Source organism: Arvicola amphibius, chromosome X (assembly GCF_903992535.2).
Source record: "Arvicola amphibius chromosome X, mArvAmp1.2, whole genome shotgun sequence".
NCBI lineage: Eukaryota > Metazoa > Chordata > Mammalia > Rodentia > Cricetidae > Arvicola > Arvicola amphibius.
In genome coordinates, this window is record NC_052065.1 from 17,739,159 (window position 1) to 18,027,516 (window position 288,358).

Consider the following 288,358-nt stretch of genomic DNA (forward strand, 5'->3'; position numbering starts at 1 on the left):
TAGGATGGAAGCTTCATGAGAATGGAGACGTCTAGCTTTCCCACTTTTAAGTGTGTGAACAGATCATACCACACCCTTCCCTTCATGTCATGTACAAATAACAAAACAAGCTGAGCCAACTGTCAGTGTCTATGTTCAAAACTACAATTTTCAAAAATTCATAGGGCAGTTTTAAAGCTTGAATGAGGACCTTTTTAAAAAGTGAATGTTCGGATATGTAAAGGTGGGTGAGAATATGTGACATGGGGGACGGGACTCCACATCAGAAGATGGGCTTGGAGAGTAGAGGCTTTCACACAACTCCCCTCAAATTGGCGCCTGAGCAGACAGCATGCAAAGTAGGCGTCATTTCCCTTCTATTCAGAACGGGGCATTTTCTTCTGTCTGTATGCAGTCATCTTACAAGTGGTCTGGAATTAACTCCAGGATGGGGAATGTTGATAATAGCAGGATTGTTTATCAGAATTTCTCCTTTCTGTAAGAAACCCCTTCACCTGGAGATATTTTATCTGCAAGTCCAAGGGAACTCTTTGTGTTGAGTGCAGAGCAGGGTGAGGGAAGGAAATCAGGGTCTGTAGAAGCTTTATGATATATCTAGGAATGAATTCTATGATAATCAGTTTGTAAATGGGAGTGAAACTGATGGAAATGAGGAATATTTTCTATAAAACTTACTAGGACCTTGTACCTTGTGACTAACAACGTTAGAGCATATGATTCAATAGCTTGTTAGTACGTTCAAAGAGTCATACAATCACGATGATATTCTAATTTTAAAATGTTTCCATTGTCCTCCAAAGCAATATTATGCTCCTTATCAATCATTCCTCATCCCCCCTGGTCCTTTAGGGCATGCCAATCACTAACGTGTCCTTTGCCAAATAGATTCATCTATTTGAGATATTTTGAATAAACTGAATCACAGAATATGGTCCTTTGCTTTGGGCTCCTTTTCACTTAGTACAAAAAATGTTGAAGGTTCATCCCTGTTGTAGAATTTATCAGTACACAATCATATTTCCCATTCCTCATCCAACTCTCCTTGTATCTGCACCTCCCCAACATATTCCTTCCCAACTTCATTCTTCCTCCCCTTCTCCTCCTCCGTTTCTTCATAACCTGCTAGGTTCAGTTAGTGCTGGCCAGGAACTTCCTGTGCTCCAGAATAGAAGAAACCAATGTTTGTTGTTCAATGTACTTAGTTAATGGTATTAAATTACAGAAATTCAAGCAGATTAAGGCATACATATTTTTTGGAGCAATGTCTTTTTTCCAAGGTCATATTTTCTATGTAGGTATCTAGCTACATCAACACTAGTTATAGAAAAATAATTGTCTGGATTTTATGTATGTGGTCTATGCATGCATATGTGCATGTGTGTGGGAGCCTGCAGAAGCCAGAGGTCAACTCATGATTATATTTCCTCTATTGTTCTGCACATTGTGTTCTGAGACAGTCTCTTCAGTGGACCTAAATAAAGCTCACTGATTTGGCTAGAGGCAGGCTGACCAGTAACCACCAAAGATCTGCATGTCTTCAACTCTCAGCACTGGGGATAAAGACATATCCCATCACACCCTGACGGTGGGATCTGAACTTAGGTCCTCACGCTTGCAAGCACATTACCTACTGAGCCACATCCTCTTTCCCTCCTTTTTTGACTCAGTGCCCTCATTGAAAATGACTATAATTTTGAAGGTTTATTTTTAATTCTCGATTTCATTTGTTTGTATGTCACTATGCTTATAAATATCTCCTTTACTGTTAATTTGTAATAGATTTTGAAATTGAAATTGAAAATCTAAGTCCTATACTTTTTTAGAGCTAGTTTTGGCTGTTTTGAGTCCTGGTAGATTCTATATGAATTTTAGGATGATAATGTAATTTAGGCAAAGAAATCAGTATGAATTTTCATAAGAATTATGTTGAATTTGTAAATCAGTTTGAGGTATATAATCATCTTAGTGATATTATGTCTTATAACCCATGAATATGGGTATTTTCTTGTTTAGAGTTTTCCCAATCTTCTTTAATCAATATTGTATTGTTCTTAATGGGAAAGTATTGCATTTTTGTAAATATATTTCTGATTATTTTGTTCTTTTCTACAGTTAATCAAATTATTTCCCCCTTTAACCCATTAGTTTTGTATTTAGAATCCATTCACAGGAATTGTACTTGGGAATATGACATGACATTTCTATATACTAGCAGTGTATAAATCAGATGAGGTAATTGGTATAACCATCACCTCAAACATTTATCTGTATCTTTGTAATAGCAACAGTCGGGAATTATTTAATTTCCTTTTCAGATTGCTCCTTTGATTCTGTGTATTGCTATAGTTTGAATGTGTCTCCAAAAAGTATGTTTTGAAAACTTAATTCTAACAGTGATATGAGCCTAGTGGGAGGTACTTAGGCCACAAGGCCTCCGCCCTCAAGACTCTATTGCTGCAGATTGTAAAAGGTAAGTTCTGAGTTTGATCTCTTGTTTCCTCTCACCTTCCTCTGTAATGAAGTACAGAAAAAAGGCTCTCAGGAGGCGTTGCATCCTTGCTCTTGGACTTCTAAGCCTCTAGAACTATAAGCTAGTACATTTTAATTTACTATAAATTATTCAGTCTTGCGTACATTGTTATAGCAGCTCAAAATGAGCTAAGAGATATATCAACCTTGGATCTGAAAACTGTATTTGGACAGCTGTGATCAATATGAGAAGAGCGAAGATATATTTAGGATAAACATAGAATCAAGACTGTAAAATAGTTACTTTTCCTGGGTATGTTTGTGATGTATTAGTGCTTCCAAACTTTAATATTAAACACATGAATCTCCCAAGAATTTAATTAAAAGTCAGACTGTTGTCATGGGCCTTGGGATGGGGCCTGGAATTCTGCCTTTCTAGCAATGCCTCAGTGTATGCCTTGGAGCTTTTATTTATTATTTGCAAATAAAATTTATTCCAAATTATAATACCTACAGTATATTATTTTCCCATTTGACAGATAAGATGGGAGGGCAGGGTAGCGGAGGGAAGGCTATGATGCTTGTGCCACTATTGTACCAGGTGGATTGTTTTGGCAGGCCAGGTGTTACTGTGGCCCGCAGGATTCACAGCTGGGTAAGACTGGTGGTTATTTTTATCCTTCAGTAGTAGTAGGAGGAGGAGGTGTCTAAAAGCTAGTCCCCTAAGAAGGCTATGGCAGACACTGCTGTTTTACTGGGAATAATGAACGGTGCAGCATTAATACCATCCCTAGGGTGTCAGGCTATAAGTTTGAGACTATGGATAAGGTTCTGGCCATATCGCTGTGTAGGGAAAACTATTGATAAGTAACCACATTTTTCTACTAGTTTTCATCAGAATATTAGATAATTGATATTCCATAAGCAGACCATAAGAGCCAGTCTCTGTTGTCCTTAGCACCTTTTATTGAAGTATGACCCTTGATGACAATATGGCAGGCATATCAATGTCAGCCAAGAGGGGAATGGTGGAGGACACAAACACGCAAACAGTAAGAGTCAGAAAAATAATAGCATTACATGGGATCGACAACGCCCCGAAATTGTACAGCAAACACCGATTCTTTCTCTATATACACTGCCCCATGCCCCACCCCTTCTAAGAATTTAATCTTCAGATAATACCATATTCTGCCACAGAATTATTATTGGCAATGAGAGGGAGTTGCCAAGTTCCACGTGGGTAGAAGTAGCCAGAAGTATACCCAACTTCTTCCATTTGAGGTTTGCTACTAGAAAAGCAGCACCCTCAGGGAAGGCTAGAGTTGAGGATGTAGTTCTGGTACCCCTTACACATCTTTTTTGGCACGTGAAGTTAAGTGGCAAACAGAAATATGAGCCCAGTCTCGAAAGAGGCATTTTATGTTTTTACTCTGTTTCCTGTCCTGTGCATCCAAACTGCTCCCTTTTTAGGGCCTTAATTCCAGTATATCTGTCTCATTCTCTTAAGATTCTACTTGGGTATTTGCTTTATATCTTGACTGAGTCTTCAATCATTTGACTTGAGGAACATCTATTATCTAGAGCCAGGGGATGGGGGGAGGATGGGGGAATGACAGTGATCTTGCACTGGCTCTCTTCTCTCCACCACCCTGCTCTCCCGTGATCCAGTGAGGTGTACGTAAGTTGTTTGAAGGGAAAGAGCAAAAGACCAGTAACCTTTGGGTGGGGGTTGCCAATCTTTTGACCTAACTTTCATGCCGCTATCTCTTCAGGGGCCTTGGAGGATGGCTGATCCTAGAAACCAAGACCACAGAGAGCTATCCCATGCCAAGTAGCACTGGCACTTTTCAGCGATGTTCCTCACTGTGGAATGCCACAGCCGAAGAGGAGGGCATGCCCGTGTCAGTCGATTGAGCTTTGCTACTCAGCTTATTTTTGAGGTTATCTTTCAAAGACATTGGAAACTTAGCCTTGTATTATGAATCTGACTCTACAAACTCTTTGGAGGTGGGACGAAGGACAAAGATGAAAGTTAAGGCTTTGGCTGAAGTCCAGTGATATAGCACTTGCCCAGTATACATAAGGCCTTGGATCCCACTTCCACCAATGCTAAAACAACAAACACACACAAACCACAGTTAATAGTATTTTTGGTATCATATACTTAAGGTATAATAAACATAACAAAGGCTACAAATACCCAGCCTATGGCCATGATATCCAGCACAGTGACTGCTCCTTGTTCTGCTATAGCCAAACAATCTTCAAAAGATAAAACACATAACTCTCATACATCTTCGAATGATACAACACATAACTCTCACCATCCTACTATAAGACATCTGAACTGTTTTATCGATTGTCCTAGGGCCCATTATTAAAAGAAGGTAAGGCAAGTGTGGCCTCTACTCAAAGCATCTCCTCACCTCTCCCAATTTCCCTTTGGGTAAGTACTCAGCCATCCTGAATAGAACAGGCTAGAACAGCACAGCACTGCACCACATAGCACTTCACTCACACCACAGCACTGCAGAGGACAGCACTTCACAGCACTGCACAGTGCTTCACATCATACTACAGTACTGCATAGAACAGCACTGCACAGCACTGTATAGCACTTCACATCACAGCACTGCACAGCACTTCACATCATACTACAACACTGCATAGTACAGCACTGCACAGCACTGCACAGCACTTCACATCACAGCACTGTACAACACTGCACACTACAGCACTGCACAGCACTGTATAGCCCTTCACATCATACTACAGCACTGCATAGCACTGCACATCATACTGTAGCACTGTATACTACACACTGCACATCACTTCACATCATACCACCCCACTGCACATCACAGCACTGCACACCACTTCACATCATACCACCCCACTGCACATCACAGCACTGCACTCCACAGTGCAGCACTGCACAGCATTGTACAGCACTTCACTCCACAGTGCAGCACTGCACAGCATTGTATAGCACTTCACATCACACCACAGCACAGAGCTGCACGGCATAGCACAGAATAGCGGCTACAGAGCTTCATGCTCTGTATAGATTTGGGGGTTATACTTAAAACAGTTTGTAATCTTTCACTCGAGGGGAGAATGGCAGTACTGATATAGCAACAGTGGTTATTGTAGAGGCAGCAGTACTAAAAAACAAAAGTATACCCGGCGAACCACAGAAAAGGTTGCCACCCCTTAGAATACCCTGCAGGCCAAGATTCTCCCAAAGCTATTAGACACAGTGTGGAGATAATGGAAGAAGTGGCCAGTATTTGTAGCAGCAGTGAAGTTCCTTGGCAAATTCTTTGGTTGAACGAGGTAACACTGCAGCTACAATGAACCTCCGAGGACCCTGAGGAACTCAGCAGTAACATGTGGTGATGCCCGGGCTTGGTAGTTTTGGGCTTCTGTTGTATTGTTTAGGGATAACATCAAGGACTGTACCCAGTTAGTAAGGAACAGAAGACTGAGCTAAATAAAAAGGCAGTTTGGTGGTAATTCCCCTCTTGCTATTGTTCTCCTGAATGCCTTTCCAGGACAGAGGCTGGCTACCAATGTCAGGTCTTGGCAAAAGCAACAGTTTCAGTTCTTTGTACATTAATCTGTGGTTTTACCTTCCATTCTTTCGGTTTTCATGATCAACCACGGTTTGATGATATTAAATGTAATATCATAGAGTTAAACTGATTAGTTTGAAATTGTGTGCCATTCTGAGTAGTGTGATAGGATTTTGCTCCATTCTACATGGATCATGAATCATCTATTTATCCAGTGTATCCATGCTATATAGGCTACCCCTCTTCAGTCACTTAGTCCTCTCAGTGACGAGATTAACAATTGTGGTAAATACAGGGTTTGGAACTAGCCAAGATTTCAGGCGTCCACCAGAGAGGATGCTTTAGCACATAGGCCCAGAAGATAAGGAGGGATACTGTATGTCTAGATCCTGGATGGATCATAATTTTCTCTGGAGCCTGGCCCTGGCTGAAAACTCTCATAGATTTGCTTGCATGAGGCTAGCCACTGAGAAAGCAGTTGTTGGAAGGGTGCTGTCCACACTTACTCTCACGCACTCATGCATCCTGCATTGTTCAGTCTTAGGAGAGTACTCTGGCTTCAAAAGGCAGTTAGGGGGAGCTGGGAGGACCTTGGACTTAACATAGTGAAGGGAACCCTGATGGCTCTTTGGCTTGGAGAGGGGCGGAGTGGGGGTATGGGTGGAACGGAGGGGAGGGAAGGGGGAGGAGGAGGGGAGGAGATGGAAATTTTTGATAAAAAAAAGGAAAAAAAGGCAGTTAGAAAACATTGAACGAACTCTGTTCAGGAATGCTATGGCCATCTAGACCTCAAGTAAGCACACAGCCAAGCTATGGTAGGGAAGCTGTGAGTTCAAGGGGAGAACTTTCTTAGATACTTGAAGCTATGGTCGGACGAATTCAATGTCTTGACACTTGATTACTTAGCCAGGGTGGACTCAGGCTTATCTACAGGGAAGGTTTTCCTTCTGGTTAACTTCCCCCTCTCTAACATATTTCTTCTTGCCTTGTGAAAGAGGAAAAAAGATAACATAAAAATAAATAAAATCAAAGACCATTTGAAATATGATAAGAGCCCTCTTCCTCAATACTGAAGCTCTATCCAGAAGTCAGTTGCAATAGAAATATCAGAGGAGGAGAGAGTCAAGTCCTGGCACACGACTCCTGGAGATATCAGGGCAAGAAACAAAGTAGCAGGAAGGCCATAGCAACAACACTGTCAACTAGCTGTTGGGGAGGGTAGACATGGAAGTACTTTGTTTAAACCTGGGTTTTACTGGAAGGGAGGATGAATACATGGGTATACCCAACATCTGCTCTGCTTCTATGCAATCTCTCCTTCTGTGCCTCCTGCTGCCAATTCTGGGTGAGGGCCTGAAGCTGGTGTCAGGTGAATGCATTCAACTCAAGCAAATCTGTGGACAATGGCTAAGCGAGGTCACTAGCCCTAGGGAAGGGGGACACTGCAAGGCAGTTTTGCACTGACCATGAAGAGGGTATGTGGCAAGGGAGAGGACTGAGTCTGTGATGTCTTTGGTGTCCTAGTACAGAGATGAAGGCACTTTAATGGTTCGATGGGCAGCGAAGGGCTCCCACTCACTGGGAAAGAGCATGGTAGTACAACCACCCCTTGCTGCAGCCCTGCAAGGTAGAAGCTCGGGGCCATCCCAGGCTCTCTTTGGGAGATGGCTGAAACCATCTGCTAAGTACTTTCTATATACTTGGCTAGTGCCCCTGCTACTGGAGACTGAAAGCACTTTCCACTGCAGATGGGCAGGGGTGCAGGGGCACCCGCAGACTTAGAAATTGTTGGGCCCCAAGTTCAGGCTCTCTTTGAGGCATTTAAGTTGCTCTTCCCCCAGTTTAATCTTCTCCTCCAGCTCTCTCTGTTCAATGATGAGTGCAGATTTCATCTTCACAAAGTGCTGGTAATCTTGGAGCTGGTCCTGAGGCAGGTATCTGGAGACCATGCTGAACACCAGCTTCTCCCGGCGGTCCACGTGCTCCTTCAGCTCCTTGGCATCCACCAGCTGGCTTGTCAGCTGCTGCTTCTTCTCTATCAGCACCAACTGGGGAAGCAGAGGACCAATTAAATGCTATCCCAGTCCCCAGGCATCTGCACGGCAGTCAGTCTTTCACCAAGGAAGCACCTATACATTTTGCTAACTAACCAGCCCTAGATTTCCGGTTCTGTAAGCATTTAACATACAAAGCTCCCTTGCCTATAGCTCGAGAAGGGCAAGCATGACAGCACGTTGGGATGGGGGTGTGTGCAATCACATCTTTCCGTCTCTAAGGCTGTCTTTAAAGCATGGGTCACCACTTGGTTTGGTACTGAGGAAGCCCCTCTCCAAGTTGAACTGAGTCCCTTCCATTTGCTGAACAACACCACTGTGGTGACGCTTTCTGTATGATGTCTCTGTGTGAGCGGACGTGAGTGGGGGGGTATATTCGAGGGTGTGTGCACGTGTACGGGCCTCTTACCCTGGATCAAAGCTACTTGTATAGGTGAAGGTAATGGAGTTTAATTCAATAATAACAGAATGAAATAACCTATAAAATGGAGGGCCCCTTTGCAATTCTAAGGGGACCAGAGGCAAATTTACTGCTGCGGCTGCGGCTGTTTCTGCTTCTGCTACCACCCCCACCCTTATCATTACCATCACCATGAATCACCACCACTAACAGCTAGCACTGATTCCATATGGACTCTGTTTTGGACACTATTTTATGCAATTAACTTGGATTATCTCAACCATCACATAAAACACATGAAGCAGGCTGCATGCTTATTTCATTCTATCAATGAAGCAACTAAGACAGAACAAGGCTAAGTAAGCTGCTTATAGGCACACAGCTAACATGTAGAACATCTCGTGGTAGTAAAAAGCCACTGCCAACACTCTTAATGCTGTTTCCTGGCTCCCTTAAAAGCTAAAGAGGCGTTTCTTTCAGCTACAGCCTCGGGAACAACATCTGTACCTTCTCCTGGTTGGTCTCTGAATCGATGCTGTTGAGAGCATTCTCTACCCGGGCCAGTCGTCCAGAGAGTGACAGCAACAGGTTGACCACTTTGTCCAGGTCCCCAATAAACAAATGATACTTTTCAAACTCATTGGATTTGCAGACAGCTTTTAAGTTGGCCTCTACCTCTTCTCCAAGGGCAGAATTGGCATTGATATCATCCTGGAGCCCTCGTTGGGCCTCCCTCAGGACAGAAAGTTTCCGGCCAATGCTTTCAATGAGCTGAATCTAAAAGAGTTAAACAGAAGACAAAAGGATGAACTTGGACTTCAACAGAAACAGATTTGGGCTCAGCAGAGCACACACCTGTATCCTGCACATGGATGGTGAAGGCAAGAATATTTCAACCTGGCCTACATACTGAGAGCTTGTCTAAATGATCCAACTAAAAATGGAAGGGGGAGGAGCGGAGGGATAGGGAAGGAAAGACGGAGTGGAGAATGAAGACATGGAGTGAAACCTGGCAACTGAAAAGCAATTCCAGGTTTCTGAGTTAGGTACCTTCCCTCCCTGTTTGGTGGGAATTTCCATGTTACCACCAAAGCTCTTGGTGTCAGATAAGCAGTACCCATGGACCAAGCCACACTGCAAAATGCAACTGAGACTATAATAAATGGGAAGTAGAGAGCTTCTAAGGCCCCAGATTGGAAAGAATTGTCATCAGATATTTGTTAATCACTTTATATGTTTTCTTCTGGTGCGCATTACAGTGTGCTAGGTCCTTGGCCCCTGGGATGACTTTTGAGGCCTTTGGGTGAGAATGAACATTCTGCGGTCACAATGACTGTCTTTGACCTCTAGATTTGCCAATTTCTATCTGAAGGACCTGAATGATTTGACTTAATTGAGCTTCACTTTCTCTCTTTGCAGAAGGACGGTAGGTAAGTGCTGTGTTCATTACACTGAGTGGTAATGATTCAATAATAATTCATATGACTTAGCACAGAAAGTGTTCAGTAAAAGGTAGGTCATTGTTATTATTATTGTCCAATATGACCCATTACCTCCACTCTCCAGAACCATCAGGTTTAGCTCTCCACTTCACGATATTCACAACCCCCATTCTGAACTTTCTGAATCGATTCTGTAGCTCCATTTGCTCCATTTCTCTGCAGTGGGGCTATTCCTGTTCTATCTCCAAGGCCCAGCTTTGCTTCCACCCTTTCTAGGGAAAAACCCCTTCTAGAAATCATCTTTGAGTGGCCTCTTTCTTTTTGGGGCTTTGAAGTATTTTACCCCTAGGGGTATAGTTCAGTCATACAGTTCCTAACACACAGAAGATACTGACCTCCATACCTAGAACTGCAAACAAGCAAACAGAAACCCCCAAAGTTAAACAAAACTTCTAGAATCAGACTTTACAGTGTGTGATGGTTTGAATAGAAATGGCCCCCACAGGCTCAAATATTTGAATGCTTGCTCATTAGGGAGTGGTACTACTTGAGAGGGATTAGAAGGCCTGGGCTTGTTGGAGTAGGGTGGCCTTGTTGGAGGAAATGTGTCACTGGGGGTGGGCTTTGAGGTTTCAAAAGCTCAAGCCAGGCCCAGTGTGTCTCTCTTCCTATGGATCTTCCTATGGATGTCTATGCCTATGGATCCAGATGTAAAACTGTCAGCGGTAACATCTGCCTGTCTTGCTGCCATGATGATAATGGACTAAACCTCTAAAACAATAAGCAAGTCCCAATTAAATGCTTCTCTTTATAAGAGTGGCTGTGGTCCTAGTGTCTCTTCACAGCAATAGAATAGTGACTAAGACTCAGTGTAATTTTAATTTGTTATAATTCTATTTCATGAGTGCAAGGCCAATCTCTTACTGTTTATTATGTTTCTCCAGGGAAGCACCTCCTATGTGCTAAGTTTTGTTGTATGTTTTGTGTGATGAAATGCCCATGCAAAACAGCTTAAAGGAATAAGAGAAGAACGGTGTACTTTGGCTCGCGGTCTCAGAAGTTTCAGTTCATTGTGGCAGCAAGGAGCACAGAGAGTGAGAGCCTATACTATAGGTTTGCCTGCCCTCACCCCTTTATTACATCTGGGTCCCCAGCCTATCGGATGGTGGCATCTCCACATTCTGGGCATGTGTTCACTCACCCTTTGCTAATCCTCTGTGGAAATGCCTCCCAGAACTCCCAGAGGCATGCTTTGCAGTCTCTAGGCACCTATCGATCTAATCAACTCGACAAAATTAAGCACCACAGCCTAATCCTCTAATTTCTAGCAGTAATCAGTTGTGTGACTGCACTCACCAGAAGGCAATGGAGTGGAATTTGAGCCATATAAACCGCTAGATACCAATCATGCCTTCTACAAACTCAGAAACTTTGGAAACAAAGAAGTTTGCTTTTTCATCTATTAACTAGAGCAGTCTACCTTTGTCCAGGGTGCTGTGACAATTTGATAGTAAATATGATCGCAGAAGCAAACTATTCACTGCTGTGTCTGAGACAGTAAATGCCAAGTGCACATTTATTTGTGCTATTGTTATCATAAACATTATCATTACCATTAGTATAAGGAACTCAGGGGCTGGAGAGATGCATCAATTGTTGAAGTGTTTGCATGCAAGTATGAGGATCATAAGAAACCAGGCACAGCAGAATGTATCTGTAACTGACACTGGGGGATGATGGAAAAAGAGGGATTCACAGAGTTCATTGATGAGCTAGTCTAGCCAATCACTAAGCTCTAAGTTTAGTGAGCGCAACTTTCTTAAAAAGAATAAGGTAAGGAACAATGGAATGGGAAACCCAGTGTTGACCTCCAGGCTACACATGCACATGTACACAAACATATATGTGTGCACACATAACATCCTGGTGCAGATAAATACCAGAACGAGTAAGAGTGAGCTAGGTAGGAAGCAAGAGGGAGTGAGAGCAAGCAGGTGAGCGGAGAGGGAGGGAGGGAGGAAGAGAGGGAGGGAGAGAGAAAGGGAGGGAGGAGAGGGAGAGAAGACCTTGTTTAACTAAGAGGTTCTGAATGGCATGATGCTATCTATCCTGGTTGCCTACAGCTTTTGCAGCCAGTATTGCATTGTGGTTAAGATCATAGACTCTAGCAACGGATTGTTTTGAATATCACAAAGTAGTGGTCTGACCTGTAATACATTACTCAACCTCTGTGGGCTTCAACTTCTCTACAGGAAAAAAAAAGTAGGATAACAATAACACCCATATCACAGAGTGGTTATAAAAATTAAATGAACTAGTACATGTTGAGGAGAGTATCGTGTACACAGGAAGTAAGCTCCATTCAGTGTTTGATTTATGATTACTCTAGCTTAAGCTTCTGGGATGAGTAGGTTTGGAGCGTTCCTTTCTAACAGTTCATTTGGAAATGTTGAAGGTGCTCAAGACTAAGAGGTTCCAAAGCCTGTTGTCAAGAGAAGTCAGGGGATCATCATGATTGTGCTTGGAAGTGTGGGAAAGCGCAGCAAACCTGCCAGGAACTGGGAGCCCAGGGATAGGAATGAGGAAACATACCTAGGTTTGAAAACATCCTCGAATATTTTGTCGCCTCCCATCCTCTCATACAGAAGTCAGTGTCAGTGTCAAAGGAGGTCCTACTTGGAGTGTCACTTACTGGGGATGCCAACCCTCTGGGGACTGAGGAAAGACTGAAGACGGAGGGAGGGGGCTCTTTGCTTTTCAGTACCTGGGTTCTGTAGCCTGAACGTTAGCCTGGGGAAGGTGTATTGTATGCACTGGAGGAAGCTGGCCAGTCATTACAGGCTCGGCCAGAGCTGAGCTGTTTTCCTGGAACACTGCAAACTGATGACCTTCCTCTCCTTTCTTCCTTACACACAAACACTGCCCTGCCCCACCTGCAGCCATTGCAAATCACTCTGCTATTCTGTCCTTTGCCATTTCCAGTCACCTCTCTTCCCTTTCATGATGGTTGTCCCTGGAAAGGCCAGGCCTTGAATAAACCAGGAGCAGCTCTGCCATGTTCAAGAAACACAGACTCCAAGGAAGAGCATTGGGATCAATAAAATTTGATACTTCCATGGTCCAATTATTTCCCTGACATTTTCCTTCAGATGGGAAAATGGAAGGAGGGCTTCTGAAAATGGCCTTATGTTTTCCTACAGGTCATGTCCTGAAAGAGAAATATGGGCAGAAGAGCAATTTACATTGAGTTCACATGTCCACAAAATGGTAAATTGGGCCTTTGAGGTTGCTATGACAACTCTATTTGCTTATGAAATAAAATAGGTAAGTGCAAGGGGGGTAAAATGATTCCAGGAACTTGATTAAAAAACTAGGCTACTGGTACTTAGAGGAAGAAAGGGAGACTTGGAACAGCAACAACAACATCCCCATTTACCTATTTTGTATTTTCAAGAGATAATTGACCATCATTGCAAATAAATAATAGTCTTCCAGCCTATAATTTCTCCTTAGTCAGTCTGTTCTCTCTCCCAGAAACTTACAGAGAATACGAATTAATGGCACTACCATTGGCCAGAGCTCTGATGTGCCTTAGGCAGTGACTTAGATTGTTGAATTCAAAAGGACAGTATGGGAGAGCAGAAATCCAGTCCTGCCTTTGAGTGCAGGACTCATTTAGTATGTAACCTTGGAAAAGGTAGTCCCTTTAACTGGTTAAAAAACAGTGGGGGCGATAGTAATACTTGCAGGGCTAGGGCTGTAACTCAGCAGCTGGAAAACACTGGCCTGGCAAGTGCAAGGCTCTGGGTTCAGCCCTAGCACTACAAAAGAAAGTAAGTATGGGAGGAGGGAGGTAGGGAAGAAGGGGAGGCGGAGGGAGGTAAGGAAGGAAGGAGGAAGGGAGGTTGACTGGAGATGCAGCTCAGTGCAAAGCGCTTTCCTAACACATGCTAGGCCCCAGTGTTGGTCCCAAATACTTCAAAAATCTCCACGGAGACTCTTTCAGGTTGAGCATTTAGATCAGCAGCAGAACACCAGTGCAGACCACATAAGGTCCTGGGTTTGATCCCCAGTGACAGACAGACAGACAATCAGAGAGACAAATATACACACACACACACACACACACACACACACACACCTCCCACGCCCCTGTAGCAGGGTGGTTCTAAGGACTAGGGAGATAAACAATTAATGCTGCCTACTGTTGATCAGAGTATAGACTGCGGGAAGGCTGTCTGATTTCCAGACTGAAACACAGGCATGAAAGACGTGCTAGAAGGTGTGGAAGGGCTAGTTGTCCTTCAGATACTTAGCTAAATGCTGGAAATACCTCGGATATATGAAAAGCTTACCTTTTTTTGAGCCAGTTCATAGTCAACTCCCTCCTCTTCCAGGCCTGCCTCTGCTATCTCGGGTTGCTCTTTTAATTTATTCAGCAGCTCTGCCTTGGCCACAGAGATATTATAATATGCCGAGTAAGAGGTAGGGATTCCTGGGCCCCCCGGAGGAGGTGAGAAGTGCTGAAACTCTTGTCTGTGGAAACAAAAGGTAACCATTTGAGCACTTTTGTTCAGAGACCACTGATGTTTCTCCTTTCTCGGTTTTCTCTACCTGTAACATTTGACACCACTTTCCCTAGCTATTATAAAATGGACCAGAAGGCACTGTTCAAACATGAACAGGTCACATGGAGGCTATCTAAAAGCCAAGCAATGGCAAACTTGTAGAAAGTCTATTTCCATATCCTTCTATGTGCCTGCCCTTAGTAGCTCAAAAGACATTTTTATCATTTGCCTCAGTCATGAACACACCATTAAAACAAAGAACATAAAAGACCTCCAAGATTAGTTCACAACCTTCAGGGAGGGACTGGGCAGCGGATGAATAAATGTGTTCCTTTATGTCTAGGAACCTCTCCTCTGCCTAAGTGCAGCCCCTACTCAGCCCAGCTCTACCTGATCTGCTTGATTACAAAGGTACCCTGTGGCTTTCCTCATACTCATTTCTTTTATCCTGTTGCTACTCCTGCTTGAAATGGTCACCCCACCATAGATTTCCCATAGCAAAGAGGTCACCTGTGACCTCAGCCACGGCCACCATTTGGAAGACAGGGATTAGCATCCCTGCCAAAAACTTCTCAGGGTTCATCCCATCTCTCACAGGCTCTTCGGAAGCTGCCTCTTGTAGGGCAGCCCTTTGGCCTGAGAAGGGGCAGCATTCCTCCACTTCCAGAATATTCTTACTGGCCCAAGCCTCCTGCATGGTTGCAGAGTCAAATGGGGGAGAATGAAGCCGGTGATACCAGGGGCTTGAAAAGTATAGCAGCAGAGCCTATTGCCTTGGGGTCACTGAAGCATGAGGGTACACAGTGGGGCTTCACCAAGCCCCAGCCAGAGAAAGAGAATTTCTCCTTAGGAAAGAAGTAGTTCTGGCTCCACCCTGGCTTGGAGTTAGACTCTTCTGATAATAAGCCTTCTTGTCTAGTGGGAAAAGTGGGAAAGTGAAGGCTATAATGTCAGATTTCAGTAACGAAGGCTGAACAGTTCTGCCCAGGGTTTATGCAAGGGAAAAGTCTACGCTCACTAGAGTGCTGTGTGTACGTTTGTAAGTATGTATGCCCATACGTATGTATATATGCATATATACACACATACAGCAATATACATATGTGCATATACATATGTATGTACACACATATTCCCTTTGCCTAGCAGCTTCTCCTACCATCCACCTGTCTGCGTCACTAGCCCTTTCTAACCTCTAGCTGTTTGAAAGGGAAAGTAAGAGAACTCATTAGTCATTTTTGCAGCTATTTGTAGCTCTTAGATAAAGGTCAAATATAATAGCTAAAAAGGCTCCACAGCTATTTACTGATTCATGCTATGCTGTCTCTTAATTCATCACACAAAGGCAACCTGGGCATGCCAATAATCCTCACTCTGGAGACACTTAACACAGAGGGTTTCAAGCTTAGAACTATTATATTAATACACACACACACACACATACACGCACACACACACACACAACTACAGTGCTTGCTATACCCCAGAAACTGTCCCAAGACAGGTAACACACATGTGCACAGCACACACATGTGCACATATGGACACTCACAACTGAATGCTCATCGTAACCACTTTTCAGACAGGAAACATGAAGAACCAAGAGAGAAACTTATATTCCCTAGGTGAGCAGCCAGTAAACTGCACACCAATGATTTCCCCTTCGGCCACCTGACTGCACATCTGTGTGTTTATCCTCTATTTTCTGTGATGGCGACAAATGAACAACTCGATACTCTACAAACCCCTATTTGTAAGGAAATTTTGAGCTGGACTGTGCCTCTGATATCAGAGAAGAGAGAATATTATGGAGGGATTACAAAGAAATGAGCTTTGAGTACTCCTGTTTTTAAGAATTTATGGAACACATTAATTTCCTGAGTCCGAAATGTAAAAATCCAAACTCAGGTGCTACATGGAAAGTCAGTTTGTTGGCCGGAACAGCCCTGCACAACGTTACAGTAGATTGTATGAAGCACTGTGCTCCGGGGTTCTTGTCCTCATTACCCTCATGAATAGGGAAGGCATTGTAAGAAATCTATAAGAACCTAATCTGAATTTGAAAGTAAACATTAACTATAAGATCAAAACTTTCCACTGAGCACCAAGAGAACGTTCTTGGAGTTTGCAAGGCAAACCAGATCTACACTGGCATCAGCTATTAGCCTGGGGCAACGACTGATAATTTCCACCACTTCCTCCCAGATATGCTGCAGAATTTGTAACTAAACATTAAATCTGTGGTAATGATACTGTGGCTTAGCATGGCTGAAATTTGGACATCTTTATATGCTTTTCACATTAAACCTTAAACATCTACTGGCCTCGACACTATCTATATTATATATTTCTAGAGTCTGAAGAGAACCGCCAGGACCGACGGTACTGAAATGATGCTGTGGGCTATGGGTTGGACTGCCTGAGATCTTGTGAGAAAGTTAGTTTCTCTCTTAACTTCACTTTTCTCATCTGAAAGGTAGAGGGGAGTAGTTATAACTCTCCACTAGGTTCGTTAGGGGAGACTAAATCAATGCCCAAATAAACCCATCCTAAATGAAAACTACTTATTCTACACCTAACCTTCCAAAGCCTCCAACTTAGCACAGCGCATTGTAGAGCGGCAGTCCTTTCTCTGGTCATTTGCTGTCTGCTTCTGTTGCTCCCTAGTACCACTAAAGGTTGCTGTAAGACTCTTACTAGCTTAGGAAAAGTCCAACACTCCCCCACCTTCAAATGCCACATCTACTGAGTGCATGTTGCTTTTACATCACTGTAAACCCTAAGAACGAGCACATCACATGTCAGGAATGATCTGTTCATGAAAATACTTAAAATCGGGCTCACTGCACAGTAAACAGGTGAAGAAACTTCACCTAGGGTGGAAATGATGCTCTTCCTTAAATTTTTTTTAGCACCAGAAGAAACATTTAGAATTGATTTTTGCAGCTAGGAGGCAAGGTTGGGTGCAAATGAATGCATTCCCTTGCGTCCTATAATTTGTTACAAACAAATCACTGGAGCAGGTTATACGATGTTTAGAAACAGTGATTTCTTTCTCAGTGGCCCAGATGTCAGGACAATAAAGAGTCATAGAGGAGAAAAGTCCATGGCCTAGAACTGCTACTTCTGGTATACATTACCCTGTAAGAGAGAAGATAATGCTGTCAAGTTCCCACCCAACTGGAAGAACAAGCTCTTTCTGAGAGAGGCTGCACAATGTGATGGAGAAGGAGAAGAGGAGGAGGAAGCAGGGAGGGGGAGGAGGACGATGAGGAGGAGGACGTGGACGACGAGGACAAGGATGCTGCAGCAGCTGCAGCTGCCTGGATTTAGAGGCAGATAGATCTGGATTTGAGTCTTCGCTGCACAATACTGAATTAATTAGTCCCTTATTTTGCTCAACTTCAGCTACCTCATTTGTCAAATGAGGATGATAATGGCCAACAGAGATGTTGGGAAGAATAACTTAAATAATGTACATTAAATGTCAGGCAGTGTCTGGCACATAGTAAGTGCTTAATTGAAAACTTATTTGATTATCTATTTAGCCTTTGAAACATTAGTTCAGTGCCTACTATCTGCCAGGTAACCTTTCAATCTTCCAGCTGCAATACATAACAAGCACAACGCAGCTAGTTTCTGCAACATATTTTCCAGTTGAGCAGGAGCCACACGTGGTCTGCTAAGGGCTTCTCACAGAGCCCAGGAGCTGGGATTTATAAATGCTTTCCTTATGGCACCTCAGAGAACTGCTCCATCAGCGCCAGATAACCAAGTAACAAGATTAGCCTGTCCATAAGTCACATAAACAAGGTATTTCTAATAGCAACCACTCTCAGGCAAGATCCTGCTATAAAAGGATTTAAAGAAAACAATTAGGGGACACCTGCCTGCCCATCCCCAGTGGAGCTCTGCAAGTGGGAACGGAGAGCTAACAGGCCAAACACGGAGCAATGGAGATCATGAACACACACACACACACACACACACACACACACACACACAGAGTGATGCACAGACGAGAACTCACATAGAAGTCAATGGCAGCCCACAATCCTGGTTTGATCTCTCAGCCCAGCTGGCTAGCCCTGTCAACTGCTGCCTGTTGTCTGGCAAAGCAAATGTGAAGAAGCAGGAGAACAAGAGGGAGGAGAAAGTGGAAGGGACAAAGAATGCCCTTGGCTGTTTAAAGAACCATCAGAGCATCTAGTTCAGCAACATCTTTCTTCTGGGACTGGGGGAATGATTCAGAGGCCCAGGCTACTTTGCTAGAGCAGATAGGAGCCAGGCTTTAGAAAAGGCCAAGGACAAGCCAAGAATGTCTTATGCTTTCGTGATTGGGAGTCAGATATTGGTGTATACCTTAAAGATCCATTGAGAAACAATAGCATATTTTCTTAATGATAGAGATAAAACCTTGAACTTCATTTCCCGAGCACCTACTGTGCACCAAGTATCTGTTTATGTCCTTTACATGCAATATGTTAATAGTGAGAACCTGGCAGAACAGGTACATTATCTATCACACCTGTGTCCCAGGTAAGCCGATCAGTGTTATACAGCTGCTAACTAACAGAGGTGAAATCTAATTCATGTTGCTGGCTGCCTTTTCTGGGACCCATTGTCTTTTCCGAACACTTACTTTGGGGTCACAGTGGCTTCCTGCTCAGTTGTCCTCCACAATCCATGAGCGCCATAATAGCAAGGAGGTTGAGCTTTCTCAGGCTGAGCTCCAGTGTGGCCCCTTACAGGAGGCACAAAATCACTGGGATGACGAGCAAAGACCTCTTGCTCTGGGAGACTCTGTGAGGCCTGCCTTGAGGCCTCCAGGTGGCCCACCTTCAGGGGTTGTGGCTGTTCCAGGCCCTCATCTGGATTAGGGGCATGGGAACCAGTAGTTTCTGAACTAAAATATTGGGGTGGTAGGTCCTCTTTCCGTCCCTCCTCTTCCTGCTCTTCCTCCTTCTTCTCCTCTACTTCCTCGTCTTCCTCATCACACCTCTGTTGCTGCTGTTGCTGCTGCTGCTGCTGCTGCTGCTGCTGCTGCTGCTGCTGCTGCTGCTTCTGCTGCTGCTGCTGCTGCTGCTGCTGCTTCTGCTGCTGCTGGGCTGCACGGAAAAGCCTGTATTTTTCCCAGTTGGGAGGAGGAGGGCGAGGGGGAGGGAAAGCCTTCTTTCGGGCCCCAAGGAGTTCTGGCTGAGTCTCACTGCCTTTAGTAAATGGCTCCCTCTGAGGCATCCCCCAGGCCCGGGGGTTTGGAGGCTCCAAGCTGATGTGACTCTCTGAGAAGGCTCGGTTTCGCAGTGGGCGGGGCATGGAGGCAACAGAACTCGCATCTTCATAAACTGAAGATTCCTCTGCTTTGTTCAAGGTGAGTTTGAAGTCTCCAAGGAGGTCAAGAGATGAGATTGCTCGGTAGTTTGACAAGTCCAGTGCTGAGTTTTCAAGGCAAGGGTGGAAGGGAGTAGACCATGAAAAGCTGGCCTTAGAATGAGCCATTTCCCTGCAAAACAGCAGACAAGCATTGAGCAAGAGAAGCATGTGGTGGATAGGCCCGTATTTTGGATGACATCATTTCCGCAAAGTTAATATGACTACAAAACTCTAATCGATGTAGTAAGTGTAATGGCCATGGTGATAAGAATATAATTATGACGACAACAAACACATTTTGTGCATAAACTAAGTACTGAAGACTAGTGCAGTGGTTCCCAACCTTCCAAATGCTGTGGCCCTTTAATACAGACCCCTTAATACATGTTGCGCTGACCCCCCCCATCATTAAAACTATTTTGTTGCTATTTCATAACTGTAATTTTGCCACTGTTATGAATTGTAATGTAAATATCTGATATGTAGGATGCTAGTGTATACTTTCAGTGCTTTCCATGTTCAAACTTATTTGCTCAGTACAAGAAACCCAGGAGGTTGTTCTTACAGTTTGGATTTTAGAGTTTAGGAAAATGAGACATAGTTAGGATAAGTAACTTGTCCAGGGTTATAAAGGTTATGAGGTAGAGCTGGGATTTGAACTTGAACTGTTTTAGCCAAAGTCAAAAATAAACACATAGCTCCCCCGTCTATTTATGGCACTCAGCCTGGAAATGCAATACTCTAGGACTTAGAATCGTGGTGTTCTTGCTTTATTTGATGATTATCTCTCTTGTTTTACTATGCAGGTTTCTAGTGCTTTGAAATATACAGTGATTTCCATAATGAATGCCCGTGGCACCGCTTACTACCCAGAATCAGCACAATTTGCTACTTTACTATGAAAAGTGCACGAGGTTTTCTTATATCTCACTCCCCACTTCCATTCTCCTACTGCCTATTTGATGCAAGATAGGTTAGAAATGGACTCCATATAACTTCCCTGTTCTTACCTGTGTGCTAAGAGTACTAAATAAGCTATTCACAAGGATCTACCACTTTTGCTTAAAAATATTTCCTTCTGATCACATCACAATCTGAAATTTCAAAAAGAACCATTAAATTATAGACTTTTCTGAAAACTAACTTTCAAAAGTGGACAAATTATTCTGTTACCCAAAAATTGAAGATGGGATAAAGATGAACTAATAACATGAGCAAATACGAACTCATAGAGGCTGAGGCAGCAAGCACAGGGCCTGGACAGGTCTGTACCAGGTCCTTCCTGTGTGTGTGTGTGTGTGTGTGCACGCACGCGCACACACACACACACACACACACACACACACACGGCTTCCAGATTAGTGTTTTTATGAGATTCCTGAGTGTGAGAATGACTCTGTGCCTTCTATTGGACTCTTTTCCTTCCGTTTGTCTTATCCAACTTTGATATGAGTGTTTATAGTATTTTATTTTGTTATATTAAAATGAGTGAGTGAATGTAAATCTAAACACCACTGTAAAGGCTAACAACTGAACTGTCACTTATTCCTACTGGAAGAGAGAAAGGCTTCTCCATAGGGTGGCACTCACCAGGTGTGTCAACCACTCTAGGGCCGGCATCATGGTCAGGGGCAGTTGACCAACATGTAATGGACTCCACAGTTTTGTTGTGTGATTTCATTTGGCTATAGTTTGTTTTTGGGGGGTGCATGTGTGGTAGCATGGTTTTATTTTTTCTTGGTTTTGTTGTTATATTGGTTTTTTGTTTGTTCTTTTAAAAAATTTAAAGTTGGGTGGGTAGGGAGGAGGAGAGGGTCTTGAAGAACTTGGGAGAGGGGAAGAATATGACCAAAATATATTCAAAATTAATATATATACATATATATATAAAGTTTTAGCATATTATAAAACAACTGTAAGTAAAAGTATGTTATTAATTAACAGAACCAACCAGTAAATTTAAAAATAAACTAATCAAGCATGGTGACACACACCTTTAACCCCAGCACTCAAGAGGCAGAAGCAGATGGATCTCTATGAGTTTGAAGCCAACTTGGTTTACATAGTAAATTTCAGGACAGTCAGAGCTATATATACTACAGATTTCCCATCTCAAACACAAGAAATAAGGTAGACTATAAAAACATCATCTATATAAAACATTATAAACAAGGAGACAAAAATTATTCAGTAAATCTTTTGAGACAACTTTTGATCAGTGCTATACATGTGTATAAATACTAAATATTTTACGTTATGTATTCATATAAGAAAAATTTTGAAATTTAAAATATAATCTCTTGTATGGAAAAATACATAATCTTAAATAATTAATAAATAATCTTAAAAGACTATCTTTTAAGTTATAAAAGATAATCTCAAAGGACAAAGTCCAGTTTTATTTGAATATTTATAGAATGTCAAACTTGTATATGGTAAGATTTGTCAAAATGAAATGACTCTCTTCAGCTGATTATAAAGAGGTAAGCTCTTTAGACTTATGATCTGCTTTGCTATGGTAGCCTGCGAGCAATCAACATCATGCTGCGTCCTGCCTACTGCCAGGAAATTCCAAGGGTTCAATTATCAGCAGAGAGACTATGCATTCAACAGACATGACGATGGCTGAGAATATTTCTTTAAAAGTAACAGTATACATAATGCTAACCAAGCTGAGCTAAAATGGGAACAAACCATCATTCCCCTCATCACTAGTTCCCACATGGATCAAAAGTTCATGCCCACATATCTTCACTCTGCAGGTGCCTACCTAGAGACTCCTCATGCACAAATTATCCAACCTAGCATATCCTCTCCAGGAATAAAAAGAAAAGAAAAAGTAGTGAATGGACAGCAAAAGGATGAGCAATATATATCAATAGAGAGGCCCTTGCTGATTATTATTATCTATTATTCTTAATTACCCTGATTCTAGTTTGCATTCATTCCTTTCCCAAAGGAACACCACCACAGTGCTAACAACTGGAATATATGATAAAGATCTACTTATATGAATTCTTTCCCTTTCTCCCTCTTTTCTCTTTAGGTATGAGCGCATGCATATATGTATATGCCCCCCCCCACTGTATGTGAGAGAGAGAGAGAGGGAGGGAGGGAGGAAGGGAGGGAGAGAGGGAGGAAGGGAGGGAGGGAGGGAGGGGGGAGAGACAGACAGACAGACAGACAGACTTGTTATATAGTCTAGGCTGGCTTTGAACTTGAAATCCTCCTTTGTCTGCCACATAAGAACAACATTAAAGGCATATCTTATTATACCCACAAGTCCTGAATCTTTATGTGAAAAAAAAACCCACAATCAAACATCATAAGCAAACTGTAGACAATGTAAAGGCAAACAAAGTCAGAAACAAATGTAAGACTGTTTCAACTTATAAATTAAATTAAGAGAAAACACTAACAAAGACTACGCTTTCTCGTCAGGACCCCAGTGAATATTTTTTAATTGCCTATATATTGAACCAGAGGCAGTACAAATCACATTGTCAAATCATAATTGAGTAATACTGGAAATTGATTCCAAACCTGAAATATGAAAATGTATAGTATATAGAAGACAAGCAGGAAAACTTTTGCACTTTAGCTAAAGAAGAAATCTGGAACTGAGAATATCTAGAAATCATCCGAAGCCAGAGGATATGCTTCACTAAAGTGGTAGCTCAAGGAAAGTTCGCAGCTCTCAACACTTACGTTGTAAGATGACCTGGGAACACACAGCTCTAAATGGGATGTCTCCATCAAATCCCTCCCCTCAGATGTCAGGGAATCTCGTGGAAGAGGAGGCAGAAGGAGTGTAAAAGCCAGAAGGGATGGAGGACAGCAGGAGAACACGGTCCACTAAATAAACCTGATCAAGGCTCATATGAACTCACAGAGACTGAAGCAGCAACCCCAGGGCCTGCATGAGTCTACACCAGGGCCTCTGTGTATGTATTATGGCTTTCAGTTAGTTTAGTGTTTTTATGGGACTCCTGGCTTCTTCTGACTCTTGTGCCTTCTCTTGGGCTTTTTCCTTCTGTTGGTTTGTCTTGTTCAACTTCTATGTGATCGTTTTTGTTTTATCTCAGTATATTTTATTTTGTCATGTTTTGCTGTTATCGCTTAGATTCCTGTTCTCTTCCAATGACAGACAGAAAAGGAATGGATCCAGAGGGGAGGAGAAGTGGGGAGGAGCCTGGAGGAGCAGAGGGAAGGGAAGCTATAATCAGGATCTATCGTGTGAGAGAAGAACCTATTTTCAATAAAAGGAAAAAAGATAACACCAAAGTAAAATAAGTGAATTAAGTACTCAATCAACAAATTCTTTTAAGAAAGATCCAAAATTAATCCAAAGCAGAAAAGTATTTTTTAAAAATAGCAGAAATAAATAGAGTAGAAAATAAATTCTATAACTAATAATGAAAAATAAAAACGGAGGGGTTTATGGAAGGGTTTGGAAGGAGGAAAAGGAAGGGGAAATTATATAAGCATATTGAAATCTCAAAAACAAAAGGAATTAAATTTTGAAAAGAAAAATGAAAGAGTAAAATTGACAAATAATTTACTAATCAGATAAAATACTCCCGATTGTTTTATATTGCTAACAGACGAGATAAACATTTCTCATACTTACGTCATGAATATGTAAATTACAGAATTCAAATGGAGAAATAAGTATAGATACACAATAAACGAAAACAGTAAGGAAACCTTTTGATATAACAATCTGGAAACTTCGGAAAATTTCCGGAGAAACCACCAACTGCCAACATTGACTGATTGGAAAAGAAACTATAGTTATCATAGGGAAAAACTCAAAGTAATTAACCAAAAGCACACAAATCACACAGTTTTGTGTTGTTATGCCAACCTTTAACAAACATACAACACTAATAAAATATACACTTTCAAGGCTCTGAAATCTAGGGAAAATAGAAGGGATTCAATTCCAACGAATAGGAAATATAGAAATAAACAGTAGAGATAAGTCTTTTCTAAGAATGTATATACAAAAACTTAAAGTGTTAATGAAGAGAATCCAGGAGGATGTTAAAAAAAACAAAACAAAACAAAAATACTACACCATAAACATGCAAGCTCATCTTAGAAATTAAACTTTCATTTAGTATTAGAAACTCTATTCATATAATTGACAATACTAATAAATCAAAAGATAAATGTTATAAAACGGCTTCCTTGACCTAAAACATATTTGATCACAATTATCAAACTTTTCTAGACTTAAAAAGCAACTAACAGGAAAAATGTAGCTAGCTCTGTAAAGTTATCATTGTTGTTATACCCAGGGCTTCATACATGTCAGGCAAATGCTCTGCACGGAGCTCAGCAAAACAGTAAAGACATTCCTATGGAAATTGAAAAAAAGAGAAACTGCCTACTTTCCCAACTAGTACTTAATATTAGTCTGAAAATGCTATATATGAGATTTGACATGATGGATGGATATGTCAACAGTGGAAGATGGTATTATGCATAGATGATATAATTTATCTGAAAATTCATGATAATTGAAAATGAAATACTAACAGTAAGAAAATTCAGTTAAGTATCAAGGTATAAAAGGAATATATAAAAACCACCAATTTTCTTATGCCTGCAAATATCAGAAAATATAATGGAGGGTAAGATCATGTTTGGCACAGCAATTAAAAAGATAAAATATCTACGAATAAACCTAAACAAGAAATATCTATGACCTATATGTAGAAAACTTTAAAAGCTCTAATGAGGGACGTTAAACAATATGTACATAAATGAAAACCCATATACTTTCCTAGAAAGGATAACTCTACACTGTAAAGACATTAAGTCTACCCAAATTAATATAGAAATTTAATTTGAGTCCAATAAAATTGCCAGCAGATGGGATTTTTGATTATTCTAAATATCATCTTAGAAAATAAAATTGTGGTGATTACCATGAACAGTAAGTAGCAAGGAGTTGTGAGGCAGAAGGAGTGTTACCAACTGTGGAATCTGCTCTGAAGTTACAGTGAATAAGGTAGTCTCACAGTGAATAAGGTATCTTATTATATCTATCTTTCTCACAGATAGAAAGGTGAACTCATGGCCTAAAATAAAGAATATTTGCAGCCAGTGCAGAACCTGTAATCCCGCACTTGGGATGGAGGCCGAGGCAGGTCAACGTCCACGAGTCCAAGGCCAACCTGGGTTGGACAGCAAGACTCTGTCTCTAAATATTTAATCAGGCAATAAAAATGTCAAAACATATAGAATGCTAAACCGGTAGATTCAAAAACATGTGAAGTTAGTTCAGTATAACCTAAGCTAGGAAAGATAACTCATTTGCCCAGAGTTTTAGAACAACTAAGATAAGCGATAAGGTTAAACCTTCATGTCACGGTTTCCAATAAAGTTCATATGCAAATGTGAAAAAGACATTATAATTAAATTCTAGAGGAAACAAGGAAAAACTTTAATCCTAAGATTAAATTCTAATGTAAGTCACTAAATATAGATTTAATCAAACAAAGGTGATATTTAATTTTAATTTCCCCCAATTAAAAATTCATGATAAGAAAATATCAGAAACAGAACTAAAAGGTGATGATATAATGAGAAAATCTGTTTTAAGTGCAACTAAGAGTAAGTGCCTTTGCTATGCGAAGCACACTTACCAAGCCACAATAGAAACCAGCAACACAATGGAAGAAAAGAGTATGCAGTTCATTGCAAACTGAGGATGTCTTATCAACATAACAGAAAAGGTTCAACCACATGAAAACTTTGAAATTGGATATACAAGTGATAATGAACCATTTTAAAATAAAAACTAAAGAGTTGAAAGGATCTAACACACTGTTGGTGGAAGCATAATTTCTTCAAAGGCCATTTGTAAAGAAAACAGGGTCAGCGCTGATTATCCTTTGAGCTAGCAATTCAATTTCTAAGGATTTTACACATTTACATATTATGTACATATAAATATATATTATTTTTAAATTGTTTTTGTTGCTCTCTATATTTTTTCTGTTCCCCTCCTTTCCTCGTCTCTCCCCTCATCCCCTTTCCCATTGTTCCCATGCTCCCAATTTATTCAGGAGATCTTGTCTTTTTCTACTTCTCAATGAACATATATATTCTATGTTTGCATTTCAACATGAACTCACTTGGATATACATAAAGATAGTCATTATAACTGTATGTGTAATCACAAGGATGAAAATATTCTAAATGCCTTTCTATAGGAATTAAAGTAAAATAGGAAGAGCTAAATATGAAATGCTGTATTATAGCTGTTTAAAGTAATGCAATAGACCTGGATGCAAGTTACACACAAATCTATAGAACTAAAACAAAATAAAAATATAGATAAGATATAGAACCAAGTGTACATCATAAATACACACTAGTTTTTTGGGTACATAAGAACTATCTAAGTGTTTGGTGAGGATCTGTACTGATGGATCAAAGTATGGTCCTTCTAATGTATGTGGGCATGGAATACGCATGAACAAATATATGATAGTCTTGGAAGTTACTTTATTAAATCCATTTCTATGTACAATCAATATACATCTAGAAAAAGTGAACATAGAAATCCCAAATAATTAGCAATATTCAAGGTGAACATAAAGCACAAAATTAACTTGATATACTTCCTCCCTGGAGCTTAAAATATTCAGAAAACAAACCCCTTGCTGGGTTTTATAAGGGTCCTTAAGGATCCTGATATTCGCCGGGCGGTGGTGGCGCACGCCTTTAATCCCAGCACTCGGGAGGCAGAGGCAGGTGGATCTCTGTGAGTTCGAGGCCAGCCTGGTCTACAAGAGCTAGTTCCAGGACAGGCTCTAAAAAAGCTGCAGAGAAACCCTGTCTCAAAAAACAAAAAAAAAAAAAAAAAAAAAAAGAAAAAAAAAAGGAAAAAAAGGAAGATCCTGATATTCCCACCCTTTCTATATTCCTTGCCTGCATATATTCTGTTCCCTTTGTATCTCATTGTCTTTCCTTTCTTTCTGTGACTTGTCAAATTCATGTTTAATTCTCACTTTCCCAAGGAAGTATTTTTGATTCTCCACCCCTCAAGTATGGAGCAAGTAGGCAGTCTCAAAATACATCAACCTTCCTAATATAATAATGCTTAGTTGCCTATCCCTTATGAAGTGAAAACCATGTCATGTTCACTACTACATATCACCAGTATCCAGCATGGTGTCTATGCACAGCAGGTACTTGGTAATTTCTTTATGACTACGGTAAAATAAAAGCTCATCTATTGTCCTCTAGCCGCAAGGGCAAAGCCATTAAGCAAAGGGAACAGTAAATAACAGTAAACCAGGGAGTAGCTTCCAACTTCTCTGTAATCGAATTGAGGTTTGTGCTTGTGTGAGTGGGCGGGTGGGAGTAGTATTTAGTTTGGGGCTGTGTTTGCACAGCAAGCACACTAAATTCCACAGGTTTTGAGTGGTGTAGGCTAGTATAAATTGTGAATTCTATCACTCACATAATGCTTTCTAACTTTGTTGCTGGGCTGATGTCTGCTATGACACTTCTTGTGAGGTAGTTGGAGCATCTCTGCTGCAATGAACCCTTAAGACTGACGAAGCCCTTCCTTAACTACACATCTCAGAAAATAAGGTGCTTCCATAAGAGCTACTTCCTACTTGCTATGGTATGGATCTGAAACAGGCCCCAGAAGCTCACATGTTCCAGGCTTGTTTACAAGCTTGGTGGTATAAGAAGCTGGTGAAAATATTTAGAGATGGTAAATAGTGAGAAGGCTCAGGTCCTTGGGCATGTTCCTTTAGAGGAAACGGCAGGACTCTTCGACTTAGTATTACACCCAAACATGACATGAACAGGCTTTCTCCACTATGATTAAGCCATATCTCAAAAAAATGCTCAGCATTCCTAGGAATTACAGAAATGCAAATAAAAACAACTTTGAAATTTTATCTTACCCCAGCTAGAGTGGCAAAGAACAACGAAACAACTCACAACAAATACTGGAGGAGAATTGAGAAAAGGGGAATACTAATTCATTGTTCCTGATACTGCGAACTGGTTAAGCTACTAGGAAAATCAGGGTGGAGAATTCTCAAAAAGCTAAAAATAAATCTACCATGACCCAGCTATACCATTCTTTGGCATATACCCCAAATATTGAATACTCTACATTAGAGATACTTGCTTAGCTATGTTCGTTAGCACTCTACTCACAATAGAGAGGAAATGGAAACCGAAATGTCCTTCCACCGGTGAATGAATAACGGAAATATGGTACATACACACTGTGCAATTCTACTCAGTTGAAAAGAAAAATGAAATTTGTAGGTAAAGGATGGTAAATGAATAAGGTAACCAAGACCAAAAAAAAAAAAAAAGACAAATGCTACATATTTTCTCTTATTGGCATTTCCTAGCTCTAGATCCTCAGATGTGAGTGTACAATGAGAAGTAAACATAGAAACCAGGAAAGTATAAGTGCATCACAGGTGGGAGAGGGGCTTGGGAACTTACTAGCAGGAAGAGGATGATAGAAAATCATAAATGAAATAACTGGGGGAGCTCCAAATGGGGAGAAGGGAAAGAGATCAATCTGGAAAGGGGAGAAAGGATGTGGAATATACAGCACCTAGTTTGTGTGATAAAGGCTCAAGTAATCATATTATTGCATATGTACCTAAAATTAGATTGTGTGTGTGTGTGTGCGTGCATGTATGCGTGTGTGTGTGTGTGTGTGTGTGTGTGTGTGTGTGTGTGTGTTAAAGGAAGTTAAGCCAGTGGGGCAGAATCACAGACTAACAGAAACTGCAGCACCAAACATGAGAAACTTCCTTTGAATGGTTGTCTAGAGTAGTTCAAGTGACACCCAAAACAATACAGATTATCAGTGTAGACCTTGGTTATCTATCATGACTTAAGGGTCGGACACTATTGCTGAGAATTTCACACACTTAGGACACGGGACTTGGATGTTTAAGCTGCATATGACCTCAAAGTCTTTGTTCTATAGTCTAGCTAGATCAGCATAACTCCATCTAAATCTTATCCATATACCCACAAATAAGCATAGCTACCACTTCTTATCAAAGAAGTCTTTTTACAGCAAGTGAAGACCATCACAGAAAACCACAACTGGATACAATGCAGAGATCAAAAGATCGTGAGAAACCTAGCCCCAACAGATATGCCTAATCACAGCTCCTGCATCTATGGCTCAGCAAACATCTCAGAAGAGGGAAGAAAAGACTGTGAGCCAGATTATGTTGGGGGAGAATTGTCTGTATTCTGTCAATCATGTTTTAAATAAACGCGGATTGGCCAGGCAGGAAGTATAGGTGGGTCAACCAGACAGGAAGTAGAGGCAGAGCAATGAGAAGAGGAGAATTCTGGGAAGGAGGAAGCCCATTCTTCCCATTCCTGCCCAGATCATCAAAGCAGGATGTGATCTGCCCCGCTGAAAAAGGTACTGAGCCATGTGGCTAACATAGATAAGAATAATGGGTGAATATAAGTTATAAGAGCTAATAAGAAGTCTGAGCTAATGGGCTAATCAGTTTATCATTAATACAGACTCTCTGTGTGATTTTCTTTGGGGTTTACCAGCTGGGGTACCAGGAGGGACAGAAACCCCAACGAGCAGGCCTGACATATTACAAGATTACCAGGGAGTCTACTGCTGATTATATTCATCCCTTCCCCCATTCTTTCTAGATAGACACCCCATTTTCTTCCCACTCAACTTTGTGTCATTAAACTAAAAATTAAGCCACTGTGTGCAGCTCAAATATATTTGGTATGTGGTCCTCCACAGGAGTATGGTGGACTTATTAGTGGCTAATTTGCTTTTTACCATGTCTTCCTTTTTAATGGATAAAAAGTGAGTGAATGAGTCTATAGTTAAAGTCCTTGGCAAAGTAGGACCTCCTGGCTATGCAATCATCGGGCTGAGCTGGGAGCCTAGTTCTAGTTTCTTTACCGTTGAGCAAGGTTGAACAGTAAATAGCAGATAACACTGCCTACCTTCCTTGGTAGAAACCAGGAACAGAGCTGAAGATCACAGCTGTGACAGACTTGTACTGTGCACTTCGCCCAACTATATGCTGGATTCCACTCTAATGAAGATAATTTGCATCTACTGGGAGTCTGCCTGTGTATCCCAAAGCATTTCTGTGCTTTTTAATAAGGTTAACCTTAAGGAAGGCTTTGTAAGGCAAAGAGGGGTTACATATCTTGTTTAGAGCCATGCACTCTTTTGACTTATATCCTAGATTTTCAAAGTCTTCTAGAATTGAAACCCCAGTTTTTCTTCCAATACTTTCTGCACTGCTTTCCTGCCTTCCTGGGTATGGCTAGAGAAAGGAGTAGGATGGTAAATTTGATGAGCATCACAGAGCAGGGTTCTTCTCGGTGTGGCTGCAGCACAGTGGTCTAACAGTCTTTCACTGAATTATATCAGGGATATTGACATGTAGAGGTATTAATTTTTTTAAAAAAAGGTTCAGGCCTTATAACATATAGAAATCTGTAACTGTGCTTTGGGACCAAGTAAGGATTTTCTGCCTGGAAGGCAGGTGTCTTCATTGACAGGCAGAACTATAGTTTCTTGCTTCTCAGTATATACTAGGCACTGTTTTAGGCATGTGCATGTATGTATTTTAATGAATTTTTCCAATAACCAATAAAGCAAGCATGCTGCATTATCCAGTCTGTAGCTGGGAATCCTTAGGCTAAAAAGGACAAACTATTTTGTTATCAATTAAGAAAGAGCGTCTAGACTAGAGTGTATCTTATCCTGCTCCTGGGAGCAGTTCCACTGAAGCAAGAGTTGCTAGGTAGAGCATCATATTTTCTCCAGGTATCTATGAAGACTTTAGCTCCTCACTGTGGGAAGGGAAGAAACATAAAAATTAAGATGACACCAGCAAGGAGGCTATATGGCTATATCTCAAAAACAACAAGCAAATTGCCTGCCAAAGCTTGGGCTGTTCTCTTTTCTTAGCATAGCTTGCCCTTTCTTCTGACAAATACATTTTCCTCCTTGTTAAAAATGTTAGGGGGATCTAAACAAAAACGATGAGCAGTACTGTCAGAGACAGAAAAAATTTCCTCCTGCCTCTTCCTTCAGTCTTTTGAAGTTTCCTTGTTTGGAAATTTTATTTTTAAACTTACCACAATAGCTTGGCATTCCAGGATCATAGTAGCAAAAGCACACAGGGCCAGTTCATCTTGCCTTTCCCTTCCCTACACAGCCAAGAGATAAGACTGCTCCAAGAGAAACAGCCACTCCCAGGTTATTACTAGAGGAAACATTTTCAAGATCCAGGAAACAAGACCCAAGGAGTCTATGAAGGAGAAAAGACCCAGGCAGCTTGCTGCTGTCATCTCTCCCTTCCCCTGAGCTCACAGAAACTTGCGGTTGATAACAACAAATAACAGCCAAGTGCCAGGACTTACTCCAGGTCTTCTCTCAGTCCCCAAGAGGTGAACACAAACCGGTGTTCAAAGAGATAGAGAACCCCTTGCTTTGCTGGAGCTGTCACCAGTAAAGCTTAATTTCCCACGCCCTCCCCAAATGACTCAGCTTCACTTGTCAAGGCACCACACACAGAGAAGTTAGGTTGGTAGACAGCTCTTTTCACTTCTCAATAGGATGTTGAGGAAAGGAAAATAATGAAAAAGTCCTTAAGAAAATGATGAGGATGAATCAGAAACTATGATATTTATATGTGTGTATGGGGGGAGCTATGTCATGGTAGTGGCGACATTATGTGGAGGTTCATGAAGGTCTGATACATTTAGATGTTAAAGTTCTCACGGATTTAAATAAGCAGAAGTGCTGACTGGTGGAGAATTCTAGCAAACCAAATTATAGCCAGAAGTGCAGTCAAGCATGCCTGGTGAGAACCAGTCTGTCACTGATACAGCGATTTTTCTAAAGCCTTTGATCTCAGACTTCCCAGAGAGAAATAAAACCGATGTGGTTTGTTACTTCTTCAGATTTTCTTTTTTTTTATTATAAATTCCAACATTTTGACACATGCCCAAAGAACACTATGTGCTTTCAAGTCAAGCTAGTTATATTTGATCAGATTCTTTCCTGAATTTTCTTTCAAATTCAACATGTGATTTAGTGTTAAGCTTTCTGGGGTTAATAGCATTACAAATCCCCACTTCTTTGAGAAATTCAGTATGCGCATATCTGTCATTGTTAGTGGCTGTTGTTTTTATTCTAGTTCCATCATTGATGATATAATACATTGCTAAGCCTTTTCAATGCTCACAAGTAGCCAATAGTAAGACTATTTTTCAAGAAATTAATTTTATCTTTTAGATTATTGCCTTAGAGGATATATTGGGCCAGAGTATGACGAGTAATGTATTCTTGTCACACGTTTCCAGATTGTCCTCTAGGATAACTGAGCCATTGTATAGTGCTTCTAGAAAAAAATACTGTTTGCCCACGCCTTGCCTAGGCAGGATTCTATAATTTCACTTATCATTTTTGTAAATTGTTGATAGTTTAATAAAAAGGCTATCATTCCTTGAAATTGATTTTTTACTTATATTCATTTAATTGCCACAGAGGTTATAATTTTCCATGGAATTTCTTTCCTTATGTGTAAATTAAATGCCTGCTTATTTTTTGTCCATTTAGAAAGCTAAATCTTCAAACTAACCTTATCTGTCTGTATCCATTCTTCATATAGTTTAGACAGGCAAATGTTATCAATAAATTTGTTCCTGGACACTTCCCTCATTCCGAGGCTTAGCTTTTTATTACATTTTGTGTACAAAGTTTTTTTTCCTAACTTTTTTTATATTTCAACCCATCCATCTTGTCTCCAGTGACATCTTCAACTTAACAGATTAATCTTGCATCCTCAGTCAGAATAAATAAGCTGTTCCGTTGATTTACCTTCTGGCTAGGATATGCTATGGATTTAAGTAAGGTATATCTGTAAGTTGACATTCCTTCATGCAGATACCTGAAATTGCTCACATTAGCTTGTGTGTTCAAAGAATCCATTTTTCAACTTTGTTGAACATTTAAAATCAACTATCATGTATCTGATAATTGTCATTTTAAGACAGGGCTCGAAGTCTAGCTAATGTCTTCTGGGTTCATTTTACTATGGATTTGACAAGTTCTACAAACCACCCCACGAGATTCCCAGTTGTAGTATATTACAGATGTATATTAATTTTTGGAGATTTGTATAGTCTTTGCAAGCTGAAGCAGATTACAGATATGCATTTATTTCTCTCATTAGGATGTTATGATTTTCTTTGATTGAGTATTGTGCACCCAATGTTGCATTATTATCCATATTTCAACACTTTAAATATTTACTTTGTCACACTGCTAACAAGTCCTATATGCTTCTAAAGGTTTCAATCTTAACTGGAAGGCCTTTCTGGAAAATGTACTATTTCTTATGTAATCAGATCCCACTATCCATTTTCTTCTACTCACTCATTCAGAAAATAGGAAGCATGTCTCCCACACCCAGCTCGAGCCGGACTAAGTCAGATAACAGATGAGAGCCTTCAGCAGAGACTTGAAACAACTGCACAGAGCTCCAATTTTGTCAAATACAATAGAACCCTAGATGTCATGGGCTCTGGAATAAGATGCCTGCTTGACCTTGGGAGGTGACTTTAATCTTCTTGTGAGTCAGTGTTTTATTGGCAAACAATGTCATGAATAGTAACAGTAACAGAGGATCATTATAATTGATAACATAATTTATGTAAAATGGGTCTGAAATAGTAAGCACCCAATAAATGTTAGCTACCATGCCTTTGCCTTGTCATTATAGTATAATGATCTCTTTCCTTAGTTTTAATTTCTTCCTGAGTATTAAGTTCCTTGAGAATTAATTGGGAAAAATAAAGCATGCAATGCTGTTGGGGTTCACTATGGCTGTGTATATAATAAATACATATTCTGAAGTTACATGCAAAGGGGAAAAAGGGAAGGATCAAAAGTAGGCAATTACAAGTACAGAAATCCAAGCGAGATAATCCAGAAAAGAATGTCTGTTGGCTTTTAATTTTCTACAATTATGAAACTTTTTCTCCCACTAGATCTATTCATAATTTCTCCCTCCCACTAATATCAAAATGAGTTTGCATTTTCTCTGCATGTAAACCAAATAACAACTGAGCTAGACAACTAAGAATGTAACTACACAGACTTATCTGCTTTGCTTCTAAGCAGAGAGACTAGCTGAAGATTAGACTTTTGATTTTCCCACCTACACCCATCACTCCAGTTGTGACAGAAATGATATAATAAATATGAATGTGTATGTGTGCGTTACTAAGACAGAGTGGGGGAATGCCCTTTCCTCACTGGATCTTTTCCAGTATTTCTTATCATACCTGGAAAAAAATTCCCTTTCTTGTATCTTTAATTTTTAAAGTTAGCATATAAAATAATATGTTTCATTATGGCATTTCTACAGGTATATAACTGTAGTCTCCTCATAACTATCCTCTGTTGCTACAGTTTTCCTAGTCCCTCACACGAGTCTCCCTCATGCTCCATCTCCAGCTCTTTCGGCTCTTTCACATTTATATACTGTTAACTGTAAACACCTCATATGAGAGGAAATGCAGTAGTTTGTTTTTCTCTTCCCCTTGTCCTCTCATCTCCCCTTACCCATCCATTTAATGTCTTCTCTCTGCACAGTATCCTGGTTTCATGTCATATATAGGTACATACATGAACACATATGTATGTTCAACATGGGATAAAACATGTTGTCTTTCTGAATCTGACTTACTTCATTTAACACTATGATCTGCTGTTCCGTTTACTTTTCTACAAATGGCATAACCCTTTCCTTTTTTCCCTTATTGGTGAGTAAAACTCGCTTCCCCCCCCTCTCTCTCGTGTTTGTGCATGTGCACATTTTCTTTTTCTATTTACCTGCTGATGGACGTGGGCATCTAGGTTGATTCCCTGTCTTTATGTGTGCAAACATCTCTGTAGCATGCTGAGTCCTTCAGGCATATAACAAGTTGTGGTATAGCTGGGCCATAGGGTAATTATGCCTGTGAGTTTTTGATGAATATCCAGACTGGTTTAAATAGTTGCCTGAGATCTTAACTATGATCTCCTTTCACTCTCAGTATTCACACTGAGATTCTTTTCCTTTCTGTTCATCTCTCCTTTCTATTTCAAACTTAATCTAGTTTCTGAGATCTTAACCAAACCATCACTTTAACAAATGGCTTTCAAAACTTAGAAGGCATCAAGATTGCATGGAAGGCTCAAGAAAACAAAGACTGCTGGCCATTTCCTAATTCATTAGGTCTGTGTAGGACCTTGGATGACACTGAGGTTTCTGGACCTGTGACCATGCTTGGAGAACCACTAAATTAAAGTGTCTTTAAGTTTTCTTCTTTTCCTCCGCTAGTTTCTTTTAAAACATTACAGTGTTAAAATCCTTCTAGATATTTTAACCAAACAGTAAAATAATGATAATAATTAGAAACTAGTGAAAAAGTGGCCCTCTCCCATGCTGCTGATAGAAACCAGCAAACAAAAAAAACCAGTGCAGCCATTTTGAAAAACAGGCAATTCTTCCAAAAGTTCAATACAAAGTTACCATATATATCAGAAATTCTACTCCTAAGTATATGTTAAGGAGAACTGAAAACATATCTACCTAGTAATTTATATATGAATGTTTATAAAAATAATATTTATAATAAAAAGTCGAACCAATTCAAATGTCTGTTAGTAGGCTGTTGTGGAATATTGGTTGAAGATGTGTTACATTTGTCTATGCTGTGGAACATTTGTTTAATGATGCAAAGACGTGTTTATGTGTTTATGCAAATTTTATGTTTCATTTGTTTAACTCTGTGAAGCTGTTACTTTGCCTGTTTAAAACACTTTATTGGGCTAATAAAAAGCTGAATGGCCAATAGCTAGGCAGAAGAAAAGATTGGTGAGGTTTGCAGGCAGAAAGAATTCATAGGAGGAGAAATCTGGGAAGAGAAGATGGAGGAGTGAGAAAAGAAGGAGGGGAGTGGCCATCAGTGGCCATCCATCCATCTACACAGCAAGCCACAGAGAAGGAAGCAAAGAAAGGTTGAGAGAATAGGGCAAGATAACATCCAGAAACAAAAGGTAGATGGGATAATTAAAGTTAGAAAATCTGGCTAGAAAGAAGCCAAACTAAGCTGTGTATTCATAGAAAAAAGACTCCAAGTATTTATTTGGGAGCAGGGTGGCGGGCCCCCAAAAGAGCAAAAGAGAAAAAAACCAACTTCCGTAGATGACTGGGTAAAGAAATGTCATCTGATCATGTTATTTGGCAATAAAGAAAAATGAAGCACTGAAATATGCTACTTGTAGATGAATGACTAAAATATCTTCCTAATTAAAAGACACAAAAGCACATGTTCAATGAGTAAAACTTAAAGATGCAAATCTATGAATATAGGAAACAAATTAGTGATTACCTGAGGTTAAAAATGGAAATGGTAAGTGACTGCTTAAACAGACCTGAGAAATTGTTGCAGGACGGCAGGAATATTCTAAAACTAGATTGTGGTAAAGATTATACATTACCTACTAAACATACCTAAACTATACACTTGGAATATGTAAATTCATAATGAGAAAAGCTGTTTTCATTTCTTCTTTGTAGAACTCCCTTACAAGCAATCATGCTATCTATTTCCTATACCCTATATTTTGCTAAACTTGCTTTCCTGAAGGACACATATGATTGAAAATTGTCAAAGCCATTAATGCCATCTTCCATGATGGCAGTACCCTGACGGATTGTTTGTTCTAGCTAGCACTTTGGCCACTTGAACCTGCTTTATCACTGTCTTCTCCTCATTTTTCCCTGTCTGAGTGCTTGGCATCCTCTAAAGCATCTGCGTGTAAACCTCATTGACTTCATCTCCATTATATCCCAGTTCTAGGCTATCTATCATCTTCTCCTCTAAACCATAGACTGTCCCATCTATGTCAGTAACTCCTCAGGTCATCAGGCTTCGGCTAGTCTTCATTCTTTCCTTTGCTCCAAAGTTCGAGAAACATTTTTCCTACTTGTCCTTCAAAAGATGTCTTATAGTTTTGAAACAAATAATATGAACAGACTTCACAGGAGACACAGCAAAGGAATTAAATAAACACATGGAAAATGTTCACAATAGAACAATCAGGTAAGCAAAGGAAGATGACAGCATGTATTAACTGTTGTGTTAGAAAAAGAAAAAATTTCAATGATGGCAAAATTTGGTACAAAGAACTGTTCTAGTATGTTGCAGATGGGTACTAAGGAAGTCATTTTTAATCTGTGAAGGACTGTAAGGATGTTCTTGTACTGTGAAGTAGTAACCCAAACTCCAGATAGTAGCTTCTTCAATAAGTGTTTCAGATAATTGTTTTCATGAGCTAATTCAAAATGAGAAAAAAATTCTATAGATATTCAAAATGTTCTAGATAATTATTTTATAATAACAAGACATTGAAAACAACCTGATTATTCAACAATTTAGGATTGATTACACAAATTAGTATACAATAAACAGATGAAATATTATATAGCCATTAAAATTAGAATTACTGAGGAAGCCTGCATGAAAATTATTTATCAAATAATGCTTAGTGTATCAAGGTACAAAAGCTCATTGCATAGTTATTATAACCATGCCAGAAATAATCTCTACACCTATATAAAAAGCCAACAGGAAATTGGAGCAATAAGGTGGTAGAAACAAGCCTATTTCTCTTGGGTTTAATTTCTGTAATATTGTTTTCACAATAAACAATTATTTTTTCTCCCAAAACATCACATGCATTTATCTACCTTTTATATTGTATTTTGATTGCGCCTCCACAGCCACCTCTCTAGTTCAAACACACATTTTAATTTCTGGATGACTGCCTCACTTGGTTACTTTCCAACTCATCTAGCTTTCAAATGCTGCCAAGTTGCTTAAAATGCCACATTTATCAAGTCACTTACCTGATTGTTAATAATTTTTAATTTGAATTTATTTTTTGTTTGAAAGTTTCATATGTTTATAATGAATTTTAGTCATTTTTAAGCCTCATTCTCCTCTTTTATACCCCATCTGAATTTATTCTTAATTGATATATAAGTACAACTTTACAATTACATGCATGTATAATGTATTTATATCAATTCAAGTAAATTATATGTATAAAATATGTTATCTATACATATAATCCTCAAGTTATACTTATAAGTGGGGCATCAGATATTGACTGATACATGAAGACAATGACTAGTGGTCAACCCAAGTAAACACCTCTCTCTCTAATACTGATCATTTTGTTTACAGCAAAGTGTTCAAAACCCCCTTCTGGCCTTTTTCAAGTGCACAGTTTATCACTGTGATCTGTGGTCACCACATCGTGCACCACGCATCAGAGCTTCGTGTTACTGTCTAACTGGAACTTAGTACTCCCTGGTGACAGGTGACCATGATTTTGCTCCCATGTTTGTCACCCATTCTCATTTTCCAGGCCTACGCATCCTGGACTAAATTATCATTAGTTATACTTCTCTATCCTGACTGCTGAGCGTGCTCCATGTCTTCTCCTCAGCACCACATCTAACGCTTACAGTGTTCAGTTGTGCTTGCAAGGGTTCCTCTCCATTACTCATTTGATTCTCACAAGAATTTGCTGGTGCTGCTCTAACCCTCTCTTACAAATAAGAAGAGATAAAGACAGGTGCAGAGATAAGAGATGAGAAGGAAGCGTTAGTAAAGGAGAGAGGGAAGGTGAGGAAGCACACAAACAGGGATCTTGACTGAGGTAGTATTAACTCCAAGGCCTTAGTTAGTAACAGGATTGATTACTCTAAGACATCTTGCTGAGTTTCTTCTCCTTCCACTTTCAGCCTGCAGTTTTCTTATCCTTCCGTGAACTTATCCAAATGCAATAAATACTGATCATGTGGTGGGGCCTGGTTTAAGTGGTCCTTGTTAAAGCTTCATGTTCTTTTGGAAACTTTCGTAAGAAAAAGCTGGCTTAAAAGCTGAGCCCTTACTAGCCAGGAGACCTTGAGTGGAGAACTCGCCCTCTTTAATTTCATATCCTTTCTCCGAGTTAGCAGTTCTTAATGTGTGGTCCCAGGACCAGATGTGCCAGCATCATCCAAGGGAGCCACTTAGAAATCTATGCTGATTTTGAGCCCTACTTCGCACCTATGAAATTCGATCTGGAGGGGCAGAGTCCAGCAGACTCTCGTGTTTCAACAAGTTCTCCAGGTGTTTCGGTTGCATACGCATATCTGAGATTCCATACCCTGGGTTAATGCCTACACGCTGGAACTCTTAGGAAGTTCTGCCTAAGTTGTGCAACTCAACTCATAGCACATAGGTTGTTTTGCAAGTATAATGTGTTATTACTGCTGCTGAACTCGGTGTGGGCTACTATTTTCTGCTCAAGCTGTGGGCAGACACTGCTTCTCGCTGATCTCTTACTAGAATCTCCTACCTTGCTAAGCAAAAGGCAGTGCACACGCTAAGCTTTTAGTAAGACTCTCTTACTTCACTGATGAGTGAGTAGGAGAAGCACTTTGGAGCCTGGTGAGGTGTACAATACTGTTTGTGAAGCAAGACTTTTTGGGGCTAATTAACTCACCAGCTGAGAGGCTTTAGGCAAATGAATGTGTTTGTGTGGACCCTCAATTGCTTCTCGGTATTAAACAGAGAAGAAACTACACCTACGCTGATTATACCTACTCTACAACCTCACAGTGATAAATACAGGCTTATAAAAATGCATCCCATGGTGGCTACAACATATAACTGAGTTATTTACTGCCTCGGGGTATTGCGCTGTGGTGAAGCACTTGCGTAATGTGCAAAGACCATAGATTCCTTCCCTAGTGTTGAAGAAAATAAAAAAAAAAGATAAAAAAACCCAGAAAATTGTTAGCATTATTGTTTTCATGTCTTTGTTACTCATGCAGTGGTGAACAGATTCTATCTCTCTTTTGGCAAACAGATTGACAAATACCACTTGAAAGGCCTCTCTGTGTAAGCACATAGAATAAGGCGATGCTCAAGGCTTGGTATCTTTTTTAACGGTCTCAATCTAATAAACATATGAAACGTGACAACGTCATTAGATTAAATAATATCCCAAAGGACATAGTATAAAGCAGCCCAGAGCTTGTGGTGGGAGATGGAGAGGGGATCAAGTCTAGCCATGGAATCCTGCAGAATCTCTGCTAGGACTTAGACTTCTGAAACACTAATGTTGAGGGATCTATTTGCAGACTGTCCTTTATGAATTCCATGGAAGCGGGTGAAATGGGGGATGTGGGAAGGTGCAGGAACTTTGGGGTCAGGTTGTCTGAAACCCAACACAACCATTTGTTGTGACCTAGCTGAATTATATAACGTCTCTGGACCTCACCTATAAACTAGGCAGCACACGAGAACTACTCTGGAGAGTAAATGCAATTTTGAATGTAGAATCCTGGTGATGGATAATTAGAGATGATTAATAAATATTGGGCATCATCCCCTTTTCCATTGCAGGGTGGATATGAGTAATTTTTCCATACTTTGGGCTCAAAGAAAAGCCAAAATAATTCCTAACTATACTATCAAACCATGGGGCTAGTATTTAGAAAACAGTAGGGAATTATGCCAGTCAAACAGAAATGGCTTTTTCTCTAAGTAGTAGTTTTTAGTTTTCTGTAAGTAGTAGGTCTTCCTCTAAGACCGACAACTGGGTAGTTGACTAGGTTTCCAGTATGAGGTCTGATTTCCCTCTTGTTGAGTTGGCCTTAGGTCCAATGAGACAGCTGTTGGTTATGACCACAGCTAACTGTATCTCTTATCCCTCATCAAAGAAGCTTCTAATCAGTGTACTCCAGAGAGGAACCCCTAATTGGTTATCCAATTCAAAGTAGTCATGCCTAAAGTAACATACATGCAAGCAACACTAAATGGAGTCAGCAAGTTGCATTTATACACTTATGTGTACATACACATAAAAGTATATGTGTGTGTATGTGTGTGACAATAACAATCAAAGAAAAATGGGCCATAAATTTGAGAGAGACATGTGTATGTGTGTGTGTGTGTGTGAGAGAGAGAAGAGAGAGAGAGAGAGAGAGAGAGAGAGAGAGAGAAGAGAGAGAATAATAAAGAAAATAAGCCAATAAATTTGAGAGATGACAAGTAGAGGGCCTGGGAGGAGGCTGGGGGGGAGGGGACATGGGAGAGCTGGAGGAAAGGGAAGGGAAAGGTGAAATGACCTACTTATATTTGAATTAAAAATAATGGAGCATAATGTAGACCACCCTAAAAGAACTCTGGGACTTAATTTAAGCCTTTCTGTCTTCTGCTTTATTCTGGAGATGGTAATGGGCTTCAAAATCATTGAGAACCCTCTTTCTTATATGGCTGATGACAGCATATCAAAATGTACAAAAAGAGATCCAACTAGGCAAGCAGCAACCCAGAAGAAGTGACCAGCCATACATACCTCTGGTTCACGTTAAGAGTACACCATTTAGGGCAACCATCGATCTCTAGGGAACATTGAGTGCCAGGTACTGTGATCCACGATTAAAGGAGCTCAGGGTTCCACCCCCTGAGCAAAAGCAGTACTTTTAGTTTATTCCAAGCTGTATGTGCCTTTCTCCAGCAGTTGTATCGCCATGAGCGTGTTTTCATGCTCATAAGTTCTCAACGAGTCCTACTAAAAGCGTGGTGGCAGAACCCAAGAAGCAGGTGCACTCCCAACAACCTTGGACAAGAGAACAGACCACCTCCTCTCTGTTGACTCCAACTGCTCATGGCCACAGTTTTGTGCCTTCTCGCTCAGTTCAGCAAGTCTCATTCTCTGTGGCCTTGGTATACCTAGACAGGGTATAACTGCCTCCCTCAAGACAGACATCACCTCCAAACACTATTTTAAATGTTCTCAGCATCTATCGCCTTTATATTCAGATGGTGGCATAGGGAGGTCATTGGATTATAATTATAAAACAAGTTCCTTGGTGTGAATAGAAAACCAGTTCTCTTAAATAAAAAAAAAAATCAAGCAAACCAAAAGCCATAGCCCATTTCTAAAGAAGTTTTCTGAGGCACCGCAATTACTCGCCCTCCCCCCGCTGGAGCTATCACGTACCTCCCTGAATGGCTAGCTTTCCTGTTGCCAGTTTAATTGGCTTCCACTTGTCCCCAGGAAAATCCTGCAAAAGAAAATCTGGTAAGTTAGGTAACTTTGAACGTCCAGGCTTTCAGGTAGTTTCCCAAACAGCAGCCTGGCCCAGATTCCTTGGTAGTGTGGACACCCCAGACAGTCTACCAGCCTTGTGCACTTGGAGGCTGCTGAGCCATGGTGGCTCATACAGATATTCGGAAAGCGCTCAGGGACCTGGACACTGTGGGCTAAGAATATTCAATTTCCCGCTTGCTCCACACCCCTCCCAAACCACGCCAAAAAACTAGTTTAGCATGTTAGCTGTTTGCTCTAGCTCTTGCTTGCACTGAGGGTTGGAGCTCTTTTGTTTATCCTAACCGGATGAACCTGGCCACCGTTCCTGCTTTTTCAAATTTAGAAAGCATCTTCTTGGAAGCACTGACTTCTAGGGGGTTTGGAGGTCCTGTTGCAGAATCTCTCTCCCAGGGTGGGAAAAGGTGGAGCAGAGCTGCCAGCTACCCTCATCGTGCCATTTGTTTCTTACGCCTCTGCCCACATATTCAGACAAGGGTTGACATGAGCTCACCTTAGCGAGATGGAGTAATTGGGTGCCCTGGTTCATACATTATACAGTAAGATTGTCTCTCTTGGATGTAGTTTCCTGAGTTGCTCAGCCATATATGCCTTTTGTAAAACTTTCCCTTTCTTACTAGAGCCTGAGCCTGAATGCATGCTTGCTTTTCAGATTCTCCTGCTTTTGCTTTTAGCACCCTCTACCTGGAGACTCAGCCCAAGAGAAGGCATTTTTTCCTAAGCCACACTGATCTTCTAAGTTCACTTTGTTCCAATACTGCTATTATTAGTCTTTCCCAAGGGTTATAGTCCTTAGCCCTAGCAGGCCTCTCTTTGGGGGCCCAACACCTGGTGAAGCGGAATGACACAGGTCTCTGGTGTCAGTTATACTGGCTAAGACATTCATTATCTGTGCTACGTGAGGGACATTCTGTCAAATCCCTTCGAACCTCAGTTTGCTATCTGGCAAATAAAGATAGTCAGTGAGATCAAACAGATGGGTAGAGAATGCCCGGCCCCGTGCATGTAGCTAGAAGGTTCTGTGGTCACCAGTACTTGGGAGTCTGTTGCAGTAAGACCACTCGAGTGGACAAGCTCAGCCTGAATACCACAGGATCCGCTTCTTAGGGTGTTACCAAGGAAAAAGTGTGGAGTACTATATCGGATTCCAGCTTTTACAAAACTAGAGAGCAGTCTCTGTTTGGGATACAGCAGAGCAAAATTGAACAATCTGTATTTCAGACTCTGTCTGCCTTGACATGTTTGTGAGATGTCACTGTCCACAAAGGCACCATAACATGTTGAGCTACAGCGTGAGCCAGGATGCCCTGTCCATGAGATGTCTAGACCCATGGAAGAGCTTAGAAAACAGCAGAGGGTAAACCAGGCCGAGCTCTCCACCCACTCCCACAGACCGTTTGAGAGGCTCAGTATTACTCTCTTCTTTTGCCTGAGCCACTTAGTATCCTAAAACTGTTCTGTGCTCTTTGAACCTAAGGAGCAATACTCACAGTGGGCAGAGCAGTTGAAGATGATAGGAGAACTGGCTGTCTTGGTGAAAGTGATATTGTTCGCAGCCATCCTGTCTGTTACATGGGAGACGGCCTAGGCTTTGCAATCTAACTTATGGAGAGGAAAGTAAGCACACACTCTAGAACACAGCTACAGCTAGAAATAGAGCTTCGGTTTCCACATCTACCCTTCAGCAAGTGGATGGCCCACACTCCCTTTTAACATCTGTTTAGTATAAACACACACACACACACACACACATATGTCACACAGCAATAACATAAGATGCTAATACATATGTGCAATATGTTATACATTGATACTACATGTTATACCCATATATATTACATTTTTAAACATTATACCATAAATATATGGTAACTTGCTATAAGGTAGCATATTTATGACCTGGGTACCTATTTCTTGATTGCTAGAAGACTAAGGCATCGTTACATTTAAAGCAGCTAGAACTAGTGGACAGCCATATACAAGTTATTTCATGGTGGTCAGATCCTGGCTCTGCACCTTGTGACCTGTGTGACCTCTCTGAGGACTCAGTTTCCTCACCGGTTTCATGTAAGTGTTAAGTGAAATCATCTGCAATATATGTAAAACTAACTGGCCTAACCACATGTGCTTGTAAGTAGATGCTGATTTCACTTGTCTAGATATCACTGATCCAGAGCTAGTTAGTTCCCCAACCTTCTTCATGGCAGAAAAGAGCTGGCAGGCTCCCAGCCTTCTTCAGACAGAGGCAACCACAGCAACTACCTTAGTTGCCAGAGCTAGAGTGTCTAAACCTATGTTATACATCTCACAGGGTCAAAAATACAGGATTCGGGTAACAAGGGTAGAAACGGCATCCACGTATATATTGTCTTCCACGTACCTGAAAGTCTAGTGTCTAAGCAGATACACTTAGTCAGTCTATCAGGCATTAGGAACCCAATGTGTCCCTCCAAGTACAAAAGGAGAGGGATGACATAGGCACAGCTTGCCTATATTGCTACAGCCAACGGTTGCTACCTGTCAAATGAACTTCCTTCTCTTCCGGAGATTCTGGTCCAGAGATGACAGCCCTGTACTCATCCTCTCCCTTCTTTCCATTCACCTTCAACCCCCTTTCCTTATGACTTGCTATGAGTACTTCTTTCAGCCAAGATTCTCAAGCTAAGCCAAATTTCCCTTCATCTTAAAAATAGCTTACTTATAAGATGATTACTGCCTGGCAGTCACTGTTATAAAGGCCTTGCGCACGTTTGCCATTTAATCCACCTTAACGAAGCAGGTGCTGTCATTACCTTCACTTTTCAGACGGGAAAGATTAGGCAGTATAAATTCCGGGGAAAATTTAAAGCCAGTTAGTCTAGTTTCAGCTTCACTGCCTTTTGAGCATTACCTATGTTTTCTTTTCTCTTTTTTCAGTACTGTGAATATTTCCAAACATACCAAAAAGATGGAAGCAGTTTACCGTGAGCATCCAGTGGATCCTGTCAAGATGCTACAATTGTTATTTTGCTACATTCACCTTATCATGTACCTGTTTCCCCTCCTCTACTCATCACCAGTACAGTCTTAAAATTCTGACATACCTTCAGAGTAGCTCCCAACAATTTTATCTGCATAAATGTAAAAATGTAAATGACATAGAGAAATTCCTTAAAAGCCACAATCTACCAAAGCTCACTCAAGAAGAAACAGATAATCTCCATAACTCTGTTTCTATCAGGGAAATTAATGTGCAGTTTCAAAACACTTTCACAAAAAAAATTCAGGTCCAATGATTTTAGTATTTTTTTTTATCATTTTGGTTTTTCGAGACAGGGTTTCTCTCTAGTACTGGAGCTTATCCTGAAACTAGCTCTCATAGACTAGGCTGGCCTCAAACTCACAGAGATCCTCCTGCCTCTGCCTCCTGAGTACTGGGATTAAAAGCATGCACCCACCACCTGGCTCAGTGAGTAAATTTTACCACATGCTTAAAGAAGAAAAAAACAAGCAGTGCTATAACAAATTCTTCCTGCAAAATAGAAGAGCAGGGACTGCTTCCCACCTCATTTAAGCTAGCATTTCCTAGTTAGAAAAAAAAACAAAGATTAAATTTGTATTAAATGGTAGATTCAAAGGGCCTTAACAATGTTAATAAGTCAGATCTAGCAACATAAAAAGTTACTACATTATGATCAAGTGGGGGTTTATCCTGGAAATGCTAGGTGGATCCTTATTTCAAAATCCAATCAGTATAACTCACTATAATTTAGACAAAATTAAAACTATGTGGGCACCTTAATAGAATAAGAAACATTTGAAAGAATCCAAAGTCCTTCTTGAATTTAAACAAAGAGCTCCTTTGAAGCTAAGACTAAAAGGGGCATTTCTCGCCGAGATTAAGAACAACTTCAAAACAACAATCACTAGAAGATAGTAGCTACCAAACTTCACAGGAAAGTCCTGAAAAACCAAGTAAACACTGTTGCTCTCAGCATTCCTTCTGAACAGGGTATTTGGGGGCCCAGGCAAGAAAGGAGCATACAGAACATGAAAAAGATACAAAACTCCTCTGTTCCAAGATGATGCAACCCTCCTATGTCCAAAATCTTTGAGTAATCTACCAACGAGGTACTAGAATTCATCAGCGAGTTTGGCAATGCTCTAGGATATGAAGCCAATACACAAAGTTCAGCTGTATATGGAGAAGTAGCAATGGACTCTCAAGTTAATATTCAGAAAACAATATTGTTTGCTATAGCTTCCAAGCCTATTGAAGCTGTAGGCATATGTAATCCCAAATATGTGTAGATGCATAGGTGGGAAATGACAATAATTTGCACACGTGAGTATACTTTCAAGAACACTTCCAGCACGCATATTAAAGTTGACCATTTACTTATACTATACAATTTTAGGCAAAATGCGTTTCCTATGACATGTATAAATATTAATGTATATTTGTTGGTTGTTAATATACTCATGTAAATGTAATCCATATCAAGCGCTTAATGTGCTTTCGTGCCCTGTTCCCTTCAACTTCCGTGCAAATACACACTGGAAAATACTGTTCTCCACCTTTGCTTCCAACAGAAGAGCCATGCTCTCCATTCATCTGATGATGGACAGACATCTAGGCTGGTTCTAGCCCTCAACTGTTGTAAGTATGGTAATTATAACAACGGGTATGCAAGTGTATCTGTGGAAGGACTTGGAGTCCTCTGGATACTAAACATACTATAATTTTATTTGTTCATAAAGAAAAGAATAAATCATGACATTCGCAGAAAATGGGTACAACTAAAATTATTACATTAAGCAAAATAAGCCAGATGCTAGAAGACAATTAGTACTTTTTATCTTTTATGTGGATCTTACCTTTTAATTTTTATTAGTACTAGCTGTTTTATAAGTGAATATATTTTTCCCTTTAAAAATGACTAACTTCACATTATAATCAGTTCATGGTTTACTTAAGGTCACTCACGATAGTAATTTAAAGTTAGAACAAAGTTCCAGTCTTGTTCATTTTAAGGAGCAAAATTTACTTTTCCCAACCTCTAAAGCTGCATCAGGTATACTGCAATCTTGGTGGCTGAGTGTGGAGACGGGGCTAGACATCAGTGCAATGCACTGTGCTACATTTTAAAATAATGACTCTCCACTCCCCCACGAACCAAGTCCTCACCTGTATTGCTGACTTCCTGGATTTCCAAGCACTGCCAGGTGCCAGGCTGCTGTCCTCAAGGGCACCATGCTGAGGATTATGATAGCAAGCTGTACACCGAATGCATTGGTGGTGGTGACACCTACAGTTTGAGGCAATGTTGGCAACAGATTTCTCTTTAGCAATGCAGGGCAGATTTCTCCGAACAATAAATGCAAGGATCATGCATTACAGTTCCCTGAGCACTGCAGGAATAGGAACAGGTCCTGTGGTAATCGAGAATCCCCACAGTGCAGTGGCTTACAGCACAGGGAATTTTCTAGGCCCTTTGGTAGGCAAGCATTCTGGGTAAGTGGGAGTTTCTGACTGAAGTGGTGACATGGAATGTATGATTGGTCTGTGGCATGGTATGGTTTGGTCTGTGGAATGATATGATTGGTCCAGGGGATGGCATCCTCAATTCCCTATAGTTCACTGACTGGAAGTTTTGGGTCCATAGGCTTTGGTCTCTGGGTAAAGGCTTGTTGGCTATGAGTGGTTAAGCCTGGCAAATGAGATGTAGACAAGGATTTACTGCTCTCTTCAAAGAACTTTCTTCTGTCTGCAAACGGCAAGAGAATGGCTTTCCCCAGCTTGAGCAGTAGAGTGTCTTCAGTTCCTTGCTGTCATCTGGGCTGGAAGGACCTTCTGTGGATAGCGGCACATGTGGCTGTGGGTTATATTCTGGCGACCATCTCCATTGACCTCCACAGACCCCAGGGGGAGCATTTGCTTTGTCAGTGTCTAAGGAGGGTGAGTCAGATGCCTTCCACCAGGTGTTCAGGCTCAAAGAAGACTGGCCAGACCTCTGGCCCGGGCTTAGCCTTCCCTCTAAACCTACTCTAGCTTTGGAGCTCTCTGAGGCTTGCTGAGGCATTCTGAAGACCTAGCCCTGAGAATCAATGCTTTTATTGAAGAGCTTGTCTCTCCGGGCTAGGGACTTCTTTATATGAAGATAGGAGAGCCGAGTTAGAAGCAGGGAGTGGGGGGCTTTTCTGGAGGCTCTTGGATCTCTTGAACTGGCTCCTTAGTGTCACACAGCTGTGACAATGGACCCTTACTTTTCTGGAGCTGGGCTTTCCTCCTCTGAATTTCATTACGAAGATTGGTAGCAAACCTCTCGCTCTTCCGCCGGTTTGGATGGAGCGGCCCCGGGGTCCTCACTCCTTCTGCCACCTAATCGGCCACCTTCCTTGGGTTCACTGTCCCCTTCTTCAGTTGCTTCTGCGTGATCAGCTACTTTAGAAGTTGAAAAGACGTCTCTGGCTTGTTGAATAGGGGAGCAAGTGACAGAGGGCTGCTGGCTAGCCAAGTCACTGCCTGCTCTGCTTGCTCCGTTTGGGTCTAAGTAAGTTCGTTCTGGCAGGGGTCCATCGACCTCTCCAAGTGGGAAACCACTTTGGCTCTGGTTACACCAGACCCATCACCTTATCATCTATTGGCCTGGCCTTCCTTTCTTTGATAGGCTGGTCCTGAGGGTCTCCTGTAGGGAGACCTGGACTTTTCTTTCCTTAGGGTTGTTTGTGCAAAGGGGACACCGTCCACTGGTGCCCATCCTGCCCGGCTGGCAACTCCATCCCCTTGCCGCCTCTGGAGTCCACGCGCATCCGCTGCAAACTGGGACGCCAGCAGCTGTTCTGGGAGCACTATGGCGATGCTCTGTGCTTCCTCGGAGGTGTGGGATGGCACCAAAGGACAAAGGGTTGGCCAAATCTGCTGAAGCTCCTTGAGCAGGCCTGAACTCTCTGCTAGAAGAACCCTTGTCATGGGTTTTTGGGGAATCAAGCGCTTTGGAGGAGCCCGTCTATCAGTAGATGCTCAGAGACCTCCTGGCTGGATTCAGAAGGATGGCTGAGCTCACAGTTCTGGAGGCCCTCGCCTGTCACTTGGTCTTGCCCCACTTGTGCAACAGAATTGGTTAGGGCTCCTTGGCGGCGGCACTGTCTCTAAGCCTTGTTTCTCCTTCTGTTGCAAGGAGTCCATAGGTTCAGATGCACGGCGCTGCTCTCCATTGAGGAGCTGAGCTCTAGAGGCCCGAAGGCCTGTCCCGCCTCACAGGAGGCTCTGGTGGACCTTGTGCCATCTTGGCAGGTCCTGAGTGTTGACCCTCCTCTGGGCAGGATGACTCTTGGGAAGTAGAGGTCCCACGGTCCCCACTGGTACTGTGCTACTTTCTGAGGTCTCACATACATTAGATCTTGCCATCGGTGGCTTTAGTTGGCCCTGGGCCTGGCATGACACAGTCTGTGGAGGGTGTTCCTCTGGCCTAAGGGAAAGGGCACAGTCAGAGGCATTTGAGCTAGCTGAGAAGGAGCTGTAGGCTGAGTCACGCTGACTGGGGTACATGTTCTGGTCGATAGGCAAGAGGTTGACCCTCGTAAGTAGCTTGGCCTGGCTGTTTCTAGGCTCTCCATGCTGCCGATCGAGCTGCTTTTCTCAGTGCTGCAGTGCCGGGAGAGGGGGCACCACTGCACACACACGTCACTGTAAGACACAAGGCATCTGCATGAGTTAGCCAAAAAATTAGACCCTTTTCCCACCTTGGCCCATCCACCATGGAAAAGGGCAAGTCAAGTCAGAGCCACCCACGTTACAAGTGAAAGGATAATATGAGGCAAAGGGAGAAACAGAGGAAATGGGTGAGGAGGCTGGCTGAGGGGTTGCACAGAAACAGGACGGAATGAGAGACAGGATTGCACAGAGAGGAAGAATGAGCACATATCTCCAAGCCTGGGGCAATGTCATGGGGATTAGGCACAATGTCCCCGCTAACAGCAAGTCTGAAGCTGCTTCTGAGGAGTCTCTGTTGGGTCAGCATATGGTTCTCTGCCAGCAGAGACAGTTCAAAGCATCAGCATTAGAGAGGAGCCCTATGGGACTTGATTTGACTTCAGCCGGAGCATTTCCTAGAGCAGTGATTCTCAGAGTGCCACCACCACTCACCTGGAGGGCTCCTTATAACAGGCCAATGGGCCTCGCTGCGCTTGGGAAAACCACTCGTGTCAGTAAAACAAAAGCTCCAGAGAGGGAAGTGACTTTGAGAAGACAATTTTTTTTTTTTTACCACTCTAACTAGTGGCGCAGTCAGGGGTGGAGTTGAAATGTTCCTTTGGTCTGGAGATTCCCCTAGCACTTTATTTGTAGGGCTGGTGGTGGGACTGAAGACCTGCAACATGCTAGGGAAGGGCTCTGCTATGGGGCTACAGTCCTCAGAACTGGCGATTTTTTCTTGATAATAGAAATTTTGATTATTTACTGAGGCCTTTTACAGTCTTCCATCTGCAGCCCAAATGAGATGACTTTCTTCACTTTCTAAAGCAAACTGATGATTTCAGGAATCTGTGGAAGAAGCTGAACTGCAATTGGAAGCCAGGACTCTCTCCACCCAAAGTCTTACCTCCTCTCTGGATAACACTTCCAAATGGGGAAAAATAAACTCTCTACCAGAGTGTTGCTGTGGAGATGAAATCAGATAAGAAACAAAGGGCCCTTGTCAGAGCCCAGGCATCTAAGGCAGGATCTGCTCTCGGCTGTCATTGTTATCAATGTCCTTTCTACTACTAGCCATGATCTATGAGTGGGCTATGCTTGCCCATACTTCCCTTATCTACTAACAGCCAAAGCCCGCCAGGAAGATCAAGGAAAAGACATCATTTTGAATGTTAAGTGCCATTTCCCAAACACGTAGCTAGACTGAGCCAAGAAATGCCATTAGCTTTCCTTGACTAGAAGCTTCCAGGTTGCAGGTTTGCTCTCAGAAGCCAAGCCACAGCTGAGCTGTGACAGCAGCCCACGGGAGCTGCTGAACAGCTTCCTTTTGTCTTGCTCATGCACGGCTTTTAACCACTTTGCTCAGTTGGTTTTGAGCTAGCAATACATTAATTTCTTGTTGTCAAGGGAACCTGCTATTCACCTCACTTTCTGCTGGAACACACACACACACACACACACACACACACACACACACGCACGTCCACATCATGTGCACACACACACTCAGGCAGGAGCCAGAGCTAGAATATCTCTCTGTGCATTCTTCTAAAACAAAACTGCCTCTGCCACGAGTCCCTGGATTCTAAAACCAAATAAAATGACCAATCTAGGAAAAACTCACCCCTTAGCTTCCTTGAGCCCCCACCCCGAACAAAAAGTCCACTCTTGGAGGGGAGATATGATTATTGAAGGGAAAATACAACTGAGCACTGTACTTGGGCTGGTTTTGCGACTGGGGGAAAAAACAAACAAGTGATTCATCCCTTGAGCAGTTGTTTCGAAAAAAATGGACAACACCAAGCTCCTATCATGGAGCTGGACTTGGGGCGGTCCCTGCTTTGGAGATTTCTGCTCTGTGAGAGAATCAACAGACACTAGAGGAAGTTCCTAGTGAGGGACTAGAGATAGAGAAGAGCGCCTCTGACAGGAATCAAGAAAAGAATCTGAAGAAGAATCAGTCGTGAGATAGAATGAGAATCAGGGCAGAGTGGTTATTTTTGTGGTTCAAATGAGGTACTTCAAGGAAACATTATCAAGAAGTAAAAATGCAGACTCAAAGTCACAATGCTGGCCTGTTAGTCATATAATTAGATAAGAGCCCAGGGACTCTAGATGGCCGTGCTATTTTCTGCTATACCCATTTAGCTCTAAAACATCAAGCAGGGACAAGATCAAAGGATACGAGTGACCAGGCTGCCCATCCTCTAGCCCACCTTGAAGCTGGCCATCCTGCAGACTCACCTTGTGTTGCAACCAGAATGCCAAGACAAGCTGAAGGCTTCAGAAGGGAAATGCATGGTGGTAGCCGCTTCAGGGCAGCCCTCCAATAGCTTGGCCACATGCCATGAGTGCGGCCTACTGACGGGGATGTTTCTCCTACAACAAGAAAGAGCCAGGAAGTCAGTGCTGAAATCACTTCCCAAGCGACTTCCGTCCCTACCCCCTCTTTCCATTCAATGAGCTAGATTATCTTCCAAGGAGTTAGTGTAGACATCTAAGTGTTCCCCTTAGCTTCATTACTCAAATTTCCTTCATCCAAGGGATGATTCCTGGAGACATAAAATGCCAGTTTCAGTGGAAATGTTTTGTTCATAAACATATCCAAGTATCGCTGGGCAATGGTGGTGCACGCCTTTAACCCCGGGACTCAGGAGGCAGAGGCGGGTGGATCTCTGTGAATTTGAGGACTAGCCTGGTCTACAGAGGGAATTCCAGGTCAGCCAGGACTACATAGAGAAACCGTGTCTTAAAAAAAAAAAAAAAACAAACCAAACCAAAGCATACTCAAGGATGTATACTAATTCTAAACACACAGGAGATGCTCAGTAATATTTGTGGATTGCAAAAAAGCTGCTGACCAATGAATAGGAAGCCCACCTGCACTTGTCTTTAAGGGAAAATATCAATATGACCAATCTTCCCATTTTTCTCTGCAAAAGGAGGTGAGTGGTTGAGATGCTTTAACAAGTCAGCAGTGGAGTGTGAATTGTTCAAATGTTCTTCATTAATTCGGTTAAGTATTTATTATACGTTTACTATGTGTCTTCTAAAATACATATAGTTCTGGGGATATTGCCATGAGTCAAAAACAGTCTATACTCCTGAGAGCTTGCTGATTCATGAATGAGACAGAACTAATTGAAACAAAGTACCATCAAATTGCCCTAGAGACTGAAGGTTAAGATGGACACAGGCACACATAAGGGAGATACTTGAACTTGAAGGCAAGGTCATGACAAAGAGTCCACCTCTTGTGAGAAGAACAAGGACAAAGTAGTGAACAGGCTAGGGTGACAGAAGAGATTGGCTGTTTAGCATGGTGGGGGCAAATAACTGGAAACAGGTCTGCGGTCAATGCCCTCAATATAACCAGAGGTTCTGTCTGGGGCCAAAGCCTACAACTGCAACTCTTACAGTGACTTGCTTATATAAGGCCCATCCATGGCCACTGTCACACTTCATCTGATGACATGCCACTCTTACAAATGGGAAAGCTAAGCCAGGACATGGTAGAACTAGGGAAGAAAGAGATGGCTGATGGGAGGGGGAATAGAAGCAGGGAGAAGAAAGACATATAGATGAGAGAGCAGGAGAAGAAGTAGGGAAAGGGAGAGGGCACAGGAGGACCAGTCAACGCAAGAGACAAAGAGAGAAGACAGAGGGAAAACAAATGTCAGAAGGGAAGAAACTGAGAAAGTTTATAGGAATATATAGTGGCTGCCGGGCAGATGAATGATGCTGAGGGACCAAAGATATCTAGATGATATATTATTTAATAATTTATTCATGGGCCCCTTATTGGGCACTGGTGGTACAGATAAGGACTCCTGTTGTCAGTTTGCTAGCCAGTGGGATAGATAAATCTTCTAACTCCCATGAGCAGGCAGAGCCAAGAAGGAGGCCTTGCAGCCTCGCTGGAAATGCAAAAATTCTGAAGACTCAGACAGCACAAAGCCAAAGCCTAAAAAGGTAGTCCTGAGGAGCAGGCCTTGCTGGAGGCAAAAGACACAAACAAGGAAATATATGGGAAAAAGGGCAGAGAAAGTTACCTGTCAAACATCAGGACCATAGATCAGCAGTAGTGGCTAAAATTTATGGTGAGGTCCCATCCTCATAATCACATTGTCCTATGATGGAACATTAAATACACAGCAGGAAGACTGAAGGTCCCAGAAGGCACTTGCTCTATGCTTGGTTGGAATATCATACCCAAAGCTGTGGTATTGGGAGAACCCTGCTGTTACTCTCATCCAGCAGTCATGTAGTCAAAGAGTCACGTGGTCAAGCGTCTCCCAGTTGGAGGAATGTTTACTATTAGGTCTGTATACATCTATTATTATGTCTGGTGCTTCTAAACACTGAGACTGCAGTTATAAAATAGGGAACCTATACTATTTGGGGTTTTTCTTCCATATCGAGGATTTCTGAGTTTCTTCTGAGTCTAAAACATGAACTAGTAAGCATTGATTTTCCTGACTGCTTAATTTACTATTTGCTCTGTTAAATCTTCTTTTATAAAGTATCTTTGGCTTGTCTGGCCGTTCCATCTATCTACCCCGCTTTCCCCCTTCTCTCTCTCTTTCCTTCCTCTCTCAATTTTGGTACCGTTATAGAACTACAATTATCCTTCCAGAATCCACTGCTACTACCTTTCAATTCTAGTTATGCCCTCAATATTGTGTTCAAAGTATTATGTCCACCTGCCAAAGAATATACTTCCACCTGTGGCTTTTAGATCCTACCAGGTTAAACAACAACTCAATTGGAGGGGCATTCTCTACCACTGAATTCCAATGTCTTACCCTGTCCTGCTTTAAATACAAACTGGATCAGGTTTTAAAGTCTCCATAAGCTGTATCATACTATAGCTTCATCTTCTTGCTCTGATCACAATTTGTAGCTAGCTCTGGTTTTTCCCAACTCTCCTTTATTGTCATTCATTTTTTTAGTAGAATTTATCCCAGTAATTGGACTGCTTTGATTTGAATCCCAACTCTATCACTTACTAATTTCTGTTGCTGTCAACAAGTGACAGCTTCTCAGAATTATCATTTCCATAGCAGTAAAAAGGGGATATTCCCAATGGTCATTAACTTGCGCATCTTTGTGGACATGAGGCACTAAACAGTATACAAATTAAAGTAAATAAATATGTACTGCCGGTGTCATCTCCTCTGGGGAGTCTATCCCAAGTAATGTAGTCCTCATAATTTAGCCCATCATATCATGTATTTTGTATTGCTTATCAACATTTTGTGTATATTAGCTTTGTCCTATCAACTATATTAAATTAGTAAGTTATGAGAAGCAAAACTCTATCATTTTATATGCTACTGTTTTCTTGAGAAATGGAAGAGTAACTGGCTAGGTTATTCTAGGAATTAGAAGCAGCATCCTCACCTGCCAATGTTATTGTGGGTATTAGAAGAAGCCTTCTCAAGGAATCCTATAAATAGTCTAGTGCTTTACCAAGTGGTCAGTAAATCCCATGGAGTACAATATTGGCTATTAGCTCAAAGTTGTCCTTTTAAATGGCTCAGGGCACTTCCAACCAAGTGTGCCCAGAAACTTCTGTCAAGGTTCCGCTTCACTACTCCCCTGCCACACTTAAAACACTAGCTGAAACAGGCCCAGCAGTCTCTAGGGTTTCTCCAGTAGAAAATAATCCCAGAGGAGACAGAGGAAGGGAGGGAGGGCTCTGGAGACACTAGAAAAAAAAAAAAAAGAAAGACTGGGAGGAAGGAAATCTCAGCAGAGAGCCAGATCAAGTTCCCACTTAACCCTCGTTTAAGGAAGGGAAGAAACAGCCTGCAAGCCCAGTACCTGGCCTAGTATCATTTGTGAACTGTCCTAGACTCAGCAATACTTGTGTTCAAACCTTAGTTGTGTAACCTTGCCCAAGGATTTTCTGAGGTGTTGATTTTTTTAACTTGGGGCAAGCGGGCTGGGCTGGAACCTAGAATCGTGTATGCTAGGCAAGTAGTCTATACCACCAGAGCTTGGGTTGTCTAGTTTATAGTCTTTATATGGAAAATAGGATGATAACTATCTATTTCTCTTGAGCGATGGTCTGATATAAACGATGCAATCCCATGTGTGGAATCGATTGGCATAGTGCTTGATACGGACATTTTATAAATGTATGAAAAAATAAAACAGGGTCCTCTACTGAACACTGAAGCTATGTCAGGTACTAAGTACCTCATATGCATTAGCTGATTTAATCCTCCCTTCCAGGTCATGCTAAGACCTATTATTACCCCCGCTTTATCAATAAAGAAAGAGAGATGCAGAAAACTTAAATTAGCTTTCAGAAACACATAGCTAGCAACAAGATCTATGGTTAGAATTAGGATCAAAACTCCGATCTGGGACTAGCAGGGTGGTTCAGGAGGTAAAGCATTTGTCCCACAAGCCAGAACCCACAGAAAGGTACACAGGAAGAGCCAAAGACACAGAGTTGTCTTCTGGTACACAAACGCTCACACACAAATAATAAATTTGAAGGAAAAACATGCTCAAAGCGCTCTGCCTCATAAAATTTATATATCTAAGGCTTGGCATAACCATACCTCAAGAAGCAGTAAGAAAAAGGAGGTCGCGGTGGTTCTAGACTTAAAACTATCTCCTCCAGTGGAGAAGGGGGAGGATCAGCAACAAGTAGTATAAGAGAAGCCCAAGCATCAGTTAGACACCCTGACCCCAATATAGGGACGACTAGGACCCTCATCCTTTTTCCTAAAGCTGGGGTAGGCACTAGGACTGAACATATTCTATAACTCCGTATCCTCAAATGCCTGTCTTAGGAAGAAAACCAAGACACCAAAGGAAGACAGCCGGAGGAGGCAAAAGTTGGAAACTGTGGTTGTACCTACCATGGAAGTTGCTCAGAGAGGAGAGGTGGCTTATGACAGATTGGAGTATGCAGCTACTTCAGTCTCAACCACTCCAGTGTCTTCTCTTAGTTGGGGACCATCAGCCCACTACTTAAGACTTCCCTGGGTGTGAGGCAGGCAGCCCAAGATCCTAAATGCCATCCAAGGAGTTCGAGTGGACAGCAAGCGACAGCTATCAGCCTGCTTGGGTTTTTCTGTGGCCACAGCCTTAGGGAACGTCAGCCAGTGTCAAGGGCTGGATAAGAGTAAAGACCCTGCTCCAGGAACCAGCCAGCGCCCTAGTGGCAAGGCAAAGGAGGAAAGGCAGTTCGAGCAGCAACCCTCCCTTCCCCCCTACCCCCACCCCATTCCTGACTCCTACCTCTTCTGTGCCCTGGCCCATCCCATCCCCAGCTCAGAGACCAATAAGGAAGCTGGGCCCCTGGCCACTGCTAGAACTCAGGAAAGGAGCAAGGAAATGATGTTTGGGAAAGATAAAGCGGGTGTCTAAAAAGAATTTTTAAAAATACACGTAAGTGAGAGAGAAAAACACCCCAGACGCATACACTTAAAAGAATTCCTGCACTTCCTGGACCGAGTTGACCCCACCCAGCCATCTCCGCAGGTCCTCAGGGCCCCAAGAAAGAAGAACCAGCCTGGCTTAGCAGCCTCCAGGTCCAGAGAAATGGTACTATTTTTTATAAAGTATTCATTTTTATAAAGCTAGGGACCACTGACTTAAACATTTTTCAAGGTAAGCATCCTTCTGAGATACAAGAGTTTACAAATATTCTAGTATTTTACTTTGAAGAAGCAAGTGAGCATCTGTTTCTTGCCAAAGAAAACTTAATCTCACACTAAACACTCCAATTCCAGAAAAAGAGCTGATGAGCAATGTTAGAATAGTGGCACTTGGGAGCATCCCTAGATCCGCTATCAGTTCACGCGGAACTCTGACAATCATACCTTCTATGGGCTTCGATTTCTTCTCTGAAAAATAAACTAGGAACTCAGTTGTCGGGGTGATCTTTGCACCTATGGCATAGTGTATTGTAGTGGTGGCACATGCAAGTCTGAGGTGCACAGTAATACCCTTACTGACTCTGGGCTGGCCAGAACCCAGAACATTCCATTACAAATTTGTTATATTTCTAAGCCCCGGCCCAGGTATCAGAACTTAAGTTTTCTTAGGGATGTCAAGTAAGGGCTTTCCCGTCATAATTAACTTGATCCCTACTCCAATTTCCCTTGGCCTCTGGCTTCAATTTTGGTAATTTATGGTTCCCATGAGAGCTTATGCAAGCTCCCTCAAGACAGAAAGTATGCTAGGGCTTTCCTCTCAGGGGAAGTTAGCCCCATCCTCTTGCATTCCTCTGTACCTCACATAAGTTTATCAATTTATAAAAGTACCATTGCAGGGCTAAATTTATAGGGAATATGGAGCTGACTTGAAATCTCGACTTCCCTTAAGTGAACTTTCTTGGCCTACTGACTGTCACAGAATTTTAAATTCCTCATGTATGGAGCACAGTTGGCATGTAACAGGCACTTGATAAACAGTATACGTATGTTATTCATACTAAGCTTAAGCAAAGTGTACAATGAACTCAGTGCTATTAGTAGCAAGAAAATCGGTTTCTTCAATCCACACAGGGATAGATGAGAAAGGTTCAGCTAAAAGGAGGCTCAAAGCCAGATTGAGTGCTCTCAATCAGCACTTGTCAAACTTCACTGGGCATATGGGTCATGGGGCAGCAGACTCTGACTTAGTGGATTTAGAATGAGCCTGCTCCTGTGATAATCACATAAGTACCAACATACTGGCAAATAATGCCTGCTACAAAAAAAAAACTACAAGGAAAAAAGTCTATTCTCACTTTAATACTCAGGCTTGGGTACCTAGTCTTTTGCTGCCTCCGGTTGCCAAATATCTTCCTCTTTTCATCCAGCAAGGTTGGTTCATGCAAGTGTTTATCTGATGAGGTTTGTTGAGCCCCAGGTCTGAGCAAAATAAAGAGCAACTATTTTGACAACAGTCAGAGGCCATGGCAGGCCAGCTGAAGCTGAGCCAACAATGAGTAGAGGTCGAAGGATATTCTTGGCATTGGTTAAGGTAGGGAAGCAGCGAGGACAGGGAGGTCGGATAGTCCCCCGATGAGGTGATTAGCAGGTGGGCACACAGGCAGAGAAATCCTCGGACAAGGAAAAGTAAGATAAGAACTCGAGTAATAGTTGGCCAGTTTGGAATTTTCTAGAGGTTAGAAACTATGGGGGCGTGATAATGGTTGCTTAGCAGAGCGGCGTGGCAGATAATGTGATAGAATCTCCTGTGCTTGGAGCAAGGCACTTCTTTCGGAAGACCTGAGAAGACAAGCACTTAGTCTGGGGTGGGAGGACAGTAGATACATGCAGCAAGAAGCGGCAGATCATTTCAGAAGCTGTCTCCCAGAAGACTCCTTCTAAAGACTGTTGTGAGGGGGGAGGGAAACATAATTCTGGAAGGAGCTAATCTCCAGCTACCCTAGTCGGCGGTGGTGTCAATATATTTTTGCAGCACCTCTTGTCTTTGTTCTTGGTTCAGTAAACCCCTTTCAAGTCAGTGGATGGGAGATGACAATCAAAAAGTGAAACCATCGCTCTTTCCCACCCAGGAAAAGAAGAAATGTGACCCTTATTATTTGGGACTGTGGTCTGGGCTGTAATGCAATATGGACTCTTTCTTCTTCTGCAAGTGTTTGGATAAGAAGAAGCATAAAAGAGTGTCCTTGATTAGCCCTGTTTACTTTCTGGGGCTCTTTTAGCCACCCCACAAACAGTAGGTTCCACCTTCTACACACGAAGAAGCCCAAGCATATCCTGGCCCACTAGGCAGGAAGAGAAGCCTACCGATCAGGGGAGGGGGGTCAGGGCAGTGCAGAATATACGTGGCTTGTTTATCTGGCAGAGAAGGGAAAAGCTTGGTCATAATGGAGGGACAGAGAACTCTGAATGCCTTTCCTTACTAGACAGCTGGCTAGGGGACACTGAAGCCTAGTGATCCAGATACCCTTCTTTATCAAAGACTCAATCAAATGGGGAAAATAAGAGTGAGTGTGAGTGTGTGTAACTTAATTTTTTAAATTTCTTTTTTATTGCTTCACAATATCCTACATGTATATAATATGCTGTGATCATCTACAACCCCCCCATTCCCTCCCCTTCAATTCCTGCCCCTTCAACCCACCATTATTCCCTCTCAATTTCATGGGCTTTCTTTTTCTAAAACCCACTGAGCCCACTTGGTGCTGCCCATATGAAGGTAGGAGCACCTACTGGAGCATGATCTCAGGGGCTACGTCCCTGAAGAAAATGGATTCTCTCTTAGCAACCATCATTTGCAAATAGCTCTTCAGCTAGAGCTGGACATCGGTGACCTCCTTGCACATTCACGCTGTGATTGTGTTTGCTTTGATCTTGCACAGGTCTTGTGCTCCTGTGAACTCATGTGTGTGACTGCCCTGACATGTCTGGACAAGACTGTTTAGCTATTGTCATGAAGTTTTTGTTTGGATTCCCTCAGATTTTTTTTAAAAAGTTCTCATACACAATACACCCTAACTGCAGGTTCCCCTACAAACTTTCTGCTTAGGACTATCTTCATTGTATCCTGTAGATTTAGGAGTGTTGTATTTACATTTTCATTAAACTCTAGTAAATTTTAAGCTTCTTTGTTATTTCTTCAATTATCCATTCATTATTCAGTAGGGTGTTCTTCAATATCCACGACAATGTGTTTTTTGTGATTTCTATTGCTGTCTTACAACTAGGCTTGTTCCACTGTGATCAGACATAATCCACACACTTATGGACACTTGATTTTTGACAAAATAGTCAAAATTGTACAGTGGTAAAAAGAAAGCATCTTCAGCAAATGGTGCTGGCATAACTGGATGTCAGCACGTAGAAGAATGTAAATAGATCTATACCTATCACCCTGCACAAAACTCAAGTCCAAGTGGATCAAAGACTGAACCTAATAGAAGAGTGGGGAACAGCCGTGAATGCGCTGGCACAGGAGTCAATTTCCGGAATAAAACCCCAGTACCACAAACACGAAGATTGACAATGGATAAATGGGACCTCATGAAACTGAAAAGCTTCTGTAAAGCAAAGGACACTGTCAAGAGGACAAAGTGACAGCCTACAGAATGGAAAAAAATCTTCACCAGCCCTCCATCTGACAGAGGTCTGATCTCCAAAATACACAAAGAACTCAAGAAACTAGACATCAAAATATTAAACAATCCAATTTTAAAAAAATGGGGCACAACTCTAAACAGAGAATTCTCAGAAAAAAAAACCTCAAATGGCAGAAAAGCACTTAAAGAAATATTCATCATCTTTAGCCATCAGGAGAATGCAAATCAAAATGACTCTGAGATAGCATCTTACACCTGTCAGAATAACTAAGATAAAAATACAAATGACAGCTTATGTTAGAGAGGATGTAGAGCAAGAACACTCCTCCATTGCTGGTGGGAGTGTAAACTTGTACAGCCACTTTGGAAATCAACACAGCGTTTTCTCAGAAAATTGAGACTCGAGCTATCTCAAAATTCAGCTATACCAGTCTTGGGCATATACCCAAAGGATATTCAATCATACAAGGACACTTGTTCACCTATGTTTATAACAGCTTTATTTGTAATAGTCAGAACCTGGAAACAAACTAGATGCCCCTCAACTGAAGAATGGTTATAGAAAACATACTGCATTTACGTAATGGAGTATTACTCAGCTGATAAAAACAAAGACATTATGAAATTTTCAGACAAATGGATGGAACCAGTAAAAATCATCTTGAGTGAGGTAACCCAGACACAGAAAGGCAAACATGGTCTGTACTCACTCATAAGTGGATATTAGTTGTAAAGTTAAAGGATAACCATTCTATAATCTACAGACCCAGGGAGGCTAGGTAACAAGAAGGGCCCAAAGGGATACACAGACCTCCCTGGGAAGGGGAAATAGAGGAGATCTCTTGAGTGGACTGGGGCTGATTGAGCATGGGAACTTGAGGGATCAGACTCAAGGCGTGTGTGGAGGAGGGAATGCTGAGGAAGATGACTGGAAAGTGGGGCTTTATGGGGTTTGGTAGAAACCTGATACAAGGCAGACTCCTACAAGTCTACCAGGATGACCCCAGCTAAGACTCCTAGCAATCGTGGGTATATACTCTGAACTGACCATCACCTGTGATCAGATTGGTGACTCCCATGGTTGTCAGCAGAGAGCCTTTATCTAGTGACTGACGGAGGCAGATTCAGAGACCCATGGTCAAACACTGAGCTGAGCTCTGGGAGTCCTGCTGAGGAGAGGGAGGAGGCATTGTAGGAGCCAGGGGCGTCAGGGACATCACAAGAAACACTCAGAAACAGATAGCTTGACTCCTGGGAACTCAGAGTCTGAAGCAACAACAAGGGAGCCTTCATGGGAAGGACCTAGGCCCTCTGCATATATGTGACAGTTGTGCAGCTTGGTCTACTTGTGGGACTCCTAGCAATGGGACAAGGGGCTGTCCCTAGTGCTCTGACTATTTTTGAGGGAACCTATTCTTCATGCTGTATTGCTTTGCCAAGTCTGAATACAGGGGGCAGCTTGATACACCATGGCTTTGCCGATGCCCCTTTCTGAGTGGATATGGAGAGGGGTGGATTTGGGGGATGAAGAGTGGGGGGAGAGGTTGAGGAAGGGAGTAGAAAGAGAGGAGGGAGGAGAGGCTGTGGTCAGGATATAAAATAATTAAATTAATAAAGTAAATAAAGTACCATTTTATCTTTCACTTTTAAATTATTCTCCAATCTTCTAGATGACATACACATAACTTTATGAATAACAAGAAATTCCTAAGGAAAAATGACTGGGTTTTACAGGAATCCATAACTTACCCAGGCAACTATACAGCTGCCCCACACATTCCTACTAAGGGTCTCTAGTTGAACATGTGACTATTAAACTATTTCAGACATCTGGATTTTGTCCTCAGAGTATCAGCCTAGCAAAATGCCTTTCCAAATACTTTTCCACTGCTTGGTATTAAATAACTTCACTTCTCTAATTAAAAAAGATTCTATGTGACAGGTTCATTTTATTTGGGGGGTTAGGTAATTGGAAATGAAATCTAGGGCCTCAGACATGCAGATCCCTGACCCTATTATTCAGTTCCATCATCTGACAAGTTGTTACTCATGGTACTAGTGCTGAGAAATGGTAGTGGCTGTAAGATCAGATCATGGCTGGAAGAAGAGGAAGAAATTTTTTAGGGAGGCATAGCAACAGAACATTGGGGAATTCAATTGAGGTCACTATCAAGGGTTGAAGAATGGATCCATGAAGTATGCAACAAGTAGCAGGTTGAAGAACGGATACATGAAGTATGCATGGTGCCAAGCCATCCAGCAGCTAACCCTGTGTATGGCATTGTAGTCAATAAGTACCTTCCACACACAGGAGCCCACTAAGCCCTTGTAATGACCGCATAACTACTCCTATGGAAAAAGAGATGAGAACATTTAAGTTCTAACTTAGGCCTCCATGATGGCACACACTTTGGCAGGACTTTTGCAAGCTTCAGACCAACTAGGCATACATTGTGAGATCCTGTCCAAAAAAGAAAAAGTCTACTTTTTTATAGAATCTCAAATAACAACAAAAATCCCCAGGACTGTGCAGATACACTGCTGCTATTTTGTATTCCTTGAACTTTGAAAAGATTTTTTTTCTTTCTCATGGTTTATTTTTTTTTTATATTTAAAAATTTCCATCTCCTTCCCTCCTCCTCCCCCTCCCTCCGCTTCTCCTCCCCCTTCCCGCCCCTCCTTCTCCCACTTCCCTCCCCTTCCCTCCACCCATACCTCCCCTCCCTCCCTCTCAAGGCCAAGGAGCCATCAGGGTTCCCCACTCTATGCTAAGTCCAAGGTCCTCCCAACTCCCCCCAGGTCCAGGAAGGTGATCGACCAAGCTGAGAAGGCTCCCACAGAGCCTGTCCATGCAGAAGAATCAGAGCCCAGCCGTGAGGGAACCTCCAGCTGGCGACAGATGGGGAAGGTGACTGAGCCCCACATTGGAGCACTGATGAGGACCCAAGGTCCTGATGAGGAGCAGAAGGAGCGAGAACATGAGGGAGAAAGTCAGGAACGTGAGGGGTGCGTTCACTCATGGAGACGGTGGGACAGAACTAATGGGAGATCACCAACTCCAGTTGGAATGGGACTGATGGATCATGCGACCAAACCCGTCTCTCTGAATGTGGCCAACAGCGGGGGCTGACTGAGAAAAGATTTTTTTTTTATTTTTGATATTTTAATTACATCTTTCTCTTCTCTCCTCTCTCCAAATTCTCCTTGTACACCCCTTGTTCTATTCAGATTCTACAAATTTTTAAGGAATACTAACGGTTTCACAAAACAGAGAGGGAAGAAACACTATCGACATTATTCTATGAAGACAGCAGTCTCCTGGGCTAGTAGAACATGACAGCAAAAAGAAAGCTACAGACCATGTTCCCTTATGAATACAGACACAAAACTTCTCAGTAAATAGTTGAAAACTAAATAAATGACACTTTAAAAACATTATAGGTCATAGCTCAGGTTGGTTATATTCCAGGGATATAAGGATAACGTAACACTCATAAATAAATGTAATAGCAAATAAATATGGAGAGAAGTGAGATGTTTATTCAAAAGATACAAAAGAAGGTTTCTAATAATGTCTAACATTCCTTCATGATAACAGTCCTAAAGAAGCTAGAAATAGAAGAAACAGAACTCAACACATTAAGGATAGATAAAAATAAACTGACAGACACCACCACAGTAAGTGAGGGAAACCAGAAATCATCTCTAGGAGACGGACAGACAGACAGATGAACAGTCAGCCAGTCAGTCAGACAGACAGACAGACAGACAGACGGTGGCTGCCCACTCTCTCCAGTCTTTTTCTGTACAGATGTTTGAAATGTTACAGCAAAATGGGCAAGAGAAAGAAATTAATGGAATAGAAATAAGAAAGGAAGAAGTCAGATTATCCCTGCTTGCAAATCAAATTATACTATATGTATAAGACCTTGAAGATGCTATAAGAGAAATCTAAGATAAGATAAATAATTTCAGCAAAGTATCAGAAAAAAAGCTAAAATACAAACTAGTAGATTTTCTATAAGTCAACAACAACAACAACAACAAAAAATCCCCCGAGAAAGAAATCAAAGGGAAAAACTCCAATTTACATAGTCTCAGAAAGATCAGAGGAATTGTGAAAATGGCTATATTACCCAAACTTGTCTAGGGTTTAATGTAATTCCCTTTGAAAGTCTAATGACATTCTTCACACAACGAGAAAAAAAACAAAAAAAAAACAAAAAAAAAAAAAAACAAAACCTAAACTCCACATAGAAGCATAAAGATTCCAACCACTCTGAGCAGGCCAGAGTAGAAAGGGCAATGCTGAAGATATTAAAATACCTGGTGGAAGTCACACTGCCGAGATATAGTAATGCAAACAGCAAAAGCGCTGCACAGAACCAGATAAACAGACTAACATAATGAAACAGAGGCTGCAGAAGTCGACCCATGCAGCTATATCCACTTGAGATTTGAAAAAGGTGCCAAAAGCAAACATGGAGGAAAAGACAGCCTCATCATGAGAAAGGGTACAGGGAAAACTGGATACCAAGAGAATAAAAATGTATTGTGGGGAAATGGATATAACTTGAGACCACTATGATAAGTAAATAAACCATATTCAGAAAGGCAAATATCACATTTTCAAATGTGGAATCTAGACTCACACACACACACACACACACACACACACACACACACGCATGCATACACACATAGGGAGACTATTTGGGGGTGGGAAAGACTAATAGAAAGGGAGAGAAAATAACCAGAATGAGTAAACCAAAAAGGAATGAAAGACAAATATCACACAGTTTTTCTCATATGTAGGGCCTAGATTTGATGGTAGATCTATACTTTGTATACAACAAAAAGCCATAAAACACATAGAGGAGAATTAATGTGAGCAATCATAGGTTTTATTGTAATAGCTTCTTATCATTTCCTGTAAGATCATGTTTGTCCATCACCTAAGGACCAAGTATTCCCTCCCAACATGACTTCACCCCTGCCCGCTGTTCTGAGTACCCCCCACTAGTTAGTATCACCCACTTCTGCTGTGACCCCAGGCTCTGCCACTTATGACCCACCTGTAGAGAAGCACGTGACCCTTCTACAGATTACTGAGGACCTTCAGTGAGAGCCTTCTGACTCCTTAGGAGGTTTACTGTGATACCACGCACAAGATCTGCACAAATTCAAGCTAGAAAAATGCCAGAAAAGGAAGTAGGCATAAAGTCCCACCCCTAACCAAGAAGCTTTTTTTTAATTGGTAACTGCTCAGTTGGTTGAGAGCATTGCTGCTCTCTCAGAGGACCAGAGTTCTGATCCCAACACCCACATCAAATGCTTCACAACCCCCTGTAACTCCAGCTCCAGGGGATATTGTATCCTATTCTGAACTCTGTGGGCACCCGCCCTCCCCCATATGCAAATAAAAACAAAATATTACTTTTAAAAATCTGAATTTGGCACTGAATCCTCCAATTAATATTTTGTTGCTATTTGGAGGTAGGGCCTTTCCAAGGATGTTTGGCTTAATTACAGGCATAGAGAGCCACAATGATTTCAACAGTCTATTTATAAAACTATGGATCTGAACTCCAAGGCTTGCTCTATTTTGCGTTGTAATGATCAATACCCTACAGAGTACCTACCATGAAGACCTTATTTAATCTGAGGCAGTCCCTTAATAGAAGCAATCTCAACCCTGAGAACTACAAAAAAATCCATTTATTTTCTTTGTCAACAATTCCACATATGATATTTATTATAGCAAAAGAAATAGAAAAGAAATCGATTACAATAGTACATAGACGGAAGGATAAAGAAGAAGAAAACCCAAAATGAGTATTAGACTTCTTAGTATTCAACTTGTCACCAGGATCAGCAAAGAAACTGTGGTTTCAGATCAGTTGGTTTGCAAAATATTCTAATTTTTAAAAGCAATACTTACAGAAGGTAAATCATCCAAATTGTAAGAAGATTCATATACTCAAAAAGAGCCTCCCATACTCCTTTAAAAACTGTATTCACCAAAGAAGCAATATGATTCAAGATTAAGAGCATAATTTCAGGTAGACATGGTGGCACACACTAGTACAAGCAAGCCATTTGGGAAGCTAAGGAAGGAGGATGGTAAATTCACAGCCAGACTTGGTAATCTCCTCACTCCCACTAAAAACCAGAACTTCTAGAACCAGAGTGTCTAGAGTTAAATCCCCCATCTTTAACTATGTGGCCTTGGCTCCACTGTTTACCAGCTCCTCTTCACTTAGACTACCTCTAAAATGAGAATTATAAAAACGCAACGCAGACAGTATATTATAATACTGCTTGAAATCTTACTGTTTGTATTTGATAGTATATCTTAGAGATAATTTCGTATATTAAAATACCTTTTCAAAAATTTTAATAGCTGTAGCATTTCATTGAAATTTCCAGAACACACAAGTAATGAATATTGAGGTAATTTTTAACCTTTTGCTAATAGAAACAATGCTGCAATGAATATCTTTGTATTGCTTCAAACATGTATCTGATTGGAACATTTTGGACAAAGGTCTGCACATGGAACTCTGTATCTTATGTGACTGAGGAAAGAAAAGTCCATCCATTCAAACCGAAAGACGCCTTCCCCTTGCCCCTTGCCACTGGTGGCAGGTTGGAGAGCTGAACCTGTTCCCCCCCACGCACACACCCCATCAACTATAGCACTCGCTCAGGAAAGTGGGCCCTGCACCCTGCCTGGGCAGCGCAGTGGAGCTGCCCCTGACCACAGGGGTGTGGGTGATTGGCCCCACCCCTCATCTGCCATATGCCGGTGTGAAGGAAAGAAAGATGCTCCCCTCCACCCCTCCCAGCCTGTGGCAGGTGGGAGAATGGCCCCTGGTCAGGAGAACGGAAGAGCCAGTCCTGTTCCTCATCAGGGGCAGCCTTGGGAGAGTAGGCCCTGTACCTCTCTTGGGCAGCACAGCAGAGCTGACCCTGCCGGCAGGGGCAAGGGTGACCTGCCCCTGATCAGGGTCCTGAGAGTAGGAGAGTCGGCCCCCGCACCCCTCATCTGCCATGCGGTGGCAAGGGTGAGGGAGAGGAGCCCTTTACCCCACCCCCATGCCACCTGTGGCAACTGGAAATGCTCACCCTGAGGTCACAAGCGCAAAAGAGCGGGCCCTGCCTCTCACCAGCTGTAGCACTCAGGAGAGAGGCCCCTGCACCTGGCCTGGGCAATCCAGTAGAGCTGGTCCCGGTGGTGTAGGTGGTGGTGAGCTATGAAAGCAGAACAGAACAGAACCGGCCCGTCCCCTGCTGCTTATTGCATAGGGTGAGCTAGTTAGGATGGTGCTGGGGAGCTCACCCTAGTGTTGAGGATGAGGGGGAGCTCCTTGGCTGACCAACCTAGGAAGCACCCACTCAGGCACAGAACTACAGTTATGAGTGGGGGCATCCCAACATTCACCCTATATATAATCTGCTGGAGCATTTGAAGGGGCCAGTCCTGCTGACCCAAAGCTACAAGACCTCCATGACACAGGGCAACAAAAGGATATCTAAGAGGAGTCTCAGAGAGGACCTGGTATCGAGATAGTGTAGCAGAAACAAAAGGCCTTGAATTAAAACAATGACTCCCTGTAATCAACAATTTCAGATGAGGATGTATGGACTAAAGGGTATGTACTGTGTTTTCCACTTGTCACAATACAGCTTCCTCAAGGAGAGGTGTTTTCCTTTAAATTTTGTCTTGTGGGGGAAAGTTGTAAGGGCGGAGGGCAGATGTGAAAAAATGGGGAGAGGAGTGGGATCAAAATGCGTGATGTGAAGTCCACAAAGAATCAGTAAAAAGTTAAATTAGGAAAAAAAAAACCTCCAAAGCGCTTATGCAATTTGCACTTCCACCAACAGTTTGTTAGCTCCATGCCGCCCTTTAAGCCCTCGAGTGCATCATCTAAGGACCTCTTTAAAATGCAGATTCTGGATGAGGAGGCTCTTCTAAGAAGTTCTCATTTGATGTAGATGTTGCTGGTCTAAGACCCACACTTTGAATAGCAAAGTATTAGAGTGTATGTTTCTTGGCATTCTTGCTAAAACTGCATATTAAATTCTCAGAATTTTGCCACTCTGATACATGAAAGTTCTATCTTGTTCCTTAAATTAATCTATATTTCTTTAATTATAATGACTTCCAGGAAAGCCTACACTGCAGTGTGATATCTTGTCTTAAAAAATTATGTGTGGCAGAATATCTGTCTATTTATATTTATAAGCAAATTTTCTTTTGATTTGAACTGCCTCCTCTACTGTTTTTTTCCTCTGTAAGTCACTTTTATTTTCAAGAGTTCTTCATGTTTAAAGAGAACAGCTCCTTGATAAATACTTTGTGGAAAATGCAAAATCTTTTCCTCATTTCTAAAATATTTGATCTTTACTTATTATATATTTTATAGTGCTTTAAAATTTAATATTGCATAGTCAAATATAAACTATTCTCCCTTATGACTCCCAAGGTTTGTATTTTGCTTTAAAATGTCCTTAGTATTACAAAATAAATTCATATACTAAAAAGTCATATACACTTGTCCCCCAATATTTGTGAAAAATTAGTTCCAGGATACCAAAAGCCATAGGTGTTCGAGTCTTCTGCATAAAATAGTATAGTATTTCCATGTAACCTATACACATCTTACCAGATATTTAAATCATCTCTGGATTACTAGTATCCAATGTAGTGTGAAATGCAAATAGTTGTTTGGCAATGTTATTAGGAGAATCATGGCAAAGAAAGAAAAGTCTGTTCAGTGTAGATGTAACCTTTTTCCTGAATATTTTTGATCTATGATTGGTTGAACTTATAATTGTGGAAACTTTAGACACAGAAAGATGACTATGCTAAATGATGTTTCTCAATGAATTTCCAGATTTAATTATGACCTATTAATCTGTTTATTCACATACCAGTGTCAAAGTATTTTAATTATTATACTTTTAGAGTATATTTTAACAAGTCCTGATCTCTATTATCATTATTATTTCTTTTCTCTCCTGATAAATCTCATATACATACTTTAGAATCAGCTAGGGCATGCTTGGCTGTGATGTGCCTTGGAGCCAAGATGAGGTTGAAAGTCATAATTTGGACATACAATTCTGAGAGTCATCAGTGGCATGAGTTTATAGATTAAAACTGGGTCTGCGATGAAGCCCCAAATAGTTTTTAAGGTTCTGTTCTCAGATCAGCAACATTACCATTGCCTGAGGACCTACTGAGCCTCTATGAATCAGAAATTCTGTAGAGAAGAGAGTGGCAAAATGCATTTCAGAATCCTATGGTGGAATCAAATGTGCACTTAAGATTTAGGGTCATTACTTTGGGGCACTCAGTGGCTTAGAAACTAATTAAAGGGGGGGTTCGGGGTAAATAGAAGGAGGGAAACAAGGAGAAAGAATTCTCAAACTAATTGAATGGAAGAAATCTCCAGGAAGTGTTCAAAAGAATCCATTGTTGCAATGAAGAAACTAATAATCAAGTACTGTTTCTAAATGGTTTATATGAAGTGTGTCATTTGTTGTATAATTCTATAAACTAAATCATCCTCATTTTATAGATAAGTTGTGATTAAGTAACTTGCTGAAGTTCATCCAATTGACAGATGACGATCACAGTTCTAATATATACAAGTGGTAAAGTTCCATCCCCTACTTTAACATACTAATGAAAAACTATTCATTGGAAAACAAAGATAATCTTGATGTTTTTTATCAATCTGGTAGACACTCATTCGTCTTGGACCTAACTATACAGAGAAGATTCATAGAAGAGGGCTGTATATAAAAGTGTGATCAGGGGTAATGAGAAAATGGGAAGTGAAAAAAAATGAGACAATGAACTGAAGAACATTTTTTAAGAGTTCAATCTGTTTCATTGTGAAGGAAAAGATATTATTAGTAGCTGGAAGAATGTGAAATTTTAAGAGAAGATTGTGTTTTAAGAAAAAAAGAGACCTTCTACACACGTAAGAGAGATTCAGACCAGCTTATCTTGGTAATAGCAATCTGTTGGTGGAGGAGACTCATTCTTTCCAGTCTCACCAAAACATCACACCACTGCTATTTATTTCTCAATGTTTATTGCTCTTTTTCTTTAGCATTTATACTGAATTAGTCACCAGGTGGTGGTTTTAAGGCATTGTCCCTTATTAATTCATCTTCCCTACTACAAGTTTCACTATTCCTTTCTCTGTATAAGCAACCCATGACCAGCCCAGATCCAATCAAACACATTTCAATATTCTACAACTTCTACCAGTGCCAATCACCCTTACTCACCAACTCTGTTAGAGTGGCTTGCCACTGCCACCTGGAACAAGTTCTGTGAGGCTCCTATAGATTGTTCATGTTTACTTGTTGCCTCTCCCTAATTTTACATGGGCTTGAGCTCCTTAATATCCCCTCAAATCTAGATTACTCTCTGGCTTGTCTTTACCCATTCACATAAACCTTCAAGCCAATATCCTTGCTTTTTTTTTCCTTCTGCAAATGTAGAAGAGTTTTCTTCCTCAAATCTTCGAAACACTTGAAACAGGTATTATTCATCTCAATAATCACCAACTCCTTTGCTCAGCTATTTTATTTTCTATTGTTCTTTGAAATTTTCTTTTTGTCTTGTATGTGTACATGCAAACATGCATATGTATGTATATGTTTGTATGTCTATGAATGCTAGTGTCTGGTTGTCTGACAAGGTGAGAGATATTATATCCTTTGCAACTGCAGTTAAATGTTGCTATGAGCCACCCAACGTAAAAGCTGGGGCCGGAACCTAGGTCCTCTGGACTGTTTCTAAATCCTCTAAGCAGTAAGTGCACTTAGAAACTAAACTGTCTTTCAAGCACGTGTTATTTGATATATTATCAGATTCATTCAGATTATTTTAAGATCCATAATATAATGAACTTATTATATTATTCATTATGTAATGAATAATATTGGTAATAAATATAAGTCAATCAGATTATTCTCTCCCACTACCCTCTCTTATTTATCTCCCATTTGTATCAGCTATATATATCTCTTTTAACTAGAACATAGGGCTAGGACATTCTCTCCCCACCTATTTCCTACCACACTGTTTAAAATACATGGTAAGTACTCAAAAATGGCTTTTAAATAGAAATCACATGATGAGAACTCGATAAACAGATCTTTTGTGAACTAGTTTTGGAAAACATTTATTTCATTTTTAATCACAAATGAAATATTATATATATATATATATATTCATGGTATATAAGAACAGTATCAGGAACTGGTTTAGCACTTTTTCATAAAGTGCTAATTTATTGCTTGCCACTTAACTGTCAGGTGAGAAGCATTGCTTTTAACTACCATAAAAGCAAGAGACATACACGGATCTAATCTATATGGGTAGTAGAAAAAGACAAGATCTTCTGAGTAAATTGGGAGCATGGCAGTGACAGGAGAAGGTAGAAGGGTAGCAGAGAAAAATGTATAGCACAATAAGAAACAATAAAAAAGAAAAAAAGCTAGAGTAAGTGATGTTTAAACACTTCCACGACATTTCTATTTGCATTTAGTATCTATAACCTGTATTTAAAACACAAGTCCACTGCTCTAGTCCACAAAACATAGGTTCCTTTCATTCATTTTTACTTTTAAAGTCAGATCCCCATTATTATTAATTAAATTATAAATATTATTTTTATACATTTTATATAAAAATCAAATTAAGAAAATACAGTACCAATGAACATATTTCTATCTTAAGTTTAGTGTATAAGCACAGTTACTATGAATATAAAGAAAAAGTTCATTTGTGCTCCTGAAATAAACAAAGGGAGATGAGATGCTGTTGGTTACTGTATTAACACTCATAATTATGAATCTTGAAAATGAATTGCTGTTTGACATCCATGGAAAATGATAATAAGAAGAATTATGACAAAAGTACGTAAGGTTAATCAACATGTAATTGGCTCTCAAATATGCACAATTTAGATGTCCCTTTATTGGTAGTTTTTATTTAGAAATTCTGCAAACCAATCCACCTGAATACATTTTCCTATTAAAGGTACCTGAAATTAAAAAACATGCACTTATAATGTGAATTAACATTTTATGATACATATTAGATATATCATTTAAGAGAGATTTTGTTCCAACGACACAATAACCCACAAAATATGAGATATCAATTTTTCCAATGATAGCTGGTCTAAAATATACACATGTACATAAGCACATTCCTTGGAGGCAATCTAATCTACTGGGAGAAAAAGACTATATTAAAAAGCATGTTTTCAGTATCTGCTAATGCATACATTATTAAACATAACATACCCCAAAGATACAACAGGAGTGCAGAATATAAGAAATAATATTTTGCTACTGACTGAGACTGACTTAGCCTCTGCTAAGAAAAAGAAAATGCCTTCACCCAAAAGGTGTCTCATAATGTAAGCACCAGCAATCATACGGGTTCAGTTCTTAAGTATTCTCTTGCCTAGAACCTCAACTCTCACCCATCCAAAAGACAATTAACTCGGTTCAGTCTTCTGTGGAGAAGAGCACTTCAGGTCAAGGCAAAGCTAAAGCCTGAGTAACAGGCAAGGAATCAATTATTACCTCAGGCTATTTTACACTTTCCCTCTGGGATCATACAAGGCCGCTAAGGATAACCTTCGCGGAGCGAGGAAGCGATGATGCGTGCATAGCCTAAGGATGTGTAAATTGATGCAAGAATTCTGAAGAACTCACTTAAATACTCAAGTTCAAGTTTTTGAAAATATTACTGAGACAGAAGTAGGTAAGTATCAACTGACGTGGCTACAGAGAACATACTAGATATGAAGCCAGAGACATTGGGCTGTAAGGGAGTGGACATGTTGCCTCATCCACGTCTTTAGAACTAATCTTGCCTGTGAAGCAGGGAGGCATTCGGCCCTATCACTCAAAAGACAGGCATGGCAATTAAATAACAAGATGCACTTGAGATATATTAGCATTGTAACTGATCCATAGTTAAGTAGGGAATAGAGGGACAGAATTGACATTTATGGGGATCCTATTAAATTTAAAGTGATCTTAGTTCTGGTCAATCTTCCTTAACATTACATGGGAAAGTTCCTTGGGAAAAACCTTTTATTCTACATTCAACTGTTTAAGGACAAAGTTCTCAACATCTTTAAACCAACTGTTTAGACTGATACAGCATAATTTCAATGAGTTACAGAATTAGGATAGTCTTGGTAACTGAAACTTCAGCAATGTCTATATGGGGGGGAAGAGATGGGCACACACACAGGTAATGGATTTGAATCTTAGCTCTAACAGTTATTAGCTGTATGGCCTTACACAAGAGACATCAATTCTGAGCCTTGGTTAAGCTTTCATTATTGTGTTCTATGATCTTACAAGGTCTCTGACAAAGCAAACATTTCCTGTCCTTGGATATAATACATAGGTAATGCAAAGCTACTTCTCAGTCCAGCTGTGACAAACTAATGGCCAGTATCAGTGTTTATGTGATACAGAAATTTTTATGATAAAGGTTTTCTTGGGATTCTCATAATTCTTCCCATCTAGAAGATTCATTTTAATGGCCCTTCTGACTCATATATAAAATATCAATCACTCTCCTCATCACTTCATGAATATGTTCTCTTGTTCTTTCCTAAACTTTCCTTTATTAAGCCTTCAACCATTCCAGAAAAGACAAGGTAACAAAGAATCGCATATACACAGAAAATGAGGGGGTGGAGGCAGTGTGCTGGCTAGTTTTGTGTTAACTTGACAAAAGCTATAGTCACTAGAGAAAGGGAAGTCTCGACTGAGAAAATGCCTCTATAAAATTGGGTTGTAGGCAAATCGGTCAGGCATTTTCTTAATTAGTGATTGATGTGAGAGGGCTCAGCCCATTGTGTGCGGGGCCACTCCTGGGCTGCTGGTCCTGGGTTCTGTGAGAAAGCAGGCTAAGCAAGCCATGGTGAACAAACCAGTAAGCAGCTCCTCTCCATGGCCTCTGCATCTGCTCCTGCCTCCAGGTTCCTGCCCTGTTTGAGTTCCTGTCTTGACTTCTGACTACAATGTGGAAGTGTAAGCCAAATAAGCCCTCTCCTCCCCAACTTGCTTTTGGGTATGGTGTTTCATCACAGCAATAGCAAACTTAAGCAGAACAGGCAGGATTAGGGAGATGGAGGGAGAGAGGAAGGGACGGATGAACGGACAAGACAAACACACAGAGATTACTAATGAAAATGTTCTAATCTCCTATAATATTTATGTAAAAAAACTAGCCTATAAAATTGTTTTCAAATGAAGTGTTTCATTCTCTCCAACAATCTGAGGGATCTTAGGAAGACTCTTTTTGAAGCACAGAGGGACAATCTCATATAAAGAACCCCTGCTATATGCAAACCACTGACATATAGAAACTGCTATATATGAACCACTCATATGACGGAGATAATGAGAAGGGAGGTTGATTTTTCTGTTCTTTCCCTAGGGGAGGGGGAAATCAACTTATCCTATGTAACTTCTCAAAGACCATTCAAAGATATACATTAACTTTATACTTAGGAAAATTGAAAAATATTCTGCATCCTCATTACAGGAAAAAGGGGAAAGAATATATTAAGAATATATTGCTGCATTAGGAGCCAGAGACATAATCATTTTTAGCTGCATAGAGATGCCAGAACAGCCAACTAATGCTTTCCCTTTGATTAGCTGGAAAGCAATCAATGCACTCTTGAGAGATTGGAGCTTTCACTCAAAATAGAAACTGGCCTGTAGACCAAAAGCTGGTAGCTCAGAGACAAATTCCCCAAAGGGATCTTGACACTTGCTCTAAGATCCAGAGTTGGCAAGCTCATCAGGACCCAAGTTTAAGGATTGGGCTTCAAGAAGTTGTTAAATTATACAATTTCTTTCTTCAAAGATTTCAAGTTCTTGTCATACAAGTTTATATGTCTTGCTCCATAAGATACATCAACAATTTTTAAAGAATTCACATCATACATAAGAACATTTTTCTACAACAATGAAATCCAATTATATATTAGCAACAGAAACAACAGAAGACTAAGCAACATATCATAAGAAACATATTAAGTAAAAGCAGAACTTTCTCAAGTAATCACATATCACATTAACAAAATGAAAATAATAGTACAGCAGATTAAAACTTGTAAGGCACATTTGAAAAATACTTTCAGGAAATTTATTGTCAAACATTATTGTGCTAGGGAAAATGCTAAACGCAAGCAGAAGGATGAAAAGAAAACAAAAAAAATGTAAGAGTAGCAATCAATAAAACTGAAACCAAAAATTCCAATAGGCAGAGACAGGAGAATCAGGAATTTGAGGCCAGTCTGGGCTATGTAGCAAGTTCCAGGTTATCTTGTACTATATATTAAGACTTTATCTTCAACGAAAATAAAAACCAGATAGAAAGAATATGAATCATCTAAGAAAATTTTTACCCAGTTATATATAAAATCCTCCTAAAAATTGAACCAAAAACTCTTCCCAATTCACTTTAGACAAGACAATTTATGACATGAGACTAGACACAAAACACTAACCCTGGACTTCATGAATAATGAATGACACAAACATCCTTAGGAAAATATTATAGACTAGCATTCTTTAAGGTACAAAGAGAATTATATGTGATCAAGAAAAACTTATTCCTGTGATGCAAAACCAGTTATGTGCTTAAAAACCAGTGACTATGTTACGCTGCGTCAAACAGACTGAAGATAACTCAAAGGATCTGCTCGAGTCATGAGCTGACATGCATATGACAAATTCAACATCCTTTTCCAACAACCTTCAGCAAATGTGGAATAAAGCAGAAATTTAAAGGGCTCATGAGCAGGACAAAAGGGGGCTTTAAGGAAGAAGAGTGGAGAGGTTTATATAATGCATGTAACATGATTATTGGAGCAGGATGATGGGTAGACAGGTATAAGCGGGTCAGGGGATGAAGATGAGGGAGGGGGAGACAAAATCCAAACTAAGTATATTCAAAAATGCCATAAGAAGCTAACTACAAGTAACATTATGCAGACTGATCAGTACTTATGTATTTAGGAATATATATTTATATTAATTAGTGAAAAAGGCCATGAATTTGAAAGAGAGCAAGGAGAGTTTAGAGGGAGGAAAGCAAAGGCGGGGGGGGAGATAATATTATTACATAATCTCAAAATAAAACTAATTAAAAATAGTAACGCTAAAAAATAAAAGATGAAGTTTCGTTATATACTGAAGAATATCTAAGTAAACTCTGCCTTTAACATCATACTTTATAAAAGGTTGACTGCTTTGCCCTTAAGACCAGAAGCCAGGGACGAGATTCAACCCACTCTCACTCAATACTGCGGGAATGTATAAAAGCACAATAGGATCATGCAAAAACTGATGAAACGCGCTCAAAGGAGACAGGAAAAATACTTTTCCCGTTTAAAGAGGATGTGTTAAAAAATCTCAAGGAATCTAAAATAAATATAGAAAACTCAGAGAACAAATAAATTCAACAGGTTGAAGTATACATTTTTTTTAAACTAATGATATTTTGAGCACCAACACCAGATATGTAAAAACAAATTAAAAATCTACTTACTCTTGCTGCCCCAAATAAGATGCTTAGGTATAAATCTAACAGAAATGTATAGGATGTGTATACTGAAAACTACAAAATACTGTTTGAAAAAAATCAACACAGATCCAAATAAATAGAGAGACACTGTACTGTGCTCCTGGCTTAGAAGTTTCAATGTAGTAAGGAAAAACGGGCAATTTTCCTCAAATTCTGTACACATTTAATGAAACTTGTATTGAAATTTCATCAGCAGTTTTATAGAATCCATCTACCAAATTTTAAGGATTATATTTCATTAATCAAGGCTGAGTCTTATTGGTGGAGACTTATATACTCTTCCACAAATGGAACCAGTAGAAATACCATAAGCAGACCCCTTAGATATATTAAACTTATTTCTGAAAGTTTCAAAATCAATTCAAAAGGGGATGGAGAAACGGTTCTTGCTGCCCTTTCAGAGGACCCAAGCTCAATTTCCAGTAGCATTACCAGATAGCTCCCAACTGTCTACATAGCTGCAGCTCCAGGGTATCCCATACCCTCTTCTGGCCTCCAATATGTATTGGCATTGACACAGTATAATGTGCATGTGTGTACATGTATAAATATTAATAATAATAAATTTAAAAATCTAAACATTTCAATGGATGAAAGGTAGCCTTTTTAGGAAATGGTACTGTAACAATTATACAACTACACACCTAAAAACTAATATCAAGATTCATACTTAATGCACATGCACACACATATCACATAGACACATGCATATTCAAATTGGAGCAAAGATTCATGTAGGTGTGAAACTATAAACTTTTTTAAAAAATAAGACAAAATAGTCTTTAGACTTGAAACCAACTATCAAGATTCATTAAAGGAATTGACAAACTTGAATTTTAAATTACATAATTCATTATTTTACTACTATTTACCATAGACTATGATGTGTTAGGTACCGGGATTTCAAAGATGAGGAAAGTGCATTCCCTGCTTCCAAGGAGCTCTTAGTTTGGCAGGGTAGAAGGATGCCCAAATTGGTAGCTATGCAGTAAGAACACAAAGGAGAATCTTTTTGTGTCCTGTGGGAATGATGGCTATTGACAGAGCAGGGATTTTACTCATTAAAGGAGAGGCAGGAGAACATTCTAAGCCAAGAGAATGGCATCTGTAAAGGCAGAGTGCTGAGAAGACAGCTCTGGGTGCATGGGTAACATGTTGGAAGAGGTTAGGAGAACGGCATTTAGGAGAAAACACATTAGAGGTAGTCTTAACAGGAGTATGTCATTGCCATGATGGAGATGAACGTAGTTGAGAGAAGGGTGAAGTTCAAATGCTTCATGATATCCTACTTTCTGGGGACAGACCACTGGAGATGATCAAGACCATGAAAGGAAGAGAGAAGGGAAATTGCTGTATTTGAGGTTCCTATGTAAAAATACTGTAAGAAAACTAGAACTATATTGCTATATTGTTAGTATTTAGAAAAGAGCTTGGGGCGAGAGATGTAAATGCATTAGCATTTAAGTAGTTGAAGTTATGGTAGTGAATTGTGTTTTATTGTGTTTTACACTCAAAGATGAAAATGTATGATAGCATACTCCCTGCCCCCTCCTCCCTCTCCCTCCCTCCCTCCCTCCCTCTCCCTCTCTCCCTCTCCCTCTCCCCCTTCCCCTCCCCCTCCCCCCCTCTCTCTCAGAAAACAATTGATCAATTGATAGAAAAAAGTTCAGGGTTCCTTTCTGACTGCTTTCCAGTTAGCCTTCACAAAAGTAGCTTCAATACATCAACATTTAGAGAACTCTGGCTTAAATAAGAGATGAAAAGGTTGTAGTTAATTCATTTCTCTGTCACTGCTGCCAACTCCCTTCTCTTCTGTCTCAGTAAGCCTTCCCTGGGGAGAAAATAAATTGCTGAAGTCAGTAAAGAAAATTCCATAGCTTTCCTTAGTGCATTATCACTGACTACAGAAAGTGACTTAGAAGTCCCGCAGATCTGGCTAAAATCTCTGCTGGTATAAATGTTGCTATTTCTTCCATCTTTAACAGAAAAGGAAGACAAAAATTCTCTTGTATACATCACCAAAGTGTGTTTCTGGTGTTGATTTCAAGGGAAAGATTTGTAGAGAATAAAGTGGCTGGTGGGGGGCCTTAGGGTTGATGAGGAAAAATGGGGGAATAGAGGACACCATAGGAATCAATTTCTGGCCTTCTAAAGACGCATACTTTTTTTCTAGAGAATATTTTCAGTACTTAAAAGCAGCTCATAAATCACTTCTTCCTGTCTTACAAAGCAAATATGTAAAGAACAAATTGAGCAGGGTGTCGCAACTATAATCCTAGCACTCAGATAAGAAGAAAGAAAGCTGTGAGTTTAAGAGGAGCCTCGACTACACAGTGAGACAGTTTTGTAAAAGAAAGCAGAGAGCTGGCTTATCTATTTTGTAAGACAAACCTACCTGTGGTTAGAACATGTAGTAGGTGAGATTTTTTTGCTTTGTGTTTGCTAAACCATTTGAGCGAGTGTCTACCTTTTCTAAGGCTCCGAAAACATTATCTCTTCAGGTTGAATAATCTTGATTCATTTACAAAGCTTTCATTTGAATGGCTTTTCTCTCCATTGATAGTTTTATAGTGCTTTCATGATTGCTCACCAAATTTTCTGCACCCATCTTTATAGTTGTGATAGGACCACTTACCTCTCTGATAAAAAAAACTGTTCAACTGTTTTTTGAAACATTCTGTTCTGTGCAAGGGATATGAGCCTCTGGGAAAATAAAACATTTCAGAGGAAACAAATGTGTTGGACACTGTTGTTAAAGGAAATGAGTGGGTCTGGGATATTAATTAAGTCCGGTTATTGTATCTAAATTAAAGTGGTGTCTCCTATCCATAGCTTTAAAAGCTCCAAAGTGGAAGGAAGAGAAGACATGCAAAAGGGAAAAAAAAAAAGCTGAAAACGTCTCTTGTTTAAGGAAAGAAAGAAAATTGAAGTTTTTGTACTTTGGGCTGTCACTTCCTTAATGAAGTTATTCTTTCCTTTCTTTGTTTTCTCGAAGTTCTGTCTACTTGGTGAGGACAAAAATAACAGGAGGAGGAAATTTGAGAGCGAGGCAGTCAAACAGGTAAATTTGGACTTCCCACTGATTAGTGTCAACAGCTATGGCTAGTGGAACCGCTAACTTATCAGCTGTGGCCAACATGGTAGGAAGGATGGTTACTCACTAAAAGAGGCAGACTTGAATAGTTGAAATATTGAATAAATACCAAGAATAAAAATATGCTGCCAGGAGAATACTGTCATTTTATCTTAACTTTGACTTGTGGCACATTGATAAAAATGAGCTGAAATACTACCATTCCTGGTAGTGGCTATATACATATATGTATGCATGTAGCAGCAGTAATGAAAAAAGACACCAGGAATTTGAAAGAGAGCAGGGAAGGGTAGTAGAAGGATTTGGGAAGGAAAGGGAAGGGAGAATGGTGTAATTACATTATAATCTCAAAAAATAAAAGAAATATTTTAAAATTACTCTAAAATTGATTGCAGTTATTGGTTAATGTTAAGCTAAGCTGATTTTAATATCAATATCTGTGACTTTTAAGAGAAAAGTATAATTTTCTTTCTTTTCAGTGTGATAAAGCAAACAGAAACTTTGACTTACGTAGGGGGATGGATTAGAAAAAATAAGAGGTAAAAAAGCTAATCCATCTTAAGATGCTGGATTCCAAGTACATTATCTGAATTCTTTAATTTCATCTTCAAAAGAAATAATTAAAAATGAAACCAGAAGGTGATTCAGAGAGATAACATGGCTGACCTATCAGTTTATTGCCATTTTATATTGATTTTCCTAGGTGTTCTCTCCCAGGGTACCATTCATTAATTCAGTCAATCATCAAATGCTGTCATCCAGGCCCTGGTGCCATCGCTTGGAGTTGGATGGTGAATAATTCAAGATTCTAACTAATTTTTCAACTTTTGGGGAGTTTTCTCTTTCAGTCTACTGGACTCCTATTATGCATTCTGTTATCTTCCTCTCAATGGGGATTCTTTCTATATATGCCTGTGGTCAAGTGTGAGTCATTCAACAGAAGAAAAACAAAATGATCAACCTGTTTTTTTTTTCTTTCTCTGACACAATCAGCCAAATTAGTGTAGGAAAAAGCTATTAGGTCACATCCAGTCTACCCCTCTGGGAACAGGGCAAAACCACTCCTTGTATTATGCTACATTATTTTCAATGACATTGTCCTGTCTAATTGTTAATAATTAAAATGACTCAGTGGCAGAGTTCCAGGTTTTCTTTTCAAAGTTTAACCCACAATGCAGTATTTTTTGCTGTCAAGATTCAGTTTCTCTGAGAGTTAGCTAGAATAACCTTTGTCTTGATTTCATCTAGTTGCGATCTCATCTACCCTGATCTCATTCCATGCATTTCCTATTTGTTGATGAATGTATGTTCTTAAAATACAGCTAACGTCTACTATAGACACTTCCCTCTCCTCTCTACTATGGCTGCTAAGCTACCCTCAAAGGAAACTAATTTAATACAACTTCTGGGTACCAATATTTCCTATTCTGCGCAGAGCAGTGCCAACTCATTTCTGGCAGTTCTTGGGTCAGCCTTTGCAGATGTCTATCCTCTCTAGAGGCCCCAGGTTGTATCTGAACCACCTCTTGGCTCTTCCACTGTTTTGCTCTTTAGCATGTCTTTAGAGATCTTTTTCTACGCACTTATATGGAAGGAGGCACAACAGTTTTCTCAAAGGTCCCAGTAGGAGATTCAGTTGATTCTATGTGGGCATAGAATTTGTGAATTCAGTTATTCACTCTTATACTCAACCTTTGTTGGAAACCGGCAGTGCCATTTCTTGGACAGCATAGTATAGAAAGCCCATATGACTCTGGTACGCCACTCTTCCTCAGGAAACTCACAGTCTAATAGACATATAAGTAGATTCGTTTCAGCACTTACCTCTTGACACTTCCCACTTCTAAAAGGACTGATGAGCTGGGATACAGCTCAGTGGTACAGTGTTCCCCAATCATGCCAAATACTTCACACCTCCATAGCACAAACACTGTCTACATGTACAACTCCTCACTCTCAGTTCACCGGGTTTTGTGGAGAGGGTGCTAGAGATGGAACCGACAGTTTTGTGGATATTAGGGAAGTGCTAGCCCAAGCTGCACGTTCAGCCCACTGTCGCTGCGTTCATTCATGGAACCTGCTCCTAATGTGTTAATGAAAGCTTTTCTGCCAGCGCCAACTAATAACCTCTGAATTATGCAACTCAGTAGTCTATTTTTCAGCGTTCATCTAACTGACTGCAATATTTGATGTGACAGTCGTGATTGATGGGCTGCTCCTTCCTCCTCCCTTGGTTAACATGACACCACTCTCTTCTACTTCTCTTCGTACATCTCTAATTACTTTTTCTCTATCATTTTAAACCTCCTTTCTCCCTCTAGGCTGATGGTAACAGCCTATTTGGTTAACAACTAGAAGCAATGAATAGAGAAGCCTCTCTCTCTCTCATGTCACCAATTTACCCTTCCTTGCCTCCTCATGCACTTGATAAATTCCGCTTACTTTTACCAAAGTTTTTTAGACTTCTGTTCTAATATTCCTAAAGATCTTACTGCCATAATTATTTCTTCCTTTCTAGAACATCAATTTATCTGTCTCTACTAAATCAGCCTCATTAGCAGTTAGATACTTTATGTTTGGGATTTAAAAGTTATTCAAGCCTAAACTAAGGAAATTTCAATTCCTTACTTATTCATTCTCTGCCACAACCCCGTCCAACTCATACTCACCCACTGGCAAGTCCACTGAAACGAATCTTAAATCCTACTATTTTTAACATTTATATGAGTAAAATTTAAGTCAACCCATCACCGTCTCCTACCGAATCACTGCAGTTCTTCCCTCTCCTACTATAGCCTCTTTCCATACAGTAGCCAGGATGACCGTCTCTAGGTAGAAAACCAATCTTATCACTATCTTGTTTGGAATCCTTTAACAATGTCCCCCCCTCCAATTACAACACATTTAGAATTCTTCTTTAAAGAGTTATTTACCTATGTATACAAGTGTTCTATTTGCATGTGTGTCTGCATGACAAAAGAGGGCATCAGATCTCATTACAGATGGTTGTGAGACACCACGTGGGTGCTGGGAATTGAACTCAGGACACACACACACCACGTGCAGAAGGATCATCCCTGACCTGGTTAAAGTCCCTTCTTTCCCTGTTGCCTCTAGCACATCTCTATCTTACCCATTTCCGTGCTCTTACACTTCTTCATTTTCCTTCACAGCCCCTATAACTAACTGGGAGTATATATTTGCTTCTCTGTGAGAATTGTTTATCCATCCCCATTAGAAGGTCAGATGAAAGGTTTGTTTCTTAGTGCTGTATTCTCCGTTCCCACAATAGTACCTGGCACAGACAGAGTATATATCTAGTAATTATTCTCATATTAATTAATGAAAGGATCTTCTCCCTCTGTTTAGCTAATAAATATGTATCACTAAAAAACAAGTGCCTAGACATCTTACATTTATCTATCTATCTATCTATCTATCTATCTATCTATCTATCTATCTATCTGTCTGTCTGTCTATTTATTTTTGCTTCTGTTTCTGGAAAATCCCATCCATCTCAGTGGCTTGAACTACCATGTATTCTAATAACTTCCCATATAATTACTAAGTACAAACCTTTTTTCTACATCCTAGAACCATAGTTACAAGTGCCTATCATAAAAGTCTTATAAGGTTCAAGCTCTACATTTTCTAAATTAAATTATTTTCCTTCATTTTAATTTAACAGACATAAAGAGTCAAGTGCAAATCTCACTACTGAATAAATTCAGCTTCCTGTAACTATGTTTGAAATTAATGTCTTATAACTCAATCTAGCCTGTTAGGAAAATTTGGACTTATCTTTGATTCATATATTGTTCCTTTACTGAATTCCCAACATCAACTTTCAAGTATTTGGATGCCTATCAAACCAACACCCCTGATATTCTTGGCTTCTACTTTTCACAACAGTGGCTCTCATTGTCCTTGCTTGGCCACATATGTTCAACTCACTTACTTATACAGTGGGTACTCAGCACGTAATCCTGCTAGACACTAGGACGGCATGTGGAAGATAGAAAAATGATCATTTTATAGATTGTGCCCATCTTATAGATTTTGTGACAAGCACACATGTTGTCACAACCCTGGATAGAGGAAGCCAGAGGTGTTGTGTTTGTGAGAAAACATAATACATTTCAAGGCTGCACTGGCTAAGGAAAGCTCAGAATTGCTAAAGCTTGGATCAGTTCTGAAGTGTTGAGTAAAAGCAAGCAAAGCAAAGTTTAAAAGGGAATGGTCAAGATTCTGAGCAGAAGGAGCAAGATGTGAAAAGGCAAAGAAATATGAGAAATGACGTTATAGTTGGAGTACAATCAGTTGAAAGTGGCTGTAACTTTGACTTGAAAGTATTTGCACAGCCAGTGGACATATAGAGAATTCTATCTTAAGAGGCCTGTTCAACCATGGTAGAGAGTTAGGATTTTATTCTGAATCAATGGGCAACTTTGAGTGATTTTGACAAGTAATGGGTTTGTCACTAGAGCTACATTTTCAAAGATGACTCTGATTGTAGCAAAGAGACTACATTCAGGTGGTAGAGAGAACAATAAGACTGAAAACAGGTACTAAGTTAAGATGCTATGGCAGTGTACAAATGAGAAAAAGGAAATAGAAATTTTCAGGAGATAAAAATGATCCGGACAAGTTAAAGACCTGTATGACAAGAACTTTAAGTCTTTGAAGAAAGAAACTGAAGAAGCTATCAAAAATGGAAAGACCTCCCATGCTCTTGGGGAGGTAGGATCAACATAGTAAAAATGGCAATCATACCAATCTACAGATGCAATGCAATCCTCATCAAAATCTCAACACAATTCTTCACAGAGTTTGAAAAATCAATACTCGACTTCACATAGAAAAACAAAAAACCCAGGAGAGCTAAAACATTCCTGCACAATAAAGGAACTTCTAGAGGCATCACTATCCCTGACTTCAAGCTCTACTATAGAGCTATATAGTAAGAAAAACAACTTGGTATTGGCATAAAAACAGACACGTGGATTAATGGAATTGAATAGAAGACACTGACATTAATTCACACACCTATGAGCACCTGATTTTTGACAGAGAAGTCAAACTATACAATGGATAGAAGAAAGTATCTTCAACAAATAGTGCTGGCATAACTGGATGTCAACATGTAGAAAATTGCAAATATATCCATATCTATCGCTGTGCACAAAACTCTAGTACAAGTGGATCAAAGGCCTCAACATAAAACCAGCCACACTGAACCTGATAAGAGAAAATGGGAAGTATCCTTGAATGCACTGGCACAGGAGGCCACTTCCTAAATATAACCCCAGCAGCACAAGTACTGAGAGCAACAATAAATACATGGAACCTCCTGAAACTAAAAAGCTTCTGTAAAGCAAAGGACACGGTCAACAAGACAAAACAGTAGCCTACAGAATGGTAAAAAATCTCCACCAACCCCATGTCTGACAGAGGGCTGATCTCCAAAATATATAAAGAACTCAGAAAACTAGACATCAAAATACTAAGTAATCCAATTAAAACACAGTGTACAGATCTAAACAGAGAATTCTCAACAGAAGGATATGAAATGGCAGAAAGACAGTTAAGGAATTGCTCTACATCCTTAGGCATCAGGGAAATGCAAATCAAAATGGCTCTGAGATACCATCTTACACCTGTCAGAATGGCTAAAATCAAAAACACAAATGACAGCTTATGTTGGAGAGGATGTGAAGTAAGGGGAACACTCCTTCACTGCCGGTGGGAGAGCAAACTTGTACAACCATTTTGGAAATCAGCATGGTGATTTCTCACAAAATTGGGAATCAATCTGCCTCAAGACCCAGTGATACTAGTCTTTGGCATACACCCAAAGGATGATCTATTATACCACAAGGACACTTACTTAACTATGTTCATAGCACCACAAGGACACTTACTTAACTATGTTCATAGCAGCATTATTCATAATAGCCCCAGAACTTGAAAACAATCTAGATAACCTTCAACTGAAGAATGGATAAAGAAAAGGTGGTACATTTATATAATAGAGTTATTATTCAGCTGTTCAAAACAAGGACATCTGGAAATTTGAAGGCAAATGATGGAACCAGAAAAAAATCATCCTGAGTGAGGTAACCCAGGGACAGAAAGACAAACACAGTATAGCCTCACTCGTAAGAGGATATTGGATGTAAAGCAAATGATAACCAGACTAAAATCCATAGCTCCAGAGTACGTAGGTAATAAAAAGGATCCTAACAGGGATGCATGAATCGCCCTGAGAAGGGAAAATAGGTAAGATCTCCTAGGTAAACTGGGGGCAGGGTGGGAGCAGTGGTATAGGAGAGGGGATGGGGAATGAGAACCTGAGAGAAGGGGATGGTCAAGTTGGGGGACGGACAGAGTGGGCGAGCATTAGGGAGAAACCTGATGTTAGGGAAATTCTCAGGAATCCACAAGGATGACTCCAGCAAAGACTCCTAGCAATAGTGGAGAGTGTACCGGAACTGGCCTTCCCTCCTTTTAATCGGATTGGTGAGTACCCTAACTGTCATTATGGAACCTTCATCCAGTAACTGATGGAAGCAGACGCAGAGATCCACAGCCGAGCACTAGCCTGAGCTCTGGGAGTCCTGTCAAAGAGAGGGAGGAAGAATTATTATGAGCAAAGGGGGTGTCAAGATCATGATGGGAAAATCTACAGAGACAGTTGAACCAAGATAGTAGGAACTCATGAACTCTAGACTGAGAGCTTTAGATACTGCATAGGACCGAACTAGGCCTTCTGCATGTAGGCGACAGCTGTGTAGCTTGGTCTGTTTTTTGGGGGGGATCCCGGCAGTGGGACCAGGATCTGTCCCTAGTGCATGAGCTGGCTTTTTGGAGCCCATTCACTTTGGTGGGATGCCTTGCTCAGCTTTGATGCAGGAGGGATGAGCTTGGTCCTGCCTCAACTTAATGTGCCAGGCTTTGTTGACTCTCTATGGGAGGCCTTATTCTTTGGGAGCAGTAGATGGGGGATGGATTGGGGTAAGTGAGGGGGGAGCAGGAGGAGAAGTGGGAGGGGGAACTATGGTGGTACTTAAAATGAATAAAAAAATTAAAAAATAAATAATTAAATAAAAATGATCAGGACTTGACCAACTAAACATAAAAATCACAGTGGAGAAAACAGCTTCACTGTGAACTATCTATGTTTATGGAGACTCACAAACACATGGATTTTATTAGGGTTTGGGGGCAAAATTTAATCAGTTTAATACATTCAAAAGTGAACATATATTTTCAAAATGGGAGGAGTCCATGCAAGTTTGTATAATTAGGAGAAAAAGAAACAAGACAACAAAAGATGACAAGTTGACAGTATCTGAATAATGGAGAGTAGGAATTAAAGAAGTTATTTCCAAGCAGAGGACAATAAAAGCCACAGCCCAGGGAAAAGACTGTGCAAAGGACAGTCATACTCTTTGGATTTCAGGAAGATAAGATAGAAAAAAGTCATGTAGATCCAGCTATGGAGGGTCATAAAATCTAGGACAGAGTACTTGTATTATTTCTGGAGACAATTGGGGCACATTTGAGAAAGGGAATTACATGACCCAGGCTGGCACAATAGAACTCTTATAACTCATGAGGTTTACCCGAAGCACAATTATTGCTGATTGAAATAAATACTGAGATGTACTTTAGGAAGATTAATTTGGCAGAAGTGCAAAGAATGGGTTGGAGGGCATCCAGATAAGAGGTAATGAGTCCCAGGCAGTAGTAGGAAGAAGGCAAAGGAGATGGATGACATGGATATTAGAAACACTGCAGAGAGCTCAAAAAGGACTTGGAGGATAAAGAAGAAATTAAAGAGATTCTATACTTGTGAGTTTGATGTATAGAGATAGGAATGATGCCATAGACAAAAAAATAATGAGCTATCAGGACAGAGGCAATGTGCATCTTGGAATGGAAATCTGGAGCTCAGAAAGACGGAAAGGCTGGGGAGAAGGATCTGGCACTCTTCTATGTCCAGAAGTAGACCATTTCATAAGGGAAGAACTACAAAAGACAAGTCAAGCAAGGTAACAGATTGAATCCCAACCTTATTTTAGGTACAGGAAGGAGTTGTCTCTCTAGCAGAAAGGCTCCCTAGAGGAGGTAGCAAATGTGAAAAACTCCAGAAACATTAGAAAGAAAGCCAGATTGGTAGCAGAAACTGCAGCATTTAGTACTACTTCATTATTTTGAGTTTCCTGGCTGTAGGAAAGCCCTTCTGCACTGTAAGCCTCAATAGAGTTTTGGAGGACAATACAGTAGACTTATGGAAAATAGTGTTGGCAGGTATTTCTAACAACATAGTCCCTTTGATTAGAACTCCATTCTGGTGTATTACTTGTCTTTGGTTTAGCAAAGAAAGGTAGAAAACTCTCTAGGTTGAGGAACAACAGAGCAAAGAAATGATGGGAGAGTTGAGGTCCTGTTGCTCAGTGGCATTGACTGCCTGCCATGCATAAAATCCTTGCATTTTTTAACAATTATATGGAGTCTCAGTCTTTTTCTGAAAATGGTTTGTCAGAGACCAGCAAATTTACTTATATAGGGCCAGGTATGAAATATTTATATAAGTATAAATAAAATACTTTATATTCATGTTCTAAAGTATGATATTTTATTAATTCTTTGAGGATTTCATACATACATATAATGTTTGATCCTGTTATTCCTGCTCCTCCCCCAATTTCTCCCAGATCCACCCTCCATCCCATTGAAATCTTATCTTCTTTAGTTATAACCCATTGAATCCAATTTTGTACTGCTCATATTCTTTTGGGTACGGTATCATCATGGTCAATCTATCCAGGGCCACACCCTTAAAGAAAACTGACTCTACCTTCCCCAGAAGCCATGAACTGTTAATAGCTCCTCAGCTAGTGCTGGGACCTAATGATCCCCTCCCTATTCCATACTGGAAAATGGATTGACTTGACTCTGGGCAGCAACTGGGCAAGCAAACACAGCTGCTGTGAGTTCTTGAAGACAGAGGTTCTGTCATGTACAGAGATACTGTATTGCTCTGCTCATGTCCAACCTGACCTCTGGTTTACAAACTTTCTGCCTTCCACAATGGTCCTTGAGCCTTTGGAACAGGGGTGTGATATACATATCCATTTCTATATTTAAGTTTTATAAACTAAGGTAGATTGAAAAATTATTATCTACATCCTGCTATAGAAAAGTAGGAAAGATTCAGAGATTTATAAATATTAAAATATAATATATGTGTGTATTTATATACACAAATGTGCACATGCACAGATGCGCATGTGCACACACACATATTTGTGGTGGCTTGAAAGAAAATGGCTCCCAAAGTGGGTGGCACTATTAGGAGGTGTGGCCTTGTTGGAGTAGGTGTGGTCTTATTGGAAGAAGTATATCACTATGGAGGTGGGCTTTGAGGTCTCATATATGCTCAAGCCATGCCCAGTGAGGCAGACCACTTCCTGTTGCCTGTGCAAGATGTACAACTGTCAGCTACCTCTCCAGCATCATGTCTGCCTGTTCACTGCCATGTCACTCCATGATGATAATGGACTGAACCTCTGACCTGTAAGCCACCCCAATTAAATGTTTCCTTTTATAAGAGTTGCCATGGTCATGGTGTCTCTTCACACCAATAGAAACCCTAAGAAAATGTTGTACACAGCCTGATATAGGGAAGTGGCTATGGCACTACATCATAAAGACACAACAATGAATAAAGACTGTCCTCACCACTTCATGGTTCTTAAAGTCGGGGTGAGAAAATTTATGAACCACATGGGTTATACTTGCCTATGATTTATTGGTCAAGGAGATCCCAGAGGCACTCCAAACAATATAAGCTATTACCATTTGCTTTAAGTTACCCTCTATAACTAGATAGTAACAGCATATTGCTGAAGGCATCACATACTTCTGTTGCAGGACACAGAACATCAGTCTTGAACTAACAAGGAAACTCTCTCTTTCTGTTGACTGACTTCCATAGTTCTGTAAGATTCTATGCAGGCTGCAGGATAAAAGACAGTGATTTTATACAGCCTTGGACCCTGCTTGCTACAATACTGACCTACCAGGCAAGATCTGTACACTGGTGTCATAGTTGCAAGACTCTCTTGATTAGACTTTTGACCTACCCCGCAGGAGGGAATTCATACCTAGTAATGTATACATGGTGAAAACCCATGTCTAGGGAGGGAAGTCATAGGCCCTTGGGCAGAACCTATTGATACTGTTTTTCTGAATGGTCATGTTATGAAACTACCTTTTAAATATGTATTTCTATAGATGTGTGTTGCTTTTAACCTTGGTCAGAGAAGTTTCTTATTGCATGGGTCATAGTTCATGCAGAGATTCATTACTATTGAAAATGCTGAGTAAAAAAGACCTGTGTATGCTCAACCATAAGACAGAATACTGGTGTGGGAAGTTCTTCTATATATATGTTGCTTTTATTGGTTAATAAAGAAGCTGCTTTGGACCTATAGCAGAGCAGAACAGAGCTAGGTAGGGAAAACTAAACTGAATTCTGGGAGAAAGAAGGTAGAGTCAGGGAGAAGCCATGTAACCCCGCAGGAGATAGACATTAGGGACTGGATGTTGCCTCATAAGCCACAGCCACAAGATGATACAAAGATTAATGGAGATTGGTTAGTTTAGGATACAAGAGCTAGCTAAAAATATGCTCAAGCTATTAGACAAACAGTATTGCAAATAATATAGTTTCTGTGCAATTATTTCAAGTCAAGGTGGTCAAGAAACAAACTAGTGGCCTCCCCCAACACCTGAGGATCAGGAAACATTGCAGAAGGGGGGGCAGAGAGAATATAAGAGTCAGAAAATACGTAGATATGTGGTGAAATACTGGCCTCTGGATATGATATAGCAGTTGCACAGATGAACTCACAGCAGATGTGGCTATCTACACAAGGTCAAGCAAGTTAAAAAATCCAGTGCAGAAGCGGAAGGGACTGCAGAGGCACCACCCCAAGCTTAGGGGACCTGTTAGCAGCAGATGATGCTAAGTGATGGAGAGTCACTCTTCTTTGGTGGGGGGGCTGAAGGTGTAGCCACTGGTAGGCAGGTTCCTCATGCCCTAGTATATGATGTCATACCCATGTGCATACAGAAAGCACTAACTCAACTCTGAGTTAAAATACAGAAAGGAACATATGAAATTTGGAGGAAGATAGGACGATGAGGTTCTGGGCAGGCAGTTGGAGGGAAAAGTGAGGGTTGGTTATGATCAAGATACATTATATACATGTATAAAATATTTAAAGAATAAAAATAACAAATAACACTCAGTAGGACATGTTAAATAAGTGGTAGGTTAGACTGGCTTGACAAACCCTGATATAATCACATGGGAAACACATTAGCAGATCTTCCCAATGCATTGAGATAATGGCTATAATACTAGAATTCCATAGAAGCAGAAAAGGGCTACTTGAATCACCCCAGAGTGTCAAAAAAATATCCTTAAAATGGGTATCCCTGGGCTCTAATTTCAAGCTTGTGAATGCTCCTGTGAAAGAGTCCCGAGGAAGAAATGGAAATAACCAGTTCTGGTAAGAAATAGAAAACGACGACTCATAGAGTTGATAATCAGCATGACATTCTTGGAAACTTCATTGCTCCAGAATAAATCAGCAACAAGGTATAATAGATGAAGCTGCAGGTGTGAGCAGAGATAGGAATACATAGCTCACTCTTCTTACTGCCCCCTGGGCAAGGGAGGTCACTGGGAAGTTTTTGGCAGGGGAGGAAATAGAATTGAATCTGTATTCTAGATTTGCCTCTGTGCTAGCACCACCTTGGCAGACAGATTTGAGACAGTGAAAAAGCTTATGAAATAGTTCAAGGAAGAGATGAGGAGGGACTGAACTGAGGTAGTCACAGAGAAAATGCAAAGAAGAGTAAAGATTCTGGGGCAATCTAAAGGGCAAACTCTCAGTGACAGACTTTGATGAGTCAAGAAGGACCACTGGGTTGCCAGTTGGATGTCTGGACCATGGTACTATCAACTACTACTGGCAGTGGGGGAGTATAAGGACTAGAAAAAAAGTTCAGATTTTTACATACTACACTGGAATTTCCTGTTGGATTTTTCCTGCAGTGACTTTATTGGTGTTCTGAATTTTGGGGGAGATCAGACGTAGAAATATACTCCTTAGCACTGAGGTGGTAGTTGGAACAAATGAGTGAACGGAATAGCACAGGTTGAATGAGTAGAGTCAGCAAAGTATGAGCCACGGAGGTCAAGAGAAGGAAAACAGAATAGGAGAAAACAGAATTGATGCCTTGGTAATGTAGAAGAACAGGCGGGAAAAGAATGGAGCATGAGAAAGCTAGATGGAGAAGAAGTTGTTACTGCAGAGTTGAAGTTACTTTTCCTCTGCCGATTCTGGAGAATTGAGCCTAATGACTTCCACGTAGTGGTTCTCAAACTGCTGGCTTTTAATTTAGAAATCCTAGTAAAATTCATAACTGGAATAGCTCCCTCTACTCAAGAGTTTTTGATTAGTAGACCTAATGTGACATCCAATAAAATATATTTGTAACAAGTTTCTAAGTAATAGTCATTAATGAGCACCAGCTCTAAAACATCTATTGTATAATTAATTAATTTCTAATGGATCTATGTATCTTCCTTAGAAAAACTGAAATAATAGTTACAAATTACATTCTGTATTCAGTGACGGAGTCAAGAAAGACTGTAGGTGTTCACAATTGAATTCAGACTGCAGAAAAAGCCTGACATTCAATAAATAATTGCTGACTCAAATGCTTGCAAAAGCATGGTGCTGCATGCCTATAATTCCACACTCTTGAAGGCTGAGACAGGATGATCATGAGTTCAAGACCACCCTGGATAAGACCCTATCTCAAACGTGGGAGAGAGGGGCCAAGGTCAATTGCACAATCAGAAGAGCGAGTTGTTGATACAGAAGTGTTTATTCCTCAAAATTCAGAATGCCCAAGGCTCTAAAGTATGTGGCCATCTGAAAGGACAACAAAAATTTTCAGTCTGACATTCTGAATTGTGATAGAAAAGATGACTAGGATTCAGGTGCAAACGTGGGAAATACAAATGAGAAAATGATCTGGAGACCAACTGATAACATTTATAAGGAAACTAGAGGATATCACAACAGCATAGAGGAGTAACTAATTTAGGGCAAGCAAAAATACTGTTCATTAAATTACTTCTTAGTTTTTGTTTTGCTTTTTTGGAGACAGGGTCTCTCTCATGTAGCCCAGGCTGGTCTTGACGTCATTATATACCTAACGCTGGTCTTGAACTCCTGATCCTCCTGTCTCCCACCACCCAGAAGTACCACAACCACAGGTACTGGGCCTATAGACATATGTCACCACAGCTAGAACAAACAAACAAACAAACAAACAAAAACCCTATCACTACCTTTTATTTTTTTATCCATTACTTTTTCTTCCTTCCCCCTCTAAATTTTATTGCAGTAGACTTTTTTTTCCTTCTGAGCATGGAGCCAAGGGCCTTGTGCTAAGTAGGCACTCTACCACTGACTTTTTGCTTTGCTCTGCTCTGCTCTGCTTTGCTTTGCGGTACTGGGAATGGAAAATTGAACCTGGGGCTCCACAGATGCTAGGCAAGTGCTCTACCACTGAGATATCAGCTATTAAAAAAATCCCCTTATGCAATATCTTTCAGCTATTCATATAATCAAAACTATTTGTGTACATTTTTTCGTGGAAAGTTTATTTTGAAATTTCATCCATATATGTCCTTTATATGTTATGCATATTTCTTCTTAAGGGTACTCCTGGATTTTTATGTGTTTAGCTGATAGTGAATAAGTGACAGTTCTTACGTTGTACAGCTTCCAACTGGTTATTGCGGACTACTGTTAACTTTACAAGAAATTTGTTCTTCTTTGACTTTTCCTTTAAACTGATTTCAATACTTTTCATTTTGGTCATCAGAGTTAAATAAAGTCCAACATACGTTAATTTCTAAGTCTGTATTAGACTTAAGATTTTACCTTTCTTCAAAAAAATCTTTTAGCATTTAAAATAAATTTTTATCATCCTATATTTCTAAATTACATTTAATAGGCTTGCATTTAGGAACTTTGCATCTAAACTCAATAATTAGAGTATCCTGATTCTGGCTTCAAAAACAACCTCAATAAATCTGCAACATTTTCAGATCTATAGCATTGTAATAGAGTCTAGGTTATTTCAAAACCTTTGAAGGCACTCACTGATTGAAACTATATGAACCTAAAATATTTCTGGGAATTCCCATTTGATTATTATTGTTTTCAGTGTTTCAGATCATTTTATTATACCGCTTTTCAATAATTTCGGCATTTAAAACTGAAGTAGATATGTTAAATTTCCCTGTGATTTCAAGATTTCCTAAAGTAAAATTATAGTAATCTGTAGTTAATTCAAGAAACTACTTCTATGATGTTATTTGTCATTTGTCATTTAAATTTTATTTATATTTCATTTTTGTTTACTTGATTAAATTTGCTAGAGGCTTATCTATTTAATCCATCTTCCCAGTCCTCCAAATCAAGCTCTTGGCATCACTATTATATTGGATTCTTAGATATGTAATTGCATTCCTCATTTTTAATAAAATGTTATAAATTTGCTTTCAGAATACTAATTTCAAAGTTTTGACAAGTCATGCTCTCAACTTTATTATTTTTATGACTTTGCTACTTTTTCTTTGGTTTGATATTTGCATATATAAGTGTTCTGCTATATTAAAGTTGCTAAAGATTTTTGTTTAAATTTGGGAAATTTGTACATTATCATCAGAAATAAAGCCAATGTCACTTCTGCTGCTAAGAATTTGCATATATTTTCTGCAGTATAACATGCAATCATTTTTAAATTTTCCATGAATATTTGAAAACAATGAATTACTACCTATAAAATATTTTAAAATTTTATTAATTATAATGAATAACTTAGGCTTTCAAATTTTCCAAGTACTTACATTTCAGTGTTTTTTGTTTTCATGCTTAAGTTATGTCAAAGTCTTCAACGCAGACATTTTTATCAATTCTTTTTCTACTGCTAAAAGGTTTTTCTTTAGATATTTAGATATCGTTATTATTAGTTAAAAATGGTACTTAGTCATAAAGTTCTAGCCCTTGCTAAGGAGCCAGTAGTAAATGACAGCTTGCAGGGAAGGGAAAGTTAGTTTTCATGAAGGGTATGTCCCCTGGTAGATCAAAAATGGTCTAGTGGATGACCGCACACTCACAAACATATAGGCAGGACCATTTGGATCGATTTTTTTTAAATGCATGACGATACAATGTTGTGTGGTTATGGAATTGGAGGCTGGGAATAAATGGGGAAGAGGATGAATATAATCAAATTACAATGCACGAAACTCTTCCATAATTAACAAAATATTCGAAGTTGCTTATGAATATGTCTTTAATATGGTTAAACATTCTATCCATTTAAACCTTTTGAAAATAGCACGGTTCTATAGCTCTTATTTTTAATTTTTTTTTCAAGTAGAAAAGTGACCTGCTCAGATGCTTTTTTTGAAGCATGGATTGATTGGAAAGAGATAAAGCTGAATGCTGAGAAGCCAGTGGGAAGGCTCTCAAAATAGTACAGGTGAGAAATCAAGAGTGATTGAATTGAGACAAACTAACAGAGATTTAGGGCAGGTTAGACTTGTCAAGGCTTGAAATTACTTGGACTTGGGGGTGAGGCAAAAGGTGGCTTGACAATGACACCTTGATTTCTGACTTAGTTACCACCCATCATTTAAAGGGCAATCAATATACCGCTGGGGATGTGCTTCAGAGGTAAAGTGCTTCCCTAGAATGTACAAGGCTCTGGGTTTGATCCCTGGAAGTGAGCACCTGCACACATGCATGGGTCCGTGAGCGCTCACACACATAGATACAGAGAGAGAGAGAGAGAGAGAGAGAGAGAGAGAGAGAGAGAGAGAGAGAGAGAGAGAGAGAGAGAGAGAGAGAGAGAGAGAGAGAGAGAGAGAGGCTGGATTGGGTTTTCAGAATAAGCCATTTTCTAGGGTCTCTTTGTATGTCCATCTTCAAAGGACTTAAGTCAAGACCTAAAGTCCAGCATTGGAACTTTGTCAGTGATTTACTTAAACCAAGGTCCTTTCACTTGTGTCTAAGAAAATAGGATGAACACTTATAAACTATAAGCATATCACACTTCGTTTATGTGTTCATTTATGAAGAACAGAGACCGTTTTCATAAGCTGGAGGAAAAATTGGGACTAAGCATGAAAGAACTAACTTCCTATACTCCATCCCCAGTAGTCCACAGGGAAGGTTAAGCTTTCCACAAGAGGGCAGCATCATCTCATAAATTATGCATGGAATGCCTCAAGTAATAAGGGCTGAAGTGGGGGGTGCTGAAAAGGTAGAAAATGTAGGTCCTGGGAGCCATAGATCCTTTTACCCCATAAAAACCAAAGGTCCCTGCTATCTCCAAGACTGTAGTTAGAGCCATTCCTAAGTGATGTTTTGTAATAGCAGTATTGCTATAGTAGAGAAAGAAGAGAGGGTGAGTGGTTAAAACCCCAGCATCTTCACATCCCTTTGTGGAACTAAACTCAGAAACTTCTCTGACAGTATTCACACTCGAAAGTGCCTCTGTCTTTCTACAATCAGAATTTCACCAAGAGCCATGTCTTCTGTTCAGATATTTGCCACCCCCATTTGGTTTGCCCACAAATCATATTCCGCAGACTAGGGTACAATGCACATTACAGTTCTAATGCACTTCCCTTCTGACAGTGTTCGGCTACTCCAGTTATGCTTCGTCTATACCTCAGAGAAGGGAATGGACTGAAACTCCCCAATACAGCATTATGCACCGTGACCTTGGAAGCCAAGCACGATCAGGTCTGGCTAGTACTTGTAAAGAGGAATTTTATGTAAATTAAATCATTTGATCCCCATAATAATAACGCTATTCAAGGAATTGCCATTTCTATGCGATAGATCCAAGGAGTAGCATTCATGATACTAAACATGAAGTCTTACTTAGAATATAAATCATAACAGTTCAAAGTGGTGGGGATGGAGATCAATGGCAGAGTACTTGACTAGCGTACTCAGGGCCTTGGAGTCCATCCCTAGCGTAGGAAAGCAACCCTTCATATAAACTGAAATCAGTGACGATATAGCTGTTATATAGTACAAGGCACTACTTACCATGATGCCCAGATCTGGAAAGGCATGGCTTAATACTAGGTACCAGAAGATCATGCAATAAACTAATGGAATTCTATATAACCTGCCCTATGTAATTCCAAACTGTTATGTTTTAGGGAAAGAGTGTTTGGATAAATTGAATGTTACATGAGATCAATAGAAGAATTTATGTTAGCTCTCCTGGCTTGGTTGCTGGAGTGTCATCAAGATAGGAAGCTTTGGTGAAGAATAAATGTGTTAGGCTTGGAACATCATACTGTACTTGAAAAGCTATGGGCATATCTAACTATAAATGTCCAAGAGGAAATTGGCTATATGGTCTGGGACAGAAGAGACAGAATCATCCATATAGAGATAGAGACTGAAACAAGAAGAGCCAGTGGTATTGTCCATATTATAATTTCTGTATTATGATAATATCAGAAAAGGTAGAACTTCTGAAAATGAAATGTTTAAGGCACGGTCAAAGTGATAATCAAGTACGAAAGGAGACTGGTTAAAACATGGGCAAAAAGGAAGAAGACACAGAAGTAAACAGAGCTCAAAAGTGAGGACACTTACTTAGCTAGCATCAGGAGGCCCTGCTATCCATCCCCAGGACCATGATAAAAAATGTGTGTGTCTGTCTGTCTGTCTGTCTTCATAAATACATAACCACAACCTGTCAAGTCCATATAATGTTATTTGCATGTCTATCTTTTCGGGACTGACCATTAGATATTGGATAGCCGATTAGTGTGCTATTCCTGGGGAAGACTGTTTCTCCTGCCCTCAGTGACAACAACTAAAGAAAAAGAGACCATGAATTTGAAAGCAAACAAGGGGAGAAGGTTTAGAGGGAGGAGAAAGAAGACAAAAGTGATGAAATTACATTATAATCTCAAAAAACAAAGAAAAAATTTCAAAAGGGTAGCATTGGCATGACTATACCCAATGGTGTCCCTGCCCTTCCTTTTGCTTGTGTAATTCCATTTAACCAAAATTTATGTCTGATGGTTGATTTTTCTAATTCTACCTATTCTTTAGCTCAATTTTTACCTCCTGTTTTTAATGTAACTCTATTAAATCCTCTTTGTCCTCTTTAATTATCTATTTCTGTCTAAGCAATCTATTTAACGACCGCAAGGAACTCTGGGAAACCTTTCGTTGCTTCTTTATATTATTAATTTTTATCGACACATACACGCTTTTTTCACTTGTGAAACCATACAAGGGTAACATTTCTGACTTGGAGTTTGCCATAGCCTCCAAAGAGCCTACCATGGCTGGCAGTCGGATTCTTTTACATCTCTGTTGGTATGTGATGATTGAAGAATGACTCTGTTACGACAGAGGAGATGGAAAGAAAAGAAACCTTGGGTTATACAGACCTTTACATGTGTTTAGTCATCGAGTCCGCAGAATAGCGAGTAAACTGAGTTCTGAAGAAGCATTTATCTGAAGGGGTGGGCATACTGAGTTTATGACAGTGTCAAAATACGAACCAACAGCCCTTTGACCATTCTGCTTTAGCTGTCTGCACAATTCTGTTCCCATGAACTACCTCTCTTGTTGATGATCATGACAGAGATGGCACTTTATGGAGGCTTTATTAGCAATCAAGCACTTTTCAATGGCCGAGGCACCGGTACCTTACCTCCTGACAATCAGCTTGAGGATCCTGAAGGAGCCTTTGATAAGGATGAGGGCCTCTTGGCGGGAGCCATACAGTGGAGTGCCATTGATATTCACCAGCTCATCACCAGTCCGCATCTTCTGGGACAAGGCTGCCTTGCCTCCATCTTCAATCTGTGTTGCAGAGAACAAAACAGAAAGCGGGTCGTGAGGGGACTTCTGCCCTACAATTTTCTTTTCTGACTTCTCCCAACCTTGTAGTCACAAGTAGGAGTAGGAAACTGTTCCATGCAGCTTCAAGAGTAGCTGAGGAGTTGATCACAGGCCATGGTCACTGAAGGCAGAGCTTGAACAAGCTCTTGAGAAAGGAGGCAACAAGAAATAAGGCAACTTCTCCCTAAAGATAGCACGTCTATAAAAGAAAGTGATGCTTAAAAGAAAGTCTATTGTGTAGCTGAAGAAGCCCCATGGCACTGCAAACTGTGCACACAAATTAGAGCCAGAAGAGCGCCATCAAAAGTGGGCAAATCGCCATCAAAAGTAGGCAAATCTTTCCCTACTTTTGGGCAGGCTTTGGAGTCTGACAAAGCTGGGTTTGGATTTTGACTCTGCTACTTTCTAGCTGGGAGATCCTGAGAAATATACCTGACGCTTTAGAACTAAATTGTCTTTCATGCAAACTGTGGCTAACAAAAGCACCCACCTCACAGGATAGCTAGGTCACCTGTTTGGGAGCTCTGAGTCCTTAGCTCAGTATGAGTTCTGATTATTATAACAAGGAGGCTGGTATTGAAAACTTTGATGGTGACTTCCAGTTCAGAATTCTGTAGTCAGAATCCCCAATTCTAAACAGATGAAGTCAGTACAAAGTTATTGCTTCTACACCACATTCTTAGCATAGTACTTGCCAATGGACATTCAGAAAAAGCTGGGGATGTGTTACTAATCCACCACAATCTAAACATTCTCAATGACCCGGGTAATCTTGGCAAAAATGTTTTCAGGCTGCGGTACTCTGAAAACAAAAGTACAAGCAATAGGCACTGGGATGGATAAAAGTCAAGCAGAATGGCCCCAAAGATCCAAGTTTAGAGGTAATTTTGTACATAATATTCCACTTAACACAAAAGTGAATTCTACCTGTTAGAATATTTATTCTAGCTAGAGTGATGGGGTCATCTCATCCATCATTAACCTATTCCCCAAGTACTTAATGTATTTTAGCATGCACAAAACAACAAACCCACTAAGTGGTAGACATACACAAATAAACAAAGCTCTTAGATCCTAGCCCCAGAAGGGAAATACTATCTAAATTTTATATGCCCACTGAGACGATCATGTTAAATAAAAATCCAGCCCACCCACATTAAGTGTGTTGGGTAATATGTGAAGTAAGAATGATCAGATCATCCAATTCTCAGGGGAAGGAAGCTTCTAAGTGAGTTATCACTGAGGGCTGCCCCTTACCGAGGCTATGCTTAGACTACTTTTCTTTCTGCTCTCTCAGTCTCTTAGCACACTCCCTGAAGCCCACACCATCAAAGTCAGAATACTGCTCAGAATACTGCTTTGGGGATAGGTAGGGTCTTTTCAGTTCAAAGAAAAATATATCAATTCAGGAGTTTTAAACACCATTAAATAAAGTGAAATTCTGGATAAATTACAGATTTATCAAGTATATTGCTGCTAACCCAACATTTAAAAAAATAACCTCTAAGAAATCACAGGCTAGCCAGTTGACATTCTATCTTCTCTCTCTCTCTCTCTCTCTCTCTCTCTCTCTCTCTCTCTCTCTCTCTCTCTCTCTCTCTCTCACACACACACACACACACACACACACACACACACACACTTTTTTCAGTGTCTGGGCACCCATTCAAAATAAAACAACCTAATAATGGCAAATGGGGAATAACTCTCAGCAAATTAATTAGGATTATACTCTTGTTTCCATCGTCATTAGCATTACTGCCTCATAGACACTACTGCCTGCCTTAAAAAATTATCTACTTAGCCACATGCAATGATGACGCATACAAGTGAAGGGAAGACAGAAGAACCAGGAGTTCAAAGTCACTCTGGGCTATGTGAGATGCTCTTTCAAAAACTACAGCACCAGCAACAATAATATTAATGGGAAAATCGAAGTAAAGTACTATAGTTGCATTTCAGAAAATCAGTTTGAATGACTCATTCTTCTGGCTTGCATGAGAGGCCCTTAGCTTTCTGACAGTTAACAAGTAACCATAAAGAGGACTAATTAATGAATGCTGATCGGTTTTTTCCACTGATGCACATTAGTCTTAATTAACCCTACACATTTTGTATCCATACAGCTCAATTATCCATATTACTGCTACCCATTGAAAGCGGTCTCTTCCACATATATTGATGTTAAGTAGAATCTCTGGTTAAGTATTCAGTTATATCAAAAGATGCTTCTTCATTCCAGGCCACAAGATAAACAACAACAAAAACCTTTTAAACTAAAATGCTTAATTAATGCTACAACCAAATCCTTCACAGTTCTACTTTAGCTGCCATTTTTTTTTGCATTTATGTAGAGACTATTTGTTTTTGAACTATAGCTGCAGGTCAATTGCCCCTTTTTGTAGTCCAAATCTTTTGAGTCACCAGCAGATTAGTCCTCAGAACAGATGTGTTGACTGTAGTAAGGCCACTCTAGTAAAAGTATGAAGATGCTCAGATAAGAACAAGTGATTTTTTACTTAGCGCAATCCAGAACCCAAATATATTCAGATAAGGAAATACGGTTCCATTTGATTGATGATCCATTGAAGTAAATGTCAAACTAACGACTCTGAAGAGGCAGGCTATTTATTGGACTGTATAACTCCTTACCCATCAGGACTTTTTGGGTTGTTTTGTATTAATGTTCCTCCCCTCTACTCTATCTCCTTCCCGCTCCATATCCAATTCTTCCATTTATTATTTGGCCTTTTGACAGCTAGACTTACAGGTCAGTAGCTAAAATGCACATTTGTTTATAAAAACACTTGCTAATGTTCTTCGTAAGGGAAAGAAAGAATAAAGAGGAAGACTAGAGAAGAAAGTCAGCAACATAGAGGAAAAATTCATCAACTTATTTGAAAAAGTCAGCAAGGAAATTGATATTTTAGGTGAAAAAAATAGAAACATTTAAAATAAAAAGCTCAAGCAACCAAATAAAAGAACACAGTAGAAAGCAGCATTGACAGACTCAATAAGGCTGAAGAAAGAATATCAGGGGTAAAGTACAAGGTCAAAGCAATACTACACTCAAGCACCAGTGAGGAGAAAAAGAGATCAAAATGATCACAATAATCCAGAAATCGAGGACATAATCAAAATACCAAGCCTATGAATCCATGGAATTGATCTGGAACTAACCTGGAAGCCCCTTTCTGAAGGCTACCTCTCCATTTACCCAAAGATGCTATGCAAGCTGCCAAGGGGGAAAACCAGTCAATATTCCCTACACAGCTGTAAAGCCCAGGAACCACAACAATGACCAATGTCAAGATGTCCCTAGGGGTGCAGTAGTGCCATTTATATTTTGGGAATAATCAACGACTATTTAATTGGACTAATGGTTTGATCCACAGGAGAGAATTTACGCCTGGCATTGTAAACTTCTAATTACCCATGGTTAGTGAGGTTATGGACCATGGAGGAGAACTTACTACTACAAATTTCTTAAACCAGTATAATTTATAACTGTATTCTAAACACTTATCCGTGTGTGTGTGTGTGTGTGTGTGTGTGTGTGTGTGTGTGTGTGTGCTTGTAGCTCTCACCCAAAATTAATGAAGCTTTTCTTTTTGCAGCAGATGGAGGGAGACTAGTACAATAACTTACAATTGGTCAAAATTTAGAGAGCAGCTGACTGTGGAGTGCCCATCCCAAACTGATACATCTAAAACGCACAACCCCTATCCCTAAGGCTCAGAGATCACAGTTGAAGGAAACTTTAAAATTGTAAGAGCCAGGGGATGAGATAATGTCTTCTACACACGACAGGGAAGCTGTACACATGAAACCTTGGCAATAAAGTCACATACACCAGACTTGCATTATGACACCACCACTGGGCATGCCAACTTAGATGGCGGAAAGCTCACAAGCCCTCACCCCTAGATGAAGAGCTCTAGACAATGAAAGATTGCTGAGCAAAGGAGAATCAGTGCTCTCCAGGGATGAGCTTCCTAATGTGTTAGCCAATCCTTAGTGATCAACCAGAAACACATGTACATATGAGCAGTGCTAAATAGACTCAGCAGTACCTGAAGATAGATAGAGATAGATAGATAGATAGATAGATAGATAGATAGATAGATAGATAGATAGACAGACCGACAGATAGATGATAAATAGGAAAGGATGGATTTAGATTTTATATTCATATAGCAATAATAATGTAAAAAGATGTCAATAATTAGAGAGGGAGTAGGGGAACATGGGAGGGTTAAGAAGGGGAGAAGAATGGAAAGGATGTATATATAGTACTCATGTTTGAAATTCTCAAAATTAAATAAAAATAGCCACACTGATGAATATCTTGAATATCACCACAGAATCTTCATCTGGTGATGAATGGAGATAGAGACAGAGACCCACAATGGAGCACTGGACTGAGCTCCCAAGGTCCAGATGAAGAGCAGAAGGAGGGAGAACATGAGCAAGGAAGTCAGGACCGTGAGGGGTTGATCCACCCACTGAGACAGTGTGCCTAAGCTAATGGAAGCTCAACAAATCCAGCTGGACCAGGACCGATGGAGCATGTGATCAAAGCAGACTCTCTGAATGTGGCTGACTATGAGGGTGGACTGAGAAGCCAATGATAATGGTGCTGGGTTTTGATTCTACTTCATGTACTGGCTTTGTGGGAGCCTAGTCTGTTTAGATGCTCACCTTCCTAGACCTGGGTGGAGAGGGGAGGGCCTTGGACATCCCACAGGGCAGGGTACCCTGAGTCCTCTTAGGACTGGAGAGGGAGGGGGGAGTGGGAGGGAAATGGGAGGAGGTGGAAAATTTTAATAAATAAAAAAATAAAATGCGTTAGTGCAAAACATAAAAAATTTAAATAAAAATAAAATAAAATCTCTTAAAACTTAGAAAGCAAATAAACAATATTAAAAGCTACATGAGGGGCTGGAGAGATGGCTCAGAGGTTAAGAGCATTGCCTGCTCTTCCAAAGGTCCTGAGTTCAATTCCCAGCAACCACATGGTGGCTCACAACCATCTGTAATGAGGCCTGGTGCCCTCTTCTGGCCTGCAGGCATACACACAGACAGAATATTGTATACATAATAAATAAATATTTTTTAAAAAAGCTACATGAGGGGAAAGGATAACTCTACAACAAAAGCAGAGTAGCAGAATAACATCAGCTCTCTTGTCAGTTATGCCTAAAGCTGAAAAAGCAGGAGATGACATATTCCAAGTACTGAGAGCAACTAACAACTAAGAATGTTATATACAGCAAATTTCTCATTCAAAATTGATGGAAAAATAAGGACACCAAGACAATCACAAGCCAAGGCTGTTTATGACAACCATGGTAGTGCTTCAAAAGGTACCAAAAGAAATATTAAACACAGGGAAAGAATTAGTTTCATGAGAGGGATAAACAAACAAACAAAAAAAGGTGAGCTAGGTAAGACTCTATCACATCCAACACAGTAAATCAGCAAAACCTTAACACTAATGCATGAGAAAGTAAAGAGAAAATAATAATCCAGGCAACCAGAAATGTAATCATCAAAATAATAGGAATTAGTACATGTCTCAGTAATAGCCTTAATTATGAATGCTCTTCAATCAGCAACAAGGAGACACAGACAGGCTCATTGGACTTACAAACAAAACTAGACAGAACCAGCTCTTGTCTCTAAGAAAAACATCAGAAGTAAAGACACCCATAGACTGAGAATCAAAGGATGGAAGTCAATCTATCATATGACTGGAAGCTGAAACAAGCTGGGGCATCTATTCTGCTATTTGATAAAGTCGACTTCAAAATTAGAAGAGATAAAAGACCATTACATATTAATAAAGGGAACAAGAGTTCATTAAGAGGTAGTAATTATAAATGTGATGTGACTATGATAACCTCTGCTTTCTATTTTTAAAATATGGGTAATTTTAGGTGTCAAATGAAACTTTCTTAGTCAGTTCTGCAAGATTCTGGCCAAATAATCAGACCATAATCCTTACTCCACCAGTTTGTTCACCTTTTTAAGAAGGTAAAAATGCCTGTTAGTTGATACAATGTTTCTGCAAACAAACAGAAACGATTAATATATATATTACACATATCTCATATATATGTATATATATCATATATAAAGATAAATACAATATAAAGATACATATCTTTCAAAGATGCTAAGCCGTTATTTACAGGATATCTCATCTTTGAAAGACATTCAAGTTTTTAATAACACTCAAACACATGTTCAGCACTCTGTTCTGTTTTGGCAGATCAGTACAATGAAGTGTAGCGATGAGGATATGCTGGCTTTGGCAAGTTCAACTATTAAGAAATATGCTCACCAAAGACAGATAAAGTCCTTGCTCCTTCTAAAATTTAGTGTGAAATCATAAGCAAACTCAGACTGTGAACTGTTTCTGATCTTCTTCCTCTTCGCTGATGCTATCTGTTAAGATCTCTTCATGCCAGGAGAAATTAATCAGGGTGCCCTGAAAAAAGCAGATGTGGGCTTTGAAACCTCTGCAATCTCTTTGCCACGGCTTTCAACACTTTGATTCTAGTTTATAGACACTGTCTACCTTAGCTTGTCTCTCATATGCCTCTCAATCATCAAATAAAACAGCCTAGGGGAAAAAGTTCTTTTGTACCTAATTTCATCGTCCACGTTATCCCATAAAGATAAATAAAAAATAAATCTGTCTTTTTTTTTTCTGTGTGGTAAAATTTTAATTTTAAAAATCAAACAATTATTTTACATCTAGACACACTATATGCAAATTAAACAACAGAACACACAGAAAATATACAGATAAAAATGTCTTTTACATACATGTTAATTCAAAAACAATAGCCAGTTAAAATATGTAAGAAGTACTATTGCAAAGCAATAATCCATATATTCCTCTGAAGTGAGGAAACAGATACCAGGGGAGAAGTCATTCTTGCCCTTTGCCAGCTAAGAAGCAGGTAATCAAATCCTACAAGGAGCTGCCCTGTGGATCTGGCCCAATGACTCCCCTGATCCTTAGTCAATGGAATTCTGATGTGGCCAGTGGTGTCATCTATCCCTAAGGACAACACCATCCTCCCCAACTGCTTAATCACCACCTAGTTTACAAAGCCTTACAACAAAGGACTTCAAAGTTCTGAAACATTACATCTCCCCAGAGATTAGCCCAAGTCAAATTCCCAGCATCTTTGCCAAAACCTCTGTCAGCCCAGAGCCAAGATCAGCTCTAGGAATTAGGTGATAAGAATGGGGCAAGGCATTTAAAAGCAGTGACCCTACATCAGCAACCAAAAGTGAGAATGTTTTTGTTCCTGCCAGTGCAGATGGTCTTACTCTCTCCATGGGCCAGGTAAGATAAGACAAACATGACTGCACTAGGATGCATTTAGGGTCTCTTCCATTATTCGCAGGCATGCTCACTGGGGTCTTTTTGCACTTTATTAACTCAAGCCTTTTACTTAGGTAAAGTCTTTTGCTGATATTAATGTTATTGAATATGCATTATATTATCCATAAATAAAATCATTTATATTGGGATTGTAAGCTGAAAATAATTTTACAGATAAAAACACTTACTAAAAATATAGACCATAGAGAGTTTTTAAAAATGAATCTTGTAGAGGAATACGTAGGACTATATTTTGTGACCTTGAAGTGGGAAGAGGCTTCTTGGTCAGGATGTAAAAGTCAAACACCACGAAAGAAACCAAAAATTGTATTTCATCAAAGGTGACATTGAGTGAAGTAAAATGACCACAGCTGGAAAAATATTCATAACATGTATCTGACAAAGGAGTAGTAGAAAGTATCTGGGAAAAATTGGGAGGTAGGGAAAATATGGCCAACACACATTGCCTGAAAATTTCAAATAAAAAGGCTAGAATATATTATATATTTAGAATACTGAAAACTGCAACAAACAGCCAACTAACTGGCAAAATATCTGAGCAGGCTCTGAGCAAGCACTCTACTAAATGAGAGAGCCAGATGCCAAAAAAGCAGAGGAAAATGTGTTCACTATGACGTTTGATCTTGGAAATGTAATCTTAAATCACAGAAAAATATCACCACATATTCTCTAGGATGGCAAAAAAAATTAAAAGACTGAAAATACTAGCCACTGAAAAGAATAAGAAGCAATTTGAACTCTCAATAATGCTTGCAGGAATCCACAATTAAACAACTACTCTAGAAACTCCTCTGTCCAATACATACCTAGAAATACCTGAGGGAAAAATGTATGACTCATAAAAATTTGCCTATTCGCAACAGAGGAAAACGAGGAACAACCTAGAAGTGCATTAGTACATATATTTATACAAAACAGCAATAAAACACGTGCATCTCAGGAACATCATACTGCATTAAGTTAAAGAGACAATTCTGTTGCATGATTCCACATGACAGTCAGGAAACAGTAAAAGCTAATCAATGGGGCCTGGAGAGATGGACCAGTGGTTAAGAGTGCTTACTGCTCTTAGAGAAGATGCAAGTTTGGTTCCCAGTACCCACTTCAGGTGGGTCACAACTACCTGGAACTCCAGCTCCAGGGGATCCAATGCTTTTGTCTGCCTTTTACAGGTAATTGTACCCACACGCATATACACATACTCACACAAAGACACACATAATTAAAACTAAAAAAACAATTAATAATGATAACTTTGAAAATTAACTATGTGAAGGGAGTGTTAGAAATGCTATACATAACCATCTAACTGTTGATTATACGAAGATATATATATTCTTTTTTTGTTTGGTTGGTTTTTTTTTTTGTTTTTTGTTTTTTGAGACAGAGTTTCGCTGTGGCTTTGGAGCCTGTCCTGGAACTATCTCTTGTAGACCAGGCTGGCCTCGAACTCACAGAGATCCGCCTGCCTCTGCCTCCCGAGTGCTGGGATTAAAGGCGTGCGCCACCACCGCCCAGCAAGATATATATATTCTTAACATTTACTGAGCTTGTGTGTTTTACTGTATATAAATCAGTCCTTAATTTTTCAGAAAAAAAAACAAATATTTCTAAAGTAAGCAGCTTATATTGCTGCAAGGCAAACCATTTCGTATGAATGGTCAGCTTCCATAATAGGGCTTTACTATATGAATTGACACATTCCATAATTCTGTTTTGAGAGAGTTTTCATCCACATTTGCCCCCAGGGTTGATACTTTCAGTAGGAAATAAAAACAAGGATCAACACTTCATTTCCTTTACCTGCCTACTGGCAAAGGTCAAAGGCTTTGTTTGGTTTTACAGCTCCTGTCACCTTCTATTGGCATATCCTAGACATGGGACCAGTCCTCACTGACTGTCAGAGTCAGTGTCTGCTATTCTCTCTTCTTGTCTATTCCAGATATGCCTTTCTTATGGTCCAGGATTACTAACACCCACCCCTAGAAGTGTAACCTTATCAGGACAAGACACACAGCTAACTAAGTCTTCCCAGGCATCAATACTGGCCTATCACTGGATTGCCCATGATTCTTGGCTATTCAGTATGATTGGAACTAAAGCAGTAGCCTCCTGTCTTCTAGAAGAAGTTGTTAGCATTAGAGTTCACTCTACACGTACATGATCAGCTCCTCTCTATAAGGCTAAAACTGTCTGGGATAAACCAGGAACTCTAAATGCCCTCCAATATGAAGAGAGCATGAGGATAAGCCTATGAGACCAAAGGACCAGCATTATTTTACACAGAATTCAGCATACAAACTGTGGGGGCTTGGTATATAGCACAATGGAAGAGCAATTGTGTGACATACGTATGGCTCCAAGTACCAGCCCCAGGATCATAAAAAAAAAAAAACAGCAACAAGTCTATCCTGACATATCAACTCACTGGCGTTTATGAATTCTACATAACTACCAAATGAAAACAAGAATATGTGTTGAAGTCTAACAGACTACTTAGAGATGGTAATAACTCTGCTTGGATTAATATAATATAATCTTTATTTCTACACTACCAACCTATTGTTAATATGAAAACTCTTAATTGATTTGATCAAAGCCTATTTTAAAATGGCTCTCGGGATGCGAACAAAGGGAAATGGCCTTCTGATCTAAAAGGATATGATTAACTATTTGGAATCTGAATTCTCTAGAAGCCAAGCTCACTGAATAGCTCAATGTTAGTTCTCTGAAGCCATTACTCATAACCTATTATGCAAAAAAAAGCCAAATGCAGTTTCTAAAGAGTGCACAAACCCAGCATTAGTCATTTCTGACTGAAAAAAAAAAGACTAATACATTAAACAGTCTTCAGGGGAGAGATTAAAGGCTGTCCATGGAAACCACTAGCCTGCTCTGCTAAGTGGGAACCACGTGATCACTTTACTAGGTACCTGAGCTTCTTCCCCAGATGTGGAAGGGGTAAAACGGAGCTTATTTTCTATTTTTCAGAGCTGGGCATCTGTATTCCATGCCCAGACCATTGTTTACTCCCATCTGGGCTCTCTTTCCTTTCCTTAGCAATGATTTGAATCTCTGGTCTACCTGTATCCCTCTGGTCCCTGGGGAAAAGAATCACCTGACTTCCTCACATCCCCTGCTGGGCTACCAAAGCAAAAGGCTCTCCGAAAAACCGAGCCGTGCCAGGCCTCTGTGTACAGTGTGAAGGCAATAGCAGCAATATTCTTTATTTGCTTCAGGACAGATCTATCTTTAAATTAAACTGTCACACTTGCTGTTGCCTTCACAGAGAGCAGCAAATCTAGGAGCAAGTGAGCCATCACACTGTCGGGTCTGAGCTTCCTGTTGGCAGAGTGACGGTGAAATAACACCCCATCTCTCTGCTGCTCAGTGAGGTGTCTAAGGCATGGCTTATTCTTACAGCAGATAGCATTTTCCTTCTCTAAGGCCAGGATTAGCTTCGAGGAAAAAATGAAAATGAAGGAGAAACCGATGGGCATGTTATGCCCAGATCTGTGGAGCCAGCCTTTCCTGCAGCTTTTGGGGGTTAAGTTCAGACAAAAAGAGAGAAACATATTTTTTTAGCTCCTGTCACTGCTTATTTGCATTTCTCTAACCTTAAGCTCAGAAGTAGATCCTTGTCCCTTATGCAATAATGCTGGAGCAGCTCTGCCAACAGACTCCACACACCTTGGCATGGAGTGTCTTCACAGGGAGGATCACTCTGGTGCTTTTTTTATACCCCCACCTGAAGAAAACTCAATTAACCCCTCCTGGGCCACCCTTCCACTTGGCTCACTCCCCTGCTAAGGCATTTGAGATTGCCTAGAGTGCCTTCTCCTAGTGTTCGCCTAGCTCTTCTGCTCTGTCTCACTCCTTCCTGGGACTCCTGCAGATAAAGTTCAATTCACCATTAATATCTGCTATTCGTGTTCATTAATTAAACTAGACAGATTAAGAAATGATTCTTACAGTGTAAATAGCAGATCAGAAGCTCAACATAATCTCACTATGAACATTTTACTGAGGTGCTTTCATACAGTCCCAGCACACACACACACACACACACACACACAGAGAGAGAGAGAGAGAGAGAGAGAGAGAGAGAGAGAGAGAGAATGAGAGAGACAGAGACAGAGGGAGGGAGAGGGAGAGAGGGAGGGAGAGGGAGAGGGAGGGAGGGAGAAGAAGAGGGAGGGATGGAGGGAGGGAGGGAGAGGGAGGCAGGGAGGGAAGGAGGGAGGGAGGGAGGGAGGAAGGGAGGGAGGGAGGGAGGGAGATGGTCAGAATAGTCCAGAATAAGCACTATTTCCTTGAGGCAAATATTCCTTGAATTGCCCAAAGAGTAAGTGTTCGATTTCTTATTGAACATGCAGAATGAAGCTTTTAAGGAGACTTAGGTGCACTGCAATAATACCTGTGCCAAGATAGGATTCTCCTTAGTTTAACATTCCAAGCCTTCAGATAGCAGTGTAACACATACATAAGCCTTTCCAAAGAAACTATGAACACTGAGAGATTCAACTACTCCCAGCATCGGGAAATTCAAAGTACCACATAGTCTACCTGTCTGTATACAGCCATTTCAACAGACTTTTTCAGTCTAGTATTTCTGGAAAAATTTAAAAGCAAACACAGACCATGAGTATAAAGCAGATTTTAAGTTGAGTCAATTCTTAACCAATTCCTTTTAGACGCCTAAAAGTTGTGTTGGGAGGGAGGCTCTCCAATGTTTGAAAGGGAGTTTGCCCTAATCTGACTTCATGTGACAATAGTTCCTATTTAATGACCATTCACTCAGTAGATTTAGAATTTTATACCTTAGTGAGTTTCATGTTTATGCCTTTATGAGGCTTTCCTATAAGCAAATTCACAGGTTAGAGAATAATCCTTTATCAAGCCACACGTCGTGGTTTGGGCTTGGAAAATACGGACACCACCTTTAACTTACACTATCTAATATCTGTAGTGTGCATTTGGCACTAATGGACAATAAGTGAGAGTGAAGTTTTGTCAGGTCTGATCCAAATTACCTGTGCCTGCTGGGAATGATATGGAATTACACAGTGTTTAATGGTTCTCTGGCAATTTGCCTTGGCCCAAAGCCAAGGGAGCTAATGCTTCAATCAAACTGCTCTCCCTACCCCCACACCAAGACATTTGCAGTTCCGGTCTGGATGTGCCTAGTTGAAGCTGAACGGTTCCCGGGCCCTGTCTCCTCTTCGTCCTCCCGCTCTTCCTCCTCCTCTACCATTGGTATGTCATGACATATTAATGGCCTCTGCAGTTTTGCAGAGATAAATTGCTTGGCTAGCAGTTATAACGAGAAGAGTTTTCAAGATATGATTAAAACAGAAGAGCCAGCAGAGAAAAGGCGAGAAGAAATATCAGTTGGCTCTTGCGCTTTCTCCAGTAGCACCATGAGCTAGAACATTATCCTGACGGTCACGAGCCCTGGCTCCACATTGCAGCAGTACCTACAGAGCAGGCCTCCAGAACCTCACAGCCTAGGAACACATCTCGCCGTGGGCAGGTAAGCCACCCAACAAAGACCATCGCAGCGTGTAACAAATTGCCATCTTCTGTTTTAGAAACCGAATGGCCTTCGGCTGGGATTCTGGCATAGATTGTTGTCATCACTTTGACTGCGTTAGGACAGTAGGAAAAGGCCAAGTATACAAAACCCCAAAAAAATCCCCCTCCCCCGATAAACTTGCAAAAGCACAATTTACAATCAGGAGATGCATCATTTCCGGCCCTGATAGTTTTCACCCATCCCCGTTCACCACCAACTCATCCTCCTCCAATGCTTTTACAACTCCCAGTGGCGCTTCAGCGCTAGTCACTCCTATTCCTAGGCAAAGGTGAGCCCTAGATCCTTTGTCTAACCTATTCTAAAGTCCCTTTTACTGGCTCTGCGAGGGAGAAAGCTCATTTAAAGAGACTAGCTGCCACAGTACCAGCAGGAGGGAGGGGCCAACCCCACAGGATTCCGACTCGGCGCTGATTGCTGCTAACTCCTTTCAGCTGCTAAGGAGAGGCCCTGTTGGGGGCGGCAGGGGAGGAAATGGGTTCCGTGTACAGTCCGCCTTAAATTGCTCACAATTGTGTGCTTGCAAATAGCCCCCACGAAACGTTGCACGTGCCTATTAGCGCAGGCCCTAAAGCTTTAGGCTGCGCTGCACTTTTCGCCCAGATTGCCTGAGTCACTCTGCTATAGCAAAGACGATTAAACAGTTGGCAAGTGAGATATGTGCAGGGAAGACGAGGGAGCTCCAAGGATAGTTAAAGCTGGGCCCAGAGAGGATGCTTTAAATATGACTTTAAGGCACAGAAAGGATTTAAAGGATTTAGAGGAGGAAGGCCAACTGTTCTCAATTTTGATTGAAAACGGGGTGGGGTGGGGGGGGGGGAAGATATTGAAATTGTAATAAGAGGACTTATGATAGCAAGAAGGAAGAACTTCCTGCCAGGAAAGGTAGATAAATATTAGACGGAGTGGAGTGGCAAGTCAGCGACAGCTATGGAATATTTGAAGTGCTTCTTCCAGCGGTAGAGGCGAAGAACGAAAGGCAGCTGAAAGCCCAAATTCAGGACCCTTTCAGTACCCAGACTTTTCTTCCCTGTAACATTCCAGAATCTTTAGAAGGGTTACTGACATACCTGAGAGGGAAACAAGAGCAACAAGCAGCTTACTGCTGCTCCCAAATGCTCAAATTCACCCCAAATCTTTAGACATGTCTATGAGCCAAGCCTGTATGTACTCTGGCCCCACAAACTAAAGGGGAAAAAAGGCTCACTTTTGACTTGCCAGGGCCCCTAGGCCATGCATATGGGAACAATATTTTCTGAGCCCAAAGCAGGACATGGTCTAACAATTGTATTTATAGGGACCCAAGGACAGAGTATGTGAAATCAGAACTGTCCTGGGAGGTGTGGGCTGTATGGTCTCCATAGCCACGCATTATTTCTTCCAGAGGGGTCTGACACGGGAGGGGGTTAAGGAAAACTGGACTGTGCTGTCTGCGGGGCTGCATTCTTTCTTAGTCTACAACAAAATCGGTTAGGACTGTGAAGAGACCAGTACACACCGAAATTCCTCCTGTGTACATTGCTGTGTGTCCTCCCCCACTCACAACTTTGCAAAAGCCAAGGGCCTTGCCTGTTTCTCTTCATAGACAGCTCTGAAGGATATTATAGAAAGAAAGAAATGTAACCTGGAATCAAAAATCCCATTCATTCATTCATTTCCTAATTCCTTCCTTTCTGACAACAGTGTTTCTCAAAGAGTCAGCCCTATACCGGCAGTGCTACTGTCTCCTGGATGCTTGTCGGAAACGGAAATCAACCTCTCTAATGTCGACTGAGTCCCAAATTCTGGAGCAGGGCCAGTGATGTGTGTTTTAATTCCTCTAGGTGATGGTGAGTGCTACAGTGTGAAAAACCCCTGGATTTGACACTCTCTTGGGGATGCTTATAATGACAATCAGCAATAATACCATCAACCAAGAAAATGAAAGCCACAGGCACATTCACTAAGGATATGGATTAGCCAGCAATATCTCTGCTAATCTAGCCTATAATGTCTCCCCAAATCCCAGGATCATAGAGTCATTTGACTCTTACCAAACTATAGTTGGACATAAAATTTACATTGGCAGGTTCAACCATTTGTAGACTAAAAGTAACTCAAAGAGTGAAGAACTGTCTCTGGTTTGAAGATTCCTAGATGTCTCCTCTTAACACCATTCCCTAAATAATACAATGTAACAACCATTTACACAGCATGTACAGTGTATTAGGTGTCCTGGGTAACTGGAAATGCTTCTCAGTATTCTGGAGGAGACCCACAGGTTATGTGCAAACACTATACCTTTTATATAAAGTATTTGGGGATCCCAAGATTTTTCGTATGTATTTGGAGGATTTCTGTAACAAATCCTTCATGGATACTGAAGAACAACTGTAATCAGAGGCTAGGTTTCAAGGTGATAGCTCGGCTTGTTCGCTCTAATAGTCCTTTTCAAATAAGCAAAGGGTTTCTCATCTAAATGCTACTCAGATACATACACTACTCTTGAACATTCTGAGAATATATTAGCCAGTTAGCCTCAATATGAATCTGAACATACTAAGGCTCACCCTACAAACTGAGCCAGGAATATTTCCTGTTTAGCAGCATTATGTTTTATTTTGAAACAGACATAGATAAAACGACAACCACTTAATGCTGGTCCTTAAACCTTACTAACATTAAATTACAATTAAATAAAACAATTATTGTTTCATCCTGATCTAAACTGATATATTTAATCATAATGTCTACTTAAACAGGAAAAAGAAACGCTTCTGGGTGAATTAATTATTAAAGTGAAGAGCACTGAGTGCCAAATCTTATTAAATGGCACCTGGTTCTCCTGTACAATATCAGTTAGTAGACAAAAAAAAGAGATCTAAGCACAGCCTTGTAGTTAATCAACTACTTCTGGCTGCCACTTAAGCTGCTGGTTCTGTTAAGAAAGTCACATAGCATAGTTAATTCAAATCAATGCATGAGAGGCAGAGGCCAGCCTGATCTTCACTGCAAATAATACCAGGCCAACCAGGTTTACACAGTGAGAACTTGTTTTAAAAAAAATCAACACGTGAACATTTCTGGGGGGGGGGGGAATGGTAGCATTTTATGTATTGGTAGAGATTTAGAGTACACATATGCACAGTATATCAAAACTTACCCTTTGATACATTTAGGATTTGTGTATTTCATTATACAGGAATTTTGCCTCAAAAGAGGAGAATTCTAAACATTTAACACGGGTAATACATATACTGAAGTTTTTGCCAGGACTAGTTCTTAACTTACTTAGAAATATATCAGAAAATAATAAAGCTACTAAGTGGAACAAATCAACAGGTAAATAGATCTATGATGAATAAAGTGAACCATAGATTATTCAATAAAAACTCCAGTGCCAGGCATGAGAAACCTCCTCACAAGTTGTTGGTCAAGGGACTTTGAAAGACCCACATAATAATACAGGGTTTGGCTGTGACCTTAGTTGCTTACCAGATATTGATAGTAAGTCCTTATTGAAGAAGACAGAGAAATTCATCTGAATTTGACCAGGGGACCTCCTCTCTGCGTACTAGCCCTCATAGTACTGGGAGGAGTTACGCAAGCTGCCAAGGGAGAAGAGCGATCAGTAGTAAAGTCTACAAACCACAACAGCGACCAGCATAAAAAGATATTCCAAAGGGTTCAGTGGTGGTACTTGTATCAAAGAGGTAACCAACAGTCACATAATTGGATCCAAGGTGCACTCAATACAAGGAAATTTATGTCGGGCACTGAAGATTTAGCCATTGTCATGCCTGGTTGAGATCATGAATCTTAGAGAAGAACCCGCTACTCTCACTTCCCAAACCAGGAAAGTATACAGTTTCTAACTGTATTGTAAATACGTTCTCTCTCTCTCTCTCTCTCTCTCTCTCTCTCTCTCTCTCTCTCTCTCTCTCTCTCTCTCTCTCTCTCTCTCTCTCTCTCTCTCTCTCTCTGATTATACCCAATGCAGAATATTTAATGAAGCAACTGAGTCTCAGTTCTTAAGCCACAAACCAGCATTGAAACTCAAAGTCACATATGTACTCACTGGCCAGTCAGAATATAAGAGCTACCAGTGCCAAAGTCAAAATGACGATGAGCATGGCAGACTGGCCTTGCTCAGTATGGCTGGCTCTTGGCGGCTGGCCTTGGATAGCACTGGGGAAGTGGATGGCCTTCTCTGACTCTGTTGCTGGGCCCCGTGATGTCAAGGGCTCATGGGGGTATTCTTAGGAACCACCAGATAGGTAGATTACAGTAAGGTTGCCCCAGATGGATTCTGGGTTCCATACTAGGAAACGGTAAGGAAATCAATGCACCAGCTGTAGCAGCCTGGAATGCTGTAGGTAAATGGCCTTGTGAATCATTTAGTGAAAAGGAGTGGCTTAAGTCTGATTCAGTGATAGTCTTTTTAAATGAATTGACTTTGGCCGTAAAACTAATTTATTATAGTAAATACATATTCTTATATCCACAGATAAGTGAAGCTCTCACTCCCTCATCAAGGAAGCCTCTTTTTGCAGAAGATCGAGACCATTACAGAAAGCCACAATTGGTCCAAATGCAGAGATCAACTGACCCTGGGGTGTCCATTCCAAATTAACATATTTACAACATAACTTCAAGACATAAGGCTCAGGAAACATTATGGAATAAGGGGCACAAAGACTGTAAGAGCCAGAGGACCACTTCCTACAGGTTGCCTCCTCAAGCCTCAGTAGGGGAGGAGGTGCCTAGTCCCACTGTAACTTAATATACCTGGACTAGCTGGTATCCATGGAAGCCTGCCTCTTTCTGAAGAGAAAGGAGGAGTGGATGGCAAGGGAGTGGAGTTTGGGGGAGAAACAAGGAGGAGAGGGGAGGGGAAGGGAGGGGAAACTGTGATAATGATGGAAAAAATTAATTAATCAAAAGATGATGAAAATATGTTGTATGAAACTCTCATATATATATATATATATATATATATATATAATATTTTATGCTTTAAAGGAAAGTATAGAAAGATGTTAACAGTAGATTCTAGGTGATAGATGTTTGAGTATTTTATTTAAATTTCCTTCCCATTTTTATATATATTTGAAATTTTCTATTACAAAATATCAGAAATGAATCCAAAAGATGGAGACGACCACTTGGTTTAGTTATGAAACAGACCTTTCATTAATTTACCCATTCTAGAAATAGTACCGTGTGCTGCACACCTCTTCAAATCCTGACTCCTTCATATAGTACAACAGGGGGTGCCACCTCTCTGGAACCTGTTTATTTATCTAGTAAATTACCTGCTTAGAAAATGGAGAGAATGAAGTCTACCTCATAGAGAATTTATTTATTATTTATTACCTCATAGAGAATTGGAACAACATGTAAATTCTGACCAGTTAATGAGAGAGTGATCTGCTGAGTAGGGAACTTTGATTAAAATGCTTCTTATTTATCTCTTATGGGTTCCACAAGGTTATATCAACCTCGGGTTGAATGTTGAATACCTTTACTTTTTTAGAAATGGTTTGCAGATTGGGCCAAGCCTTTGGATTATGGTGTATGTACCACAAACCAAACGATTAAACTTACATTCAATCAAACTTGGCTTGCAAACTTCTTGCAAAGAGGCAATCAGTGGAGGAAACTTTTAGAAACAAAACTACCCAGAAAATTTTAAGACAAAAAGTGATGATCAAATACTGTCTAAGGTAGCTCTGCCTACAATCATTTGATCCGATGGCCAAAATGTTTACACCTTCCTTTGACCTAACTTTCTCCCATATCTCCAATGCCATTTGCAGTTCAGCGCTGGTGTTCAATGGAATGAGACACTGTTATTTGGAAAACATATTCCTTGTTGGTTTCCTTTTTGGTTCATTTTCTGCAAGGATTCTCCTTGCATTCTTTCCCTTGATGTGAACTCCCTTAGTCATTAATATGAGACAGGCGGACCATTCACACTTCTCTGCAAATGGTCACCTCTGGCTTTAGTGAGTCCTCTGGCAGGTTTAAAGCAACAGGGAGGCTGTCTGTAATGTCCAAGAAAGCATGGTCAAATTTTGGGGCCCAGGAAGCAACCTAACAACAGTCAGGTGAGTACCAGTGTGGTAGTTTGAATGTAACTGGCCCCCAAAAGCTTAAAAGGAATGGTACTACTAGGCAACATGGCCTTGTTGGAATAGGTGTGACCTTGTTGGAATAGGTGTGACCTTGTTGGAGAAAGTGTGTCACTGTGGAGGTGGGCTTTGAGATCTCGAATATGGTCAATCTATGCCCAATGACTCAGTTCACTTCCTGTTGCCTGTGGATCAAGATGGACAACCCTCAGCTCCTGCTCCAGCACGATGTCTGCCTGCATGCTGCATGCATGATCCCACCATGATGAGAATGGATGAAACCTCTGAAACTGTAAGCACCCCCAATTTAATGTTTTACTTTTATAGGAGTCGACATGGTCATGGTGTCTCCTCACAGTAATAGAAACCCTAACTAAGACAACCAGTCTCGGGCTTTTATAAAGCCCAGAAAGCAACAAGAATATGCATACAGTCCAAGAAGCTGCTCAAAAGAGCACTTTTATGAAAATGCTATACAAAAGACTGCTGTGTAGCACAGGAAAACATGCCCCAAAGCACAAACCAACCTTCCCATGGTTCAAATCCGATTAGGTCATGAGTAAAGCATTTAAGGAGACAGAAGACAGCAAAGAAGGCTACATAAGGCAGTAATGTCAAGCAAATCTTTGACACAGGGACTCAGCATATAATTGAGGCTTGCTTTCGGAATCAGAGGCTACAAACTGTACCTGTCCTCCCAGTACCAGCAGCAGTCTGTATACAGTATTCAGAACTCTCAGTACTCAGAGACACAGCATTTGAAAACACAGACATGTTGCTGCATATGAAGGGATTACTGAGCATTTTAAATGGACTTTACACGTTTTAAATATGATTTAATATACTGTACGTTAAGATAGCCATATCAGATAAATGTAATTTCTAATGATAGGTTCTCTGAGACTGTCACTAAACGATCTCTTCTGAAAAGCCAGTACAGAAGCCCCAGCCAGTTCTCATGGATCTGTGCAGTTTCTAAAGTATATGCTACAGACAATCATGAGGTGACTTCAGAGGAACCTGTTCTGCCTGCAAGGGTCAGAGCACATCAATATTTTGAGACTCCAGTTACTGGGAGGCTTCGTTTGCAGACTGCTGATTAGGAGCTGCAGGGAGTCTTGGAGTTCAAAACAGATGGCTAGGAGGAAAAAAATAATAGGAACGAGAGTGTTTGTCAACCACTAAGCGAGTAGATTTTATATATTCTACCACAAAAAATGCTAAGTATTTAAGTTCTTATATATCTATTCATTAGTTCAATTTAGCCATCCCACAACATGAACCAATTTTAAAACATTCTGTTGTATATGATAATTATACTTCTTATCACTTAAAATGATGTTTTAAATTGTTAAATGAGCTGGGTATGGTGGCATATGTCCCAGCTTCTCGTGGGAGTGAAGTAGGAGGTTTGCAAGAATGAGGCCAGTGTGGTCAACCAAGTGAGGGCCTGTCTCCAAAAATGAAAACTAAGCAGGCCTCAAATGTGTGTGACATTTTATATGTGTTGTCACATGCTTTTCCATTATCTTACAAGACTCCTATCACCAGTCTCATAGGAAGCAAGTTAGATGCAACAAGTCCCGTGATTTCTGAAAAAAAGAACTGAATTGGCTCAGGAAATTCAGCTGAGTCTCCCAAGGCCAAACAGCAAATATAAACTCAGGTAATATGAACTCGGGCATTCCGAAAATCCAGATGTTCTCAAGTGCCTATACTGTCCACCTATCTACTAAGACAGACCCGAGAAAGTCTTGATACTTGTGGAGTTTTCTGGACTTTATAGTTGTTAGATTTTCTTTCTATCAGCTCAATAACAAAAGGTAAAAATGTACCCACTTGTTACTATTAATCGTTATGATCAGCTGAATCAATCTGAAGTCTTCCTTCCTTTAGAGTTCATGTTTTAATTGTCAAAGCCTACTTGGTGATTGTGGAATGTTTTCCAAGTAAGATAAAATTATTTTGTGTGAGCCTGTGTGTGTGTGTGTGTGTGTGAGAGAGAGAGAGAGAGAGAGAGAGAGAGAGAGACAGAGACAGAGACAGAGAGACAGAGACAGAGAGACAGAGACAGAGACAGAAACTCAAGATTAACCCGAAGTCCTCGTGCATGCTACGGAATCACTTAACTAAATTACATCCTCACCCACCTCGGCCCTGTTTTCACTTGTTATTTTGAGGCAGGGTCCCACTAATTTGTTTAGGCTGGCCTTGAATTTGCTCTGTAGCCCAGACAGGCCATGTATTCGTTATTTTACTTCCTCAGTCTCCTAAGAGGCTGGGATTACAGGTCTGTGCTGGTAGACCTGGCGCAGAAGACCTAATTTCTTGAAGTTGGGGTTTAGCGCTACCGAGTCTGGCACTCTCTAGGACTCATAGCTTGACTTGCTACTGCAGGCTATCCTCTTGTGGTGGGGAAGGCGGGTCTCAGAGGAAGGGAGTCACAGAAGTTCCTGAAATGAAAGTTAAGTTGTAGAGGATGGTAGTGCATGCTTCTATTATGATCCTAGCCTTTAGAAGATTGGAGTGCAAGGCTGAGGATTATTACAAGTTTGAGGACAGCCTGGGCTACATAGTAAGTTCTAGGGTAGCCTGGCCTACAAACTGAGACCTGTCTAAAAAAAAAGTTACTGCTTAGTAACCACCAGTTATTAAAACTATGCTGATCCATACCAGCGGAAGCTGAGGACCAGATCAGAAGAAAAGTAATGTCTTCTTCATGTCAACCTCACATTCCCTTGCCCCTCCTGGCAGTGCTAGGGATGAAAAGGCAAGAGAACTTATGTTCACATCACTTCAATAAGTACTCCTCACTCCACCTTAGATGGCATCAAGTTGACTCCTTTCTAGGAGGCAGCGGTCTTGAACTGCTCACATTAGGATAGAAGCTTTCTCCTCCAAGTCCCAAAGCCTTTCGAGCACTAGAAGGAAAAGTTCCACAGAGATAACTTTGTATTTTATTTCTATTCAGTACTCATTGTGTGGCCAAGACACTTTCAAGATGTCTATTTCCCCAATAATAGAATGGGAAGAGTCTGTCCTTTCCCCTCCAAGTACACAAAAACCATGAAAGAGATTCATTATATCTGTATAAAGATATCAAAAATGCCTTTTACCACCACAAGGCCCCAAGCCTGGAGTTATTTATAGGGTTAGGAAGAGGGCTGAACAGGACAGTCCGACTTACCATGGTAAGGAAAACACAAATCACTGAGTGGCCACTGTGGACTGGGATCTAAGATGAGCACTGGGGTATGAAAATGTTTTTAGTATCTGTGGGCAGAAGTATTAAGCAGTGAAGCCAGAAACAATTTAGCGTGGATGGATTGAATCATGAATGTAGAGGTAATATTCAAAATACTGAACAAACAAGGAAGAGAAAACCGGCATGACAGGAGCATCAATCATGCAGAATGAGTCTAGTCTAGATATGGAGCAATGTCCTCCAGGCCCCTTATTGAGCAGGGTACTTTGAGGTGGCCCAAGAATAGGGAGGAAGGCAGCTGGAGGCATAAGGAACTCACAAGGGCAGCCATAAGTATTGTACACTTTTTACAAGAGTCGCACTCCTGTCAGTACATCCCATTGAAAGACAGCAGTGTTTCCTTCCGTGCCAGTTGAATATCTTGTGGATACCTAGGAGTATGAAAATATCATTTAGATTGAAAAGTAGCCTTAGCAAGCAATATTCAGTATGGAATGGATTATCAGCAGCACACAAAGAGGACGATAGATAATAAGGCTTTGAATGCACAAGGGAAGATGGATGATAGCCTGAATTTCCACAGTGGCAGCAAGCACATATTTCTATATGGAGGCCCAAAGATGCTTATACAAATCACCATTTCTACATATAATCGCTGTTCTCAAGAGTTGTCCAGGCCTTTTGCTCTTCTGGGTCTGATCATCGATTCCATTACAAAATTACATATTCCCACATGTGTGCATGCATGCATACTGAAGGTGGGATATATACTTGTCTGACAGATTTTGCTTTAAGGGACATTCTCAACTAGTGGCTGTCAGGCTATAAGCATGGTAGGCAACAGGCCTACTAAGAAAATTTCAGTCAAATATTGAAGTCATCATATTTCCAGCTGTAAAAGAGTGGTTTTCAGTGCTGACAACTGCCTTCATTCATAATACTATGTTTGGAGTGACCCTCTCTACTATTCCAAAACACAGTCGCATAATTAACTTTTTTTTTCCTCTTAATAATGGACCAATGGGATAGATAAGGTTGGCACTATATAGCTCCAATGTATAGATGGGAAAACTGAGCATCATAGAGAAGGAGCTTCCATAAGATCACTTACAAGGAAACAGCAGTGGTATTAGAATTGAATTCAATTCCTTCTAAATCCTGGTTTGGTTTTCCTCTCACCCATCTATATAGTCTATTTCAGACATAACTTCAAATTGTTCTTGTTCCCACTTCCTATAAACCAGTAATTTTTCTACCCATTTTAATGGTTATTTCTATGATAATGCTTAGATATATTAATTAAACATATATACTAGGAATAATTAGAACACTTAAAACACAGATGACTCGGAGACACCAAGCCTATTTCCTAAGGTCCTGCTCTGGACCCATCAGCACCAACCAAGTTACTTCCCCTGTTGACACCAATACAATAGCCTCAGCCTATTGCCTTTTAAATGTTTACTTCTTGTGTTATCACATTAGTGCTTTATTCTGTCCCATTGTGTTCTGATAATTAGTCTCTGACTTCTTTGTTTCCCCCTTTCTTATTCCTGTCTAGCACAAAACTGGATACAAAAAGGAGCACTTACTGAATCATTATTAGTGGATGACTTGATTCATTAAAACTAATGTCTATGATTCCCAAGTCAATAATGTACTCTAAATGTGTGTGTATGTGTGTGTGGTGTGTGTATGTGTGTGTATTTGGGTGTATCTATTTGTGTGTGTGCATATGCATGTATGTGTGTGTGTGGTGTGTATGTGTGGTGTGTGTATATGTGTGTGTGTTATGTGTGTGTTTGTGTGTGGTGTATTTGTGTGTATCTATTTGTGTGTGTGCATATGCATGTATGTGTGTATATATGTGTGTGTGTGGTGTGTATGTGTGGTGTGTGTGTATGTGTGTGTGTTATGTGTGTGGTGTGTGTATGTGTGTGTATTTGTGTGTATCTATTTGTGTGTGTGCATATGCATGTATGTGTGTATGTGTGTGTGTGGTGTGTGCATGTGTAGTGTGTGTATGTATATTTGTGTCTGTATGTGTGTATGTATGTGTGTGGTGTGTGTGTGTAGTGTAGGGCTATGTGCTTTTGTATCTATTCACCACTCATCCAATGACCCTGAGAGTAACTAACTCAATACTGTCAAAATGCAGCATCAGCACATAGTTATTTTACATTCCAGCAGGAATTGAAGCAAGGAAACTTTTACCCCTAATTTTTCAAAATAAATATTTCTCTTGTTCCAAGTGGTATATTTTTGACATCTTGTGTACATTTCCGAAATAGAGTCCAGATGAGCAACAAGCGCATGTGTATGTCCATCCCAATCTAAGAACAGTCGATTCTTGCTCAGAGACACTTTCATTTCTGAACCCCCAAGTAAAATGTGCACTCGAGCGCACGCAAGCACAGAGAGAGAGAGAGAGACAGAGAGAGAGAGACAGAGAGAGACAGAGAGACAGAGACAGAGAGACAGAGAGACACAGAGACAGAGAGACACAGAGAGAGACAGAGACAGAGATAGACAGACACCTGGGCACTGGTTACAGGAAGGAGGCTGGCCAATATATGAGAGATTGCTAAATAATCTCATTGAAGCTTGTGGCCAGTCTGTTTAAGACTAGGGTATGGAAAAGACAAGAATGAGATACTATAATGGCATCTATCTCCTCTCCAATTTCCTAGGGTCATAAATGAGAAGGCAGCTAAATTTTGTTCTTAACAAGACAGGACACTTGCAGAACATCCTTTAGCAGTGAGGATGGTGAAAGCAAGTAAACTCAAAGAAGCCAACTAGGCAAGTAGAACATCATTCTCTTGGCCATTTGGTAAGAAACTTCTTATAGCTCCAACCAAGGGTGAAGGGATATTTTTTTCTATTTCTTTTACAATATGCAGAACTGTCCAAGTACACATAATTTTACCAGGTATAGTGAGTGACAATATCAATTATTTTGCCCCATAAGGATGATTATTCTCATTTTCAAAATGGTGAAGCTAGGATACCAATTCTGTTAGCCATTATCCCAGTTAGAACTCAACAGGCATTTCCTACTGCTGTGCCTTCCCAGTATGCTCACACACTTGGGTTTAAATGCTTTGTAGCACACCCTAACAGAAAAAGAAGGCAGGGGCATTCATTTCTTGCTAAAGCACCAGCAGACTCAGAGAAGAAAGAATAATACTCAAGCAAATGATGGGTACTTTTGTAAGGTTCCCTTAGCTCCAGACAGATAGTGAGAAAACATGAAGCGGGAACAGATGAAGCAGACTGGGAAGAGGTTGGGATCCCACACTGAGTAGTATAGATTTTTTTTCCTGGGGGGAGATGTGATAGACTAGCAGATAAGAACCAGTCTCTTTTTGGGAAAAAGCACGGTGGCCGTGAGGACAGATGGTTCAATGCTAGCGAAGGAGGCACCGACAGTGGGGATACGGACAGGGCTGCAAGAACAGATGGCAACAGTCCATCTGAGGCCCAGCTTTTCAGTATTTCATTTCAAAGCTGGGCCTGCAGGCTTTGCAGCATCTAGTCCCCTCAGCCTTGCCTTAAACACTGCATATGGTACTCTGACTTACAAACGACTAACAAGTTTTGTTTGGTCCTTTGGGGCTTCCTCATTTGTCTCCATTTTCTAAGCTGGAGGCTTTGAGGCTCCCCTGGGCCCAGCTGAGCCCAGATGGCTGGGGCAGGCAGAGAGAAATCAGGTAGGCTCCAAACACAAAGGGCCTTGATTAGCACATGTTTCACATTCCCCACGTCGCATGGCAATTCATGGCTTCTTTTTCTGTTTTCTATGTGTGGTTCTGGGTCTGGGCTATAGCTATTTCTGCTGTCCTTGAGCTAAATAACAGCAGAGGGAAAGAGTTTACAGCAATGCAGAAAAGAGATTTGAACAGAAGTCCTGAGGAGGAAGGAAAATTCAGCGTGGAACACTATAGCAACACTCACAAAAGAACAGAGAGATGGTCTGCCAGGGGTAGGAGGGACGATAGGAAATGTCAGGTAGCACAAATATACAGAAGTCAGGTAAAATTGCTTGCCTGAGAACCTGGCCAGCTACACCCCTTAGCTTATTTGCAATCAACATGCAGAGTCGATTTTGTTGTAGTCGGTATAGCCCTAGTATGACCCCAAGGTGTGGACTTCCTCCATTAACCAAGGAAACTGAAGCATACAAATGAGTCACATGCACCTCATGGATAAAGACAGTCAGCAGAAAAGTCATGGGAAGCCCACCCTTCCTATAGAACAGGATGTTCATAAGAACTCATATTTGTTACTACTATCTTTGTCTCCCAAAATAATGGTTTCATTACATTTTCACTCATGTGAATCACTGTACTTTGCTGATATGCTCCCTCCATTACCCACCTTTGTACCAATCCCAAACTCATCCCCTCCTCTACCTAATCACCCGACTTCCTATTCTTCTAATATATATGAACAATATACTATACTCATACTCTAACAGACTATATGTTATAATGTATGTTTTTGAAATATAGTCCAGATGAGAAAACTTTTCATATATATCCACCCCAGTCTGGATTCATGTACATGAGCCAATGAAAAATTTCATTCCTGAAATCTCAATTGCAGAGAAAAAGCAAAGAAAGAAGAGGTTTTCTTCTACCTCCCTGTCATTTCCCTTATGGTAATGTATGAACATACACACACACAGAGAGAGAGAGAGAGAGAGAGAGAGAGAGAGAGAGAGAGAGAGAGAGAGAGAGAGAGAGAGAGAGAGAGAGAGAAAGAGACAGAGAGACCCGCACAGAGGGAGACAGAGAGGAAGAGAGAGACTGAGAAAGATTCTTTGATCATTTCTTTTTAGTTAACAGCTCTAGTAGATATAACATACCATGAAATTGCCATATAATAAAGATTCACTCATTTTAAATGCAATACAATGGTTATTACTGTATTTGCAGAGTGGCATGATGATCACCAAAATCTCATTTTAGAACATTACTATGGTTCAAGAAGAAGCTTTCAGCTCATATGTAACCTGTTTTTGTTACTATACCCAGCCCCAAGTCACCTCCACAGATCACGGCTTCTATAAATAAGCCTTCTCCTAAAAATAGAATCATAAAGAATAAGGTAATTTGTGTGTCTTGTTTCTCTCTATTATATACATATATATATATATATACATATATATATATGTATGTATGTATGTATGTATGTATGTATGTGTGTGTACATGCGCGTGTGTGTATGTGTGAGTGTGCATGTGTACATGACAACCCAGATGTCAACCACAGGTTTTGGTCTTCAGGTGCTGTCAATCTTGCTTTTGTGAGGCATTTTTTGTTTATTGACCTAGAGCTCCCCCAGTAGGAAGCTGGCTGGCCTGCAAGTCCCAGGAAGCCGCTTGGCTACCTTTCTAGTAGGATCACAAGCACCTATAGCACCCAGAGTTGGCACTTGGTTCTGAGGGTCAAATTCAGTTCCTCCTGTTTACACGGAAAGTACTCTGCCACCTCCGTTATCTACCTAGCCCTAGTTTCTTTTACTTAGCATAATATTTCCAAGATCCATGCATGTCATGGAAGAAGTCAGTATTTCACTTTTTTTTTTATTTCCAAATAGCATGCTACTCTAGGGACACACCATATTTTGTTCATCTATTTACCGCTTGATGGACATTTGGGTCACCCCAGTGTTTTGCTGTTGTAAGTAACAGTGTTAAAACATTCGTATACACATTTCTATATAGAAGTGGTTTCATTTCTTTTAAGTGATATCTAGGAAGATATCTACATCATAGTCACTGTATCTTAAGAAGCAAAGGAATTGCCAAAGTGTTTTCCAACATGTCTATTCCATTTTATATTCCTATTAACATTCATAACGGTTCTAACAAACACTGCACTAGTGGAAACCATGAAAATGTCAACCATTTAAAGGCCCTTGAAAGTGTCCTAATGGCATACAGAAAGTGGAGAAATGACTAAGCAAACTCTGTCTGCTGAACTGTGGTAACAGTAGGAGTCAGTGGCAACTGAGACACGACTTGTCCCTAACCCACCTTTTCCCCAATAATAAAAAAAATCTCTATTCTAGGCAGCTACCTCTGCAAGGGTGGGTGCCCCCTTTTCGCATCCCCACCAATGCCTGTATCATCTGCATATTCTACTATAATTGCTACAGGAAGTGAAAACGATGGGCTATTTTGACTCAATTCCATTTCCCTTATAAACGATGATGTTGAGTATCTTTTCCTGTGCTTAGTGGCTATTTGTTCATTTCCTGGGGAGAGGTACCTATTCAAATCCTATGCTCATTTTCAATAGGCTACCTTTTTATTATTGAGTTGTAAAACAAACTATTTATATTCTGAATATAAATTCCTTTTAGCTAGATATTTTGAAAATAGTTTCGCCTGGCACCGAGACTGCTGTTATCAACAAGGATAATTAGTATCAAAGGCACTCATGTTCTAATCCCTGGGACAAGTGAATGTGCTCGTTTTACACGGCAAAAAGATTTTCTAGATATGATTATGTTAAGGATATGCTTAAACTACAAGACTCCTTCAAACTACTGAATTTATTCAGGCTGTTGGAAGGAGAGGTGAAGACACAAGAGGAGTCAGAACAGTATGGCACAAAGGAGGTACACCTAAGACCAAAAGAAGATAATAGAAGTGAATTCTCTAGAGTTTCCAGAAAATGTACAGCATTACAGACACGGACTTTAGTCTCCTAAGACCTCTTATATAGTTTGAATGTCTCTACCAAAACAGTTAAAAATTTAATCCCCATTGTGAGATATTAAGCAGCAGAACTACGTAGGACTTTTATAGGTGATCGGGCCATAAGGACTTGGTATCATGAATGGGTTAATAGGTTAGCAGTTACATCAAGAGTGTGTCTATTAGAGAAGCCAGTTTGACTCCATCTGATATTGTGCTCCTCTAACCTTTTGATGCTGTCTCCCCACGATGATCTAGGGATGCTGCAGAATCCCCCACCTTGACCTGAGACCTCTCCTACTCCAGACACATGAGCTGAATAAGCACTCATTATTTTTACATTATCTGGCATGAAGCATTCCGTTATTAGAATAGAAAATGGACTAAAATCATGTCATATTTCTAATCTGTAAAGCTGTAAAATAATTTTATTGTTATAAACTAATATATTTATAACAACTTATTACATCATTAGTATAAAACGAGGCTCTCTCTTCAATTTTTAATAGTGGTTTCAAAGCACAAAAATTTCAAGCTTCCTCCAAGGCTTCTTTGCAGTTTTATCCCGTGTACCTTTAGAATTGCAGGTCAGAAATTATTTCTGGTAGTAATTTGAGAATGGAGTCATAGAGAGTTTGTGAATCCTTTCTCCAGAGAAACAAACATTTAGTTATGAAAAAGCCAACTATTGAAAGAAAACTGAAATTGTCCTAAAGTCATACAGGATGTGGAGAAATAGGCAGCTTTATCTACTGGAGTGTGGTCAGAACAGTAGGGGTCAGTGGTATTTGAGACATGACTTGTTCCTACGTCACCTCTTTCCCAATATTAAAGAAGTTTTACTCCAGACAAATATGGACAGGAGACAGGCTCTCCCTATCATCTGGAGTTTCTTTCGCTGAGGTGCGGGGAGCAGGAATCTTTTGTTATAGACGTGTTGCTCTAGGATGCTACTACCGCTTTGCTCCAGGCAAGACCAACCAATAGCAATGGTATAATCACCCTGACATTACTGAAAAAAGAAGGCATATCTTTCATGTTTTGGGGTACAGAGACTATCAGGACCTACTATCCTCCAAGGCCTTGCTCAGAGAGCAGTGCTGTCACTTCAGAAGCAATAAACAAACAAACAAACCTGAGGCCTGTTAAAAAAACAAACAAGGCCTGTTACTGCCTCAGTTCCAGTAGATGGAGGCGTAGGTTCCACTCAGGGAAAGTAGGGTAATGAAAACAGAAGTTTCCAGCACCTCTGTCTGAAGCAAGTGAGTGTATCTGAAACAATTTGCAGAAGGCTCTATGACTGTGGGCTTATATATAAAAAAAATAGAGATCTAGGTGAGCAACTAAGAGGGAACCAGCAACTCTGTAATATTAGGACCTAATGAAATGGCAAACTCACCAGAAGTTTAACAAAGACAGTGTGAAGCAGAGGTGTCCTGGGGTCACCAACATCTGGAAATCTGGAAGTCTGCTTGAACATATGTGCTTCTCAGGGAGCAATCTGAGTGAGAAAGCAAGCAGACTGAAAAATCCTCTCCATCTACACAGATCTATCAGATCAAGGGACTTAAACACAACCCTGAAGAAACATGGGCTGGACAGTAGGCTATTGCTATCCAGGAGTTGCTCACAGAAATCTAGACTGTATTTAAAGAAGTCACATTCAACCCTGGAAGCTGAGGCGGGGGGAGAGGAAGGGAGAGGGAGAGAGAGAGAGAGCACATCAGATTAAATTATAAGTACCTTGAATTGTGAAAACAAACTCCAAACTACACACAAGTTTGAGTAAGGAGTCAATGTCTAAGCACAGTGTTTAAGGATAAATGCTTCATGTGGACCTGAGGGTGATCCCTATGAAGCTAGGCTAAAACAAGAACAAATAAGAATTTAAGCATAGGCATCAGAGAATACACATGGTAGGAGAATTAGACTTCACAGAAGTAGTCCAAACAAATCATCTTCAACAACAGCAAAATCAGATGACTAAAGAAATAACAAGCTACAGATATTAAAGGAGAGCAAGGTCATTACCTAAAACCAGTACCCAATCACAGTGGTAGAACAAATATAAAGCCCTGAGCTCAATCCCTAGCACCCCAAAACAAGACTTTAAAAAACTCCTACACATACTGATATAGAAGAGAGTTCACATATCATTTTTAATATACAGGTTTATTTGCAACTATATAATAAAAGAAACAGAAAACTGTGACCCAAACACAGGAAAGAACATAAACATTGAAAACAGCCTTTGAAGGAGGCCAAATGTTGGATTTGCCAAAGATTATAAAGAAGATATTATATCTTCTTTTTTTTCTGCTCATTTTTTCAAATGAGGGCCTTACATATGCTAGGCAAGTGCTCTAAGTGAGCACTATACCCTAGTCCTAGCAGCTGTTATAGATACGTTAAAACAACTAAACCAATGCATGTCGAAATAATAAAAGTAAATTGTAACAAAAAATCAAGTCAAAAACACCAATAAAGAGACAGAAGTGATAAAGGGAACCATGTAGAATTCTGGAGTTGAAAAGTACAACTACCCAAATGAAATAGTTACTGGAGGGACTCAAGAGTAGATCTTAGCTGGCAGATGAATGAATCAATGAATATGGGTACATATCACACAAAATGCATAACAGAAAAACATGGAGACAAAGGAACATACCCTCAAAGAAATGTGGGAAACCATTAAGTACACCAACACAGGAATACTGGAAGTATGGGAAGAAAAGAGAAAGAGTCTGAAAATATATCAGCAGAGCAATGACTAAAACCTTTTCACTTTGATGGCGAGGCTAATTGACAAAGCTAACGAGCTCAAACTCCAAATGGGGGAGACACAATAGTTCAGACACAGCATAGCCAAAATGTTCAGAACAAAGAGAAACAGGCACCGGGGAGAGCATCGAGGGAAAATTACTCCTCTCCTACAAAAGAATACCAATAAAGTAGTGGACTCCTGTACAAAAAGTAAAGGGGAGCAAAAATTCGTGGGATGAAGACTTGAACATGCAGGAAAAATGACACAAGAATGTATCATATAATCAGTAAAGGCAAAATGACACTATATGCGTCCCTATGATGAAAATTAAAAGAAGTATTATTTACATGCCTTCCTTGAGAAATTTCCTAACCCTGATGAAGTCATATCAGACAGCAACTTGAATATTCATGCAAACACAAACACTGGGTTAAAGCTAATCATGCAGGTAATAACAATATATGTATTTTTCGTCTTTTATTTCTTAAGTTGTTCTAAAGTGCATAAGACAATTACTATCCAACTTTTTAGGAGTCTATAGCATACGGAAATGTAACTTGGGACAATCTCCACAGGAGGGGCCATAATTTATTTTTTAATTTCAAAGGCAATGACACGCAATGGTAACCAAGTTCAATAGGAAGATATGAAGAGAAAAAGAAATAGCATATTAAGAAGCTTATTTTTAAGTTTATTTTACTTATATTTTATTTTTTTTTGATGTGTATGTGCCACAGTGTGTGTGTGTGTGTGTGTGTGTGTGTGCGCGCGCGCGCGCCCGAAGAACCCAGAAGAGGGCATTGTGTCCCCAGGAACTAAAGTTGTTGCCATATGTGTCTTGAGAACCAAATCCAGGTTCTCCGCAAGAGCAACAAGTGCTGTTAATTCACTAAATCATCTCTCCAGACCCAAGGTGATTTTTTTAAAGTCATACGTATAGTTGTGTTTTCTTTTCCCTTCTCAGAGTTTTAAAACTAAAACATAAAAATATGAAAAATAATAATTATAAAAACATATTGTTTGGAGACGACTACTGGAATGCCATCATGGTCATTCTCTGAAGCTCCTGCCACGTCTCAGTGAAAGAGGTGAGAAATGTTGGAGGAAAAAAAGCAAACGAAAGACAATTGTTTAAAGTCTCTAGAAGAAGTCCTAAAACAAATGAAGAAACATTTTTGGAGAAAAAAAATCTATGAAAACAGACCCCCAAAAAAGGCAAGTGTGTGCTTTAGAACCCAAGCCGCTCCTACTGGCCCCCTTCCCACCCTCCTTCATCTAGCTGCTCTCTCTGCTCCCTCCCAGCAGGTGGCGCTCTCCCTGAGAGCAAAAGGGCTAAGGCCTTCTCAATAGGCCACAGCTGTACATGTTTAGGCTAAGTCCCAGGCACTGATCACGCATACTCCAAGCAAGTAAGCCAAACCTTGACCATGGTTTGCTTAGAATAGCAGAGACCAGTAGTTCTTCTCTGAATAGCACACAGCAGGGCAGGCGAAACCAAAAGGACCGCTGGCTACCCCATCTCTATCTAGAATTCAGTTCCTGTAGTGGGAGCGTCATGTGTCACGCAGGAAAAAAAATAACATTTCCCCATCAGTGTCCTGGCTCTGAGACTTTGACTGGAGAGAGAAGCAAGCCATAAAAAATAGCTGGCGGTGGGTGTGATTGTGGACTCTTGTAATTCCAGGACCCATGGGGTAGAATGGGGAGGATCATTGCAACAATATATTTTATAATCATTATTTTTCATATTCTTATGTTTTATTTTTTAAAACTCTGAGAAGAGAAAAGAAAACACAGCCCAGCCTGAGTTAAATAGTGAGATCTTTGTCTCACGAAAAGGAATAAGGAACATCTGGGATTGGCGATGCATGCCTGTAATTCCAGCTAAGCTAGGAAGAGAGACAAAGAGTATCACAAGTTCACAGGTAGCTTGAGCTAGAGAATGCACTCAAGGCAAGTCTGAGCAACTAACTGAGCATCCCCTCCTTAAAATACAAATTGAACCGGCTGGGGACGGGAGAGCCCTTACTGTAACAATATGCCTGTCACTCTGGACTATGTCTCCAGTATTGGGAAGAGCAAATGAGCAAGCAAGCAAATACAAGGCCTCACTGTTCTTAACCCCTCCCAGGGCCACTACCTTTACACTCAGAACAGCATAGATAGCAGTAAACCTAGAAGCACAATAGAAACTGTGGAGGTTATGGTGAAGGGAACTGGGGAAAAAACATGACCTGAAGACAGAGTCAAGGTTGAAGGCAACCTATATTGCATTACAAGTGAGAATGGTGGTGGTGGTGGTGGTGGCAACTGGGAGCTTTTATAGGGTCAGAAAAAAAAAACAAGCAGTGACCCCAAATTACTCCCTGGAAAAAGTCAATCCGATTAAACTGATATACTTCAAATCCAGTACTCCTACTGACAACAAGACAATTAGCCGGCAATTGGTGGGAGTTAGGAGCTGAGCATGGCCAAGGAAAGAGCATAGAGTCATAGCAGTGATCCCCGGAGTGCTTCTGAGCACACGCAATGCTGTGTCTCCGAGGGCCAGTATCAGACACTTGATGCAGTGCGTGGGGGGATGCTTTAAAATAATCCAGCTAGTCACTAAGAAGTAAACTACCAAACTTCAGAAGGGCCCAGTGGGCAAAGCTTTCTGACAAAATATCAGCCATGATAGAAAGAAACAAGCACAGCAACAGCAAAGCTGTATGGCGCATATGCTGGGGCTTTACCTAGCAAGCAAAAGAATACTGTGACAGTGACCAGATGAGGGCTATAGGAGACAATATTTCAAAGTGACATCATATGTTCACAAAACCTAAGCTTCGGTCAAGAAGTCAAAAGCATAACAATGTCACATGCAATAGAAAGTATCAGTAGGGAAACAGAATATTTGAAAATGCAGATCCTGATATGTTGCCCAGGCTGGTCTTAAACTTGTTGACGTAGGTGATCCTTCTGCCTCCGTTTCCTGAATAGCTAATATGAGAGGTGTGTAATAACATGCCAAGTAGACGTTATCATCTTAATATACTAAGCAGGCCAAGTTTCATTTAGTAGAGAAGGGGAAAAAGTGAACTATTATCTGGGAGCATTGACAGAAAAGGAACTGAAATATTGTATTTTCCTCTGACCCTACTCTTTATCCAGTCTAGTAGATGACTCTTCTCCATAGACAAGAATTCCAAAAATATTTCTTTTCATCAGTATGGGTCTCGGGTCCTCTGATTTGTATTGAACTTATGCAAATCCATGTTGCTCTGCCAGAGAGATTAATAGCACCATTTACATAAACGTCCCTCCTTCAAAAGAACACAGGTCACACGCATATTCTCCAGAAAACCTGTGAATGAATTCAATTTCAGGCTATTATTTTGACTATTTACACGACGATGTACCAAAAAAAAAAGGTGGATATTATCCTGAAAATCCATGGCGAGTCCCTTTGGATCTTGTCATTCTCACAAACAGCTATACCTGCAAACATAGGCTCTAATCTGGCTGTGCCTCAAGATGGCAGCGACAATTCTTAACTGCTTTCACAAGGACCACTTTTGCCAAGTGATACCATTCTACCCTCCTCCAGTTCATGTTACATCTCATGCACGATAGCCATCGTCTAAAAGGGCTAAAACCGAATTAAACTGAATAAGGCTACTTTGCTCAAGTCAGAAAGAATTGGGGTGCAAAGCAGTTACTAACCCTTCTCAGTAGAGGGCAGTGGTGGGCAGTTCGGCCCTGCTCTGGCCAAAGAATCTCTAAAATGGCAAAATCCTCTCATTGAGAGCTTATACACATGAACTAAACAGGAGGGGCATGTAGGATCCACAGAAGATAGGTGATTTTAAAATATCTGGCTGCATAGAACAGTAAATGTTTAGTACAGATAGCATGTAAAAGGAATAAACTCTGGAGCCAGCAACGAGATAGGAATTAGCCAGATGTAGTTAAGATTAAGAAATGAGAGCCTAGGAATTTCCCTAGCGCTGTGTTTCTCCATAGCCCTTTAATGGCTCCCTTAATCAAGATATCTCTTTCCTTTCTCTCCCTCGCTGCTGTCCTTCCCCCTTCTTGAGCATCCCATTCCCTTGTGTTCTCCTCCTTCCTCCCTTTCCCTTCCACTTCCATCCTCCCTTCTCCCGCCCCCCTTTCTAATTTTCTCACCTTAATTGTCATTGTAGAACCTTCAACCAGAAACTTCTGGAAGCAGATACAGAGATCTACAGTGAAGCACTGGGCCAAGCTACCTGAGACCAGTAGAAGAGAGGAAGGACCGATAATATGAGCAAAGGGGTCAAGAAACACGACGGTGATAGCCACAGACACAGCTGGCCTGAGCTAGTGAGCGCTCAGACTCTGGACTGTTGGGGGGAGAATCTGCATAAAAACAAACTAGGTCCTCTGAATGTGGGGGTCAGTTGTGAGACTGGAGTAGTCTGTGGGGCCTCTGGCAGCGGGACCAGGATTTATCCCTAGTGCTTGAACTGGCATCTTGGAGCACATTCTTTTTGGAGCAATACCTTGCTCAGCCTAGATATGGGGTGGGAAGGGAGGGCTTGGTCTTGCCTCCAAGTGAAGTGTCAGACTTTGCCTTACCCTTTCAGAAGTATAGATGGGGAGGTGGAGTGGGGGAAAGGTGGGAAAAGTAGAAGAGGGGAGGGAGTAGGAATAAGGATAGCTATGTAAAATGAGAAAAGATTGTATTAAAAAATCTTAATTTAAAAAAAGGAAAAAAAGAACTGAGAACCATTTCCCTATGGATAATAGGTGAAAGACATGGAGGAAATGAGACCAGAACATCTGACATTAAGAAGGTGCTCAGACATTGGGGTGGGGGTAGACGTAGAAATATTAGGAAGAACCTAGCATTTAGCTATTTAGTGGCTATTTATTAATGATGCCGCCATTTGCTGTCTCCCAGAACTTGAAGATAAGACCATGCCGTTTAAGACGTCACACATTTGAGACACAGGGCTGGGAAGGATGGAGCTGCAATGGACCTGAAAGCCTCCCTCCTGAGGACTTGCTCTTAGAGTATCCAAAGATGCTGTGCAAGCTTTCAAGGGGGGAAAACCATCAACTGTCCTACTAGCTGTAAAGCCTACATACCACAATGACCAACACGACAAGACATCCCCAGAGATTCAATAACAGCACTTTTACTTGGGGGTTTACCAACAGACCTCTAATTGGACTTAAGGCCCTCTCAACAGGAGGGAAATGGTTGCTGATAATGGAAACTTAACCAACTACCTGTAGCCTAAGAGGTCATAGATCCTAAGGAAGAATCTACCTCTGCCATTTTCCTAAACCAGTATAATTCAAAATTGCATTCTAAATAATTATGCTTATACCCACAAGTGTAGCTTTCACCCCTCATAAAAGAACCTTCTTTTGTAGCACACAGAGGCCATCACAGAAATGCACAGCTGGTCAAAATACAATGAACAATTTACTGTGCCATGCCCATCTCCAACTGATAGATCTAAAACACACAAACCCTACACTTAAGGTTCAGAGAACATCACAGAAGAGAGGGTAGAAGATTATAACAGCCAGAGGACCAGGTTATGTCTGCCGTGAGATAATATCTTCTATATATGACAGGGAGTTGCACCCATGAAATCGTAACAATATGGTCACCTAAGCAAGGCCAGCTGTCATGTCAATGTGGATGGGGAAAATCTCACATGACCCCACCCCTGGAGGAAGAGCCACAGACAGTTGATGACGAAAGAGAGAATCAGTCTTCTCCAGGGATGAGTCCCCTGATAGGTTATCTAGTCCCAAGTGATGAGCCCTCAAATAGCTTACCCAATCCTAGTGGTTAGCCCTGAGCACATACACATACAAGCAACACTAACTCAACAAGTCGTATATAATTATTATATAACTTTTATTGTTACATAAATATGTATTAATACATGTACCTATATTGTAACAATAACTAGAGAAGAGGTCATGAAGAGGAAAAGGAGTGGGTGACAATAATGTAAATAAAGAACTCATGTATGAAATTCTCAAAAAATAGTGTTTTTTTTTGTAAAGTTTTAACAGTTTCGTGTGGTTCCAAAGGCTACAGTCTGAAGCAGTAAGAGTAGATCAAGAAATGATCTTCTGAGACATAGATATCAATAGAGAACAACTAAAAACTGGCATGAATTACTTTCTGAGATCTGGCCATAAAGATGAACTCCGCGGCCAGGCAGTGGTGATAGGCACCTTTAATCCCAGCACTGTGGAGGCAAAGGCAGTTGGATCTCTGTGAGTTCAAGGCCAGCCTGGTCTAAAGAGGGAGTTCCAGGTCAGCCAAGACTGTTACACAGAGAAACTATCCTCAATATTTTTTAAAAAAAAGAAAGATGAATAAATAGTAAGTTCATAACAAAGACATACTCCAGGAATCTTTTCTGCTTTAGGAAGTTCAGAGTCCAAACTAACAGCAATCCCAGAAGATCGCTAGTTGATTGCGATCCTTCAGTCTAGTCACATGAATAGTTTAAAGATTTTTAAAGAAGAACTGGCATTTTCTAGACACTTAAGAGCTAAAACATTCAAATCACTAGAACAGCTCTCCTAAGAGGGATTTGTCTACAGAGCTCCTAAGAAATTATACAAGAAGTTCTAAGAGTACTTCACAAGAGGGAGCCAGTGTTCTCCACTGGAATATGGGTGCATTGGACAAATATGCTTGAAGACTACAAATGCCCCTTTTGCTCAAAGAAATAAAACCATGTGGTCAAAAATTTAAGCATTCAAGCACATAGGTAGTATGTATAATAACACAGGTTCAATCCTCAGTGGAGGAAGTGAAGTCCCTTAAATACATACATGCAGAGTATAATAACAAAACTTGATGATGATATAATCTAAGAATATGGAATTATGGCCATATCTGACTAAATTATTCGAATACTGAATCAGCATTTATTTGGCTCAGTGTTTATATGTCAGGATCTGTTCTGGCCAATGCAGAAAACAGATATAAATTGGGCACAACTGGCAATATTTAGAGCCCACAATTTAGTAGAGACATGCAATGGACAAAGACTTCTTTCCCGATATGAGCAATCCCAGAATAGAAATATATACAATAGGTTGTGTGACTACAGAAAGAGTAAGCAAGCCTGAATGAGAGAAATGTTAAACAGCAAATATGTCATGTGAGCTGGACCTTGAAGAAGAGCTGAACATTCACCATGTAGAAAGGGGGAGCAGGCATTCTTGAAAGGCACAAAGATTGGATGATCGTGGTATGCATAAGGAAGGTGCTTTAGTTATATAACACATAGGACATGTTTGCTATTCTTAGTATAGGAAACTTTGAATTACTGATTCCCCTGAACTGGTTTCCAGTGCTGACCTAAATTTGACCGTGTCCTTACCATTGGAATCCTGATAATATGATGCCCCCCCCCATCACAACTGTACCTTAAGAGTTATCAGAGATATAGTAACCTACAAAGGAACAACAGAAAAGTTTCTTGAGTACATCAAACTTACTATAATGTGCCAACACCTGTAAATAGACATCTCATTACCTTAGCCTCTTTATGGAAACAGAATGGTTGGCACAAAGATCTTTGCTAGAATCTATACCCAGATCTTTATACCATAAAATATTAATACTGAGAAACCAAAAAGGAATGCTGTACATATGCCAGGTCTTATAGCCAACAACTACTATCAAAAACATCCAACCTATAGCCCCATTGGCTACACAGCCACACCGCAACTTAACAAAAACTTACTTAGAACATTATGAGAATTTTTTGGTAATTCAACTATAAGATTTCCAAGTGTTAACTTGGTAGATTAAAATATCACATTGTCAAAAGGTTGGGCATGCCTGGTGTCTTTTTTTTCCCCACAGGAAATATTTAAAAGAGACTCCAATTAGATATCCATACTTCTGGTATTATAGATCTTTCCTCAAAAGGTAAATTTCCAAATTAGAAATTTAGCTCAGTTGTGCAGTGTGAGGCATTTCAGTTCTAGAAGCCGAGAAAAAATAAATGTGGGGGAACTTAGAAGATTGTGAATAGACAATCTTTTAAGAAGGCTCGAAGACCTACTGTCTCACACCTCTACCTCTTTCAAAGAAGCTCAAACTCTGAATTATTTCTAAAATAAATCTTAACTGACCTCAACTATCTTTCAGGACTATAAGGGAAGAAGCCTTATCTATAATACTCATCCTTCATCATTCTAAAGGATGTGATCAGGCTGGAAGATGGTAGGTGAACTAAGAAACTCTTGACATTTAACTAAAAGCTCTCAAAACACTCCACGGTTTACAGATAGTCCTGAAATGGGCTGCTTCAAGATTCTGGCCACCATGAATTGTCAAGCCTTTAAGAAATCACTTAGTACACCAGTCTCTATGCGACAGTAGGATCCTGTCCTGCTTTATAAAACATAAAATTTCAAGATTTGTCATCAATATCCCACTCAAGTTTTTGTAAAGGCATACAAATAGGAGAATATAATTACATGTCAAATTATGCCCATCTTCGTTTGTTTTAACAAATCAGCTGATCTTGCTAAAGCTTATGAGCCAATGGTTGAATTTGTAGCTCTAATTGAAATAATGGAACCAGGCTACACACAGTTTGCAATGCATATGGCTCTATCTTGTACTACCACTTTGGACAATTATGCAATTATTGTTCCTAGGGTGATGTGATAACAGAAATAAAACAGGTCAATGGAATCTTCTCTCCAGAACTACCGTATATTTAACCCTATAGACTCTTGGAGAACAACAGAAGACTAGTGTTTTTCTACTCAACAGTAGAAACCCACTGGTTTTATTTGTTTGTTTGGTTTTGGTTTTATTTTTTGTTAAAAGGGTTTTTACCAATTTGGAAAAAAATGTTAGCTAGGGAGCTAATGATAACTTAGGCCTAGGAATAGGAGTTCATTGTCAGGTTTCGGTCCAGAATTGTTTCTACAGTGGGTTAAGAAAAGGGTAACTATTCCCTGTAGCAGCAGTGGGCTATGTGGTAGACAGCTTTTTGTCTACTCTTCGTGCCACTCCACATAAGACTCTTCCACACCATCAGGGAAAAATAAAGTCTTCTCTTAGCACTGTTTGCGATCATGCCTATACACGCTGTCTCAACTGCATAATCGTGGCTTAGTTATAATTAACATAGTACTTACTTTCTCTGGCTTTTTCTCTGGCTAAACAGCAAGGTTTAAAATAGTAGCTTAGGTCAGGGGGAAAATGGGCTTGGGAGTAAGGCCTATCCAAGTTTGAACTGCTCCTGTCCTTGAGTAACTGCGCAAGTCATATAAATATTGGCGTCTTGATCTTTTTATCTATGTAAAGTGGAGAATGAACTGTGGCGCACAAGATGTCCTGAAAGTATGTAAGGGCCGAGCACACTTCTGCAAATAGAATTTACCTTGCCCTTTCCCTTGGACTGTTCCTACATATTCAAAGAGCACAGGATGTTCTGAGCTGATGTTCACTAAATCTTGAGTATAAATAGAGAAAGAAACATTGTTCCAGGCTTTTTGTCCCCAACTGTGGAGATCAAGCTGTACCCTGTTGTATGCTACAGCATATTATATAGAAAATCATTTTTCAGATTGTGCCTTATCTCCAGTAAGTCTATTTTTATAAATTAGTAAACACTGAGGCAAAATAACTCTGCCCTTTGCTTGTGCAAGTGATCAACCATGACTGATCTATCAAAAACTTCAGGGTAAGAATGATAAATAACATGCAAATAAAATATTAGCACCTATGAACTTACCAAATTAGAGCAGGAGCACATGGACACATGTGTACAGCAAAAAATATGTCAGAGATGTCAGAGGAGTGTGTGTGTGTGTGTGTGTGTGTATGTGTGCGCGCGCATGCAATAACAATTAATGAAAAAGGAGACCATGAATTTGAAGCAGAGTGAGGTGAGGAGGTATATACAGAAGGGATAGAAAGAAAAGAAAAAGAGAAGTCTTGTAATAATTATAGTCTCAAAGATAGTATATATACATGTATATATACATACTATAAAATATACTATTTTGAGAATAATTTGATTATATATATATATATATCAATTATATATGTGTGTGCTAAAGGTATAGCTCAGAAATAGTGCTTGCCTAGTTTTGCCAAAATAATAACAGAGAAATCAAGGCATGAGTTTATCAAATATACCATACCAATGAATAATTCAATGCCCTCAACTGTTTCACACAAAAAAGAGAGGCACTTAATACTGGGGTCCAGTGGCAAACACAATCCAGTCATCAGTGCATCAATATTATGCCAGCTGAGCTATGCATTATGGAGCAACAGACAAAGTCCCTTTAGCCCCTTGGCTTCATGTGGGCTTTCTTGAAGAGCAGTTCCTCCAGACCCAACATGACTGGAAATCTTCCTATGTTTTAAACCTGCCTTGTACTTCTGCATTCTTTATGCTACATTCTTTATGTTAATAGCTAATGGGACCACCTATAGAGAATCTTTGTCGCATCTCTGTCAGCTCTCTTGTCTGTAGTAAGTCCTACTTGAACCCTATGATATCTTTAACCCATGTAGGCTCATTGTTAGCCACTCTGTTCCCAGATGGTATAGAATACATAGTAGTATGCGGTCTGAGAATTCATATTAGCAGTTAAGATGGGAACAAAAGAACCTGTGTTTTCCAATGGCTACCGTTACCATTTGGAATTAACAATGAATTAAAGCCAACAAAATTGGCACAGCTTTTGAAAACTCTTAAAAATCCAAAAATGCACTAAGTTATAAATGTGTCTGTCTCTGTTTCCGACACAGGTTGCTCACCACACCAATCTTTGAAGGGCTTCTGCTCTGATATCTTTCCCATTTTAGAGCCTTGTTTAGTTTCCCCTGGCAACACATGACTCTTGGAGACAAAGACCTATGGGAAATGAGTTCTATAAGAACCTTGTCTGACAGAGTGGATGGATGATTCTCACCCACAACAGAATGCTAAGAAATGTGCTTTTTCTTCTTCTTTTCAAAAAATTATGTGTAAGAGTGTTTGGCCTGAATGTATGTGTACCTAATGCTTGCATGGGACCTGCTGAGGCCAGAAGAGGGTGTTGGATCTGCTGAATCAGACATTATAGGTGGTTCTAAGTCACCTGATATGGGTGCTGGGACCACACTTGGGTCCTCTGCAGAGCCGTGTAAATTTCTAACCACTGAGCCATCATATCCCCAATCCCTTTTCTTCTCTGATGCGCTTGCTCAGGGTCACATCTCTCTGTGGTTGTGCCTCTTTTCATACAAGATGGCCTTCTGGCCTTGGCTTGTGGATGATTGGCCCCTTTGGCCAGACTGGAAGGACTATGAAGCTGAGGGGATGGTTGATGTGGTTTAGGATTTTTGAGAAGGGTTTCCCCTGAAATGCAACGACTCTCATCCTACCTTTCCTTTATACATGGAAAGATTTCAAAAAAGAAAACCCGCCTTCCCCAAGGGCCCTCATTTAGAAGTGGGTTTCTAAATCATCAATAAAGGAAAACTACTGAGAGCCTAAGACAATTGTGAAAGCCTTTTATGTGAGAGAATACATTTAAATTACTGCCTTCCAAAGGAGAAAAACTGAATGCCAGTTTTGAATCCTCCTTTGTGTTAAACTGTCCCCAAAACAACAAAAAGTATTGAACACAGAAATTGTCAGGTCAACTCAGGGCCTAAATTCCACCTCCATTATTTCTTCCAAGGGGAACAGCACTAGGAAGATTCTGTTAATTGAGTATTTCTTTCCCTTCCATCCCTTACATAGGTGACCCATAATATTCGTGATAGTGCATATACAGTCCGACACATTTATTCTTCTTAATGAATATAGTCACACATCCTCCAAACTAAAGAAGAGAGATGGAATTCTAGAGAGAAGGAATGTTCTAGAACAGTAATTCTCAACCTTCCTAATGCTGTGACCCTTTAATACAGTTCCTCCGGTTGTAGTGACCTCCAACCATAAGATTATTTTTGTTGCTACTTCATAACTACAATTTTGCTGCTGTTATGAATCATAATGTAAATATCTATATGAGACACCCAAAAATGGTTGCAATCCACAGGTTGAGAACTGCTGTTCCAGAAGAAGAGATTGCACAGTGGGGAATGGCAGAGGGGAAAGGACAAAAAGAATTATTCCCAGGAAGAATTGAGTTCCTTTTCAGTCTTTCCTGTGAATTAAAGGACTCAACGGACTAGCAGGTAGCTCTTTAATGACCCTCAAGTCCTAGCTTAAATCACTTTCTGCTTTAGTTCAGTCAGCCTGTAGAGGATTGTGCCTTCCTTGGCTCAGAGAATGTTTGCAGAATGAAAACGATGCCCTGTTCTCCCACCAGGAATGAAGGAGACTCCATGCCTCTCAAGCAGCTTATGCTCCCTACGTGCTTGAATTTATAAAAGAACAGAAGAGATAACAAGGCACTTACCAGTAGTAAAAAGGAAAGGTGTGTCCATCTGCAGGAATACACTTTCTGAAATTCCAAGCCCAAGGTGGGATATGCAATGCCGAGTCTCCTAAATGACCCTTTAAAGCCCCTGTTTAGTACTCCTAAATGGTTCTGTTTTGGTTCTGTGGTGCTGAGAGTTGAATATACTAGGCAAGTACTCTTACAGTCCTATCTCGGACTCTGTGGGGCTTTCATTTTGCTTTTCCAAAGGGGGTCTTCCTAGCGGTGGTTCTCATGAAGTCCTGTGTTCAAAAGACTCTTAAACTTCGACCTCCCATGTAGCTGGACTGTGGCCATACCCAGGTACTTCTTCTTTCAAAGAACATTTTCAAAAGAAAAGGCTGTACTGTATGATCCTCACTTGCACTGAGAAAAAGGGAAGCATATTTTGAAATCATTTCAAGTGCTGAAAGCCAAAACATAAATTTTAAGAACTGAAGATTGTGGCTATCAGGCTCTTCCCTAGTGTAAGCTACTTCATATATAACATTTTCAGGCTGAGCCTTGAGGTGAGTGGTTCAGTTTCACAGAGCAGCAGTAGACTGACTCCATGCTGAATAAAAATGCAGCGGCATAAAGCCTTTGTCTCTTGTTTGTGCAGGAGACTAACACCACTATCCAGCACAAATGAGAAGGCATAGATTGATAAATAATTTATTCAAATAAGGTAAAAGGAACAAACTGTGAACTTATTGAAGTAGGTTGAGGGTATATATGCAGTCTCCCAGATAGTAAGATACTCCCTTCAGCATGAGACCTTAGAAAAAGACTTTGCATTTTTAGCTTGGACAGCAATATGGGGTAGAACAGGGACACAAGAGCTGTTCATATAGACAAGCCTTTTCCTCTGGTTAAAGAGCCACTTGGACATTTTGGGGACCTCTTAGGGGGACCTTGCTTTACGTCAAGGTGAAAAAAAAAATAAACTCAGAGATGTCCATGCCAAGGACTTGTATCTCAGGCCCAGAGAATTTATTATGAATGGAGTCCCTGGAAAGACAACAATCGTGATTTATTCAAACAACAGCAGAAGGTAAGTGAACTCAAAAGGGTTGGGGACTCAAATCTGTGTTTCTAACCCTCTGCCTGGCTACCCCCACGTGTTGGGTAATCTTCACGGCCACGTTGATAGGATGCACAATTACCATAGGGACATTTATCTAGGTATGTCTACGTGACAGCTTCCAGAAAGACTGAGCACAAGGACGACTCACCCTGAATGTGGACAGCACTAGCCCATGGGCTGGAGTCCCAGACTTAATAAAAATAAGACTGGAGCTTTTGTAGCACAAGAACTTATCTCTCTGACTCCTGACTGCAGATACAATGTAACCAGATGGCCCATACTTCAGGCCATGATGGACTGCAGCCCCAAACAATGAGTCAAAATACATCATTCTTTCCTTCAGACGCTTTTATCGGGTATTTTGTTGTATTCAACTAGAAAGTTAGTAGACGCAGTTTAGTTCACCAGGGATGCCTGTTATGATGATGAAACTACACAACATTTTCAAAGCATTAGGGCTTCTTAGCATGATTGAACTGGGGAAGACCCAAAACCACAAAGTGCAGAGGACTTTATATGTGGGCCAGAGGGATCCATCCCCAACTCAAGAGGCCTTCCAGTTATTGTCTTTCCTCTTAGAAAACATTGTTTCCCCAGGCTCCCCATTGCACTGAATGCTCAAGAATTAAAATGAAATTGATCCTGATAATCTAAAGAAAAAGAGGCAAACAGTTCACTATTATACCATCTGGTCCTGATGCATGCTGAGTGATAGAGAGGTTTGGCCAAAGAACGAAAAGACCTACTATACTTGGTCCAATTTGCTGTACCCTTGAGAGGAAACAACGGATCTGGGAGGAAGCTAGGACACATGCAAATCCTTTGGCTGTCTGCCTGGACTCTGCCAGACTAGGACTGAATTATAAAACACTAAGAGGAAAACATGGACATAAACTGATAGTAGAGAGCCTGTTTGTAGGGATGAAGAATTGTATTAAGGAACCTGAGCCAGGCAATGGTGGCACACACCTTTAATTCCAGCACTCGGGAGGCAGAGGCAGGTAGATCTCTGTGAGTTCAAGGCCAGTCTGGTCTACAGAGTAAGTTCCAGGACAACCAGGCTGTTACACAGAGAAACCCTGTCTCAAAAAACAAAGAAAACCAAACACAATAACTATAATCCCACCAGAGAGGTTAGTCAAGAAAGGGATACAAATCTTGCCCTATTTCTCATCCAGCTACTGAAGACATTAAAAATACTAAGCTTGCCTCAGCTGCCCCCTTCTGTATACTTTATACAGTCTGTAGAGGATTGTGTATGATCCAGTCTGTAGAGGGAAAGGTGCATAACTTAATTAAACATAACAAAACCTTATCTCTTGATATTTTTACTTCCACTGGGCCTTTCTTACATCTCAAGCATAGACAGCTGTCAAGTTCCTACTTTGTGCTTACTACAGCATATATTATGATTTAATGCAATTGTGTCAGGTGCTCAAGATAATTGCTTTAATGTAATTGTTTGCATGGATCATTCTAAAACCGTATGTGGCAAAATTCAATATATCCCAGAATTCCTGAAAATAACTGTAGTAAAATCTGTGGCCAGGTCATTGCTCATTGTTTCATTTCCTGCATGCTAAAATTGTGTGTGTGTGTGTGTGTGTGTGTGTGTGTAACGCGCACACACATTAGTATGAGTATACATGTGTCATGGTGCTTGTGTGGGGGTCAGAGGACAACATTAGGAGTCAAGTCTCTCTCCACTGTAGGTTCCAGGGATTGAACTCCGATCTTCAGACTGGTGCAACAAGCTGCTGAGCCATCACTGCAGTCCTAAAAGTACTACTCCTGGCATACTTCATTTATAATGTATGTGTGAACATGAACTTGAAAAGATAATTTTTTTAGCTTGAAATGAAGGCATTAAGGTATGGGAGCTACAGTATGTATTGCCTGTTATTTGTTCCCCTGCTCCCTGCTTCTTGCTGTTTTGGAAAAACAGGTTTATCAAAGGCCTTATCATGGACAATTTGGCACTAAAAAGTAGTCATTTTTGAAATAAAAACTGCTGCTGTTAATTGAGCGTCCTTAAAGGAATCTTAAGTTTACTTCTGAGGAAAGCAGATGAATAGAAATAAAAGTAGAGATGCCAGATTTTAATCTTGCCTTCAGTTAAAAGGGAAAAACAGTATCCAAGGACTAACATATTCTGCTTGTATTTTAGACAGTTTCTTGCGCTTTAATTAGAATTTAGTAATTTTATTAAGGAATGCTTGGCAACAGCCTGAATTACTTGGGGGATTCCCAGGGGACCCCTCTGGGCAAAAACTCAATTAAATGTAACCCAATCCTGGTAACAGAAATTTTGTTTGGTGGGAGAAGTCCAGTTTGGACTCTGTCTCCACCATTATTTGGTGATTTTATTTAGATCACATATATAATTTAGGAAGTTTCTACTGCATTAGGTTTCCATATTACTCCTCAAATGTCCCTTAATTTTAGTGAAGTCTCCTCATATTATCTCTCTCAAGACCCTCCCCTAATTTGATCTTCCAGTTCCAGTCCCTCCATCCATCCACAATTGTCTATTCTGTTTCCTTTTCCTAATAAGATCTATCTGTACCCTTTAGTCCCTTACTCTAAACTACCCTCTGTGGTTCTACAGATTGTAGGTTGGTTATCATTGATGTATCAGCTAATATCCACATATAAGTAAATGCATACCATATTTGTCTTTCTGGGTTTGAGATACCTGAGTCAGGATGATTTTTTTTTCTAGCTCCATCCATTCACCTGCAAATTTCATGAGGTCATCTTTCAATGGATGAGTAATACTCTACTGTGTAAATGTACCACATTTTCTGTATCCATTCTTCTGTTGAGGGACATCTAGATTGTTTCTAATTTCTGGCTAGTATGATAGAACAGCAATGAACATGATTTAGTGAGTGTCCCTGTAGTAGGATGAAGGATCCTTTGGGTGTACGACCAGGAGCGGTATAGCTGGATCTTGTAGATCCACTCCATCTTCCTGAGGAATTATCACACTGATTTGCATAGTGGCTGCACAAGTTTTCACTTCCACCTGCCAGTAATGGATGAATGTCCCTCTTTGCTCTACATCCTCAGCAGCATGAGCTGTCACTTGTTCTATTAATCTGAACAATTCTGACAAGTATAATTTGAAATTTCAAAGTAGTTTTTATTTGCATTTCCCTGATGCCTAAGGAGATTAAATATTTCTTTAAGTGTTTTTCAGTTGTTAGAGTTTCATCTATTGAGAATTCTCTGTTTAGATATGCACCTCATTTTTATAATTGGGTTGTTGACATCCCTTTTTTTATTCTTTACATAGTATGGATATTAGCCCTCAACTGAATGTGTAGTTGGTTAAAAAAAAAAGTCTTTTCCCATTCTGTAGGCTGTCACTTTGTCCTATTGATGGTATCCTTTGCTGTGCAGAAGCTTTGCAGTTTCATAAGGTCCCATTTATTAATCGTTGTTTTTAGTGCCTACAATAATAGGTGTTCTGTTCAGAAGGTCTCATGTCATGCCAGTGAGTTCTAGGCTATTTCCCACTTTCTCTATCAGGTTCAGGGTACTTGGTTTTATGTTGAGGTCTCTGATCCATTTGGAGCTGAGTTATGTGCGGGGTGATAAGTATGGATCTATTTGGATTCTTCTACATGTAACCATCCAGTTTAACTAGTACCATTTATTGAAGATGCTGTCCTTTTCCAAGCGTGTGTTTCTGGCCTCTTAAATGTATAATGCACAAAAACACTGTAAAACTTTTAAAATTAAAAAAAAAAATAAGATGTCCATGGGTATGTGGAATTATGTCTAGGACTTGAATTTGATTCCATTGACCCATGTGTCTGCTTTTATGACAAAACCATACTGTGTTTATTACTATAGCTCTATAGTACAACTTCAAATTGGTGATGGTGGTACCTCCAGCAATTTTTTAATTATTATTCAGGATTATTTTAGTTATCTTGGGTATTTTACATTTCCATACAAAGCTGAAAATTGCTCTTTCAAGATATATGAAGAATCGTATTGGAATTTTGATGGGGACTGTATTGAATCTGTAGATTGTTTTTGGTAGGAAGGCCATTTTTGCTATATTAATCCTACCAATCTATGAATATGGGAGGTCTTTTCATCCTTCTTTTTTCAATAACTTGAAGACTTTATCATGCAATTCTTTCATTTGCTTAGAGATAATTTATATTATCAATGCTATTGTGAAAAGTGTTGTTTCCCAGATTTCTTTCTCAGTTTGTTTGTCATTTGTATAAAAGAGGGCTACTGATTTTTGCCAGTTAATTTTGTACCCAGCTACTTTGATGAAGGTGTTTATTAGCTGTAGGAGTTCCCTGGTAGAATATTTGGGGTCCTTTATGTATACTATCATATCATCTGCAAATAAAGATACTTTGACTTATTCCTTTCCAATTTCTATGCCCTTGATTTCCTTCAGTTGTCTTACTGCTCTAGGTAAAACTTCAAGTACTATATTGAATAAGAAAGTGGACAATCTTGCCTTCTTTTTGATTTTAATGGAATTGCTTTTGATTTTTCTCTCCATTTAAGTTGATGTTGGCTATAGGCTTGCTGTAAATCACCTTTAGTATGTTTACACATGTCCCTTGTATGTCTAATCTCTCCAAGACTTTATCATGAATGGGTGTTGGATTTGGCCAAATGTCTTTTCTGCTTCTAATGAAATGATCATGTGGTTTTTGTCTTTCAGTTTGTTTATATGGTGGATTACATGTGCAGGTTCAACCTTCCCTGCATCTCTGAGATGAAGCCTACTTGATCATAATATTTTTTATGTATCTTAAATTCAATTTGCAAGTATTTTATGAAGAACTTTTGCATATATTACATATATATAATACAGGAAATTAGTCTGTAATTCTCTTTCTTTGTTGGGTCTCTCTTCACAATTTCTTCTGTAGGCACTTAGTACTATGAACTTGCCTCTTAGAACTCTCCTCATTGTGCCCCACAAGTTTGTGTATGTTGTGTACTCATTCTCATTCTATTCTAGAAAGTCTTTAATTTTTTTCTTTATTTCTGTCTTGACCCCTTTATCATTCAGTAAAGCATTGTTCAGTTTCCATGAGTTTGTGTTGTTTCTTTTGCTGATACTCAGCTTTAATCCTTGGAGGTCAGATAAGATGTAGGATGTTATTTCAGATGCAGGATGTTATTGCAATTTTCTTATATCTGTGGAGATTTGATTTGCGTCTGAATATGCGGTCAATTTGGAGAAAGTTCCACGAGGTTCTGAGAAGGTATATTCTTTTCTGTTTGGGTGAAATGGTTGCTTACCTCAAACCAACAACAAGACTGAGGACAACACCTATATAACTCATTGAACGTGGAGAAGTTAAGCTGGTGTCTACACAGAGCCACTATGTGCTAATGTCTTTGGTACAAGAAGGTACTCTCCATGCTCCGAAAAGAGAAATGCAAACGCCAAAAACCAGCCACAAACACTTTGATCTACAACAACGTCCTAGCTTCAAGCTATGCTAGGACAATGATGGCACAAAGTTTGTTGGAGTATCCAATTAATATCTAGTTTGAATCACAGCCCACTCCATGAGATGAAACCTGTTATTCCACATTGCTTGGGTGACCAAGAACCAGAGACTGGATAGCCAATGAAGGTAGGATAAAACCAAATAATACTGGTCTAACAAAATATTTCTTTAAAAAAAAATCTATTGATAAAACAACTCCTAATGACATTCTGGTATACTGATAGGGCAGTTTCTTATTCAGCTATCAGCAGTAAAGCTTCCTCCTGCAGCAGATGGGAACGGATGCAGAGATCCACAGCCAGACGTTACCAGTCGAAAGAGTCTGTGGAACACACGCTCTAAACGGGATGTCTCCATCAAATTCTTCCCCTCAGAGCTCAGGGGACCCCCGTTGAAGAGGAGGCAGAAAGAGTTGCTGTAAGAGCCAGAAGGAATGGGAGGACACCAGGAGAGCAAGGCCCTCTGAATCAACTGAGGGAAGCTCATATAAATGCACAGAGATTAAAGCAGCATGCACAGGTGCTCTGCATACATAGCATGACTTCCACTTTAGTGTTTTATGGGATTCCTGGATAGGCAAATGAGTAGGTCTCTGATTCTTGTGCCTTCTCTTGGTTTTTTTTTTCCAACTTCGATGTGACAGTGCTTGTTTTATCCTATATTTTATTTTACTATATTTTATTATTATATTCTTAAAGGCTGTTTTTTTTTCTAATGGGAGACAGAAAGGAAGTGGATCTAAATGGGGGGAGTGGAGAGGAGTAGAGAAAGGGGAAGCTGAAATTGGGATACAATGTATGTGAAAGAGTCTAATTTTAATAAAAGGAGGAAAAGATAAAAGGTATTTGTATATTCATTGGAAAATAAATAAAACCTATCTAAAGATGAATAATACATAAATGACAATCAAGTAACAAGGAGATATAAACATTATAGATACAAAATGTATATTTTCGTAAAGACAGGTAAGGAAAAAGGAATGTTTTTATATAAGAAGGGATTCTAGCCAGGCGGTGGTGGCGCACGCCTTTAATCCCAGCACTCGGGAGGCAGAGGCAGGCGGATCTCTGTGAGTTCGAGACCAGCCTGGTCTACAAGAGCTAGATCCAGGACAGGCTCCAAAGCCGCAGAGAAACCCTGTCTCGAAAAACCAAAAAAAAAAAAAAAAAAAAAAAGAAGGGATTCTAGGTGATGGTTTTGTCCTAAAGTATTATTTCAAAACAGAAATGGAAGGAAGAAAAAAACAAAGTCAATAAGCTTAAGCAGAAGGTCCAAATAAAAAATGGGGTGAAGGGGTAAATTGATTGGTTTATAAAAGACAGAAGTTGCTCAAAAAGATGGCATATAAGCCGGGCATAGTGGTACATGCCTCCTTTAATCTCAGTACTCTAGAGACAGAAGTGGTAGAACTCTATGGATTCAAGGCCAGCCTGATCTAAATAGGAATTTTCAGGACAACCAAGTCTACATAGAGAAACTCTGTCTCAAAAAAAGGAAGAAGGTGGATGAGGAAAAAAGGGAAAGGATGAGGAGGTGAAGAGGAGAAGAAGAGGAGGAGGGGAAAACAGGAGAAGAGGAGGAAGAGAAAAGGCACATATTTATAGGTATCTAATCTAATTAAAGGTTATTCTTTTTTATAGGATAATACTTAACTCATCAGTCAATATATTGCAGGCATTAGAAGGAAATTGCAAAAGGAGGCAATGGGCCCCCAGAGAGTCCAAATTAACTTTTAACTTTGGCTTTTGGGATTACCAACAACAGAGATAAAATAGAAACAGCCTAAAAGGCTCAGAGGAAATGATCGTGGACATAAGAGCAATCCCAATTGGTAGCCTTAGCCCTGGGAAACAATACATTTCCCTCAAACAGAGAAACTCCAGACAGAAGCATGCTCTAAATGGGCAATGCTTTCACCAACTCTGAGAAACCAGTTTACTGGAAAAGAAACAGCCTCACTGGGGTTCTAAAAGCCTCCTCTGTAAAAAGGGAACATAAAGAGATGCTAGCTCACCCTCAGAAAGGAGGAAGGCACTTCAGCTTCAGTGATGACTGCCCTTAAAGCCTGAAGCTGAAATAGGTTTCCGAGTAAAAGCCCCACTGACGTAACTGCAGCCAAGCACTGAAATGCCTCAGGTAGCTCTTAACATGCCAGGTAAAAACATTCATTTTCTTTCTAATATTGGATTTCCATTTTCTGATTTACCCAATAACCCAAGAGCACTCACTAAATGGATGGAGTTTAACAAATGTAGAAAATATTGAAAACTCGAAGGACTTAGTGCTGCTAGCCCCAGAATTAGTAACTGCCTTTTACAAGCCCTAATAAAGCATTACATTGGAAATCTTCCTCTGAAAGCTAAAGGCCATCCCTACGTCTATACCGTCCCTGCTACTCCGAGGCATGCAATTAGGAAGCATAAAAGGTAAAGCTATACAAATGCTTTTAAGATGAAACTTAATAAAAATGGCTAGTGGATTCAAGGCAAATACAGGAGTCTGTTAAGTCCCATACTGTGCAAATGGATCCAAAACTTCTCACTAAGGGAAGCCCCAACTCTTTGTAGGATAGTGCCAAGTGAGCCACTAAGCTCTCCTTTTGTTCTGCCCTGTGCACTTACTACATTAAAAAAAAATGTATCTTTTCCTAGCAAAGTGTCCGCTTTTGGTCCACCTATGAGTCTCTGCTCAATTCCTTGTTCAGAGACACAAGGACCTGGAAATCCCTGCCCCTATATTCCAGTAGGTGCCCTGGAATGCTCATATGAGCTGTTATCACTGTCATCCAAACACCTGGTATGTGTGCCCATGGACTGTTGGGTAGAGAACTTCCTGGTGTCCCCTAGCTTCAGCTCCATGTGGTCTCCACTGCTGAAATTGGATCACTTCAATTGGCCATCCATGCTTCCCTCCATCTGGATTTGGTCCTGCACATTGACCCAGGGACCTGTGCCTTTATGGCTAGGCTTTGTCCTGTTGAAAGCTTCTTCTAGTTGCTTCCAGTAACTTGCCAATTGAGTTTCTTAATGTCTCACTTAACCAACTGAATTGACTCTTTTCATCTGTATTAGCTGTCTCTAGAATTTATATATTTTAAAGAAATCTCATATAAATATTTTCTTGAGAACATCTCAGGTATTAAAGGCCAAAACTAAAACTTTGGGAGCTAGAGCGTGAGGGGATCCATCATCTGTGTCTTCTTTAACCCAATGGTTGCCACTCTGTAACTAACGCACACACACAAACACACACACACACACAACTTTATGGACTATAATGTGTGATCTGAGTGTTAATCTCTGTACTTAAAATTAGAGTAAATGAAGCTTGTGAATGTATTGTAATTCAACTAATCCTGACACTGCGGAAGGGCCTAAGCTTGTCCATGTATCTGTGGCACGGTGCACTTAAAACAGAGGAGATGGAGTCCATAAAACAGTTGCTTAGGGTATCATTTCTCTTCTGGAACTCAATAGGATTTTCCCACTTCAGAAACCTTCCCTAAATTCCTAGGAGTGGGAGGAAGTGAAGTTATCTAACAATTCCTAGCTGAGTGGTGGTGGTGCATGCCTTTAATCCCAGCACTCGGGAGGCAGAAGCAGGCGGATCTCTGTGAGTTTGAGGCCAGCCTGGTCTACAAGAGCTAGTTCCAGGACAGACACCAAAGCTACAGGGAAATCCTGTCTAGAAAAACCAAAAAACAAACAAAAAAGCAACAACAACAACAAAAAAACAAAAACAAAACAAAACAACAACAACAACAACAAAAGAAACACTCCATGGTAACTCCAGATTAGCAGCACTGTCATTATAAGGAACAGGAATAAAAAGTATAAGAAAATGTGTTTTTTACTTGATATTTTCACAAAGTGAGAGTTCCCATTTCTTTCAATTGTCTGACATGCAAAAGATTTAATTGGGCTGGAGAGATGGCCCAGTGACTAAGAGCACATACTGCTATTGCAGAACACCCAAGTTTTGTTCCCAGAACCCACATGAGGCAGTTCACAACTGCTTGTAAATCCAGTTCAAGAAGTTCCTATGTCTCTGACCTATATGGGCACCTGCACTTACAGGTGGGTGCAAACACATACACACATACGCGTGCACGCACAAACACATTTTCAAATAGTAAAAATAAAAATTTTAAAAGATAATAAATATTTCTTGAATCAATGAATAAATATTAACACAGAAAGTAAGGTAATATAGTGGAATACGTATGATTTATAGTTACAGAAAACTATAATTTTGATTACTAATGTTTCTACATACTAACTATGTAGACCAGGACAACCTCTATGAACTTTCCAGGCCAAATAAGACTCTTTGTAGTATTTATTATGAAGCACTTATCTCTGTACTTAGCATATAGTCAATATAGAGGATTCTACTAAGACGGTAAAGAGGGCTTCACAAAATATATTACATATTTCATCACCAAAGTGATATTATTTATCTTTAAATAATTACTAATAATATTGTTGCATTGGGGGCTGGAGTGATAGCTAAGTGGTTAAGAGTACTGGCTACTCTTCTAGACGACCCAGGTTCAATCTCCAGAACCCACATCATGGCTCACACCCATCTGTAATGACAGCTCCATGAGATCTGACACCCTCTTCTGTCCACCAAGGTTACTGTCTACATGTGATGCACATATATCATGTAAGCAAAACACTTAATATTGTGAGGTGAGAAAACATGAGAAACTTTAGTGGTATTGACTTACGAATTTCTGAAAAGAGACTTGAACAGTAACCAGGCCCGAGGAAGGCAAAGAGTTCATCTACTCATCATTAGCTTACTATGCTAGCTAGGGGCTATAATCATCTTTGGAAGTAGAGGCTGGAGAGCTGCAAGTTGGAGCACAGCCTAAGCAATGATGTCATAAACTTGTGTTCAGGTAGTTTATCCAACCACTCATGTTACCTGGCATGAACTCTATGATCTCCAGAGAAGGCACTGACCTCACTAATAGATAATTCAGGATCTCACCCAAAGCCTATGAAAGATGTCGTTCCAGCAGTCTCAGCCACTAAATATTCCCCAGTAGTCAGGAACTTCTGGTTGATCCTTTCCTCAGGATAAAACCTATGAAAGGGTTAGGAAGTTCCCTCCTCACACCATGCATCAATCTTGGCAGCCTTTCTGCCTGATAGTCCCAGAGAGATGACTCCCAGTATCTTCTAGTACGACAACTGTGTAGCAAGTGAGAAGTTTATGCTCAAAGCTCCTAAGGTAAACACTATCCAAGCAACTACCATTGAGAAGGTTCATTGTCTCACTGTCTCTGCTGATAACTTTTCTCTAGAAGGTACCATAGCATGGTGAAAGGAACATGAATTTCTGCTGATGTCAAATAATCAGGATACAGTCTCAGCTGTGCAGATTTTAGGCAGTGATCTTTGCCTCTCTGGGACTCCATTTCCTGACCTATAAGATATAAATCTCCATTACAAGGTCATGGAAAGGAGTACATAGAGGGCCCAGATGGTAGAGTTGGCATTCAAGAAGTATTATTTCTCTTCTTCCAAGATTATCTAATTTACGTTGGCAGAGTTCTTGCCTTGCATGCATGAAGCCCTGGGTTCAATCCCCAGGACTACAAAAACCAGGTATCACACCTGAAACCCCAGAGTTCAGGAAGCAGAGAGAGAATTAGAAGTTCAGGATCAGCCTTGGTTATAAACCATGTTTTGATCCAGCTTCAGATACATGAGATGCTATCTCTAAAAAGTTAGAGGATACTTCAGAGACAGTATAAAAATTTTTTTAGTAGAGTTGAAACTATATGATTGCCTCTTAGTGAAGGGCTCACACTAGCTAACTTACCAATTATGATTTAGTTAAATGTCATGCTTGTAAATTGAAACTGACCGTAGTAGGAGAACGTCTACTACAGAAATCACAAGTGCAATAATGTTTAACTTGGTTTTCTGGAGAGGTGATTTACCAGAACAGACCGACCGGCTTAGCCCCAAGACATATGGACAACTCAAGGACAAAGAAAAAGTTGTTACACATGTGTCATTTTAAAATAAAGGCCCTTGTATAAGCTAAGCTAACACTACTATGAAATATAGCTACTCAAAATTTCTTGAGCAGTTTTGTTGCACACTGAAAGCCTTATTGTTTCCCATACATAAAGATTGATAGCACCGGACATCACGAGTATCATTACAATGCCAAATTCAGAATATATGCCCAGTAAACATCTGTTAAGAGATTATTTGCTACTTCATCAAAGAAACTGAAGCAGAGTTTTGAGAGGTAAAAGTCCAGATTTAGAAATAAAATGAGCAAGCCAGGAGGTGGTGGCGCATGACTTTAATCCCAGCACTTGGGAGGTAGAGGAAGGTGAATCTCTGTGAGTTTGAGACCAGCCTGGTCTACAAAGTGAGCTCCAGGCCAGGCTCCAATGCTACACAGAAAAATTCTGTCTCAAAAAAATGAAAAGAAAGGAAGGAAGGAAAGAAGGGAGGGAGGGAGGGAGAAAGAGAGAGAGAGAGACAGGGAGGGAGGAAGGGAGGTGAGGCCTTAGGAAAGGAAAGGAAAGGAATTGAGAGGACGGAAGGAGGTGATGGTTCCGTCTCTCTATCTCGACGCTCTCGACTCTCTCTTCCCTCGGGTCTGCTTCCTCTTGCTCTTCTTGTCTTTCCTGCGGGCTTTCCTCTTTCTAGAATCGTCTCTCGCCCTTGTTCCCTTTTGTTTCTTTAGGCCTAGTCGTTTTCGTGCGTCCGCCTTTTTACTGCTCCATCTCCCCTCTCTCTCTCTCCCTTCTGTTCTTTTTGCTTTTGCTTTTGCGCTGCCGTTATGGCTGCTTCGGGGCGGACAAGAGCGGCGATCTCAGTATCGCATCTCATGTATTCTTTGCTATTCTATGTCTTCGTCTTTCTTGCATTTCTGGGAGATCTTCCCCGCTCCTAGAGAGAGAGAGAGAGAGAGAGAATGAGCATTAGGAGAATAAGCTATAATACCTGTGAAGGTCTCAAAAGGTGGACAAGTTCAAGACAGGGAGAGGAAAAAGTAGAAGACAGACTCCACAGGACAGACTCCACAGCAGGGTAGAGAAAGATACATGGAAGATGCTGACAAAAGAACAAGGTCCTAGAATGTTACCAGGAATAAAAATGTGAGAATTACACTTTAACCAGTAAGTACTTTTAAGACTTAATTCATGTTGGCAGTAGTATTCTTCATATGATTTCTACAATTACTATTTTCTTAACCCACTAAATCTTAGTACCTCTGCTGATGGGCAATTTGCATTGATCAATCTCACTCGTTTTAAAGTTAGTTCCAAACTGTACAACCATCAGCAAAATCTCATTTTAGAGCACGTATATCATACTTAAGAGAAAAATAATGCCCAATTCCCAGTATCTAGCCTCAGGTAACCACTAATAACTTTCTGCATCTACAAAATTGTCTTTTTTTGAGTAGTTCATATAAGTAAAACCACATAACATATGCCTTTGTATGTCTTGAATTTCTCACTAACCATGATATTTTTTCGGTTCTCTCACATAGTGCCACACAGTAATGATTTATCACTCTCCATTCCTGAACACTATTTCACTGTGCGGATATAATCCATTTTATGTATCAATTCATTAGTAGATGGCTAGTAAATAGTGAACATGATACGCTTTTGGGTTAATGGCAGTCATATTGTTTTATTTTTGTGTGTGTGTGTGTGTGTGTGTGTGTGTGTGTGCTGACATGCTGACATATGTTTAAATTTCCCTTAGGAGTGAAAATTCTGGATCGTATGGTATGATAGTTAGCCTTTCTTCTTTATAACAAATTACCTGATGTAAACAACTTAGAGAAAGAAAGATTTCTTTGCTCTAAAGGGTTCAAAGGCTTCAGACCACAGCCCTCGATTCTGTTGATTTTGTGCCTGTGGTGAGTCAAGCATGATGACAGCGGCAGGATGTGGCAGAGACTAATTGCTTCATGTTGGACAGGTACCAGTCAGAGAGAAAGGCATCTGAGACTGGATATGACCTTCAAAGCCATGCCTTTAGTGATCTAATTCTTCTAGTCATATCCTACCTCCGAAAGTTTCCACACAAACAGCACCACAGCTGGGAACCAAACACTTAACCTAGAAGTCTGAATGTAGATTGTGTCTTCACACTGCAGCAATCTACTCTTGGCCCCCAAGGGAATATGACCGTATGTCATAAAGAAAAATTCACCTAGACAGTCTCCAAGCATTAACAGCATATTAACAGGTACAACACTGTTCATAACTTCAAGTCCAAAGTGTCTTCTGAGACTCAAGGCAAACACTTAGCTGTGAGCCCCCATAAAGGGAGAAAGAAGCTGGATGGCAGTGGTGGCGCACACCTTTAATCCCAGCACTACGGAGGGAGAGACAGGTAGATCTCTGTGAGTTCGAGGCCGCCCTGGTCTACAGAGTGACTTCCACAACAGCCAGGACTGTTATATACAGAGAAACCCCGTCTCAAAAATCAAAAAAAAAAAGAAAGAAAGAAAGAAAGAAAAAAGAAAAGAAAAAGAAAATAAGAAAAGAAAGTCAAACAAAAGAAGCAGAAAGAAATTATACACTGAATCTCAGAGTAAACAAACAACTCCAAACTGGAGGAATATGAGAGCAGCAAGGGAAAACAGGGCAAGTACAAGACCAAAAAACCCCCAAAACTCAGCAGGACAAGCATTAAATCCTTTAGTTACATGGCAACTTCCGGAGCATGTGGTATTCTGATATAAGTTCCAGTGAGGTTGGGGAGCCCAGGCTATTGCTTTGCTCATTGTAGTACACACGGCCTCTCTTTTGGAGTGCCTCTGCTCATCTTCTCAGTAGATGTTCCATGTCCTTGGCCTCTCAGACTTCCTTAGGTTTCCACTGGAGCTCAGGCTCCGCCCTCATAGTTTGATGCAGCGCCCTTTCAGAAGCTGTCTGCAGAGATCCTGACTCCAGCACACATCACCTAGCCTCCTAAGCGTTCTTCTGAAATGAGTAGAAGCCCCTATGCATCTATAAATTCTGCATACCTAAAAAAAATGGGCACCACAGGCATCATGTTCTGCTAACAGACTGAAGAGCTACACACTCTTGAATAATGGTTGTGGTGGCTCCCGTTTGCCCGTGTGGTTAACCATGAGTTAATAATTTCCCTAGGAGGCCCTGCATAATCAGGAAATCCAGAAACTCTTTTTTCCAAAAGGTTTTCCAAATTAATTAAAACCTTTGCATTATTTAGTCTAGGATGGGGACAGAGTCTTGACAACTCCTGGGACAACCTTGAAGCGTATTTTCTCTTATCCAAACGCTTCTGTTTAATGGGTCTGTCTAATCTCCATCACCACAACCTTCCTATTAGCCACTTTAAACCACCTCCCTTTCTGATCAACCTCTGTATTTTCAAATCTTTTCCTAATGGGTTCTCACACAGTCTCAGGACAAGGACACTATGTGGGCAAGTTATTTTACCAGAGGCTTTTATTACAGCTCCTAATAGTGCGACGGCTCCCACTTGGAAGGTCACGAGCAGAGTCATCACTGTCCACATCCCAGTACCCCTATTCGCATTCTCATCATCTGAGCCCCACCATCACCATTAAGCTCCATCATCTAGCCTGTTCCTCCAAACTCTGTCAAATACTTCCACAGGTTAGCAAGACCTCCACTCTGTGTTAATTGGCTTTTCATCGTTGTGATTAAATATCTGCCATAACAAATTAAAGAAGGAGAAGATTCATTTCGATTCACAGTCTTGGAGATTACAGGCCATAGTCTTCGGTGTCACTGATTCTAGGCCAATGGTAAAGAAGAAAATCATAGAGATTGGAGCATGTAGCAGAAGATACTTACCTAGCGGCAGACAATAAGCAAACAGAGAGAAAGGAGCCATGTACAAGACGCACCCTTCAAAGGCTGGTTCTAATTATCTACTTTCTATATTTAGGTCAGAACCCCGAAAGTTTCCTCTACCTTACAAAATAGAATCACCAGCTGAGAATCAAACATTCAAGGCTTGTAGAGAGACATTTCAGAGTCAAAACATACTATTGTAACTTTGTGTTCAATATTCTGAAGAACTGCCAAACTTTCTTCCAAGGAAATGTATCGTTTCATATCTCCACTAGCAAAGTATGAAAGAATTCTAATTTTTTTCTTTTATTTTTTTCTTTTTCTTTTTTTTTTTTTCGAGACAGGGTTTCTTTGCAGCTTTAGAGCCTGTCCTGGAGCTAGCTCTTGTAGACCAGGCAATGCTACACCATTACCAACAACACTTATTTTTAGTTTTTTCATCAACCAATTGTAAAGATGTGAAAATGTTGTTGTGGTAGCTCTTAATGATGAATGATGCTGGGTGGGTATTACCATCATGTGCTTACTAGATACTAGTATATACTGTTGGAAGAAATGCCGATCCAAATCCATTTGATCCATTTGAAAGCATAATTTGACTTAGGATGTGAGAGGTCCTTATATTTTTGTCTCTTCTCTCTTTCTCTGGTATGACTCTTTACCATCGTCACCCTGAAAGTTCCTTGAGGACAGTTAAGTGCACAGTTAAGTTCTCAGCACAAGTCCGAGACTTTTCACTGCATGGTTTTGAACGAATGAAATCTTGCCACCAGAATACTTTACAAATGCCATTCTATTTTGAATCTTTTACTTATTTGGGTAGACTCTTTATTCATGTGGGTAGAATCACAGTCTGTTAAAATTCCCACAGCTTCTGAATCCTAACATCTCAGGGCCAGGGGTAGGGGATAAACCAGAAGGGGATAAACTCTGGCGGGGGGGGGGGGGGAACAGGGGATATACCAGAATCATAACATCTCGGGGGGGTGGGTAGGGGATATACCAGAAGCCTAACATCTCGGAGAGGGTAGGGGATCTACCAGAATCCTAACATCTTGTGGGGGGCGGGGGTAGGGGATATAACAGAAATCAAACTCCCAGTTTCTTGCATACTAAGCAAGCACTCTACTACCTCTGAGCTACACCTCTACTTCCTGCTCCTAACATTTCTAATGATACTTATCATAATCTTCTTTGTGCTTTACTATAGTTATATAAATATATACATTATTATAGCCATTACTGCACTTCTCTTAGGAGAAAGACAGAGAGAATGCCAAAAACATGCACAGAGAGAGGGAGGAGGGAGGAAGGGAGAGAGAGAAAAAGACAGACAGGCAAACAGAGACAGAGAGACAGAGACAAGAAGATCATCACAGACTTGGAGAGCATGGATCTGACTTTAAGGGAAAGCCCTGTTGTGGTACTTAGTCCATGCTTAGCACAGAAGAAAAGTTCAAGCAGTATTTGCCAAATTGAATTGCTAAAACATTTGGGTATTAGTATGGAGATTTTACTTTAGATCCATACCTCATACCATATACTTAAATAAATTCCAGATGGGCCTAGGAATTAAATACAAAAAGAAAAAAATACCCTGAGGGAACAGGGAAGATAGAATCACATATTTGTCCCATCTGTGGAGGAATGGTAAATTTTTGAATATTGAAAAATGAAAGAAACATCACAGACAGGATGTATTATTTGAATACATAAATGTAAAAGACAACACTTTTCCATAGTGAAAGATGATAATGCTCACATAAAAATGAAAATAATAAAATTAGAAAAATGTGTGACAAATATAAATGATAAAATTGACTGCCCAAAATATAAGGAGTGGATAAAAATATACAAGATCAATGTCCAGACGTCCCTGAAAAGTGATGAAAGAAAATGATGGAACAAAGAGACAGTAAAATATGACATTTAAAATGAAAAGCCTTGTTAAATAAATTTAAAAAACAAATGGATAGTATAGTTACTAACCTATCCAACTAGCAAAGATGTTAAAATGATAACATTCAGTGTGTCAGGATTCTGTGCAAACAGTCACTCTTATATAGTATAGGACAACAGCAGCAATAAAGCAGCTCTACCTTTTGTCCTAGTTAATACATTGCTGGTAAGATATCAACAAAAGAAACAGAATTTTTACGGTAGCTATTTACAACACTATTGTAAGAATTTTTAAATAACTTTAAATGCCCAGTAATAGTAAAATGCCTAAGCAAAACCTGGCAGATATAATTAATATAATTATAATATCTATTATTACCACAATCTTAATTTTAGCAAGGAACGCTTTCTGCCTATTCTACATTGCCTGTCTTTGCTTTTATGGTATACCCATATTAGTTGTTCACACTCAGCTTGGACTGTGCCTGTTTTTAGAACATACTACCTCTCCAAACCTAGCCAATCTGCTGCCCCTAATTCTAATTCCTTGATTTAATTCTTCTGTACCTAAAAAAGTAACGGCTCCCAGTAAAATGAGAATCAGTGGCAGGTGCCTATAGTCCCCAGATACCAGGGAGTCTGAGGTGGGAGGACAGATTAAGCCCAGGAGTTCAAAGCCAACCAGAGCCATAGAGCCTTATTTCAAAAAATGCAAAGGCTGAAAGGAAAGTTAGGGAGGGAAAGAGAATGGAAAGGAGGGAGGAAGGGAAGGAGAGAAAAATAAAACAAAAGAAAGAAAAAAATAAGGATCAATGAGTGTCTCTGAAGTTAGGATACAAACCTCTCTCCTCCTGTATCACAGATTTTGTGGCAGCTATTTCAAAATGCTGAGGCATTTTTTCTTTTTAAACTATTACTGTAGTTCAAACTTTGTTATGAGCTTCGAGACAAGTGAGGCATTGCTGCAAATGGTTTGCTTGAATTGTAGGCTCTTAGCAAAAGTGTTTGCTTTTCATCAACACTAAGCATTTTAACAAATTCTTCTAGTTCATAATACAAATATTATTATATGGAAACACCTCTAGTCAGGAAATACAGCATTAGCCTCTTTGAATTACTAATATTGAGAATAGATGTGACCATCTTAGGATAAAGAGAAACAGGCCATAATAAACTCATTCATTATGTTCATTTGTCTATTATGAACTAACTACATTTAAATGGGCACTTGCTTAGTTTAGTAAAAACTCTCTGTTTTAAAAATAATGTTCTTTGCCTTTAATTCCAGAACCTGGGAGGTAGAGGCAGGCAGATCTCTATGAGTTTGAAGCCAGCCTAGTCTATAAGATCTAGTTCCAGAATAGGCTCCAGAGCTACAGAGAAACCCTGTCCCAACAAACAAAAAACAAATAATAATAAAATTTTTTAAAAAATAAGGTGCTTGGCTTTCACAATATATGAAAACTACACTGTGACCCAATCTCAAACTTATTTTTAAAAATAAACTGTTAGTTCTTCTTCAAGTTGGCTTCTTGAAGAGTTGCTTCAAGCCTGAAATCAAAGCAAGACAGACAGACTCTCCCACAATCAATTTAGAGCAATTTTTTTGTGAAAGACCTGGACACCAGCCCTCCCAAAGAAGTCGATGTACACATGAAAGGCAATGGAAAACAAGAAGATCACTCACTCTCAGTGGGAATGTAAAAGATATATTGATTTTGAACAGCACAACCAACAAAATCACACACTTGGAAGGAATTTAAGCTGTAAAACCTTGGTCTTGATGGCAAGGAGATAAAAAGAAAAAAAACCCAAAAAAATTTCAACAGACTCTGCACTTGGGATCTGCTTCCTAGGTAGGACTGGGTGTTGAAATTGCTGAGTGCTGTTGGAAACAACAGTGTTTGTTTGTTTGTTTGTTTGTTTTTGAGACAAAGTTTCTCTGTGTAGCTGTGGCTAACTTGGTCTCACTTTTAGACCAGGTTGGCCTTAAACTCAGAAATCCACCTGCCTCTGCCCCCTGAGTGCTGAGATTAAAGGCGTTAGCAAACAAAAATCTTAAGAGCTCTGAAGGAAACTGCAGAATAAATAAGAGTAAGGCTTTAAGCTGCTCATTTTGTGAATGCATTTATTTCTTATATGTAAAAGTACTGTTCATGAGTCCAGAGCTCATTTCCTCTACCTAGGAACACAAGCTGCCCAGTGCTTTGATCAGAAACAGTTGTCGGCACCATTGACTTAACTTTAACTGGTGCAGTGACTCCCATGTGCCGAGCATCTGAAATAAACATGCAGTGCAGGTTGATGGGCAGGAAAAGAGAGAACTCACAGATCCTTAGCAGCAAAACCCTTTTTAGAATCCAGATCTGCTGAGGTCTGGCACCGACAGTTTGGTAAACACTTCTGTGAATTAGGTTGGCAGGTTGATAGATTTCTCATTACAAAGTTAGGTCTCTTGAACGCTCCAGAAACTGGAAAAGGAGATTTGGACAGCAATCATCCCAGCAACAGGGCAGGGGGGTGAGACCTGAAGATGTTGGCTCAGCCATTTCCTCAGCAGATCAGAAAGGAATGCTTTCAATTATTGTCACACAATGGGCCAGATGAACCCTAGTCTAACTGTTCTCCCAAAACAAAGGAAAAAGGAGGGAGAGGGAAAAGAGAAAAAGAAAACTAAGGGAAAGAAAGGGATAAGCATAAGAGGGAGGAGGAAGGGAAGAAAGAAGAAAAGAAAGGGGAAAAAAGAACAGAGGTGGGAAGGGATGAAAGAAGGGGGAAAGGGAGGGGAAAGTCATTACAATTAAGTCAAAGCAAGGATTAACAATTGTAATAAATATAAAGGTTACTTTTGCATAAAATGAAACTTAGAAAAGGTCACTTCAGGAAATGCTACCACACTAGCTCAGTCACTCTCAGTTCATGGGCCTGAGTCATCTGGCTTTGCAGGCCCAGAGAATATAGCCTTGTTGCTTGGGCTTTTATGAGGCATATCTGTCCTGGTGGCAGCTAGCAGACTGGCAGGCAGGGCTACAGCTGGCATGCCCTTGGGTCAGAAACTAATTATGGCACAATCATTCACTTGTTCTAGTCATTCTGCCAATTACTTCATGACTGGGGAGGGCAGGTCCCTTGTCTAAGGCTAGTTCTGGACACAAAACCTCCCCACCAGAGTCTTCCTTCCTGGACTGTTACTTGGGAGTCAGCGGGGCCATCAACAAACTCAAAAAGCCTTGCTGCTGCTCCCCCTGCTCCAATATTCCATTCACCAGTCACTGGATCTCTGTGCTCTACAGGCTCGGGATGAAAATAAAAATCTAAGGAAGAAAATGCTGTCTAAGGACTTAGAGTCTAGAAGCGTTGGAGAAGAATCTCTTTGCCCCAATACCAGGTAGCCAGCCCTGAGATCACATACATACATGTAACATTAAACAGACTGAGCAAGTTGTACTTATATATTTAAGAATCCGTGTTTCTCTCCCTGTCTCTCTCTCTCTCTGTCTGTGTGTGCACAAGCACGTGTATGCATGCACGCATGTGTGCGTGCATGTAGAGCAACAACAAAAGAAAAGGAGACCATGAATTTTAAAGAGGGTGGTGGGTACATGAGAGAGGCTGGAGAAAGGGACAGGAAGTGGAGGAAATGAAGTAAATATAATTTCAAAAAATAAATTACCATAAAAAATTGAAAACCTTTGCTTTCCCTGACTCCATTTGCACCTCAAAGCCCAACTTTTCTTAACTAGAAAGTCCTTTTAGAATCTGGACATATTCTGGAGAGAAAGAAGGGATGAAGATATTTTCCTTCACCGTCAGTGTTTTTTTTTTCCTCTCCCACCTTTGGCTGATAAGCTTCCTGTTCTCCAGAGTCACGGTTCAATTAAAGCGTGTTAGGGAAACCTGTCTATCTAAAAGAGGAGTTAATTACTGTCCTCCAGCACGACTCCTCCCTGCCCCCAGGTCTACCCCATTGCATTCCCCAGCCAGACGTCCTGACAAAGCGCACACAAAATACCTGCCTTTACACATGCACACTCACTCACACTCATAAAGCGTAGCCAAACATCTCCAGATAGCCTTAGGGCGCCAAGAATGTGTACCTACATATGCATGCAAACACATGAAAAGGTATGTGCATCGCTTTACTTACAAATAGAAGAGACGGTATGTACACTGTCGAGGCCTGGTGAAATTTCACAGGCCAGTGAGCTGGAGAACTGTGTACGGAGAAGAAAGCAGAGTCTGAAATCTCCATAGGGCGCTGTTTGTCAAAGCAGGGAGCGTACACATAGCCACTGAACAGTGACAAGCAATCTGCTAGCAGTGGAGAGACGGGCTTCGTAGAGAAGTCAGGAAACTGTTTAAGGATCAACAGGCCCCATCAGTACAATATCCTGGTGAGCTGACAGTAATGCAGTCGAGGCTCCAGAGTAAATTACTTCCATGCTTATTGTTGCTTATGGAGAACATCGCCCAATTTAGACTTCGACATTTAAAACAGTCCCACTCCCTGACACAAATCAGAGAAAACATTCCTGCCAGGAGTACCCTTTGGAAGGTGGAGCCGTGCCAAGCACACAGGCATCTGCACCCCTCTGTGGGCACACAGTCTCATTCTGCCGATTTGCCTCCTACAGGCCCCACAGTCTGTTTGCCTTCCCACACCTGGCCCCACCTTCCAGCAGAGGCCAAGAGCATCATTGCTGGACCAGTGCCCAGCCTTTGAAGTCAGAGGGAATGTAGCCTGCTAGATGAGGAGATCCAGATTCAAGACTTCTCAACATACACTTCCCCTCCTCAGCCGTGCTTATAGAAAAGTTATGCACAAGAGGCACTCTGGCTGCTAAAAAGAAAAAAAGAAAAAGAAGCCAGAGGAATAGGTGGGTGAGTTAGTCTCTGTAGGCTGGCCAGACACTTGAAGATTGTCAGGCTCCATAGAAACCTGGGTATTTTTACTGAAGGTGTGGCCAAGGGATCCTTAAACGGGACACTAACTTATAAGCTTCCCTTAAAACACCTCTCTTAGCTGGGAAGGGCAGTGGAAGCCTGTAATTCCACACTCGGTATATGGAAGCAGGAGGATTAAGACCAGGAATTCAAGACCGTTCTCAGCTATAGTGAGTTTAAGGCTAACCTGGGCTACACTGAGATCCTATCTGAGAATAAAACACCAAAGTCTTGTTCTGCAGCACTGACCCTACTACTACATCCCCAGAGGAAGCAGCTAGTCCCACAGGTTTAACTTGCTAGGTCTGGCCCTCCCTTCTAGCAGTACCCACTTACAGCGTAGCAGAACTCAAGCCTAGGACGCTCTGGAGTCCCTGTGCTTCAGCTTTCTTAGAAGTTGATACTGCCTGAAAAGAGGTTGGGATATTTTCATGGAAGCAACCATATTTAAAAGCAACCGTTTCTCATCACTTAGCCATCTATGAATTAACATTAGAAATCACATGGCTTTATTTTGGTCAAAGTCACAAACCACGTGTAATCAAGGAAAGAAGACATAGAGAACCACCTACCAAGGGTGACAACAGCTGAAGGAAAAATACTTTATAATAAAACCAGCTGTGAAAAGATGGAAAAAAGCAACTGTTTCTCTGTAAGTTTTCGTGTTTCTTCATCTTGGCAGGATGGAGTGAAGATGTGCATCCTTTAGAATAAACAGCAATTGCATGCATGTTTGCATCTACATGTATTTCATGGGAATCGGAGAAATTAGGCCTTCAACTTTCTCTTACTGAAATAATCCAGTAAGTATATGAATATGTATATCTACAAATGGCAATTTTGGCACTGTTTACAGTAACCAAACAGATGCAAATTAAATGCCAATTATAGCATCTATAAAATGTGATACAGTGAACTCATTGAAATGATTACATAGAATGTACAGAAAATTATTCTATAGCATACTGTTAAGTGTAAAATAATGAATTATAAAACAATGTACTTAATATTATCTTGTTATTAATATATGTATAGGCATGCAAGAGTAAAGCGTGAAATAGATACACACTCAATATGAATGTAAGGAACAGGAATGTGGCCAATTTTCATTAAACTTTGATCTATTATCTAAGTTAACAACAAATATCACTGCTTTTAATGACTTTTAAAAACAAAGTTATATTAATCTTGAAAAGAAGCAGAGATACACTGGGACAAAAGAATAGCCAACACTTACTGAATGTGTCCTATTTATTATTGTTTTAAGTATAAATATTTTGGTTCCATTACAACATTGTTAGGTAGGTAAGACTTCTCCTAATTTCATTAAAATATTTTCTTTTTCTACCCATCCACTCTTTCACTAAACACCTATTATACACCAGGGACTGGAGAGTCACACAGGCGAGTAAGGCCAACTCCCAGCCTCCACATACTATGCGATCTGCTTTCTAGGGGCCTAGCAAAACAGGCCTGCTCTTCTGTAAAGCTGACCTGAGAGCAAACTCTAGGGTAAAGTGTCTGGTGACCAAAGGTTCACTAAAAGAAACATGGTTATAGAAAATATGTGAGCAAATCCTTCCTTTCTACACTCTATAAGCACAATGTGTGAGTGCGTGTGTGTGCACTCCTGCCTGTGTGTGTGAGTGTGTGTATGTGTGTTGTAGCTCTGTGTTAGGTACTGTCCCACATCTTAGAGTGTGACTGTTACTACTACTGTTAGCACTCCTGCTATTTAAAAAAACGGTAGTGATTATTTTCCCACACACTTACCAGCTGTAACTGACACCAGGCTAAGTGCTTTACATACAAGTTTTTACAACTAGAAATCTTTATGGGTAAGGATTAATATGAAACCAAAATAGAAGAAATCTAACAGACAAAGCCTCCAGAATTCTCCACAGATCCCCTATTTACCATGGGGAAACTGATAGTCATCTTAGAGGTAAAAATGTTGGATTGCTGAGGTACCAATATAAGTACTTTCTTTGGCCTCTCCTTGATCCCGTTCATGAGCTTTGTAAATGACTTACTGTAGAGGGGTTTGTACACAGATGTAGTAATCTTGCAATTCAATGGTTTGTCAGTGATAATTTCAATTCATACTTTTTGTCTTATATGCTAATTTTAGTAACTACCTTAAAGGGCACATCAGGTAGTGATAACCTAGTTCATGTGTAATAAATGATAGTCATTGTCTTCATAAATTGAGATACAAAATACCCCTATCAGGGAGGTACCCATTATATCCAGGTAACAGTTCACAGAACTGAAGACTACTGCTTCAGTGTGACAACGCCAAAGTTTAAACCAAAGTCTGCATTACATCAAGGCCTATGTTCTTTACATGATTTATGAAAGATACACCCATCCTGGTAAATATTATATTTTAGCTAAAAACAAAAGCCGGGTCACGACGAACAATGAAGAGCACAGGTAATGAGCCTGAAGGTTGATCCGAGGAAAAGTAGTGAACATAAAAGTGACATTTATCAAACTAAAGCTTGAGATAATTAACCTATTCCAAAACAGTTCTAGCTCTCATTTGAGGCTGAATACAGGCACAGAATCACAGGTTCTGAAAGAATGTCCTTCTGCTGGAGGAGGCCTTCAAGATGTACAGTGTCCCAATGAAGATTAGTTGTCTCCTTCAATTCCCACTCTGAGAACTTCTGGTAACTCCATTCTTGGAGATGGTACATGGTGCTAGAATTCAGCTTTCCTGTCACTGGATGAGCAAATGCACTAATTACAGACTTCACCCTGAAGCCAAACTTTCAACTTCCTCACTGTCTCAGAACGTTGGCATTAACAATCATGTTTTTGCTGACATGTCCAAAAGATGATGGATTTTACCTGAATCTCAGCAAAGAACACCTTAGGACTCGAGACTAAAACTCTGGGGAAAAAAAAAAGACAACCAGTGGCCAGAGAGCACTCCTAACCTAAACTAGGTGGTGGACGCACTTCCTCACACGGTCTGTGGCTGTCGTGCAGATAGTTCCTAATTGTAATGGTGTCTCCTGAAGGAAGGCTTTCTTACTGCTCAGGAAAGAAAATCTAGAAGACTCAGGAAGCTCAAAAATCTTAGAAGACTCACAAGGCCCCTTGTCAGTAGCAATTATAGGCAGAGGAGACTCTCCCACAGGTCAAGCTGTGTGGGCCCATTCTGCAGGAAGCACACGGACGACTGCCATTTTCTTAAGTTGGCACCCATGCTTGGGTGGGCCTTCCTATGATGCAACTGCCTTTGGATCCTCCATGCTCCTGGAAGTAACTCTCATAAACTCCCTCACCAGTTCACTAAGCTACACTTGTGTACAATAACTCCTTCCATCTGGCATTGGTACCCTATCTGGAATGAAGAGAACTACGTCAGTGTCTCCCCTGAAAAAGTCAAGCAGTTCCCTCGTCCAGTTTCTCTCATATTCTGCCAACTTCCAAGACCTACCAGGTGGCCAAAAAGACTTCCAAATTTGAAAAATCTTTTAATTGCAGAAGATTTTATTTTTTCTTTTTATTACATTTTAATTAAGTAATGAAAAACAACTTTCAACTTTAAGCATATTTTGGTCACGTTCTTCCCCTCCCCCAAGTCCTTCCAGATCCTCTCCTGCTCCCTACCCACCCAGCTTTAAGTTCTTTCTCAAAAAGCCCAATATAAGAACAAACCCCCCAAACAAAGAAAACAAAATAAAAGAACACCAAGAAAGAAAAAAAACAAATCCAAACTGCAACCAAATCAAATCACACACACAAAACAATCATGGAGTCTATTATATGCTGGTCAACTATTCCTGAACATGAGGCCTGCCCTGGAGTGGCTGATATGCCCAGTGTCACTCCATTGGAGTAAACTGATTTTCCCTCTCCCAGCAGGTGTAAGTGGCTGAGATCATTTCTGCAAATCAGAATGTTTCTACATGATCTATACATCTTCAATGCACAGATAAAATCTGAGCCATTAACCACACCAAGATACAGAAACATCTTACAGTAAAGGGGGGCAATTATAGTCTGCACACTTAACAAATATTTGATCAATATATATTTCATTAAAAAATATCTAGAAAGAGATATTGAATAACTTCTCAAGGCCCCATGAGAAACTGAAAGACTTTCACTTGAACTCTCTCTACCTACAGAGTCATATAACAATAAAAATATTTATTAGCAAAAATGACACAATAAAATCCTCCATTATATCAACAATATAGTCCCTTTCCCCCTACAGACTTTCAAACTGTGTAAGCCAGTGTTTTGGTTCAACCTCTTCCTTAATTTTCTCACGTTTCTGGTCTCTTTCCCCAAAGAACCAATAAACCGCTCATATGCAGTACCTGGGCCTTTTCTTATCTTTTCTCTTTTTTTCTTCCATATTACCTCTCATTAGTTGAGAACCCAATAAAGAGTCCCATCTTTTACTGAGTAATCAGGGTAAGGAGACTGAAGATCAATAGTGTAGTTGAATGATCCAAGATATTGATCATTCAAGATATGACTTCTTAGACTAGGAGCCCAGGGAGAGTTCACTTGCCAATCTAGACTAGAGATGCTTGGGTACCCTCCTTAAGCCCACAGCAGACCTGATCCTTTACTGAAGCATTAAATTGGCCAGTTGTAAATGAGTAAGAAAACTTTTTAAGATTTGCTAAGGTTTCAAGTAAATTATTCAATGTTTGGGTAGGATATTTATTTAAAAATGTTCTCCACATTGTTATTCTGACAGCAATACCAAAAACAACAAAACAAATAAGGAAACATAAATGATTGATTTCATGGAACTAGTAAATTAAGTATATGATGCATCTACATTATAGACTATTAAAAAGTAATTTTAAATTAAGTTTTAAAACAATTTCTAGGGCTGGAGAGATGGCTCAGCGGTTAAGAGCACTGGCTGCTTTCCCTAGAGGTCCTGAGCTCAATTCCCAGCAACCACATGGTGGCTCACAACCATCTGGAATGAGATCTGGTGCCCCCTTCTGGCCTGCAAGGCACACATGCAGACAGAACACTGTATGCATAATAAATCTTTTTTAAAAAGTCTAAAGACAAGGAAAAGAGCTATAATTAAGCAGGAAAATTGGAGGAAAGGATAAAGACAGTATGACTCTGTCACATAATCTCGAATATAAATTACTTTCACATGTAAAATATTTTACTGTATTAATGAGAAAAACCTATAAAGGTCAAACTGCACAGTTCTAACCTCGCATGCTATAAGTTTTCATTTGCATTTAGGCTGGACATTTCTCAGACATGGCTTAAGTTTCTGTTACATAATCTCATTTGTGAAATAGAGGTAAAAGCAACTACCAGTCTCCCACATTTGCTGTGCTGATGAGACAAAATGATTGGCGTCAAAGTGACTTCAATAGGGCAAGGCGGTGGTGGCGCACACCTTTAATCCCAGCACGCGGGAGGCAGAGGCAGGCGGATCTCTGTGAGTTCGAGGCCAGCCTGGTCTACAGAGTGAGCTCTAGGGCAGCCAGGACTGTTACACAGAGAAATTCTGTCTTGGGGGAAACAAAAAGAAAAAGAAACAGAAAGAGACGTCAAGCATTAGAGCTACTGAGGAAATCTTAAATGATGTATATTTGGTGGTTTGTGGCACCTGGCCCCCCCCCCTCCAGCCATGCCTTATTGCCCATGTCCCCTGTCACGATCATACTCAAGACCTTTATCCTCTCATTGCCCAGATTTCCACAACAGTCTCAAAATCAGATATCCTTTTGGTTTTGCTAGCCATCCCCCTCTCCACCAGGCATCAAGAACCACCTTTCTGATCGTATTCACACTTTGTTCAGACTCCCACAGAAGCTCTGAAATTCCCAGCACACCAACTTGGAACTGATTTTCCTATGACATTGTCCAATAATCATTCCAGACTATAATCAGATCAAAATTTTTCAATATGTCAAATTTCTTAACCAGAAAGTACTTCATTATATAGTTTGTCCTCCTTGACGTGTGGCACTTTCATCTCTCAGCCAGGATCACTAGCATCACCTAGAAATCTGGTAGACTAGGTGGCTCTGCCCAGACTGAATAAATCAGGGCCTTCATTTGAATATCCTTCCCCTAGGTGGTATGCACGCACAGCAGTTTTAGAAGCAGTGATCTAGAGGGCCCTAAAGTTGGTTGGCGAAGTAATCAACTGGCAGATTTATTCATTCTAGGTTGTCCGTCAGACTCTCATGTATGTTTGTTCATTTCCTCTCTTAGAGGGTAAGATCATTCAAAAGTACATTTCTCTCCTTCTGCTCTAAATACTATCATCCAAGAGGCACTAAGTGCTAAGCAACTAAAATCACTTTCAAAGACTATATTTAAAAGTAGCCATAGCCCTCTTGATCATAAAGTCACCTTGGAAACATTTGTGCCACGACACCCAAGTGGAGGGAGAAGTGAACAGACAGGCTGAAGCGATAAAGATGAGGAGGCTAAGGTTCAAGCAAACTTGTTTACTCCTTTGTACATCCATTGGGGTCAAAAAAGCACAAATAGACATTACCTGTGAGTTGGGACACCAGTAACATTGTGGAAGTTCGGGTTACTGTTTGGAATTTGTATCTCAATAAATGTAGAACTTCTGTTGCTATCCAATCACCAATACAACCTCTAAGGTATAGACCTTGCCTTTAAGAATTTATGAATTGTCCCCCATTGGACCTTTTCCTTGGACCTCTGGCATTCTGTGATAATTGTGATCTAGACTGTGGTTAAATGTAACATAAAATGTTTTCTTCTCCTCTCTCACTCTCAGCTGAAGAGTCAAATCATAAAAATAAATAAGATGCCATAAAACTGATTCGATTTCCACGTAGTCATTAGGACTATAGAACCCGAAAGCTTCCAGGCTGACATCCAGCATCCCTTTCTAACACTTCCCCACTGTGTGACCATAAGCATGTACCTTAATCAGTACATGCCTCAGTCTTTCCATCTGTGATATGGGGCTTTCAGTTATATCCGCCTCAAAAAGCTGTTGAAGGCTAAATATATGAAGAGACGAGACAGGGAGTTCCTATTTTGTTGTTTTTTTCTTTTCAGGGGTGGGTATTTTAAGACTGTCTCACACTGTTTCCTGAGCTGGCTCAGAATTCACTCTACATCCCAGGACAGCCTTAAACTCTCAGCAGTCTTCCTATGTCAGCCTTCCAAGTGCTGAGGTCACAGATGCAAGCCACCACACCTAGGGTAGCACCTGTGTTTGTCTGTTGCTTGTTTATTCGTATGTTTGTCAGTGCTGAGGATGGAACCCAGGGCCTTGGGCATGCTAAGCAATTGTTCCACCACTTAGCTGCCCACCCTTATTTTTCTAGAAGACAACATTCAGGATGCTTGAATTCAAATCTAAAGGACTTCAGAGTCCACGTTGCTAACATTTCAAAGAAATGGATTTTTATTAGTAATAGAGGAAAAATAGTTGACAGTTTAAAGACAATACAGAATCAGGTAAAAAAAAAAAAAACTAATGATTTTTAATTATTTGGAGCGCTCAGATTCTGGAACCCAAGATTTAGTTTTGTAAGAGCTCATAAACACACCAATATAGATAATCAAAATAGAATCACAGATGTTGTATTCGATGACCTAAAATAAAGTGAACAGGTTTATGGAGAACAAAATAACGACAATTAATTGGGCATGTGGGATTTTCTCCTTGAGTACTCCAGACCAGAGGGGGTTAACGGAAACTTTGGCTCCCCAGCTATCTAGACTGCCCCTGGCCAGGAAATAGGCACGGATATTTCTGTGATGGAATCAGAGAGTCTGGAACACACAGGAAGGAGGAGGAAAGTCTCACAATGTGCCTCCAACCCTCCACTACTGGATGTTGCTATCTTTGGTTCTTCCTTCCTGTTCTAAGAGAGTCATCCAGCCACCATTGCCAATGACCACCAGATAAGTCAAATCTCTGTTCTGAAGGGGAACCGCCGTGTGGGGTGTTGGGAATAGTTAGGAATAGGACTCAAGCTAAGAAAGCAGTACATGGTACCTACCTGTTTTGTGTGAATTAAAAACTTGAACAGAATGCATGGTGAGGGACCATGCAGTCTTTTCATTTCAATTCCACATCTGAGAAGACCTGAACAATTCCCTCAAAGTGTCAGTCTGTCCAACCGGAACAAATAAGTAAGAAATAACCTGTTTCAGAAATGTAATTCTTACCTATGACAAATGCCCAACAATGTTGACCAGATGCACATGTAGCTTGAAAGAAAATAAGTTAGGGGACACCCAAGACGTGTCTCCTTTGTGCACAGGAACACTGGGACAATTCAACAGTAATGCTACTAGGGTAATTCTTGTCCTCCCATCCAAAATTCTCCAATGGAACTTAACCATGGACATAAGCCTTCTCCCTCACCTCAACCATCTCCATCTACCAAGCTAATCTGAGATTAATTAATAAATTCCTTCCTCTGCTATGGTGGCATGTTAACTTAAATATTAACTTTATTACCAAATTAAGCTGCAAGATTTTTACATTAGACATATTTTCAAGTTAGAGTAAAATAATAACAAGCCTAATACAGAAGCTTGATTTGTCATAAGTTGCTTATTTGCATTTTTGTCTACCAAAAAAAAGTTAATTTTGTTGTATCCTTGCTATGGTTTGAATGATTCCCCACCCCCAACAACCACGAAGTCATATGTTGGAGACTTAAGTCCCCAAATTAATATCCTGATGGTATTTGAAAGTGGGGTTTGGGGGAGGTGTAGGAGTCCCCCATGGCAAGAGATTAGTGGCCTTGTGAAGAGGAGGCCCAAGCTTCCTTTTTCACATTAAGTGTCACGGTTAGAATCTGAAATGCCCCCCACAAGGTCATTGTTCAAGGACTGACCCTATAGGTGGTGGTAGCAGTATTAAGGGAAGTTCTAAACAATTGAAAAAAATGGGGCCTAGCTCAAGGAGGTAGATAACCGGTGGCCAGAATGGCTGTCTCCCTGTGTCTCCCTGCCTGCACCCCCTCTGGTTCACCATCCTCTGTCTTCCACAGGGTAAACAGATTTGTTCTTTTGTTTTGGGATTTTTTCCCCCTGTTGTGACATATTGCTTAAAAACAGGCTCAGAACTCTGGAAAGCAACTGTCTTTCTTCTTCTTCAATTGTTATTCTCAGGTAATTTAGCACGGTAACAACAACAGGAAAAATAAAGAACCCTCGCATATCTGATGCACTCCACTGCAGGGTTCTAATGCAGCAAGAAAGCCATTACCAGATGCAAGCAGTGGATCTTGGACTCCCAGATTCCACAACTATGAGAAAGAAAGGTCTGCTCTAGAAATTACTTTGTCCCACAAAATATGCCTGCTGAGGCAACACAAAACAGGCTAAGACAACTCAGGTCATATAAACAGATCTAGACCCTACTGCAGGTTAGGAATGGGCAGGGGAAGATTAGCGGACAACTCTCCAAATATGCACATAATTGTAATGAGTGTGCTTACTAAGAGAGGCCAGAGGTGGGAGTGCAATGGCTGAGAAGCAACTCAACTCTTCTGGAACCCTAGATCCTTACAATTACAAGCTGAGAGTCCAACCAAGAGCCCTCCCGGATGCTCTAGCTCCAGTGTCAGGGGCTCAGCAGGCACAAATATGAAGTAATACTGTTCCTTCTAGGGTTGGGTGGAGACAGGATTTTCATGGGCTCCAAGCTATCAGTTCTAAACAGGAAAGAGATTTGGAAGTTATTCTATACTGTTTCCTGAATTAAAAAAAAAAGTTCAATATGCTATTTGAACCAAAAGAATTATTGCTCTAGTCAAGTCAGAAACTGTAAATCCCAGGGAAAATGCATGCTCTCTTTCCTCTCTCCTGACTTCACCCTACCCTCAGGTCTTTCCTATTTGCTCTCACTTGGAATACCATGTGCAGGTCTGATTACCATAACCCAAGGATGTCAGCAACAAACTGAAGAAGCTCAAAGAAAATATTTATAATGGTAAATTTATAATAAGTCCAATAAATACCAATTTTGTTGAGATAGTGCGCTTAGAGAATAGATCAAATCCAAAATATAGAAAGCCTAACTATATTTATGTTTTCCTTTTAAAAATTGAGATGAATTATTTGATGATAAAAACAAAAAAATGGAAATAAATGTTAAGAGCACATAGTGCTGACTTTTTAAAATAGTAAGGCTCAAAAAATGAATAGGAGATATATATTCTGCCAAGTCTTTTTCTAGGAACAATGTGCACACAGGCTCATTTAATTGTCACAATAACTACAAATTTGTACTGTCACGATCCTCATATTACTGCTGAGGAATTTGGTGTCTAAGACAAGTTATATAGTGTAAACAAGTGTCCGTGAAGAGATAAGTAGATTTTAAAATGCTACCACACACAAAATGTACACACACACACAATGAAATAGTATTTAGCCTCTAGAAAGATGGCTTAGTAAAGCCTGACTACTTAAAGTCAATCCCCAGGACCCACAAAGTAAAAGGAGAGAACCAACTCCTGCAAAGTTTCCTCTGACCTCCACCTACTCAGTGGCACATACCCTCTCCCATCATAAATAAATAAATGAAAAGAAAAATATCAATGGGATGGACAGATGGCTAAGCTGTTAAGAGCACTTGTTCTTCCAGAGGACCTGGGTGCAATTCCCAGCATCCGTGTAGTGGCGAACAAGTATCTGTAACTCCAGTTCCAGAGGATCCAACACCCTCTTCTGGCCTCCACAGACACTAGGTATGCAACAAGCTAACAGACAATATGCAGGCAAGACACCTACCTATACACATAAAAATTTTAATTAAATTTTTTTAAAAGAGGAATCCTGTAACATATGACAACATGGACAAAGATTAAAGACATTATGCTAACCAAAATCAGTTAGTCAAAGAAGGACATAGTCCAAGTGATTTCAATTATGTGGGATATTGAAAATAGTCAGCCTTATAGAACTAAAGAATGGAAAGATGATGGTTAGGGGCTAGGGAGTTGCTAATCAACTGGCACAAAATTTCAGTTATGCAAGAAGAATGTTACAAATCCACTCTACCATATTATACTTACAGATAACAATACTGTATTCTATACTTAATTATCATGCTAAGAATTCCTAGGAAATGAAACAAAGTGAGAAGGTACATGCCATCAAATCATAAACTGATGGTCAAATCAGGTCTAGATATAGATTAGAAAGGAATAAATTTATCGTTGTTTGTACATGATATGAACAATTTAGGTTCAAATATTCTAAGGAATCTATGAAAACGATACTAGGAGTAATGGGTGAAATAAATAAGATTAAGTTGAGTATATTTCTACATAGTGGAAATCAACAGTAAGTAAAAATTTAAATATAAGTCACGGATAATAGCATCAAATATGAAAATATTTAGGGAGAAATTTAAGAAAATGTGTCTGAGACCAGTCGAGGAAAACTACAAAGCATGACTGCGATTAACAAAATAGGATCTAAATAGATAGAAAGCTATCTTATTCTTAACCTAGAAAAACCAATGTCATTATGATGATATTCTCTCCCAACTTGATCTATTGATATAACACAACCCTAATCATAATACCAACAATCTTTGAAAATAAAAATGGAAAGGTTGAATTAAACAACTGGAAGTAAGTAAAACCCCTTTAAAAAAAACAGCACCACTTGAGGACTACTTGATTTCAAGATAGTACGGCATCACCACAGAGATAAACATATAAGTCGCTAGTATGCACCATGTCCAAGAATAAACCTCCTTTGTGAATAGGACCAATGAAAATAAGTGGAGGAATGGTAATTACTTCAACAAATACTACTGAAACTACTAGATGGACAGAAAAGGGAAACAAACAACTAGATACAATGGTCCATACCTCAGTACTGAGGAGGTGCGGACTGGAGAGTCTCAAAGATCTAGGAGCCTGGGATGTAGCTCAGTGGTAGAGCATTCATCTAGCTCGTGTGAGGCCCTGTGTTCAATACCCAGCACTCAAACAAACAAAACAAAACAAAACAAACCCCTCAGTCCTTTCCTCTACAGCATACAAAAACTGAAGCTTAAGACGTAAAGTTATATAACTTCTAGAATCAAACAGAAAGGTACAGAAAGGTTCTGGGTTTCGTATCACTGTTAGAAAGAAAAAAAATATATCAAAAATGCTAGATTACACAAGGGCACAAAAAACTTCGGAGTGTCACAGATATCTGAAGTATGATTATAATTTCACACGCATTGTTAAAATTCATCAAATTACGTATGCCTTTGCAGATATTTTATTGTACAATATGTATTCCTCAATAAAGCTATAAAAGACAAAATTAAGTTGCTTCCTCAACACTTTCACAATGATACTGACTATACTTGCCAAATTTATCCAATAAAGATCAACATAAGACAACAGAATAGGAAGCTCTTAACTTTCTCAACCCAATGGCGACACCAAATCAAGAGTAAAACACCAGCAAATTACTTCCCAAGAAATCCAGAAAGGAATGCATGGTGGCTGGGTGGGTGAGGGAGCTGAGCTTAATCCCTGGAATCTGCATGACAGAAGGAGTGAATGACTGCACCCTCCAGACAAGGACTTCCACACCTGTGGTAGGCGCACATGCTTAAAAGGGTTGTCACGCGCACACACACACACACACACACACACGCACGCACGCACGCACGCACGCACGCACGCACGCACGCGTCAAATCCTAACAAACAAACCAATCAATGTAAAAGAAATCCTGAAAATAAAGGAGCCACTCCTGGACCACAGGTCAATGTGAAAGTGACCACTCCAAAACTGGTAGAGAAATGTGGAACACCCTCTCATAATCATTACCCACTGCACGCCACTATATGATTGACCGGAGACTCACCAGTTTATAATTTTTTCCCAAGAAGAGAAAGTCGGAGAGGTATCTAACACTCTGACTTTTGCAGGGACGTCAGAAAGAACAGTTCTAGCTTTATCTTGGAGTACTGATTGTAAAAGGCATATAGACTCTAGCTATTTTGTGGTCACTGAGACAGTGGTTAAGATGATTGTCAGTCACCTCAGGCCCTCTCCCTAGTGAACATTGGAGCCAACAGATGAAAACCACAAAAAGGGGAGAATGTGATCACCTGCCTAATGCCCCAACTTCTTTAGGGGGCAGGTGAAGTCTACTTAGGACTCTTCTAGTGACTCTGGCAGTTCGGTAATAATATTCTTGGATCCTGGTCTTGTCTGTCTTGAAGAGCTAACAGGACCCGGCATAGTCTTAACTACCGGGTTCACTGTGATCCTAGATGACAGTTTATGCTGGCAGTTGCCATAGTGCTACCAAGAGGTTCAATACAGAGCAAGCAGAAAAAAACAAAACAAAAACCCTAGTTTCTCTTTGGGCTGGAAAAGAGATGAATAGCGTCTATTGATGCAGTTTTTCCAGAGGCTGTCCTAGAGACTGGCCTCGGTCTTATTATGCCAGGCTGCTAACTGGACTTGGTATATGCACGAATCCTTGGTGCCGCCAATAGCAAAGAATAGAGGTTAAATTAGTACAAATGTTTGAAAACAATCCAAATCTAAAGTTGAGCTAACTGATACATAAGGACTATATTAAAGAGTTAACTGTCTGGTGAGCAGAGTGTAACACAAAAATTCAAGGAACAGAAGCCCCAAACAAAGGAACAAAATGAATCTCCTGAAATAAACAAAGTGAAGTAGGGAAATATAATTTATTGGACAGCATTAAGATAATAAGCGTAAAGATACCAGAGGTGGTCAGGAGAATAATATATATACAAAGTAAAACTTTCAACAAAGAAATGGGAAAAAATAAGCAGAAATCTTGGGTTGAAGAATGGTAACTAAACTGGAAGATTCACTAGAAAACGTTCAACAATAGACCAGATGAATCAGAAGAAATAATTATTAAACTCAAAATTAATTATCCCATCTAATCCCATTAGGGAAGCAAAAGGAAAAGAGAAAGAGCAAAGAGAGATTAAGACACTCATGGGGCACCATTAATGAAGCCAATGTATGCATTACAGGAGTTCCATGAGGAGAAGAGGGAAAGGTTTCCCAAAAACTTATTAAAAATTATTGATCCATACCTCCCCAAATGTAGAAAAGAAATTAATATCTAGAGTCAATGAACAGCAGATAAGATAAACGTGAAGAAATCCTCATCAGGATAGAGTTCAATTATTGTTCAAAGAAAATAGAATTTTGAAAAGAAAAGAAAGAAAAATAATGTGTCCTATGTAGGACAACTTCCATTAGACTATCACACTTCACAGGAAAGACTTTACAGGTCAAAAAGGAAAGTGACATATAGATTCAAAGTATGGAAGATAAAAGAAACCTGCCATGTTAAGAATGTTGTACCTGGTAAGATAAAGGCAATAAAGAAGAGGAAAGAAAGGTAGGAAAACAAGTGGGGAGGAAATGGATATGAATGAGAAGGGATTATTAAAGGATTTCCCCTACATATTAAAAGAATAGGTGAACTGCAAGAAACATAAGCAGGAACACAAAAGCATATATAACTTGCTAATGAAGATAAATATTCAAACAAAGAGACAATATACAATAAAGCGCATATGTGTTATTATTAAAATATTAGGTAAATCATTTTGAATCCTAGTATAAACATTAAGAGAAACATTAAAATATGTTAGTCATCAAATATATATATATATATATATATAATGGCATCAATACCCTAAATTATGAGAGTAATACTGTAGTTTTTACATGTGATTCAACTAAGTTGTTATTATCTTATATAGGTTATAATTGCATGATAGTTTATATAAACCTATATCAGCCACAAAGAACATATCCATAGAATATGCACAAAAGGAAAAATGAAAACATTTATACCAATTAATATCAAAAAAGTAACAAATAAAATGGAGGCCATCAAAAGAAAAGCACAAAACAAAACCAAATATAGAAACAGTCTATAAGATGGAATGAATGTAATGAACAAGAAACAACAATACTACATCATTTCCTACCAATAACTACTCTAAGAAGAAATCATTTATTTCCCAATTAAAAAAATACAGAATGGCTGAAAGGATAAAAAGGAAAGATTACCTAGAGTAATCCCTTGATGTCCACAGGGGCTCTGTTCCAGGATATGCCCTCCCCTACACATACACATGTATATACCAAAATCTGAAGACACTCACAAATGTTAAAACACAGCCATTATGCACATCCCCACTCTACAGCATCTCCAGATCACTTATAATGCATAACTGATATAAATGCTATGCAAATAGAATTTGTTAAATGGTGTTGATTAGGAATAATGTCAAAATGAAGCCAAAATACATTCAGTACAAATCAAGCTTTTTGTGAATATTTTCAAGCCTTGCTTGGTGGACCCTTATATGTGGAGAGCTACCTAGATAAGTCATCTACAGAAGATTTGCTATAGATTTAAGAAAATACATGAGCTAAAAATGATGAGACAGAAAACGATGATCCAGAAATGATTAAATTTACAACAGACAAAAGAGACTTTAGGTCCAAAACTGTCAGAATACATAAAGGGAAGAAGGGTCAATTAACTGGGATGATTTAATGATAATATGTATGCATAAAAGTGGCTACAAATGGAAAAAGTCGTAGCAATACTGTAATAGCATGAGGACCCAATAACCTACTCTTATTAATGGATAGAATTTTCACATAGATAGATGCAAGATGGAAATAGTAGACTTAATATTACAGACTGAATTGACCTAATAGACATAAAAGCATTCTCCTCAGATCAGCAAAATACATATTCTTATCAAGTGCTCATTAGAACATTCCCCAGGATAGACAACATTCCAGGTCACAAAGTGAATATTAATTAATTTAAGAAGATCAAAACCACACTAATTACGTTTTCAGCCATAATGGGTTCAAACTTGAAATTAATGCAGAATCATAATGGAAAATTTGCAAATGTGGAATAGATGCACACTCTTGAACAAATGGGTCAAAGAAGAAATTATGTTTAAGAGTTTTTCGTTTTTTTAAGTTTACAGGTATTTTGCTTGCATGTGTGTCTGTTCACCATGGAGGCCAGAAGAGAGCAACAGATCTCCAGGAACTGGAGTTACACACAGATGTTAACTACCATGTGGATCCTGGGAATCAAAGTCAGGTCTTCTGTAACAGCAACAAGCACTCATAACCACTGAGCAATCTCTTCAGGCCCTCAAAAAAAAGAAACTTTTTAGTATTTAGAAATAATCACAAACCTAAAGCACAGAAAAGCCCAGGGTCAAATGGATCTATAAGCAAGACTTTGTTCCTACCACTCCTAGTCAATACCATGGTAGACATTCTGTATTAGATTACCAGGTGGGGAAAAGAAAATTTGAAAGAAGCTAGTAAAATCATCTTTGCAGATAGCGTGATCTTGTATGTAGAAATTTTAACTACTATTTACACAACCATATATAGAAATAGTAGAAAAATGAACTCTGTAAAGTTACAAGATAAAAAATTTAACATTTATCTGAGCATGGAGGTGCATGCCTGTAATCTCAGTACTTGGGTAGCTGAGACATAAGGATGGGCACAATTTGCAACCAACCTGAGCTACACAGTAAGTTCAGGTCAGCTTGCAGTACACAGGGTGACTTTGTCTCAAGAAACCAAATGATATTCAACATGCAAAATGAGTACTCTTTCTATGTGCTAACAATGAAATTCATGGAAAGGAAAGTAAGTCAATCCAATTTGTGTTGATGTCAAGAACAAAATATTTAAAGACAAAACATGAATAAGAAAATGAGATTTGGTCATATTATCACTCCTCCCTCTCTTCAACTGGACTCTGGGAGCTCGGCCCAGAGATCTGCATCTGCTTCCATCAGTTGCTGGATGAAGGTTCTATGACAACAATTAAAGTAGTCATCAATCTGATTACAGGGGAAGAGCAGTTCAGGCACCCTCTCCTTAGGGCCTTAGCTGTAGTCATCCTTGTGGATTCCTGGGAGTTTCCCTAGTGACAGGTTTCTTGCTAGCCCCATAATGGCTCCCTCAATCAAGATATCTCTTTCCTTGCTCTCCCTCTCTATCCTTGCCCAGTCATGTCAAGACCATGTTGGGGATGACAACAGAAACAGCTGACCTGAGCTAGTGGGAGCTCACTGACAGTAGTGGAACCTGCATAGGCCCAAACTAGGCCCTCTGAATGTGGAGGACAGTAGTGTGGCTGGGGTAGTCTGTGGGGTCACTGGCAGTGGCACCAGGATTTATCCTAGTACTTAAACTGTCATTTTGGAGTCACTCTCATTGGAAGGATACCATACTCAGCCTAGATATAGGGGAGGAGGGCCTTGGTCCTGCCTCAAGATGATGTGTCAGACTTTGTTAACTCCCCATGGGATGCCTTATTCTGGGGCAGGTAGGGGGAGCTGGAGGAGGAGAGGGAGAGGGAACTGTGATGGTATGCAAAATGAGAAAAGGTTGCTGTAAAAAAAATTAAAATTAAAAAAAAAAACTTTACAAAAAGAAAGTGAGATTTATGCCTGTCAGTGGTACACGCCTTTAATCTCAGCACTCAGGAGGCAGAGGCAGGGGGATCTCTGAGTTCAACGCCAGCCTGGTCTACAGAGCGAGCGAGTGAGCTCCAGGACAGCCAGGGCCACATAGAGAAACCATGTCTCGAAACAAACAAATAAACAAATGAAATAAGTGAGATTTACATACTAAAAACAACAAAATATTGATGAAGGAAGCTACAAGTAAATGATAAACGCACTCTACGCTAAAGCGTTCTGTGCTCATGTGCAGAAGACTAAATGTCAAAATGCCTATACAACCTGCTCTAGTTTGCTTCCTATAACTGTTTTAGTTGCCACAACCAAAAGCAACTTAGGGACAAAAGGGTTTACTTTACTTCAGCTTGCAGTTACATTCCCAATCACAACCCATTAGCAAAGGGAGTCAGGGCAGGAACCTGGAGACAGGAGCTGCAGAGGCCATGGAGGGGTGCTACTTATTGGCTTGCTCAGCCTACTTTCTTATAGAACCCAGGACCACCAGCCCAGGGATGGCAACACCAACTTAGTAGTAACATGAGAGCCAGGCTGTCTCACATCAATAATCACTCAAGGAAGTTCCCCACAGGCTTGTCCATAGGCCAGTCTCAGGGAGCTGTTTTCTCCATTGATATTTTCTCTTCCTAAATGACCCTAACTTGTGAGTTGAAGCTAAGCAATACACTGCCAAAGCAAGGGATTGCAATCCCTGCTAAATTTTAATAACACACTTTACAGAAATAGAAAAATATATAAAATTCGTAAGGGCCAAAAAAAAAACCTTGAGAAAGAAAATTAAAACACATACCTATTGTGGCACTATTCATAACAGTCAAATTATAGAATCATCCTAGGTGGCCATCAACAGATAAATAAATTAAGAAAATGTGGCACATATATAGAATGTAATTTCATTCAGCTATAAATAAAAACAAAATCATATAATTTGTGGAAAAATAGATGAATCTGAAGATAGTTAAGTGAAACACAATATACCTGAATGATGTTATTATGAAACCTGATATTGTATACAATAAACATATGCTAATAAAAATGAGAAAAGAAAAACAAAGCTGGTGGCATCCCGTATCACAGTTTCAAGTTATGCTATAAAATAACAGTAGTTAAAATACTATGACAGTGGCATAAAAGCAGACATGCACAGGAATGAACCAATAAACAGAAGTCCAGAAACAAACACAATGGTATCAAGAAGACACACTGAAGAAATGAAAGTCTCTTTGATCAAATGAAACATGAAAAAATATATATCTTTTGCATAAAAAAGAAACAATGAAACCGGGAGGTGGTGGTGCACGCCTTTAGTCCCAGCACTCAGGAGGCAGAGGCAGGCAGATCTCTGTGAGTTCAAGGCCAGCCTGGTCTACAAGAGCTAGTTCCAGGACAGGCTCCAAAGCTACACAGAGAAATCCTGTCTTAGAAAACAAAAACAAAAGCAAAAACAAAAACAAAAAAGAAAGAAAAAAGAAACAGAATGAAAGAGCAGCAAGAAGAATGGGAAAGAATACGTGCAAACGATTTATCTGTTACAGGATCCAAAAGACTTAAGGAACTTAACAGCAAATAGCTTTATTTGAAATGACCCAAACTGGGATGCACAGTAAAGTTCTAGGCCAGCCTGAGCAACTAGCAAGAACTTATCTCATTAAAAAAAAAAATCCCAGGCTGGGTACTGGAGTGGTTAAGAGCATTGGCTGCTCTTCCAGAGGTCCTAAATTCAATTCCCAGCAACCACATGGTGGCTCAAAACCATCTATAGTGAGATCTGGTGCCCTCTACTGGTCGTAGGCAGAACACTGTATACATAGTAAATTTTAAAAAAAAATCTTAAAAAAAATAAATCCCAGGCTAAGAATATGAGTAGACATTTCTCCAAAAAAGACATACAAGTATTATGAAAACATGGAGACAACTAATCATAGTTAAAAATAGAAACTAAGCACTGGTGGGAATGTATAGAAGCCAGAATACTTGCACTCTTGAACAGAATACAAACTGGAATGCCACAAGGTGGTACATCATAGACCATGACTACATATGACCCAGAAATCCAACTTTCAGGTGTTAATGTAGAAGAACCGAAACCAGGATCTTGACGAGATATTTGCCTTCCCATGTTGACTACAGCATTATTCACAATCAACAAGATTCGGAAACAATGTAAATGCTCATCTGTGGGTACATAAATAAGGAAAATTTGATATACTACACCATGGAATATTATTTTGAAAAAAACGTTATACAGGTGAATATGAAAGGCCCTAAACTAAATGAAATAATAATCCAGCCACAGAAGAGTAAATCCTACATGACTGCATTTACACAAGGTATCTAAACTAGATAAAGTTACAGAAATAGTGGAGAATGGTGGAGGCCAGAGAAGGGGATACAAATGAGAAATTGCTGTTCCATGAGCACAACACTGTGGCTATATAAGATGAATACCTTTCAACGGCCAGGTGGGGGTGCACACCTTTAATCTCAGTACTCAGGAGGCAGAGGCAGGAGGATCTCTGTGAGTACAAAGCCAGCCTGGTCTACAGAGAGAATTTCAGGACAGAGAGGACTGTTACACAGAGGAACCTTGTCTTGAAAACAAAAAAACAAAAACCAAAAAAGACGAATATTCTAGACATCTACTAAATATGATGCCTGTTGTTTATGTATTTTCCACTTAAATTTGTTCAAAGTACAGATCTTAAGTGTTCTCATTACAATAAAAAGTTCGATGAACATAAAATTTTAACGAGGCCTAGGAATATTGCCATGGTTTAGATCTTAAGTGTCCCCCAAAGGCCTGTGTATTAAAGAATTATTCCCTGGTTTGGTGCTATTAGAAGCTGGTGAAAACTTTAAGAGGTAGGGTCTGGTGGGAAACCCGTGTATCATTGAAGGGATGTCAAAAGGGGGCTGTGGGACTCTGGTCTTTCTTCCTTTCCCTCCTTCATTCTTTTCCCTCACCTAATCTCCCTCTTATACATTCAGACAACACACCCATGCACACCCACAGATGCGTGCGCATGCACCCCCCCCTCCACACACACACATACATCCTGGCCTTGAGATAAATGGGTTCGATCCACCACAAGCTACTTCTGTGGTATGTCACCATTGGTCTAAAGCAACAGGACCAACCAATATGCATCAAACTCCTGAAACGGTGACCAAAATCAACTTTGTTTTCTATAATTTGATTTTTCCATGTATTTCTTTTTTATTTATTTATTTTATTTTCTAAAAAAAGAAAACAAACTCTTTTTTCACTTTACATACCAATCCCAGTTCCTACTCCCTCCCCTCCTCCCCTTCCCTCCAGCTTTTCCCCACCCACCCTCCATCCACTCTAGAGAGGGTAAGGCACATTGCTTTGAGGAAGGACCAAGGCCCTCCCTACTATATCTAAGCTGAGCAAGGTATCCATCCAAAGAGAATGGGTTCCCAAAGAGTCAGTGCATGCAGTAGGGATAAATCCTGGTGCCACTGCCAGTGGCCCTGCAGTCTTCCCCAGCCATGCAACTGTCACCCACATTCAGAGGGTCCCATGTATTTCTTATGAAAGCTGATTACCACAAATATGCTTTCTGAATTGAAGGGCTGAAAAGAAAGATGAAAAGACATCAGCGTCCTTATTTTGTACTCAAACTTCATCCAGAAGGCACAATCCAGTCTTGAAGAGGTAACTACTTACAACGACTCCCAGACCCTTCTAATACAGAATACTGTTAGTTTAAAACACGCCGGGGAACAAAAGCTGCACGTTAACATATACCTCAGTAGCTAGTATCAGCCGTTTGGAGAAACAGATTCAGGTGTCAACTGAATGAAAATAGAGAAGAGAGTTACTCGCTCTGGCTTTCTTGGATGGTGAATTTAAGATGGGGCTACCTGATCCTAAGCCTTTCAATAGTTAACAAGCAATCTTGGAGATTCTTTTACTCCAGACAGGAGAGGAAAACCGAAAATGTGTGGTTCCCATATGGCTCAGTAATAATCACAACCAGCCCCTTAAAGAGTCTGATGAAATATGGAAAGGAGAAGAAAGGGGGCCCTGAGAAAACTGTACAGGGTAGGGTGGGGTGGGGATGACATAAACATAGGGCCAGAGAGAGAAATCAAGAGTACAATTTTACTTTACAGGACCAAACTAGAGCCCTTTAGGTACTTACTTATATTCATGTAAAATATCAGCCAATCCATCAAAAGAAAATTTTAAGCACCCACTAGTGATTTATAGTTAATACTTAGTGAACTGGAATGCTGCAACTGGAACTACTTAAATATTTATTGACTTCTGAAACGCTATTAAATTGGTACCAACAGGGAATTAACAGTAGTATCATGATCCTTTAGAGAACGATATGTTACCCATTGAATTGGCCTGTTTGTCTGGATAGTAAATCACGTTTTTGTTTAATATACTAGACAAGCATATCTCATTCAGCCTAAGAGACTGGCCAAATTCAGTAGAACTCATTTACAAAATACACATGGGAAGCCACGGTCACTACGAAATTATGCGTGTGTGGGGGAGAGAAACATGGAAATGAGAAAAGACAAAGGATGAGAAGACATAGAAGAGGAAGTTCTGTAGGATACAGAAATCTAAAGCGTTCTTTCTTTAGCATAAAAGACAAAGTTGTATTTCTCCAAAAGATATCACCATACCACACTACACATCTCTGTCTGTCTGCCTGTCTGTCTGTCTGTCTCTCTGTTTCTCTCCCTCCAAACACACAGAAAATCCAGTCTGTACATGGAGTAAAAACACATCTATACTTTCCAAAGCACGTTTTTATCAGTTTCAGTAAACCATAATAGTAAATGTTAAGAGCAAGGAAGAGAAAAGATCAGACTGCAGATAAACAATGTAATCAAACATTTCCTCTTTATATTGTTCCTTATTTAGCTCTCAGTACATAGGCTTTGGGTTCTAGCCCTGGAACCATAAAAAAGCATCATTTAATAAGCAGAAAAAATATTGAAAAAGAACATGGTGAGCATCTGAGGAAAAGTGGGAAAAGCTTGCAGGATTTACTGGAAGAATCAAGTGATGGTACACAGAATATAAGAAGTATTGTTTCCGGGCGGTGGTGGCGCACGCCTTTAATCCCAGTACTCGGGAGGCAGAGGCAGGCGGATCTCTGTGAGTTCGAGGCCAGCCTGGTCTACAAGAGCTAGTTCCAGGACAGGCTCTAAAAAAGCTGCAGAGAAACCCTGTCTCGAAAAACCAAAAAAAAAAAAAAAAAAAAAAAAAAAAAAAAGAAGTATTGTTTGTGGTGACTTTCAAATTAGGTTGGATTCAGATAGGTAGCTAGGATTAGAAATAAATGTATTTGAGATACTATGATAAGCAAAGCACTCAGCATGTTCAGGAAATTGAGAGTGGTCGCATTTTGGGCTAGCAATACATAGCAATGAGCATGGGAAATAATAATGGAGTATTGGCAAAGCGGGTCAATAGGTGTCAGTTTGTAGCAGACGATGTAGAACTATAGCTACGTGACCATTCAAAGCCCTGGCTTGTTGGAGACTGCTTCTCATCAGTGGGAGGGCGTAGACAAGAGGAGCACAGCCAAGCAAATTCACAGTGCTAGAAATGGCGCTCAGGCAGGGGTCAGTGTTGCTCAGGGTGTGCGTCCTTCCTCTAAGACCTTTCGATGTGAGTTGGTTTAGGTAACGATTCTAGGAGAAAGGTGGAGAAAAGCTGCATGCAAGGCACTGCTAGGAGCATGTCCTCACAACAAGCAGAGGAGAGCAAAGGGACAGCACTGGGAGTGGTAACGGTGGCAGGCTGAGATACACTGTTTCAACAATCTCTGAAGGAAATGGCAGACGGGAGAACTTCAGAATTCGACCACTGAGTCTAGCTTCACTGTTATAGAGACAAAGGTCACTAAATTTCCCAAAGAAAGGAAGTGACTTATAGGATACATTAAAAAAGGGTGAGCCTAGAAACAGGCAAACCAGCCAGCAGCACAAAAATCCAGACACAAAGTAGCAAGGGTTTGCGCTAGGATGGTCGGGAGGAGCAAGAGTTGAAGGGGCTATTTTGAAGGAAGAGAGACTTGACAGGATGTGATAATTAACATGATATAGGGATGAGTAAGAGGTGACTCCAAGATTTTAATCTAAGTGAGTGGGAGGTGAAGAGGCCAAGGACTACCGCAGTTTTGTAAGGAGGCGATAACGAGTTCCTTTAGACATATTGAGGCTTATGAGGGAAAAAAGAAACAATATCCCAGCAAACATTGTCCACCAGATAAGTGAAAAGGAAAAGACTAGGGATGTGGGAGTCATGAGATTTCTTCACTGCTCTCTCCCGAGTGAAAGACAAGTGACTTAAAAACTACAAACTGTAATTAACGGTGACTTTAGGATGGATGGGGGGGGCAGAGGGACAGAGAAGCGTGCAGGGGCTAAACTCGGACAGATTCTCCTTGATTCACAGAGAGTAATGTGAAAACAGCAAGGGGGTGGAGAACAAGGCCACTCGGAGCCACAAAAATCAGGCCGACAACAGGATTTTGGGGACAATCAAGTCAAAATTGTACGATGGAAACAATGCCAATGGTAAAAGACACTAGGGGTTGGTTAAATAATTACAGATAATAGCTGATTTTAAATGGAGACAGCTCTCTGGATACTGATAAGAAAGACCTCCAGGACAAAAGGCACAGAAGCCCGCTTCGCTACACTACCTGTTGTGTAAGAAGCAAAATAAAAATATATATATATATATATATATATTCACATTTGCCTGTGTATATATAGAGAGAGTCTAAAAAGGTACAATAAAAAGAAATCCAGTTGGTGAAATAAAACTCGGAAGATAAGAGAGTAAAATGAGCAGGAAATTCTTTGCCTTTTCCTAGTAAACAGCTTTCAAGCCATGTACAGAGAATACAATGAAGACAAGAGAAATGAGAGCAAATGTGGCCTTCAAGTAGACATCAGTCAAAGTCACATTGGAGATGAATAAGGAAGACACAGGCAAGGAGAAAATACAACCACCTGAGCACACATACAATGTAGATGAGCCCACACAAGGTATATAAGGAATTGGTAACAGCAGCTGCCTTTAGGAAGAAAACTTAGGTGGTTTAGGGATAGGGGTGACGTGAGATCATCTGTTTCTATTTTTAAAAATTTGGTCCATGAACATTTATTACTTCTCCAAAATAAAAACTGAAACATGTAAACTGCCCTCGTAAGAAGACAGGGAATGGGAGGAAGGAAGCAAAGGGAGGAAGGATGCGGATATCCTTCATTTCCTATTGGTTGGCAAAAAAGATAGATCTGTAGTGACCAAGAATGCCAAACCCAGTGCTTGTTTACTGCTAATTCCCTTCCCAGTTTGAGAAACAACAGGAACACTAAGAGGATAGGGAACAGATAAACCAAATTTTGAATACTAACTCTGCCAGTTATTATTATTGCATGAATTTTGGCAAATTAATTAACCTTCCTTCCTCCATGTCTGTATCTTTTGGAATAGGGACATTACTAAGTACCTCTCAATGTATTTTTTTCCTGCGTGTCTAATTTGTGTTTTAAATGAACTTCCAAGGAAAGCTTTAAAATGGTCTGTGAGGCTCAACTTCCTCCAATGTTGCGATGCAAACAACATAGTCGCAGCATAGTGAATAGGGAGAGCAGAAAGGTAATATGACCTAGTATAAAAACGGGATCTCTGAAACAAAACTCTAAGGTATAATGAGGCAAGTGTATGATCTGAAGTCAGTTAAAGGTGGGTTCAGATTCTAGCTCTACTCTGCGTTATCTTAAGAACAATGCTTTGTCCCTCTGGACCTCACTTTTTTCATCTGTGAAACAGGATCAGTATGACTTAATTTATGGCAGTGATGACATTATAATAAATATCCATGAATAATTTCAAGAACACAAAAGACACTTACTTAATAGAAACTTTGATCATCTCCAGCCCAGAGTTAAGGCTCCCAAGTACATAAAAACAGCAAGGCTAATTTCCTATTGTGAATTTCCATTCCCTTGCCCGTTCAGACCAGCTTTCAATACATAAAAGCACATCAGCCAGCCCTTTGATTTTTCAAGCACCTATGAGGTCACCCAAAGAATTCTCTACTGCCCTTTGAACCTTTAATTCCTTCTCAAATGATTTACTGGCTGTCTGGCCTCTAAATGACCATGCTAACAGCAATGTCCTTCCTATCCGAGGCTCTGTCCCTTTGATAACTAAGGTGTCCCTAGACAGGGTTTACCAATCTCACACCCTTAGAAACAAGTTTCCAAAAAAATTTAGAATTAAGGAACATGGTAATATTACTCAGATTCCCCACAAATGTATGTAAACATCAAATCATTTCCAAGTTAAGAATGCTCTAATTATTTGCACTTCTTTCATACTTACGAGGGATTCCGATGAGGATATGTACTTCCTGGGGTCCCTTGACAGTCCAGTTCTGAAAGTCCGTGCCAGTAAAACCCACTGTGCAGCAGTAGACTGGTCAGTAGCAAGCCAAGCGCTTCTGCTCTTGCCGTGCTGTCCCTGTGAGCTTTAACACCGATTCTTAACCTGTCCCCCTAGTGCCCTAAGATAACCTGGCCGTCACACAGACAAGAACCAATGGTATGTAACCTCATTAGGAAAGAGAGGAAGTCAGCTCCTTCTTTCCTTTCTTGGTATTCTCAGCTTTGAGTGAAACAGTGAGAAAAGGAATTGTCATGGTCAAATAACGAAGACACTTAAGGCATTATGTATAAATACCAGACAGTGACTCACAGCCAAAGCCAGTGAAATAGAACACGTCAGGGCTTGTTTAAGCAAAAGTGAAAATACACACACACACACACACACACACACACACACACACACACACACGCAAACACACACAGACACTGATTTAAAGTCATCGCATTTCAGCTGAAGGAACGAAGTACTCAAATCAAGCACAGAAATTACTATACCCACTCCGAACACAGAGTAACAAGTGGAATGGCTGTTGCATTGGGAGTCTCACAGCACCGCTTCCCAGCGGCATGATGAATGCTATAATCATCACTCCCCACTGCCGGCCTGGGGACCACAGTTTACATACAGATACAAGCCAGGCGGCCCGGAGACACCGACTATATCTTCCACTACTGCCATCCCTCTTCACATCTCAAGTTGCAGCAGAGGGGTCCTTCTTAATTTGCCTCGCCACCATTATTTTCATGTCGTGCCCCCATGTGTAGCTAACATGTGGACTTGAGGTTCACCACAGCTGCTAGGGGAAGTTGGTCGTTTCCACCAGTAGCAGCCTGGGATGCCAGGCCCTGGAGACACAGAACTGGTGATCTGCCGTGGGTAGACCCAACAGATGAAGGCAGAGAAGTGAAGAAGCAGAGGACTGTAGGGAAAACCAGGGCCACTAGAAGAGACACCAGAATGGGGATGACAAAGGGCAGAATTTCCCAGCGAGGAGCTTAACAGAGAGGAGACCTTTCTGTCTGATAACCTGGAACCTAATGTGGCTACTAGAAATAAAAGTAAGACCAGAGTCAGAGGGATAATGATCTGTAATACCCGGCAAAAATAATTTGGGCTCTATTTTACAGGCAGTGGGAAAGTATTAAATAATTTCCAGTAGGTGACAATGACCAAAAAGTGGGAAGCCATTTAAGGAGGCAACCACACCTCTGCAGTTGTTTCTCCATAAGGAGGCTCCATTCTGCCCATTCCAGCGCTTTCCAAATCTTGTTTCAAGGCTGCTTCTTCCCGTTTGAGTTCACCATCCCCCAGCTCATTCCCGTGCAGCTTTTTTGAGTTGGGAGTGATCCTAATAATGTTTCCTACTCAGAGTAAGTCTCCTAATTTTGTACTGAGGTTGGTGGGGTCGGATGACTGGAGCTTCCGTGAAACTCACCATTTAGATGGGAGGAAGGATGACAAGCCATTTCCTCTTCTGTATTAGTAACAGTTGACTTGGCCACTATAAACCCAGCCTCCTCTAAGATGTCAACAGAACAGGAGGGGAAAAATAGAGAGAGAAGTAAAAGGGGGGGGGGGGGAAGAAGAGCCGGTATAGGGCAAAACTTGATTGTCAGGGGCCTGTTCCAGATCACTATCACTTAGAGGCCTAAACTAAACTTCAGCCTTAAATTAGGGCTCCAACCTAGGGATGAGAGATCGAAGTGCCTCACCTGGGTCTTAGCAGTGGAAATTAACTCCTTCTAGTCCTTTATCCCTTTGTTTTATTAGGTGCTGGGAAGGAAAAGTCTGTTAAGCCAAACCCTATTGCAGCTAAAAAGGACTAAGAGCCAAACCTTCCGTGAGCAGATACAGTATGTACAGGGCCGGAGCAGGTCGCAGAACACTGCACATTTCTCAAGCTGAGGGCATGCAGAAAACATGAAAATTACATAGCGAGCCCTTCCCCTCCAGAAGAAGAGAGTTACCCTCCCAGCCCAGCTCACACAGCAGCACCGTCAGCAAGCTAGCTCCTTGTAAAAGCCAGGCACTCAGGCAATCTCTTCCACAAAAAAAAAAAAAAAGAAAGTCTCCCCAGTAGCTAGGTGTTTGAATGGATTTTAAATATAAATTACAAGTTATTTCACCTGGTCAGAGAGAAGAGGCAAATTAAAGAACCAACATGCCCATTAACCTTACTGCCAACAGTGTCGTTCCAGCTACAAAGAAATGGGACGAGGATTTAGATCAATTTCCACAGGATGAGCATCTTGACAAAAGTCCTGAGTTTAGTTTCTGAAGACGGGGAAAGGCAGATGATGTTGCACAAAAGTAGTAATGGCCTAGAAAGTCAACTCATGAAGTATGGGAAGCAGAAGAGATAGACTGATTTTCAAATTGGCACACAAATGGAACCTTTCCAAAGCATTCCATTAAGGAATGTCCAAAAAGGACATTAGTGCTATAGTTAACCACTCCAAATTTGTAAAAGTTTTGACGATAAAATAATGTTTTCTAGCCAGATTTACAGAAACCGGGGGTTGTGAAATGAATCCCCATCTCCTTTCCATACCACTTAAGACAATGAAATTGCACAGAGAGGTTTTAACAATATTTTTAAAGGTAATATTTAAGAACCCTTACTATTGTGGAAACATAAACAATGACAGTCACAGATTAATAATACCATGCCAGGCAGAGAGGATAATACTTCAAACAATAAAAATGGAAGAGAAACTTGAAACTCCGGTGGTTTGAGGTTTGCCTCACCAAGCCACCACATTTTGTTTTACATATACAGAAAACAATCATTAAACATCTTGGCAAAGTAAACTGATGGTTTTTGGCAGCCTCAATCCATTCTATCATGTCCATCTGAGGTTTGGCATTGTGACAGTTTCTTCTAGTTTTTGTTTGATTTTTTTCCCATTTTCTCATCCCTTGAATGTTCTATTTATATAAAAAGAACTCCAGCTAGCAACACCTCCACTGACTAGGCATCCTCCAGATTGGAGAAAATAACAAGACAAAGCTAGGGAAGCTCATTAAATCACAAAGCAGACCAGTTTCCCATGTCTTTGGGGCATAAGATTGTCTGGCAATTAACTAATTTACGCAACAATCAATAGATTAGTAAATTGTGTGTTGACCATAGTATCCCTAACAGAATGACCTGTTATTTTAAGTGATTAGACCCCAGAGTAAACAAACATAAACAAACCCCCTTTCTCTTTGTCTCCACCTGCCTACTAGGTTACCTAACTTGATGGACTCATAAACAGTATCAAAAGATCCAAAACTAAACTACAAACTAGTTCCCCTTTCCAACCCCTACCTTCTACATTTGAAATAGAGACATTATGTCTGATTCCTACTACTTCTGCTTCTTTTCTTTAATAGTACACATTATCCCTAACCTCTGATAACTCGACAACATATAACTCAGCACACGTTGCCACACCGTTTCAAACTGTCCAATCTTGTCTGTTGTTCAGTTTAGTTCTCATGCGGTTATGCGACCGGTAGTATACTAGATGCCTGTTTTAAATATCTTAAGTCTGCTTGGTCTTTAGGACAGTCATTCCTTGTCCTGCTGAAATCAACTGTCTTCTGCCTCCCATCACTACCTAAGTATCATGGATCACTCAGGCCCACCTTCAATTATTACTTTTCCCACAAAGCTCCTAACATTGAACTATAAACAAATGTTAGATTTTATGTCCCGGTCTCAGCACCTAAAGCTTTTTGTTCCCGGACACACAGTAAATATGCATATACTGTATGTCCAGGGAACAACACACAAATAAATGTCAGTAAACTCGCCATCTGTTTGGGAATCAGAAAATCAGGTCTACTATGGTGGTCATCTCTTGAATTCTGTAGTTTAGGAGTAGGCACGCTGCAAAGTGCTTAACAAATCGGTGTTGACTGGTAGATTGATTGATTGATTGATTGATTGATTGAAGTCTTAATTGGGAGTTGTTTGGACAGCCGAGCAAGGTTTAACACAGGCTTTTAAAGCTCCAGCTATTTAGACATGAGCCAGAAATCATGTCTTGTCTTTCTACCTCTGGCAGCTGCAGACCTCACACTAAAACTTCCCTGCCACTCCATGCCCATTAGGTACCCTCAAATGTTTTATTTGTTAAGTTCAAAATTCTTTGACAAGACTTTCCATTTAATAAAGATACCTAGGGAATATTCTATTTCCTTCTTAAATCATATATACCCCTGGTATTTATATGAACTACAGGATAAAGGGAATCATCTTCTCTATTGGAACAACCATACCAGTTCATTTCATTTTACTCTTGAGGTTATAATTTAATTCAATTCCTCCTCTAAACCCTCCTATATACTACTCCCTGCTTGCCTTCAAATTCCTGGCTTCTTTATTCACTAATTGCTTTTGGCCATGCAAATCTGATAATTTTCACTTGAAAATTAAGGAACCTAGACACAAGGAGGAAAATGACTTGCTAGAGGTTCACAAATCAGGAGCAGAGGTAAAAACTAAGGCTCAGCTTTTCTAAAGGTTGTAGATGAAGCTGTAGCTCAGAAAACCCAGGCCTGGGGTATGGTCCTGTTGGTAGACTAATCCCTTAGCATGCCCAAAGTCCTATGTTCTATCCCCAGTACTGCCAGATGAAAAAATAAATACACAAGAAAAAAAAAAAAACAACCCGCAAAACACTTCAGGTCTTTTGAATCCTAGCCCAATTTCCTTACCCTGATTTGAGATTTAAAACATAAACCTTCCTTTGACCCTAACTTCCAGGAGCAATTATTGACAATATTACCAGTTTCTTGACTAAATTTCATTTCTCATTCCTCTCCTTTCTCCCACCCATTTCTATTTAGCTTTGCTCTTTCCTTAACAAATACAAGTGTGGCATTACAAAAAAAAAAAAAAAAAAAAAAAAACCAACAACAAAAAAAACCCTGAGATTTGGAATCAGACAGAAGTTTGAATGCCAGAGGTTTAGCCCAGTGGTACTGCTTTTCCTAGCATATACAAAGGCTTGAGTTCTGTCTACAGCACTGTAAAAACGAAACAAAATGATTAAAATTAGAATAATATTGTTGTGGCACTATGGTTGAAACCCTCTATTACTATGCAACACCTCTGCCTCCCAAATTAAGTTTCAATGCCAGCTCTCCCACTTAGTATACAATTTTAAGTCTGTCACTTAACTTCTCTTAGGTCTCAATCCCTTATTTGCATAACTGGGACATCAGTGTCCACCTCAAAGAACTACTATAAATATTACATGAGAATACATGCACAATACCTAGAAACAGACATGTTTGTTCTGATCCCTCCGTGTGCAGGCTCTGACCACCCTTTGCATTCAACAGATTGCTGAAAACCAGCCCAAACTGCAGGCCCTCCACTGTAAATATCTGGAAGTATCTGGATCCTTGCCTGATCCCTTTTTCAGCCTATGGTCTTGACCTCTCTTGATTAACTATGTAAATTAAGAAAGCCCCGCAGTCACAGTCAATTCCTCCAAAGAACATGAGTCAGCTCTGACACACACTCACCCCTGAGTAGTCAAAACATCATCGCTCATATTCTCAATTAGAGAGATGCCATTAAAAGCACTTGCCTGTGGAAGTTTGGGGGAGATTTTTACTTAAACACAGAAAAAAAAAAAAGAAATGAAAAACAGCAAGACAGCCCAACAAAGACAAGGCTTTAGCTTGTCATAGTATTTATTATAAGCAAAGATGAGGCTGTAGCCAACGAGTATCTAACCCCTTTCCTGAATAACTAGTCAAACCAGCTTTACTCCTAGCTCTACCTCATCCCACCTCCAACCCCCTCTTCTCAAAAGAAAAATCAGTTCCTGATAGAACGTGAAAGACAATATAGGAGAACCATTCAAAACTTTCCTGCCAGGGGCTTACAGGAAGAGAAACAGCTAGAAAACTGTTGGGTGGCATAGAGGGCCAGAAGACAGCTCAAAGCATCTTTCTTCCGTGGGCCTAACCCTTGATCCTGTCAATGAATGCTACCTCCCACATTCCTTATTAAAAGACTTGAGGGAAAGTTAACAGACCATGCCATCGCTGAGAGCACACCAGGAAATAGCCACTTCTGTAAAACAGGGGAAAAGCAGTGTAGAAGATGCCTGCTGTCAGTCATTTCCACAGGCAGAACAGGAAAAGCCTCCCAAGCCCTTCTTCACAGGCCTTCCAGAAAGAAGAAAAGAAGAAGCTTGCTCCATGGAGATTCTTACAAAAAAAAAAAAAAAAAAAAACTTAGGATGCCACGAAGAGGTGAAGGAACATGCCAAGATTACTCAGAAAACTGCTAAACACCTATAAATAATGGAAGGTGACAAAAGACTTGTCCTTAACTCAGACACAACAGAAAAAGATGAAGTGTGTCAGATCCTCTGTTTCCACTAGAATGTACTGAATGATTTCAAACTTACCAGCCTCAACCGGCTCCTCTCAGCTCCTATTAGAAGCACCATGAGCCAAGACAGACAAAGCTGGCATAGCAAAGTAGAAGAGCTCACTATAACCAAAGGGGGAAACTAGGCTTGGACAGAGGGCAGGGCAGCCAATGAACAAAGAGCCAATGACCCTTGAATGCGAGAGCCCAGACTGTAAGCTTGAAGCAACCAGTGCTTGTGGGTGCAGGCTGGGAAGTGAGGACTGGACATGAAATAAAGATAGCTTAGATGAATGACAACTGAGCCTTGTTCTCTGAGGAAGTGCTCATTCTGTCGCAGGGCACAGTCACAGACACTGAAAGAGGAGGGTATGAAAGCGAAGTGAAAAGGGAGAGGGGTTAGAAATGACTTTGAGAGCTCAAGTCAACTTGATCCTTGCCACTTCAGTGCCCCAGCAGGATGGCTCTGCCCAAATAAACATGCCAGTGTGGTGTGAGGAAGAACCAGATCATCTCTTGCAAAACAAAGACACGTGACTAGCTTTCCACCTGCCTATTTGCACCAAAGGTGGCTAAGGGACACAAGGACACAAATTTTACTTCATCCCAGCCCTTAGAACATAATCTTTAGCTATGAGAAATTGTATTTCAATTTACTCATCGATGACTTAATTAAAGTCTGTCAGAAATAAATGTCTCAGGGAGCAGCAGGAAACAAATAAAATATCTGGCTTTACAGCTGTTAAGAGAAAGTGATCTCATTATCAACGTGCTCAGTACAAAATGGTTGCAAGACAATTCTCAGGTAAACCTGGAGTTCAGTTTGCAGGGAAACATAGCACACATATTGAGGGTCTGAGGACATTAGTCACTGTTGGCAACAGAAATCCCACAGTCACCCAGATCTGGGTAGCAGAACTAGCTAGGGTGCTTTTCTATAACTTAAAGATGTTTTTTCCAAGAATACCTTGTGTAAGTAAGCATCATGGAACTCTGAGTACCATTTCTTTTGGGGGTGGGTTTTTTTTGAGACAGAGTTTCTCTGTAGCTTTGGAGCCTATCCTGGAACTCGCTCTGTAGATCAGGCTGGCCTCGAACTCACAGAGATCCGCTTATATCTGCCTATTTCTGCCTCCCAAGTGCTGGGATTAAAGGCATGCACCATCACTGCAAGGCCTGAATACCATCTCTTATAGACAAATAGTATACAGTATGGTTATGCGGAATAATTTCATTGGCCATAAGCTATGGATTAAATAGGTCTCTCTAGAATTATTCTGAATGACCCTAATGACAACTAATTGTCAAGGGTCACTGTGGACATGTTTTCTAGACTTCAACTCTCTTTCCCTTAGACCCATCGTCCTCCAATAATGAGGGTTATGTCCTGCTCCAATCCACTCCTTGGTCTATGCTTCTGGAGGAAAAAAGGCATTTTCCCAGATCAGGTGATAAATGGTGAAATACTGGGCTATAGATTTGTAAAAGCCTGTAAATCTAAGCCCTCCAACAGGAGTAACTTCTGTGGCTACTTCAAATCCAAACAGAAGACCCCAGAATTGCAGGAACCACTGCGTCAACAGCAGTATATCTGATGAGACATGGGGCAGAGACTCCATATCCAAACCTCGACATAAAGAATATATATATATATATATATATATATATATATATATATATATATATATATGAGAGACTGCTTATATGTCACATATGATTGGTATTTTCAATTTTGGAAATAATTAATTTTCCTAGGAGGGAAGTTCAGACAGGTTAAAAAAAATCCAAATTTTGATTTTGACAGCATTTATTAAATGCCATTTCCTCTGTAATTTAATGATGTCTTTGTTTAGACATATATGCTCCATAAAGGCAAGTCTTATGCCTTCTGTCTCCTCTCCCATGGAGTGTCTTTCTCATGGCTGCTCTGGGCTAGGAGCAGGGGAAATTCCACCTTAATTGTAGGAGATAAAACTTGTCACTCAAAAATGTCTTATATGTGGCTAGGGAGATGGCTCGGTGGGTAAAGTGTTCATTGTGTAAGCACGAGGAGCCATGTTTAGATCCCTAGCACCCACATAGAAGCCAGGTGGGATGATGAATACCTATAACCCCAGCACTGGGGCGGGGTCAGGAATAGATGGATCCCAGAGGCTCAAAGGCCAAGCAGTCCAGACAACAAAAGAGCTCTAGGCTCAGAGACCCAGTCTCAAAAAATATAGTAGAGAACAGAGGGAAAAAAATCCAACATCTGCCTCTGACCTCCACACATGCTCAAGCACACACACTTGCAAACACATACATACCACACACACACACACACACACACACACACACACAAAGACACACACAATTCATTACATGGCTTCCCTCCACGCTTATGTAAAGACCCTGGACAAGTAGTGATTGCCAGAAGTACAAAACTTCCTTCAACTATTAGACATGGACACCGACCTTCTATGACTGGGCCACCTGATAAACCTAATCACCCTCAGCTGTATCTTCCTTTAATAATACTTATGAGTGTGTGTGAGCGTGCATAAAGGAGCCTGTGGAGGTCAGAAGAAGGTTGATCCCTTGAAACTGTTATAGTTTTGAGCTGCCATTTAGATAATGGAAATCAAACCAAGGTCTTCTGCAAGAACAGAAGCCCTCTTAACTGCTCAGCCATCTTTCCACCCCTCCCCCGCCAGCTGTATGTTTTTAAAAGAATGGTCTATAGATGAAGCTCAATGGTAGGAGGCATACTTACCATGGAAAAGGCCCTGGAAGCAATTCTCAGCACGAAAAAAAGTCTCAGTTTTTATAATTTTCGCCAGTTGCCATATTCTGTTGTGGGCTCCATAAATTAAGAAAGGAGTAGGGGGAGCTGGAGAGATGGCTCAGCGGTTAAGAGCATTGCCTGCTCTTCCAAAGGTCCTGAGTTCAATTCCCAGCAACCACATGGTGGCTCACAACCATCTGTAGTGAGGTCTGGTGCCCTCTTCTGGCCTTCAGGCATACACACAACATAGACAGAATATTGTATACATAATAATAGATATTTTAAAAAAAGAAAGGAGTAGGGGATATAGTTCAGTGGTAGAGCACAATGTCCTATGTTTGATCTTGAGCACCAGAAATTGAGGTGGAGAGAGAGAGAGAGAGAGAGAGAGAGAGAGAGAGAGAGAGAACACAGTAGACAAGGTGGAGTGGACCCAGAGTGGGAAGAGTAACCTCAGATCCCATAAGAGTTGAGAAAGTCCATAAATCTTATTCTTGAAAGTACAGAGGGGAACGCTGAATCTCAGACCCCATAAGAAAACGTTGAGGAAGCACATAATTTTTTTCATCCTCTCAAGGGCTTTTTTCTAAATTAGAGGAAGCAGCATTGTTCTGTATGGTCCAGACTTGCAGAGTTTAGCCCCATGGATGATATGCAAGAAGAAATGTTTGCAGTTCAACATAGGGGGAAAATTGTCCACAGCTAAAACCTGACAGCAGCGAAATGGACAGGCTTAAATACGCACATGCTCCCCCCACCGACCCCGGATCAGTAGAGAACGTATCAGAGAGACATCCTCCATAGCAAGTTCCTTAATGATCTTAAACTAGGTGACTTCCCAAGACTTTGAGACTCAGTCTCCGAGTCCCACCAGGAGCAGCAGCAGTCCAGCAGCCCTGAGTTAAGCATGCCCTTTGGGACATGGTAGCAGCGGGCACAGCGAGCATGCCTTCCTGTAATCTCTACCGCTCTTCATTAACTTCTCACAGATGGCTCAGCACATTTTCCTCTGGTTGGAAGAAGCCTAACTATAAACACAGTCCCGTCCTCTCATGATAATTGCCCCATAACTAGTAGTCTCTGTCTGAAACTTGTCTCTTTTTCTCTTTAACAAAATTCCTGGAGAGGGTTCTGGGAAAAGCAAGCGGAAAACATTTTAACTGTTTAAAGAACAATGCTCAAGTGTCTTCCAGCTGGAGCTATTGTCTTTGGGGTTTCGGAGAGGGAAAACCCTGTGACAGGCATGGCCCCCTTTCCTTCAGAGAACACATCAGCAGGATACTGGGTATATCTGACAGAACTAAATCCTATGTATGCAAGTTACATATGACAGGACCTAAAAGCCTATGTATGCAATGGTTAGCCAAGCTTTACAAGGCATACTATACAATCTTCTTCTTCTGCCTTCCTCTTCTATCCTTGGATAGATTCCCATTCCATGTCCCCACATGCTGTGTCCTTTCTGGAAGGAAGGCAGAAGTCAGTCATAGAACTTAAGCAGTAGACACCTTTGTAGATTCTGGTGGGGAAGATCGGGGAAGGATTCATATAAGCAATCAGACTGTATTTATCTCCTACAATCCATACCCTGTGAAGATACTTTGGGGACTGCCAGGCCCTTGATGGGGTGGGGCTAGGTCTGACACAGCTGAAATAGCTGAAAGGTATATCATTGCTTATATAACCTCTGCATCCAACAGGAGCTCAAAAGCACAGTCACAAGAAAAACTTGAATCTGATCATTTGGGACGTCCTTTAAAGTTTCAACTCCCTCCTTTTGGGAGGCTAGCAATCAGGGTAGAGTGGGAGGCAGTGGAGCCTATGAAGAACTTGAAGATCCGGCCCTGCCTTTGTACAAGGTCAAGGATAGCAAACGGTTTATCAAAGTCATTCTCCCATCCTGTGTGATAATGAACACGAGGCAGGCATGCCTATTGGCACTCTGTAAGTAGTGACTTGGATCTGCCAAGGGTAAAATGGCAGGGGAATATCCATGCATGCTATGTAGGCATTCTCCTGCAGACTCCTCTCCCACGCCACCCCACTTTGTTAGAGAACAGTAACTAGCTCCCGTTTGACTCACTGTGCCAAACTGAGAAACCTAACCAAAAAACAGGCCAGAAAAAAAAAAGCAAATATGTTGGGTGAGCGAGCACAATCTTCTGTCCTGTCTTTTCATCCTAGTTTTCCTCCTCCTTTCCCTGCATCCTGACAGCGGTCCCCACCCTTTCTTTTCTCCATGCTTGCTTAACTTAAAGGCTCATGTTTACGAACTTGAAATTAACCCAGGAACCTTAGGCTGCAGTTCAATTTTTCCTCCTTCTATCTCTTCCACACACAGGAAGGATACTGCTTGAATCTCTGTAGCCTCTAAGAGACCCTATATGATACAGATTCTCTGGTGCCAGACTTTGCAAGGTTCACTTATTACCCCCCAAAAGTTATTTCCAATGCAAGATGTCACCTTCATGGACGACTGTATAAACTGTAGATAAGGACCCTACACAGTAAAACAGAAACATCTGATTAGAAGAGAATCTCCATTTCATTCAACAATACCCTCCCTGGTCTAGTATGAGAAGCCAGTCAAAGAAATGAATCGTGGTAAAGTCAAAGGACCACTCCCTCGTGGTCATCTTCTTTCATTTGTCATGACTTCAGTAATATTACCAGAGCAAATGGAAAAATCATAAACTACCTCCTAAAACTTTCGATAATCAATAGAATTGGCTTTAACTGCTCTTTTTTGGCACTTAATTATCAATAGAAAACCACTTGATTATCCACTTTTTTCACTTGATTTTCAACAGATAGCTATACAAGTCTCAATAAATCAGGCAGCTGAATTCTGGACATCTGGGATGATTTTCCCAACCTGATCATTCCCGGGTCTAAAGGTCTGTCCATGGCAAATGGAAAGCAAGTTTTCCTATCCCACACCTCCTCTTCCCACCAATCACCCTTTCTCAATTTCCTTCATCTCCCTGATATCCCTACCTTTCCCAAGCAGGCGCAACACATCATCCTAACCAAAACGACTTTTGTATTTCCCCAGCACCAAGGGAGGTTTGCTGCCATTTTCTATTGTGGCTCTGGGCTCTTCTGTCTTTCACAAGTCTAAGTTATTCAGTTACCAAAACAGTCTTTCCCCACCTCCTTGGGCCCAGACTTCATTAATGTATACCTGAAATGCAGTCATCATGGAGGACTTCATGGCATGGAAAACATCACTGGAGTTAGAGGCTGAGAAGACTAGATTAGATAGATCCCTGAAAGTTATTAGTCCGTGTTTCCACAACCTGCAGTACTCCCCCCAAAATCAAGATATTCTCTAGGTCGCGGTAAATAAACAGCATGATGGACTGAAGCAAGCCACTGGGTGCACCAAAGAGTCGGTTTTCCATCAGATGTTCTGTAGCCTTCCCTGACTGTCTCCCGCTGTGCCTGTGATAGGCTGAGGAAGTAAGGGATGAGAAGCACACATTGCATGGCGCCATCAGATGCAAGTGAAACAGCCATCTTCCTTACTACATAGCAGTTTTGGTTAAAAGAGTCCAGGGCTAGGGCAATGGGTTCCCTAACCAAACCATCACAGTGTCATTTAAGGACTGCCCACTTCAAATTCATTTTAGACCTAGGGATGTCCAGGAAACGCAAGTGGTATTCCCAGGATTCCAGAGCAAAGAATGACAAGGCAAGGGTTAGAATCCAGATAGTTTTCATTTACCAGTTCAACTCTATTTCTAGCCCAAAGCCACCAGTGAATGCAGACTTGTGGGGAGACAGCTGTATTATTCTAAAGCATAAAGGAAGCACACTAAAGTAGAAAAAAAAGAGAATGGGATTAATGAAATATCTCATGAAATGAAATGAAAAAATGCATTAAAGTATAAAAAAATGAAAATGGGATTAATGAAACATAGCTTGCTAAGAAAAAAAAAAGCAACCAAACATTATACTGGAAAAAAACCTACCCCCTTTATGTAACATCCTGGCTAACCCAGTTACACCTTGCTTTTACTCTTAGGAGCCAGGCTGTTTGAAAGCAATGGGTAAAGTGATTTTACCTCCTGCATATCCGTGCATGTAATAATGAACCTTCATATAATAGGGGCCAAGTGTGCATTCAGCAGAAAGGGAATCATTAAAAGGCACCCTGCTTCTCCACACACGAGGCACTTCCTTAACAGTGTGGCCAAGAAAACCCTCATCTACCCCCAAATAATCCCCATGCCAGACCACAAATTGCTGCTGCCCCATGCTTAGTAACACCCCCTGCCATGCTCCTATGGGCTCAGAAAATAGTTCAGGACCACAGCAACAAGCACTCTCAGAGGTGTCTGGCAGGTTAGGTCAGCCTGGACAAAGCTGAAAAATGACCTCTCCAGGGCAGGTTGTCTAGGCAGACTGAAAATTCTGTGGGCAGCCGGAGGAGGAAAAGAAAGGGAGGAACTGCCAGACTACCGTGGGCTGCTTATCCCATTGTGACCTTGGTAGAAAGAGAGGGGAAGAGGAGGAGTTTGATTAGAAGAAATTCTTCAAGGCTAGGATACCCCTCTCTCCAATGGGGCTGTTTGATTGTTTTTTAAAGTAGTTTGCTCCAGAGAACACCAAGGAAAGTGTTGGGTGTGTGTGAGGGTACAGTACAAAGGCATCTATCTCAGTCTAGTTACAAATTACTGGATGAAGAGCGCCTGGTTTGGGGAGGCTAAAGGTCCTCTCGAGGTCCCTGCCAATATCCCCCCCCCCCAAATGTTACCTCAGTACACCTCAGAGAGCCGGAGCTGACTGGCTCACACATGAGCAACATGAAGCTTTGCCCCGACACCTGAAGAATGCCCATACAAGTTAGTTAGTGAGCCATTCCAACGCATGGAGAAAACAACATGGGTTATGATGGAGGAGGGGGCAGTAATCCCCAGAGCCCAGCTGCTATGTTAACAACACGGAAAAACAGAACATTTGTTACCTCAAAAAAGCTACGTCTTTCTACCTCCCGCCAAAACCGCCATCTACAATCACAACTGCAGTTTGCGTGGTTTGGAAGAGCGCGCGAGAGAGCTGAGTGTGTAGAGAAACTAAAACAACAACAAAAATGGGCTAAAGTTCAGGAAGTCCCTCCACCTGGCAATCTAGTGCTTCAAGGTGAGTCGTCTTACAAGTCACTCTTCCAGTAACTGCCCCAACTGCCCCCCTCCTCCACCCTCACTTCCCCCACTCAAGACGCCTGGGTTTGGAGGTTCCCGAGCTCTTGGGGGAGCTTCTCTCCCCTGGCCTCTAGCTGCAACTTGGTTCCAGCTGATCACAGGCTCCTAAATCAAACCAACCCTAGTGGCCACTTCAGCACAGCTGTGCTCCACGGCACAAAAGTTCTCTCCGCACACTTCTCAGCGCGCAAGAAATCGCGCCGGCGCGGGGCAGTTCTCGGGAGGGAGGAAAAGGCCGAGTGAAACCGGCAGCAAGCAACGCCCCGGCGCTGAACACGGGGTGTGTGTGTGCGTCCGGCTGCGGGACAAGAGACTGAGAAAAGTCAGCAATGCCTCATCCCCCTAGCTCGGCACCAGACCCAGCAACCTGCCTCGAGCAGGACAGCCCCAGGGAGAGCAGGGAGAGCTAGCGCCGAGCCCCACCGCCCGCCCGAGCCCTCAGCCCCTCGCTGTCCTGCGGGGCGCAGGGGCCTCCGAAGCAAGGAGAACCCCCAGCAGCCGCCATTTCCTGCAGCCCACACGGAGGTGAGTGGCCTCCTCGTCGTGGGGGGAGCCGGGCTGCCCCACTGCCCCGCGAGTGGGACTGCGCGCACAGCTCAGGCAGGGCCGGGTGACTCGGGTCCCATCCTCCAGCCACACTGAGCTGCAGCCCGCTCTCGCAGCAGATCCCCCTCCGTGCGCCTACAGCCCCTCGGACTCTGGCCGGCCAAGTCGCCAAGTGGGGCTGAGGCCCTCACCGGCGCACTCTTGCGCACCCGCTAGCCCATTCAAAGTTGGACGCCGTGAGGAGCGAGCCAGCGCTCCTTACCTTCGACACCGTGAGCGGCTCGCAGTGCTCCAAGCCCCCCTTCAGGGTGAAGCCCCAGGGCGCCCCCCCTTGCAGCTGCACCGGGACGTACTGGAAGGACCCCGGCCGGCTCTCCATCCTCGGCTCGGCTGGCCAGGCGCCGCTGGGCTCCTTTTCCGCGGGGGCTACCGAGCCTCCGCCCCCAGCAGCTCAGCCACCATCGTCCTCCAGCGCCGCGCCGCCCCGCTCCGCCTACTCTCCCGGCTGGAGACGCTCAGGCAGCTAGTGAGCCCTAGGAGGAAATGACACGGAGCTGGAGAGAGGGGGGAGGGGGAAGAGAAGGGGGAAAAAGAAAAGAAGGAAAGAGAGGCGGAGGGATGGTGCTTAATGGACAAGAAAACGGAGCAATGGGGAGGGGCAGTCACTGGGACCTCGCCTATAGGATCGCTGAGGAGTGGGAGCAAGGCGAGGCCTCACATCAATTGTTACATTGTTTCATTCAAGTAGGCCCCCTCTTTGGTCCTCCTCTTTACTGCGGAGCTACCCGCCCCTCCTTCAGTCCAAGCAAACCGAGGTGAAAGTCAGTGTGCATGGCCCTCGTGGCCTAGTGCACTTTTCTGATTAGCGCCTTCAAGTTTTTGAGTGCCTTTTCTTCAAAAGTTCCTGAGACCCAGGTCCTGGAGCGGGGGAGGGGGCTTACAAAACTGCTAATCTGGACCTTGCCTACAGGGGTGGAAAGGAAAGTCCACTCAGAACCAGCGAATATAGTGGGGTTGTGCGTGTAGTCTGCTCCATGCCCGCACTAGTTGTGTGGAGTCATGATGGAACATTGCCTAGGAGCATAGTTTAAATACAGGAACACTGAGGATGTCCCTGCTCAGTTATAAACTAGCTCCCTGCTGGTGTCTATGGGAGTCCTGTGATAGTCCCAGTCATCCAGGACTCCTGGCACTGCCTTGCACTTGCCCCACAGAGATGACCAAGCCAAGGATTTGCAAAGTTATGCCTAGCAGAAAACAAGCCCATAAGAAAGAGCATCCATTGATAAGATGGCCAATTCACGATGTGCCTTTTGGAAGAATCAGCTTTTACATGGGGCCTGGAACTATCCAATCATCTGTTCTTAGCTGAACTTATTTCTCTGACCTTTGGAACAGGCCTGAGAGCTACAGGAACAGTCCTGAGAAATGAATGTGGTACTTCATCTGACGCTGATCTCTTCGTCTTGACCTAAGCAGTTTATCTCCCCTCTCAGGGTGTTTTCTCGGCAGCCACAAGTGGGAAGTCACTTTCTAAAGAGCTTCACACTAGCAGGGAAAGTGTTGACAAGTCAACGCTGAATCAACAGGGCATTCTTACTCTGTCTTGCTGTCGAGTGTCCTTTCCTGCTTCCTATGCAATTTCTTCCTCATCGCAGGCAAACCTTATCCAGTCCCTTCCTTCCATTGGAAAGCTTTCTACAGTTCAGGTGTCCGTTCTCTGCTCCCACTTCCTCACTGCTTCTTAAACATCCTGCTGCCTGCCCTATGCCCCAGCATGCCAAGGAAGTTTCTCACAGTGGTCATTTAGATGTTCATAATCTGCTTTATGTCCTTAGAGGCTAAACACATAAGAAGGCACACTCAAACAGTTAGACAGATCTAACACAAACACCTTGAGCGTAGTACTAGAAATAAGAAAATGGGCCATCTCAATTTGCTGATCCCTTTAAAAGAAATTTAGCACTAAGGATAGAGCCTGGGGCCTTGTTCAGGACAAGCAAGTATTCTACCTTTAGGTATTTCCCTTTACCCCTCTTTTAATATTCATGTTTTTGATACTAGGACTTGAAATATTAATGTTTTTGATGCTAGGAACTGAAACAACTTGTTGATATGTGTGTACATGCACCTGTACAGCGCCGGGGATTGAACCCAGGGCCTTTTAAGAGTGCTAGACAATCACTCTTAGCACTGAATTAACTTAGTGCAGCTCAGTAGGTCCCAATGTTAGCTTTTAGAAATCTGTAAACTTCAGTTTGCAGGATGTATGGTCATTACCCAAGACCTACTAGAATTTTGTGTCTAAGACGTGAAGGTATCTGTAAACAGGAGACGTGCTTCTGAACCTTGGCCTTGCCACTAATTAGAGAGGTGGCCTTGAAGAAATCACTGAGCCAAGTCTTGGCCGTCTTATTTTCTTTCTCTGTAAACTTTTGCTAACAAGTTCTGACCTTGCTGCCTCTGAGGCCTACTGAGAGACTAAGATGAAATAATACACATGAAAACACTTTGGAAAGGAGAAAAAAGTAAAAATCCCCTCAACTTTAAACAAGGCCCTGAGCTAGCCTTGAACCAAACTATTTTCCTTCCAAGCCATACTCCATAGTGCTGTTGGGTTCTTCATCTTCTTTTCATCACTAAAGGGGAAGAAGTTGAATTACTTCATTCTTTGCATAAACAATACAGAAATAGTAGACATCTTGTACATATAATGGAGACATCTTTCTGCTTTTCTGGAAAAAGACCACTACTCTTTCATTTTTACATTTTTTTTATATTCTTACTGCATAGTGGAGGGCTGGACTTGAACTCACAGTTCTCCAGTGCTAGAAGAGTAAGTATGTGCCACCATGCCTGATGTGAGAAAACCGACTCTAAGCTGGTTAGACCCTTAGTTAGCAAAGTGGTATTAACCACGTCACCTTTCTCTTCTATAAAATCGTAAGGGTTGAGCTACTTGATTTTTTTTGGATTCCTCTGTAATTTACAAACTCTGCGATTACTTCCTAACCATGGTTTGAACATTATACGTGCACACACACATGCATGCACGCACGCATGCAAACAAAGATTTGATGAGAGAGATGACTCAAGTAAGAATACAGCAATAGAGAACAGCTGCCAGGTGTATTCTTGCACACACACTGGAACCGTAACACAGATGCTGACTTCACTCTATGTTAAATTGCCTGTGCACACAAAAAAGTTGAAACTCCAATGCAGGAAGAAACAGAAAACTGCATATCAGCGGAGGAGTAGTGACTGCAGTAACACATTAAAATAGGAAGAAAAGGGGGGTGTATGTGGAATCCTATGTCATGCTAATAGTTAAAAGTATTATTGTTTTTTTTTTTTTTTTCGAGACAGGGTTTCCCTGTAGTTTCTAGAGCCTGTCCTGGAACTAGCTCTTGTAGACCAGGCTGGCCTCGAACTCACAGGGATCCGCCTGCCTCTGCCTCCCGAGTGCTAGGGTTAAAGGCATGTGCCACCACCGCCCGGCTAGTTAAAAGTATTATGCTAGGGGCTAAAGACATAGCTCAGTGTGAAGAATGCTTAACGCTCTTGCAGAGGATCCAAGTTCAGTTCCCAGCACTCACATCTGGAAGCTTATAACCCTGTAACTCTACCTCCAGGAAGATTCCCGACCTCTGGCCATCATGGGCACCTGCACACAATATTAAAAAGAATGTCCTTATTAAAAATAAGTATCATGCTGAAATGTAAACGTCAAGGAGGACAACAAAGTATCTAAGATGGGACAGCAAAAAGAGGCCAGGCTAAGTGGTCCACCCCTTTGACCTGCACAAGAGCTACACAGGATCAAGCCTGACAACATTCCGGCATGGAGAGTGGGAGGGGATCGAGCCCCTTCCCCTAACCGAGGGGCTATTAATTGGTGATGGCTGCTGGGGGAGGGAGAGTCAGTTTTCCTTAAGGATGTGGCCCCTGGCAGTCTGACTATGCTCCAGTGGATGGCCCCACACCCCTGAAGATATAGACAGTACAAACTGGACCTAATGGGTTACTAAAGAAGGCACAAAACTGAGTGGGGAATGGATTTCTGAATAGTTAGGGGGAGGTGAGAATGAAATGCTCAAAATGCATCGTATGCATATGTGAAATAATTTCAGTACATTGCTTAAAGTCCTCTTCATTTACACCTCATTCATCGGTTTACCTTCTGGGAAGGAAGAAGACTAAAATCATGGCTCTGTGAGCTTTTTCGAAACTTCCGATTATAAACTAGTGCCTCAATAAAGTTTTTTCTCATAACAGTACTAGTCTCTTGTCTCTTTCTGAACCAAGGGCCTTTCAAGAGGCTTTACCGACCTCTGTACCTTTCTATCTCAAAACTGGGAGGAGAGGAGGGAGAGTAAACTGTGGCGGGGATGTAAAATAGAGAAATAAATACGAAAAGAAGGTTAGAAAAATCCCTCCATATAAAGTTGGAGGTGTGCCACAGCGATAGAGCACTAGGCAACGGGTGAGTGTGATGTAGGTTCCACTGGAGAAACTGAAAGGAGGGGGAGGAAGGAGACAGGCAAGGAGGTTGGAGAAGCGTCCTGAGACAATGTCCTTAGTCATCTGTATGTTGTCTTTTTCTTTTTCACAGGGGAAGGGGAATCCTCCATTTCACTCTCATACCATTTCCATGGGGCAGGACTTTTTTTTTTTTTTTTTTTTGGTATTTTTCGAGACAGCGTTTCTCTGCGGCTTTAGAGCCTGTCCTGGAACTAGCTCTTGTAGACCAGGCTGGCCTCGAACTCACAGATCCGCCTGCCTCTGCCTCCCGAGTGCTGGGATTAAAGGCGTGCGCCACCACCGCCCGGCGGGGCAGGACTTTTGATAAACTAGCGTGCATTCTCTCTCTCCTCTTTCATGTGATAGGGGCATTTTGACATGCATATGGCTAAAGGGAACCACCAAGAAACCAATGATGACAACCTTCCTACTTCCTATTTCCCCCAACAATTTGTAACAATTATAAATTGCTATTTTTTTTTTCATCTTTTCTCTGTGTCTATCAATTGGTTCTCAATTTGGGAGTAGAAGGAAAAGAATTTGTCATTTACCACTCCCCCCAATGTAGCTACCCAACCCATATCTATATTACAGGTGTCTGTCTTCGGCATGAGGATCCATATTGCCTTCTGAGCATCTATGTGCATCTGTTTCCAAATGCACCTCTAATTTCTTCTGTCCCTATGTCGATGTAACAGGGATTATGGGTAGCCCAAGTTCCATGTCACTCTAAAGAGATTGAGCTGGACATGTATGTTGACAGGACAGAACAGGAATGAAAGCATAGATCCAAGGACAATAATCACAGAATCTTAATGATTTTTGTTAAAGAACCTTAGTAATAGCTATCTCTTTCTTTTAACACCGCCAGCACAGGGAAGGGAAGAAAGTATGACCTCGGAGTAGAATTAAAAAAGAAGCCAGACCTACATAATCTATAGTGAGGAACAAAAAATGAGACCTTTCTCGCCTGTAAATAGCACAGAAAGGGCTACCTTTCTCATTAGCAAATTTTTATATTAGAGAAATCTAACCTGTGTTTTGTGACTGTGATCTAATGTTCTGTGGTCACAGTACTTGGTGAATTTTGTCAACTTTTTGGGGAAAACAAAGTAAGACAGAATGATGGACACCATTTGACACATGAAACTCGAGGTAGAGATGGTTCGCTACGTTGTTAGTTATAGCTCTCCAATGCTACCTCAAAATTCCCAGTGTTGGTGGCCAAAAACTATCCCTAGGTCACTTGTCTCTTAGGCAAAAGGGAGCACAGACAACTCTTTTAGCAAAACAAATCTTATCAGGCGTAAAATCACAAGGTGTTTTGTAAGTTGTTTTTGGTTCTGGAACTAGACAGGGCCGGGTTGGGGGCTGGAGCCTCATGCGGGCTATTTATTGTACTCAGATTCTAGGGCCCTTTCTTTCATGTACTTTCTCTGCCTCTTCTGGAAGTTTCTGAGAGGAGAGAGAGAGAGAGAGAGAGAGAGAGAGAGAGAGAGAGAGAGAGAGAGAGAGAGAGAGAGAGAGAGATCTAGGGCGGTGATAATTGTCAGTGGAAAGGGAAGAAAATAGTCTGACGTTGCAGGTATTATTCACATACAGGTTATGAAAGCAACAAGCTCCTTTTCAATTATTTACTAGCTGAGAGTGTAAGGCAGTTGGAAGTGGGAAAGCATTGCAAAGGACAACTCTAAGCAGACTCTCCAACTAAAGAGTGTTTATCTAATTCCTAGGGAATTTTGCCTAGGGCTAGAGAAAGATTTACGGCTGAGATTTGTTACTTCTTAATTAAAGCTAATTTAACATTAGTATACAAAATACTATAGCCTAGAAACCATTTTAGCTAAATAAATCATTGTGGAAACATAACTGCTAGAGAAATATGAACTTTATATTGCTTTGAATAACTTTATCAAGAGGTACTTCTGTTGCTTAAATATTCCATTCTTTCATACATTGAGAAATGTATGAAATGTTATCAAAAATCGCAAAAGCAATTGCTTGGTATTGAGGTTAAAAGCTATAGATTCAGTCAGGCGGTGGTGGTGCAACCTTTAATCCCAGCACTCAGGAGACAGAGGCAGTTGGATCTCTGTGAGTTTGAGACCAGCCTGGTCTACAAAGCAAGTTCCAGGGTTGTTACACAGAGAAACCTTGTCTTGAAAAGCCAAAGGGAAAAAAAGTATAGATTCAGAGCCTCTTCCTTTCTCTTGAGCTGAGCAATCTAGTCTGTCTCTGTCTCCCCACTCCCCTCGTGTGTGTGTGTGTGTGTGTGTGTGTGTGTGTGTGTGTGTGTGTTGATTTGCCTGTGTTCTGAGCACACTAGTATCATCTCAATGGGAAACTGTCAATTTGAATTTGGGGAATTCAGGCACGTGGCCCTGGTTCAGCTGAGCTGTGACGAACAGCTCTAGAGCAGTTTTAGCCAGTGTCTGACTCCTTCCTCATACCAAGGATATGAAGATTATATGAACTCTTCAGTTCATACTGATATGTAGGCTGTAAGATGAGCTCTTCTTTATACTCAGCTCAGAAGCCACCTCTTGCTTGATGCTGTGTGTTTGCCAATCTGTTCTGCTTTTCAAATGCTGTTTTCAGGGAGTCACTACTATGTCACTAATAAAATAAAATCCGAGTGCACATTAACCTTTTTTCCTGATGACTCCTCCACATATAGAAAGAAAAAAATCACACATGTATGTGTACCATAAAGTTAGCACTTCTACTTTTCAAAACATTTCCATCATTTTTCCTTCCTACAGGGGGTACAGAAGGTAGAACAGTTCATTGAGCATTTAAACAAAATTAGGCTCCCACTGTGGTTATGGTGAAGCTCTGGAAAAATACATACTTGACAGACAAAAGAAATATATATGAGGCCTAAAAGATTTCTTGGTGAGTGGGGTCATTTGCTGCTACAATATTTTTGCACACACACACACACACACACACACACACACACAACCACTACCACCACCCCACATACACACATTAACACACAATAATTGGGAAAAGAAGCCTGGTACAGCGCTAAATCACTCTAGTCTTAGCTACTTGGAAGGCAGAGGAACATGTGAGCCCAAGAGTTTGAGGCCAGCCTGGATAACACAATGAGACTCTGCCTCAAAATAAATGAAGTTATAAATTTCAAAAATAATAAAGAAGGAAATTAGACGTTGGTGATGTAAATTTTAGGCAGATGTGTGGGGAAAGGGTGGGAAGCACAAGTATTTGTTTCACACGTCTTTATCTGCCAAATAGATGTAGAAATACTCTTTTCTTTGTGGTTCCTTACTTTTGTTCTAAGTAGAAATGAATCTACTTATAAAATATTGACTTGAAAAGAAGCGATGATTCCCTTAACTTGAACCATGATGATCCAGACCAACAAGGAGAGAATAACCCGTTGCTGTGTCTAGGGATAATTAGGTGCGTTCTGGCAAGGGTTCTTTGATTTCCCCAAATGTTTTCTTTAGGGGATATGATCCCATGACTAGGTGTGTGCACGTATACTATTCAGACTGTACAGATGAATGAACAAACCCACACATGTGATTTCTCTTAAAGTCTGAGGATGCCTAGTCATTTTCGGAGGACCTGATAGCTCAAGTAATAAATAAAAAGGTTCTCGAATTCTCAAATGGTTGTCGGGAATCGAGAAACAGTTTCACGACACTCAAGTATATAGATAGGACCCTTCTAGTGTGTCTTCTTTCATTGACTCAGAATAAACTTCAGAAATCTAAACGACATCCATACAATCATTAGACACAACCATTTCGAGTTCTTAATTGATTCTCAAACCCATCCACTTCTCTCCCCGCCCACTGCCTTTCTAAGTGGGTTCCCTGCAGTTTGCAGTGCTTCCAAACTGCTTCTAGCTCCATTCTCTGCTTTGTAGTGGAGCTGCTCCTTACAAAGTACAACTAAGCACAGAATATGCCATTTTCCTCTGAATTTCCCCTAATGACTCCCTGATGCTTACTGAAAGAATCCTTTGACAAAGTCTCTTCTTTATATGGATCCTTCCTGCATCACTAGCATTTATCCCCATGACATCGCCAACTCTTTGTCAATTTGGCTCTGGAGAAAAAACAAATTATGAGCAGTTGGGCAGTCCCCCCAAAAGCAACCTGTTTTCATGTGCCTCTATGACTTTTTATTGATGGTGCTGGGGGGATAGAACTTCAAGTCAAAATCAAGTTCATAGAAGAAACTGTCATTGAGATCCTGAAGCAACCACCAGCTATTCTTGATGTTTCAATTGCCCTATTTCTAATTCTTCATTGCAGTCCTGTACCGCGCCTGCACAGCCTGGAACCGAAACTGAGCAAAGGACGTCAGGATTGAACACTCATACACCTCTCAAGCTGCTGGTAGAAGAAGCCCTTTATTGAACAGCACCACGGAGGTTTTATACCTAACCCAGCTAAGTGGGCCAGCAGGTGAAGACCTCATCGCCTGATCCTCAGTCGAGGCCAGGGCAATGCATGCTCAGGAAGCAGGGTTGGCAAACAACTTTGACACAGCTCTCAGAAGCTCAAATCACTAGCGGGGAAGAGCAGCTGGAGGCCAGGATTCCAAATGGTCCCAACAGTCCTGTTCATATTTTATTGTATGTGTCCCCTTCTCTGGGCTACATGTCCCATGAGGGTGGAAGGTAAGCTACGTAGTATCTAACATAGGATCTTGGAATACTTGTTCCTCAATCATCACTGAATACATGACACTAGTCCTAGAAGACCCAACACAGTTTTACTTGTAGGAGAAGAAAATTTTTGGAGAGTATGTTGATATATTTTTAGTCATGGAATAGATGAAGACTGTCTCATCTAGAGTAGGCAGGAAAGAGGACACCTCAAAGAAGCCCCTCTAGTAACCCAGAAACCAAAATGGATCTTTAGTATTGAAACAGACCAAATTTCTACCTTTAGAGCCGTCTCAATTGACCCTATTTACAGACCTATGGTACTGTGGAAGTAATAACTAAAAGAAGATAAACATTCGGCTGGGTTGTAGATAAGGAATGCAAGAAGTAGTTGCTGTAATAATAAAAAACTAGTTCTGCACTTTAATGCTTTGAAGTTTAGGGCTGGAGAGATGGCTCAGTGGTTAAGAGCCCTGACTGCTCTTCCAGAGGTCCTGAGTTCAATTCCCAGCAACCACATGGCGGCTCACAACCATCTGTGATGAGATCTGGTGCCCTCTTCTGGCATGCAAGCATACATGGAAGGAATGTTGTATACATAATAAATAAATAAATCTTTAAAAAATACTTTGGAGTTTAACGTTTCTGTGCATGTATGGTGCTGAATATTGAACCTGACACTTTCCACTATTGAACCTGGGACTTTTCCCTAAGCCACATCCCCAGTCCACTGTCATATTAGTAATATAGCAGCCCAGATTCTTTGACGTGGCTGTGCAGCTGTGTCTTTCAATTTACCATCCAACTACAAAAAGTTGACTATAGTGCCCCCTATATTGAACGTGTCCTAGTTCTATGCTTAAAAAATTAGCATATACTATATTTTTATTATATTTCCCCTCCCCCAACTCCTCCCAGATCTACCCTCACCTGCTGTCTCTGTCTCCTCCCCTTCCCTGAAGTACCCTTTTATTTGCTTAAGTAACTGTTACCAATTTTTGTTGGTTTTGGTTTTTTAAGACAGGGTTTCTCCATGTATCTCTGGCTGTCCTGAAACTAGCTCTTGTAGATCAGGCTGGCCTTGAACTCATTAGATCTGCCTGCCTCTGCCTCCTGAGTGCTGGTATTAAAGGCGTTTTATGCCCAGCTCAAAATTTTAGTGCTTACCTCAGGCCTCATTATTTCCAGTATTTCTTCTCCAACACACACACACACACACACACACACACACACACACACACACACACACGTCTAGTGAGTTGTGTACATTAATTAGGGTTATTTTGCTTGCCAGAGACATAAATACAACATAAACAAGTTTAGGTCAAAAGAAAGGGGTTGTTCCACAGAGGCAGTTGATCCGAGCTTATGGGAACACATGGATTCTGGACTGACAGCTAGGATGTCAGCTAGGGGTCTGACCTAGGACCTCTGCATCTGGGTGACAGGTGTGTCACTTGATCTGTTTGTTGGTCCCCTAGCAGTGGGATCAGGACCTCTCTCTGGTGAATGAGCTGGCTTTTGACAACCTGTTCCCACAGCTAGATTACCTCACCTCCCTTGGAGGCAGGGGGGGGAGCTCGATCCTACCTCAACTTGATGTGCCATGCTTTGTTCAAGTCCATGGGAGGCCTGCTCCTTTCTGAGTAGAGACAGAGGAGGAGTGGGTGGATGAGGAGGGGGAAATGGGAATCAGGGTGGGAAAGGAACAGGAGGAGAGAATGAGAGGAAACTGTGATCAGTATGTAAAATAAAAAAAGTTAATAAAATAAAGAAGGACTAACTTCAGCATAACTAGATCTAGGTGCCCAAATGATGTCATTAGCAATCAGGGTTTTTTTTTTTTATCTCTTGGCTCTGACTACCTCTGTTGATTCAGTTCTCAGGCAGGTTCTCTCTCAACTTGATTACTAAGATACTGAGAACCAAGAACTTTAGATTTGTATCTTACCACTTAGCAACCCCAGTGGAAACATAGACCTATCAAATAATACAAGTGAAATTTCCAGAAATGAGTTATTATGGGAACCAAATACAATGACCAGAGAAACAGAACCCTTCAACTGACCATAACTAGGTAATGTACTGTTTTTTTTTTATCATAAAAAGACATGCTGGGAAGTCAAAGTGCTATCTGCATATATACACTTTTATTATCTCTCATGTTCCAATCTCTGTCAATAACCCTCCTTCAGACTATACTATCGTGTGTGTGTGTGTGTGTGTGTGTGTGTGGTGTGTGTGTGTAATGTCTCCTTCACTACACTTATGTCTATTTATCTCTGTATTGCTAGAGATAGTACAGTAATTTGGCCTCTAGAAAATGTTCTCAATCAATAAAGGATGAATGAATGGCTCTGTTGTGCATTTTTAGCAGATGATTAAATTATATGGAGCCACACTGAAGGCCAAGTCCAAGAAAATAGTTTAATTTAATATTTACGCAAATTAATAAAAGACATCAATTTACTTGGTTAAATGTATAATTGTTACTGGGTTGCATGGTAAGTAGACATAGTGAACAGTTCATCCAACATTCCACAATTATGTAATAAATGCTTTCTATGTGTCAGGGCTTTGCTGGATCCCAAGATTAGCCTCTAGCTATTAATTACACCATTCCTATTAATAGAGATAGTGTAGCATTATTGTATGTGTAGGCTTTAGGGCGCTGGAATGAAATCCTAGTATGTTGCAGTCACTAGGTTGATACCCATTAGCTAGTTGCTTAACCACCATACCTACATTCCTCTTCTAGTAAATGGGAATAGTACCTAACTTAGAGGAGGTTATAAGGATTAAAAACAAAGATGAAACACTGAAAAAAAAATGCCTGGAATACTAAGTGATTCATAATGTTAATTCTTGTGATTATGAAATGCTAGCATCTTCCTGCCTAAATGTTACTTTCCCCATTACTCTTGACCTAAAGCAAGGAACTTAAAATTTCCGGTCTTTGCAAAAATGAAAAGAAAAAGAGCGGTAAAGAAGCTTACCACAGCTCTGGAAGATCATAATTTGACACAGAACTTAGAATATTGGCTTGCCTGCTGGAAAATGATCACGCCCCCCAGCCAGTAGTATAGCTCTGTGATGGAGCACATTCATAGTATTATAAAGGCCCTGGGTTTCATCGCTAGCACTACCAGTGAAACGGGGATCGAGAATCACAAACACGGGAATACAAGAAGTGCTCCTCCCACAGCTAAGAGCTGGTTAAGAGCTAATTTTCTCAAACCTTGCCCTTGCCAGTATTCCTGGCTCAATATGAGAAGCAGAACAAGCAGATACTTTGTGTGGCTACACGGGGTGTGCTACCAGCATATGCTAGTTTGAAGAGGGCCATTTGAGGTAATGGAGAGAGAGAGGTGATATTTAGAGGCCAACACACTGGTCCTGGGATCCAAGTTTTCCTCTTACTCACTATGTACCAGTCACTGCCAAAAGAACATTGATTATATTGCTTCCTTTAATTCTTGAGGCACCCTCAACAAGGTAAGCTTTTCCTATCATGTTCTTTGGCCAGTGGGACAAACTGAAGGGCAGAGAAGTTAAAATATTTGCTAAAGGTCACATTGCTATTAACCGGGGAAACCAGATTTTCTACCCAGGCTCTAGAACCCATGCTAATGATCACAATAATTATTATCAATTATTATCACTCCATTTGACTACCAGCATTGGCCTTCAGATTCTTCATCTGGAAAATGGTTTAATTGTACCCAACTTGTAGAACTGTTGTGCAGATTCAAGATAAGCTTCTGGAGCAGTCTTGCCAGGGAACAAAGCGAGCTAACTGCAAATCTTCACCTCCCCCCTGCTCTGAATCCAATCCTGCAGTCTCTCCCTCACACACACCCTGCTGCACCCTCCCTTCCCCTGCCCCCACATCCAGTGGACCTCACAGATGTTCCCTTCTAAACTTCCTCCCCACTTATTTCTTTATCCCAGCTCCCAAATCAAGGAGGCGTTCCCTGGCAACCCCCAAGGCACTCCTGCCAAGGAAACAGGCAGGGTGACTGCAGATCTTCACCTCTCCCTCCATCCCTCCCAATCCAGTGCCCCACTCTTACCTCCATCTCTGGAGCGGACCACCTGCCGCAGCTTGCACCTCCTCTCTGCCCCCATCTCCAGTGGATCCCCAGATCTGCTTCAAACTTCTTCCCCTCTCATCCTGTTATTCTAGCCCCCCCTCCCCCGCCCGGCTCCAGAAGGCCTTCTCTGGAATCTCTCTAGCCAGTCCTGCCAGAGAAACAAGTAGGCCGGCTTCAGATCTTCACTCTCCCTCCTCTTCTTCACATCCAATGCCCTAGGACCCTCCACAGCTCTGTCACAGCTCCCTGTGAGGCCTTCGCACTCCCCGCTCCCATTCTCAGGGGACTAAGCGATCCTGGGGGAACACCCTGCTTTCCTTCTTCATAAGGAACCCCTCCTAGCCAATCCCTATTCCTAAATGTCAGCTCCTAATACCTAGGAAATTTTTTTTTTTTAATCAGGAACCTCCAACGTCCACACTTATGATCCCAGAAGAATTTCCTACCAGGCAACACAGCCACCACACTCTCCTAAGAACCAAGAGGACACCAGAAACTAAGGAACAAAACACCCACCTAACAAAGACAAGACCTATAATTACAACCTTTCCAATTCCAGATGCCTAGACACCAGCATAAAACACAACCAATAACAGCCAGGATAATATGTTAACACTAGAGCCCAGCAACCCTACCAGAGAAGGCATTAAGTATTGCAACATATTGAAGCCCAAGAGAAAGATCTTAAAACACTATTTAAGATCTGATTGAGGCCCTTAATGAGTAAATCTGTAAAAGAAATCTATGAAAACACAAACAGTGGAATAAAATAAATAAAACAGTTCAAGGCTAGAAAGTAGAAATAGAATCAATAAAGAAAATCCAAATTGAGAGAAACCCAGAAATGAAAAATTTAAGAGCTCTGACAGAAACCTCAGAGGCAAGCATCACCAACAGAATACAAATGAGGAAGATAGAATCTCAGGCATTGAATAGATAGAAGAAATGGATACTTATGTTAAAAAATGTTAAACATAAAAATCCCCTGGCAGAGGACATCCATAAAATCTGGGACATTATGAAAAGACTAAATCTAAGAATAACAGGAATAGAAGAAGAAGAAACACAGGTCAAAGTCACTGAAAGTATTTTTAATAAAACCATAGAAGAAAATTCTCCTAACCTAAAGAAGAATATGCCTATCAAGGTCCAAGAAACATACAGAATACCAAATAAACTGAACCAGAAAAGAGAATCTTCCTCAGCATGTAATAATCAAAACAACAAACATACAAAACAAACGAAGAATATTAAAAGCTGCAAGGGAAAAAGAAGAACAAATAACATATAAAGACAGACTTATCAGTACAACTGCCTTCTCAATTGATATTCCAAAAGTCAGAAGGGCCTGGACAGATGTGTTGCAGACTCTAAGAGACCACGGATGCCAAATCACACTTACTGAACATAGGAAGACTTTCAATCACAACAGATGGGGAAAATAAGGCACTCCATGATAAAACCAAATTTTAACAATATCTGTCTACAAATTCAGCCCTACAGAAGGTTCTAGACAGAAAATGCAAACCTAAAATGGTTAACTACACCCCCCAAAAGCCCATAGGTAATACATAATCCCAGACTAGCAATAAAAAGAGGGAAAGCTTACACATGCATACCACACACTACACACACTACAGCACACCACCACTACTACCAGCACCACCACCACCACAAACAACAACAAAATAACAGGAATTTATTATAGATAACTGCTCATAGATGTCTCTCAACATCATTGATCTCAATTCCTCAAAAAAAAAAAAAGAAAAAGAAAAAAATAAGGCAGACTAACAGAATAGATGTGAAAGCAGGATTCATACTCTTGCTCCATCGGAGAAATATACAATATCAAGGATAGATATCCCCTTAGGGCAAAAAGATGGGAAACAATATTACAAGCAAATAGACTTAAGAAGGAAGCTGGTCACATGCTCGTTCAGTCCCAGTCCAGCTGGATTTGGTGAGTTCCCATTAGATCGGGCACACTGTCTCAGTGGGTGGACCAACCACTCAGGGTCCTGACTTCCTTGGTCATCTTCTCCCTCCCTCTGCTCTTCAACTGAGCCTTGGGAGCTCAGTTTGTTGCTCTGATGAGGGTCTCTGTCTCTATCTCCATCCGTCGCCTGACGATGAGTCTATGGTGATATTCGAGATAATCATCAGTGTGATAGTGGGGCAAACCGGACTCTCTGAATGTGGCTGTCAATGGGGGCAGACTGAGAAGCCATCGATAATGGCACTAGGACCTGTTTCTATTGCATGTACTGGCTTGTTGGGACCCTAGTCTATTTGGATGCACACCTTCCTAGGCCTGGATGGAGGGGGGAGGGTCTAGGACTTCCCACAGGGCAGAGTACCTTGCCCTCTCTTAAGGAGGGAGGGAGAGGAATAAGGGGGAGTGGGGGAGCAGGAGAGGAATGGGAGGAGGGGAGGAAATGTAAAGTTTTGAATGGAAAAATAAAAATAATGAAAAAATAAAAGAAGAAAGCTGGTGTAGCCATTTTAATAATCTAACAAAATAGACTTCAAACCAAAATTAATCAGAAGAGATACAGAAAAACACTAAATATGCAAAGAAAAATCCAAGAGGACATTGCAATTCTTAATATCTATGCATCAAAACCAAGGGCAAGGAATGTCACAAAAGAAACACTACTGTAGCTTGAATCACATATTGACCCTCAAACACTAATAGTGGGAGACTTCAATACCCAACTCTCACCAATACCCAGATCATTCAAACAAAAAAAAATAAACAGAGAAATGCTAAAGCTAATTAATGTATTAACCAAATGTACCTACCATATTTATAAAACATTTCAACCAAACACAGTCTTCAGGAACGTCCTCCAAAAATGACCACTTACTTAGACACAAAGCAAGTCTCTACAGATGCAAAATAAAAGCAATATCATCCTGCATGTTATCTCATCATCATGGATTAAAACTGGTTATCAACAACAGAAACAACAAAAAGCTTACAAACTCATGGAAATGGAACAACTCTCTACTGAGTGGAAATGGATCAAGAAAGAAATTGAAGACTTCTTATAACTAAAATGAATACACAACATATCCAAACTCGTGGGACATAATAAAGTAGTTCAGAGGCTAATTCTAGCATTATATGCCAACATTAAAAACGTGGAAAGCCCTCATGGTAGCAACTTAACAACACACCTGAAGCTTAGAACACGAAGAAGAAATCACACCCAAACGGAGTACATGGCAAGAAATAATCAAATGCAGGACTGAAACCAGTAAAATAGAAACAAACAAAAAAATACAAATAATAAGTGATTCAAAGAGCTTGTTCTTTGAGAAAACTAGTAAGTTTGACAGATACTTCTACAAATTAACTAAATGGTGGAGAGAATATTCAAATTAACAACATTAGAAATGAAAAGGGGGACATATCAGTAGACACAGAGAAAGTACAGAAAATCATAAGGATATGCTTTAAAACTATGTACTCCATCAAAATGGAAATCTAAAAGAAATGGATAATTTTCTTAATTTATTCCACTTACCAAGGTTAAAGTAAAATAAAGACCAGATAAGAAATTTAAACAGACCTATAACCAATAGCAAAATAGAAGCATTAACTAAAAGCCTCACAACTAAAAGAGCCCAGGACCAGATGGCTTTAGCACATTGCAAAGAGCCAATATTTCTCAAATTATTCCAGATAATAGAAACAGAAGGAATATTGCCCAATTCAATTTATGAGGTCATAGTTACTCTGATATCCAAACCAGATAGAGACCCAACAAAAAGAGCTACAGACTAATTTACCTATGAACATAGATGCAAAACTTTTCAATAAAATACTTACAAACCAAATCCAAGAACACATATAAAAAGATCATCCACCATGATCAACTTGGCTTCATCCTAGAGATGCAGGGATGGTTTGCTATATATAAATCAATAAATGTAACTATTATATAAACAAACTTAAAGACAAAACTACACGATCATCTTATTAGATGCAGAAAAGGTTTTCTACACAGTCCAACACCCCTTCTTGATAAAAGTCCTGAAGAGATTAGGGATACAAGGGACATACCTAACCACATAACAAAGGCAGTTTGTAGCAATTCCATAGTCACCATCGACTTAAATGGAGGGAAACTCAAAGAATTTCCACTAAAACCAGGAATAAAACAAGGCTATTCATTCTCTCCATACCTATTCAATACAGTATTTGAAGTTTTTGTTTGTTGTTTGTTTGTTTGTTTGTTTTCAGACATGATTTCTCTGTGTAAGTTCTGTCTGTCCTGGAACTCCCTTTGTAGACCAGGCTGGCCTTAAGCTTACTAAAATCTGCCTGCCTCTGTCTCCCAAGTGTTAGGATGAAAGGTGTGCGCCACCACTGCCCGGCCCTGTACTTGAAGGCTTAGCTAGAGCAATAAATAAGACAAGGGATGGAGATCAAAGGGTATACATATTGAAAATGAAAAGATCAAAGTATCTTCATTTGCAGATGATATGATAGTATACATATGTGACCCTACAACTCTGACCCGAAAACCTATACAGTTGATAAAATAGCTGAATCACGAACCCCAACCTCAAATTATATTACAGAGCTATAGTAATAAGACAGCATGCTATTAGCACAAAACAGATCTCTCAATCAATAGAATCAAATTTAAAACCCAGACTTGAGTCTACACACCTATGAATACCTGATTTTTTTTTAATAAAGAATGCCAGAAGTACACACTGAAGAAAAGAGAGGATCTTCAACCAAAGGTGCTGGTCAAACTGGGTGACTTCCTATATAATAATCCAAATAGATCTGTACTTATCACCCTGCACAAAAATCAACACAAAATGAATCAAAGACCTCAACATAAAACCAGATATACTGAACATGATAAAATAAAAAGTGGGGAATAGCCTTGAACTCATTGGCACATGAAAAGACTGTTGTAACAGGCATTAAGATTAACAATTAATAAATGGGACCTCATAAACCAGTGAAGATTCTGCTTGATGAAGAGTACCATTATTCAGACAAAGGGCAGCCTACAAACTGGAAAAATGTTTTTACTAACTACACATCCCATAGAGTGCTAATACCCAAATATATATAAGGAACATAAAAACTATATATCAAGAAAACAAATATCACAATTAAAGATAGGCAAGCCAGGTGGTGGTGGTGCACATTTTTAATCTCAGCACTCAGGAGGCGGAGACAGGTGGATCTCTGTGAGTCTGAGGCCAGCCTGGTCTACAAAGCAAGTTCTAGGACAGCCAGGGCTACACAGAGAAAATGTGTCTTGAAAGAAATGGGTTATAGATCTAAACAGAGAACTCTCAGTAGAGGAAATTCAAAGGCCGAAAAACACTTAAAGAACTTTTCAACATCCTTAGCCATTCGGGAGCTGCAAACCAAAACTCTTAATATTTCATCTTACACTGGTCAGAATTGCCAAGACCAATAAAACAAGTGACAGTCCATGCTGTCAAAGATGTGGAGTAAGGAGAATATACATCCATTGCTAGTGGGACTACAAACTTGTACAACCACTATGGAAATAAGTGTGGTGGTTCCTTGGGAAGATGAGAATCAATCTACCTCAATATCCAGCTATACCACTCTTGGGCATATAACCAAAGATTGCTTCATCATAACCTAGAGGCACTTGCACAACCATGTTCATAGCAGCATTATTCATAATAGCCAGAAATTGGAAATGACCTAGATATCCCTCAACAGAAGAATGGATAAGGAAACTGTGGTATATTTACTCAATGGAGTATTACTCAAACATTTAAAAAATTAAATCATGAATTAATTTTGGTAAATGGATGGAACTAGAAAAAAAAATCCATCCTCAGTGAGTTAGCCCAGACCCAGAAAGACAAATAAGATATGTATTCACTTATGTGGCTCATACCTTTTAAGTCAATGATAACCAAGCTACCATCCATAGAACTACAGAGGATACATAAAGAATAAGGAATTAGGTGGGGTCAGATAGATCTCCCCTAGAAAGGTAAATAGAATAAAAGTGATGGATGAACTAGGGGGAAAGACTAGAATGGAAGGGTCAAGTGAAGAGGTTAAGGGGAGAGTGGGATGAAAGAGGTAATACAAGGAGAGACAGCTAAAATTAAGGGCATTTGAAGGGTACTATGGAAGTTAGTCTAAATGAAATTGCCTAATAATGGAGGAGACAGAGCCCCAGACTGGCCATTTCTTGTCATCAAATAAAGCTTCTAGTCCTGGGATTGCCTTAACATCTATCTAATTGAGTTGTTGGCCAAAGGAGCCCCCTAGGAATCCCCCAAACAACCCAGGCGGTTGCCAAGACAATAGTTTGTTCTCCACAAACTGACAGAAATGTCTCATTGCGACTTGACCCTAGAGGGGTTCTCAGGTTTCCAGGGAGACGCCCCCAGTTAGTTCCTTGGGCAGCTGAGGATAGGGAGCCTGAAAAGGCCAGTTCCTATAGCCATACTGATGAATTTCTTGCATATCACCATAGAACCTCCACCTGGCGATAGATGAAGAAAATGACTGAGCCCCACATTGGAGCACCGGACTGAGCTCCCAAGGTCCTGATGAGAAGCAGAAGGAGGGAGAACATGAGAAAGAAAGTCAGGACCGTGAGGGGTGCGTTCACCCATGGAGACAGTGGGACAGAACTAAGGGGAGATCACCAACTCCAGTTGGAATGGGAATGATGGAACATGCGACCAAACGGGACTCTCTGAATGTGGCCGGTGGAGGCTGACTGAGAAGCCAAGGACAATGGCGATGGGCTTGGATTCTACGGTGTGGACGGGCTCTGTGTGGGCCTTGTCAGCTGGGTTGATCACCTTCCTGGACCTGGGGGGAATTGGGAGGACCTTGGACTTAACATAGAGTAAGGAACCCTGAGGCTCCTTGGCCTGGAGAGGGAGGGAGAGGGGATATGGGTGGAGGGGAGAGGAGGGAAGGGGGAGGAGGAGGGGAGGAGATGGAAATTTTTAAAATAAAAAAAATAAACCATGAAAAAAAAAGAAATGTCTCATTGCTGAGGACAACACACACACAACTCATTGAACATGGAAAAATCAAGCTGCCTACAAAAAGCCTTCATCCCTACCTGCTAGCATCTTCGGTTATAGGAAGGTTCTGTGCAGACAACCAAAGGAGAAATGTAAACACTAACCCAGCCATAAACTCGCTGTCTACAATGTTGTCTTTCCTGGAAGACATGCTAGGGTAGTGGTGGCACAAAATTTGTGGGAGTTACCAACCAGTTTCTGCCTTGACTTAAGGCCCACTCTAGGAAATGGAACCCATACCCAACCCTGTTTTGGTGAACAAGAACCTGAGACTAAGTAGCCTAGGGACTTAGCTAAAACAAAATATTACTGTCTAAATAAAATTGCAACAAAATGACTCCTAATGACATTCTGCTCTACTCATAGATCAGTGCCTGGCTTGGTCACCATCAAATAAGTTGCCTCCCATAGCAGATGTGAACCAATACAGAGACCCGAGACAGACATTATGCAAAGAGTGAGAGAGACCTGGAACACTCAGCCATAAAGTAGATTTCTCCATCAAATCCTTCCCCTCAGGGTTCAGGGAACCCCACAGAAGAGAAGGCAGTAAGAGTGTAAGAGCCAGAAGGGATGGAGAACACCAGGCAAGCAAGGCCTTCTAAATCAACATGAGCAAAGCTCAAATGGACTCACAGAGACTAAGGCAGCATGCCCAGGACCTGCATGGTCTGCATCAGTTGGGGTCCTAGAGCTAAAAGTAGAAGTGGACACATGCCCCTACACCTAATCTAGAAGCTAGTTCCAATTGATAACTATTTGTAAAAGAAAATTTTTCTCTTAGGGAGTCTCAGTGAAGGGAGCAAACTACTCTTAAAGGTAGGCTGCCTGCCCAGCAGTGGATGGCCAACAGAAAACTAACTCACCAGCATCATAATGTTGTCTGTGTTCTTCATTTTTAATTTTTTAAAAATTTTATTCTATTATGTACTTTAAATTTTTATTTATATATAACTTCTCTATAGTGGTATATTATTTGTGTTTTAATAAATAAAGCTAGCCTGAAGGTCAGTGCCAAGCAGCCACACTAGTCAGCTATACAGGCCAGGCAATGGTGGTGCACACCTCTAATCCCAGCGCTAGAGAGAAATGTAAGGCAGGATGAGACAGGAAATCACATTTGAAAAGAGGAACATAAGAGTTGAGTCAGATGTAAAATGGATAAATTGTTTCTCAAAGACGGGAGGAATTCTCATCCCCCGCTGACTAGCATTCATGGCGCTGGAAGGTGCTCTAAATGCCACTGGAGGAGAAATGTAATAAGCAGTGTTGCCCAGCTATGAAACCTGCAACCTATAATAGTAAATAGCCTCTAAGATAAACTGATGCAATAGTGGCACAAATATTTGTAGAGTAACAAACTATTTTGTGATTGGATTTAAGGGCCATTACATGAGATGGAACCCTTACCTGCTACAATGGCCAAGAACCTAAGATTATATAGGTCATAGGCCATTAGGGAAAACCTATTACCATTCTCCTACTAAATGAAAATAGCAATACAATGGGTCTAATGATATATTGGTACGCCCATAGCCCAGTGAAGAATAGGGTTAATGCACATATAAAAGAGATAAGCTTGGGAAAACATTTAGCCCAATACAGGATACAAGGAAAACAACTTCTGAATAAGGTTGTTCAGTCTCTCCATTTTCTCTAGGAACATCAAGCTGGTCATTCCTTCTTTGTTGTCAGTCTTACTTCTTGGTTCTAATTATTTTGAATACAAATTATTTTTTGTGTTAAGAATGTGGCAATTTGAATGAGAATGGCTCCCAGAGTCTCACATATTTGAATCTTTGGTCCCCGAGCTAGTGGACCTGTTTTGGGAAGGATGACGAAGTGTGATCTTGCTGGAGGTGTGTCTCTATAGATGAGCTTTGAGGTCTCAAAAGCCCATACCAGGCCCAGTTTCTGTTTCTATCTACCTTGGCTTTGTGGATCAGATGTAAGCCCTCAGATACTGTTTCAGAAACATGCCTGCCTGCCTGTCTGCCTGCTGCCATACTCCCACCATGATGGTCATGGACTCACCCCCTGAAACTGCAAGTAATCCCCCAATTATATGCTTTCTTTTATAAGTTGTCTTTGTCATGATGCCTCTTCACAGCAATAGAAAAGCAACCTAAGACAGGGAGATAGATAGTAGGTTATTTACAAAGATGGATACTTTGCAGCTGAGGAGTTTCTTAGTCCATATACAAACAGAGTCTACCTTCAGTTTCCTAGAAAGGTGTGCCACGCAGTGGCCCCTTCAGTGCTGACTGATGTTCCCTGAATTACTCCCTAACATTCCCACTGCAGTTCTGACTTAACTGACCACTTTCCCAACTGTCACCCCAGTATAGAAAAGTGAGCCTGAAAAGGACTGAATCCTAGTCTGCTGGGAGACTCACAACATAAGTATGTCTGAAATAAATTTTATAATCCATTCCTCACTGATATTTTTTCTTTACATGACTCCTTCTAGCTATTTTGAGAATATGTTAATAGAAATGATAAATATAAAGACTGAACTAAAACATAAAGAAAAATGGCAACTCAAAATCTTCCCTATGATGGGCTTCCACCAACACACTGTAACTCCAAAAGTGTCAATTCCTTGGGAAGGTATTTTAATAATTTCCCTCAGTTTTGTTCATGCCATTTGAAACTACAATTTCTCTCTGGGAATTCTATTCCAAATATTTTTAATAATGAAAAACTGAAAATATTAAATTGTTAAATAACTTGACAGAAGAGTCAATAAAATAGATATATATGATAAAGGGTTTACTATATAATATTAAATAAAGCAAATTGAAAAATGGTTAACAATATTTTAACTATTGTAAATTTGTCTTGAATAATAAAACACAAAGGACTCTAAAATCATAAAAAAAAGCCTGTGTTAAGACAGTAAGTCAAATTATAATTTATAGAATTGTGAGTTTTGAAGTACATGTTTGAGTGGGTGATAAAGATTGAGAAGTAGTTAGAGAAGGTATTTCAAATTTCAGTGCCCTTAAGTCTTCCTTGGTTATTCTCTTCCAAATAAGTCACCTAAACAATTGAGATAATTTTGTCCTTAGTTAAAAAGATAGACACTAGGAAGACGTGCTCACCCATCAGATATCCATGCTCCCCTGACTTGCATCCTTCCTGCCTTCTTTTTCTTGTCTGATTATGTTGTGACACAGGAACAAATCATCGCATGCTTCTACCTCTCATTTGTCACTAACTATTCTGTGACCTAAAATATGTTAATCTGTCTAGGTAAAACCTTACTTCCTTCATTTGAATAATGGAAATAATAGTGATACTTACATTGTTGTTGCTGTGAAAATTATATGTTAATTCATATAACATGCCTAACACAATATGGCATAAAGAGTGAATGTTCATGTGCCCCTAAATTCAGATATTAAGCCTAATTCCTATTGAGAGAGATTTCAGAGAGCTGGCTCTGTAGGTTACTACAGCATGCAGTATACAGACCTCACAAATAAGTATAATGTAAGGTAGGAGAGAGGTTTCTATCCCTCTGTTCTGTGCCATGTAAGGCAACAGCAGGAAGGTGTTTGCAACTGAATCAAGAAGTAGACTTTTATCAAACACTGCATCTGACAGCACATTAACTACCAACAGTCTAGCCTTCAAACTATGAAAAAAAATCCGTTTCTTTGTAAGTCAGTGTGTATTCAAGCACAGAACATGTTACCACATAAATCCACAATACATGTTAGTTTCTTGTTGCAAGATAGGGATAAGAGTAGCATGTATCTCAGAGAACTTATAAGGAAGAAATGGGAGGATAACAAAAACATAATTGTCATCACAAACATTGTGACACTGGACAGTTTTATTAGTAAATTGTTGGGCATGGTGGCCACCTACTATAGAGGTTGTGGCGCGGGGTTGCACAAGCCCAGGATTTTGAGACCACCAGGACCAAAATAGAAAGACTTCATGTCAAAAAACATACTGGGTAATATAGGGGGCATTTCGTGCTGATCTCAGTGATAGCCGCTTGGTGCCTGAGAAATGGTGTTTCACTAAACAAACAAAGGAGAATCATAGTCATATGAAGGTCAAGGGGAACAAAGGATGGTGACTTGGCAGGGAAAATGTACAGAAAGGACCCACAAAGTTTAAAAATATTTTAAATGTTTTATTAATGTGTGTGTGTGTTGTGTGTATGTGTGTGTTGTGTGTATGTGTGTGTGTGTGTGTGTGTGTGTGTGTGTGTCTGTGCATGTATGTGCTGGAGCCTACAGAGGTCAAAAGAAGATATCAGTTTCACTAAAGCAGGAGTTACAGGTGGTTGTGAGCCACCCAGGAATCAAACTCAGGGCCTCTGCAAGAGCAACAGATGTTCTTAATTGCTGAGCCATCTCTCTGGCCCACAAAACTTTCCAAAAATCATGAAAAAGAACTAAAAAAATCAGTAAAATCCGTAGGATGACTCAAAGACTGTAGAAATGCAGAGACGCTCCAAAGGCGTACACTGCGAGGTCCGAGGTAAACCAATTTTTCTCTCTTTAGTTCCTGTCCTCCAAATCCTCACCTTTCGTCACACAGACCTCTTCCCACAGAGTCCTGTCTGGAATCGCTCCCTGTAGGGTTCACTTCCTTGTAATCTAAAGCTGTAAGCCAGCACGATCCTGTCCGTACTTCTTTCTTTTCTATAGAGAAACCTCGGCATCTGCCCTTTTCCTAGCTACCTACTCTAATTTGTCACCATAGCACTGACTGCTGTCAATCATATTATTCATTTCATATTTTTGTTTCCCACACTCCTCACTCGAGTGTCAACTCTGTATGACTAGTGGTCTTTGTATTTGCTTACTAAACCTGGCACATAGTAGTTATATTGGTAAAGAATCATGTTGGTCATACTGAGGATGGAGCACAGGGCCTTGGGCATGCTAAGTAAACACTCTCTAACTGAGCTATACCTAAGCCCAGCAAAAGTTTTGAAAATGACTGTTGTAGGTATGTGTTTATCATGTATAATCTCATTCAGCCCCCAGAACAACCTTACAAGGTTAATACTTGAAATTAAGTTTCTATTTCAAAACCAAGGAATGTGAGGCCCTATCACTTCCACAGAAAATGATTTATTTCCTGGAACTGGTGTTGTATTAGTTACTTCTCTCATTGCTGTGACCACATAATTTACAAAAACAACTAAGGGAGGAAGGATTTACTTTTGCTTACAAATATATATATATAAATATATAAATGTATATATATATATACACACACAAATACATATATGTATATATGTGTGTGTATGTATGTGTGTGTGCATGTGTGTGTATGTATGTATGTGTTTATGTATGTACACCCCATCACAACCTGGCAGACATAGTAGCATCTCCATAAGGCTAGAAATTATGGCATCCACTTGCTTGTTCACATCTTCACAGATCAAGAAATAGACCAAGACCAGGCAGTGTTGGTGCATGACTTTAATCCCAGCACTCGGGAGGCAGAAGCAGGCAGATCTCTGAGTTCCAGGCCAGAACTATTAGTTCTACAGAACTAGTTATAGGATATCCAGGGCTGTTACACAGAGACACCTGTTTCAAAAAATTAAAAAAAAAATAGACTGAGGATAGAGAATGAATAAGGCTATAAGCGATAAGCCTCGATGCCACCCCTCCCCCAAGATCCACTTGTCTCCATCTAGGCCCAACCCCAAAATGATTCACAACTTCTCAAAACAGCACTATCAGCTGGAGATATTGTGACTGATCACATGAGTCCAAAACCACAATATTTTATCTCTGACTTCTTTAGGCTCTGGGCTATCTTACAATGCAAAATGCATTCAGTCCTTGAGTCTTAATAGATAAAAACATTGTTCAAAAGACCATGTTCAAGTCTTTTTTAAGACACAAGGCAATCTCTTAACTGAAATGTCCCTATAACATTAAATAACTTCTCTAATTGACAACAGCATAGAACATTTATTCCTATTACCTTATCATTGCTGTGGCCAAATAAATACTTGACAGAAACAAGAGAGAGAGGAATTATTTTGGCTCATGGTTTGAGGGAATACAGTCATGTAGAAGGGAAGGCATGGCAGTAGGAGCTTTCATGGCAGTGGGAGCATACATCAACTTCTTGTTACATGGTATTGACCTGAAAGTAGAGAACACAGCTGGGCAGTGGTGGTGCACACCTTTAATCCCAGCACTTGGGAGGCAGAGGCCAGCCTGGTCTTCAAGAGCTAGTTCCAGGAAAGGCTCCAAAGCTACAGAGAAACCCTGTCTTGAAAAACCATACAAAAAAAGAACACAGGCCAAAGCAAGTCTTGGCTAACTGTCAAGTTAAACGAATTAGAAAGCCTGTGTGGTCCCTTTTCACATATCTTACTTCCTGCTGATAGAATCGACTTTGCAGCAGGAATAGTAAATTATGTATCTGCTGTGCTGAAAGAAATCAGGAGAATTGTGGGGAAGTCTATGGCAAGGTCATTAGAGAAATGGTATAATTTTTGCAGATAAGCTTCTAAGTATTTAGAGAGAGAAATGAATTAGTGTTACTGAGAAGTCGAGTGCCCGCTTGCTTATGTGGCCTCTTTTAGATGCTGCCACACCTACCTCCAGAAAGGTAGATGAGAAAGAACCAAGGGCCTTGCAAAAGGGCTTTACTAGTTTCCTGTAGACAATGTAACATCTATCTATTGTATATAGTTTAATCTCAAGAAAAGTGAACTTAAGGAGGAATTCTGCCTCAGTGATTGGCTTCTGTGGTCCCTCATTTCAGCTTTGACTTATTCTAGACAGAGCACTTATTTCCTTTTTAGAGTCTTTGATTCAATTATATTTAGTTTAGATGGGTTAGGAGGGTAGGAAAGCAGAGCATTGTAACAGAAAGAGACGAGTGTATGCATTTTGGGCCCCTTTCATGCATCTAAGATGGGGAAATTTTCTTTGAGATGTCCTAAGAATGCCCCTCAGCACCAATTCTTCTCAAAAGAGAACTACTCAGCATCTGTACCATACAATGTACTTTACTGAGTGTTGCTTTTTCACTTATATAGAACATTTTGATTACTATTGTCATTTTATAATGGAGGAAATGAAGCAAAGGGCCTATGGTTGAAGACCACAAAGGTAGAAAATCATGAAATTTGCTTTGTGAGTCTAGGCAAGAACAAATCTAAGACCTGTATATCCTGCCTGTTATTAGACATCTCTGCTGGGATACCCCACAGGTTCTTGAAGACTACCACAGCTACAACTCAACTCATTGTCTCTATACCCCACATCCAAAATAGATTCCTACCTCAGAGGATACAGTCCTCAGCCATGCAGTGTTCAAGTCAGGCACCTGGAATTTATCCTTGACTTTTGCTTCCATTACGTGTCTTGAATGTTCTCTCCTTAGTTACAACACTCCCCTACTGCCTTACGTCAGACTCCCATTTCGCCTGAATCCATCAGATAAACAACCTCTTCACTATCTTCCTGGCTCTGTTTCTTATCCTGCTTCATCTCCAGGCCAGCGGGGCCTTTAAAAAGCACAAATAAGAGCAGGTCACAAAAACTGTGCATTGCCACCAGAATAAAGTGCAAATTAGCTTGGTATCATATCTTTCTTTCTTTCTTTCTTTCTTTCTGTATTCTCAGCCACGTACCCTGCACAATCCTGATTGAAACTTTCAGTCTTCTGAAGGGGATATGAATCAAGGTGATACTTATTGGGCACCTGTTCTGTGCTAAATCGTGCCCTAAATATCTCAGTTTTTATAACTGAATGGTCAGCAATTATCCCCCGTGGGCGTTGTCATCAGCCCCATGCGATTGGAAGAAACTGAGACGGTGAGTTAATAAGTGGATGATTTGGGGCTTGAGTCTTGTTTGGAAGGTATTCTTAAGAATAATTTATGTTAATTTATGAGATGATTACATAATTGCACCATTGCCCCTTCCCTTTTCTCCTCCAAACTTCCCCCACGCACCCCTTTTTGATCACTTTCAAATTCATGTCCTCTTTTTTTCACTAATTGTTGTTACACACCACACACACACACACACACACACACACACAGACACACACACACACAGTATGTGTATATGTGTATTCATAACACACACTTTACCCTTTCATTCCTTTCTCTTTGCCAAGAATGTTTCTTGCCTCTTCCCATTCCTTACCAGACTAAACCCCATAAAGTGGAACTTAAGAACCTTCTCTGGCAAATGTTCCCTGACCTCTCCACATTCCTTTGCTGTTTGTCATCGTCACCTGTATCTGAATAAGGTATCTCTTCTCTGACTTCTCTTGGAATCTGCGCACATTTCCAATTATAGTGTTTGGTGAGCAGTTCCTGATCTTCTTGAGGTCATGGGGCTTTGTAATGTTGCCTTGTATCTCAGCATGTATATAGCCCGGTGCATGGCATACCGTAAACACTCATTGATCAATTCTGGAAGAACTCTAGCAAATATTTACCAATACATATAAGTCCACAAATGACATCCTTCCTATTCTGAAACCCTGGCACAGAATGAGCAGGGATGAGGCTTGTAAGCAGGAGAGAATGCATTATGAGCTCTATTTTAAATCTTTTTACAAGGATATAATTTAGATATACAAAAACATAAAAATATAAATCGTATAAAGATCATTTATATGAAGTTTACCATTATTTTACTATTGTCAACATTTTCCCTATTTACTTTGATTGTTCACTATATCTGTCAATCTTTTCATTTATTATACACACACACACACACACACACACACACATATAATCATTGATTTTTAGGGGGTTAATTTGAGATCATGATGTATGAGTGCCAGATCCTTTTACTCTTGAATATATCTTGAATATATCATTTTTAAAAACAGCCTCAGTATAGTAACGAGTTCCATTAAACTTTGATATATTTTATAATCTACCTTAGATCTGGAACATTTCATATTCTACCCACAGCTATCAACTGTTATTTGTAGCATTTTCTGGTTATTTTTGCCAGCAAAGAAACCCAATTAGGATCAGGTAATGAATTCTGATGTCATGTATCTTTAATTTCCTTTAATCTAGAACATCTATAGCTCCTCTGTCTTTTGTGATATTAGCATTCCTTGATGAACATGGTCTACCAATCCCCTGACTTTAAAAAAAATTATATCCTATTCTTTTGTACATGTTTGATGTATCCTTGAAGTTAGATATAAGTTATGTATTCTATGATGGAGTAGCATACACATGATGGTATACCATCTTAGGGAACCACACATAGTCCTATAAATTCAGAATTCATATACCTTGGGTATAGCTGATATTTGAGATTCAGTTTCTTTCTTTTCTTTTCTTTTCTTTCTTTCTTTCTTTCTTTCTTTCTTTCTTTCTTTCTTCCTTTCTTTCTTTCTGGTTTTTCAAGACAGGGTTTCTCTGTAGATTCGGAGCCTGTCCTGGAACTAACTCTTGTAGATTAGGCTGGCCTTGAACTCACAGATCTGCCTGCCTCTGCCTCTGCCTCCCAAGTGCTGGGATTAAAGGTATGTGCCACCACCACCCAGCTGAGATTCAATTTCTTGTGGTACATATATAAATTAAATTTCATTTGCTTGCAAAGAAGAGTTATACAATTTTCAGGAAAATTGTTGGATCTAGAAATTATCATACTATTTAAAGTGATGCAGACTCAGAAAGACAAATACCACATGTTCTTAAATGCAGATCCTAGCTTCTAAAGTGTGTTTGTATGTGTATGGATGTGGGTATAGGTTATTAAACTATGAAAGGGACCACAAGAGAGGGAAAAGAGCTGTTGAGGAGCAGGAGGAGGCCAATAAGACACAAGTGACTATGAAAGTTAAAAGGAAGCTACTGGGGATTGAAGGTCAGGAGGAGATCAGGGGGAAGGTGGAGAAGACAGGAAGGAAGAGGATTAATAGAATCAAGTTTGGTTTGAAACTTACTGTATTTGCTAGTTAATAGTAACAAATGCTTGCAATAACATTCAGTGAAAAAAGAGGCCATGAATTTGAAAAAAAGTTATCTATATGGGAGGCTTTGGAGGGAGAAAACAGAAAGGAAAAAATATTGTATCTATAATCTCAAGAATCAGATAAAAATGTAGGAAATAAAAAATTTAAATGTGAGAGATGACACCTGCCTTAAGGTAGATGTTGGAGGATTAAGTGAGAATATATAAGAATATATATCACCATATATATGAATATATATGAATATATATCACCATATATATGAATGTACCTGATATATAGCAAGAGCATATAGAACACCATTCTCTGGAAAATAGTAAGTAGTAGGCCCCAATCAACTAAAACCCAGTGCCATTGTCCTTGGCTTCTCAGCAGCCCTCATTGTCCGCCATGTTCAGGGAGTCCGGTTTGATCCCATGCTTTTTCAGACCCAGTCCAGCTGGCCTTGGTGAGCTCCCATTAGATTGGCCCCACCGTCTCAGTGGGTGGGTGCACTCCTCGCCATCCTGACTTCCTTGCTCATGTTCCACAAGTACTCTTAACCACTAAATCCTCTCTATATACAGACTTTCCAGTACAGTGCAGATCAGCTCTGGCCTCAGAAAACATTCTTAACAAAATAGCTAGCAACCATCCTCAATACTTATAGGAAGAATTCTTGAATTCCTTAAACTCTTTCTGCCAGCTACAATTAGGTATGTAGCTAATAGAATAGCATTGCAAAAAAGATTATTTGTCTAACTCTCCAAAGCTTTATTTCACTGCACCTAGGAAAGAATGTCAAAAGTATCAATAATACAGATATATAGTCCACATTACAAAGTGAGGGCCATAAGTTTATTCCCAGTTATACACTACAAGCATAATCAATTTGGGAAATTTTTCATAATTCCAAAAAGCAATCTTATACCTCCTTATAACCCATCCATTCCCAGTGCCTGATCCCTAGGCAACCAATTATCAGTGTCAAGTCTGTATTGATTTTTCTAAGCAGCAAACATCAAATAAATGGAGTTAAATAGTATGGATTTAATCCATATTCTCTGTGAAACTAAGAGTCTTTAGCTCTCTGAAATTCATTTTCCCTGTTATAAACAGAAGCACTGTTTCTACCTCATAGGGTTATAATGACACTCAAATAAATTAATGCCAATGAAATACTTAGCAGGAAGTTTTATTTTATTGCTGCCTTTTAAAATTGATTTTCCTGATTATTGCTGACAGTTTATCCAGTGTGTTCTCATTGGGATGAAATAGAGCAGGGCACAGGATGATAATTTAACTGTTATCCAACATATAAAATATCCCATTTAAGAAATAGTCATTAAAGCTCAGCACTGAAGCAGTTCCTCTAGGCTCTGACTTGAGCCTGGAACTAATTCACTACTTTCTAAATGTGGAGAGGTCTAGGGTCCAGGGAATCATTACAGTAATAGAGGAAGCACTTAGAGGACACCGGATGCTGGGAGGCTACTATTTATCAGTCACCATAAAATATTTCAAAATATAACAGCCAGTAGAGTGATAGCCTTGTACTAGCTGGACAAGAGGCATGCTGGTCATCTTTCTTGCTGTGGTTACACTACAATCATATACACTATATATTTTTTTCTTTTTTCTGTTTTTGGTTTTTCGAGACAGGGTTTCTCTGCAGCTTTTTTAGAGCCTGTCCTGGAACTAGCTCTTGTAGACCAGGCTGGCCTCGAACTCACAGAGATCCGCCTGCCTCTGCCTCCCGAGTGCTGGGATTAAAGGCGTGCGCCACCACCGCCGGGCTCATATACACTATATTATCACTGGTTTTAGGTAGCCACACTACACATCAGTGGGGCCTAATACTAAAGCCCTCAAACTTTTTTGATTCAGGTTATACTATAATCTACTCTACTAAATTGTGGTTTGGAACTCTATTCAGAATCTTAGATTTACAAATATAATTTGCACTGATTGAATTAAGTTCTGAGCTTAATAATAGATAGTTTAAAGATGTTTCAAGGCTTCCAGGAAGGTAGCAGGCTGGGTCTGGGAATGACAATGATCCCACCACCACACAGGTGTTTTGTTTGTTTGGCTTTGTTTGTTTGTTTGTTTTTGCTCCTCTTAAGTGAAAAGGAATCTCTTTAGCCTTGCCCTTCATGGTCACTTATGAAAGGAAGAGAAGATGATGGGAAAACTGTTAGAAAGGGCCAAACCTCCAACCTAAACAAATGCAGGGCAAAGCCAAACCTCTTGTGATCCTGGTTACTGGAATTAGCATATGTCAAGGTAGATGAGGAGTCAGCAGACAGGAACACAGGCAGACTGAGCCTGAGGCACGGTGAAGAAATTTCGGGAAATTTAAAGACGAAATCTAACTGAAAAGAACATAAAGGTGAATAACCCTAAAACTAGATGACACAGGGGCTCAATCTTTCTTCCTGGGACCCAGACCAGCAAGGAATTTATTTTTTTTCCGAGACAGGGTCTCACTGAAAAGCTCTGGCTGTCCTGGAAGTCAGTATGGAGACCAGGCTGGCCTTGAACCCCGGCTTCTGCCTCCCAAATGCTGGGGCTAAAAGTGCAGTGCCACTATGCCTGGCTGGAATTTCAAGTCTCTTTTAGAGGGCTGTTTTGTTTGCTTGCTTGTTTTTGTTAGGTTTGGGAGTTTCTTTGTTTTTCCGGTTTGCCAGGCTAGCCTTTCAATAGTGTTGAAAATGGGAGGGGGACATAGCTCTTGTGCTGGGATTATTTCAGTCTAGGTTGAGGGCACATAGTGGGGGAGGCTATGCTCCAGGGTCCTCAGTCTGTCTAGTGAGGAAGACAAGAGATTCCATAAACTAAGCAGCTGGTATGCCAAAAGGGACCGTTGGCATCTGGGACCTGATAATAAAAAAAAAATTTCTTTTCAGAAGGGCATATATATATATTCCTTAGATCTAATGGTCACTGATATGGATCCTAATCACATTTTTATTAAATGATAAGCCATGAATACTGGCCATGACAAACCTTGGGGTGTTTAACCAGGCAAAATCGTGGTTCCTAAAGCAAACATTCAAAGGTAAATTTCTATTCTCCAGACTGCATCCAGTCACTCAGGGTCGGTCTGGTCTCTCTTTGGCTAAATCTGGGTGCAGATTAATGATTTGAAGCAGGTTATCTGTCTGTCTTAAAATTCTATACTGTTCCCCACTATTTCTTCCTAACAGGTTGTCTACCCTATCTGTGCCTCAGTTTCCTCAACTACACAAATGTTATGAACGGAGTACCTGCCTCACAGCATTACCGCAAAGAAGCACCACACACAGCAAATGCTCCAAACAAGTCTTGCCAGCTACAAAGAACGCAATAAACATTACAGTGTGGACTCTGATTACCTATCCAGTTGAGTCCCAGCCCTTTTGTTCACAGTGTTAATGTCCCTGAGTAAGCTACGGAAGGAAGGAAATGGTATAAACACAAAAAGGCATCCCTCTCTCCCTTTCTACTAGCCTCTTACTCCAAGTCTGGCACCTTTGACTGGCTGCTCTCTCCCCTTCCGGGCCTGCTTCACTATCCTAGGACCACTTCTAATGATCCCTTTATATTCCCACCCTTCTTCCCCAGGATACTGCTCCTCCTGTCTTTTTTGCTGTCCCTGCTTTCTTTTCCCTCTGCTTTCACTGACCACCCACCCGTTCAGACTTGCAAGCCAGGTATAAAACACACAATCCTAGGTCAGGAATCAGCAAACGGTCTGTGTGGAAAGACAATAAATACCTTAGGCTTTCCAGGTCACATAGCGTGTCAGTTTCAATTACACACACACACACACACACACGCACACACAGACACACAGACACACACACAGACACACACACACAGACACACACAGACACATACACAGACACACACAGAGAGAGAGAGAGCATCGAAAATATATAAACGAGTTAAATGGCTATGTTCCAATCAAACCAACATAGGCATTGGGGGAATTTGGTCTTCTACAAGCCATAGTTTTGTAAGAATTACTGCCGAACGTAACTTTTACTTAAAGCCATTTTGATATCCACTTCATCAAAGGATATCTAATTTGTCCAATTCTTGCCAGCCCTTTTGCCTCTTCTGTGGACCAAGCCACTATCATCTCTGGCTCAAAAATTGGAGAGCCTCGCAGTTGGTGCCTTTGATTCTATTCTTGTCTTCCAGGCCATTCGTCCTGTCACATCCACTATATTCATTTACTGTTCACATCGTATCAAATCAGCCTGCATTTTAAAAGTTTTCAGTGACTTTTTACTTGTCTCAAGACAAAGACTGAAATCATATTATGATATGTAAAATGCTACATGATCTGACTCTGCCAATGACTATGGTTTAGCCACACGCCAAACATGCTAAGCTTTTTTTTTAATATCACAGGAACTTTGTATAAGATATTCTTTTTGCTGAATCTGCCTCCTTCCTATATGTCTACATCTACTACTCAATATATAAGCTCAAGCCAATTTATTCATCACCCAGTCATTTGCTTAGGAGTAGGTTAATTATTCTCGTATTAGAAAAGGGTTGATATTTATTAACATTTTCAAACATCTTAATTTTTCTTGCTAAAACATAGCCAACATTATAATTATGCTGTGATTTGATTTAAAGTCTCTTACATACTACTTTATAAGCTCAGTGACAGATACTAGATTAGTTTTTGAGAAATGGTCTCACTATGTAGTCTAGCTACATAGCCTACTTTGGCCTCAAACTTATAAACTGTTGACTTCCGTCCTGAGTGCTAAGATAGTAGGTGTGTATCTATGCCTGATTCAAAAGAGACTGGATCTATCATCTATCTTGTTGACACCATCGTTAATAAAACTGGTTTTTATTGAATTTTCACTTAAAAAGAACTTGTTGATCTCTAAGTGGCATAAAATAAACTATACGTATTAAAATGTACGTTTTTGATAATTCACACATATCTGGATGCATGACTATAATCATTATACTGCTTAGACCTACTCTCAACATCTTCTCATTGCCCTAATACTGCCATTGACCTGCGACATATTAGACAAGTTTGCATTTCTGACTTTTGGATCTTGCTTCCCTAGCTGGGAAGTTACTTTTATGGTCATATTTTCCTCATCCAATGAAATCACCATCGTCTTCCTTCTTTTTACTGTGACAAATATATAGAGCTTAACATTTGCCTTTTAAGTATACAATTCAGAGACATTGCTACAGGCACGATGTTGTGCAATGATTACCACCATGTGTCTCCAAAACATTCTTATCAACACAACAGAAACTATGTAAGCATGAAGCAACGATTCCCCATACTCTTCTTCCCTCAGACACTCATAACTGCTAATGTAATTTCTGGCCTTGTGAGCTTGACTTTTTCAATTATTGAATATAAATAAAATTAAAATATTTCTCCTTTATGTCTGGTTTATTTTACATGATGATTCAACATGGCATGTATGTTATAGCATGAACTAGAAAGTACTTCTTTATTATGACTAGATGCTATTCTATGTACATTATACATTTTTGTTCATTCATCTATTGATGGATGTTAGGATTTTTCCTACTTCTGACTATGATAAGTAAGTGAACATCCATATAAAACATATTTGAAATGTGTTTTTGTTTCTTTTGGGTGTGTGCTTAACAACAGAACTACTATGTCATAAGGACATTCTAAATTTACATTTTTGAGGAATCACCTATCTATTTTCTACAAATACTGAGCAACTTTGCATCTCTGTCAGCAATGAAGGGATGTTTTTAATCTATCCCCGTCACCCCAATGAGCACCATGATTTGTTTTTCTAAACGATGACCAATCTAATAGGTATAAAAAGGTATTTCATGTGATTTTTGGCTGGATCTCTCTAAAGAAACAACACTAAGACTTCCTATCCACGACCATAAGATGTCTATTTACTTAAGTACTCATTTCCTTTCAGTACTACTTTGGAGCTTTTAGTGTCCAAGTCTTCCATCTACTTGCTTAAATGTGTTCCCAAGTACTTGAGTCCTTCACGTGCTGTTCAAGAGGAACAGCTCTCCTTTCTTTTTAGACTATTCATTCCAGGTATATAGAAGCACGTATTGGCATCCATCTTGAGCCTTGAAATTTTGACGAACCATTTTATTTGTTCTAATAGCTCTCTTATACTATATAATTATAACTAGAAAGAGTTTTCCCTCTTTTTAAGTTTCAGTGTTGTTTTTCTTATCTCATTTGATCAAATATAACATTCCATCCAATGTTGAATAGTACTGGTAATACTGGGCATCCTTGCCTTGTTCCTGATCTTAATGGAAAAGATTTATTTACTTATTTATTTCTAAAAAAAAAAACTTTTCTCATTTTATATACCAATCCTAATTCCCACTTCCTCCCCTCCTCTTGCTCCCCCCACCTCTCCATACTCCCATCCACTCCTCAAAGATTTTAATCTTTTTATCATTCATTATGGATTAGCTGAATTTTCCCCTAAATACCCTGAGCATACAATGTTGAGGCAGTATCTTTTATTCCTAGCTTTCTGCCTGCTTTGAGAAAAGAACTGAACGTTGCCAGAAGCCTTCTCTGAGTTAGTGGTGATTATTATGAGGATTTCTATTTCATCTACTAATATGATATATTATATTGGTTGATTTTTCTTATGTCGAATCACTCTTATATTCCCATGATAAACCCTACCTGACTGTGGCATAAAATTTTTTGCTAATATTTTATCAAGAAATTTTACTTCAATATTCATAAGGGATAGTAGTTTAATATTTTCTTTTAATTTCTTGTCTAGATATGGTATCAGGATAGTGCTGACTTCATAGAATAAGTTTTAAAATGATCTCCTCTTTTACTTAATAGAAGGATTTAAGATGGATTGATGCTCAATTTTTATGACTGAAGGAATTTATTTCTGTAGCCATGGTTCTTATATGATTTGCTGGGAACTATTTCAACATTTTTCAGTTTTGTAGATATACTGAGGTTTTTCTACTTCTTTCTGAATTACTTTAGGTTTTTTGATTTGAGTAATTTGTATTTTCCAGGCTATCTAGTATTTTGGTGAAGGGTTCATAGTGCTTATTTCATTATGATTTTGTGTCTGTTTGTTTGTTGATTGGTTGATACTGGCTCTTATTATATAGCTCATGCTGGCCTAGAACTCACTATTCCTTAGCTAGCAGAGTGCTAGGGTTATAGACCATCATACCCAACTCGTACCAACTCGTACCCAACTCTTACAAGCCTTTATTAGAACTGGCAGTAATTTCCTGGCTGTACTTTTAATTTTAGTTATTTGTATGTTCTCTCTTTATCACTTTGACAGAATAGCTTGAGATTTATTACCTTCAGTCATTTTTTTTCTAAGAACTAGCTTTTGGGTCCATTGATTCCCTCTTGCTTTTTAAAATAATCTATCCTCTATATTTTTTATTCTTTCATTCTGCTAGCTTTTGTTTTACTTCGGTCTTCGTTTTCTATTTCCTCTAAATGATTAAGTTATTGATTTGAGATATTTCATCAGTAGTTATGAATTTCCCTGTGAGCACCATTTTGCTGCATCCTTACATATATGGTATGCTGCACATATTCTCCAGAGTCTATTTCTTAGCTTTTATTCAGCTAGCCTTTTGAGAAAGTTTTTTTTTTTTTTGAATGTCCATCTTAAAGCAATGACGTAATTTCAGACTGGCCTAGGGATGAGCTTGAGGTAAGAGCATAAGACTCTCTCACCCATTTTAAGACCATGTGCTTTGCCTTAGGTATGTCTGGAATCTTCTAAATTCCCCTAGCTTCATGGTTGTTTTGTTTTGTTTTTGAGTGTTCCAATTTTCCAAAGAACTTCTTTCCTGTTTTTGTTCCCAATCTTATAAAATCTGTTGTAAAGTTTGAAAATGGTCTTTTATGGGGGGAGGGGGAGGGAAATGGAAGGAGGGGAGGAGGTGGGATTCTGTGGGTTATCAAGTTGCCTGATAATATTTGCAAATAATGACATGTTTTTCTAGCTGGAGTTCTAAGTAAGAGAAAAAGAGATGTGTCTTTTGGGGCTTATCCTCCTAGGGAGCCCCCAAACAGGTAAAAACAAACCTATATCTCTGTCTTACTATCAGTATTTTATAAATGAAGACTCCTCTTCTCTCTTTGAAATTAAGGACCACGGTTCCATGCTAGGAATGTGGATGAAAACTGGTACGGTGGTGGTACACGCCTTTAATCCCAGCACTCCGGAGGCAGAGGCAGGCCGATCTTTGTGAGTTCGAGGCCAGCCTGGTCTACAGAACTAGTTCCAGGAGAGGCTCCAAAGCTACAGAGAAATCTGTCTCAAAAAACAAAAAAAGGGGGTGGGGAAATGTCACAAAGTCTTCCTAACACTGTATCGTTGTGTTTTTCTTAATTAAGCATTTACTGGGTTGATAAAACTCCTGTTTCCCAAGCTCTAACAAGGTTGTTTCTAACAGTTTTTACTACTTTACAACATTTCTGTGGGAGTACATGTCACCCCAAAGCACACACTGAGTGAGTCTGATAGAAGTTGCCATTGGAAACTGCTGCTTTACATCTCTTACAAAGCTGACAAGATGGCAGTCATTTTCCTGCTGTATAGCTGGAGCCTTTAGGACGTTATCTGACATCTTTATGTCTTGAGTATTTGAGAAATCCAGAATAGGTCCTTATTTGACCTTCATTTGAACCCCCATTGTGCCTACATGGAAAAGATAGTCACGGTCACTCAACATTGGCTCCAGAGTACTTTTGGCGAATTTTTACATAAGTTAATTATAGTCTGAGTAAACCAGATCAGTTATGGCTAGAGACAAATCTTGTCTTAACCCCATTACATAGAGACAGAGTCCTTGTCTTAATAACCACACAAAAGATCATAGGCCAAAAGCTCAAAGACTGATGGAATTTCAGTGCTGAAGAAAATAATGTGTAGGGGCAGTAGAAGTTCCGGAATTTCTAAGTAGGAAAATTGTTTTAGAGCTTTTAGAGAATTATTTTTTCTTTCTGAAGACGAACTATATATTTCTCACTAAATTCCAATGGCATGGCAGATACAATATTAATCTAGTTGTAACATTTCTATGGCAGATTTTGGTGCCTATTTTTAGTCGTATACTAACAAGGTATCTCTGCTCTGACTGTCCACAATGACTAGTTCTGACCATAAATGGACTTGGGAGAGTAAGTGACAAGCTCGTTGAGTCAGCAAAAGTCTCCAACTTCACTGTTCAGGCACAGAGTTCACCTACACAAACATTAGAAATTGAAAAGTCTAACCTGGAGTCACCCGACTTGAAGGCATGTGCATTCAGCCTGCACTCACGTGGTTTTTTGAGAGTCCACATACCATACCCCCCACGCATGCTGGAAGCTGAAACATAACACGATTCCACCCTAAAACAACAACAGCAAAGAATTTAGTTCAAAAAAGCGGCAAGGTCACAAGAAAACATCTGTAATAATTAACTAAGTCCATGGAAAACTCATTTTAAAACTACCCCCCATGGAGTTTTAGAACAAAACAACTTAATGACTGCTTGGTTCTAGTGCAGAGCTACTTCTTTTGCCCTTGATTCGCTGCTGTGGTTTTTCAGCCACTTCTAATCTTGCTCAGCACTAATGGTCCAAAGATTAAAGTCCAGGTGTGTGAATGGAATTACCCCATTTCCAGAGTACTTCGGTGCTGCTAGCTTCTCGTTGTCACCCTAGGAAAGGCAAGTAAGAACTACAGACGTTATGGAGAACACTTGAGAGCTGAAAGACTAAATGGAAGAAAGCGAGGCAAGATTAGAAATCTTCCTACTCCCTTTGGAGTAGCAGAAAGATGGGGAGGAGGAAGAGACGCTATGTTTCATGTACCAGGTTCATTGTAGAGGCTACCAGGCAGAAGGCACAAGAATGAAGGGAAGCCTTGTTAGCAGAAACTAGAACTTAAAAGACACACCGGTAGCCAGAAACACTATTTAAATTAGAACACTCTTTTAAATGTGGTTTCTTTTGTTCAACTAATACTCTGTCCTAAATATTCTGATTCCTATACTGCCTTTCCTTTCAGGGAGGTGTCCATCTCCTATTGGATACTGTTTTGGTGCTATTTCAGTGAAGGTGTTTTGTTTAACTCTAGGCAGGGTATTAGTTGTGCCTGTAATACAGGCTATGCCAAACATGCCTTCTCTTGGGAATTTTAACCTTGGGCATTCAAACAGAAAATATTTGGAACTGTTTCAGCCACATGACAGTACTTTGAAAACACTTTAACCCATTCCTTTCTACCTAGTCCTTAGAGATTCTCTAGCCTATGTTTCACTCCAGTGGATCCACCATTAATGCTTTCATTAAATTTCTTTATTTGGTCAGAACTGCAGCGTCTCAGAACCAGGAACAACAATGTGCCTATCACCCCCAACCTGTATACCAATTCTCTGTTTCCAACACCATAGTGTCCATCCAATCTTCCTTGGCTTTAAGACTGTCTACTTCAAAGCTTAATCTAAATGTTACTTGTGTGGAAATGGTAACAATCCCTACACTTTCCAAAATGTTTACTTTTCTTACCTCCCCTGGTTTTCCGTAATAACTGATTATGCATGTTTACAGATCAGTCTGCCTTTGAGACCAAGGTTCTTGAAGAACACATTTTAATTTCTGTCAGGATCCTCAATATAATGAATGTTTGTTAAAAATAGGATTAGCATGAATGTATGAGTAACTTGCATATTGCCAGCATGGTCTCTCCTCCACCATAGCAGAAATGCTATTTCTGCCCTTCACATTTTAAAGTGGTTGGGACTAATGGCTTTAAAGTCCCAAAGGGGAGAGATAAATCCAGTACATATTACCAATAACAAAAATATAAAGAGATACTCCAAAACAGACGGAAAATAGAGGCAAGTGTGTGAGTAGGAGCGAAGAGAAATAGCTCATGACAAAGCTGCGCAAACAAATACCAGTTGGAGGCCTAGAAATATGGAGAGAATTCTTGGCCCTCCACTTGAGATAGAATCACAGAGAATAGAAGGAGGTAAAAGTATACTGGTAAATATTTAACAACCAGCCCTCTGGGGACAGAGAAGGCCTTCATTTGTAGAATTCGTCACTTGTAAATGTTTTCTTAAAATAAATAAAAATAAATGTTCTTTTAAAATGTGATTTTAAGTTGCCAGCATGGTGTCGCTGAATACCAAGTTGAGAAGAAATGTTCTATGGTATATTCTTTCTGTCCTTAAACAACTCTAAAGACTCCATGGGAAAAATCCTTACACCAGAAAATCACTTTGTGCAAAGTAGCAGGATATAACATGACATACAAAAATGAATAGTATTAGGGTAAATTTTTTTGAGGCAGAGTCATGCTATACTGTCTAGAATGTCCTTCAGATACTTGGTTCAAGTGATAATCTGCCCTCAGCATTCCACTACTAGCTGGGAGTCCAGATCTTCACCACTCTACCAGGCCAGAGCAACTTTTAAATTTCTGGCCCGCCATTCACTTCCTGAGTGCTGGGACTAGAGGCATACACCAATACATCCGGTTGTTTCATGCTGCTAGAGACCAAACCAAGGCTTTGCACATACTGATCAAGTAATCTACCAACTGAGCTACTGCCTTGTGCCAAAGAAACTTTTTTAAAGGATTATTTTTTTTATTTATTTTTATGTTTCTAAGTAATTGCCTCCATGTATAGAAGTGAGGCTTCGGATCCCTTGGAACTAGAGTTGAAGACAGTTGTAATTTGTGAGCCACCCTCTGGGTACTGTTAAACAAACCCAGGCCTTCTGCAAGAGCAGCAAGTGATCTTAACCTCTATGCCATCTCTGCAGCCCCTTGACCAGAGCAACTTTGTTTTTTTTTTTTTTTAAATATTTATTTATTTATTTATTTATTTATTTATTTATGATGTATACAATATTCTGTCTGTGTGTATGCCTGCACGCCAGAAGAGGGCACCAGACCCCATTAGAGATGGTTGTGAGCCACCATGTGGTTGCTGGGAATTGAACTCAGGACCTTTAGAAGAGCAGGCAATGCTCTTAACCTCTGAGCCATCTCTCCAGCCCCCAGAGCAACTTTGAAAGCAAGTAATTAGATACTTGAATCCATATCTCCTATCATTAGCTTTTTTCTTTGTTGTACTTTGAAAAGGAAACACATTCTCAACAAATCAGTCCACACTTCAGTTGAGCTTCCATCTTTCATTAGAGGATAGAAATTACTTCCAATTTTTCTCTTTATCATGTGTAAGTAGAAGCACAATGTGAGCAAGGAAGAGAAAGATGATCTCTCTCCTCTAACACTTCCCTCCTCCTCACCATTAGTGGAAGACAAAATACTTCACTAATTAGATTTATTCTGGTCCCCCCCAAAATTTATTGCCACTTTGTCCAAATAGTTTTTTTGGATTCTGAATTTTTCCTACCCTTTCCTATTGGGGTTTGCTCTACATTCCATTCTTCCATGAAAAAATCTAAAGCAAGGGAGTGCTTCTATATTGTCAAAGTTACTATTTAATTTCTTAGTTTCCTCTATAAATTCCTTAAACCTTCACACACACACATGCACACACACAGAGAGAGACTACTGTTGAACATTAAAATAAATTATATATTCCACCTGAATTAATTAAATTTAACAGTTTAAACAGGCTTTATTTAGAGATCTCCTATATTCCTTCTCCCATCAGACAATATGCAGTGCAGGCAGTAGTGGTGCATGCCTTTAATCCCAACACTTGGGAGGCAGAGGCAGGTGGATCTCTGTGAGTTTGAGGGAGGCAAGCCTGGTCTACAGACCTAATGCCAGGACAAGCTCCAAAGCTACAGAGAAACCTTGTCTTGAAAAACAAAAACAAAACAAAACAAAAACAAAAAGATATATTGTTTTTCTATCTTATAGTCCTGTAAAGTACATGTGATTACTATATCCACCTAGTTACAAAACAGAACTGGTTGGAGACATATAGAGCAGTGCTTAGTGGTTGTCTACTTCGGTTACATGAATGAATCATACTACCTAGAGAAATAAGGAAGAGAAGGAAATTAAAGGGATGTAAATAGAGAAGGAAGAAGTCAAACTACCCATATTTTCAGATGGCATGATATTATACCTCAGAGATCACAAAAAAATCAGCCAGAAAACATCTAGAAACAATAAATTAAGTAATGTGGCAGGATACAGAATAACTTGAACAAACCAATAGATTTTTTTATACACCAACAATAAACATAAAGAAAAGGAGATCATAGACATACTGCCATTAATAATAGCCTCAAATAAAATAAAATATGTAGAAATAAACCTAACCAAGGAAGTGAAGTACTTCTGCAACGAAAGAGAAAAAGACACTGGAAAATCGAAAAATCCCATGTTTATGGACTGGTAAGATTAACATTGTAAAAATGACCATTCGAAACTGGGTGGTGGTGGTGCACGCCTTTAATCCCAGCACTCGGGAGGCAGAGACAGGTAGATCTCTGTGATTTCGAGACCAGCCTGATCTGCAAGAGCTAGTTCCAGGACAGGCACTAAAGCTACAGAGAAACTTTGTCTCAAAAAAAAAAAAACAAAAAAAAAACATTTTACCATCTACCAAAAACTATTTATAGATTTAATGCAATCCTAATCAAAATCCTTCTCTCAGAAATAGAAAAAAAATCCTAAAATTTATATGTTACCACAAAAGACTCCAGTTAGCCAGAACAATCCTGAGAACAACAACACTAAAGGTATTACAATCCCAGATCTCAAGATTATACCATGGATTATAGAGCCACGGTAATAAAACCAATACTGGCAAAAAATAAAAGACATGAGGTTCAGTGGAACAAAATCAAAGACCCCAAATATGAACATACTTAAATAAATATATTTAATATTTGAAAAATGATACCAAAAACATAAGCTGGGGAAAAGAAAGCATCCTGGGCAAACTAGATGTCCACATGCAGAAGAATGCACAAAACCTAACTCCAAATGGATCAAAACCTAAACCTGAATGCTGAAAACACTCAAAATGCTAGAAGAAAATTTAGGTAGTATCCTATATGACACAGGTGTAGGAACGACGTCCTGAATAGGACTCCATTTTTCCAAGAATCGAGGTCAACAATTAACAAGTACAGCTCCACTCAACTAAAAAAGGTTTTGCATAGCAAAACAAAACAAAACAAAAAAAAAAAAACCAAAAACACAAAAGTCAGTCACGTGGGAGAAGAAGAAGCCCACAGAATGCAAAAGAATTTTGGCTGTCTATACATCTGACAGAGATTAATATTCAGAAAATTCTTAAAATTCAAAAAAGTTTAAGAGAGTCAAAAAAACTAAATAACCCATTCAAAAATGGGCCTGGGACCTGAACAGGGAGTTCTCAAAAAAAGAAAAAAAAATAGCTAGGAAATATCTCAAAAAATATTCATTGTTGCTAGCAATCAGAGAAGTGCAAATCAAACATCTTTGAGATTCTGCATTACCTCTGTCAGAATGGCAAAGGTCAACCATGACATTGACAACAAGTGCTGGACAGAATGCAGGGAAAAGGAAATCCTCATTCAATATTGATGAGACTGCAAACTGGCACAGCCACTGTAAAAATCAGTGCGGAGAATTCTCAAAAAGCTAATAAGAAATCTACTATATGACCCGGGGATACCATTCCTGGTCATAGACCAAAGGACCTGACATCCTACTCCACGGATACTTGCTCAGCCATTTTCACAGTAGCTAGGAAGCAACATAAATGCCTTCATCTAAGAAAATGCATAATGAAAATGCAGTACGTATACACTGTGCTGGTCAACTGTAAAGAAAAATGAACTGGAAAAGATCCTATTAAATGAGGTAACCTAGACCCAGAAAGACAAATGCGACATGTTCTTTCTCATTGGAGACACCTAGCTCCAAATCTTCAGATGTCAGTACATAGTCTGGAATAAGTGCAGAAACCAGGAAAGTAAAGAGGGACCAGTGGCGGGATAGGTGGGGAGAGAACGGGGGGGGATACTAGTGATCTAATTAGGGAAATGGGAAAGGAAGGGCTCTTTAGGGAGGAGGAGGGTGGTGAATTCAGAAGGAGGGAAGAGATGAAGAGGGATATTAGGGTACGAGTGATTTGGTGGGAAAATTGGGAAAGGGGGTTCTTGGGGAGGGAAGGAGGGGATAAATACAGAAGAATGGGGGAGGAGGGTAAAATAACAGTAAAGATGTCTGAATAATCCATAAGGAATCATACTATTAACTATTTACCCCGAACCCTATAAAACATACAATTCTGCATATAAACATACATATGTAGTTTTAATAAGCTTTTCTGATTAGAACTGATGGTGTTCCTTTAAGAGTCAAAGAACCACTTAACAAAAGCCACAATATCAGACATGAGAAGCCTTCTTTTGATTTGTTGGCCTGAGCTGCCCAAGAGACTCCCAAGACATGCATATAGCCTAGTGATGTTGCCCTTAGTTAAACCCCAGAGGAGGAAGGAAGTCCCTTCTGCTGAACACACAATGCATTTCAGAAACAGAACCCAGAGGCCACTGAGCTGGAACTGAGCTGAATGCTTCCTCCCTTAAGACTAGTTTTCATGGTACCAGATGGCACCATGGAAGTGTACAATGGAGGGAGGAAAACAACAGTCCTATGAATCCCATCAATAACCAGCATGGCACAATAACCCTAAGGGTGCAGTAGTGTCACACATTGACGGTAACCAACTGTGCTGTAATTGGACTTAAGATCAATCAACAAGAAGGAGCCATTCCTGTTACTGGAAACGTAGCTAATTACGTAGTACTAATGAAGTCATAGGTATTGGTGGATAACCTAGAACTACTACTTTTTTTTTAGTAAACCAGCATAATCCCTAAGAATAATCTAAATAGTCCTTATACCCATAAATTAAGTGTAGTCTTCTCCTTTACTGATGAAACTTCTACTTACAACAGATGGAGACCACAACAGAAAACCACAGTCAGTCAAGATGCAGAGTTGTGGAGGCCAGATCCAGTGACTACATCTCCAAAACACTCCCACATCTAAGCCTTCGGTATCATTGCAGAAGAAGGGGCAGAAAGATTGTAAGGGCCGGAGGATCAAGGAGTTTTCTGTGAGACTGTGTTACCTAGTAACATCAGACTCGTGGAGTCTCACCGACACGACCACACACGCATGAGCTGAAAAAGGATGACACCAGTGATCATGCCAAAGTAGATGGGGCAAAGCCCATGAGGCTTCAAACCTACACAACAGACAACTATAGAGTGTTGAGAGTGGAAGAGATAGTCTTTCCTAGGGAAGAGCACACTGATTCGTTATCCAATACCAAATGGTCAGCCCTGAAAAGAAATATATGTAACATTATATAGGTTGAGCAGTTTATAGTTAAGAATATATACATATTTGCATGCAATAACAGTTAGTGAAAACAGAGGCAATGAATTTGGAAGAGCGCTGGGATGGAGGCAAGGGAAAGGGAAGATGATGTGATTATAAACCTCAAAAATAAAAACAAGCAAAAAGAATTCTGTAGAGTAGAGCTTGCATATCTTCTCTGGGTTTGACAGCCCTACTCCAAATTTTGCTTTGTTTATTATACTTTATTTTGTCACGTCTAGTTGTTATCTCTTAGAAGCCTGTCCTTTTCTAATGAAAAATAAAAAGGAAATGGATGCAGAGGGGAGAGGAAGTGGGGAAGAACCTGGAGGAGCGGAAGAAAGTGAAACTATGGTCAGGATATATTGTATGAGAAATGAATCTATCTTAAATAAAAAAGAAATAAAATTATTCTCGTCTACCAATTTTTGGGGGAACAGATCTGATCAATTTTTCAATAAGCATAGCTGACGTAATAACTCATAAAACCTTAATGTACTACCCGTCAATGGGATTTTCAGTTTATTATGTATTTTTTCTTTAAAATTTCTTGTAACAGAAATTCATGTATATATGCATATACATGGACTGGAAGAGCTCCCAGTTTATATTGGGTAGGATAATTATTTTCTATGCTTTTGAAATAGATGTAGACCCATTACTAGCCTTAACGAAAAACAAAGTCAATCAGTTATCATAGTGATGATAATTTCTATGTAGTATGTCAGTAAGTTACCCATATCCATAGCCAATGAAACCCAGATGTTATCAGTCAGGTTTGATACCCCTTATTTTCTTTTTATTAAATTATTTTATTTATTTTGACTATTTGTTTGTAGCAGCATGGTGCAATGCCACAGTACAGATATGAAGGCCAGAGAGTAACCTGTGGGAGTCGGATCCCTCCACCTACCACGGGGCCCCAAGATCCTCAGGTTTTGTGGCAAATGCCTATACTTTCTCAGCTATCTTGCTATCCCAAAATTATTTTATTTTTAACTTAAATATAATTGGCCCTCTGCTCTCCTCTGGCTAATTCATCCAATGTCCTCATCCTAATCTCTCTCAATTTCCTGGCCTCTTCTCCTTTATTTATTATCATTACATACATATAATGGATAAATATATAAAAACAACCCAGTGCATCTGTTTAGAGCTCTTTGTATTTATGTGTTTTTGAGCCAATCACTTGGTATTGGGTAACCAGTTAGGGGGATCATCCCTGAGGAAGACTAATTTTCTATCTCCGAGCAATTGTTATTCTAATTACCTGTAGCTCTTCATCTGAGATTGAGGCCCATGAGATTTCCTCGATCCACATTTGTGGGGATATTGTGTTTGTGCTGTAACAAATAAGACTTGTCTGAAGATCAGAGTGTGGTGCTAAGCACACTAGTTAGCTATAGAGTCCAGGCAGTGATGGCGCACACCTTTAATCCCAGGACTCAGGAGACAGAGGCAGGAGGATCTCTGTGAGTTCAAGGCCACTCTGGGCAACAGGAAATCGATCCAGTCGAAAAGAGAAACGGAGTCAAGTGGTGGTAGCTCACACCTCTAATCCCAGCACTAAGGAGGTGGAGACAGAAAGTGGCATGGCTGGGCAGAGAGAAGAATATAAGGCAGGGGGAGACAGGAGCTCAGGATTCTGTCTGAGGACTTATAGAGACAGGCTACCCTATTCAGTCTGAGGATTTCATCGAGGTAAGAACTCTAGTGGCTGGCTGCTCTGCTTCTCTGACCTTTCAGCTTTCACCCCCTAATATCTGATTCCAGGTTTTTATTATTAAGACCAATTGGGTTCGTGCTACACACGTTGGCATGTCAAGTGGCTCTGTCATTATTCAGGTCTTTGTTTAGGCAGCCATGTTATTTAGATTTTACAAGTATAGCTTCCTCTTACTTTTATTTTAATAAAAAGGAAAAAAAAATCTCAATTTACAAACTTAAGTTGTTGGAAATGGCAATAATTACTTCGTGGCTTTGGCAGATAGTTTTGGATATTTGTAGTAAAACAGAATATTAACCTACAAAATGTGGAATGGTTTCTCTTACTCAACAGTTTCATCAAATATAGCAAGATAAACACTTGATGCTTAACAACTGAAAGGTTAAAATATTTGAACTTGGAAGCTTGTAGCAAATTAATCTGTACTTGAGATGGATTAGTTTTTTACTGTATCTTTTCCACATTTAATCAGAGTATATGGATGCAGTTTTAATATGACATCTTTTCTCCAGTACGGGAAGAAACTCACAGAAGCAGACTCCTGCTGGCTTTAGCAATTGCGCCACATTTCAGCCACACAAAGTCATCCTGTTACAGAATGCTAATAGTTAAGCCTTCAAATGATGAGCTCTGGATGTCCTGAATATAGAACATATTGCTGACATATATTACTAGAAATTATACAGATGCTATTTTCTGGTGTTATCCCTGTCATGAATAAATACTTTATACTTCATTGTCAAAAAAAAAACCCTTCAGAAGAAAATCTTTTCCCTTGGTAACCATAAGAAACCAGGACTCAAAGATAGCCTTGCTTTTCACTGCTCCAAGCTCACTTACCATCACAAAAAGAACAGTTGATGGAAGATACATTATCATAATCGTAATCTTGCCTCTTTTCTTCACCATGAATTAAAGTCAAAAGGGATTTTATTGGCCACTAATGCTTCTTTAAATAGAGCTAAGTATGAGCAGACATTTCGTTCCATCTTTTATTCATGTGGTGGCCTTCCTTGTTGCATTGCCACTGTTATTGACAATGAACATTGTGAGTGTTCATCTGAGCTTGAATTTCCCCATGTCTATCAAACATCATGAAATTATTTTTAACTAAATATTATCTTCTCTCCTGAAGACTGTTTTTCAGTGACAAGTACTTGCCTTATTTCATTTATCATAATGCCCTTTAGATACATCTTAGGACAAATTACAGAATGGCCTCTTATTTAAAAGCTAAATAATAAGCCATAATTTTCATTATATATATACATATATGTGTATAATTATATAATTTATAATGCCATTTATATAATTTTATTTATTCATTAATATGTTGGTAGGCACCTAGGCACATTCTGTGTATTGGCCATTATGAAGTGTGCTATGATGAACCTAGGAGTGCAAGTAACTCCTTAATGTATTAACTTCTAATTACTTTGTATCTATATTCACAGCATCCCTTAAATAACTACATTTATTAAATATTTTTAAGAAAAAAATATTCATGATGACTTAAGTATAGCCATGCCACTATGTCTGCAAGCTGTGGAACAGAATGTAAAAACACTCAGTTACCTGGAGTGATATCACTTTATGCATTGGGAAATTAAATCTTAGAGAGGCAAAGAGACTCACCAACAATTTCACAGGTCTGAATGAACAACTTTCCCAAGGTGGCAATATATATATATATATATATATATATATATCTCACACACACATATATCTGCACATGGACATTAGGATGAACATCAACTCCTTTGGCACCAAGAAGGAGTGTCTGAAAGAGATGATTATAGAGACATGGCTATCTGGAGACTAAGGAGAAGGTCGGTAGCTGTGTTCTCATATGTGAAGGAAATACCCCATGTGCTGTCTTGCCTGGCTAGTGATCTTGAGCACAGGTGTTGGGTGGGAAGCAGTCACAAGGCTGGTTCACCAGCCGGAAGGACGGTCACTTGAGTGGAACTGTGTGCCTGCAGAAGCAGAGAGCGCCCAGGTATGACCTACTTTGCTTGAAAGCTGGGTGGGAAATCTTAGCGGGAAGGCTACGGAAGGGAGGGGAGGCCTGCAGCAGTCAGAGGAGGGAGTAACAGGCGATCTGAGAGGTTTTCTACCTTGTGTTTGGGGAAGGTCTGAAAGGAGGGCAGGTAGCCTCTAAGGGGTCTTATGCACCCAGCAGTCTAGTGACTTGAATCAGCACTGTCTATACTGACACCCATTTGTCAAGTTAGCCGAGGGCAGCCTGTGAGGCTCACCATGGGAAGTTGGAACCTCTATGTCCACCAGACATGAATGGGTTCTTCTTCATTTGCAGAGTTCAACATCCACGTGATATCCCACTGTGTCCCACCCCGAGAACAGAACTGACTTAGGCTGTCATGGACTTTGGCACTTAGTATTACCACCTCTGATTAGATCTGGTCACCTTGCTCATTGCATGGGGCTGGTCTCTGCATTCCATCAGGGGTGTGGAATGTCGTGAAGTGAGCTTAGGAAAGGAAGAGGCAATTAAGAGGATAGCATCTAGATGCTAAGCAGTAGGGGTAATAGTATGGGGCAGTGGAGCAGCTAGCCACATAGCTCTGGCAGTAGATTTTGGGATAATACATTAAAATTACATATGGCACATCACATATTCAGGCTGAGATCTCCAGGCTCTTTGAAATTGTCTTATTACTCAGGCCTTACTCAGAAGCTTCACTGGACTGTTTCTGTGGCCCCGTGGCCCTCTGCTCCTATGCTTGTCATCGTGAGCACAGCAAAACAAGAAAAAATACAATTGCTACTTGGGCTTTGCATGGGGTCAATGTTTTTACTCTACACATGCTGCTGGGTCTGGTTCTAGTCCCAGCTGTTGTACATTCTTTTGTGTGTGGCGGGGAGGGGCGTGTTGAGACAGGGTTTCTCTGTAGCTTTCTTTGTTTTTTTTTTTTTGTTTTTGTTTTTGGTTGTTTTTTTTTTTTTTTTTTTTTTTTTTTTTTTTTTTTTTTTTTTTTTTTTTTGGTTTTTCGAGACAGGGTTTCTCTTCAGCTTTAGAGCCTGTCCTGGAACTAGCTCTTGTAGACCAGGCTGGCCTCGAACTCACAGAGATTTGCCTGCCTCTGCCTCCTGAGTGCTGGGATTAAAGGCATGCGCCACCACCGCCTGGCCCGTTGTACATTCTTATATTCAAGACATCCTCCCTGAGCTCAGTCCACGAGTCCAGATTTATGGAAAGTTCTCTGGCCCCTCCTTCCCTGCCACTTTTACAGCTGCCCCTTCCCCACCCCCACCCCCCCCCCCCCCCCCCCCCCCGCATCTTTATCAGCAGCTGCTAGTTTTCAGGACTCTGGAAACCCAGGTGGGGATTCTTCTGATGCTTTGTGTTTGCTCACTATCAAAACCTGTGCTTTGCTCAGTCGAAGTGATGGAACTTCCCTTGCCCTCTGTGAGATGTGAGGTGTTGGTCCTAAGCACAGGAAAGAAAGTGTAGAGCCTATGTCAAAGTGGCCACCCTCGTCTCTGGACATCCCGGGAGCATCAAGTCTAAGCGGCTCAGGCATTGCTTATGCACTGCTGTAGGAAGTTTCGAGCAAGGTGTGCTTGTTGCCTTCCTACCCACTTGCTTCTTGGGAACTAGAGCTGCTAGGCCACTGTCTTACTCTTTGTCCCCTCCCCCAACTTCCCTTTCATGGTTCCCAAGCCCTTCATTGGCTCCAGTCCTTGGTCAGCCTGCTCTTTTCGCAGCTATCTAAGGCACACAGGGTAGAAACTTAGCCTCAGGCTTCACTGCTGCTTTCTCCTTATCATGCCGCCTGAGACAGTCCACCATTTCCTTTGCTGCTCAGGGACTCTTCTGGCCAAGTAGCGACTGCTTCCTGGCTGCTTCCTGGCCTTTTATTGGGGGCTATATCACTGTTAAGTAGCATACTCTGGAGCCCAAAGTCTCACACATGTAGTTTAGGACCTGAGGGCCCCTTAACACGGGCAGAGCTGCTTTCAGTGAAAGAGCTACCCCTTCTCCAGGATTTTTGGGCATTTCTACTCACTTATGAATGAAAAGCTAAAATAGATGGAACTTGAATTTCACAAGAAAGTCTGCAAGATGGCTTTCAATATTGCCGAAGCTTCAGCATCCGCGCTTTGCTTCTCAGGACCCAGGGGATTTTGACATTTGTCACCTTACTGGGTCTTTCTGACCACTTGATGAGGTAAATATTCTTATCCCATTTATTATTTTAATTTTTGAATTGAATCATGATCTCCTTATGTATCTCAGGCTGCCCAAAAGTTGGGATTCCCTGCTTCTGGTCCAGAGTGTTTAGATAATAGGCGTGTGCCACTATCTCCCCATTTTCTATTTGAAAATGTTGCCACATAATAATAGCATGAATGACTCACATTCACTGGGTACTTTCCATGTTTCAATCAGGATTTTAAAACTCATATTAACTCATATTAGCACACTACCTCATATTTCCTTCCTAGCAACTCTACGACCTGCTGGTTAAAATCACTCTGTTTTAGATAAGAAAACTGGGAAGGAGGCAAGCTGCGGAACCAGCTGAAGGTCGCATAGATTGTGAGTGGAAGTGCCTTATTTTGAACACTGGTCACCTGGCTGCAGAGCCCAGTGTGTGAATCCGATGCTATTTGGATGTAAGAGGTGGAAAGGTTGATCCTTTGCTCAGAGTCACAAAAATCGCTAGCTATAGTGGAGTTACATTTGGCTTTTTATCCTTTTTTAGACTCTCCTATATTTGGCTTTCTAACCCTAAATTTTGTTATGTTTTTGCTACATGTTTACTTGTTTATTCAATAAACATTAATTAGGCAATACAATTACTAAGTACTGTGCTATATATTCATTGGGGTATGAGCTGTGATTTGCATGGAGCTTAAAGTCTAGGGGGAGCTAGAAAATGAACAAAACCAAAGCACAGCATGATGACTAAGAATGCACATAAAAGCAGCAGGCTCTGAAGTTTCATATTTTTTTTCACTTTTTGAGACAGGGTTTCTCTATTGATTTGGAGCAAAGTTTGACATTCTTACTCATAAGCCAGTGTTAATGACATTTCATTCTTAATAAGATTCTTTTTTAGTTTTTTTTTTTACTTTTTTTTCTTTTTTAGTTTTTTGTTACCTTTTATTAAATTCTTATGATGAGAACTGAATGGATTAATACGTATGTACCCATGAGCTTAGAATGAAATTCAGAATCCAAGTATTAGACACAATTATTATGGGTTTCTCTGTTCTATCAGCATGTCAGTGGGCTAAGACAAGGCCTCGGGCCAGTGCTTGAGAAAACCGGAGAACGCGTTCAAGGAAGAGCAACAGAACAGAATGATCCACTTGTTTGCATGGTCTGCTGACTTCCAGAGAGAAGCCAATGTTTTCTCTCTAACTCGATCCATGGGACTGAATGAATATGAGCGGCTACTGTTGCTCTGTTTTGAAATAAATGTAATTTTTCAACAATCTTCTACTCTACAGTTCGTCCTGTAACTCCCATGGCCTGAGACAGTGAAGGGGGGTGGGTAATGGGGCCATTAAACAATTACTTTTGGAACTGGCTTCTGAAAGGCAAGGATTTGGGAGTGAAGTTGGGGGAGATAAAAAGGGTAAAGCATCACATGGCCTCCTGGATAGTTTGAGGTCAAAAGGAAGCGCAGGCCTTGGGGATTTCTAAGGTATCTGTCAGATAGCTCACAGTCTTTCAGTATGCCTCCAGGGACTACACTTCATCAAATGGCATTTTCCAAAAGAGGATCAAACAAGCCACTGTTAACTTTTACAAGCACTGAAGTTTTTCACTGGTTGTTTTCTTCCTTGTGTTATTTCTCCAAGCCACCTGGTTTAGTACTTGGCCTTGGGGAGATGAGCACGAAAAGTAACAGTCATTTCTCATATGGATGTCTTGCTTTATTATTTACAAAGAACCCCCACATTCGTTATATTCTAAATGACTCTTGGGAGAGAGCTAAGGCAAACAACTGTGTAGTCCTGATTTCCCATTTTACAAATGGTTCCAAATGTAGCCAATTAAAACAGCAGATAATTTATTATAAAACCTTTTTAAAATTAGAACTCTAGGTGCTAGCATTCAGACATCTATATTGGCCTGCCCTTGGGGTACTGGCAGGACACATACTCAGTTGCAGCCACTAAGCGCACCTCCTGTGCACATGCCCTATGTTCCCTTTTAAAAAGGCCCTGCCCACCTCCCATCTCTCTCTCTTTCTCTCTGTGTCTCTCTGTCTCCCTCTGTCTCTTTCTCTCTCTCTTCCTCTCTCTTCTGCTGCTCCTGTCCCCAGAGGCCAGTCTCCCTCTCTCCCTTTCCCCCTTTTTACATTCCCTTTCCCCTAATAAAAACCCTTCCACATGAACTCCGTTGCATGGTATCTTTCTCGCTTATGCTACTTTTTTAATATTTATTTATTATGTATACAATATTCTGTCTATGTAGATGCCTGCAGGCCAGAAGAGGGCACCAGACCTCATTACAGATGGTTGTGAGCCACCATGTGGTTGCTGGGAATTGAACTCAGGACCTTTGGAAGAGCAGGCAATGCTCTTAACCGCTGAGCCATCTCTCCAGCACTCATGCTATTTTTTAAGAATTACAACGCTAGGACTAGAGCCTGATGTAGTGATATACATTTGTCAATCCCAACACTTGAGAGGCTGACGCAGGAGGATAGTTAGCTCAAGGCCAGTCTTAATATCTATATATAGTAAACCTATGTCTCAAAAGTAAATTAAAACAAAATGAGCAAATATACATATGGCTTGTTGACTCCTCTACTTTGGGTGTTCCAAAGTCACAACCAAGACGTTGGCTGCAGAAGAGGAGGCAGAAAGATTGTAAGAGCCAGTAGGGATGGAGGATACCAAGGAAACAAAGCCTTCTAGATACGACAGGACTGACACACATATGAACTCACAGAAATTGTGGCAGTGATGTACAGCGTCTATACGGGTCTAAGTCAGATAGGGTCTGTGCTGAGAGGGGTAGACATAAGCTCCCATCCATAACCTAGAGGCTATCTCCAACTGAAAGCAGCTCACAAAGGAAAAGTTAGTTTAACAGAGTCTCACTAGGTATATAAACGCTTGCCTTAAAGACCCATGGCCAGCAGTAGATGACCAACACAAAACAAACTCAATGGTACTTTTGGATTATTTTTTTAACCTTACAGATCTTTTGCTTATATATTGTGGTTTTTGATTTTGTTTTTATGGGTTTTCTGTTTCTCAGTATCTGGATTTGTTTCTTTGGCTCTTTTTATTCCTCTTTGTTTTGCCCTATTCTTGTTTGTTCTTATTTAATTTGATGGCTATTTTTACATGCTTGTTTGTATTCTAATGAGAGAGAGAAACAAAGAGTGTGGATTTGAGCACTTAGGGAGAATCAAAAGGATTGGGGGAGGGGAAACTGTAATCAGAATATGTTGTATGAAAAACAATCTATTTTTTAAGAAATGTTGTTGGCCGTAGGATCCAGCAGTTACAAACATCTTCCCTTGTATTGGCATTGTTTAGTTCTTGGTAGCAGTTCACTTTTTTGAAGGTAGCAAGAGTGCTGTGGGACAAAGGTCTTTTATCCTGTCACTTGTATTATTTTTAATAAAGTGCTGATTGGCCAGTAGCCAGGCAGGAAGTATAGGTGGGGCGACCAGGCAAGAAGTAGAGGCAGGACAACGCAAATTCTGGGAAGAGGGAAGTTTCAGTCTGCAGTAGTCACCCAGACACAGAGGAAGCCAGACACAGAGCAAGCAAGATGCGACTGCCTCACTGAAAAAGGTACCAAGCCCTGTGGTTAGCACAGACAAGAATTATGAGCTAGTATAAGAATTAATAAGAAGCCTGAGCTAATAGGCCAATCAGTGAACAATTAATGTAGGCCTCTGTGTATTTCTTTGGGACTGAACGACTGCAAGACCTGGTGGAATGTAAGATTATAAAAGCACAACACCTTTGCCATATTCAGATGGTTAGAACTAAGTCATTGGTTTAACTCACACTCTAGGCCATGGTATATCGCACAAGGAAACTAACACCAAACGATTGAGCTTTTTACCATTTTAAAGTTTGTTTGCCATAGATTTCAATCAAGCTTTATCTGGGTCCAGATCCAATGGTCTCACCACTAGGCATGCACGGCATGTATTTCCATTCCTCCCTAACACACCATCCCAAGGCACATTTGCTAGAAGACAATGGAATAAGTCTAAGAAGCCATCCTACCTTGAACTTGTGTCTTGGGTCACAAAAAGAAACAAATGTATGGCCCACTTCACACCCTAAGGTGGAATGTTGTTTTGGAACAATTTTTACGAACTTTGAGCTTGTTGCCCTGAGAAAAAGATGAGTGTCCTTCCAGTTCCAGAGACGTCAGCTCTTATCCAGTTGCTTACAAAGGCAACAGGAATCATGCTGCTTCTTTTGTTTTTGCGGCCACAACCCATTACTTCAGTCCTAGTTTTGGCTGTCAGAGAAAATGTGACCCTAGAGGAAATAGGTTAGAGAGAGCTCTTTAAGTCTTCAGCTAGGGCCAGAGTGCTCTCTGTGATAGCTTCTAAAGTTCCGAGGAGAAGCCCTCTAAGGCTCTCTGGAGAGGCCTCTTCACCGACAATGCAGACCTCTATTCATTTATTCAGCCACTTAATTTGACGAGTATTTATTGAGAAATTCTTTGTTTAACATATTGTTCTAGGAATTAACCACACTGAGATCACCATTCCTATATGAAAGGAACTCACAGTAAAAACACAGATAAGAAAACATACACAAGGGCATACATTTGTTTTTGCTGCTAAAAACAAAACAAAACAAAACCCCTAAATTGAAAAATTCTCTGATTGGGCCATAGTGGAAATTGAATGCAGAATAGTGTCTACCAGAGACTTGGGAAGTATGGGGAGGAGGGTAGAGACTAATCGGTTGATATAGAATTGTGCAAATGGAAGTGTGCGCCAACCTTGTAGGGCTCTTTCTGCTTGCATCAAGAAATAGATACTTGATCAAGATTGCAAACACAAAGTTTCTAGGACCAGACAAATGAATCAAACAGGTGAAACCAGGGGGCAGCAGAATTTGTACCAAACTGGAGGGAGCTAGCAAACAAGGAAAGTAAACAACATATGGTTCTAATAAAACATGGCCTGCAAGCCGCCAATTCATGATCCCAGCTTAGACAAAGGTGGTAAGTGTTTATACAGAGATGGAAATGACAATAGTGCTACAACAGTGTTTAGCAAATATTCTTATAAAGAACCTAAAGGTCTTAAATCATTGTCTCTCCATATCAGTCTTACTCAGAAGGTAAATGTATTAGGTCTGTTTCATAGACAAAAACAAAAAGAAAACAGAGGCTCAGAGTAGTTAGATAATTTGTCTGAAGTCACATGGTCCATAACTATAGCTGAAATTTTAATTCAGGCAGCCTAGGTTCAGGGCAGTTGTTCTAAATGTTTGTGTCCTTAGTCTATTCTCAAGATGACAGGAATTCAGATCCTGGTACAATATACATATTGGGTATAACACACAGTCAGTAACTCTAGATTTAGTTATCTAGTGCCCTATTCTAGACTCCATGAGTACCTGCACTCAGAGGTACACATACATATACATATAACTAAAAATAAGACATTAAAATGGACTCAACAGGTTACATTTCTATTTTGTGCATATATAAAAATATATTATTGTTTATATATATGAATAAAAATAGTCAAAGAAAAATGTTATCAACTTGAGAGAGATGGGATATGAGAGGACTTCAAGGGAGGTTAGTTGGAAAAGGCTGGAGGGAGGAAAGGGAACATGATGTAATTCTATTCAATAAAAATCATACTTAAAAATAAATCACTAAAAAGTAGCTAAAAAGTCATTCATTAAAATCTAAATCTTTAGGAATTGGAGCGATGGCTTAGCAGCTAAGAGTGCATGCTGCTCTTGCAATGAACCTGAGTTTGATTCCCAGAAGCCACATAAGGTGGCTCATAACCACCTGAAACTCTAGCTCCAGGGCATCTGACATACTCTCTTAGCTTTTGTGGGGCCCTAAACCCACAAAAGCACAATAGACACATATATACACATATACACTGTGAAAACAAAGCATATCTTAAAAATATCCATATATAATTTTAAAAGGATTGTTTCAATATCTCATTCCTCTGAGCACTGGATTTCTTATCTATAAAACAAAACAGTGATAGAAATTGTGAAAAGGTCTTCAACAAAATCCAACACCCCTTCATGATAAAAGTCCTAGAGAGATTGGGGACATAAAGATAATAAAGGCAGTCTACAGAAAGCCCATAGCAAGCATCAATTTTGCTATTAATTGGAGAGAATTAAATGGAGAGAAACTCAAAGCAATTCCACTAGAATCAGGAACAAGACAGGTCTCCACTCTCTTCATATCTATTCAATATAGTACTTGAAGCTTTAGCAAGAACAATAAGACAACCGAAGGAGATCAAGAGGATACAAATTGGAAAGGGAGAAGTCAATGTATCTGTATTTGAAGATGATATGATAGGATACATAAGGACCTCAAAAATTCTAGCAGAGAATACCTACAACTGATACACACTTGCAGCAAATCCCCCAAACAACCCAGCTTGTTGCCAAGACATTAGCTTGCTTTCCAGAAACTAACAGGGAGTCCCCATTGCTGAAGACAATACCAACACAACTCAGTGAAGATGCAGGGAGATGTTGAACTGGTGCCTCATAGAGTCTTCACCCCTACATTTCAATGTCTTTGGTACAGGAACATACACTGTATGCTCTCAAAAGAGAAATGTAAACATCAAGCCAGCCACAAACCTGATATCTCCAGTGGTGTTCAACCAGCAAGACATGGTAGGGCAATAGTGGTACAAAGCTTTGGGAGTAATCAAATATCTGATTTGACTTAAGGCCTACTCCAGGGGATGGAACCCATGCCTGACACTGCTAGAGTGACCAAAAACCTGAGACTAGATAGCCCAGGGACATAGGGTAAGACCAAATATTACTGGTCTTTAAAAATAGTATAACGAAAATGAGTTCTAATGAGTCTACTATATTCTGACCAATGCCTTGCTCATCCATGAACAGAGTAGCTTCCTCCTATAGCGTATGAGAATAAACACAGACCCCCCCCCCCAAAGACAGACATTATGCACAGTGTGAAAGAGCTTGGATACTCAGCCTTAAACAGGATGTCTCCATCAAATCCCTCTCCTTAGGGCTCGGAGAACACTGTGGAAGAAGAGGTGGAAAAAGTGTAAGAGCCAGAAGAGATGGAGGGCACCAATAAAACAAGGATCTCTAAATCAACATGAGCAAAGGTCAGATGAATTCACAGAGATTGAAGGAGCACCCACAGGGCCTGCAGGGTTCTATACCAGGTCCTCTATGTATATATTATGACTTCCAGTTTAGTGTGCAAACAAGTGCGGGTCTCTTGTTTCTTGTGCCTTCTCTTGGATTCTCTTTCTTCTGTTTGTTTCATGCATTTTTAATGTGTTAGCTTTTGTTCTATTTTATTATATTTATTTTTTATTAATAAGATGGATAACTATGTTAAAGCACACTCCCAGGAGGATTTTTTTTTATCTAAAATAGTATATATTTGAATTTAGAGCTCACCCTTGAGTGTTCTATGCAAATGAGCTTTGCTGAGGCTAGTATGTATGTGCCATCATATTCACGTGTGATGGCATAAATATTGGATATTAAAACAGAGAGGCAATATCCTAGTTTACCCACAGTTGCATCATATTCTTGCTCCTTCTTCCTTCCCTTCCTATCTCACTCCCTGCTGTCTGTGCATGTGCACATATGTGTTATATGTGCACATGTGCCTGCAGGTGCTAGTACCTGTGTATGCCTAGAGGTCATAGGAGGATATCAGTGTCCTGCTCCATCACTCTCCACTTTATTCCCTTGAGACACAGAGACTGAACCTGGAGTAATGCCAGCATCATGTACCCCCAGGGATCGTCCTGTTTCTCTTCCCCACAGTACTGGAGTTACGGGTGCACGTAGATATGCCCCTCTTTGTACATAGGTACTGAGAATTTGAATTCATTTCCTCATACTTGCCCAGCAAGTGCTTTATCCATTGAGCCCTGCTCCTAGTCCCTCTAGTTATATTTTCTTAGTGTGCATGCTCTTAGTTGTAGATATTATGAGAGTTAGGGAGGGGAAACTGGCTTGGGATCCTACTGTTAGTGTCTGTCACCTCTGTCCTCTGCAGGGTCTGGAGTCAATATCCTAATCCTTCCTTTTTTCTTTAATTAAATGACTTTAGTGTCTGGTGGGGTGTATGTGTGGAAATTCTTATGGTAAAGCAGGTGTAGACCAGGTGACTACTTTATTCAAACAATCGTATATTTGGCTTCTTCTTTAACTCTGTCTTTGCAAACACATGGCACTTCCAGTTTCTGGCTTGTTCTGGCTTTATAGATTTGAATTGGCTTGCTTCCCACTCTGAAAGTATTTCAAGTTTCCCATGCTGTATGGTAAATCAGTTTACTCCTCTTTCTGTTTTGTCAGATATACTAAACCTGCTGCCTTGTATCTCCCTTCCCATTCTTTGTTTCTTACATTTTATACTTGAAAAAAATCCTACATTAGCATTAACCTTTTAGATGGGAAGGAGATAAATACATGTAGTCAACAAGTCATATTACTGGAATACATACTCCCTCACTGTTAACGTAGAGTTACTCCATTACCTATATTAGGAATGGCTAGGAGAACCATTCAAAAATACTTTTGGCACTGAGGATGGTAGCTTATAGAGCATGTGTCTAATAACAAAACTCCAGGTTCAATCCCCAGTGTGCACCCTATCCCCCATAGTGGTGGTACCTTTTTGGATTTACATTACAAAAACAAGCGTTTTCAGCTAGCATTATTTTGTAATTGGTAATTTGTTCCAAATTAGTAACAAGACTCAGACCTCCACAAATACTTGGTTTGTTTGACAACATTTTGTAGAGTATGTTAAAGGGGAAAATGAATGAAGAATTGGTCATTAGATTGTTCAGCTGGAAATGTAGCTATGTGATAGTGTTTGGTTTGCCTGAGTTCAAATACCAGTACCCAAACCAGAAGCACCCCTCGTCTGCCCAAAAGAAAGTGAATCTGATTTCAAATGGAAGCTTTTAACTTCTTGGAAAATGACTAAATGTCAGTGAGCTCTGCGGAATGACAAGGAAGAGGGTGACTTAGGAAAGAAAGAGCTGAAGGCTGTGAATAAAGGGGGGGGCAGTTCATGTTTGGCTTCTGCTGCACAAAAGTGAGTTCTGTGGGATTAACTTTCACATTTTGTGTTTAGTTTTACTCACTTGGTGAGTCAGTATTTAGCACTATGTTTTTTTATGTTCTCTCCCATTTTTCTAATATTTTTATAAGAGTGAGTAACAAAACTACCAATAAACAGAAGGATTGCCCCTTCCAGTTACACAAACTAAATATCTTTTGACTAAATTTCTCTGTGTAGAATAATGGTTCTCAACCTGTGGGTCATGACACCCTTGTTTAGAATGACCCTTTCACAGGGGTCATTTAATACCATTGAAAAATAGACAATTACATTACAGTTTATAACAGTAGCAAAATTACAGTTTTGAAGTAACAACAAAAGCAATTTTGCTTTATATTGTTTTATTCTCTCCACTCTCACCTCCTGGTTCCTATTAAAAAAGTCTATGATTGGCAACCAGAATCTCTTTATCAAACACCTTTAGTGTTTTGTTCATAAGCTCATTTTTCTGCAATATGAATACATTGATTATTTTTCCAAATCTCCAAGTTATGCTGACATTTGCCAACTCCTTCAATATTCTACTATAAGCCAAAAGGGAGGCATAAGCTATATTTTAAATATTTTGCTTAGAAGTATTCTCTTTTTAATATCCAAGTTTACTCATTATTTGCAAGCTATACTTTACACAAAACGCAAGAACACAATTTAGCCATATCTTCTGCCCTTGATAGGAATTGATTTTCTTCTCATTTCCAAGGTCTTTTTTGTATCTGCACCTTGACTAGAATCACATTTAATAGACAACCTTTCTAGAACAAACCTCAAATGTCATCATTACCAATTTCAAAACTGCTTCCAAATTTTGGAGTATTGTGATACCAGTGTCCTTCTTGGTACGAAAACTTTTAGAGTTATATGGATAGTATTGCTCAGTTCATATTTCAGACTATTACATGTTATTATTTGCAGTGATTTGTTGTACATACAACATTTTGTGCTCTTATAAAAACACATGCTTTAATTGTGGAAAATAAAGACTGAGTATTTCCCTACCATCATTTCTCATCATGTATCTATCAAGTTATATCTTTGGACTGGGTTGTGTTATAATGTTTTGTCTTAAAAATTGGAGGAGGGTCTCTGGGGATGGATATAATTATATTTCCTTGTTTACATGTATGAAAATGTAAAAGAATACATCTTTAAAGTAAGTTTTATCATTATGAACATGTCACAAGGGAAAAACCTTTAAGAAGCCCTGGATGAAATTTGGGTTACCTCTTTTTGAATTGGCCAGTGGAGTCTCATAGATCCCACAAACACAGAAAGCTTCTGTGAAATCTATTGGTTATCTTTCAGAACTTGATGGCCCTATTGCTGAAGATACCACTTACCTGAGTCACAAAACATGGAAAAATCTAGCTCAACTAGAGTCTTCCTCCCTACTGTCTAGTGTTCATATTCCTGGAAGGCAATATACACACTACTAGAGGAGAAATATAGTCATCAATCTCACCCAGCTATGAACCCTATAAACTACAATAATGTCCTACCTAGCAAGATATGTATGATGGTGCAATAGTGGCAAGAGTGTTATGGGAGTAACCACCCACTTGTTGATTGGCTTTAAGATGGTACCCATTCCCGACAATAGTCAAAGAGGCCAAATATCTTAGGATAGATAAGTCATGGGCCCTAGATGAAACCTACTATTATTCTGCTAAATGGATATGGCTATTAATGAACCTAATGACATATAAATTAGTACTTTGCTCAATCCTCATTACAGAAGCTTTTTTACAGCAGACAACATTAACACAGACCTAGAAGTTGACAAACTGCAAAGAGTAAGAGACTGTGAAATGTCAAACCTTAAACAGGACGTCTTTATCACACCCTTCTGCTCGGTGGTCAGGGAATCTATGTGGCAGAGGGGTGAAAAGATTAGAAGAGCCAAGAGTGGTCAATGAAGACAAAGAAACAGTATTTTCCAGACACAACAGGACAGATGAGCTCATAGAGACTCTATGACAGTATGCACAAGACCCACAGAGCTCAACTTAGACAAAATACCAACATGGGGGAGGGGAGATGTGCAGAAAGTCCTACCCATAGTTAGGGAAGAGCCATTGGTGTTGACATTTGATTGTTGTTAGGAGAAAGTCAGTTTTCTTCAATGTTCTGACACCGAGTATATTTACCAGAGTCCAGGGCAGGCTCCCATGCCCAGGAATAGTTGGTCAAAACAAACTGGACTCCATTACAGATGATTGTTGGGACTTGAACTCAGTACCTCTGGAAGAGCAATCAGTGCTCTTAACCGCTGAGCCCTTGTACAACTTCCTTACTTACACTGTCTATTTAATTATTTATCTTTCTGATTTCTAAACATTTTATTTAGATTTGTATTAAAACAGCCTTCCTCTGAAGGGGCGTGGTCGATCGGCAATTATGATTAACCAGACTAGCTTTAATATATAATATTCAGCTTTAATAAAGGAAAGAAAAGGGAACTTATAAAAGCCAAGGTTCCAGAGAGGAGCGCAGGGAAACAAATAGTGTCAAAACAAACAAACATGGATCTTTTAAAGGTATTTGGAGCCCCGGAGGGGTCACGCCCCTCAGACAAAGGGATGGGTCAGCTCCCCCATCATTCCTCTAATTCAGTTTCCACGACACTACCAAGGAAATCATTTTACAATTATTTTAAAAAATTAATAATGTTTATATGTATATAGATTATGTACATATGAGTGCAAGTATTCCAGATGACAAGAGAGTGCATTGTTTACCTTGGAGCTGGAGTTACAGAAGGTTGTGAGCCCTATGATGTGAGTATTGGGAACTTAAGTCCTCTTCAAAACCAGTATGTGCTCTTAACCTCTCAGTTTTATCTCCAGTACCAGGGAAAGACTTTTTAAGAACAAATCAAATCTGTTCCCTTCAGAATTAAAATATTTTTGTTTTCTAGGCTCTTGAAATTGTCTAGGTAGGGATACTAGACCTTGCTTATCCCTATCCCGAGAACTCTTTAGCCTCCTGCCCCATTTATGCTACACCCCAGTCATCTCTACTAATTTGCATTTCCAGCGGAATATATAGTGTCTTTCTCTTACGCTCATATTCATCCTTATCACCCTGCTAGAAATATCCTCTTGACCATTCCTGATCATTCCTGCCACTAGGTGATCTCTTGCATATATTGGCATCATCTTCTTTGTCAAGCTTTCTATACATTTTGCTCTGATTTAGTGGGTTGTCCCTCTGGGTACCATGGTTTCTGGTCTATGTATCTTTCATGATACCTCTTTCCATCTGGCCATTTACAGTTTAGTTGTCTGTCTTTCTTACTGGACTGCATGCTTCTAGAGAAAACACTCACAGTTGTATACTCTAGGCAAAGCACACTGTCGTTGACTCAATACTTATTTATTGAAGGACTGAGTTGTTTAGGACTAACAAAACGTATAAAGAGGTCTTTATAATTGCTCCAGGAGAAGTGATGAGCACCACAACTCCAGTGATGATAGACGGAGCCAAGGGTCAACAGGTTGAAGATACTGGGGAAGCATAAAATCCATAGGATCTGGAGAGTAAATGGAAAGTATAAAGGAGAGGAGGGCATCAGGTCTCTAGGCTGAGAGACTGGTAAAGACAATAGTGGGAGGGTATAAAGTATGGTGAGCTAACTTGGGGAAGTAGACATGTATGTTTAGTACAGGATTAGGAGGTGACAGTAGGGAAACAGGCACAAGTAGTCAATTGGTGGTAAGAAAAAATAATTGGAGATTGAGACTGAGATATGTTTTTTTAAAAAAGTTCTTAGAAGGATGGTCCATATTGTAAGGATAAGGTAGCAAAGAAGGAATATATGGGGAGACAAGAGAATTGGAGAAACATGAAGACGGCGTGCTTGGCATGGGTTAAGAGGGAATGCAGTCTTGACAGGAAAAGAAGGGGTTGTTAGAAAGGTAATGAGAGCCTGGAGTGTGTTGGTTCATAGTAGCCTAGAGGGAAAAGTGTTTCAAAGGGGGAACCATAAGGAATGTTATAAGAACAAGAAGGAAGCAGACAGGTTTAGGCCATGTGGAGATCACTGAATCCCCTGAAATAACAGAATAGGTTGAACGGCAAGAGTGAGAGTCAGTTAAAATCTAATTAGGAAGCTAAACATTTGCTGGTAAAAAGGGAGATAGAACTATATCACCCAGGGTTAGAGATATTCATTAAAAAGCATGTAAAAATGACTGTAAAGTATCTTGTATAGATGGCTAAACAATGTAAATATCACTTACATGATTTTATGGTAAATCTGATTTTCTAATCCTAAAAGCTCTGCACATGCCACACGATATGAACTCATGTTCTCAGTATCTAATGTAGCTGACACAGAGCAATTGGATCTACCATGCAACCTAATTCCATTCTTGACAAAGGTAGCTATGAATTCTCGTCTCCAGTCCTACAAATTGAGGGCAAATCTTACCATTTCTGCAATATAGCACATCTTTCTAGAGTACTTCCATAGTGATGGTGTTTTTTGACAGTGTCTCCTATAGATCAAACTGGCCTAGCTCCGATTTTTCCTCCCATCTACCTCCTCTCCATGCTGGGATTGTGTGATTATAGATGTGTACCATCACGCATATCTTTACAGTGCTTTTCTAGAGTTCCTCTTTGTGCTCTCTCACTCACTCTCTCTCTCCCTCCCTCCCCAAAATTGGGCAAGGTAGGATAAGAAACCCAGACTATGTTATCAAAGGTCATTTTGTCATCCAGTAACGTCTTACCTATTACAGGCTCTGTTTTCTTGCTGAATGACTTATTCCCACAAACTCAGCTTATCCATTTAGGAGGTACACAAAAATATATTTCTATCTAGTGAAGCTGCCCCATATTCCATCTATAGGATGTACTTACCAATTTGTCTTGCCAAACTCAAACACTAGTATTTCAACATCCTTGTCCATCCAAATATGTTTTACCTAGGACCCTCTAAGTTCACACAAATGAAGAAATGAATTTGCTTTGACTGAATGACTTTCCCATGGACTTTAATTCTTATAGGAATGAAAATGGTTCCCATTAACTTTGTGTTGTAGGTAAAGAAACTCAGACCCAGTGAAGAATGGTTCCAAGGGCACACAGCTAGTATCTCAGCAATGGTTGACTGTGAATAAAGTGGGCTGAAGTCCATTTTCCCTTAACTTCCCCTTAACAAAGTTTATGGGACATGATTTACTTAAATAAGTCAATAGTACTTGTTTGTATCCTATTCTATTGCGCTTTGTTTCCTAACCAATCTTTTAATTTCTCGTTTCCTAAAAACAAAACCAAACAATAAAAGCAACAAAAGCAGTTGAAATTGGCCAGTGGCGTGGGGCTGTAGCTTAGTGGTAGAGTACTAGCCTAGCAAACACAAAGACTTAGGGTGTATCACCAGCCCCACAATAACATCAAAACCCAAACTGACTAGTAGATAATCTGTTTAGTAGTTAAGAGGTCATGTAGAACCAGAGAGAAAAGATAGTGAGGTTTGAATTGTATACTTTCTATATCCCAGGCCCTTATAAAAGAGTCGGTCTTTTGACTTGAGATATGCAATCTAAAAAACACTAACCATAGCCAGACCCAAGCACACCCATAAGACTGTGGTTTTGATCTCCTTCTGGCTAGGCCTAAAAGGGACTGCCAGACATGGAATTTTTCTTGGCTTGCTTACCAGGTTTATGAAACCTGTGAGCCAGACCTTCCCCCATTCCTCCATAGGTACTATGAAGAGGCTGGGACTTCTCTGGGGCCAATTGTTTCATGAACTTGGCTCTGCTTGAGGACCCTAATTCATCTGCCTTCCTTCATTACCATCAAAGGGAGGTAACCTTTCTCCAGAATCAATCTGAACTCCCTCCCCTACTCGGTTTCACTTATTTCTCTACATCAAGTCTATGAGAAGGAGTATAAGTGATTTTAATTCCTTTATAGACACAATAGTATGATTAAAGTTTCTCCAAGTTTGGTTTAGGCTCCGAATCAGCCTTCTGCCTGCACTAGCACAGCATTAGATTGGCTTGCATTTGCTCCAGTGGTTAACATCAGTTCTGAGCAAATTGATACTGTTAGCTATTTGTCACAGGCTGCCTCTCAGTTCTAGTTTCTGTGTCTTGAACACGCAGCTCAGTCTCTATCAGGAGAATCTCTTGCTCAAGAAAAGAAAACGCTTATGGAGTAAGGTCTAAGTACATGGTAGCGGGAGTAATTTTACAATGCAGTGAGGACCTCAATGATTCTGTGAAAACTGAAGCTCTTCAGCGAGGATAACTAGCCACTTTGTGATTGTGTTGGAGGCTTGCTACACGGGAGAGACTGCACACCTGATACTATAAACCTGGCGAAAGCAATGTGAAGAAGGCCTCGGCCCAAGGGAAGAAGACACTACTCTTGTTTCCTCAAGTGAACATATTGTCAAGCTGCTTTCTAAATATTTATCTTTATATCCATAGACTACGGTGGCTCTCATCTTAGGTCAGTGAAGCTCCCTTTTGCAAAAGATTATGGTTAATGTAGACTCATATATGGTCAAAGTGCTGAGAATAAGTAATTAAGGGACATCTTTATCACCTCTACCCCCAACAACTAGGAAACATCACAGAAGAGAAAACAGAAAGAATTTAGGAGTCAAAGAATGGGTAAGAGTGTGATGAGACTCTGTCATCTAGATATGATATTGGAATGGCAAACATGAGCTTATAGCACCGACAGATACCTACACTCTATCGTTCATCATGAACAGACAAGGCATCCATGAGGTCCTGGACATTGATAAGAAGCTAATGGTTGTTAAAAGTTATTAGAGGAAGGGGTATCATTTTTCTCAAATGGCATAGTCATTGGGGAACTTGGAGGGGAAAAGAAGAAGGGGTTCAGAGGGAGAGGAGGAGAGACAGCATAGAGTAATCAGGCTAAATATAATCAGAATACACAACATATCTACAAGGAACTAAAAAATAGAGATGAAAACCAAAATACTGTTCTTCAGCTTTTCAAAATAAACTTCCATATCACTACCCTGTATAATCACAAAAGCACCTCTCAAAATATGCTAAGAAATGGAGGTAATCTCATTCACATTTTTAGCAAATTTTGTTGATCATATTAACTAAAGACATTTAAGAAAAATGAACAGCAAGAGAAACAATGGAGAGAGAAGGATTAAAGGAAATCTCGGTTAGTTCAAAGTCTGTTAACTTTGACTTGAATACATTGCAGGATGCAACTGTAGACATGAATGTAATGAGACAAGAGAGGTAGTTATGGGCCATATTGGAAAGGGTCTTGTTTGCTATTTTGAGGAGTTTGCAACTATATCTTGAAGATAAACAAGGACAATTGAAATATGTTAAATAGGACTGTGAAATAACTAGATTTTTAAAAAAACAGGGTATTTCAGTCGTCACAGTAATGATGTCATATAAAACTAAGGGCACCATTTAGATATCATTAAAGTGAAAGGCTATTAAAGTTACTGAAAAAAATCTTATTGGATAAATGTAACCATCATATTAACAAATGTATCTTTATTTTAGATGATCAATGCTAAGTACAATTATCAGTAGTTATTTACTTCTGTACACAGTTGATCAGCTAACGATTTCTTTAGCAACCATTGTTTTTCTATAGCTTCTGGGTTCAACACTCCCCTGACTTTTCTCCTTTATGACCCTCTTCCTTTATCTAATATGGTATAATTAGGGGCTGAGGCAATGCCTTAGTCAGTAAAGTACTTTGCCACATACCCACATAAAGAGGAGTGCAGTGGTTTATGTCTCTAACTGGAAAGGTAAAGACAGGTGGGGCCAGTCAGACTATCACCAGGCTCAGTGATCAACCGTGTCTCGAAACTAAGATTGAGAGCAATGATTGGCCTCTGTCCTATTCACATGCACACAAATAAGTACCTACATGCATGTATGCACATATTCACATGATCATATATATGTGCCATTCACACACAATGAAAAAATAAAATGGTAGAATAAGCCAAGTATGAAGACAAATACTTGTAGTCCCAGGTACATTGGAGGCTCAGGCAGGAGTATCACAAATTGAAGCTAGACTGATACCTAGAGAAACCTGATAGCAATACAAGTTAAACGTGTTTAGAATTTCACCCAGGGCCCTTCTAATTTTCCCACTCTGTACTTTCTCAAAGTGAACCCAACAATTTCCATGTCTTCGATACACATGCATATGCAAACAACTTCTCTTCTAGTCTTCGAAATGGTATCTATAATTCCCCATCTATCATGGTCTTGAAGTCATCATGTCCCTGGTCAAATGAATTCTCTAATTTTCTGTCCACATGTATTTTCTAACTGATCTGGAACACTAACAGGGACTATTCATCTTCCATTACAGCATAACAAAACACGATCATTTTGAAGCTTTGTTTTCCATTGTGTGATCCCTACTGTACTCTCCAGCCTTGACACATGTGTCATGCCAAACTTGTCTTCTTTCCCCTTGGGATTTCCAGGTCTTTTTTGTTTGTTTGCTTCAGAGGCTTTCTGTTGTTATATCATCTGTCTGTAACCTTCTTTTCTAAAATCTTCATCCTCCAAGTTTCTACATAACTTTCATATCTTAGCTTACATATCAAGTTTTTTGGTGCAGCGTCCTAGGCTCATCTGCCTAAATTGTGTCTTCCATACTAGTTCCCTCCTCTGTTGCCTGATGATAAAGCTGAAGATGCCTCTATCTCGCCTTTTCTTCCTATGACTGTAACAAACTTGAGAAACTCTTGTTTCTCTTTCACCGACCCTAAGTGTTCCCTTCACCTACTACTCTGGCAAAAACTTCTTGTAAGACGTGCATGGACCTGGGAGCCAGATTATCTGGGACATAACCACGGAGTTTCATGATGTTTGGAGTCAGAGATCCGTTATAAAAGCCAATGAATTTCCTTCACACTGATCTTGGATAATTTTAAAGATTTAATTATTTTTTGGAATGGAACTTGGGTCCTCTGGAAGAGAAACACATTGTCCTAACCACTAAGCCATCTCTCCGTTTTTGAGATCATTTATATACTGTCTTCATGGCCCTGACTGTGAACTACACAAGGACAGAAACACTATTTATTCTGTTCTTGTCTGTGTCCCCAACAGAGAAAATTGACACATAGCAGTTAATAAAAATTCATTCAGTGAATGAGTGAGCATATTTTTTCTAAAGCATTAATTAAAGGGGACTGTTAAAGGGGAATGCTGTTCTGAGTTTGGGGGTCAAATTTAGTGTCTGCTGAGAACATACTCTGAAGGATTGACAACTAAGAAGATCTCAGCCACATTCTATTTCCATTTTCCATAATGCAAATAAGTAGCATACTTCCTTGTTCTCAATTTGTCCTCAGGTTTCTCTTTAAGATTTCCACAGGGGGAAAATATCAGAAATAGAAAAAAAGAAAAGCACAATAAAATGTTGTCTTCTGAGAATCTAAAAGATTTGAAGTCTACTTAGAGATTTGTCTGAAGTTTTAGTTTGTCTTCAAGTCTACAAAACTCATTCATCTGGAGCTAATTCAGTTGTTGATAAGTTTTTCTTTTTCAACTTTCAGTACAATGTATATGCGTGTGCATGCGTGTGTGCATGCGCGCGCGTGTGTTGGGTGAGTTGAGCCTTCATTACTGCTAAACCTCAGAGTTCAAGATTGAAAAGCTGAGATAAGGGACCTCTGACTCCAAACGTCATGAAACTGCGTGGTTATGTCCCAGATACTCTGACTCCCAGGTCCATGCACGTCTTATACAGGAAGTTTTTTGCCAGAGTAGTAGGTGAAGGGAACACTTAGGGTCGGTGAAAGAGAAACAAGAGTTTCTCAAGTTTGTTACAGTCATAGGAAGCAAAAGGCGAGATAGAGGCATCTTCAGCTTTATCTAACTCAGTAGAGCAGAGTCAAGGATTTATCTACAAGGAAGTGACCATTTAAAATGCTTTGTACTTATGCTATTGATCCCAAGAGCTTTAGTTAAATCTAAGCTCAAGGTCTTTTCCTTTTTAACACCAAACTTGATATTGGATATATAGAGAAAGACAGGGGACTTTATTATAGATTTGATACTGACTACTGAGTCCTTGAGGAACCTACATTTTTTTTCTTTAAAGAGATGAACAAGGATGCCAGCAATAGACATATCAAAGTGGATGGGAATATGCCCATGAGATCTCAACCCTACTACACTTTATTAAGAATGTGGTCTTCCATAAAGCAAAGAAAAACCAGACTACAATTCACAATCCTAGGAAACACAAACAACGAAGAGGACCCTAAGAGAAACATACATGAATCAACCTACATAGAAAGTAGAAAAAGATAAGATCTCCTGAGTAAATTGGGAGCATGGGGACCTTGGGGGAGGGTTGAGTGTGGGAGGGGAGAGGCAGGGAGGGGAGCAGAGAAAAATGTAGAACTCAATAAAAAATTAAAAAAAAGAATGTGGTCTTTGGGCTAAGAAGGCTATGAAATATCTATTTCCTACTCCTGGGATCAGTGACACTTTTTATTATTTTTCATACATGCATGGAATAGGAGTGCTTGCTTTCTGTGGGGCTTCTAGAACCTTTAGAGATGGTGAAGGTCACAAAGAGTTCTTCATACCAGAAACGATTTCCTTCTGCTTTCTCTACCTCAAAACTCAAGAGCTTTCCCTGAGAATAATTTACCTTTTCCACAAGAATTTGTCCAGAGACCTATTTACAAGAAATTTACTAAGCACATACAAAGGTAAATTGGTTAAGTACAATATTGGACTTCACAGAGTTTACGTCTTAGCTCCATGTTTAGGAATGTAGTACTGCTTTATAGGGAAGCTGTGTTACCTTATGCTTAAATGCACATTACCAGATCCTAAAATACCATGAAGTTCAAGTAGTAGAGACTTGAAATCAGCCTCCCACAAGTCCAATCTTAGTAGATCCACTCCTCGAGCATGTGACCCTTTCTAATTCTCAAGCTTTTACATCTGTAAATGAAACTGGAATTTAATTGACCACATTTACATGATTATATGAAGGGATGTAGCCCAGTCCCAAATCAATAAATATTTTTTGAAAGCATACAATACTGTTTGGTTTGAAATGAAGTTTTTAAATTTAAGTAATCGTTTCCCAAGAAATCAAAGCAGTAATCAGAGGAAAAGTCACAGTGTTTCCTATATATTATATCCAGGTGCTAGCTTCTTGATAGAAAAACTTTTCAATCTTGGCGTCTCCCAGCTGACCCCAGTGCTTTGCATGTTGCCAGAGAATGCTGCAGATAGAGCACTTGTCTGGTTTGTTTCTGTACTCTCAGAGTTGGGAATAGTCTCTAGCACACAACATGCTTGTTACTTATATGAATCCATCCTCACTAGCACCCTCTAAAGTAGTGCTATTATTAGCTTTAGTGTTAGATGAGGAAGTAAGACACAGAGACTCAGTCAATTGTTTTAAAAAATATTCAGCAAGTTAAATGGTTAAAGCCGGAATTTGAATCCAAGGTGTCTTGCCATATTTTTAATTCATAAGTTACTTGTTTGATATTTATAATAAATTATAATTGTGCAAAGAAAGGGTGCCATCATACATGGACACTGGTTTTAATAGCTTTGTTCCCAGAAAACTGGATACAAATCTACTCTTTATAAGTCTCAGGATTTTTACTAATGTGCCTGACACACGTATAGTTTGAAAAAAATCAACCCACAGTGCTCATTAAGGATTCCTGCTGCTAGGAACATCTTACAGTGATCATTTTGCTGTGTGAAGAACCCCTTTCGTCGCGTTAATAATCACCTCCTAAATGGTCCCATTTATACAGTTAGACTTTTCTCACGTGGAGCGGACTGGTGAATACCCATTAGTAGATCTCTTCCACTCACGCACAATAGCCACCCTCACCTCCTAGAACTGTAGGGCTTGAAAGACAGTTGGTGCCCTCTTCTGGGGATTTGGGGCAGTAGCATGCATTGAGTCACCAGGGTGCGTTTCTAGAAAAGCAGTCAGGTCAAATTCCTTCCTTTCCATTCAAAGGACAAGAAGGAGGTTGGTTTGAGGGTCTTTTGCTGAAAACAAGAACACTGGTCTGGGCCAGGTGGTAAAAACTCACAATGCCAGCTGTTTTGAAGGGAAAGGCAGGAGTATCCAAAAGGCCAACCTGGGAGCTTAGGTGAGACATTATGGCTTGTGGCTGGGATGCTTTGAACATAGCTATGTGTTTACAAAGTTAGGTCATGGTAGTTATAAATAATTGTACAAATTATTGATCAGATAATTTAAAGATTATACTGATTTTCTGTAAATTTCTATTGTTTAGACATGTTTGAAATTATAAACATTGATAATTATTAATAAACTTGCTTTACTATCTAAGCAAATCATGATCAAAGCCCTTACATGGACAGTTGCTAGTTGGCCTCACTGTTTGTATTATTATATAGAACACAATATAAGATACATAGTTTAGTCGAAGGCAAGAGTCAAATAGCAAAGAGTCAAACAGGAAGACGGAGAAGTGGTTTAGACAGCGAGGAGGCCAGGACTAGGGGCGCAGATCTGTAATCCCAGCTAAGAAGTAGATTAAAGCAAGAGGGACCACAAGTTCAAGGCGTGCCTGGGTAACAGAGTCAGTTCCAGGTAAGCGTGAGCAACTTAGTACTTGCCTAACATTTGACAATCCCAAATTCAATTCTCATACCACAGAAAGAAAATGAGAGTGGAGAGTGGGAGGATGCCGAAGGCTGAGGGGGGGCTTGTTGGCTGCCTCTCTACAGTCTGTGAAGCTGGGATAAATCCATCAGGCTAAGCCCCAGCTTTACCAGGCATGCAGCATAGAACACAGATAATGAAAACTGACCTGCCCTCGGTGCTTACTCCAGACACTCTCATAAGGGTTTTACATGCATTAATTCCATCAGCCCTCACAATATTTCAGTTTACTTCTTAGAAAACGGAGAAGATGATTTCTGTGAGGAAATTGGAGGCAAAGAGAAACTGAGTAAATTGCCCAACACAAGCTAACAAGTGGTGGGCCTGGAGTTTGCCAGTGGAAATATAAAAGAAAGGTGATAATATAGATAGTCAAAGAATTGGGTGCTGTTAAAAAGGATGCCTCACAAAGGTTACCATGGCGAAAGGAGAAAAGCCTACCGTGCCACCCCATTGCATATAGGCATTCCTGTACGCAAGCATGATAAGGGCTAGATTGTTGCCTAGAAAAATTAATTTGCACGCTGCCCATATCGAGCACGGTCAAAGCCGAGGTTAGTTCTTGAAATTTCTGAAGAAAACTAAATAAGCAGGGATAGAAGCTGCAGATGTCCGTCGACAGCTGAATAATGAAGAAAACGCGATGGACCTGTGAGAACACGCACACACGCAGGTTTTATTTGGCCTTAAAGAAGAGCAATAGTGAGACTGGAAAGAGCTTAGCACTTACTAGCGTGCACGACCCCTCCAGAGGAATCCAATTCAATCCCCAGCAACAATGCGGGGGGGGGGGATGGGGGTGGGGGTCATAACCTCCTGTGACTTTCTCTTCTGGTCTCCGTGAGCCCCTGTATCACTAGTACATAGCATCATTTAAAATGAGTCTTCTTTTCAAAAGACAAAGAAAAGCAAAAGTATGTCATCTGGAGGAAAGTAGAGTGGACCAGAGACCATCATATTAAGAGAAATAAGCCAAACTTTAACATAACTTTTTTCTCATATGTAACATATGGAAAGAGATGTAGAAGCAGGGAGACAAGACAGGGTAATGAGGGAAAATGGAAAGACAAACATCACATCTTCTCCATGGCATGATAGCCTAGGGCAGGCTATTTGCCGGGGGGAGAGAGTATGCTTGGGACTGTATATGAGCCAAGTGCAGTAATACACAACTATGAGATGACATAATGAAACCCATTATTTTGTATGCTGCCCAGAAAAAAAAAAAAAAGAAAAAAGTTTAAGTAGAACACCAAAGAGCAAGGAACCTGTGCTCTACTGAAGGTCCAGCCTGCTCCACCGAGAGAAAAGCACATTTGAGGAGGAGGCCAGCACTGCTGGGACATATGCTCTATGAATTCATGACATAGAAGGTTTCAAAAACGATGAGACCGCTGCAATCTGGTATGTAAAACTCAAGCAGAAAAAAAGAAAACAAAAGCAAAAACATAGAGCCCATGCTTCGTGCATGATAATGTTGTCTGTTTGTAGACAGCCACATTATGAGGTAAGTGCCTCCCACATATCAGGCCTCACTCACCACACTCAGATCTTGACCCTATGCCTCATGTTCTCACCAAATCTCCAACCAACCTGGGCGAGAGCAAGTTCGTAACCTATTGTCCCTTTCAACAGAGCTGTTGCCCAGGGAAGCTTAAACCAATGGCCTAGGCCTGTTGCCTCCCATTAGGAACCTAGGTCAGGCAAACTCACCCAAATTCATCTTCCATTGCTTTGGGTTTCTCAGGGGAAACCTACTCACCACCTCCTATGGTAAACCAGAAAGTTCCAAGTTGGACTTCTCAAACTTAAATATATATTACAATCACCTGTGAACTGATAAAAAAAATTCTTGTGGCCTGGTCACATTCCAGATCCATAATAGCAGAATCCTTAGGATATGATACTCAGGCAAGTAGAACCTGAGCAGCTGACTCCAATATCGAGCCAAAATGGAAGAGCACCGGCAAGGACTCTTCCTCAAGCTCAAGAAGCACGCTCACACAATGATTTCACATTCTAGAGTTTGGAGGGACCTCTTGAAGCACCTCTGAGACCTTAGCTCCAGAGAGTTCATGCTTGAGACTGGATCTAGGAGGAGTATACCTTCTCTTTCTTCTTTTCTGTCTCGTTTATTTATTTCTTTATTTACATCCTGAGCAGGAATCATCCTAGGTAGATTCACCACAAGCCAGCAGCAAACCACGTTTCTGTGAAACTGCTTCTCTAAGAGGCATAGAAATTGAATGGGACTAGGAGGCCTCTGTCTCTTTAAGGCCTGATTGAGGTATTGCCTTTAAATCTGTGGTAGCCCAGGGTAAGGCTGCTTCCTTTTAACCTAGTAGATTGGGTGCAGTCCAGGTTCCGGGAATGGGCCTCTCCTTGTAGGTTCCTTCAGCCTGTTTGAGAAGTACTGTGTGGTTCCCACCAATGGAGAGTGGGAAGGGCATGCTGCCTTGGCCCACTTCTTCTCTCTCTTTGTTTTCTTGCCAAGAAGCCTAGTCAGGAGACTTGCCTTGGCCCAGAAGATTCTCCCACAGGAAGCAAGGAGGGTCTGCCAGCCGGCTTTTCTTTTGATTTCCTGCCCTGTCTTTGGTGTTTGTTAAACTAGGATGTGGAAGAGGTCAGAGTGAAGTCCTTTGGACTTGAGTAGGAATCCGTTGACAAGCACCAAGCTTTTCAAGATGGCCATTCCCACAATTCTTAGAATTCTTTTTTGGGGAATGGTATTTTTTATGGAACACAGGGTCCAAATAGCAAAGGCAGGGTGGCCCTCCATCACCGTCCTGGCTGACGACCTCTCGTTGCCCTTGAATCTGGATCTGGCAAAAGAAGCCCCTGGCAAGGAGATGAAGCCACGGCCCCAAGGATATCCCTTGAGGTATATGCTGAAGTTATACCAGCGCTCGGCTGACCTGCATGGGCATCCTAGGGAGAACCGCACAATTGGAGCTAAAATGGTGAGGCTGCTAAAGCCCTCAGCCAATGCAGTAAGGCCTCTAAGAGGTGAGTTCTCATGCCCCATTCCATCTTCCAGGGACAGAAGAGGGGAAATGCGTAGACAGAAAGGAGGCTTGGTGTGTTGTCATTGATGGGTGAGCAAATTGTTTAGTCAAGCGTGGCTTTCAAAGGGTTGTAAGCTTATGAAAAATTGGCTCCAAGCCTATTTCCCATTTGAGCCACAACATAAAAAAATTTCCTTGGGTCCTACTGAGCAATCTTTCCTGGGGTGCAGGACAACTAAATACAGTAGGAGCCCCTGTGTTCTCTAAACTGTTATATCATTTAAACTAATTAATACCCAGCTGCATTCTCGTAGAGGGCTATTTATGTGGTTGGTTGCTCTTTGAAGGCGAAGACTACAAGATAATGAGCTAGGAAAACTTGCATGGTCTCAGACAGGACAAATGCAACACCTGCTCTCATAGAACACATGTTCTTACCAGGGAGAGAAATAAGCAAACGGTTAAATAATTGCAATTTGTGGCAAGTGAAGGGCCTTGGAATAGTAAATAGTAAAATCACCTCTTTCTGTAAGGGTTTCAGGGAAAACAGCTTTGAAGACGTGATATTTGAGTCGAGGTCTGTAAGACGTTATAACTGAGGAAACGAGAGCACCTGTTTAGGAGGAAGGACCACAGAGGCACAGAGGGTAAAACCAAGCATATCCTGCTTAAACAAGGGAAAGATTAGTGGGACTGGAGCCTTGTGGGAAATGGCAGGAACTGAGACTTATTAGAGGCAGGGACTTGCAGGCCTTGAGAAAGGATTTGGGTTCATTACTAAGTGTGCTAGAAAACTGCACAAATCAAGGTAATGTGAAGCTTAAAAAGAGGATGCTTAGCTGTGCGGTGGTAGCTCACGCCTTTAATCCCCAGCACTCGGGAGGCAGAGGCAGGTGGATCTTTGTGAGTTCGAGGCCAGCCTGGTCTACAGAGCGAGTTCCAGGACAGGCTCCAAAGCTACATAGAAACCCTGTCGAGAGAGAGAGAGAGAGAGAGAGAGAGAGAGAGAGAGAGAGAGAGAGAGAGAGAGAGAGAGAGAGAGAGAGAGAGAGAGACACACAGACAGACAGAGAGAGAGACAGACAGAGAGAGAGACAGACAGAGAGAGAGACAGAGAGAGAGAGAGAGACAGAGAGAGAGAGAGACACAGAGAGAGAGACAGAGAGAGAGAGACAGAGAGAGAGAGACAGAGAGAGAGAGACAGAGAGAGACAGAGAGAGAGAGAGAGAGAGAGAGAGAGAGAGAGAGAGAGAGAGAGAGAGAGAGAGAGAGAGAGAGAGAATGCCTAGGACTAAAACTGCAAGGTTCCTGGGCTGACTGTGGGACAACTGGCATCTAGGGCTTGTAGAAGGATCCAGAAGTAGATGTCACACAGGACGTATGAGTCATCCCTTCCCTTGCAAAGTTCTTTGCAGACCCTTCCTGGCTAAGGTTCTCAGCAGCCCCACCCTGCTTCAGGAAACACGTGTTGCCAAGGTCTGAAAGGAAAGGGCAGCTCCTCGGCAGACAGCTTGTTTGGGTGGGGTTCCTTTGCAGGGTGGGGCAAGTGGATGGGTGGGCCTCTTGGAAAAATGTTGGAGGGGAATGTGGGATAACTTGAGGAAACAAGTAGCATGGGTCTCCTTCCCCAGGAGGAAGGCTAGTGCTGCAAACTTGAGGGTCTGTGAGGCATGAGCTGGAATGGGAACTTCTGAAACTATTTTGAACACCAAGACATTAAAAGAACTTCTTTGTTGAAAGTGACTGTCCCCTTGAAGAATTTCAGGCTTACACTTTCAGTGGAAAAGGAAGGTTAGGTGTGGGCACACTAAGATGTTCCAACACAAGGGAAGGTTTTACCCTGTGCTGTCTGATTTTTCTAGTCTACTCTTAACCTGTACCAGGAAAAGGAGAAGTTCAGAGT

At 40.4% G+C, this 288,358-nt stretch overlaps 2 protein-coding genes across 2 annotated transcripts in view; one reads left to right on the forward strand and one right to left on the reverse strand.

Annotated features, from left to right (window-relative positions):
- Nucleotides 1-6,733: 6,733 nt before the first annotated feature.
- Nucleotides 6,734-209,511, reverse strand: Shroom4 (shroom family member 4). The gene is given in 32 exon segments (XM_038316566.1): nt 6,734-8,095; nt 9,009-9,278; nt 14,299-14,479; nt 19,154-19,510; nt 19,559-20,014; nt 43,025-43,056; nt 43,059-43,088; nt 48,300-48,434; nt 48,437-48,483; nt 48,486-48,558; nt 48,560-48,613; nt 48,615-48,731; nt 48,733-48,768; nt 48,770-48,909; nt 48,912-49,187; nt 49,190-49,226; nt 49,229-49,309; nt 49,311-49,456; nt 49,459-49,479; nt 49,482-49,737; nt 49,739-49,933; nt 49,935-49,958; nt 49,960-50,118; nt 50,120-50,215; nt 50,217-50,360; nt 50,362-50,573; nt 50,576-50,687; nt 50,689-50,715; nt 50,717-50,801; nt 53,052-53,186; nt 100,485-100,636; nt 209,345-209,511. Coding segments are annotated over 32 exon segments (4,473 nt in total). The 5' UTR covers nt 209,462-209,511; the 3' UTR covers nt 6,734-7,825.
- A 76,623-nt stretch (nt 209,512-286,134) lies between these two features.
- Nucleotides 286,135-288,358, forward strand: part of Bmp15 (bone morphogenetic protein 15) — a 4,210-nt gene continuing 1,986 nt past the window's right edge. Inside the window, exon 1 of the mRNA XM_038315647.1 lies at nt 286,135-286,456. Within this exon, the coding sequence (XP_038171575.1) occupies nt 286,135-286,456 (322 nt within the window). The remainder of the gene's footprint in view (nt 286,457-288,358) is intronic.